The sequence below is a fragment of the Microtus oregoni genome, unplaced genomic scaffold (assembly GCF_018167655.1).
Source record: "Microtus oregoni isolate MIOR12 unplaced genomic scaffold, Mior012 000030F_ref0000283, whole genome shotgun sequence".
Lineage (NCBI taxonomy): Eukaryota > Metazoa > Chordata > Mammalia > Rodentia > Cricetidae > Microtus > Microtus oregoni.
In genome coordinates, this window is record NW_024543089.1 from 28,898,913 (window position 1) to 29,187,270 (window position 288,358).

The 288,358-nt window shown below is 39.6% G+C and overlaps 6 protein-coding genes across 8 annotated transcripts; 4 read left to right on the top strand and 2 right to left on the bottom strand.

Moving 5' to 3' along the window:
* Positions 1–832: 832 nt before the first annotated feature.
* Positions 833–25,053, top strand: Arl6 (ADP ribosylation factor like GTPase 6). Of its 2 annotated transcripts, XM_041678568.1 has the most exons (9): positions 833–1,196; positions 5,347–5,496; positions 9,326–9,387; positions 9,741–9,809; positions 10,450–10,544; positions 12,050–12,179; positions 19,706–19,761; positions 19,881–19,893; positions 24,532–25,053. In XM_041678568.1, exons 2-9 carry the CDS (start codon positions 5,374–5,376, stop codon positions 24,563–24,565), a joined length of 582 nt encoding a protein of 193 aa, XP_041534502.1. In that variant the 5' UTR covers positions 833–1,196; positions 5,347–5,373; the 3' UTR covers positions 24,566–25,053. The 2 variants fall into 2 exon arrangements, with proteins under 2 accessions (XP_041534502.1, XP_041534503.1); XM_041678569.1 differs by lacking the exon at positions 19,881–19,893 and having other exon boundaries at positions 839–1,196.
* A 12,161-nt stretch (positions 25,054–37,214) lies between these two features.
* Positions 37,215–156,050, top strand: Crybg3 (crystallin beta-gamma domain containing 3). Its single transcript, XM_041678460.1, has 22 exons — positions 37,215–37,447; positions 66,480–66,546; positions 83,080–83,510; positions 88,409–94,502; positions 95,903–95,947; positions 96,221–96,336; positions 97,460–97,607; positions 101,665–101,801; positions 102,713–102,827; positions 103,936–103,971; positions 106,059–106,192; positions 109,146–109,272; positions 115,133–115,275; positions 115,370–115,496; positions 116,352–116,384; positions 122,330–122,439; positions 125,525–125,651; positions 143,306–143,445; positions 146,592–146,715; positions 153,001–153,159; positions 153,820–153,979; positions 154,585–156,050. The coding sequence occupies exons 1-22, from the start codon at positions 37,299–37,301 to the stop codon at positions 154,671–154,673; spliced, it is 8,811 nt and encodes a 2,936-aa protein (XP_041534394.1). The 5' UTR covers positions 37,215–37,298; the 3' UTR covers positions 154,674–156,050.
* A 107-nt stretch (positions 156,051–156,157) lies between these two features.
* Riox2 (ribosomal oxygenase 2) lies at positions 156,158–178,494 on the bottom strand. 2 transcript variants are annotated; one of them, XM_041678461.1, is made up of 10 exons: positions 178,436–178,494; positions 172,768–173,230; positions 170,524–170,643; positions 169,467–169,595; positions 166,281–166,384; positions 161,575–161,677; positions 160,382–160,553; positions 158,311–158,399; positions 156,752–156,841; positions 156,158–156,374 (listed from the first exon to the last, which is right to left on the bottom strand). In XM_041678461.1, exons 2-10 carry the CDS (start codon positions 173,200–173,202, stop codon positions 156,216–156,218), a joined length of 1,401 nt encoding a protein of 466 aa, XP_041534395.1. In that variant the 5' UTR covers positions 173,203–173,230; positions 178,436–178,494; the 3' UTR covers positions 156,158–156,215. The 2 variants fall into 2 exon arrangements, with proteins under 2 accessions (XP_041534395.1, XP_041534396.1); XM_041678462.1 differs by lacking the exon at positions 178,436–178,494 and adding an exon at positions 178,097–178,220.
* Positions 178,495–188,340: 9,846 nt separating this feature from the next.
* Gabrr3 (gamma-aminobutyric acid type A receptor subunit rho3) lies at positions 188,341–240,272 on the bottom strand. The gene is made up of 9 exons (XM_041678652.1): positions 240,148–240,272; positions 227,680–227,792; positions 215,914–215,981; positions 208,915–209,138; positions 205,013–205,095; positions 203,870–204,010; positions 200,548–200,700; positions 192,366–192,562; positions 188,341–188,640 (listed from the first exon to the last, which is right to left on the bottom strand). The coding sequence occupies exons 1-9, from the start codon at positions 240,270–240,272 to the stop codon at positions 188,341–188,343; spliced, it is 1,404 nt and encodes a 467-aa protein (XP_041534586.1).
* A 25,104-nt stretch (positions 240,273–265,376) lies between these two features.
* LOC121465376 (olfactory receptor 5AC1-like) lies at positions 265,377–266,297 on the top strand. Its single transcript, XM_041678615.1, has one exon. The coding sequence runs from the start codon at positions 265,380–265,382 to the stop codon at positions 266,295–266,297; it is 918 nt and encodes a 305-aa protein (XP_041534549.1). The 5' UTR covers positions 265,377–265,379.
* Positions 266,298–284,989: 18,692 nt separating this feature from the next.
* Positions 284,990–285,907, top strand: LOC121465379 (olfactory receptor 5AC1-like). The gene has a single exon (XM_041678617.1). It carries the CDS (start codon positions 284,990–284,992, stop codon positions 285,905–285,907), a length of 918 nt encoding a protein of 305 aa, XP_041534551.1.
* Positions 285,908–288,358: the final 2,451 nt, after the last annotated feature.

Below are 288,358 nucleotides of genomic sequence, written 5' to 3' on the forward strand. Positions count from 1 at the left end.
AGACCAGCCTGGTCTACAAGAGCTAGTTCCAGGACAGGCTCCAAAACCACAGAGAAACCCTGTCTCGAAAAACCAAAAAAAAAAAAAAAAAAAAAAAAAAAAAAGAGATGAACTTTAATAAAAAAAATGTAGAGATGAAATTTTTTAAATACAAGTTTGTCATGAAAGTCATACCTTGAGAAATAGGACGGTGGAAACAGACAGCTTGAAAGACTGACAAAAATTCTGTAGAATTTAAAATTGCTGTATTGGTAGCCTGACCATTGGGGAGCAATATAAATATGAGAGAACGTGTCTATACAATATCTTTCAATTAGTACAATTTACTTCTATAGCTATAAATTCCAAGTGAATTTAAAAAGGTCACTTCAAGTATTGATTAGCAAATGCCTCTGGCTCTCTGATCCTGAGGACAGTAATCACAAATTCATGCGGGGGGGGGGGGGTTAATCTCTCCAGAACAACAGAAAGCTAAGAGTCAGGGCCAGGATCACACTTTCTTTGCCAAATAATGCCTCTGGACTTTTTTTTAAAAAGTTGACTATGGTTTTACACGTTTTCCTCCTCTCCCGCCCATGCTAAGTACTATACTTCTGCCGGACTCGCTCTCAGGCCTAGCTGACCCAGGGGAAAGGTCTGGGCGATGGGAAGCAGAACCACATCTGTGCAGATTCTCGCTCCACACCATGCCGCCCTCTGCGGTTGAGTGGCAGTCACCCCAAATCTGTGCCAAACCACGGGGGCCAGGAGGTCGTCCCTCCGTCAGAGATGCGCGCGCAGCTAAGCCCCCAGCGCACTACCCGGCAAGCTGTGCGCCGGCCTACAACTCCCAGCAGGTTCCTGCAGCGAAGGCGCTACCCCTCGGCTCCCAGCGTATTGCCGGTTCCCCGTGTCTTCTGTGCTCACTCTCCCTCTATTAGAACTCCCCTGCGGGAATCGGGCCACTTTTTACCCAGTGTTCTTCACCGCAGAAATCAGAACGCAGCAGCGGAGGCGTTACAACGCCCGAGGGGGCGTGGCTTTGGGAACCGGAAGGAGCTCCTGTTCCCCCAACTTGTAGGAGAGGCTGTGCTCGAGACCAGGTAACCTTCCTACGGGGGCATAGAGAGGAAGGCTGAGGCTTCTGCCCGCGGAAAGAGTGCGTCAATTCCTGCCTTTGCCAGCCCCTTGGCCTTTGGATTGCCTTCAAAGATCAGGTATCTCCGCTCCCACCCGGCTTTTTGCCTGTCTTCAACTCATTCTCTGTGTTATCTCTCAGATCTGTTGGGTATAATTTTCCACACTCTCACTTCCACCCTCGTTAAGTACACACTATCTTGCTGCTGTGGTTGTAGTGCGGTGGAACCGTCGCCAGGATCCATTACTTCAGAAAGTTCCCGCTGCCTGATTGTAGCCGTATCCACCCCGGTAGCCAAAGGCCACCTTCTCCGTGTCCGATTTAGAATAAGTTATTGCCCATGTTTTTCAATCCGAACGAGTTACTGTTTTTAATTTGTGGGATGGAAAAGGAGAAAAGTTTATATGATGAATACCAAGGAGCCTCGAAAATGTATTGAACTTCCTTTGGAGAATGCTGTTTGTTTGTTTACTTGCTTGCTTGGTTGACTTTAAAGCTGCCCGCGACGGACTTTTTATACGATGTGTGAATTATTTAATTGAAATTTCATCATCAAAAATTTTAAACTGAATAAGATTGTTTAATTGCGGTAGTAAGAATGTGCAGCAGCCCATTCTCCCAACGTGCTTAAAAGTTTACAAAGTAGCATTTCTGGAGTTTTCTCTGCCTGATCTCATCTCTCTCTGCAGCTTCCTTCCAAGCCTCTATGTGTGGATAAAATGCTAATTCCTCGGTGCTTTTTCTGGCAACCAGTAATCCTTTGGAAAGTTAATTCTCAGAAAGCAGCTAGGAGAATTTGACTGATGTATATATAAAGGGCAGGAGTGAGATGAGGAACTAAAAACTATCAGCTAGACTGTGAACAACCTTGAAACGTGTGCACAACCCACAACACTGAAGGACAGAAAGGTTTGACACAGGAGTAGTGCAGTGCCAGTGGTCAAACCTACGCGTTCTTGATTCCAATACAAGAGTTGTTTCATTTAAAAAGTTTACTTTAGATATCAATTCTGCCAATGTTATACAGTACATACAGTAAGACTTTTAAAGCAGAAGGTATATTGTTTTCCTAATAAAAGCCAATATGCTGTGCTTCCTATCCGTTAAGGCAGTCTTGTCTCAACTCACTATCAGCTTTCTACCTAGTTCTTAAACAAAGATGAAAATAAATCGTTAGAGATTTTAGTTTTAGCGCTCTCTCTCTCTCTCTCTCTCTCTCTCTCTCTCTCTCTCTCTGTGTGTGTGTGTATTTGTTCATGTAGTGTCATGTCTACTGAAGCCAGAAAAAAGTGTGACTACCCCTGGAACTGGAGTTACTGGTACTTGAGAATTTCATTCTTTGGGTGTTGGGAACAAAACTCTGGTCCTCTGGAAGATCAGCAAGCCCTCTTAATAACGGTGTGGTCTCTCCAGTAAAATTTTTCATTTTTTTCTTTCTCTATTTACAATGCTTAAGATCAAACCTAGGCCTTTTGCACATCGCAGGCAAGCACTTTATCATTTGGCTACATACTTATTTCCGAAGATAATATACTTTTCTTTAGAAAATTTAAATAGACATGAGTTGCAAAAAAGAGTGTAAAACTAATTTTTTACACTAAGAATCTATGCTAAAATGGTTAGCACAGTACAGTACTTAATAGCAAATTAAAATGATAAATATGAGTTGTTTCATATCACAAGATAAAATAGATTCATTAAAATGTCAACTTCTAAGCTAGGACTCAAAGAAATGTGTTGAAATGAGCTTTTAAAATCTAATATGAAAGGTTTTGAGCTAGCATAAAGGAGTTACCTAAGATTGAACCCATCCTTTGGATAATAAATAAGTTTTTTTGTAGGCCCCACCCTTGAGGGAGGCACTGCACCTTGTAGGCACTAATTGGTTGAAGTCTCCCAAAGGCACTAAGCAAAATGTCAACTATACAATCACTTTTCTTATGCCTTTAAGTTAAAAGCTTCCTATTGATTAACTTGCTATAGCTTTACTTCTCAGCATCCCTTGCTTGGAGTGCTATAGAACAAAAACATTTGAAAGGAGCTGTAACATGACAGATTTGTGTGACCTTAAATGAACATGAGAATCAATGAAGTGAATTACTGCCTCAGGAACTTTGGAAATTTATGTTGAGAGAGTAAGGGAAACTCTTCAGTACACAGGTATATTGTGGCAGTACTGGAAGGGTCAGGTGGTTAGCAAGAGGAGTATTTTTTCTTCTCCTGTCATAGTAATATTTAGGGTTCGATGAAACCAAAGGAAAGTTCCTTTAAAAGCTTTGAGATGTGGAGTGTAAATTTAACAGTACTTTCATTGAGGGAAAGGAACAGACAGAAAACTGCTCAAAGCAAGTAATATATTAGCTGAAGTTTTATTTGGCTTCAAGGCACTTCTGTCTTAGATTGCTAATGGAATTTGTTTTCTGAGGGCTCATTTTGGGGAGTTCTTTAAAGTTTGCTTTAGATGGTTATATAATTTGGATTTTTAAAGTATAATATTTTAAATTTATTCTTTAAGAATTTTATACTTGTAGGTGGGTGGTGGTGGTGCACACATTTAATCCCAGCACGTGGGAGGCAGAAGCAGGTGGATCTCTGTGAGACTGAGACCAGCCTGGTCTACAAAGCAAGTTCCAGGGCAACCAAAACGGTTACACAGAGAAAAGCTGTCTTGGGGGTGGGGGGAGAAAGAAAAAGAATTTTATACTTGTGTACAATGCACAATGGATTTTGATTATCTTCAGTACTGTTCCCCAACTCCAGCTCTACCTAGACACTTCCCCCATGTTGCCCTCCCAACTTTATTTCCTCTTCTTTCTGTTCTTTTGAAGTAACCCAGTGAGCACAATTAGTATGCTATTACGCTCATGGGTGTAGAGCCATCTGCATGGGCAACCAGCCAATGGCTGCATCCCTGGAGGAAACTGTCTTTCCCTAACAGCCATCTACTGCCAATAGCTTCTGTGGTAAGCCTTTCCCTAATTCATGCTGGAATGTTGACTGGCTTGGGGAGTTCTTGTGTAGGCAATCACAGCTGCTAACAGTTCATGAGTGCATTGGCCCTATCATACCCAGAAGATTCTGCTTGGCACCCCACTCCCCAACTTCAGGCTTGTATAGCCTTTCTGCCTCCTCTTCCAGAATGTTCCCTAAGCCTAGGGAGGTGGGGTATGATATAGACAGATGTTCCTTTTAGAGCTGAGCATTTATAGTTGCTTATTCTCTGTGCTTGGACTGTTTGTGAATCTCTGAATCAAGAGCTATCCACTGCAGAAAGAATCTTCCCTGATAAGAGTTGAGAACTGCTTTAATCTACGGCTGTAGTGACAAAAGTAGAGGGAGCAGTTTACTACTGCGTCCATGTAGCAAGTAATAGTATTTGGGTCCTCCCTATGACCTCCCCACTCATGGGTTCTTGATTAGGTTTGCCATACCAGGCATAAGTTTCTCCCTGAAAAGTAGGTCTTAAGTTCAGTCAGAAAGCAGTTGGCTAACCCCATAACCTTCAATGTCATTCTTTCTTCCATGGGCATAGCCTGTAAGGTTGGTCGTTGTAATATCTCTCAGCGTTTACAGATGAGGAAGACTTTTAATGACTTTTTGCCCACAAAGTCTGTGTAGCAGTTTCCTGTACTATAAAAGCTAGCTATCAGGGAAGAAGCTTTTGATCAGTGCCAACTGGATTTCTCCATATATCTTGTGACTGAAATGTGTGGTGTCTTCTGCAATAGTGTCTCAACATCAAGTTTCCATGGACAACCAAGAGCAATGGCAATAGCTTGTGTATTGTCTCTGAGATTTCCCTCCTATGCCAACAACTGGAAAGGAGCTATCCCACACCTGACAGTAATAATAAATACCCCTTGGAGACCTATGTCTTAAGAGCTTAGTGTCCAGCATTGAGGACTGTATCATGGACTGTTATTCATAAATAACTTTGAAAACTACAATTGGCAGACTCCACATGCTGCTGACGCTAACAAGAGCTTCTTCTTGAATATTGTGAATGTGATTGTCTCAGGGATGTTGTTCCTTGCTGTCAAGGTTTACAGGCTGCCAGTCTCCATCTCAGTTAAGGCTCCTTTCTGCTAATCGGCTTATACTGTTTACTAGGAGTAAAGCCACACCGATGTGTTTTGGACACTGCCATTATCCTTACATTTTTTATGTATATACTAGCATTATTATATATGTAAGGTACCTTTGAAATAATCATTTCTTTTTCTTTGCAGTTGCTTTGTAAATATTTAAATCACATTATGGGATTACTGGACAGACTTTCAGGTTTACTCGGCCTGAAGAAGAAGGAGGTTCATGTTTTATGCCTTGGGCTGGATAATAGTGGCAAAACTACAATCATTAACAAACTTAAACCTTCAAATGTAAGTATTTCTGTAAAGGTTCACATTTTCTGGTTCTAGCGAGAGTTATGTGCAACATTACTTGGAAGTTATAACTTTCTGTAACCTTGTTAACTGCTAATCTTACGGCTGATTAAGGGGTTACTTGCTGCATATGCCGCGTATTTATACAATATGCAGGTAAATCTTGATTATTAAGCAGAAATATTCTTTTTCTTCCTTCATACTTCTCTAAAATGTTTCACAAACTAAATTTATTTATAGATTGCACTGACTTTGTTTGAATTTCTTCTTCATGGGAAGAACAAAGCAAAGGGAAAGATGCCTCATTTTTCTAGGTTCTGCAGATAATTAGACAGTGCTGTGCATTTTGGTGACAGGTAGTTATTTCGAGCAACATGTGAATGAAATATTATTTTATCCCTGAGAATATATAAAGCCAGAACATACAACATATGATTCATAAGTCACAAGTCAGCTTTGTTGCACATAATTCCTGATATGATTTGTTGAACTTTAAGCTGTAGCTGTCCTGGTTCAGAAGAATTGAAGATCTTAAGAGCAGTTTGTTTTGCTTCCCCCACCCGCCTTTAAACTGTAGAAATAATAGCTGAAAGGTGTTATTGAAATGAAAGGTTTAGACGCTCCATACTTATGTTACTCGGTTGTATATTTCACATTTTTTTCCATCTTATTTTAGATTCATCACTTGTGAGTTTTCATCTACATTTGGGTGCTATTGTCAGTTAACTAACTGTATTAACCATTTGATCTATGGTGTTCTGTTAGGAAAAGTCTTATAAGACTTTTCCATGTTGTCTCCATATATATATTTGATATTTTTATAAGTTGATTTTAGACTCAAACTTATTTTTAAGAATAAATTATCCTAGTGTTGTATTTGAAATGATAAATATCCTCAGTTGAGAGGGTATTTTTCACCCTTTGTAAGAAAGAATGTAGTTTTGACCAAGTCAAGGCGGTATTTATATGCTTTTAATCTTAGCACTCAGGAGGCAGAGGCAGACCAATCTCTACGAGTTCCAGGCCAATCTGGTCTACATAGAGTGCTTCAGGTCAGCTAGGACTGCATGGTGAGATCCCCCTTTTCGTTGGGAGGAGGAAAAAGCATCTAGCTTTTTCTTGAAAAATTCCTAAGCAATTTGAATATTCATTTGATAATGTGTTGCATATTAAGTTGATACCTTGCTTATTTTATTTCTCCTCAACATCAAAAGAGCCCTTGGTGCTGGGTGGTGATAGCACACACCTTTAATCCCAGCACTTGGGAGGCAGAGACAGGTGGATCTCAGTGAGTTTGAGGCCAGCCTGGTCTACCAAGTGAGTTTCAGGACAGCCAATATTGTTACACAGAGAAGCCCTGTCTCAGAAAAACAAAACCAAAAAAAAGAGCCCTTGATTTATCAAGCATTGAATAACAAATACCTAGAACGAGGATTAGCACTGAAATATATTTTAGATGGTAGATGAATAGATTGATGTCCATTATTATCATCATCATCATCATCAAATTTGATCATGGGATTTTGTTGATTACATGGAGATATAGTTTTTAACAGAGTTGATGAAACTAAGACTTCTCTTAGAAATTCTGTTCTGATCCTGTTGATACTGGTCTAATCACTGCTTGCCTCAAATTACACAGGCTACACTCCTTCCTTTCTTGTTGCCATTCCAGTTTAGTGACTGGATGTGTTTATTCCTGGGTAAAACAGAGGGAAATTAATACTAGAGATGACTCTTTGTTGGGGAGATAGCGGCAAGTGTGCCTGTTGTGGGAAAGCCAGAGGTTGACTGCAGTTTTCGGCTTCAGTTTCTCTCCACCTTACTTTTTCAGACATGATCCCTCACGGAATCTGAACTTCACAGATTCTGCTAGAGAAGTTGGCCTATGGACTCCAGGATGTCCATTGTATCCATTTTCTGAATGTGTGCAGTGCCTGGCCTTTACTTTGAATTACTGTAGGGGAAGATGAGTTCCATATGAATCTACTCTATCCTGGCTAACTTCTGGACTTTCTTTTGTGGATTATTTCCATTAGAACTTTGGAGAAGAAATAGTTGAGGGATTTTATCCCTTCAGGCTAAATTTTAAAAGGAGTGTGGAGAACCTAGGTAATTATATAGAGGTAACTTAATTATTCTAGTTATAATTCAGTGAAGACACTTGTTATTATTTGGTGTATTTTTCTGTAATTTCATTAAATTCTTAACCTTTATCATGTGATTGATGAAAAAAACCTTTTAAATAAAAATGGTAGGATCATAGGAAAAACAATAAAATTAAAAAACATTTTATTCCAAAGCTTGTTGTTCAAGGAACCTCCAAGAAATGAGGCAAGACCCCAGATGCCACAAAATAGTTTATTTTTTCTAGCAAATGAAAACAATACTTTGGGGGAACTAGTTATGCAGCTCAAAGGCTGAGTAGACGGAAAAGCTGAGGAACCAGACCTGGGGGAGGTCTGGTCGCAGCGCATTGCTGCTGATGTTCCCATGCTCCAGTTCATTTCCAGCTTTTCTTCCAGTTGGCTTTAAATTTTATAAGAGTAGAGTACCCAAGTGAACATGCTAATGTGAGGCAAATTTTCCCTTCTTCTACTCTTATTTTCACATAAAAGGAACAAGATTTTTTTTTATTTAGCTATTATAAAGGCAGTATGAGGAAACCTAGGAATAAGACTAACCAAAATGAGAATATAATTATAATAATAGCAAACATTTGTGGAATTTTATAGAAACCATGCTGAGTATTTAGTACCTATTAGCTCATTTAATTCTCATAATAACTTTATGAGCACAATAATATAGTTGACATTTAAGCAAACCTAGGTTTAAATAACTCGTGCCAGGTGGCAGAGCACATTAGGAGTGATTAGGAGGCTATTGTAATTCAGAGCACCAAACGGAAAGGTCTAGTCTAAGGTAATGGCACAGGGCCGGTAAAACTTAGAGAGCGAATGGCTTCATACTTAGCATGTAACGAAGGAGAAGTCAAGAATAACTTCTAAGCATCTGTATCATAAAGTGGATACATTTTTGTTTAAATGAATGAACAGTTTTGATGATGGAAATTCTAGGAGGCATTTAATGTGTCAATTATCAGTATATTTTTAAATGTCTGTGAAACCTGTCAAAGTGTGTCCTGCTGTTCTCTTGGCCCTGTTCTACAGGGTTCTATAGGGTTCTTCCTGTAGAACTCCTCACCAGAGCCATCATGACCCCACCTATCTTAATTCAGCCTGTATCACTCTTTTACTTAGCAATGTACATTAGACATACACACCTTCTGTCTTTCCTGAGTAGCAAGTTCCTTCTCTACCTAATCAGTGTACTGACTAACTCCATTTACTGGAATATTCTTGGCCAGGAACTTGTCCTAGGGTTTCCCGTACCTACCATTCTCTCCCAAGTTCTCTTTATCCATGTTGTCATTGTTGATGGTGGCTTACATTCTCTGTCTGATGAGCCTCTTGAGAGCAGGACCAGACATGAAGATAGACAATTACAAATATACGTAAGTTCAATGCACATAAGTTTAATAAAAATAATGTATACAGTGATTAAGAAGTTCAACATAGGAGCCCAGAGTGACTTTTTTTAACCTAATATGAAAACTTACTTACCTTGTTTAATAAAACAAAATGTGAATTTGCACATAAATGTTATACCAATTCATAATTGGCAAGTAAACCTTATATTTTTATGTGTCCCTATTACAGAAATTGTAATATTTAATTTTGCCATCACCTTGGTAGCATATCTTAAAAATGAAAAAAATGGGTATCTTTGTAATTGCAAATATCTAAATTTATGTCTTTTCTTGCAGGCCCAGTGTCAGGATATAGTTCCAACCATAGGATTCAGCATAGAGAAATTCAAGTCCTCCAGGTAACCACATTCTCTTTGTGACTCTGAAGCTGGGTTTTCATACTTACCTGGAAATCAGTTGTCATTTCCTGTCCCTATGGGTTTAGACCTTTTTGTACCACTATCTTTAGTTTATTCTCGGCCCTTAAAGCTTAGACCAACTCTTGAAAACTTCATTAGCAAAGGAGACATTTTTAGGTTATTCACTGCAAAATAATATTTAGATTAATAAATTTATTTTTCATTTTTTTAAATATTGACCACATTTATCATCCTACAGCCATGTTGATTGATCTGATAGAACTTAAGATATTAAAAGATAACCATTTAACTTAGTTGCTTAAAATATAGTAATGTCTTGCTTTTGTTTATAGTTTGTCTTTTACAGTGTTTGACATGTCAGGGCAAGGAAGGTACAGGAATCTTTGGGAACACTATTATAAGTAAGTATTTTCATGAGTATTGCTTACTACATGGCTACATTTTAATGTCAAATACTGATTAAAAATCAAAGCGAAATCTGCTATAATAATATAACTTCATACAATTCATAGCACTGTACCTTTGTTCTCTTCTCTGGTTTTGGTGTCCATTTCTCTATGTGGTTAATTTAGCTACACTTTAAGAACCAGCGATCGGGCTACAGAGCATATGCCTGCAATCCTAGTACTTGTAATACTAAGAAAAAAGGATCACAATTTAAGGCCAGCCTGGGTTAGAAGCCTGGGTTATCAGTGCTTACACAATACTTTGTCCACTCACATCTGTGTAATTATGTACCATAGCTGCTTTCATGAAGAAACTCTTCTATTCAAATTATTCCTTCAAGGGCCAGCTCAGAGATAAGAATTATTACTGGCTATATTTAGTGAAAAAAAAAAAAACAACAAGATTGTTTCGCAGCTGATGACTTGTTTTACAAATGTTTCCAAACAAGATACTTTTCAGAGGATACAGACATAATGTTTAGTAAATATTTCAGATATAACACTGCCAACTTACTAGGACAAGATGTTTTATACACACTTGGTATTGCATGTGGTGGTAAAATATGTCATTATTCTATTTCTTTATATTATACAGAGATGGACAAGCCATTATTTTTGTCATTGATAGTAGTGATAAATTAAGGATGGTTGTGGCCAAAGAAGAACTTGATACTCTTCTAAATCACCCAGGTATCAGTGGAATTTCTGCCATGATGTCTGTGCGTTGGGTTCTATCTATATGTGTTGCTTTGTTTCTTAGTTTAAGAAAAAGTTTTTTTATGAAATAGAATTATTTTCAAATTAAATTATAAATTTTAAAGCTTGTCAACTGTACAGAATTTATAAAAACTGCATATTTTTTTAATTTCAAAGCTTTATACAGTGATTTTTTGTTTTATTTTGGGAGGGAATACTGGCATTTATTTCTTTAACATTAAAAATTCTCTGCTTTGTTACATATATAAATAATCTATAGTAATAAGAGAGTAATATTCAGACAGAAAAGATGAGGGGAAATGGCATTCTGAGCAATAGGATATTGGGTACAGTTGCTTTGGTTACCTTATTTTCATAGTACGTTGAAACAGGAGCAGCTAGCAAGGTGGCCATGTTTCTGCCTTGTTTTGCTCTCAATGTTAGGAAAACTTCAAGTAGGAAGAATAATTAGATTGTGGTTTTATTTATTTTTTATTTAAGTATGTATGTGCCTGAGTGTATTTACATGTACCATGGGCATGCAGGAGCCCACAAAGGCCACAAGAGTGCTTCAGATCCCCTGGAATTGGATATACAGGCAGTTGTGAACCCCTGGGCTTTTTGTTTTTGTGTTGCCTAGGTAACAAGGGTAAGTTAGGGAATTAAGTGAAAAAATAAACATGTAGAATATTGGTAAGTGTGTTGTTACAAGGAATTAGCTAGAATAATTATGGCTGGAAATACACAGTGTTTCTACAAGCTGTGAAGTTGCTGGTGTGCATTGTCCTTACTGTGGAAGGCGATTGCGCACAAAGGTGGGAAAGAGATTCTCCTGGATTCTAAGCTCTTTAATGTGTTTGGACTTGGCTTCACTTAGCAGCTAGGAGCACTTGCTGCCAAACCTGGGATCCATCCTGAGTTTGATTCTGCAGCTCCACATGGTAGACAGGGAGAGAGTTGAATCCTTCCTGTGACCATATGCCTGCCATGGCACACCTATATCCGTGTGTGGTCACACACTCACACACACGTGCACACACAGTTAAATGTAAAAAAATAAACAAAACCTTTGGAAAATGCTTTCAAAATTGTAAATGAGAAAAATAACGTTGTTAAAAAATCTCATTTGTTCATGATGCTGTCTGTGACTTAGAAAATAAAGCAAGTCCATTTCCTCCTCATCTTCCTATTTAGGTCTGTCTCCTTTGTGTTGACAACTGCAAACAAGAGAAATATTTGTCCTTTTGCATAACTGCTTCTCTAACGGCTAGATTCTCCTTCTCTGACTTTATTCTTTGGTTTAAAGTCCCTAGCACACAGTCTTACCAAGCAGTTTTGATTTCTTTGTTTAGATGAATGTCTAACTGTGCATCTGTGTTTGTGTATGGGTCATATTAAAAGAAGCAGTGGGAAACAGTTTATCTTATTTCGGTTTTAAGGTTTTAGGGCAAAGAGATCCAAATCACTAGAAGTGTTATGATGGCGTCTTTCTCTTTCAGATATTAAGCACCGCCGGATTCCAATCTTGTTCTTTGCGAATAAAATGGATCTCAGAGATGCAGTGACATCGGTAAAGGTGTCTCAGTTGCTGTGCTTAGAGAACATCAAAGACAAGCCGTGGCATATTTGGTAAAACATTTTTATTTCTCATTTTGTCTTTCTGAAAGGTCTGTGAAATGTAGGGTTCTGCTTAGGTTTTTCTTACATCATTTATAAATGGCAAACATGGTAGAATGCAAAGTATTTCACAGAATTGTGGCATTTCAGTTATTCATGAATATGTTACTGTTAACTTTTCAAATTCTTTAGCACTATAAAAAGTATGTTTTTTTAAAAAAATCTTATGGTAAAAAGCATAAATAAAATAATCCATTTGCTGTCCTGCCTTCAAGCACAGTGACTTGCTTTTTCACTTGAAATCAGCCAAACCCAATCCTTTCTTGGGAAAGTCGCCCTCTGGTGTGGCCTTGTCTGAGTCATCCTCCGAGACTGCTATTGTGTTTCACCATTACCATGTGGCCCCTTTTTTGCTTTTTATTTTGGCGGTAGTCTGTCTTCCTAACACTAGCCTCAGCTCTCTAGGAGTTGGGATTTCTGCCATGTTTTAATTGCTGCCTTATTTTTCTTTTCCCAATTTTGTGACTAGTACATGGTACATATATTATACATTTATTCAAATGAGGAAGTAGAGGTAATGGTTGTATATGGACATACTAGCAAACAGTGTCTGAAACTGCTGTGCGTGCGTTATATATTTAGGAAAGAGTTTCTTAATTCTTATGTGCTACCTTCCTAAGATCCTCTTTTGCTACTTACCCACTTACTTTCCCATGCCCCAGAATGTCCTTCTGTAGTTTTTTCCACTTTCCATAAGAGTTAAAATAATAACTGGGGGGAAGTTGGACACAAAGTAGAGAAGTTTACTGTCTCTAGAAGTGACCTAGACTGTAAAGCAAAAGAAAGTGGAGCCTAGAAATCCCAATATGGAGTGGGTGATGGGAGTTCCGCTCCTAGCAGCATTTTGAAAGTTAGTATCTCTTTAAGGGTGTGACCCCTGATAGATCAACCACACACCAGGGGATACCCCACACCTAAAACTTTTCAGGGGTAACATAAACTGGACTCCCTGGGTTTTTAAAAGAGAGACCATGAAGTTGAATGGGTGGGGGGGGGGGGTGAATGTGCTCTGAACAGATTGTATGAAATTCCAGAGAATTAATATCATACTTTTAAGAAGCGTCCTTAAGAGCTAGCCTTGGTGCTGAACAGAGCAGTGTAAGTAAACCCCAGAGACCACCTCAAGATTCTGTGGGGCCCGGCATCCCTCTACCAAGAACAGAAACAGTGAAATCTTTCTTGGTCTTGAGTGGGGGTGGCACGGGGTTGATGGTACTCTATGGTTGTTCAATTTGAATCTGAGATCCAGTCATATTTAATAGTTAAAGGAGAGTGTGATTTTTTAGACAGAAAAAAATTTTGAGATAGAAATTTTGCTATCACAAACCACTGAACTCCAAATTGTTGGACTCTAAAGACAACATAAATTCAAATAAATACTAATGTTTACATTGTGCAGAGTTCTGTGTTGCCTTGACAGGAGGCACAAGAAGTGTCCATGAAGTGTCAATTTCATGAGTTAATCGCCCCTTTCTACCTAAGATAACAGGTGAATTTATCCAGATTTATTTATTCAGTTATGACATCTCAAAATGTCTGTGTGAAAAGTGAGGTCATGATGCTTAAAAATATTATATTCCCAGGTCTGTGTTCTCCATACAGCAGAGAAAAATGACAAGAAGTTTTTTAAATTGCCTGTAACTTTACTTCTCCTTAATTCAAACTGGACATCATTTTGCTAAACTCAAATTAGCATTTCATTTTTAAGATTTGTTCTGCATTTTGTGATATCTTTTAAAGCATGCACAAGATTGAAAATATGCTTATCCTTCTTTGCCAACTTCAGCTCTATGGGTGGTTGTCCTCAGGGATAGAGGAGATTAAACATTACCTGCCTCTTACCTTAGATTGGATACAAGTATATTGGTATAGTCTGAGAAACTAAAGAAGAATTCGGGACCTTCCTTTTTACCATTTTTACTAATCATAGAGTCTAGGGTCTCATTTGAGTTAGCATGTTTTTGACTTAGTTCCTTCATGATATATTTGGATTTGTATATTTAATTGTGAAATAGCTAATAGACATCAGATGACTGGATGGAGAAATGTTAACAGCGGAAGAGAAAGCACGGCCTGACTTCTCTTTGTGGCCTGACATCAGTCAGGGAGCATTTACTGTGAAGGCCTGGTTGGAGAAGCAGCTACCCAGCCAGAGGCCAGGAAGAAAAAGCTCTTCATGGCTAAGAGTGTACTTGTTCTGTTCTAGGAATGGCTAGGTCTCTGGCTGCCACTGAGAAATGGAAGGGGAAGCTATGGGAGCTGTGGCCACTGAGAGATAACTCTGATGGAGGAAGGTCATTGGTTAAATAAAAAGAAACTGCTTGGCCCTCATTGGTTAGAAGATAGGTGGGAGGAGTAAACAGAACAGAACGCTAGGGGGAAGAGGAAGTGAGCTCAGACTCCACAGCTCTCCTCTCGGGAGCAGACGCCTCAGAGAGACGCCATGCTCCCAGCTCCGAGGCAGCCGCACGTGATGAAGCTCCGACTCAGGATGGACATAGGCTAGAATCTTCCCGGTAAGCGCACCTAGGGGCGCTACACAGATGATTAGAAATGGGCTAAATTAATATGTGAGAATTAGCCTAGAAGAGGCTAGATAGAAATGGGCCAAGCAGTGATTAAATGAATACAGTTTGTATGTTGTTATTTCGGGCATAAGCTAACCAGGCAGCCAGGGTGCTGGGGACACAGCCCTGCCACCCTTATTTCAACAAATGGCGCCCAACGTGATGGACTAAACCCACTTAAAAAACCTGAGAAGGCTTAAAAATAAGGAAGAGAGAGTTTAACACAGATTTTTGCTGTTTGTTGGTGGCGTGCTGTAGAGAGATTTCCTGATTCGGCAACAGCAGCAGAAAAAACACTGTGTCATTTTAAAGCGCAGCTTCTTGGGGCTGTGCTGCCAGCGTGAACTCTGGCTTTAAAGCATTTGTGGCACTCTGCTTGTTAGAGGCAAGCAAGCGCTCTGATCTAAGAGAAGCTTCCTGACTCAGCTTTAGCTGCAAAACCCTGCAGCTCATTAAGAGGTCCTGCCACGAAACACTTAAATGGTGTTGACGAAAAGCTGAACGCATGCTTTTCGATTTTCAGCCATAGCAAGAAAAAAGCTGCGCCGTTTAAAAATGCCGGCTTTCTGGGATGTCCTGCCAGGGCAAACTCTGACTCTTTTACGCAGGTGGTTCATGTGGTTTGCAAGCACAGGCTGCTGAAGCTCGCTTGCTGGCAGGGACCTTGAAATGCCATAGAGTTGTGGCAGTAAATATGACTACAGCCAGTACCTCAGCCATGAGGCTGGAAAGCTAAGGAGTAGGCTGGATCCAGCTGTCAAAGCCACGGCTTTAGTCCTACTGAGATTGCTTGGTAAATTAATGGCTCTTGTGGTCAGAAAAAGAGAGATATACAGTAAAGAGAGATTCAAAGACAAAGAAAATTTCTAAATGGTTTACTGTGTGTTAAAAATATGTGCAAGCTTTCTAGCCATAAATAAAGGACATTGAGCTTATAATTCATGTTCCTAGAGAAGCTAAATAAGAAGGTGAATCCAAAAGCAAAACACATAGGCATCCTCATGAATGAAGGCGATGAAAGGAGACAGAGACAGAGACCCACATGGGAGCACCGGACAGAAATCTCAAGGTCCAAATCAGGAGCAGAAGGAGACAGAGCACGAGCAAGGAACTCAGGACCACGAGGGGTGCACCCACACACTGAGACAATGGGGATGTTCTATCGGGAACTCACCAAGGCCAGCTGGCCTAGGTCTGAAAAAGCATGGGATAAATCCAGACTAGCTGAACATAGCGGACAATGAGGAATACTGAGAACTCTAAGAACAATCACAGTGGGTTTTTGATCCTACTGCACGTACTGGCTTTGGGGGAGCCTAGGCAGTTTGGATGCTCACCTTACGAGACCTGGATAGAGGTGGGCGGTCCTTGGGCTTCCCACAGGTCAGGGAACCCTGATTGCTCTTCGAGCAGATGAGGGAGGGGGACTTGATCGGGGGAGGGGGAGGGAAATGGGAAGCGGTTGCGGGGAGGAGGCAGAAATCCTTAATGAATAAATAAATTAAAAAAAATATATATGCAAGCTAAAAGTTGAAGTTCTTAAAAAAAAAGGAAGAGAGTTGTGTGTAGTAGTACACACCTTTAATCCCAACACTTGAAAGGCAGAGGGGGATTGACCTCTGTGACTGGGAGGCAGAGACAGGTGGATCTCTGAGAGTTCAAAGACAGCCTGGTCTACAGGGTTACTTCAGGTCAAAGATACAGAGAACCTGTCTCAAAAAGCAAAGAGTTAAAAGTAAAAATAAACAAAATAGAGGTTAAAACAAAGCTGCACAAAGATGGAAAATCCACAGAGAATTTTGATACTGTATGCTATTATGCTCTCTTTAAATTATTTATATGCTGAGGAAGGAGCAACAGATGCCAAAAGATATTTATTTATAAATGCTGCTGAACTAATCCAACATAGATATTTTGATGCCTTGACTTTGAAATTTGGATCTAAGGACATGATGCTTTGGAAAGGAGTTTCTTATTTTGTTTTCACAGAGGATGAGACCCTGTTCATTTCTTCTATTCCGATTTGGTATGATGGACCACGCCCTCCTGAAGGGTTGGTGTGAACTCCTTCAGAAAATTGCTTCGCTCAACTGCCAACTGAGATGAAACTAGCACACAGGTTATACCATGAAAGACCTAATTAACAACGCCCCCATTCAGCAGGAAGCAGTTTGGAGAGAAATAACTGCGCCCATATTCCCAAAAAATGTTTATAAATGTTCTTTTACATTTAAAGGGGGATATGATATAGGTATGAATAATTTGCATTAGTATAGATTTTGCTTTATTGATAGAGATTTACGGTCAATTTTGTTATATGTATATGTATTTCTGATATTGATTAAGATATTGTGATTGTGTAGTTCATTAAAAAATGTAATGTATAATTAAGAAATCGGTTAATGGATAATAATTAGTAATGGTCAAGCTTGTAGTCATGTTAGTTAGATTTTCTAGATATATAGAGATACATTTCAGTTAGATAGACATTCTTCATATCTTTCAAAGACTGCAGAATATGCCATTTAATGTTTTAATAACTTGGGATTTTTCATGACAATGAGACACTCTGCTCCTGGCAGCACCAATCTACTTCAAGAGGAAGATGGGCATCAAAGAGGCTCGTTATGGAGTTTGATAGCCATTTGGGCAAGAAACTGCTCTTGCCTGGACTATTGCATAAACTTTACACAGAGAACCCACAGAGAGAGGACTACTGAACTTGCCTAAGGTGAGATGATCTTTCAGGGTTCCTGATTCATGAAAGAGTCTGCAAGACATTCTGCAGGACACAACAGATAGTAACTGAACTGACTTTGAATTTTCCTGCTTTATGGAAATGTCTGCTGGATACCATGGGCCTGAAGACTGAAGATGGATGCCCCAACAGTACAGAGGAACTTTGGGTGATTGTCCAGGCAACGAGATGTCTCTGTTATTTCTCGAGTTTTAAAAGTTGCTTTTTTCTTGTTTGCTTAGGTAGTATTGTATTTTTCTGGAGTCTTTGATGGAGTTAAGAATAGTTAGTTATAGTTATAGTTTTCCTTAGTTATGATAAAGATTATTGTAACTTTTACTTGATAACTGTTTCGTTATATGTAATTTTGCTATGTTAAAGTTAAAGCCTTTTTTTGTTGTTGTTGTTTTTTGTTTAAACCGAAAAAGGGGAAATGATGGAGGAAGGTCATTGGTTAAATAAAAAGAAACTGCTTGGCCCTCATTGGTTAGAAGATAGGTGGGAGGAGTAAACAGAACAGAATGCTGGGAGGAAGAGGAAGTGAGCTCAGACTCCACAGCTCTCCTCTCGGGAGCAGACGCCTCAGAGAGACGCCATGCTCCCAGCTCCCAGGCAGCCGCACGTGATGGAGCTCCGACCCAGGATGGACATAGGCTAGAATCTTCCCGGTATGCGCACCTAGGGGCGCTACACAGATGATTAGAAATGGGCTAAATTAATATGTGAGAATTAGCCTAGAAGAGGCTAGATAGAAATGGGCCAAGCAGTGATTAAATGAATACAGTTTGTGTGTTGTTATTTCGGGCATAAGCTAGCCAGGCAACCGGGGTGCTGGGGATGCAGCCCCGCTGCCCAGGGCCATAAAGTCCAAAGCACTGGAGCATGTGGTGAAGAGCTTGATTTTTGCTCTAGTTCTGAGTTTTACAGTTCATCTCAAAGGAAAGGTGGAACTTCTTCGGAGAAATATATAGGGTTTTTAGTCACTTGGTTTCACTTGTCTCATGGACAAGGATCTCTTTCCTGTATTCTTGTCTAGAATTATATGTGCCAAAATCAATAGTTTGGATTTTTGATAAAAGTATTTTAGCTACTAATGCCTTGCTATTATGATATGTAATCAAAAATGTGCTTTTAGTAATTTACCTCATACCATTTGCTTCTGACTTCTTACTTGAAGAATTCTTCTCTAACCTGTAGTCTCAATTTAACAAGTAATTCCTTGGCAGTAATTTCATTAGTTAGAACCAGATTAATTTAATTCTCTAGGTTTTCTACTATGCTTTAGATGTTGCTTCCCCACTAAGTGAATGCTATAAAATAACCTCTAATTATTCAGAAATTTTAATTATGTATTAATATCATCATAGGTTTTAAATAAGTTGCTAGATCTGTAACACATATTAGTCTATAGCTCCCAAAACGATTATTTGAACTTTGTTATTTTAGTTTTATATACCTTAAACAATTATAGACGAAATATCACATTAGAGGTTTAAGGATGGAACACAATAGAAGCACTTTTTCTTGTACATGCATGTTTCAAATAGGTAATTCTTCAATAACCATGTTAGGTCATGGTAATATTCTCTCAGTTGCAGATGCCAAAGGTTACTGAAGTAGTAAATATAAAAGTACAATTGAAATTGACCGGAGTTTTGTTTTCTTCTAATAGCTTATAAAGGTTTATAGCAGCCAAGGGGTGGTGCTGTATGCCTTTAGTCTCAGAACTTGGGAAACAGAGGTAGGCAAATAGAAGTTTGAGGCCAACCTGGTCTATTCAGTGAGTTTCAGGGTAGTCCAGGCTACACAGAGGAAGAAGTCAGTTGATTCTGTGAGTATACCGTGACCTAAGTCAAACATTTGTAACAAGTAAATGCTGTTGGATCCCTGGGTAGAGCAGGGTAGGGCAGTGAACTCTAGATTTTTCTACAGTGAGAAAATAACTTGATATTTATGTGTTCTTAACATTACTACAGATTCTCAAAATTTGTCTCATGTGTATTTTCCTAAGTCCTCAGATTCTAAGCTCTTATTTATATTCTATTTTAATACTTAATAGTTTTGCATAATGTATATTAGTATTTATTTCTTTGCAATATGGCAAAATTATTATTATTTTATCCTAGAGTTGTATGATGCCATAAACTGGACATTTCGTTTAACTTTTATTTCAGTGCGAGTGATGCCATCAAAGGAGAAGGACTACAGGAAGGTGTGGACTGGCTTCAAGGTACACCGCACGCTACTGTGCATCTGTAGCCTCTTTCTTTTTCATTCATTTCATTTCATTTTTATATTTTAATTTTATTACATCAATGCCTCATTCTTGTTTTTTATTTCTGCTGTCAGAAAAAACAATACAGTAAGTATCTGATACCTTGCTGCATTTACTTTATTTTATTTTTCTGGCAGATTTAATTAATTGTTTCTCTGTGTATATTCAATATATATATATATATATACATATATATATATATATATATATATATATATCAGATCTAGAAAATGGTTTTAATTTATGGACCCAGATTTTCATTAACTCTAGTAGTTGAAGAACACATTTAAAGTTTGAGACAAATGTTATGGACCAAATGACAACTATTTTTTTTCTACCATACTGTATACTAATCCATATATTTTTTTATTTATACATAGCATATATACACAAGTTTCAACATTCATACGAGTATTATAAATACTATTATTCTTTTGATACCTTGTTTATTTTCAGTTCAGTTTTTTAAATCAAAATAGCTATAATAGATCATTGCTATATTAGGGAATAAATTAAGTTATAGTTTCCCCTAGGGTCATATCATCTGCTGTGTATAAGAACAGCTTAAAACATGCAGAGCAATAGAAAGGTGTGTGTTCTGTATGTCCTTTCTGTAAAATCTTTATGGCCAAATCAAAAGTTTTCAGTGTAAACAGAATTTCTGACTATTTGTTCTTTCTGGGAATCTTTCCACTCTGAATGGGGTAAAAAAAGATACAAATTCTAATTACAATTTGTGGTTGTAAGTACTATTTCCTTGTACTTTAGCCTTTTACATTAGACATGTATAGTATCTTTTTCATTTTCTTCCTTCATCTTTTGGAAACTATGGCAGAATTATAGCCTGTTGTGTTGGGTGGAGGAGTAATCTGCCTACAAATGCTAAAAGCACGTTTTATAGCAAATAGAAATATGTAAGATCTGCTCTTCTAGTGAATTCCACACAGAGGCTTTTCATTTCTTTTCTCTTTTTTTTCTTGTTTTTTGGTTTTTTTTGGGGGGGGAGTGGTGTTTTGTTTTGTTTTGTTTTTTGAGACAATATTTCTCTACATAGCCCTGGCTATCCTAGAACTCATTTTATAGAGCAGGCTGGCCTCAAAACTCAGATATGCCTGCCTCTGCCTCCTGAGTGCTGAGATTAACGGCGTGCGCCAGCACTGCCTGGCACAGACTTTTTTAGCTTGTATTTATTTAATCAAAACATTTACTAATGACCTTTCTAGTCATATTTTATTAGTAAGTAAAACAAACATCTCTAATGGTTCTCAAAATTAGTAAAGGAATATTTTCTTTGAACCCACCAACTTTGTGTTTCAAATTATTATAAGAAGTGTTCAGGGTTATGGCATGGACTTCTGAAAGAAACTGATTGTTACAGATTAAAACCCCAGAGAAAATAGAGAGATGTATTTTCTTTCCTGCCTCTTCCTTTACCAATGCTGATGTTACTCTCAGTGAAGATGCCACGTGCGTGCTTAGTGTAGTGACTGAGCACAGCACTGAACAGAAGATGATATAGCTTCTAGGTTTTGGTTTCTGTCTCTCCTTTCTTCCCCACCTTCATTTATAGTTATATTTTTATTTTTTTAACCCATAGCAATAGCCACTAGGTGTCAGTAATGATCCAATTTTATACGACTAATTTTCAACGCTTCTTGGTACCAATTCTTTTTCTTTCTATTCTGACCTATTACCTTCTGCCCCAAGTCTTTGTGAGAATAGAATATTGTTAGAACCTGTTCTGTGTCCTTTTGTTGCAACAGTCTCTGCAAGGTAAGTAGGAGCATCCTTGTCTGCTCTGTGCAACAGGAAGAGTAGCAAAAGAGCTGGCCTTGAGGCAGACCGTTTATCCCACATCAAGAATGGATGTGGTAAAAATGGTAATCTTGTTTGGAAAGCTGGAGAGCTGATGGATGTAGTTTGGCTTTAAAGGGCCCCAAAAAGCTGAATCCTAAGTGGGCAGCCTGATTCACATGGAAGATCTTCCCAAGGGTTTAGAATATGCTTGTAAGTAAAAGATGGATCTGGAACTGAAAAGAGAAATCATGACTTCCCACACCCAAGAACTACAATAGCAAAATGAGTTTTAAGGATCATTCTTTGCAAATATTCAAACACTATCTGAACTGGAGAACACCAGACTCACGATGTGTGGCAATAGTAAACTTAAAGCAAGGCGGGGCTGCAAGTTCCATAGATAATATTGTAATTCTCCTCTGTTTCCTACACCACCAGGAAACAAACAGTAGAGGTAGGCATAAGATAGAGAAAGTCATCTGAGGAATCAGACTAAGAAGGAGGCAGATGCCAGAAGTGGCGGCGCACACCTTTAATCCCAGCACTCAAGAAAGAGAGAGAGGCAGGCAGATTTCTGAGTTTGAGGCCAGCCTGGTCTACAGAGCAAGCTCCAGGAAAGCCTGGGCTACACAGAGAAACCTTGTCTAAAACAAACAAACAAAGAAACAGAAAAAACAAGCAATCTAGAAAACAAACAACAGCAACAACAACAACAACAACAAAACAAGAACAAAACCCCAAAGAGGTTATATTGAGAAGATCCTGTATCCAAAAATGAGACAGTTTAGAAAGAGAACCAAAAAAACTAGAGAGGAGTAGTGGGTCATCAAAAAGTATTTGTTGGAACTGAATCTTGAGAGCCCAGAACAGGGGAAGAAAATATTTCTACCCAAGACACATCATTAGTAAGGTTCAACCCTGAAGACAGTGGAAACCTGTGTAATCTTCCCGAGGTGGAAATAGGTTTCACATAAGAAAAGGAATTGCTACATCAAACTTCCCAACACCCACTACTTTGGAGCGACATGGTAATGGTGAGTGTCTGGAAAAGATCATAGAGGATATACAGTAATGACATATTGAGGCAATGTCAAATGTGACCGTAAATTAAGACACGTTCTGCTGTATTAGTTCAAGGAGAGAGTAAACCAGGAAAAGAAAAAGACAAGATCAAGGAGTTCATTTCCCCCATGTACTCCTAAAGTGCTCATTGTGCAGGCATGAGGCCTAAGTGAGATTGAATCTCCAATACTTACTGAAAGCCAGTAGCATTCATCTGTTGTCCAGTGGGCCTGTGGCAAAATGCAAGGCAGAGGTGGAGAATCCACACAAGCCATGTTTCCGTTAGCCTGGTATACACAACAGCAAACACAAAGACCTGTTTTAAGATAGAAGACAAGGACCACCACCATGTTTGACTTCTGACCTTCACACATGGACCAACACACATTCACACAGACACATGACTATGAATGTGTTCACGTGCATCACACACTCTCAAAGTAAGGATAGACAGGGAAGAAAGGAAGGATGACTAGATGGATCAGGAGCTAGGAAAACCAGCCCAGGAATGGAGGATAAAAAAAAAATCCCTGAACTGTTAATGGAAATCCCAGACTGATGATGAAAGGGATCTCAAGAATAACTAGCAAGCGGAGAAAAGGGCTGTCGAGGTGGGAGAGTCCTCATGGTGTTTAGAAAAGAGTTCTTCAACAAGATGTAAACAGGGACTAGACAGATTGCTCAGTGGTTAAGGCTGCACCTCCAGAGGACCTGAGTTAACTTCTCAGCACTCACATGAGGGCTTACAACCACCCAGGACTCCAGTTCCAGGGACTCAACATTACTAGCTTCTGTGAGCATCAGGCATGCACATGGTACACAGACATTCATGTAGGGAAAACGCCCATATACATAAATAATTGTTTAAAAAGAAGGTGAAGATGATAGGTTATGTAATGTGCTTCACATGTGAGACTGAATTAGTGTTAAATGTGCTTTTTAAAAAGGAAGAAGAGGCCTGAGGGTGGTGGTGCATGCCTTTAATTCCAGCACTTGAAAGACAGAAGCAGGTGGATCTCTGTGAATTCGAGGGCAGTCTGGTCTACAGAGTGAGTTCTAGAAGAGCCAGGATAGTGATACCTTGTCTCGAAAAAACAAAAACAAGTACTCCTTGCTTTGCTGGGTAGAAGGGGTGGTGCACACCTTTAATCCCAGCAGTTGAGAGGAAGAGGCAGGCAGATCTCAATGAGTTCAAGCTGCCTAGTATACAGAACTAGTTCCAGGAAAGCCAGGGCTGTTACATAGAGAAACCCTGTCTTAAAAAAGAAAAGAGAAGAAGAAGAAGAAGAAGAAGAAGAAGAAGAAGAAGAAGAAGAGAAGGAAGGAAGGAAGGAAGGAAGGAAGGGGAAAGAAACGGGCTTAGTTGAGATTATAACCTTAGAGGAAAGCGCACACACCCACCTTTCTGAATGCTGCATGACATTGTCATAGTCATACAAATAATGATGGCAAGCCGAGTTAGAAGTGTTAGGGCCATAAAGCTTGCAAAGGGAGAATTGAATGGGAGTGTGAGAGCTGAAGTCTAATAAGGCTACTGATATTTCAGGTATTGCTGTGTGTGCTTAGTGAGTTGTAAGTAATTACCTAGAAGGGGATTAATTAAGTAACAGCGACCAAAAAGGACCAAAGACCAAACAAACTGTTAGGGGTCTTTCTAGTAAGCCTGTAGAATTAGCTAATTCCTTACCTACTGACAGCTTATATAAAAATTAACACAGCACTATTAATTGTATCTTAAGAAGAAAACGTATATGCAGGTAGGATCTCCCTGTGTTGTATAGATTGGGCTTGAGTTAACTTAGAGAATAGGGTTGCTGGTCTTTCCCTTGTGAGACTGATAATAGTTTTTTGTCTGTTTGTTATCAGATCAGATCCAAGCTGTGAAGACATGAAAAGATAGTCTCTGGAGACCTCACCAGTTTTCAGTTAAAGGTGTCTATGTAAGGCATAGTGAATAATCTCAAATTTATTTGAAAAGATTTGTGCAACCAAGAATATTTTACAATATTCTGCTTGGTTTTATGGACTCTGAAAGAATTTTTTAAGAATTTAGGACTTATGACATTGTTAATCTGGCCACTAACTATAAAATTAACATTACCTCTGAACTCCTTAGTTACCAGCTTCTTGTAAAGGTCTACATATTGTTGTAATTAGAATGTGTAAATACCAGCTATAAGCCATCTCAATATCCTATCATGATTTATGATATCTTTAATGTATTTTTAGTTTTAATTGTCTTCTAAAAGTTCACTTTATTGTATGACTTTAAAGCTCAAATTGTGTTAGTGAAACAGCTTTAAAGAGTTATAAAAGATCACAGGTAATTGGTATATATGTAATTTTTATTGTGTCACTATCAAAAAAAAATAAAAGATACCAACTAGAGTGCTTTGTTCATGACAAAAAGAATAATGTGTTGGTGTGGTGTTTGGTGTTTTACTGCCAATCATTATATGAGACCAGCTAAACTAAGTTTATTTTCTCACTGCTTACTGAATAGTTCCATACTTTCTGATCAGGCATTGCTCTTTAAACCAGCATGTGTGTTTTTCCCTTCACAGTTGTGGAGGTTTGGGTATGTGCTCAGCCCATTCTTTTAGGTCACTCATATGTGTAAAGTATCCATCGCCTTCACTGAAATCACTTTAATAAGGGAGAATCTGATAACATTTTACATATAATTAATAAACTTTATTTCATTAGCTGAAAGACAATATTGCATTTTCAGATTAACAAATTAAAATTTAATAAGTATTTAACATTAATATTTTTATAACTGCCTTGTTTTTTCTCTCAACATGCCTCTGTGTTTCTGTTAAAAGAGAATATAGGAGATAATTTATAAAAAGAGAGAGAAAGGAAGGAAAAAGGGTTACTCTTGTTCAAACTTTGAAGACTTCGATTTATGTTCAGCTCCTTGTTCTTAGTCCCATGCCAAGGCAGTTTCATGCCTGTAATACCTGACAGAGAAGCTCCTCACTTCCAAGCTAGGAAGCAAAGAAGAGAAAGGGCTGGGGTAACAAAACCCCTTCATGGGTCCATGCTCACTTCACTGTTTAAGGAGCCTACAGAGTATAGTCAGGATCCAGTACCTCAACAAACTATTTATAAACTGCTCTGTGACTGTTCTTTAAAATTCTAGATATATGTCATGTTTACAACATGTAACTTTTCATAGCCTAAAACCCATTTATAATTGTAAACTCTAAATTCAAGTTCCCATTTGAAATTAGACACTGAGACTACTCACATAACAGTGGTGTCAATCCTGAAAAAAATGCATTTGAAAGAAAAGCTATGAATTGTATAACATCTTAAACATGCTTAGCCATGAAAATAATAGAAGGAAAAGGTGAGTAATACAGATTCATTCCCAGTGGTGGTAAATGTCTTTACAGATTTTTAAAAATAGCAGTCAAAGCTATATAATCCAGTCTCTCAAAATCCAGAAATACCAATGAATGGGCATTTGGAAAACTGAAACTTGTCAAATTATAGTGGTTTAGTAACTCATGTATGTTGATAGCCTGTCATAAGTTGCTTTCATTAGGATGCACTCAGAATGTCATCTATCAAGAGTTGTCTCAAATATAGATAGAAAAGATGTTATGTATTTTTTACATGTTTTATTTTGTTTATTTATTTTGTGGAGGAAATGCAATATGGAGGGGGTAAGGGAATAACTTTTAGGAGTTGGTTCTCTCTTTCCGTCATATGGGTTCCTGGGATTGAACTCAGGTAATTAGGTTTGGCATCCAGTACCTTTACGTAATAATGTGTGCCAACCTCACAGCCTATGATACCAGAAACAAACAACAAAAACAGATATATTTTAACAGATTTAGGAGGCCAGAGAAAGAAGTCAAATCTTCAACTATCACGTATAATGGTAAACTCAGAACTTTACATCATACAGTCTTCACAACCCTATGTACTAGGTCCTATTGGCTGTTTTGTGCATTAAGACTTTTGAACCTGTTGTGTAAGACTTTCACTGGGTAAAAATAATGAAGAATCTACTCAGCCCAGATAAGGCACCAACAACACAACAAAGAAGTGAATCGAACAAAGCCCAATTTGGTGAACAAGTGGGTTTATTACAGCTACTTACTCCAGAGGATGAGCAAAGGGTACTTACAGAATCATGGACAGCTCAGAGTCAGCTGCACCACCAGAAGTCCATTCCTCCCAGCATGGGTAATGACTCAGAAAACCTGTATCCATGGAGGTCAGCACATAGGCGGACAGTTCAATGGGTCAGAATTTCTTCTTGAAGTCGTGCTTACTTCTTAGCCTTGTGATTCAGGTAAGTTTCAAAGACTTCCTGAAACTTGGTAGTTGTTTACTTCCTGCTTCTGACTGAACTGCCCTTTAGAAGTTTCTGATCCTAAAAGAACTTTTCACCAGGCTGGTAAGTTTCATTTCAGAGGAAATTGCTTAATGGAGAGGACATTTTTTATAGGTTCTGTGATTTGATGAAGACCTCAGAGCTGGGAAATGCTGGTGTTGGACTTCAAAACCAAGCACTCTGTTCAGAACAGATGGTTCAAAATAGATAAGAGAAATACAGATATTATTTAGTAATATTACTAAAAGCAGAACTGATTGGATAAATCATAAACTAGAATATACTAGAGGTGTTCTTTTGTTGGGTGTTGTTTGTTTTGTTTGTTGGCTTTTCGTTTTATGTCTGTCAGCACTTAAAGTTTTACTCTTTAAGTCTAGATGAGGTGCGTTAGACTTTGATAGGTTAGATGAAAGTAACTCTTAAAACAACCTAAGGCAGCCAGCCAGGTGGTGGTCGTGTACACCTCTAATCCCAGCACTCTGGAAGCAGAGGCAGGCAGATCTCTGTGAGTTTTAGGCTAGCCTGGTCTACAAGAACTAGTTAACCATCATTTATCACTACACTTCATTTTCAAGGAAAGATTCTCTAGAAGAAAATTGGATAATACAGGACATATGTATATTAGCTGAAATTGTTGCATTTGTGTTTAGCATATTATATGATTACACCCTATCTTGAAACTGAAACAACTGTTTTCCCATGTTGATGCATTACCAGCACTGAATAGTTTAAGTTCTGTATTTTAACAGAGCATTTTGTAAAATGTTCAGCTCTTAAGGTGTTGCCCTACAGACTGTTTTTTTTTTAATATTTATTTATTTATTATGTAGACAATATTCTGCATCTATGCCTGCAGGCCAGAAGAGGGCACCAGACCTCATTACAAATGGTTGTGAGCCACCATGTGGTTGCTGGGAATTGAACTCAGGACCTTTGGAAGAGCAGGCAATGCTCCTAACCGCTGAGCCATCTCCCCAGTCCCCCAGACTGTTTTTTAAATCATAAAAGAACTAAATTTTATGTTTTTAATTTATATGTTCTGCTAAAAATTAATTATTATACCATAATCACTTAAATTTTTTTCTTTCAGAATTTTGGCACATCAATATTATGATTTCCATAATTACATGCATTTACTTGTGAAAATACTTGCTTAATTCAGGTTGATATATCAAAATAACCATAGCCTTGACAGTTCATATACAACAGAGGTTGTAGAAGATGGAAATCTGCCATCAGGCTGCCAGTGCTTTAAGATTCTGCTGAGAGCCTTCTTCCCCTCCATAGAGTTCCATCTTCCCATTGTATCCCAACAGAAAAGAAGCGAGAGAACACTCTGGGTATCTTTTATAAGAAAATGGAGACCATTACAGCCTAAGAGAGCTCCACCATGATGAACTAATTCCCGAAGACTGTTGCTCTTGTATCACACTCATGTTTAGGGTTTCAGCCTGTGAAATTTTTGTAAACATAGGGCAAATTCAACTTGTTTATTACTCTAATATATTAAATAAAATATACCAATTTACCTACCTTTATGTGTAGCTTATACTCTCTTATTAGTCTTCTAAGACTGTTCCTCCTATAACCACACTGATGTTTAGGGTTTCAATCTATGCATTTGTTGTAAAAATAACACAAATTCAACTAGCTTATCACTCTAGTAAGTTAAATAAAATAAGCCAATTTACCTAACTTTGTGTATACTGTCTACTCTCTTACTTTCTTTCTGTTTCTTAGTTTAAAAACATATTGGCCACTCACTGTGCTGTAACACAGCACAAAGAAGGATGATTTATTTTGGCGTACCGTTCCTGGAGATACAGTTCATCATGGCAGAGAAAGTATAGTACCAGCAGCAGTAAGCACCTGGACTCTTTGTATCCACAGTCAAGAAGCAGAGAGTGATGAATGCTTGTACTCAGGTTGTATTCTTTTTATTCTATTTAGAACCTCAGCCTGTGGAATGATACCACCCACATTTATGATGAGTCTCCCTGTATAAATTTAGATCCTTCAGACATGCCTAGTGATTTGTTTTCGTGATGATTCCAAATTCCATCAGGTTATCAATGAGTATTTACCATTACAACTCCTATCCTTGACAACATAACCCACACACATCACTTTTAAACTTCCATCCCTTGTTCCAATAAGCTTATGGCCATCTCATAATGTAGAATGCATTTGGTCCAACACCATACATAGTGCCCATAGCCTTTAATAATTACTACACTGTTTATAAGTCCAAAGCCCAAGTCGCATCAGAGACTCAAGGCAATTTTTTAATTGTGAGCGTCTATGAAAAAAAAAAATCAAAAACAAATTACATCCTATATAGAACAATATGGAATAAACATTCGTCTTCCAAAGGGATAAGGACATAGCAAAGAATGATTGAACCAAAGAAAGACTGAAATCTAGAAAAACCAGCGTCAACCCTGAGGCTCAGTGCCTGCCATCTATTACAAGTGGAATCCTATGGAGTCCAAAGGGCCTGTCTGGACAGCTCTGCCCTCCTGTAGCACCATATCCTCTTCCTTGAGCCAGCTTCACTCCATCCTACAACTTTCTCGGTAGACATTTCATGGTCCTTGCATCTCTAAATTTGAGGGAGGGAGCGGTTTCACAATTACAACTCGGGTTTGACCTTCATGTAATAGTGGTACCTCGAGTTCTCTGCAGAGACTTTGACACTGCCACATGTTGCCTGGCCTCACTGGCTGCCTGGAACCAAGGCACAAGAGTCATTAAGCCCCCTCAGTGTGACACCTTTCGTGTGACACAACAGAACTGAAAATACCACCCAGTGTGTTTGCTCTTTCCCCTCCTTAAATGCCTCTGAGAGGATTGCATGCTCTTAACTGACGCCAGCAAGCTGACAGTGCTCAGTTCAGCAGGAGTTCCAGGTAACAGCTGTGAGAAAGGAACTTCACAGAAGAGGCAAACAGCTGTCAAAATAATCCTTTACTCACCTGATTTTACTCCTAAATTAGATACTTGGTCAATAATACAACTTCCAACTTGAATGAGATGTACTGGTCTAACCTGTCCAAGGCAGTAATAGGTAGTTGTAAACTCAAATTATATAGGTCAAAACCTATATAGGGTTGAGGCAGCAGTTTCTCCACCTGCATATTTCTCATACCTATCATTTTCATTTACTTTTCAATTACACAATTTTTAAAAGGTCAAGAGAATGCAATAAAGAGTTCACTTGAAGGTAGTTTCATATTAACACACCAAATCCACGGATACCATGTATTACACATGGTGTCTGATGATTCATGATCTAGAGGCATCCATTTGTTTATTTCCTGACCAAAACAGCTAGAAGCCAAAGCAGATATTAATTATATGTCTGTCATTGGCCTAGTATTATGCATTATGTATTGTGCTGGTTTTTGGCCAGTGTCATATTTTTTAGTGCAGATTGGTGCAAGTGTTTTAATTATGTGCCGGTTGGAGAACACCGTGTGTCACTTTATCCTCTCATGCCCATGTGCCTGCTGCCCACAGGTCACATTTATAATGTGGTTTTCCAGTTTGCCACTCTGAGTTGTGTGTTTCCTTCTCAGACTGGACTGCTGGGGCCTGGACCACCCCTGTGTACTCCAATCACTAAGCATTTGGCCTGAAATCAATGCGCAAATGTTTGCTGAACACTGAGCTATGGCATTTTTACAGACAGAATATTTGGGGATTTGTCAGTTTGTGGTTTTGGTGTGTGTGTGTGTGTGTGTGTGTGTGTGTGGTGTGTGCGCACGCACATGCACTGGCACATGTGTTGTTTTTTTGGGGGGGGTGGGGTGGGGGTGGGGTTGTATGTATTACTCTTACCAACTTTTCTAGTTAAATTTGAAGCTGCCAGCACTGAGAGGAGTGAATTTGAGGTCAGTCATTGAAGTTTTTATTTAAACCTTTATTTTAGTACTTTCTCTTTAGTTTTGTTTTTCTGAAATATAGGATACTTGATGGGTTTCTAAGTAAATATGTAATTGCTAGGATTGTTTTTTACTTGTTTGAGTTAATTCTTCAGTTTTCTGACCACCTTATTGAGTTGCTAAGGAAGTTTGCCTGCTGTAACTTGTCAGATTTTATCCAAAGATACATTGTGTTCTAAAACTGGCTGTGCTTTATTCAACTATCAAAAACCAAATGCACTTACTGGATACCCTTCAGGAGGTGATGGGAAAAGGAAGAATGAAAATTGTGGTTTAAATACATCCATTCTGATCCCTTTCAACATGGAGGTGGCCTATATTTTTCTATAGGGACTGGATGGCTATTTCTTAGATAAAGTACAGTCACCATACCCAGGTTAATTTTTTTAGTTTTTACCTTTTTTGTTTCTTTGTTTGTTTGTTTGTTTGTTTTGCAATGTTGTGGATTGAAACCCAAGGCCTTACGCATATGGGGCAAGTACTCTATCACCAAGCTTCATTCCCAGTTTACATTTTGTAATATTTTTAATTAAATTTAAATTTCTGAAAGTTTATTAATGATAGTAGTTCAGAATGGAGTAAGATTTTCATAGATGAGTCTGTCAGGTTTGTCTCTAGTTCTAAATTCATTACTCCATCACTCCAAACCAAAATAAACCGGTTTCTATTTTATTTGATAAATTTGTGTACAGGAAATGTTAACCTTAATTTTAAATTAGGTAAATCGCCCATAGGAAAACTGTGATTCATTTTATATGACAACATGTAGCAATTCCAGCTGCTTTCTCTGCCTAATCAAAACCTGTGGTCACAACAGCAGCTGCCTCTATAGCTTGTTTTAAAGCCATTTACAGCAAATCAACCTGTTAACCAAGTTCCCTAGTAAGAAAGATCAGGCTTCCAGAATACATATGGTACAACATCCAAAACAAATGAAAATAATTACGTAAGCCAATTTTTAAACTCTAAAACTTTGGTATGATACTGAATAAGCAAGATACAGTCAAAACTTAGGTAGTACAGTTCCAGAAATTTGTAAATAATGGTTCTTTGCAGAATAGATGCATTAAACTTGTGTTTTAGAAAAAAAAATAGTGCATAGCTCATGCACTCCATCAGATGAAGTGTTTCAAAGAAACAGATTATGGGGTCTGAGTTTCTTATCTAATAGTTATTTTCCAAAACATTACTGTGTTACAGTTCTGAAGGGACAGGTATCCTGTCAGTCAGGATCCTAGGAACACCACAAGGTAATGGCTCACAACAAACCTCACACAAGAGGGACTGAAAAAACCCAGGAGGATGGCTGCCTCTGCTTGGGTGGGAAGCAGCAGAGAACTGAGCAAAAGACAAGATTTATATAGCATTGGGGGCGGGGGCGGCAGAGCCTTCCAGGGTGGTGATTCGTTGATTTTCAAGTCCTGAGCTTGGCCCTTTTACTTTGTAGAGTGGACACTGGGTCCAGCCTTTTAGGGAACTTAGAGTGTTCTGTGGGTGGGCAGAGTTGGAGGTTCTCAGGGGAGAGGCCTGGCCACTTGTGCTCTTCAAGGGGCTTACAATTATACCTGCCATTGTATAAAGCTAATTAATATTAAATAGAATATTAAAATTGATATTCTAGTGTTCCTCATTTTTATAGCATTTGAGACTAACAATGGCACAAGTTGACTTGATGTGAACTTTGGAATATGCTTTATAATCTGCTTTTCCAAAGATATTCTCCTACTTAAATACTTGAAAGAAAATAATATTTCAATTATCAGCAAACTTTATACTGTTGAAAAGAACATATTAATTCTTAATGGTCACAAAATATTTAAGGATTTCTTTTCTTCTGTATATAATATCATCTCAGGAATAAAAGAATACGTGCAACTTAGGTCAAACTAACACATCTATTTAATCATTAAATCCTATATTTGAATGGGTTCACTCTTCACATGTTCTGCAAATAAAAACCATGAACAGTACAATAAAACATCATGTATTCCACAGAAGTCCGGATAACCAATTACTTTAAAATTTCACCATCTGCTCTCATTGAAGCGGTAAGACAAGGCATTTCCCCATACCACAAACCATGATAATCAGAATGTAACAGAATGAGAAATGCAAGCTTTGCCTCTCCTTTCTTATTTGCTGTGGTGGTTTTTAATGAAAACTTGAGTATACAGACAAAGGCAAGGGAGGCTATACCTCCGCCTCTCTCCTAATTGAGTGCTTCTATCCAGTAATAGCTTTTTGCTGCCCTGGGCAGCTTGACTTTGCCTCATTTGGCCAAGCACAGCTATTATTCTAAGAGGCAGCCAGTGAAGTGCCCCAATCCATCTGTTTGCTTTTTCATGGGCTGGTGCTTTCCTTGATGTTGACAGCTGTCTTAATATTCCTGGACCACCTGCCACACAGTAAATACTGTGCTTGAAGAGAGATTCAGTAGTTTTCCCCTCTGGTAGAGTTTCTACAACAACAGAAAAGCTCAGCATTTCTAACCTCCCCGTTCATCGTTTAAATGCTTCAGGATCAGCAGCACTTCCTGTCGACCCTCATGCATTTGAGCACTACAGAACTTACGCTTTGGGAATAGCAATTTACCCACAGGAGAAAGCTTGAGTCTTTCTCCAGTATCATGTGGGCTATTGGACCAGCCTCTTTTGGAAGTGATGTAGTCACAGGAGGTAAAGAACAGAGCATTCAGCCAGTTGCTTCTTTCTGTGAGCTCTCTGGGAGACCCCTCCCCCACATACTCCTCTAGACTAATTTCCCTTCTTTAACCTTCTACATGGCTGTTTTCCCATCCCATTTCTTCTTTGAAGGAAAGCATATTGTCTTACTCAATATGTGCATGGGGCTGACACCTTCTGGCCACATAAAATATATTAAATTTTGTGGTATCTGCAGTGTTTAAAGCTTTGTGGGAATCTCTTTTCATATTGATTAAGGATTTCATACACACATACAATGTGCTTTGATCAAGCCTCGTCATCGTTCTTTCTCTTCCAGCTCTTTCCCTATTCCATCATAACTATTGCCTTTTGAGGGTTCTCTTGAAAGCAAAATCATTTAAACTGAAAATGAAATTTATATAAAATGATTTGGGGCATAATAGAATGCAAATTGATAATTTTAAATATTGACTATCCTACCAACTTAGCAAACTCCGTAAAAGCAATGTATTTTTTTCTATTTGCTGCCTGGCATTTATCTCTATATTAAAAATTGATAGTATATTCTTTGAAACCCGTTCATATAAAAGAATTTTAATATCACTGTATGTACAAAACAATGGAATTAAACAGAGCAGTCCTTCCATTGGTTCATTTGGTATTATTTATTATTTATAGAAAGACCATGAAACAAGCACCATACACACTGACAAGCACATATAAGCTCAAAGGACAGGTATAGGCTTAAGGCCTTACAAATAAGAAGTCCGAGAAATTCTTTTTGGCATAGTTTACATCGTGCAGAAACAAATGTTTGGAGTGATTGCAGCTATAAAATTATAGAGCACATTACGGAGCATATTACTATCATGACAGAAATTATGCCATTTAGAAACAATTCTAGCTCTTGCAATGTTCTCTGCTGACATCTGCAATATATTATATATGTCATTTTTAGCTGCACTTTTCCAATCTTTTTCCACCTTCACGATACATAGCAAACCACAGTTGTATTCATGTCTCGACAGAACGTGTGGTCTTGCATCTTGGGTGTAAATCTTGATGAGTTACACAATGAACAAAGTGGAATATAAGTAACAACTGAACTAGCCTTTGGAAAGGAGCAACTTGAAACTATATAAATATTTCCCCACAAGTTCAAAGCCAATGTATTCTTCACTCATCAGACCTCAGTATGTGCCCAAGAATTCTAGGACCTATTAATTCTAGAAATAGGATGGAGGAAAAGTCCTATGGTCTCAATCAACTTAAGTAAAAACAACAACAAAAAATTAAACTTATTTTTTAAAAACCAATCTTTTCTCATTTTACATAGCTATCCCAGTTCCCACTCTCTTCCCTCCTTCTGCTCTTCCAAATTTCCCCCCACTCCAACCCCTCATCTACTCCTCAGAGAAGATAAGTTTTCATAAGCCGAGACAACAAAGTCTAACACATCACTTTAAGGCATGATGGAGGCCCTCCTCCCATATTTGGCTGAGCAAAGTACCCCCCCCCCCCAAAAAAAAAGGGTTCCAAAAAGCCAGTTCAAGAACTAGGAATAAATCTGGTCCAACTGCCAATGACCCAACAGACTGCCCAAGCCACACAGCTGTCACCCACATTCAGTGGGCCTAGTTTGGTCCTATGCAGGTTCCCCTGCTCAGTCCAGAGTCAGTGAGCTCTCACTAGCTCAGGTCAGCTGTTTCTGTGGCTTCCCCATTATGCTCTTAACCCCTTTGCTCATATTACCGTTCCTTCCTCTCTTGGACTGGTCTCTTCTTTTTATTGTATTTTTTTTTTATATTTTTCACAGTCATCTAAGAACATATGACCATCCAATTACATTGCTCACACTGGAGAAGGCTATGAGGTGCCTTCAAACTTAATCAGCATCACAGTAACAATGCTCTTGTCTCAACCACTTACTAAATGTCGAGATGAAAGCAGAATGAGTGAAAATGACTGGGCAAAATTGCAGCTCTAAGATCCTTATAACTCTAAAATTGGAATTTTCCCCACAGATTTCATAATGAAATCCTAGAATTTAGAATTCAAGTGTCTATTATTAAAACTTTAGACTTAAGGCTATAGAACATCTAAAAATCTGGTAAATATTGGGAAAGCAAATAAATGAAAATTCAGTACCAAGGACTTTCCATATTGTGATTCTAATGCATGTTCCCAGGAGACCGGCTATACAGAAATATTAATGTGTAGACTACTGTAGCATTTTTCTGTTGCAGCTATTTCTGAGAGAAATTGCATAATTTAAAACCAGAATTACTTCTTAATCTTATTGGCTCCCTGTCACTTTTATCCAGACAGACAGACTCCTTGTTTGCATCTTCCAGGCCGGCACTGAGGTGGAAGGACCACTTTCCTCACCGGACAAATGGGAGAGGCAGCTGATATTCAGTTAACATTGTTTTGGGGAGACATATTATGTTCCAGGTCTGGAAGCCAGAATTTTGCTCCAGGTATTTGCTTTTGGATCCCCTCTGGGCTTTCTGAGGAGTGGATTTTTTATACACATTCTCTTCCAAGATAATGTTAGCTTGGGAACTTTTCTTATGCTCTCTTATTTTATCTGATTCTAATCTTTTCTCGTTCTCACACTAATTTCCAATCCAGTTGAGTTGATGGACTAAAAAGCTTCAAAGGAGCAGCTGTGGGGCAGCTGGGAGGTTCCTTAACTAATGCTACAATTCCCTGGAGCTTACCATTAGCTGTGTAACCTGCTCACTTCTCCCACCAGCCACAGAGGGTTTTGTCTGTATAACATTTTTAGTTAGTAAATGCCCCTCCACTTTCTTGGATTTCTGGAATTTGGCTTTAGACAAAACACCTGGGGAAAATGTGGCCCTGTGCTTTCTGCATTAGCAGCTACACTATATAAAGTCATGTTATTATAACCAGATAATTCATTTTAAACTTTGCTTAACCTTGCAACCTTTGGGGTTGCAGACTACAGTAACGCCTGCGCAACAGCAAACTATTTGTTTCAACATTTTTTTAGTTGAGTCATACTTGAATCCTGTTTGCCTGTGATCAGTGTCATTTTGAGAAAGGATTCTGGGAGTAGTCCATAGGTGAACTAAAGCACACCTGGATAGGGAGTTACTTCACATCTAAGCCAGCTGAAGCAGAAACAAATTGCCGTCAGCTGGACAGATGGGACCCTGGTGTCTTCTGCCCAGCTGGCTAAAGCTGTTTTTAGAATGATTGTATATTGGTCCCAGGGCAGCAGGGCACGCGGGTGCTGCCTCTTGCCAGGTGTTCCACAGACCTTCATTGATGACCCTCTTTTAAAACTGCACTAGCATGGGCGAGGAGACAACGCATTTACAATAACTTCTCAAAACTAAGTGGACTACGGGCTGGGGTGGCTTGGGCGGGAAGCAGGAGCCCAGCATCCACAGGCTGCTCCTCCCGGACCTGCTGGCTGCGGGCAGTGGGGCGGTGGCGGTCGCTGGCTCCTCCCGGGGGGCGGGCTGCTCCGGTCGCGGGCGGGAGGAGGAGCCGCACGGGGAGCGCTCGTGCCGGCCGGGCTGGAGAAGCCGCGCTGGCCGCCCGTGCCGACTCCGGCTGCACACCGCAGGCCAGGGCTGCGGCCACCCGCGCTCCGGCCACCGCCACGTCGGGGCCCGCGGACGGCGCGGCCGCTCGGGGGACATGTCCGGCGGCCGCAGGAGGGGCAGCGCCCCCTGGCACAGCTTCTCCCGGTTCTTCGCTCCGCGGAACCCTTCCCGGGACAAGGAAGAGGAAGAGGAGGAAAAGCCGGGGACCAGCCAGCCGACCAGCGCGAGTCGGGGTGCCGCCAGGTGGGAGCCGCGGGGGCGCTGTTCGCTCCTTCTTGCTTTGCTCGGTTTCCTCCGGTCCCGCCCTGGGTGGCTTAGATCTGGCGAAGTTCTTGTCCCCGGCCGGTTCTCTGCGCGCGCTTCCTTTCCCGCCGCCATCCGGGCTCACCAATCTGTCCCCTCCACTCGGCCGAGGGAGCCTCTCCCCCTCCACGGGTGCTTTGCCGTCTTTAGTTTTCCTCGAAGTTATTCGTAAAAGAGTTGCGAAGATAGCTTCCCAAGACTTCATCCAGAATCCGAAGTCATCCCAGATTTGTTTACAGTTTAAATGATGCCGCCCTTCCTCGTTCCTATCTCACTTGGGGCATCTGTCTGTGGCGCTCAGATTCTGGGAACCAGGACTGGAGCTGGCTTAAACATTAGTGCGTGCCCTCTTTCCCTAATCTTTTTTCCTCTACCCCATGCTACTTTAAAGCTTGATATTTTAAAAGATTCGTCTCATTAAAATGCCCGTTTTTTAATCGCATCCTCCCTGAAGGAGGTAACTCGCTCCTTTAAACTTTTTTTTTTTTTTTGGTTGAGCAGTGAGGCCAACTTCGGTTGCACCAGAAGAACCTGTAACCCATGTCCTTGGAAGGTTGCCCTCTAGAGAGCTATATTTACCTCACACTAAAGACTTGGTGATAGGCTTCAAAGGAAATGGATTGGAAACAACTGACGGTCTAGTTCCATTACTATTTAGGGGTTGTGATTTGCTGTTAGTCCTTTGTGCTCCCTGGTTTTCCTAATTGTGAAACATTTCCATTATGATCACGTGTTAGCAAAATACATCTTTCCAAGAAATGGCCATTTATAATTGACTGGTTATTCTCCTTGGAAGTTCAGACGCTATTGTCCTGGTTGTGAAGATTGGAAGTTTCACAGCCCTTGGTGATGGTTTTGAAGTCTGACAAGTCTCACCTGGGCTGTGGTTCCTGCCGCGGCTGTAACAGCACTAACAATCTTCGGTGCTGTAGAAGCTGTAGGCTCAGCGCCAGGTGGACACAGGAGAGTGGTGGAGAGCAGTCGACAGGCCAGTTCCTATCCATCTCCTGAAACCCTGCCTGCTCCCCTGGCCTATTTGCCCTTTTAAGGCAGGCACTCCTCCATTCTGAACTCTTTCTGCTTGGGGCTGACTAATCTAGCTCCTGGATCCATCCTTTTCACCTATGGCTTCTCCGACTGTCCTCACCACCCCATAGGCAGGGACTGTGGCTTTTCAGGAGGCAGTTTTGATTGCGCATGTGCTAGTACTCATCTGTTTTAGAACAGGCCAGATGTTAAGGGATTGCAGATAATCCCTGATGTGGGTGTTTAGCTCTTTTATATGGGCTTAAATCTTTCTTTTCACTGATATAAACAAACACAAAGCCGTTATTGAAAGAGTAATTAGACAAATGGAACCACTCAGTAGTATCATTTTTCCCAGTAATAGAACAACCCTGGTGTTAACAAGATTGGAAACGGAGTCGTGATTTGTCACTGTGATCTGTTTCAGAAGGAAAGGGACATTTTGGTTGTTTCTCTTTATGGCAGTAAAACCTTTTAGTGTTAGAGCAGGGTTCACCTTTGTAGTAGTTGCTTTAGGGTAGTAGAGTTAGTCCAGTAGATGTGATGTGATTAGTATAGTAGGTAGCCATGTAATGTTATCCAAGAAAAGAGCTCCCACATAAAAAACAGTAAAGACTACCTGTAACATGTCTAACAGTTTAAGATTTGGGAAGTGATATTTGGCACAACTTTTGACAAACTTGAATGATCACAATCTATTTTCTATAAGAAAAAACAAGTTTTAAAGAGAGCTGTCTCAGCACTGCGCTGAGCTCCCAAAGTCCAGTTGAAGAGTGGGAGGAGTGAGAATATTAGCAAAGAGGTCAAAACCATAATGGAGATACCCACTAAAACAGCTTACCTGAGCTAATGGGAACTCCCCAACTCTGGCTGGACAGGGAAGGAGTCAGCATAGGACCAAACTAGTCCCTCTGAATGTGGGTGACAGTTGCATGGCTGGGGCAAAATGAGGGGCTATTGGCAGTGGCACCAAGATTTATCCCTACCGCTCGTACTGGCGTTTTGGGAACCCATTCTCTTTGGAAGGATACCTTGCTCGGCCTAGATATAGTAGGGAGAGCCTTGGTCCTTTCTCAAAGCAATGCGCCTTACCCTGTCTGAGGAGTGGATGGAGGGTGGGGTGAGGGGGATGAGGGGAAGGGAGAGGTGGAAGGGTTGGGAGGAGGGGAAGAGAGTAGGAACTGGGATTGGTATGTAAAATAAAAAAGTTTGTTTTCTTTTTTAAAAAATAAAAAAATGAAACATAAAAAAGAGCTGCTTAAACTTAAATAGCTATTTTTCACCTGTGCCCACAACACTGAGGCCCCTTTATGTACATGGCCTATTAACATCTACTTTTTTGTGCGTATCTTGGGATGAAATGGTTTTCCCTGGCTTTCCTTGCTTAGTTAGGCTCCTCTCCTGCCTGAACTCATTGTGTTGGCCATTGTGTGTTTTATTACTCAGCTTACTCATGCCCAAATACAAAACAGGATACACACGTCTTAAGAACAGAACCCCGTCGCAGCTTCTTAAGAGCAGAATTAAAAATGAAACATTAATATTAATGAGTCTAATGAAAGGCAAGTTTATGACATCATCTCCATCCCCAGATGTTTGTTCACTACCAATGAAAACAAAGGCCAGTGGGATATGTTGGGATAAACACAGGGTCTTTGGAGGCTGCCAGGTCTCTAGGATAATAACCCACATGTTTTCGTAGTTCTTTATCTTTCCCTGTTTGGAGTGTAAGACAACCTTTATTTTCACTGTATGCTTTGTGCTGCTTGGGCTTCACCGGGTGTGAACACATCTTTAATTGAGTTTGCTGCTACTGTGTTCTCATTAAACCTTCAGCAATCAAAGAAGATTAAGGATCACCTTTTGTTGTATTTAAACTGATGGGTTAGTTAACCAGATCCTGAAGTGCTTGTGCCAGCTCAGATTATATGGAAGTGAAATATCAATTAAAAGTTTTCACAGGGAACTTTCAAGAACTTGCGGAATTGTCCAAGCAGTGGTGGCACACACCTTTAATCCTAACACTTGTGAAGCAGAGGCAGGCAAGTCTTTTGAGTTCAAGGCCAGCCTGGTCTAGGGAACAAGTTTCAGGACAGCTAGAGCTATGCAGAGAAACCTGTTTTGAAAAACCAAACAAAAACCTCCCAGATTTGAATGTTTCTTTTTGACAGTTGTCATTGTATTGCTCAGCTCAGTTGACTGGCACATAAGACTGGACCCCTTAGAAGATACAGAAGAGCCCAGTGAGGGCCTTATTACTTAGGTGACTTTAAATGACCTATGAACTGTGAATGTTTCTGTTGGTAGAGAACTTGGGAGGAGGGGAGAAATAGGAACAGGTATGGCAGATGGTTCAAGGGACCGGCAGGAATTTAAGGTGTGTTAGGAGAGATATGTTGATAGGATACCGAGAGAGAGACATCCAGAAAATTAGGTCTCTAGAGAGAATGGTTGGCTCTTCAATGGAAATTTTTTGTTTTGTTTTTGTTTTGTTTGTTATGGCTCCGTTAAATGGATATGGTGGAATGTGAAGCTTTGCAGGTGAATGCCTGCCTTCTTATTTTATCTACGTTGTGAAAATGATTGCACAAGCTTCTTGCTGTACCACACGGTGAACCTGTTTACAGGTTCCGTGCAATACCTGTAAGTCAAAAGGGAGCGCACACGTGATAAGACATTTCTCAAGGACTGATTGTGTGCTTACCCTGGGCAGAAAACTTTTGCTTGAATTTCTTATTTACAGGACAGGCTAAAAGAGTGCTACACTTTGAAGCCTCTTACAGTTTTGAAGACACCGAGGATAGGGCAGTTCTTTTTTTTTTTTTTAATTTATTTATTTATTAAGGATTTCTGCCTCCCCGCCACCGCCTCCCATCTCCCTCCCCCTCCCCCGATCAAGTCCCTCTCCCTCATCAGCTCGAAGAGCAATCAGGGTTCCCTGACCTTTGGGAAGTCCAAGGACCACCCACCTCCATCCAGGTTTAGTAAGGTGAGCATCCAAACTGCCTAGGCTCCCCCAATGGATGGAAATAGAAAACACTATCCTGAGTGAGGTAAGCCAGACCCAAAAAGAGGAAGATAGGGCAGTTCTTAATGGCAGATTCTATTTGTATTTGGGGTGTAACGGTTCTTTAAACTGACTCTCCAGGCCATTGCAGGACATCTGATGCCCATGATTTCCACCTACCAATTGCCAGTAGCATCTCTGGTCATTTGGCTAACTCAGAACACCTTTGGGCAGGTGGATGGAGGGGGAGTGGCAACACTCCCAGTGGAGAGTGATTTACCTGTGATCACAGGGAAGTAAGATTTTACCCCAAGGGTAAGCACTGAGTTTAGATTTCTGACTTCATTACTTTGGTTCATTAGATGCCATTTTCTCTTCCACCCTTCAAAATGATAGTTTTTCAACATTATGCTAAAAGCTGGGTATGGCCCGGTCATTGTTGCACATACCTTTAATCCCAGCATTCATGGAGGCGGAAGCAGGAGGATGATCTGAGTTTGAGACCAGCCTGGTCTACAGAGTGAGTTCCAGGACAGCTCGAGCTACATAGAAAAACCTGTCTTGAATAAAAAAAAAAAAAGAAAGAAAGAAAGAAAGAAAGAAAGAAAACAGCCAGAAAAGCTGGGTATATTGGATCATTCTTGTAGTCCTGGAATTCCAGAGGCTGAGGCAGGAGGATTGCTTCAAATTCAAGTATAAGTTATGTAATGAATTCTAGATTATTCTAAACTATAGTGAGACAGATACTGTCTCAAAAACAAACAAAACACACATTTGAATGAAGAAGTGCTTCCTTATAGTGGGCTCTATGACTTTGACTTTCAGTGAACTGTTAAGAGTATCAGTGACAGAAAGAGGGTAAGACAGGCTCCCTAAACTGAAGGTCAGGAGTTGTGTCTTACCTTGGTATCTATCGTCTTCCCCAAACACAGGTAAGAGTGAATCTGTGCTTGTTGTTTAGAGTATTAAAGAGGTCATCATCTAGTGACTTTTCAGCCAAGGGTAGCACTTTACTAACCAAGTGGGTTTATGAAATGTATTTGGAAGGTGTTTGTGCCTGCCTTCACAGCTGAAGGTGTTGAATGACAGAGGTCAGGCAACTAATGGGTTGTAGAGCAGGAGATAGGACTGCAAAAAGAAAACTCTTCTAATGACCAGGCTGAGAGCTATTGACCTTCATTTAAGCTGAGGTGAATAAGGACCTGCCAGCAATTCATACTTGAAGTAGTACAAAATGCCTAGTAAATTCTAGAAGCCCTCGGAGGTGTGTATCTCATTATTCTGCCAGGCTAACTTGGAGCATGGAACTTACTCTTGGCAGGAGAGAAGAAGTGGTAAACTGTTTGAGTTTCAAGACTCTACCTTTTGTGAGATTCTTCCACCTCCCCCCAGTTTTCATAGGATGCCTGTGGGATCGCTCATATGTGAATTCTTGCTGTAGGGGTCTTTGGGAAAGGGTTTAGTTATGCAATCTAACTCTACTGGCATTGTAATCAGAGTTCCTGTCTTTATGGAGCCAGAGATGGTTTTTAGCATTTTTATTCATCAGTGGAAAATATATAGAAAGAATAATGACAGTTTGTAAAACAGAAAATAATCCCTCAACAAAGTATTGCATTTCTCACTCAAGGTTCTAATGAAATAGTGGAAGCTTAGCTGTGTAAGAAATGCTAAATAAAACAGAGGTGGCAGGAATGTGTAGAGAGATATAAACTCAACCCGGGCTCCAGTAAAAAGAGAGCTGCCATGAGATAAAAGGTGAAGAGACTGTAGCTAATTCAAGTCTCTGAACTCTGCAAGCTGATGTGGTTTCTTTGTGCAGATGTCCCCAGTATGATGCTGCATAGTGAACATATAAAGATGACTGAGTAAAACCGATCTCAGTATAAACTTAATATGTTTTTAGCATGGGTGACTTGTTTGGTTCAGATCATTTTTTCTTTTTAGAAAAATATGTTGCATTTATTTTGCATATTTGTATTTGTAAGTGTGCATATATACACGGATGCATGTGTGTGGATGTTCAAGGTCAACTTGCATGGTTCTGTTTTTGTCTTCCACCCTGAAGTCCCTAGGATTGAACTCAGTTGTCAGGCTTGAAAGCAATTGCCTTTACCAGCTGAGCCGTATTTCTTCATTAATGTCATATATTGGATAAAAATTTTATTTGGGCCTCAAATCTCACAGCAGCTTTTCCCCGAGTATATTTTGTTTAGTATTGGTTAGCTCAGAATAGTGTGGGAGCTAATAAGTGATCATAGCTCCAGCCAGAGGCAGACAGTGGTGTTTTCTCTCTCTCCTCCTTGACTCTGCAGCCTCAACAAGAATTTATTCATAGGTGGAGCCAGAAAGTGCATTCCTTGAGGACTCAGCGTTCCAAGGGGGTAGTGATCTGTGCACTGAATAGTTTGCCGCTGCTGGAGGACCTGTTGGAGGTTTGCAGCTAGAAATAATTCACCTCCAGTGTTCAGCGGGTAGGTGTTGCTAGCTAAGTGGTGGAACACCTCCATCAGGACTCTCCTTCAGTGTTTAACTTCTGGAATCATTTCAGGGAAGTGTCCCCAAACACAGAAATAGCAGTCAGCTTAGCCACCTAGGTATATTTTTTTTTCTTTTTTGTTCCTGGCAGATTAGCGATGACAAAATGAAACTAACACTTTATGAAATTCCTGTGCTTGGGGATTTGAACAGATATAATATTTTTTTATTGTACAGTGTTGGGAGAAGTTTCTCCATCTCTCACACACATAGGATTGAAGGATTGGGTACCAAATGTCTCACGGTACCAGCAGTAGAATCAGAAGGCCAGGTGGTTCTTTCCAAATCCAAAGCCTATGTGATGTGACAGTAGGCTTTAGTTGGAAAAAGCTGTAAGAGAAGACTGGCCTTGGGAAATGTGTCCGAATGGAAACAGATAATTGCATGCAGCTAGACGTCTGGCCAGGTGGAATAGGTCAGTGTCTGTACAGTAAAGAATTTATACTCCTGTGAGCTAGGAGAGGAAAACAAATGTATATATTGTTTGAATTATGAATCTGTATTTAAATGTACAAGTCAGTCTCTTTCAAATAGATAAAAGTTAAAATTATAGGAAGATAGCGTTTTCTGTTTATTCAATAAGCAAAACTCCATTTTGAAATGGATAAACAGGATCCTGCTCCTAAAGGAGGGTTGTGGTCTGAATGAGAATAGCATCCATATGCTCATATATTTGAATATTTGGTCCCCAGTTGGTTAGAACTGTTTAGGAGGATTAGGAGATGTGGCCTTGTAGGAATTACGTTACTGTGGGTTTTAAAAGCCCACCCTGTTAGCTTTCCCTGCCTCCTGCTTGCCTGTTCAATTGTAAGCTCTCAGTTCTTCCAGCCATCCTATCCTGCCTTTGCTCTGCTCTTATGGACTTTAACCCTCTGAAACTGTCGGCCCAGTTAAATGGATTCTTTTGTAAGTTGCCTTGGTCATGGTGTTTTGCCACTGAAATGTAAAAGCAGCTGGCAAGAGTAAATTGATAGCACCACTTTGGAGGGAAACGGGCGTTTCTAGTGATGTCAGAGACCCATTGCACAGATAAAGTTGGTGACAGGTTAAACTGTTTGAGAGTTTAGTGACTGCAGCACTATTTTAATAGCAAAAATGAAAATGAAAATTAGGTTCCTGTGAATAAATTGTACCTCTATCTAATATTTATATATTAATGCCATGTTCCTGTTGGGAAAGAATGGCAAAACTTGCTTTATGCCTTAAGGAGATGTCTCCAAGGCACATTCAGAGGGTACCAGCAGAAGAAAGGAGGGGCTGAAGAGTCTGTGCTAGCGGTGTGCCACCTGTTCTCATTGGCTGGAGGCCGAGTTAAGGGCCAGGAAGCAGGGAGACTTCTTTTTTACAGTTCTTGACACTTAAAACTTGTGTGAATTACCTTTTATAGAAAGAAAAGAGACTGGTCTGAGACCTGCTGAACATTTGTCTCTAAAAGAAGAAAATCTAAAAATTACTGATCCAAGAACAGACTACAATAACTTTTTTCAAGTAAGAAAAATTCTGGTTAAGGATGTATGTACTTGTATTGTATACACTGTAGGACTATTTGTTTTTCTGTTTGTTTGTTTGTTTTGGGTTTTGTGACACTCTCTGAAGGTATAATTGAGATGTATGCATTATCAATCTATAATGTAAAACTGGGTGGAATGGGGCTGGAGACGTGCCTCAATGGTTAAGAGCACTGGCTACTCTTCCAAAGGACCCGGGTTTGAATTCCTAGCACCCACACTGCAGATCACAACTGTCTGTAACTACAGTTGCAGGGGATCCAGCACCATCACACAGACATGAATGCAGATAAAACACTAATGCACATAAAAGAAAATTAAAATCTTTAAAAAAAATGCTGGGTTGAATGAACAGATGAAATCACAGAATCTTAACTCAGTTAGAGGGCATCTGCCATCCACTGTGACCAGGTTCAGTACAGCATAATTGCCTCATAACTCCTAGGCCTAGCTTTTGCATGCCACCCAAGTCTCTTCAGGCTGATAGATATGTAAAGTGAATGTGCTTTGTATATTAGGAAAACTAATATTTCATTGGAAAAGTCATATGCAAAAATGTATCAGTTCCTCCACGTGTGTCTCCCCATTTGGGTCCCATGACTTAAAAGCATCCATCTATAAGTCCACAAGATTGTGTCAGGCAGTCTCCTAGGTTCTGGGAATCCACCAGTGAGCAAGGTGTAACCTAGGTTTCTCTCTCCCTTTACCTACCACGCGGCTCCCTTTTTCTTCCTTTCCTGAGACTGGGTGTCACTCTTTTAGATAACCTCATACTCACCGGGTAGCTCAAGCTGGCCTTGAATTTATGACTTTCCCGCCTTAGCATCCTTGGTCCCAGGATTACAGGCATACACCACCACAATGGCACACTTCTATACTCCTTTCTAAAAAAATAATTACCATGGTGGAAGGCAGCGGGATGTAGAAACAATCAAGAAGTGAAAACCCATTCTTGAGATTTTTTTTTAAACATGAAATTGCTTTAATTACACATAATCTGTTTCTTCCAGTATTTGTGTCAGTCTAAATAATGCTTTATTATTTACTCATTTTAGGTTGTATCTGTTAATTTCCGATTATGATAGATGAATCTTTACTTATTTAAACAATTACTATCATTTGAGGGATTAAATAAAAATCGAGTCTTCAGATTTTTATTTCTGTGCAAATTTATTTTGTTTAGCTGAGCCCTGTATTATGATTCCTTTTCCTTATGTGACCTTTGTTTTTTCCTGGAGCAAACTGCTCCGTTTTTTGTTTTCTTCACTGTTACTACTACTAGGATGCCCAAACACGTTTACAAAACGTTTTCTGTTTTCGGTCCATATTTCGAAATGGCACTGCCCGGTTCACCTCTATGCCCCCAAGATCTTCTTCCTCTCATCTCATTCCTCCCCCTATCCAAATCTATACCAGCTCCCTCCATTTTTTGATTTCATGTTTGCCTTAGTTAAGTCCCTGGTTATGCAAGATTATGTCCAACAAGAAATAGTGGATGTTAGATACATTTTTTAGTTTTTACATTTCTGAACTTTTTTCTGTATGGATTCTGAAGCTATTTCTCCATTTCCTTTAATTCTCTTGCTTTTGAGACTTTTTCTAGTAATCTCATGTGGAGGCTTTTATATGTGACTATTTTTTCCCTTTGTAAATTTTGAGAAAATCTAATCTCCTTTCAATCCAGTACAAAGGTGAATAATAGATTTCCTGTAGGCTCCTTTTCATGTTGGCTGTCAATCACTGTTCTTTTCCTTTTTCTCTTAACCGTCTAGGTTGAAGGGTTTTTCCAAAACTTCCCTTTCTTTGGTTCCTTGTACAGGGCTTGGATTCCAGACCTTGAAGACATTAATTTTTTTTCCCTAATTTCATACCAAATGACCGTAGTTTCTGGATGTTATTTGGGATGCCTGTTAACAGTTTCAGCCTTGTGTTTCTTCCCTTACTTTTGTTCTAAGTCGCTGGAATTTTTCTGGAATTCTTAGGCTACGCCAAAATGCCAACTGCTTTTGCAGCCATTTACACCGCGCTAACCAGTTTCTGTCTGACTGCTCTTCCAAACTCTCGGATGTGGTACTCCTGGCTCATTTTATCTAGTAAAATTTTATCTGATTTCCTGTTGTTTACTTATTCGCTGTTATTTTAGTGTTTTACAAAAGGACAAAAATGAAATGTTTTCTCAAACCTTTACAGAAAACTCTGAGTATTACTGTTTTTGAGCTTTTTATTGAGTATGCACTGATCTCCATAACCTTCCCTTGCTCCTTGGGCCACAGTTGCTGAAAGATTGCACAGTCAATGTCAAAGATTGCACACTTATTGCCTTTAATCCCAGTACCGGAAACAGAGGCAAGTGGATCTCTGTGAGTTCAAGGCCAGCTTGGTGTACAGAGCTATAGTGATATTTTATTTATGTTTTAATAAATAAGACTTGCCTAAATATCGGAAGGGCAAAGCTAAGCCACTAGTGGTGGTACACACCTTTAATCCCAGGATTTGGGAAGACAGAGGCAGGTGGATCTCTCTGAGTTCAAGGCCACCCTGGGCTACAAAGGATCAATGCAGAAACACATCCAGGTGGTAGTGCCTCTCACACTTTTGATTGCAGTACTAGGGAGTCATATGCCTTTAATTCCAGTACTAGAGGGAATATAAAATGAGAGGAGAGAGAGGCTTAGTCTACTTAGTCTGCAGTCACCAGTCTTGGTAGATGTAAGACTTCTTTAGTGACTTGCCTGCTTTGCTTGTCTGGTTTTCAGGCTGAACCCCAATTTCTGACTCTGGGTTTTTATTATTAGTGCTACACAGAGCTAGTTCTGGGACAGCCAGGACCCTGTCTCAAAAATCAAAACACAATAAATAAAAAAAAAATTAGGTGTTCAGTCTAATTTCTCTGAAACTGTCAGAACAAAGAGAAGACCCATAGTGATGGCTAGAACTCCAAGGTGGCTCCCAAAATATTGGTGATTTCATTGGTTGCAGTGGTTTCAAAAGAAAAAAAAAAGGGGGGAGTGATACTATTAGGAAGTGTGGCCTTTTTAGAGCAGGAGGAATTATGTCACCGAGGAGCTGGGCTCAAACCATGTCCAGAGAGACAGGCCACTCCTTGTTGTCCATAAGTCAAGATATTGGAACTCTCAGATCCTTCTTTAGCTCCATGTCTGCCTGCATGGTTCCTTGCTTCTCACCATGCCGATCACAGACAAAACCTCTGAACTGTTAAGTGAGCCACCGCAATTAAATGTTTTCCTTTATAAGAGTTGCCGTGCTCATGGTGTCTCTTCACAGCAATAGAAACCCCAAGACAGTGGCACAGCGTTGACATAGTGACCAATCAGAATGTTCTCTCTTGTAGTTGCCAGCCTTCCTCCCACTGCTGGATATTTTGCATTTTACATCTCAATACTGGCAACTGGTTAGGTGAGGTGTGAGCTTTGCCTTTTGCTTTCTGGTGACGCACCGGGGGTCATGCTCTAGCTGGAGGTGGCCTCTGGCTGGTTAGTCAAAGTGAAGCTGTGAACTATAGTGACTTGGGTTGTTGCACTGTTCTAAGTAGTTCAGTAAGGATATGCTTTGATAGTATGGCATATATTAAGAAACAAGGAATTCGCCATTGTGCAATGTTTATAGTTTGTGTCTAGTTATTTCTTCTTAGTTGTATTTTTTATCGATTTCTTTTTTATGACTCTGCTACAGGACTATATCATTTAAAATCTCTTCTAATAGTAGTTTATGATTTTGTAAAACAGACATTCAATCCCATGAAAATGTAAAATAAAGGCACATTCAGAACATTGTCCTCTCAAAGACATGTCCCATCCATATATATATATAATATATATATGCAGATATTTTTACAAATAATATGTTCTCTTTGGGATTGAAATTTATGTCTATTTCCTCAACAATAGTGCTTTAATACTTTCTACAATAGTACACATGTTTACGTAATAAAACCTTAAAATTTAATCCTTATAAAAATGTTAGTTGTACCTGCTATTGTTTATCAAGATCTTGTCTAAGTATCTAAGCATCTTTACTTGCATAGATTTTGTATTCTGCTGGATGAGAGAAGAATATAAATGGTATAACTTGATACATAGCATGCTTTAAAGTTTAGCAAAAGCAGGATGAAGGAACAAGGCAGGATGGAAGTGGTGGGTCTAGAGTAAGGGTTAGAAAGTGTGATCATCAAAGCCTTCTACAGGGTACCACTTGAGCAGAGATCTGGACTGTACCTGGGAGTGATGCATCGACACATCCAAACAGGAGCTTTCCAGAATAAGAGGATACATACTATTCTAAAGGTCCTGAGGATTCACAGTATTGTGTGACGGACGGTACAGGCAGACCCAACAGAATGGAGGGAAGAGTGTCCATGCTATGGCAAGGGGGCAGAAACCAGATGAATTAGCAGTGGGGAGACCCTAGCAAGAAGCTGAAATATCATTTAGCTTTTGAATATTTTTCGTGGTCATGTGCTTATATATTTATCTTGGAATTTACAGAAAAGGAAGGATGTGAGATGGAGGGGGAGGTCAGCCATGGCCAGGCTCTGTAGAAATCTGGGAAGATACCATTTGGCTTATCTTTTGGTCTCCAGTCCTCCTTCAGGACTGTCTTTTGAATGGTATGTGGATGACTAACCTGTGCTAGTATTTTTTTTTTTTAACTTTTTGTAATACTGGTGAAGTAACTTCTAGCCGGCCTTGCACTTAGACAAGCCCTCTCTCACTGATTTGTGCTCCACCCCCAAATGCCCTATTTTTAAAAACAACTATAGTACCAGTTTGAGAATTCCTCTCAAAGGCGACGGTTCCTGATGTTGCTTCACTTCTCATGAGGTGGGTCACAGATGTTCAGAGTCTGAAGGGCGTGGGAAGGAAAGAGCAGTTGTACAAGATCAGTGAGTGGGAGCCAGTACAGCTCAGGCTGCTGGGGGTTTCACTCTGCAGACTGGGACTGAACTGTAATTATGGGCTTGTGTTGTGAGACGGAGAGGGAGGACCAAAAATAAAGCATCACAGAGATGAGCATCCCAGAAGGCCAGCATATGGAGTAGAGCAGCGCCAGGTACGCTAAGGTTGCAGAGCAACCAGATCTCTTCGTACCCATTATGTTTCCTTCTTCCCTGTTTTTTTTTTTTCCTCCAGAGATTTCTGAAATCATTCGAATGGCAGATGTTTGAGCTGAAATGCATGCTGTTTGACTGCCTTTAAAATTGCAGCCTCTAGTTACCTTTGCATTTGGAGCCCAGAAATAGTGTCATAACCACCTGTTTTACGTCCTGTTAATGGTCATTAAAAAAATGCAAGTACTGCTCTACTGCTGGCAGTCGTCATTTACAAAAGGACAGTTTTCCAGGTGGTTGTCTCTGAACCACTGATGTGGCAATCTCTTTTCATAGAGGCAGAATAGGGCTTACTAGATGGGATTGCAGGATAGTACATACACATCAGTTTAATTCATAAAGACATCAGTAGAACACTGAGCAGAGAGGACTTTAGGGTTTGAAGTAGGAAGCTGTATTTCTATGAAAAAGATTTCAGGCTGATGTACATGGCCTCTGTGACATAGACAGCCTCTGAGGAGGGTGTGGGGGTAATATTTATGTAAGGACCACATTGAGGGCTAAGCTGGTGACTAAGGGAATAGAGAACAGGCCTGGAGGTAGCCCCAAGTAACTTTGAGATAAGGGGCAGTGGACATGTCTCTTTGTTATAATGCACTGATATTAGTTTTGATTTGTGGCTGGCTTCCTGGACATAGTCTTTTTCTTCCTTTCCCTCCAGACTAGATTGGTTTGTTTTCTTTTATCACTGACCCTGTAGTTTTAGACTCATAGCATCCTGAGGTCAAGGTGCGGAAACCATCTTATATTAGCTGGTCCTGAAATTTACATATTTGTGAAATCATATCCAGGAAGATGATGTTGCTGGAAAGCCTTTTATCCCTGAGGTGCTGACGCTGAACTAGGTATATATCTGTTTTGAGTTTTAAAGATTTTTATTTCGGGGCTGGAGAGATGGCTCAGTGGTTAAGAGTATTGCCTGCTCTTCCAAAGGTCCTGAGTTCAATTCCCGGCAACCACATGGTGGCTCACAACCACCTGTAATGAGGTCTGGTGCCCTCTTCTGGCCTGCAGACACACACACAGACAGAATATTGTATACATAACAAATAAATAAATAATTATTTTAAAAAAAGATTTTTATTTAATTTAAACATTTTTGTAATTTCATTCATCTTGGTCATTCATTCTTTTTCTACCCCCTTCCACTGCAACCACGCCGCTTATCCCAACAGTCCCCTTCCTGCTATCTTGTCATCTTTTTTTTTTTGTTTGTTTTTGGTGGGGGGGGGGTTGGTTTTTCAAGACAGAGTTTCTCTGTGGCTTTGGAGCCTGTCCTGGAACTAGCTCTTGTAGACCAGGCTGGCCTCAGACTCACAGAGGTCCACCTGCCTCTGCCTCCCGAGTGCTGGGATTAAAGGCGTGCGCCACCACCGCCCAGCTTCTTCTGTTTTATGAACCACTGATCTTAACAAGAGCCACCAGGATAGGCAGCGATGTGATGCTGTCCAATAAAGCATGAACAAGTCACTATCACCTAATACCACTGAAGACAATGACTCTGCCTCCCCAAGGAGACTATCCGCTGTTGAAAGGTCCCAAGGGATACCTCACTACTGATGACCACAGCTAGACAGTGGGTCTGGGAAAGAGCGTTCATTACATATCTTTTCTTTAGTCCAGGGAGGACTGGAGCATGATTTGGTCACAGTATAATGAATGCCAGAATCTGGCTGCTACTAGTTTCATCACAGGGGTTAGGTCAGGTAATCTGTATGGTGAGAAGCAACATGTCAGGAAGGACAGGCCTAATGAGGCTTCAATGGGAGACATGGCTTAGTGGTCAGGGTCTAAATCCAACTGATATTAGCAAGGAGGGAGCAAACCATATAGACCTGCCCTGGTTCCTTTCCCTTTCCTTATTCTGTTGCCCATCCTGTAGACCCCTGAGACAGTTTCCCTTGTGCCATGGAAATGAACATGCAGAGAGGGGACACAATTTCAGGCATCACCAGCTGAGAGGAATAAAAGACACAGAGAATATCAGTTGTAAACAGAAAAGGTTAGGTGTGGCCAAATTCCCCAAGGACAGCCATTTGGCAGGTGATGCTTAAGTGTGAGGACTTTCCCAAGTGAGGTTAAGTGCCCTTGTTGTTAAGAATGACTGCCATGTTCAGAATGACTGCCGATGATGTCCTGCCATCAGAGGTTGCCTCAGCTCTAGAAATGTCAAGGCATCATCTATTCCAGCATCTCACTAAACCTCCATCCTCCAGGCCAGCATCTGTAGAGAAGAGGCTGAGCCTTCATCCTCCAGGCCAGCATCTGTAGAGAAGAGGCTAAACATCCCTAAGACATTTATGGAAACTGTACTCCGATCTTTACTAGTTCTGGATTTTTCTGACAAAGCCAGAATCATGATGTGTGATTTAAAAAAAAAAAAAAAAAACCACAGAAGGACAAGAGTTATAGGAGTCAGGTAGTGGAGTTCTTTCCTTTCCAAGAGTGTCTTCCCCTCCCTACTGACCACGCCCCACTGGCAGGCTTATTTTACAAAGAAGCCAAGCTGTTTGGAAGGCTTAAGCCTAAATATTTGCTCCCCCCACCCCCAAGAAACTTTGCTCAATAAAAGGCCGCTTTGTCAAGCCTGTCCTCCCTCTGTCCAGGAAGTAGCTCTTTGACCACATGAGTGTTTTTCTGGCAATGATGTGGACTGCAGTGAGGTGGTTTCTTACTGTGGATCCTACTCTGGATGCTCATTAGAGTCACAGCTAATGCCGAGTTTGAGCAGCAACACTGTTTGGAATTAATGTTCTCTGTGAGTTTTCTATTAGTATTTAATTTTTGTGCGTCAACACTGACCTTATGGGATTAGTATTAAATAGCGGTCTTCCTGACCAGGTTTCTCTCTTCCCTATGTAACCACCAGGCATGGATTTCAGCTGAACCCAGAGAGGCGCTCAATTCATTGTTCAAGAATGCAGTGTCAGAGAGTGACCTCAGCTGAACACCTGGGAATGGGGGTGATTGTTACAAAGTAGATTTCTCAGCCCACTTTAGTCTTGACAATAAGATGTTTGTTTTATAAACGCTGCACCCTGGGCTATTCTGCTATATGTTCAGAAGGCTTGAAGAAGACAAAGTTTTTTGTTTTATTTTGGTTTTCTTTTCCTTACTGCCACACCCCTAGTGCCAGGGAGAATGCCTACAACGTGTTCTGTATCTGTTGGCTTGGTTAATTATTGGAAACAGCTTCATGTTTCTTAGCCGTCAAGGATTCCATGATCTTGTTAGAACTTAGTTAAAAACAAGAAAAAAAAGTAATTTTAGATGATGGACCAGAACCTCATGGAAATTATCTTAAGTTTAGGATGCTAATATACCTTCTGTTTTCATTATCCAGAACTTTTTTTTTTTTTTTTTTTTTTTTTTTTTTTTTTTTGGTTTTTCGAGACAGGGTTTCTCTGTGGCTTTGGAGCCTGTCCTGGAACTAGCTCTTGTAGACCAGGCTGGTCTCGAACTCACAGAGATCCGCCTGCCTCTGCCTCCCGAGTGCTGGGATTAAAGGCGTGCGCCACCACCGCCCGGCTCAGAACTTTGTTTTATGTCTAGCACAAAGCAAGTAAATGCTTAAAGGCCACAAGTTGGAGTCCTGGCTTTCAGATACCATCTTTATAAGGTTGCTTAGAAATGAGGAGCTTGTATGTTACGTTGACCTTTATATTTGTGCTCTTTTGGTTAAGTAAGAGAAGGCTACTTAGAGATGCCAAGTAACTTGTGTCTGTTTGTAATAGTGATTCTTGCCTTTTTCTCCCTACGATGAGCTAACTGAATGCCTTCTAAAAATATTACTATTGAAGTATTTTACATTATGAGCAAACCATCGGAATGGACTGTTGTCTTTTTTTTTCTTTTTCTGAATCTTTATTACTTTTTTAATATAATAATGTCCAGTTACATCAATTTTTATGCAAATACCACAATTCCACCTTTTCTTTTTTTTCCATTTTTTTATTGAGAAAAGGAGAAAAAAAAAACAAGTTTCCACCTCCTCCCAGCCTCCCATTTCCCTCCCCCTCCTCCCACCCTTCTCCCCCTCCTCCCACCCTTCTCCCCCTCCCCCCACTCCTCTCCCCATCCCTCCCAGTCCAAAGAGCAGTCAGGGTTCCCTGCCCTGTGGTAAGTCCTAGGTCCTCCCCTCTCCATCCATTTCTAGGAAGGTGAACATCCAAACTGGCTAGGCTTTTGGCACTATATGGCTTATGTTTTTGGATCTGAAAGTACCAGTTTTTTGAGTCTCATCAGCTCATTTTCTTTTTACTACACAGCATCCCAGTATCAACTATTTTGAGTGTCTTTGCTATTGTGTTTTCCCTCCCTCCCACCTTCCCTCCCTGCCTCCCTCACTGTCTCCCTCCCTCTCATTTTCATAGTCTAAGGTGTAAAGATGACAAAGTATCCTTTTACTGGACATAGTTTCTGGGGTAGGGGGACAACTAGCAAATATCGAGGATAAAAGCTTTATTAAAACCTTTAAACATTTGGACTTATTTTTAAAAGGATGCTGAGTGTAGATAGCTTTAATCTTGCCTTTGTAGTGAGAAAGGTATTCAAGAGGAGTGAAGTCTTAACAGAAAAAAAGTTGGTCATCCTTCTAGGGGAGGAGGAATATTGTCAAAGTTGTTTCTGAAATTAAAGCAATAAGATTCTGTTTGTTTCTGTTTTGTTTTTTTTTTTTTTTTTTTGCAATGTGCCCTGTAGATACATGGGTTCTCTCTCTCTCTCTCTCTCTCTCTTCCGCACCTCTCTCCCCCTCCTTCTTTTTGGTATTTTTGAGTCAGGAACTCGCTATGTGGCCCAGGCTATCCTGGAACTCAGAGTGTAGACCAGGCTGGCCTTGAATTCTCTGAGATGAACTCTGCCTCCTAGTGCTTAAAGGCATGTGCCAGCATGCTGGGTTTGGGTCTCCTTTCAAAGAGGAAGTGTTCTCATGCTTGAAATCCAACCATTCAGATTTTGACTATTTTAGGCTTTGGTACTTAATCTTTGGGTTTCTGGCACTAGTTATCCTTGTGTGATGCATGTACCCCTGATAAATAAGGACCGTCATATGCGTGTTGATGCAGCCTCTTAGGATAAACAACACAGCTCTAATTTAAAATGAAAATTAAAGGCTAACTTCCAATGACTTTTTGAAAATTAATATTTTTGGTTCAAATTCTCTACAATTTATTAAGAGATTATGTGAAGTATGAACAGTTTTTTGGGCTGCCCTTAGTCTATAACAATTTAGTATGCAATTTGTGTAATATGTTTTAAATGATGCCCAAAACACAGTAAGAAAAAAATTAAAATAATTTTTTTATTTCATTAAATACTTTTACTTCCTGAGATTTAATTTCACGGGATTGCATAACAACATTCATGATTAATCATGAACAAAAACAAAAACAAAAAAACTAAAAATAAATTCTGAGAACCATTTTGTTCCTAACCTGATTCCCCTTTATTGTCCTTACTGCAAGATAACACAGATCAAGCATGGCTGCTGTGCCATTTTGTGCACTAACTCATTAAGAAAAGTCTTGTTTGTTACTATGGTGTTCTCAGTGGAACCTGGTGTCTGAGGTGTGGCACGATTAATAAAAACCCAGAGACAGAAATTGGGGTTCAACTTGAAGATCAGAAGAGCAAAACAGCCAGCCAATGGCTCTTACCTCTACCTCAGTTCGAAATGGAGATCCTGCCTCCAGGATCTGAGAATGAGATGGTGAGGGAGACCTGTCTCCTCCAGCCTTATAATCCTCTCTAGGACTGGGATTAAAGGCATGCTCCACCCAGTTTCTATGGCAAACTAGTGTGGCTACTGGGATTAAAGGTGTGTGTCACCACTGCCTGGTTTGTAAGACTGACCAATGGGGCTGTTTTACTCTCTGAACTTCAGGCAAGCTTTATTTATTAAAATACAAATGAAATATCACTACACTGATGGGATATGCACACAGAAATTGATAACACGTTACAAGTTCCAACACTGGACACATGTTTGAGTTTGTACTTTTATTGTACTACACAGCATACTGGTTGTGTGATAGACAGAAATGACACTTTACTGAATTTAAAAGTTCATATTTGAATAGAGCAAATGGGCAGGCAGCTGTTACAATAAAAAGCCGGTATTTCTGGGTGCGGCGAGAGGAAAGACAAAGCTGAACTATGAAAGATTAAATGTTGGTTCAGGCGGAAGTATTGCAAACAGAAGAAAGTAGTTTGTTGGCCTGAGAACTTGGCATGTTCTAGCAGTGATAAATGATTCTATGTGGCAGGTGTATCTCAGCCAGGTAGAGAAGACGTGATTGTGTGTGTGTGTGTGTGTGTGTGTGAGAGAGAGAGAGAGAGAGAGAGAGAGAGAGAGACAGACAGAGAGAGAGAGAGAGAGAGAGACCCTTCATCTTCTTTCACAGAAGAATGTTGTGATGACGTTAATCACTTTGACCTTCTTGTGAATTTGAAACAGAGGAATTCTATAGATACAAGAGATCAGTTAAAACGGGACTATAATTATTTGGAGAAGAAGTGTTAAAACCTTTACTCACTCTATGATGATTATCAGCAAATTCCAGTGTTAACTTGTTTTTAAAAACAGAGGCTGGCTAGGTAGCCCAGATGGGCAGGCTCTCACACTTAGTCCTCTTGCTCTGCAGTGAAGAGGGCAGTGTTTCCCAGCTAACATCATCCTCTCCAGCCTAAACACAATTTTAAAATGTGTTTCTTGTGGTGCTCGGCTAAAGCTCAACACATAGGAATAAGTTTTAGAGCCCTGAAGAAGTTTCCAATGATGATTTAGTTGAGTTTTATTTAGTAGTTAGTACCATACTTTCTGCTGAAAACTGTTTTTCGTGTGTGTGTGTGTGTGTGTAGTTTTGTGCATGTGTGTGATGTGTGCATATGGTGTGGATGTGTGCATGTGTGTGTGTATGTGTGTGTGCACCTGTGTGTGTGTACTCACAGGTAATGACAGCTCCTTGCATACTTTCTACTTTAGGCTTGTCTTAGGGTTACTATTGCTGTGAGGAGACACTATGACTACAGCACCTCTTATAAAGGAAACATTTAATTGTGATGGCTCTCTTACAGTTCAGAAACTCACTCCATTATCATCATGGTGGGGAACATGGCAGAAGGCTGGCAGGCAGCATGGTGGTGGAGAAAGCCAAGTGTCTTGCAGGCAACAGAAAGTCAATTGACTGTCAAACTGAGTGAAGCTTGAGAAAAAGACCTCGAAGTCCACCCCCACAGTAATTCACTTCCTCCAATAAGGCCACACTTCCTAATAGTGCCGTTCCCTTTGGAGGACATTTCCATTCAAACCACCACATTCCACTCCCTGGCCTGCAAATGCTTATAGCCATATCATAATGCAAAAATGCATTCAGTTGAACTACAAAAGTCCCCATAGTCTATAACAGTCTCAAATTTATTTCAAGAGAGGCATTACAATCTCCTAACTATAATTACCTGTAAAAATCAAAAAGATCACATACTTCCAACATATAATGGCATAGGATACACATTACCATTCTGAAAACACAGGGAAGGAAGCATAGCAAGGAAATACTGGGCCAAAGCAAGACCAAAAACCATCTGAACAAACTCCAAACTCTGCATCTCCATCTCTGATGTCAAAATGCTCTCCACATCTTTTTGGCAGGCATTCCACAACCCTGGCATCTTCAATATCTTGGATTCGCCAAGGCAATGCAGTCTTCAACTTCATAACTTGATGCACTACTAGGCCTCCGTTCAGAGACACCTCTGATTCATGCCTGGCCTCAGCAGCTTTCTTAAGGGTTGGAGGCAAATTGAATAATTGGTTTCTTCTTTTTTTTTTTTTGAGAGAGGGTTTCTCTTTGTAGATTTTGTGCCTCTCCTGGAACTAGCTCTTGTAGACCAGGCTGCCCTCAGACTCAGAGATACACGTGCCTCCGCCTCCTGAGTGCTGAGATTAAAGGCATGTGTCACTGCTTGTCTGTCTCGTTTCTTCTATCAAATCACATGACCAAAGCTGCCAAGTTCTGCTGCTTACTGGGCCTGGAACATGGCCCCCTTTTTAATTACATCTTCATAAGCTTACTGTTCTCCTTCACTGCCTAAACTTGGATGTTCTTGAACTTGCTCTTTAGACCAAGCTGGCCTCAAACTCAGAGATCCACCAGCCTCTGCTTTCCCAGTGCTAGGATTAAAGGTGTGTCCCATCACATCTGACTTTAAACTTTTCTTTAATTCCTTTCCAAAAGTTTGAAAATTAGCTGGGTAAGATCTTGCCCCATGGTCACCACTCCCTATATTTCATTTCTTAATCTGTTTATCTTCTTGAGCACAGAATTTACCTTTATTCCTTATTCTGGTGCTCTTTTTCTCCTCACATATTTTTCTTCTCTGAGCTTACTCCTTTTCATTATATATCTTCATTAGCGTTGACACTAGTAACCACAGCACAGAATCTATACGAAGTTGTTTTTAGATTTCTCTGCCAGGGGAGTCAATCCAAAACTCTTCACTCTAGCTGCAGGCAGACTTTTCAAATAAGGACAAGAAACAGGTACATTCTTTACCAAAATATCACAGGAACGATCTCTAGGCAACATACAAAAATTCTCCTCTGAAACCTCTTGAGTAAGCTGAGCCGCTCATAGTTCAACTAAGTCTTAGCACCACTGTCTTCCATGTTCCTGCTGGTATCGCCCATTAAGCAATGCTTAAAGCATTCTTCTGCTTTCTAAATCCAAAGTATCAAAGTCTAAATTCCTCCAACCAAAAACATGTCCAGGCCTTTCCCAGTCACTGTAACCTACTTCTGTCTTGGTTAGGGTTACTATTACTATAAAGAGATGCCATGACCATGGCAACTTTTGTCAAGGAACAACTTAATTATGATGGCTGGCTTACAGTTCAGAATCCCAGGCCATTATCATCATGGCGGGGAGCACTGTGGCAGCCGACAGGCATGGTGCTGGAGAAGTAGCCAAGTGTCCTACATCTTGCAGGCAACAGGAAATTGACTGTCAAACTGAGTGAAATTTGAGAAAAAGACTTTAAAACCTACCCTCACAGTGACCTACTTCCTCCAGCAAGGCCACACCCACTCCAGCAAGGCCGCACCCACTCCAGCAAGGCCGCACCCACTCCAGCAAGGCCGCACCCACTCCAGCAAGGCCACACCCACTCCAGCAAGGCCACACCCACTCCAGCAAGGCCACCCGATCTAATAGTGCCACTCCCTTTGAGGGCCATTTTGTTCCAAACCACAAGACTGAAGCTGTGTATTCAGCAGAGCTTTCATACTAGAATAATTTTTACTAGTTTTCTTTACAGTCTTCACCAGGACGGTATATTTTATAGGAAGGACTCTCAAAACTCAGGTGTGCCTGACCTTTTGATTTTGTAGCATGACTTTGTCATTGCAGAGTTCTTGCATAAGAGCTGAATGTGTTAAAATTGCATAAGAATGACAAAAGTTAAAATGTGTTAAAAGAAAACCCTATCCTACTGCACGTACTGGCTTTGTGGGAGCCTAGGCAGTTTGGATGCTCACCTTACTAGACCTGGATGGAGGTGGGCGGTTCTTGGACTTCCCACAGGTCAGGGAACCCTGATTGCTCTTTGAGCTGCTGAGGGAGAGGGACTTGATGGGGGAGGGGGAGGGAGATGGGAGGCGGTGGCGGGGAGGAGGCAGAAATCCTTAATAAATAAATAAATTTAAAAAAATAAAAAAAATTAAAAAAAAGAAAACCCTGATAACATTTTAAGTAAGTTTTCAATTTTGTGTCATAATACATATGAAGCTTATCTTGGCCACAGGCAGCCCATGCAGGTTAAAGCTGCATATTGGAAATGAAGTTTAGGAAAATTTTTGGAAGTGAGTTGTGTGATGTTTTACTCTTCTGGCATTTTGAGGGGCCCACCATCCAGCTCCCAAATAAATCACACACAGAGGCTTATTCTTAGATATGAATGCCTGGTCTTAGCTTGGCTTGTTTCTTGTCAAGCTTTTCTTAAGTTATCCTGACTACCTTTTGCCTCTCAGCTTTTATCTTTCTCTATTTCTGTATACCTTTATTTGCATCTTTCTCTGGCTTGCTGTGTAGCTGGCTGGCCCCTGAGTCCTCCCCTCTTTGTTCTCTTGCTCCTTTTCTTTTTCGTTTCTCCTTCTGTTTATACTCTCTACCTGCCAGCCCGCATACCCTTGCTCTTGCCTTGCTATTGGCCACTCAGCTCTTTATTAAACCATTAGTTGTTTTAGACAGGCATAGAATCAGAGCTTCACTTCATTTTATTTTTTTAAAAAACGCGGCATAAGCAAAAGTCACATATCTTAAAATAATATTCCCCAACTTTCCCCCTTTTCTCTTTGTAAACAAAAGTGAAAAGCTTTAACTTTAACATAGTAAGCCTGCGTAGAATAAGAATAATTATCAAGTAAAGATTACATTCACAGTGTGCTCAATTCCAATTCTTTGGTGTCTAGTAAATTTATGAAAATATAATCTATCCTATCTTAGTAAATCCCAAATTTTATACCTAACTTACTTTCTATCTTATCTAAGAAAAACCACAACTATAACTATATCATCTTCAACTTTACCAAAGGCACCAGAAGAATATAATATTATTTAAATAAGCAAAAAATACATTGCAAACAACTTCTAAAAACCCTAGAAATGACAGAGACGTCTGACTGCCTGGCCAGTCACCCAAAGTTCCTTTGTAACATTGGGACATTCATCTTCAGCCTACAGGCCCGTATTATTTGGCAGACTTTTCAATGAAGTAGGAAATTTGAAAGACTGTTTCCCCTATATTGGCAGTTTATCAGTCACTCTCCTCTGTGTCCTGCAGAATGTCTGGCAGTTTCTTCTGTGAAGCAGGAACAGTGAATGAGCATCCTGTCTTGTTTTGGCAAAGTGTGCAGCAGTCACTTTCCTGTGGGTCCTGCATGTCCTGTCTGCACAGCACATAGTCAGCAATCAAAGACAAGCACAGTTTCTTTGCTCATGGCTAGCCTTGCCACAATGATAGCAAACTCCGTAAGGAGTTTCTTCAATGCCCGTATCTTCTCTGAAGAAAATTGGTGCTGCCAGCAGCAGATGTATGCCATTGTCATGAAAAACTTTAAATTAACAAAACATTTTAAATGCCATAGTCTATAGGTCTTTGATGTATTTGAAGATCATTTATTTATCTAAAATATATCTCTATATGATCTGGAAAACATACCCAGCAAATATGCAAATTTGATTGTTATAGATGACTAACTACTGACCTGTGTGTTTCTTGATTATCCTAAATAGTTCATAAAGTTTTCAAAAACTAGAGCTTTACCTTACGTTATTAAATGAACAACCTAGGTACAATACCTTAAATAAGAGCAGAAACATATGTGTGTGTGTGTGTGTGTGTGCGCATGCATGTGCGTGTGTATGTGTTGTAACAAAAATAACCTAAATAACCTAAACTTTTATCAATATACAAAAAAACCTAATTTTATTTTGGCTCTTGAGACAGGTTTCTCAGTAACTATGGCACCAGTCCTGGAACTTGCTCTGTAGACCAGGCTGGCCTTCAACTCACAAAGCTCTACTTGCCTCTGCCTCCTGAGTACTGGGATTAAAGGCATGCACCACTATTGTACAGCCAAAATTCTTTAAACAAGAGTAGAAACATATACAGTGTGTTGAAACAAAAATAAACTTAAGTTTTTATCAACATACGAAAGTTCTTTAAACAAGAGTAAAATCATACGTAAAGTGTTATAAAATTGACTTTGAATTTGCACCCATATACCAAAATCCATGCCAATGCAAAAATATCTGAGACTAATAGTTGTCTTTTTATGTTATGCTCCTATATGCCCCTAAATATAACAAACATCCATGACCCACAAAATAGCCGAAAACCACCTACACCCCTTTTCTCTTGTGAATGTGGATGTTATGTTCTCTAGACTGCTTCCTGCTGAATGTGGGTGAAGTATTTTTAGGGTCTTAGAGAGAAAATCTGAGATAATGGCCAAGTCCTGAGAAGACCAGTTATAATGTTTGTTGATAAATATCACCTGTCAAGTTTAAGGAGGTCTCTCCTGACCAAACCACATCCAAATTAACCTGGAACAAATCCACAGCCTCTTGTTTCTTGTGCAAAGAAAAGGAAAACCTCTCCTCAAAAGCAGTTTTGCTTTCCATCTGACAATTTTTTTTCACGTTTTAAAGTTAAACCAGCCTAGATAATTTAAGAATGCTTTATTTCCGCAGTCCCTCTTTCAATTCCAGGTCTCTTTGCAGCTGCCCTGTGCTTTTCAGCAATCAAAAAATTCAAAACCAACACACTAGAATACAGAAACCAGACTCCCTGTGTTTTTTCCATCATTATGTGGCTTTTTTCTTTTACATTACTTTTACCATCTCTTTAAGTACTTTATTATTTCTAATCCATTTATTTTTTTCAATGACTGTCCATTTTCTTAAGCCTATGCACATTCTAAAACATACTTAAACCTGTTTAGAGATTTTTGTTTTGTTTTGTTTTTGTTTTTTGAGACAGGGTCTCTCTGTGTCATAGCCCTAGCTGCCCTAAAACTAGCTCTTGTAGACCAGCCTGGCCTCAAACCCACAGAGATCCACCTGTCTCTGCCTCCCAAGTGCTAGGATTAAAGACCTGTGCCCCCACTGCCGCCTGGCTTCTGTTAGAGGTTTTTACTCTGGACCTCTTTTACTGTGTACCATTAGCCAGTTTGGGCCGCAGGAGCAAACTGTTAAAGCTGTTCCTGAATCATCTTGTGCTCTAGCGACCGGCTCCACGCACTCTCAGGTGGATGATGATGAGAGCCAAGCCTAAATTTTGCGGGCTGGTCGGAGGTGTGTTACTGAGAACTGCATTGAACTTTTCTAGGTATGGAAGCTGGTACCTGCGTTACCACAAGCACATTTTACTTACTTAGCTCGTTTCTATTTAGCTCTGCCGGCTAAACAGCACTACCCCTTAAAAGAGTTGTGTACTTCCCTGCCCCCCAGCTTTTTGAGAATCTACATGGAAATATGGGCCCACATTAGAATGCCAAAATGTTGTATGATACTTTACTGTTTTGGCTTTTGGAGGGGCCTCCCACCCAGCTCCCAGATAAATCACACACAGAGGCTTATTCTTAATTATGACTGTCTAGTCTTAGCTTGGCTTGCTTCCTGCCAGCTTTTCTTTTTTTTTTCTTTTATTTCACATGCATTGATATTTCGCCTCCATGTATGTCTATATGGGAGTGTCAGATCTCCTGGAACTGGAGTTACAGAAAGTTGTGAACTGTCATGTGGGTTCTGGGAACTGAACCTGGGTCTGATGGAAGAGCAGACAGTACTCTTACCTACTGAGCCATCTCCCCAGCTTTTCTTAAATTATCCTGACTACCTTTTGCCTCTGGGCTTTTATCTTTCTCTATTCCTGTATACCTTTCTTTACTTCTTTCTCCATGGCTGACTGGCACCTGATGTCCTTTTCTCCTTGTTCTCTTTCTCCTCTTCTTCCTCGTTTCTCCTTCTATTTATACTCTCTTCCAGCCCCGCCTATCCTTGCTCCTGACTTGCTATTGGCCATCAGCTCTTTATCAGGCCATCAGGTGTTTTAGACAGGCAAAGAATCAGAACTTCACAGAGTTAAACAAATACAGCATGAACAAACGCCATACACCTTTAAATAATATTCCCCAACAGTGGGGTATTAAATTAAACAATTTAGTTAATTATTCTGTAAGCTATTGAAGATAGAGTTCCGTGGTTCATTTACAGGGTCAGCACAGTCAGTATTATCCTGAGCTGATTTTTACAGTGTGCCAGTTTCTAAATGGATTTTGACAGTTTATAATCTTTGGCTTGAGCTTAAGTAGACTAGTATCACTTTATGTGTAATTAAAATAAAAAGAAAGAAAACTGTGAAATATAAATATCCTTGTGACAACAGGTAAGGTTAGTAAAAACTTTTTAAAAAGAACCCATTCTCCTTTAAAACTGCAATCCCTGATATATTCTTATTTTGTGTAATATATGTTACAGTTCTGTATTCGATATTCATTCTCATTTTTGACAACTTCATGCATGTAGCTAATGTGTTTTGATTACATTTCCCCCCACATTATTCTCTTCACTTCTGCTGCCCACCTTCCGCTTTCTAACTACTTCTCCTTTCATGTCTCTTTGGGGAATGTTGAAATTATTTAGGCTTGCTTATGTGAGCATGGTTGGGAGGTGTCAATAATACTTTCTGTTTTTCTGCCCATAGACTTTTCCTTGTGTTGAACCCACAGCTGACATAGTTATCATTTTTTACATATTTACTTTTTACTTATATTTAACATTTGAAATATTTAAGGGCATAGCTGTATATCTGTGTCCTTATATTCCTGCATAGACTCTTGAATTTAGGAAATTATAATCCAGATTTTCTTCCAGGTATTGATGCCCTTTGTCTTTGACTACCACTGTTAATTCCTTGGATATTCTCCAGAACAGCACTGGGGTTTATGGGTAGAAAAGTCTGTTGAGCACAGGTTGCTTCTTCCCATCTCATCTGCTCTGGGATTGGTCTCCATCTGATCTGAGTTTCTGGTGCAGTTCCGTTGCTGCATCGATAGTGAGCATGGGTCCATGGTCACAGTGGATATGCTTGTCCCGTCTCAGGGTTCTAAAGTCTTCACACCAAAGTCAGGACAAAGAAAGGTCACATTCTGAAACGGGTTGAACCAGTTCTTCATGGAGTGGCATCCTTTAACCTCTGTTCCCATTCTCATCTGCTACAGGATTCCCTCTGCTCATCCCAAGTTGTGTGCTCTGGTGTTAAACTAAAACAAAACACGGTTCCCCAAAAGGACTGTATTCTTGGACTCCCTGCCTTCAAACCTCCCTGGGCGGTACTGTGTGGAGCATGCAAAAGCTATTGTTTGTTCTCCGCTCCATAGTAATTGTTCATTCAACAGCTGAAACATTTAACAGATGGCATTGTTAACGACTGTGCACCGGTCTCCCCAGATAGTTTTGTGAAGACCCAGACTTGCCTATCTTGACATGCTAAAAACCAAGCACTCTCACTGATACATGGTAGACAGTTATAATGGTCTTCATTGGAGGTATTCAGATTGTCAGGGATTAGAAAAATAAAAAAACGTAGTATAGGCATGGATGCATTTAGATTTAAGATGTATATCTGCTGGTAGCTATGGGCAATGCCGTTTAATTTTTGGTGTCATTTCTTGGAGCATGTGTGAGTGTTCCACACAAGACAATTGAAAGTGACTGCCCTAAAATTTGAGTTACATAGGTGCTATCTCAGACAATTTGGGGCCAGATAACTCCTCATCTAATTTTTAACAGCCACAGAATTCACCCTGTGAGACTACATATGTTTATATAATGTTTTGCTGAATAGAAATATTACTCAGCACAGACATTAAAATAATATCAGGCTTTGGAGAACCTTAATATAAACATTCAGAGTGGTTGCACTTTTTAGCGTTAGACGAGTGGTGTACCAGCTCTTTGTCTGGCCCTGCCGTTGTGTGATGTGATCATCGGTATAAGACAACAGGTAACATAATACGTTCACAGACGTTTCGGAAGCCTGGGTGAGCAAGATTGAATGTGCTTTTCCAAGCATAGATTCCAATCAGCCTATTCCCAGGGCTCTCCGATCATTGCAGATTAACGACCTTTTAATTCTTGTTTTAAATAAACTGTGTGTTGAATAATTTTAATTTCAGAAGACACTGTGGTTTTTGTTTTTCAGTGTTGAAAATGAACCCTTGAGCTCACCCCAGAAAAAGGGAAATACGCTTTCATCAGAAGCAGTAAAGGTATGGTTTAAATGATTGTTTATAAATTATACGGTATAACACCAAGGACAGTTTACATTTCTGCATATTTTTCCTTTTAGGTTTTCGTTTTATATGTATAGAAGAGCATGCTTATTTTACATTGTTAGGGTATCTAACCTAGCCCTGTACTGGCTCCGTGAGATGGGAACTCACGAATTTTGAGAAGGTTGCACTGGCTGCAGTGTGAGCGTCAGTTGAGGCATTTAGATGTTGGTGCCTGTGTCTTTAAATATCTAAATCAGAGCATATGAATTTCATCGTCTCTTTTCCAATGGAGATTTTAAAGATTAAGTTGCCTTTTCTGGAATGATAAAGACACCTCAGAGTGCTTTGCGGAAGTACAAATTAATATGTCAGGGCTATGGTGTGAGGGATGTTTGGCTAGCTCATGTTTAAGCCTGCTGGGCACTACAGAACGAGCCCAGCAATGTACAAGCTATTTACCCATCTGCACAGTTGCCAGTGAGTGATGGAAAACTATTGACCTTTTCAATTTTCCTAAGTGGCTTTCTAGGAAATTGGATTTTTTTGGGGGTTATTTGAACAGTTTTGTCACCACAGTTGTGGCTTTGGGTACCAGTTGCTTTATTTATATTTGATTTGTGACAGTCAGTCAGTTGGTTCCATCTGGGTATTTTAGATTAAATTAACCTTACTAGCAGGAGAATAGAAAGTTACCTAAATTTTCTGTTACGTTTTTTAACATGTTGAAAATGTTATAGAGTGTTCGTGTCCTACACTAAGAAAGTTAAGGCGTGCGTACTTCCTGTTTTCTCAGTGAAAGTGGAAATGGTCTTTGCTTTATTGAAAGAAATAGGTGAGGCTCCCTATTGCATGCTTGAGTTTGGCTACTAAGTCTTGCTCATTTTTTTTTCTTTTTGCTGATTTATATCTTTTTCTAGTCAGGGTCTCACTATGTAACACAGGCGGTGTCTGTGGTCCCCACCCAGGCTTCTGACTGTTGGGATTGCAATATGCATTGCGATGTCTAACTCCACTCTCGGGCTTTCTAACTTCTTCCACCTACTTCTCTTCTATGGACAATGCTTGGCCACCCTGCTGATGCACTGTGACATGGGCTCTGTGACTTTTTCTCTCTTATTTAGTCACTGAGAGTTTGCCTGCACAAGATTCTCACTTCTGATGCTATGCTTGAAATTTTACCCTTTTGTTTCATAGCTTCTTCTGAGATTTCAAACTTTGAGGATTCTTTTTTTTTTTTTTTTTTTTTTTTTGGTTTTTTGAGACAGGGTTTCTCTGTGGCTTTGGAGCCTGTCCTGGCACTAGTTCTTGTAGACCAGGCTGGTCTCGAACTCACAGAGATCCGCCTGCCTCTGCCTCCCGAGTGCTGGGATTAAAGGCGTGCGCCACCACCGCCGGGCTTCTTTGAGGATTCTTTGACTACCAATTCCTGTCTAACCCGTCTCTCAACGGCTAGTTGCTTCTACACTGTGGATCTTCATCAGCCCTTTCTACTTTCTTGGTTTCCTGTTCTCTTGGTCTCTGCGTTATTTCCCTACTCTGCCTACATCCACCCACCACCTATACTTTCAGTCAGCAGACTTGGATAAAGTCAACCTTTAATTTCCAGGAGTCCAATCTTCTATCTCCAGAGACTGGCTGTAACAGTCTTCTTTGCATTCCTAGTGTTTGATTTTGAGCACCCAGGGGTCAGTTGCATAAATGCTACTCATAGTCATGAGATTATTCAGGGTTGCTTGTTTATGGGGCATCCACTTCATCCATGATAGGAACAACACAGGGCACTCTTTGCAGCAACATTATGCTCCATAAAACTTGTTTCTCTTTCTTTCTGTCTTTGTCTTTCTTCCTTCCTTCCTTTCTTTCTTACTTTCTGTCTGTCTGTCTGATTTTCTTTCTCTTTTTTGGTCTTTCGAGACAGGGTTTCTCTGTAGCTTTGGGTCCTGTTCTGGAACTAGCTCCTGCCTACCAGACCAGCCTCAAACTCACAGAGATCCTCCTGCCTCAGCCTCCTGAGTGCTGGGATTAAAGGTGTGCACCACCACTGTAGTAATAAGGGCAGCGGGGCTGCGTTCCCAGCACCCCAGCCACCTGCTCGGCTAGCTTATGCCCCAAAATAATTACACAGACACTGTATTCTTTTAAGCACTGCTTGGCCCTTTAGCTCTAGCACTTACAGGCTAATTCTCACATCCCTATCAACCCATCTCTAGTAATCTGTGAGAACCGGTCTTACCGGGAAGATTCTAGCCTAGTCCATCCTGGTTCGGAGCTTCATCCTGGGAGCGGGGCATGGCGTCTCTCTCAGGCGTCTGCTCCCGAGAGAGCTGTGGAGTCTCTGAGCTCACTTCCTCTTCCTCCCAGCGTTCTGTTCTGTTTACTCCTCCCACCTATCCTCTAACCAATAAAATGGGCCAGGGCAGTTCCTTTATTAGCCAATGACCTTCCTCCATCATTTCCCCTTTTTCGGTTTAAACAAAAAAAAAGCTTTAACTTTAACATAGCAAAATTACATATAACAAAACAGTTATCAAGTAAAAGTTACAATAATCTTTATCATAACTAAGGAAAACTATAACTAACTATTCTTAACTCCATCAAAGACTCCGGAAAGATATAATATTACCTAAGTAAACAAGAACTAAGAAACTTCAAACTCTAGAAATGACAAAGACATCTCGCTGCCTGGACAGTCACCCAAAGTTCTTTTGTACCGTTGAGGCATCCATCTTCGGCCTTCAGGCCCATGGTATCCAGCAGACATTTCCATAAAGCAGGAAAATTCAAAGTCAGTTCAGTCACTATCTGTTGTGTCCTGCAGAATGTCTCGCAGACTCTTTCAAAATGAATCAGGAACCCCGAAAGATCATCTCACCTTAGGCAAGTTCAGTAGTCCTCTCTCTGCGGGTTCTCTGTGTCCAGTTTATGCAATAGTCCAGGCAAGAGCAGTTTCTTGCCCAAATGGCTATCAAACTCCATAACGAGCCTCTTCGATGCCCATCTTCCTCTTGAAGTAGATTGGTGCTGCCAGGAGCAGAGTGTCTCATTGTCATGAAAAGTCCTCAGTTATTAAAACATTAAATGTCCTATTCTGTAATCTTTGAAAGACATGAAGAATGTCTATCTAAAATATATCTCTATATATCTAGAAAATCTAACTAACATGACTACAAACTTGACTATTATGATTATCTATTAACTACCTATATACATTACATTTTTAAATGAACTACACAATCACAATACCTTAATCAATATCAGAAATACATATACATTTAACAAAATTGACCTTAAATCGCTATCAATAAAGCAAAATCTATACTAATGCAAATTATTCATATCTATATCATATCCCCCTTTAAATGTAAAAGAACATTTATAAACATTTTTTGGGAATTTGGGCGCAGTTATTTCTCTCCAAACTGCTTCCTGCTGAATGGGGGCGTCGTTAATTTGGTCTTTCATGGTATAACCTGTGTGCTAGTTTCATCTCAGTTGGCAGTTGAGCAAAGCAATTTTTTGAAGGCGTTCACACCAACCCTTCAGGAGGGCGTGGTCCATCATACCAAATCGGAATAGAAGAAATGAACAGGGTCTCATCCTCTGTGAAAACAAAATAAGAAACTCCTTTCCAAAGTATCATATCCTTAGATCCAAATTCATAATATCTATGTTGGATTAGTTCAGCAGTATTTATAAATAAATATCTTTTAGCATCTGTTTCTCCTTCCTCAGCATTTAAACAATTCAAAGAGAGCATAATAGCATACAGTATCAAAAGTCTCTGTGTATTTTCCATCTTTGTATGCTTTGTTTTAACCTCTATTTTGTTTATTTTTTTTTTTTTTTTTTAATTTATTTATTTATTAAGAATTTCTGCCTCGTCCCCACAACCGCTTCCCATTTCCCTCCCCCTCCCCCGATCAAGTCCCCCCCCCTCTCATCTGCTCGAAGAGCAATCAGGGTTCCCTGACCTGTGGGCAGCCCAAGGACTGCCCACCTCTATCCAGGTCTCCTAAGGTGAGCATTCAAACTGCCTAGGCTCCCACAAAGCCAGTACGTGCAGTAGGATCAAAAACCCACTGCAATTGTTCTTGAGTTCTCAGTATTCCTCATTGTCCGCTATGTTCAGCTAGTCTGGATTTATCCCATGCTTTTTCAGACCTAGGCCAGCTGGCCTTGGTGAGATCCCAATAGAACATCCCCATTGTCTTAGTGTGTGGGTGCACCCCTCGTGGTCCTGAGTTCCTTGCTCGTGCTCCGTCTCCTTCTGCTCCTGATTTGGACCTTGAGATTTCTGTCCGGTGCTCCCGTGTGGGTCTCTGTCTCTGTCTCCTTTCATCGCCTGATGAAGGTTAATATTCCTGAGGATGCCTATGTGTTTGTCTTTGGATTCACCTTATTTAGCTTCTCTAGGAACATGAATTATAGGCTCAATGTCCTTTATTTATGGCTAGAAACCAAATATGAGTTTATTTTTACTTTTAACTTTTTCCTTTTTGTGACAGGTTCTCTGTATCTTTGACCTGAAGTAACTCTGTAGACCAGGCTGTCTTTGAACTCTCAGAGATCCGCCTGTCTCTGCCTCCCAGGCATTTGGGATTAAAGGTGTACACTACTACACCTTGAACTCACAGAGATCTGTTTGTCTCTGCCTTCTAGGCACTGGGATTAAAGGCGTGTGCTACCACACACAACAACTCTCTTTTTTTATGTTTTTTACTTTAAGAACTTCAACTTTTAGTCTGCATATATTTTTAACACACTTTAAACCATTCAGAAATTTTCTCTGTCTTTGAATCTCTCTTTACTGTATATCTCTCTTTTTCTGACCACATGAATCTTTAATTTACCAAGCAATCTCAGTAGGACTAAAGGCGTGGCTTTGCCAGCTAGATCCAGTCCATTTCTTAGCTTTCCACCTCATGGCGGATATACAGGCTGTAGCTATGTTTACTGCAACAACTGTATGGCATTTCAAGGTCCCTGCCAGCAAGTGAGTTACAACAGACAACACTCAAGTCCTCTCTCGGTAGCCGGCCCTCCTGCCTCAAACAGTCAGAGTTTGCCCTGGCAGGACAGCCCAGAAAGCCGGCATTTTTAAACGGCGCAGCTTTTTTCCTGCTATGGCTGAAAACCGAAAAGCATGTGTTCAGCTTTTCCTCAACACCGTTTAAGTGTTTCGTGGCAGGACCTCTTAATGAGCTGCAGGGTTTGCAGCTAAAGCTGAGTCAGGAAGCCTCTCTTAGATGAGGCGCTTGCTTGCCTCTAGCAAGCAGAGTAGAACCGAGAAATTGCTGCTACCAAGAAACCAGGCGCAATGCTTTCATTTTGTTCTAGAATTACTTCCCAAGCTGTCTCGGGCTTTATGTGGAAGCAGTTGTCCACGTGGGCGCCATATGAAGTAATAAGGGCGGCAGGGCTGCGTTCTCAGCACCCCCAGCCGCCTGCCCAGCTAGCTTATGCCCAAAATAATTACACAGACACTGTATTCTTTTAATCACTGCTTGGCCCTTTAGCTCTAGCACTTACAGGCTAATTCTCACATCCCGATCAACCCATCTCTAATAATCTGTGAGCACCGGTCTTACCGGGAAGATTCTAGCCTAGTCCATCCTGGGTCGGAGCCCCACGTTGGGCGCCACACCACTGCCCAGCGCTCCACAAAATTTTATTTTTCACTTATGGTTTTTCTCTATCTGTGTCTGTCTGTCTCTCTGTGTCTCTGTGTCTCTCTGTCTCTGTCTCTCTCTCTCTCTCTTGCTCGCGGGCACACATGCTCTCACTCTGTCCTCAACCCTCTGGAAACCATTGGTTTGGTTTCTTCAGTCTGTTCACATGGACCTATATTTTAGGGATGACTGCTACCAAGGATTAAAACAAGTATGTATATTTGAGTGGCTCCGAGAATGGACCTGACTTGGGACAGCAAGGGAATGAAGAAAAGATGTACAGAAGGACACACAGAGAAGCTGGAAATAATGGACTGACTCTTAGATGGAGAAGCTGCAGCACCTCAGAGATCAGTGTGTTCATTTTATACAGTTGAATAGAAAGGGAGCTTATTATATACAGATGATCAAGGGGATGGGGTTATTGCACACAGGTGAACAAGGAGCCGGGGTGTATAGTCAAAAGCTGGATCAAAGAGGCAGTTTTAGCTAATCTCAGAACAAGTGACCTCTGCAGGGGAGCAGTCATCAGACTGAGTATCTGAGAGAGAAAACTATGGTGGACATTTTCAACACACACCATCAACATTCCTACTTAGGCCCCAGAGAGAGGCTTCACTGTCCCTCTGTGCTTCTCCCAAGGGGGAAAGCTTTGCCATTCCCTGGGGTCTGAGGCTGTAGGGTCCCTGATAAAGCCATGTCCATGTCAATAACGTGAGTAACGTGAGTTCACTCAGGCCTTCACACACTCGGGTCACTTCCTCTCCCCGTGTGTATTACTAATCCATCAGGCGCACGACTTGAGTATAAAAACAGGTGAAAACGTCTAGCAATAGTATTTATTTTATTGTTATTTTTGAGCAGTTTCAATTGGAGAGTTTTCATTCAGCAAGTGGCCTGAAGCATGCTGTTTGTTTCATTTCTCATCACCAGTGTTCTGAAGTGTCCACTGCACTGCAGTGTGACAGTTCTCATCACCAGTGTTCTGAAGTGTCCACTGCACTGCAGTGTGACATTTCTCATCGGATTTCCATCCTGCTCATCTGAAGTGTATGCTTTTTGTAATAAGGGGGATGTACAGCAGTTTCCCTCTGCAGTCTGGAACATAACATTTATGATTCGTTGACATAGTCTTAATATATCTCACTTTGTATTGGACATTGAGATATCAAGATTTCAGTGATGTTGCCTGAGATGTTTGAGGTACAAAATTTTATTTTACTTTTGAATAATTACATCTATAGTTTTATAGTATATTTGGGCATCATTAAATTATTAATCCTTAAAATGTTGTTTATATGTAGTACAAACCCTCCAGTTTTTCTAATATTGTGAGCTATTTCTAATGCTTGCGTGTATTTGTCTCCTGGAATACGTATTTCTGTTATGTCATTTGGATTTTTTATTTTAGCTGGAAAAGCCTATCAGATATTTAGTCCTCATCATGCCATTGTCTTGTACCCTTAGCATGTCACTGTACTCTACAGTTTTATTTAAAAGATAGAATACATGGTATGCCCCGTATCGATCAGAGCATATCTTTCCCTGACTCCCTTCAAACATGAATTCATGAAGGTCTGTACCCCATGCCCTGTGGTGGTGATATTGGTGGCCTCCCTTCCTGCATTCTCTTTATCCTTTCTTGTCTGCATCTAGCCCTTTTCTCATTTGGCTCCTTCCCATGTGTCTTAGCTCTCGTTGTTTATATGTAAGTGATAGCAGTAGTCTCTGAGAATCGGCTCCTACATTTTACTCAGAAATTTCATATGGAAGGAAGTCTGATGTGGGATTACCCTCTGTATGCTGTAAATAGCACTGATTAATAAAGAAGGTGCTTTGGGCCTATTGCAGCACAGAATAGGGCAAGGCGGGAATTCCAAGCAGATAGAGGAAGAGAGAGTAGGTGGGATCAAGGAGACACCATCAAAGGAGAAAGGCGCCAGCCGCTAGGTAGAACCTTACCAGTAGGGCACAAGCCTCATAGTAAAATATGAAATAAGAGAAATGGGTTAATTTAAAGATGTAAGAGCTATCTAGAAATACACTTAAGCTCTTGGCCAAGCAGTATTGCAATTAATATGTTTTTTGTGTGATTATTTCCGGTCTGGGCGGCCAGGAAACAAACAAGTAGTCTTTGCCAACAGAAGTCTGCCTTAAAACACTTCCAGTTCCCAATGTTTCCTAGTCTGACTCCTGTGTTTCCTTTAGTGCCACTAGACCAGATTCGGGAAGCTCAGTGCTATGTTTGTCGCATGTCAGGGATGCTTCTATGGCTCCTTAGTGAATGAGGGCCATTCTGTAAAAGCAGTCCATTTAAGGTCACTTAATGACCTGTTCCTACCCACACTCATAGCCTCTTGTTCTCTGTTCTGTTTCCTTAGCCAGCTCAAACACTTCATCTTCCAAACCTTCTTTTCTCTTTCAGAAAGGTTTTTGGCTTATTTTCACTTTATTACACTGGGCTTTACCTTCGACCTCTGGCTATTTCTGTCTCCTTTATGTCACTGATTCTCTCTGGACCAAATAACATCTCACGTTTCACATGGATGCTGAAGGTGCCTCCGCTTCCTCCGAGTCAGTCATCCAAGATGATACCTTGCCATCCCTGACTTTACCTTTAACTCTCAGGTCTTTGCCTTGTTTCTCGCTCCCTGGGAGGCTCAGACGTGATTACTAGCATTCCTGACCTTTTTCATACGGGTATCTTTGAAATCTCAGATTCCACCTGCCTGAAAAATCTCAATATCTTCAGACATGTTGTATACTTTTTTGTGGTTTTATTTGGAGTGTGGGCTGTGAAGGGAGAAGAATGATCTTACTGGGATTTGGATGCAAGCATTAAAGGTAGCTAACAATGTTAGAAATTTAGGAGGATCTTCCACACATATAAGTAATGTGTGTGTGTGTGTGTGTGTGTGTGTGTGTGTGTGTCAGCATTCATGTGCCGTGGCACAAGTGTGGTAATTAGAGGTTAGCTTGCAGGATTTCATTCTCTTTACACCATGTGGGCTCTAGACATGGAACCCAGGTCATCAGATTTGGTGGCAAGTTTCTTTACATGCTGAGTTGTCTTGGTGGCCTATACAATGAATACATCAGTTTATGCATATGTTAATATTTTTTTGTATATGGCCCTTCTTTCCTTCATGGGTGAAACAACAGTCAATTTAAGAATTTGACACGTTTTCTTAGTAGGAGAGACTTAGTTACTGAACTAATTTTGTAAAATAGTGCTGTCATAATAAAAGTTTGCTATTTTTTATTTTCCCATCCATTCAAATGATAACAATATACTAATTTAATATAAAAATTGTGAAACATCTCTTTTTCGAGCGTGGGAACACTTTTTTTTTTTTTTCGTCCGCTGTAATCTTCCCAGGAACTCCCTGTGTAAACAGATGAAAGCAGAACTCCCCGTTGGTGGCGGAGTCCCCTGGAGCCTCGCAGCCACTTTTGTTCTCTGCCAACTGTAACACGTCCTCGGAGCAGTTTTAAAATGACATGTGTGAGGATGGAAAGAACAGAGTCTTTGGAACCAAACATCTGGGCTTGAGTCCCACCTCTCTCATAATGTGGTTTGAAACTTGGAAAATGTTCTCAGCCACTCTGAACCTTGGCTTACTGTTCTGCTGTAGGGTGTCCTTTCCTTATTTCACAGAGGTGTTGTAGAGCCGACTGAGATGGTGTCTGAAGCTGTGCCATGCTGGTCACAGGAGATACTTGGAAAAATTTTGCTTTCTTGCCATAAAACGTGTGGCTCAAATGTAAAAATGTATCTCTAAAAGGCTGGTAATGTATTTTGGTTAAATAGTATAGAAACTGGCTGTTAAAAGCATTGGTTTTGCTTGACTCAGAATGAACGTATACCAGAGGTGTGCATTAATGAATTCAACTCCAAGTCAGAGCCCTTACCTCCTCACTACTGTTGTGAAGAGAGAATGCTGGGGTGCCCGGGCAGAGAATGCACTTTTGTCACTGTTGAAGCAAGAGATCACAGGAGCCTAACACTATTGGCTGCCTGTGCTGGTCTGCGACCTCGGGATCCCCGGGTAATGGGAGTGTTGTAAGGCATCTGGTTTGACTTGCAACAGGCCCAACCTGTTAGAGATGTAGGAGGTTGCTACTTGTTGGGAAGAATTTTGTTAAAATGAAAACTGAGTCTGAAGTATGTATACACTATAGATGTATGTGAATAACTTTGCCCCAAGGGCATCAGTCATTAATTCTAGAACATTAGACTCTTCAGACTGGAGAAATCTCTGTAGTGTAATAAGAAGGAGTGACTTTTCTCATATTCCATTTTTCTTCCTTTCTCATTTCATTGTCTATGGTAAAATGTACCAACGTGCCTATTATAGCCTAATGTGTATTCCTGATCTAGCGGTTATACACACAAAACTCTGATGTTCTTTTCTTGCCAAAGGGTACTAGGTATAAGCAATAATATGTTCAGGAACTAGGGAGATATCTCAGTGGATAAGAGTACTTGTGCACGCATGGGGACCTAAGTTTGAATCCCCAGTACTCACATAAAAAAACAGTCATGGCCAACATATACCTGTGACCCCAGCAGTACAGGAAACAGAGACAGGCACATCACTCAAACTTGCTAGCTGCCAGCCTACCTTCAGATACAGTGAGAATCCTGCCTGAAATGGGAATAAGGTGGAGGGAAATGGAGCAGGACACCTGATGGCCGCCTCTGGCTGTAGCACACACACGTAGCATATGCACACATGCACATAAACAGCATTCACATATTATACATACACACTCCAAGAAACGATGTTTTCAAAGTTGTTTCCTTTTATTCTAGCTTCCTTTTAAAGTTTTTAGTATTGTTATTATTTATTTATTTATTGGAGATAATGTCTCACTCTGTAACCTTGTCCTAGTCTTGAACTCATAGACATTCAACTGCTTCTGCCTTCTGAGTGATGGGATTAAAGCTTATGTTACTATACATATACTGTTTCCTTCTATTTTTATATTTAGGGTCTTTTTAACTTAAAGAATGTTGAGATTTAACCTCTACAAGATTTCTATGACTTTTGTCTGAACTGGGGAACAACGGAGACAAGAAGGAAGAAAATGAACTAGGTTACAGCCGGCACTATTTTAGGGGAGGAGACTTGCAGATCTTTTCTAACTTTAACACCACGGGAAGGTTTGTAGTTCAGAGAAAATGGAACAGTGAAGGTATAAAATGGTCAGGTTCACTTCCAGAAGTGTTGCCTTACATGGAGAGAAGTGCCTGATAGACAGTCGGGTGTCCAGAGTCTGAGCTGAGAATTCAAATGTGAGAATCAGCTGAGAGAATTCAAATGTGAGGTTGAGTTCTCCCGGGGAGAGCATCAAAGTACTGGGCTTCCAGGCTGGCCCAGAGGAAAATGCTATATGAGAGATGGCTACAGACATGATCTGGAAGGGTATGAAGAGAATCATCAAACAGGAAGGCAAGCTGCAGAATGATGTTACAGAAACTAAAGTCGGTCTCTGTCTTGTTCTTGAGATGCATATCATCTCATCGCAGAGGGAAACGAGTCCAGTGAGTTGGCCCATGAGACAGTATCTTTGAGGAAGCATGGTCAGAGCAGGGGTGCAGGCAGTGATTGTGGTAGAGAAAGGAAGAGAGGATGTTAGGGTTAGTAATGCCTTCTTAGAAGAGAATATGGATGTGTCTGAGCACAGACTTCTGCTTGGTAGAGGTGTACTGAATGGTAAATGAGTAACTGGGCTCGCCAAGGAGATACTGGGGATGATGAACCAGTGCTCAATGGAGGAATCCGTGTGTGGAGGGGCAGTCTTTCCTTCCTCCTTGCACACGAAGCTAGAGACAGTAGGTCAGAGGCCACCATGCAGGTGGAAGAGAGGTGAAGTCCAGATTATGAGGGAATGACCTTCATATAGATTGCAGGTCTTATCTAAGTGTGAATGGATAACAGATGCTTAGTCTAAGGACTGTGAAAAAGATTTGAAAGGCATCCCGGTGAAGCCCTGCCTCATTTTAAGCTGACATTCATTTGCTGATGCATGAAAAATAAACTGCATTTCCCGTGGTCAGGAATGGCTAGAGATCAGTGGAAAGTAACCAAGAACCAAGAAAGGATTTGAGGGTCCCGGCTGTACCTAACAACTGGGCGGAGAGGATGAAAATGTTTGTGAGAACTGAAAAAGAATTGAAGGACAGAGGTTGCTCTGAGGCCGGAGAATTGGTATGATGGGCCTGTCTATATCTGTAGGGTAAGAGTCGCAAAGATGGCAACGGGATGAGTGGACACTTGTGTTTGTGGAGTTTAGGAGTCAGAATCAGGATGGCTATGGTAAAAGGAGGGCCAGAAGATAGAAGAGAAGTGAGTGTAGATCCCTGGAGTTGATTGTGTAGAGGAACTGTCAGCGTTCTGAAGGGCTGTCCTTGTTGTGGGCAAAAAAAGGCAGTTGCTGTGTAGAAAGGAGGACCAAGCAAGATCTTGAAGGAAGGGTCGTCACCTTCTTTTCCACACAGTATCTTCATTTGGCAACAGTCCCAGCATCCTCACAATGCTAGCCTACTGTTGGTGTAGCCCTCTACCTGCTACCGTCTATTAAATAAAATGGCAATGCTGATTAATAATTAAAAATTTATTAAAAATTCGTGTATCACTAAAATGTGGATTTCACAATGACAGAAATTTGAGTATATTTTCTTGGCCAGATCCAAACATAGTGTCCTGTTCATTATTTTTTAATAAATAAATACTTTAAAGTTTACCATGAACTAACTGCTGTTTTTCTCATCTGTTGCTGATTTCTGGTTACATTCTCCAGAAACATTTTTCCAAGTGTTCTTTGTTTGAGGGGCTTAAGTCCTGCTTCACCCAAGCCTCTCTTTTTGTTCCTTTTCTCCTCTGTCTTGTTCCTGACATCATAACGACTTGTGCTTACAAAATTCTCCACACAGAGAATTGTCCAGGGTTTAGCTCTGTTTTTACTTCAAAGACAAACATTCTTACTTCTCTCTAAGGCTAATATTTCCCCTTTATTGCACCTACTAGGAGTTGCTCGCTTTGTCCCATCACTTTTAACTTCTATAACCTTCTAGCCCCGCCCCCCCCCCAAGTGCAGAGCTCCCCATGCATCAGGAATAAAAGGCTAATTTTGTCTTGGAATTTAAAAGACAATTGGTTACTCTTCCTGGTTTAAAGTCTCTTTCTGTATTGTGACTTTTCCTGTTTCGTTGCAACTTACTCACTCACTGCCTAACACCTTGAGTTTAGAAATGGACTCACAAACTTCTGAGCAATTATAGCTGACTAGTTACATACTGAAATATTTTCATAGTCTGCTTACTCTCTATATTCCAACAAAAATTCAAGCATCTCTTAGACATATAAATGGAAACTGCATGTTAGTTTCCCGGCTGCCCCGACCCGAATAATCATAGGGAAACTATATTAATTATAATACCGTTTGGCTGATGGCTCAGTCATATTTCTAGCTAGCTCTTACATCTTAACCCATTTTTATTAATCTATGTATCACCACAAGGCCATGGCCTACCAGTAAGTTTCCAGCACCTTTCTCCTTCAGCAGCTACATGGCATCCCCCCTGACACAGCCTTCTTTTCCCCTGCATTCTGTTTAGTTTTTCTGCCTAGCTCTATTCTGCCCTGCCATAGGCCAAAGCAGCTTCTTTATTAACCATAGTAATAAAACACATTCACAGAATACAGGGGGGAATCTCACATCATAGACATGGTTCAGTGGACCTAGAAATGTTCCCATGAATGAAATAGAGCTATCTACATGTGTGGGTCTAATTTTCTAAAGGAAGAAACTGTGTGCGTGTGCGCGTGTGTGCGTGCATGTGCATGCCACATGTGTGTTTACTAGTAAACGGAGGCTAAAGATGGAGAAAAGAATTAGGTAGGTTCAGAATAGAAGACTTAGCTAATTATTTCAGATGGTGACAGCAAGGCCTATAGAAGAGCTTTGAAGGAGTTGAGGGGGTGAGTTATACATAGCCTAGGGAAGATGGGTTAGGCAGAAAGAAAAGGAAATCAAAAATTCCCAGATCTGCCAGAGGATAGTCATCTTGTTGTCTGGCTGTAGTCTTGGCATTTCCTACTCCTTTCTGCTTTCAGAGTTACTTTGTCCTTTGTCTGAAGACCAATACCCTGGAGGGAACAACTTGGTCTGGCTTTGGTGTTCTCCACAGACCTCCCTGATTTCTTCATGTCATGACTTTCAGTCTTTTATGCCAATCTCAGTGCTCTGTCATTGGTTCCTTTTTTTTTTTCTGTCCTTCCGTCTTCTACCACACTCATATTATAATACACATCATTGGTATTTCACATGTCATACATTGGCTATGAAAAGCTGAAATGTCACTTTCTTTATATAGTGAGTCTCTACCCCTCCTCAAGTTAGCAAGGTCCTCCATGGTGCCCCTCCCTTTGCTTGACAACTCCCTCATCCCCAGTGATCAGCATCTTGCTCAGTTGTCAACTTTCTGAAGACCATAGCTAATCATAACCAGTACAGCTAATGCTTTCTTCTGTTTCCTTGTACTGCATGCAACAGAGTATATGTAGATCCATGAAATTAAACAAAGGACACACAACATCACAACCTACTATGTTAAAAAAAAGTAAAAATTCTAAAAACACATGTCTTCTTCATTGCAGTTATATATTAAATATAGAACTGTATCTGTGTGCATAACTAGAATTAATGTTTGTTATTGTTTGCTTGAATCTGAGTGCTTTTATTCTATTGACTCCTTAGAACAATGGTAAACAGGCCTATTGGCAGAAGGAAGTGGGCCCCACCTAATGAGAGTCTGTGGTTGGCCTAGCTTCATTGTTTTCCAGGCCCATGGCAAAGAACAGCTGCTTTAGATCAGATTTGAAATTTTAACTATAGAAATGCAGATTTTATTGTAGGTGTTTCAGCTAAATGTTCTTGCTTGTTCACATTTGTCTCTAAATTTAGAAACTCCCTTGTTGGGAGTCTTCTAATTACTGAGAAAAAAATTCTCAGAAGATTATGAGAGGAAAACTAAGCAACTGAGACATTTAAAGACATTGCTGAAATCCTAGAAGCTGAAAATTGAAAATGGAGAGAAGCAAGCATTGATTCTTTTGTGAATCTCAAGCATTTTAGTAATACTCAGCGGCCCATAGCTCACGTTCTTCAAGTGGCCATGAGTGAGTGAAAGGCAGTCCTTTACGCTAGTTCCAGCAAAGATTACAGGGCTGGCTCGTTTTGACCGAGGAAGAAATAGCCTGCTCAAAAATTAGAATGAATTAAATGAAGTAGTCAAAGGACAAAAAAGTGTCTTTCATACATGTGAGTGAACTAGCATGTCTTGCTAAATCACGCGGCAGCTGAGGTGAGGGCTCCACTGACCTAGCGGCGCAGGCTGTATGGATCCACAGGGTGAGTATGGTATGTGGGCTCAAATTGCAGAGGAAAGCACTAGAAGATGAGCCTTGTAAAGACTCTGGAAGGCTGGTGTACTCCAACAGTAGAGGCGTACAAGTTATATGTAGCTCTAACGTGATATAACAGAAAAATACTCTGATGAAAAAAAAAATGTAACCTTACTTCCAAGGTGACCATTGACTTAAAATACTGACTTGAAATCATTTTGCTCATAATCATGTTTTTAACATGATTTTCAAGGCCTCCTAGTATATTTGCTAAGTGATTAGTGAAATTCCCTTTTAAGCTGTTTTGGACCTGGATTAGAACATGGACTGAGGTGAACAGATGACATAAATCATCATGGTAGCTTTGCTGTCTTGAAGACCAGCTTCTTACAAAACTTTGTTGTGTGAGCCTGCAGTCCCCTAGGGTGGTTTTACCTTGATGCTTGATCTTTTCCTGACTCACACTTGAGTTTCCTTTTTATGAGGACTCTTGAGCACAGTGAGGTGAGTGACAGATACTTTTGGGCGTGCATTCCATTTCCAGGTATGCAGCTATGTGAACAAGCATGTTTGGAAGACAGGGTGAGCTGGCACATTTGCCTACAGCTTTTTGGAAGCCTGGAAGAGTGTGAGGTGAAATGCCAACACATTCTGGACGCTCCTGGTTTAATCTTAGCTTGAAGAGGTCACATGAATGTTTGTGTGCTCTACTGACAGTTGAATTTTGAGCAGGTAAAATGCCTCTGAAGATGCTCAGTATCTTCAAAGAATGCCTAAAGTACTCCTTTTGCACGTAATTCCCTATCAGGACTTACTTTTTTACCATGAAGGGTCTCAGTCAGCCTTTACCATCTAGGGGAACAGTTTTGCATAATACAACAGCATCATGAATTAATAACATGCTGAAATGATACCGTCAGGGTAGGTTTATTTGTCTAATTACTCAGTGTTTGAAGCACTACCTGGTAGCTCTATAGTGGCAAAGGGCATATTTAAAAGCACCTGTAAGCTTTGCCATGATCTGCCCCTTCTCTGCATGCTCACTCTTCTCAGGGTTGAATCCTGATTCACTTCCAGTTATCGTAAACTCCTTCAAAGCTAATGCCTCACTAGACACACAGAGAGAGGTAGAGACAGAGACAGACATTAGTCAACTTTTAAGTTCTTTTCACGTGTTCCCTTTCCTTCGAAAGGCTTCTGTCACCTCTTCCAAACCTAGACTGGTTACTCCTGTTTGGGGTGTTGGAGTGCTATGTGTCTCCCTTTGTGATGTTAATGTACAGCTTTGTTTAATCTGCTCTGACTCTGATCTAAGAAGGTTGTAAACAGCATGAAGAAACAAGCCTAGGGTTAGGGTCACACATGTGTCCCTGGCCTCTGTCATACACTAGCTTCAATTTGTCTGTTATTTTGTAAATGATGATGGCAATTTATTTTGTTTTCAGATTCCCCAAGGTGAGGACAGAAGAAACCATGCGGAGCAGCCTGCCAGTCTTCCAACGCTGGACGATCACTCAAAGCCAAATGACCTTTCTAATTCCACGTCGGAGATCAAAATGGGAGAAAGTGAGCGACAGCCGAAAGAAAGCTTTTTTCAGTTTCTTGGGAACTTATTCAATATCTCAGGAAAGTCCTCTCTTGGAGAAGTTAAACAGTCTTCTTTCAAAGATGACCAGGATAAATCTGAGAAAGGCCCACAGACTCCCAGTGGCCCTCCTGATGAGGGGATCCAGAGGGAGAAGGAGATTGCCAGCAGCCCTGTGATGATTCAGGTACTTCCTGTGGATGAACAAGAGTCTAACTCCTCAGAACTGTCTGATGCCTTTTCTTTGGATACCACACAGGACAGTGAACAGGAAACCACTGATACGCTGAAGTAAGTCTTTGGACCTAACTTTATGAGCCTGGGTGGAGGTCCTCATTAACTGGAGGACTTGGAAAAGGTGTTCTCAACTCTTTCTTCTGTCAGATCCCAGATAACATCATTGTGTATATTCTCTAAATGTCCCTGGGCTTTTGTGCCGCTATAGTGGGCTGCTAACATCTTATTGGTGCTAAATTTATATTAGTAGAAGAATTGTCTTAAATTCAAGATTTTCTTGCCATGAGTGTTTCCAACTGGGAAGTGATACTGTGTCAGGACAGGCAGTGTGCTCCGCACATGCCTCTGAGGAGTTTGGGTTGAGATTTGTATTCCCATTACTTCAATGACATTTCCTCTCTCTCTCTCTCTCTCTCTCTCTCTCTCTCTCTCTCTCTCCCCCCTCCCTCTTTCCTCCCCCTCTCTCTCTCTCTTTCCCTCTCTTTCCCTCTCTTTCCCTCCCTTCCTGTCCTTCCTTCCTCCCTCCCCTCCTTCCTTTCTATTTCTTTCTTTTGTTCCTCCTCCTCTTTCTTTTTGGTGGAATCCAATTAAAGGGGTTAAAAATAAAGAAAGTAGCTCTCTTTGTGAAACTGGATTTATGAAATTTCTTCCACAGCTCTAACAAAGTAGAGGTTTTTTTGAATTCAAGGAGCATTTCAACACCCTTGTTCTTTTGATTAAAGAACAGGTTTAAACTTGCTTTTTTATATTCAAATATTATACTAGACAGAGAATTTTCTTTTTTTTTTTTTTTTTTTTTTTTTTGGTTTTTCGAGACAGGGTTTCTCTGTGGTTTTGGAGCCTGTCCTGGAACTAGCTCTTGTAGACCAGGCTGGTCTCGAACTCACAGAGATCCGCCTGCCTCTGCCTCCCGAGTGCTGGGATTAAAGGCGTGCGCCACCACCGCCCGGCCGACAGAGAATTTTCTATCTCCCATATTGTCATGACTGTGTCTAATACGTTAGATCTTTTCTTTCCTCCTTGATAGAGACTCTCTTCTGTTGGCTAGAGAGATGCTTTAAGCAGCTATCCTGATAAGTGAAAGGCCATACTGAGGAGTAGAGGCAGTTCCTGTGGCTTCACGTTGGTTAATTTCTGTTATCGTTTTTATGGTTTTTACAGGTTCACAGGCATCACGAAAAGCTATTTTGTCAAGTAGCTTATTTCAAAAAACCAACTTTGTTAGTTGTATTGCTTTCCTTTACACAGAACAGCCTTATATAGATAACTTGTAACCAGTTAAGTAACCTATCATGGAAGAGAATATGCTTAACTATGTGCTTTGAAAGGAAGTAAATATTGTTTAAAAGAGTAGTCATGTTTTCCCGAAGTGAGTTATTAAACACGTTTTCTAAAAGCCTAATTGTTATTTGCAGGATGCTAGACTTTTTGTGATAAACGATACCTCTGTGGCTGAAATAGCAGGTGTATCAAGTTTATCCGTACTCTAGCAGAGCACTGTCCCAGCCTTTAGAGGCTGAGTAAACATTCCCATGACGTGCTAATGTCTTGGGCATCTCTGCCTGTTTTTGTAAATGCGTGTAATCTCTTAATACTTTACTTTATTCCTATAATTTGGGGGATCATATATCTTTATGGATAAAAATCAGCTGCATAATTACACATATAAAATTCTCTTTTCTCTGTTCAGCTTGTGAAAGACAGACCCTTTAGCTTTTGTTTGTTTTTGTTCTTCTGAGACAGGGTCTATTTATCATTTAGCCCTGGCTGTGTAGATCCAGGCTGGCCCCAAACTGAGAGTTAGGCCTGTCTCTGACTTCCAAATGCGAGGAATGTGTGCCATCATGTCCACATAAAGTCACATTTTTTAGCAGCTCTATTTTATATAAAAATAATGAAAATATAGGACATTTTTATGTTTTTATCATTATTCAGTTATATTGATTCTGCTGTGACCTATGAAAGAACAGTGTAGAGACTAGACAGTGTTGGCTGACTGATCCTTTAAATCATGGCAGCATAGCTGCTCAGAACTGAAGCAATTAATTATAATGCATCAAGCCAGGCTTGCGACTTTGATGCTCAATGCTTTAAATATGGCAGTTGCTTTATATAGTGAGTGCACACTTGGGTTACAAATATGTAGTATTTCCATCCAGGGTGCTGCAGAAGATTATCTGGTTAGAACTTTAAGCCAAAGCATTAAATTCATCATAGTTGAAATTATGCAGAAAGTCCTAAAAATATAAAAGTATAACACCGATTCCTCTCTCAATACTCCAGAACTATACAAGGCATTGCTATAGTAAGATTATAATTATTGTACAGGACAAAATGCTTTGAGATCTAGTTCAGCCAAAGATGGTTACAAGTTATCTATATTTATTCGGCATGACAAATAATGCTCTGCTTCCTATTTTCTCTTTCACCGGGGATCATGTATATTCCTTTATCCATTTCTGGATCTGGGTCATATTTTGGAAGAAAAGTTGTCTTCTACTGAGCATAGGTTTTAAGAGTATATAGCTTTATAGTTATATAAGTACAGTCTAGTTTTAAGAAACATAATTTTGAAAGAAAAAAGCATCACAGGAACTGTTAGTTATTCCAGCATCTGGAATCCAGCATGTTTTTTTGAAAGGTTCTTGTATTTTTTGAATTTATACATGCTGAATATGGGTTTTGCCAGTAACACTACTTTTGTCTGAGTTTATGAATATTTTGAATAATCTGTATGAATATTCAAATGTGAAATTTTGAGTTTGTATGACTATTTTGTCTGCATGTATGTCTGTGTACTGTGTGCCTGCCTGGGCCCGCAGAGTTCAAAGAGGGTGTTGGACACTTTGGAGCTGGAGTAAGGGTGGTTGTGAGCTGCCACGCATGTGCAGCGAATGGAACCAAGGTCCTCTGCAAGAGCAACAAGGGCTCTTGATCACTATGCCACACCTACAGCCCCTGTGTGTGTCTTCTTAACTTTTCTTAGAAAGTCTGCCTTATCCAAAGTGAGGCTTTGTTTTCCAATTCTTTGATCTAGTCTGAGTCTCATACTGTAGCTAAAAGCCACTATTGCAAGGACCTAGTTTGGTTAATTGATAATGAACCATAAAACCAATGAATGGAACAGACTCTTTTTCTTGTCTGTACATACAGCATGGTGAGATTTTTAGGAACCAGCATTTATATGAGGTGAAATAAACGAGTTCAGCTAAAATTTTATATATATATATATAAATATATATATATTTATATATATGAGATGTAAAATTTAAGATGTATGCTGAAGTTTTTATATGCTGAAGGAGAGGTACTTTATTATTGTGATAAATCTCGCTTTCTTAACATTGCTTTAAAAGTCGAGATGAACTGTGTTTTTAAAGGTATTGGAAAACTAACTCGATTTTCCACGTTTCGTATGGATTCTATAGTTATGTTTTAGGTCATTCTAGGCGTTCCCTGAAAAAGTCACATAGCGAATATTTCCACCATTGATCCTTATATTCAGGACCCTACATTATAACATGAGTTCAGAACTTAAACACTTTAATATCACTCTTAAGAATCAAGATATGGAGGCTGGAGAAATGGCTCAGTAGTTGAGAGCACTTGCCGCTCTTGAAGAGGACCCAGGTTCAGTTCTAGCACCCAGGTCAGGTGGTTCACCAACACCTGTACCTCTAGTTCTGGAGGATTCGATGCCATTCTCTGCTGTTCACAGGCACCTGCATTCACATGGCACATGTGTGTGTATGTTCAGACGCACATACATACATGCATACACACGTGTGGGCGGACACACACGCACATATATACACATAAAATAAAATCGTAAAGAAGACAGCCTGAAGTAGATTGCTTTATGTTTAGAATAATTATCAGCCATATATTAATTCACACAAGGCATTGCATAGATGCTATTTTCTAGATCTTTCGTGAAGTATTTAATTATGCCGAGCTGATGATGGCAAATTATGTTCCCTCAGATCATTAATAGAATAGCTGGGAAAAACTCCTTAGCTCTCTGTAAGTTAATGTGGTAAATGTTGTGGTCTGTGAACTGGGAGGGAATTGAGAGGTCAGAGACTAAATATTTGTCCTTCTTAGTAGAAGGGTTCAGTTTGGGTGGAGGTAATTTTTGAGCTTCATCCTTAGAGCTTAGGATTGAGGTGACTTTCCCTTTCATGATAAAATTAAGGGAGTAGGAATGGTGTTTATACAGGGCTACAAAGCCATCTGGCCTGTCTGGGAACTTCAGAGGTAGATTCTCCCCAGCAAGCTTGATGGTGAATACATCAGGAACTTTCTGCTGCGGTCTGTTCTCCGGTCTTTGTAGAACTCCATGTCTGCATTCACCCAAGCACTTTAGCACTTACCACAAGTGGGATATTCGAAAAACTCATTATGAGAGGAAATTGTTAGGAATTCTATTATTGAGTTAATGCTTATTCCATGTTAACTATGAGTGACGCATCTTGTTCCTAGCTAAAACTTCTCCAGCTTGTGCACTAAAATGTTGCCATTCAAATTCACATGAAAAATTAAAGGCATAGACACTTGCCCTGCTATTCTGATTTGCTAGAGAAATTAGTAATATGTAAATTTAATGGTACCAACGCAAAGCACGGTCAGTGTTCTGCCTTAGGGTAGGGTGTTTGGGGATAAGAAGAAGAACCCAAGCCTTGGTTTGTCATTCTGTGTTCTTTCTATTCCCCACAATTAGAAATATATATGCAGTGAGATAAGAAGGAACAGTTCTGAGAAGTTCATATGGTATGATAATTACAGGCTGTTTGTCAGATTTTTACTATTTTTAACAAAACAGGTAAACTTTAAAATTCCTAGAATATTCTCTAAAACTTGTTACAGGAGACATAGTATTTGAAGGATACACTTCACAGTGGTACACTGTTATTAATTATATCGCTTGATACCCATGCTGTTTCTTTTCACAGAAGAGACACTGTTGGTAAACCCGAGAGGCCTTCGGTAACATATGCAACGTATCGAGGCCCCACACAAATCAGGAAGTACTTGAAGCAGCAGACTGTGTTGGAAACTGTGAATCACTTAGAGAGAGAAGACAAAAGCTCTGACTCCAGTACACACACACATACAGGCTCTAGAGATATAATGGACCCTGTGATGGCCCCATTGTCGTCAGCCAGCAAACAGGTAGCCACAAAAGACTATTTGCTTGGGGGTCCATTAGAAGTCTCTGGCTACAGCCAAATAAATCTCAACATAGAAAGCCGTCTGGAAAATAACCCAGCGTTGCAGAATAGTGCTTCATCTGAGACTATTTTAGATAAAAATAGCCGTGGAGGCTCTGGGAGAAGTCGGGCCTCCTCTTCTTCAGTGTCTAACCCCAGCTATGTTGTTGGGGAAGGTGACTCAGAGCCTGAGAGGAGTTTGGTATGTTCATCATTGTTTATAGGAAGCAGAAGCAGCCAACTCCCTTGTCCAGAATTTCAGAGAAAAACTGCAACAGAAAATACGTGGAGAGAAAACAGCTCTGTGATGAGCGATGGGGTGTCAGTGCCAAGAGAGGAACATGTTGAGCCTCAGAGACCTGCTGTTTCTCATTTCTCTTGTAGTAAATCTGATGGGAGTGTCACTACTAAAGTGGAAAGTACAAATTTGTCAAGTCCAAATAAATCAATTAGGCATGAAGATGTACAGTTGCCAGAGAGTAAGTGTTGTGACAAGCCAGCCGCAGATAACCCATCAAGAAAGAATGTCAATCACACCAGCATTGCTGCTCTCCAGGGACATGCTGTGACAGACTCCGAGCTTGTTAATGAAGGAAAGAGGTTACCTGCACAAGAATCACAGAAAAATGTGGTTTCAGAAATTATGCAAGAAACAGAAGGTGCCTCTGGGGGTGAGCCCACAACTTTAAGTCATCAAGGAGCTCCAGAAGATGGAATTGAGTCCTTACCCAAAGTTACTGAGCCACTGTGTAAAACAGAAGCCCAAAGGCTTGGCTTGGAAGTACATGGCAAAACTCACAGTGTGGGAAGAAATCAAGAGGAGCTTGGTTCTGTAAAATACATCAACGACTCAGCAGTTGTGGAAAGTGAGACAGCACCTAAAGTGAATGTTGAACTAAATAGAAATCCTGTTTCAAAATCTCCTTTACATGCAGAGAATCCAGAAAGCGCTCAAGTTTTCCCTGGTGCTGAGACACTCCTTAACCTTGACTGTAAAACATCTGATTGCAGTGGCTCACCATCCACCTTTGCTTCTGGACTCAACATGCTGTGCAAGTTGGATTTCCCTGGCTTAAAGAGTGAGCAATCTCTGTCCAATGAAGCTGGACAGGGCCACATTTTCTCTCATCCTAGTGAGTTTCAAGATGTAGGAAATCATTCTGAGGCTGCAGACAGGGAGACTCCTTCCCTTCACCTTGGACATCTGTCTATCATCCTTGAGTCCAAGGAAACTCTTCCTGATAGTGAAATATGCCAGTTTCCTTTAGGTCCTGAAACCATTGGCACTCATTTAGCTGGGGAAGATCTGTTGGACTGTGAGCATGGAGGTGTCTCTGAGGGTTACAATTCTGTTTCATCTCATGGTCGTAAGAAAGCAGGGTCAATGTCCCCAAACACTAAAGCAAGTAGCCCCACAGAGAAGACTGATTCTCTTTCCTTGGAAACCCAAGCTGTTAAAATAGGAGAGGTTGATGCTCAGAGCAGCTTCCCTGTTGCATCACATTCTGGAAAAGGGAAAGCCTTGTCCAAGCTGTCTGTCTCTCAAGCAGAACCCAGAGACATTTCTCAGGATGAACTTTCTTTTCCTCAGTTAACAGTTGCAGATGAGCTAGCTGAGACTGTCTTATTAAATTCTCTGGAAATTAAAAAGGACAAAAATGGTCAATCAGCGGATCACGAAGAGATGACAGAAATGTGTTTAGGTGGTGGCTTTAAAGAGAATCACCAGGTTGGAATTTCTCCTGCTTCTCAACATCACAGTGCACAAGAAACAGAGATAGACACCCTACATAATCCTGCTTCTCTTCTCAAAAGCAGTCAGCCTGGGATTGTACCTCTTGGTCCAGAGGAGGAATCCACGAGGCACATGGCACAGAACTGTAAAGCTAGCATGTGCACAATCAGTCCATCTTTGACCTCTTGTACGACTAAAAAGAGTTCTAGTGTCTCTGAAATGGAAGAACTGAGTTCAGATAATATTTCTCCAAAGTTCCAAGAAACTGACAACATACAAGTATATTCATCTTTTCTGGGTTCTGATGCCTGTTTAGAGAAAAACGGGTTTACATCCGAAGACCCTAGCTCAGTCAATGTTCCCTCTCTGCTGGGGTCAGAAGGGGAAGAAGCCTCCTCTCCCAGAGAAAACTCTTACGTCCAGACTGCTGGTGCTCGTAGTCCATCTTCCTCTTGTCACTCTCAAGGAGATAGCACAGCTATAGATTCTCATATCCTCCCAAGTCATTTTGATTCTTTAAAAGTTACTGTAAATTTCACATATGAAGGTGCTTCTGTTACTGACCCTCTGGGCCCTAATAGTGCTGATTTGGAATTAGAGATGTCTAGCCCAAAAGGGGCAAAAGCAATGCCATGTCAGGGCTATTTGGGGACTCAGACTAGGAAGGTATCTCTTGATTTCCCAGCCACTGACTGCTTTGACAATCCCATGAAGACAGAGACGGGAACAGTTGCTGGGGCGCCAGTGTCAGTTAACAGCTCATGCCAGCAGTGTTCTGAAGCATCTGCTGACCAGACAGAAGCAAGGAGAAGAGCACATGGCCAACTTTTACTCAGAAGTGGTTTACTCTCAAAAGCTGATACATTGGTTGAGGAGATTTTGAGTTCTGTCAGGGAAGAACTGAAATCCAAATACACGGTTGGTACCTGCCAGGAGCATCCAGCCAAAGATGATGGAATGAACCCAGGTACTGTGAAAGAAGATAACCCATCAGAAGTGACGTTAGCGGGCATCCAGCTGAAAGAGTGCTTGGAAGAGAGAAGTGTGGAAAATATGTCAGAGGTCAAAGAAGAGGAGGAGGACAGTGTTTCACCTGCAGCTGGTGAGACAAGTCTCCTTTTTGATTTCGATAGTGTGAATATCTCTTGTTTGTTAGAAGAACAGACCAGGGAATTAGTCGATGAGGTTATTTGTGCAGTCCAAGAAAATCTGACTGATGCTTTCAGTGATACTGAAAATATCCGGGCATCTGAACCTCAGTCTGACACTTCAAAGATTCTGAACAGTGGTGGCGTTGAACCACCTGGTATCTTTAGGGAGTTCTTGATATCAGAACAGGCAGCAAATCAAAGCACGTGTGAAATTAGTGCAAATAAACTATTAGGTAAATTCTCTTCCATAAGTAACTTAGTAAGTGGTACTGAGTCAATCAAAGGAAGAGAGACTGTTTCCTGTCAGCAGTCCCCGGGTTTTGGAAGTGGAGCTGAACAGTCTGATAATATACATTTGCAGCAATCAGAGACTGTTTTACAAGCTGAAGACATGCCCCATACAAGGTTAGATGATGAAGTGAAGCCACATTTACTTGTCAGTGAGGACCATAAAAAGGCAGCAGAAACAGAGTGTGTGGATAATCACAAAATGGCAACAGAAGATACTAGAACTCTTGTATTAAATTCCAACTTGCCTCCATTTGCAAATGATGATGTCCACACGCCTGGCACCTCCAAAAACAGTTTGTCTGACAGCCTGGTATGCATATCTGAAAAAGGTTTGCTGGGACATACCAAAAGCACACCCCTTGCAATGTCAGATATGGGGAAAGCACACAAAAAGGATAATGAAGTAAATGTAGGGAAAATTACGCATATACCTTCCATGTTAGAGATAGGAAAGCCAAGTAAAAGGGATGCTGAATTGAGTATTATGAAACACGAAGCAGCCCCTCTTATGTCACAGAAAGAAAAAGCATGTAAAAAGGATGCTGGATTGAACATTGCAAAAACTGAGCCAGAGGTTGACATTCTTGCAGGGGGAGGCATATACCAAATGGATGCTCAGGTACATGTTGAAAAACCTGAGGAACCACCTGCCCCTTTGGGAATGGAAAAAGCTTGTAAGATGGATAGCGAAGGGGACATTGGCAAACCTGAGGTGACGCCTGCTATGTCAGAAATGAAAAATATACATCAAAAAGATGCTGAGGGAGATATTGTAAAGACTGAGGTAACTCCTGTTTCAATTGGGATGGAAAATATTTGCCAAAAACATTCTGAAGGGGATGTTGGAAAGGCAGGGGTTGCATCTGTTCTGTCAGAAGTGGAAAATACCTACCAAAAAGATGGTGAGGGGATTGCTTCAAAAGCTGAAGGGACGGATCCCTTAGGAATGGAATATACTTACCAAAAGGATGACGAAAGTGGTGTTGCAAAGACTGATGTGATAGCTGTTGAATTGGAAATGGAAGATGGTGGCCCAAAGGGCTCTGAAGGAGATCCTGACAACATTGAAGAGATGTCTTTTAGGTTCACAGCGGGAAACACTTATCAGAAAGACACTGACAGGGTTAGTGGAAAGCTAGAGAGACCTGTGTCGGAAATGGAAAGTACTTACCAAAAGGATGCTGAAGATGTCTATAGAAATGCTGTAATGGTCCCATTTGTGTTAGACGTGAAAGAAACATGCCACGAGGCAGTACCTTCTTCCTTGGATATTTTGGAGAAAAGAGCTCAAAGAGATACTGAACAGTCAAATGGAACAACTGAATCCATGCCTTCTAAGATAGAAATGGAAGTAACAGCCCTGAAAGATTCTAGTGGCAGCATTGAGAACCTCGAAGTGTTGCCTATGCAGGTAACCATCGAGAAAACCAATGGAACACCACCAGAGGTAACCATTACACAAGTGGAGGTCATGCATCCTGTTGCTGAAAGTGAAAAGGGTCCTCAAGAATACATGGAGAAGAGTGTTGGAGAAAGAGAAGCGTGGTCTGGTGACGTAAAGGAGGGATTGATCCCACACGATGACAGACTTGCATTGCATTTCAGAGGCGATGAGTCACCGACATTAAGTAAGGATGATGAGGGTTACCCAGCCTTAGCAATGCCAGATTTTCAAGAGGAGGACTCAGTAGTAAGGTTCAACAAAATAAAGTCTGTTACTTCAGTATATGACAAGAGGAGAGATCTGGATTATAGCGATGAAAAGGAAGAGTCGCATTTAGCCTTTATTCCTCAGGACGAACAAGAGAATTCCTCCTTCACTATCCTGTACGAGGAGCCCCTTCAGGAGGAGGACAAGTATGCTTCCACCGAATTAAGAGGGACACAGTCTGTCTTGTTTCCTGACACTTCCTCCAACAGCATGTCTGGCCTCGCGTGTGAAAGGTCTGAGAGCAGAACTGACCTGGTCCATCACTTTGAAAAAGAAGGTAAACTGGGCGAGGCATTTGATGGAGATAATTCAGAAATGTTCCTATCAGTAGAAGCCAAAAGGTACAAAATTTACCCCTTAGCCCTGAGTCCCATTTATGAGGATGACAGCTCCCAGGAGGACGTCCTGTCCAGCGAGGTCTCGCCAGGTCACCATGGCTCCACAAAATCAAGAGAGAGTGCAAACCAGCCGTCATCTGTCCTGTCCCTCCTCCAGTCGGTGTCGGAGCGCTTACAGAGAAATTTCGATGAAGATGACAGGCAGGTGGCTGAGGACGATGAGGAGGAAGCAGCAGCAGCTTCTGGGAAAGGTTGGGGAGCCGAAAGGAGGGAGCATGTCACCTTCGACTTGGCAGATCCCTCTGTCACCTTTTACCCTGACGATGACCAGGAAAGCCCTGGACTCTCCGAGCCCTATGTGGAGGCCAGTGAACCGACCACCTCCAACCTGCAGCTTGGCCTGTGGCCAGAAAAACCATCACTTCTGCAGAAATCAGATCTGACTTCCAAGCTGCACTCTTCCCTGAAGAGTGCCTATCATCAGTATCTGCAGACTTCCAGGACGCATTCCTCAGAAGCAGGAACCCAATTTGGTGGTGTCTTTCAGGAGCCCGTATCCAAGTACTTCCGCGTCCAAGACCATGCAGGCAGATTGAGTCCTTATATAGAGGTAAGTTCCTGAGCTCTTTAACTAGTGAAGCAGAAGTCTTGGTTGTGAGACTCTCTGAAAGTTTATAAAGAAAACCCGTGTGTTGGGAGGAGCACAATAGCAGAGGCCTGGAAGTTTGGGAGGCTATGACAACAGAACTGCAAGTTCTAGGCTAACCTGGCATCTTAGTGGGACCCTGCGTCAAAAGAAAAGAAACAAAAAGAGCTGTGTATATGTAGATCAAGAGTGGTCACCTAGCACTCAAGGACAGGGTTCACTTTACACACACAGATAGTACTTTGAGAAGTAAACTTTGTTGTTTTATAACTTGAGGAATATTCTTTGAAGCATGTCATAGCATATCTTTTTAGTTATCTGTTAACAACAGGAAAACAAAATTGCTTAGAATGTAAAGGCCCTATTAGAGAAACCAGGGATTTCACAGTTTTTGGCTAATATTTCAGTGTAAATGAAGTGATAGTTATTGAGTTTCTCAGATTACTGTATATTGCTACTTCCCATTTAACTTATTTATGTCATGAAAATCTCAGTTCAGTAACATTTTTACTTCTTTCCTTTGCCACGTCCTTCACCCAAAGCAGGGTGTCGAGCAGCCTGATAAGAAAAACAAAAAGCCACATTATAGCTGAAAAACACAGTCAACTTCAGATAACATTTTTCCTTGGCTTAGAAACACTCATATGTTTAACGTGGAATATTATTTGATCATGGAGTTTTCTTTGTTGGCATTGCCAATACCATGGAACTTTCTCAAGAATCCTCAAGACCTCTATCTTGACTTTGAACTAACTTAGTAACTTAGTAATAGTTGAATACTGAGCAGTTACCCTAAAAACCAAGATGATTTAAAAATAAACGACGGTATTAGATGAAATTTTGGTTTTTCTGGTACCTGCTGCTTACCAAATACAGCAGACCCTCTTCACAAGTACAAAATCTGGTTTCTGTGTTTTCCACTTTGTCTCCCTACTCCTGACTGTTCTCCATGCTTCCACACCAAGGAACAATCAAGGTGGCTCTCTTCCTGGAATATTTCTCACTGTTTTTTTACTCCAGTTTTTCACTGTTTAAAATCCTGTTCTTTTAAGAGAGCCTCGCCGGCCCACAGCCTCCCTCCCTCCCCTCCCTGCTGCTGCCATTGACTGTGTTTTCAGTAGTTATTGGAGTGTGATCATCTATTAGTTCCTTCTGAGCTGTGCATTTCTTGAAAGCAGGGACATTGTTACTTTCTTCTGTATTTACAGTTTGTTTTCCTGGGCTATAGAAGCATATATACATGGCATGGCTATCTAGTCAGTGTGTGACCAGTTGGGTTTGACTGTGGAAAATGTGGACTCTGTATGTAGACATATATATTTTGTCCCTGCTATATCTTAGTTGTTCCACTTTTACTATTTCAGAATGTTGACACACAAACTCTGAGGTGTAACCCAAGGCCTGGGAAGGTAAGCATGTTGTTCTCTTGTGGGCTGATATAAACACTGAAACTCTGGTTGCTTTCAGGCTTGTGGCATTGAAGACAAATCCTTTTGACTGACTTTAGTGAGAGTTTTTAATCATTTTTTAAACTTAAGGATTTAAAAAGTCTGCAATAGTTACTAAAAACATTCGCTTTGCTCATGCAGGGAAGTTTATTGTTTATGTTCTATGACATTTTTAACTTCTTTATGCATTCTGAAAATTAGTCACTATGCCCACCTATTTACTGTATGTTACAGATGATTATCTATGATCTCCATGGAAGTAAATATAAACAAGAAGTCTACTGTAATGTTCCTGATGCTACAACGTGGTCTTTCCCGAATGGGGCACTGATAAAAGTTGTAAGGGGCTGGTAAGAACCCTTTTGAAATGTTACAGCCTATTTTTTAGAATTAACCATGGCTTCTTATAATTATCCTTTGTAGCATTTATAAAAGTCATATTCTTTTCCCCCAATTTACTAGAATATTTGAAAGATTAATAGTGTTTTATACTTTACTCCTTTTATTTACTATGACATGCTATATAGGCTATTTTTAGTACTTAATGCCCACAGTGGATTGCAAGATCCAATGTATAGCATCAGTGCTAGTTTACAATTGCAGTATTATCTAAATAGATTTGCAAGACAAGTGAATGAAACATGGCCTTGAAAAAATGAGTTCAGAGTTGTGGGAAGCTGTGGAATGTGAAGGCTACACGGAGCCATTTGTATAGTTGAATTCCTAGGGTGGTGGATAAATGATAGACAACCTCCTTTGTTATTATGGACACTGCCCCGTGGACATACTGGAGCCAGAGTTTCCGTGTCCAGTGTTTAGGTTAGCCCGGGCCAGTATGTGGGCTGTAAACAATGTGGTGTAGTGTTGTCTTCATGAAAGAAAATGGATTCACGTCTGTAGTACCCAGTGATAGAACAATTAAGACAGAAACGTAACTTGGCTTCCTTAAATTATTTTTATATAAATGTAAGGTTTTATGTATGTGACATATTACAGTATATTTGTATTACTACATAGTCATGTTTCTATTGTAATACAGTGTTTAATGTTTTAAATTTTATTTAATATTTTTCATTCCATATGTATGAGTGCTTTGGCTACATGTGTATAGGTGCACCACATGCATGCCTGGTGCCTGTGGCGGTCAGATGAGGGTGTTACTGGAATTATGTATGATTGTGACCCATCATATGGGTTCTGGAAACTGAAGTCAGGTCCTCTGCAAGAGTAACAAGTGCTTTTGACTGCTCAGCCATGTCTCCAGTTCCCTCCCATTTTCAGTATTTTCATTTCTAGTTTGTACAGATATTTTTAAACTTAAGTTAGTCTGTATTATTATTTCTAAAGTACCATTATATGCTAATAGCAGGAGCTAAACTAGCTTTAAAAAATACATACAATGGTCTGTGACCTACTCAGTACCCGTTCTTAGCGATGTCAACTCACCAGCCTCTTGTGCTTCTGTTTACTCAGCTGGATTTTATATGAGAAGCCCCATTTCCAAGGTCAGAAATGTGTTTTGGAAGAAGGGGAAAAGGTCTTAAATCGGGATTGGCTTCTTCAGAACAAGAAGCACCCAGAAAGAAACTTTGTACTGGGCTCTATCAAGCGTGTCTTAAAGGTAATGCAGCCATTCATTTGCCACTGAATTTATTTTGGTTTTAATCACGTACTAAAGTTGTCCTGTGGCCTCACACTGCTAAGAAATAGTTTGTGTTAATGTATTAACCTTCATATTTAAATTTATACATATCAATGTTTAAGCAAATGATAACTTAAAATTTAAAAAGTAAATTTATAAAATTTAATAATTTTGAATGATAACTTTATATATATGTATATATAACATAGATAAAAAGATAAACTGCTAGGTATAATTACTGTAGGAATATTTTAAAAAGGTAGTAGTTCCAAATCTTTTTCTAACTTAAATACTGCTACTTAGTATGACTGTGTTGCATGTGTGTTTGCCTGTGGGTGGGTGGGTATGTATATCTGTAAATGTGCTGGGGCATGTTAGAAAAAAAAAATTGGGAAAGAAAATGAAAGTGTTGCTGTTCATTTTCTGTTCGAGACTTATTGAAGATGAGGGAGGTCTTCCATCTCAGAGCCTCTGTGGCAGGCTTTCGTTTGGACTGCTACCAGCTCCCATATAAAGCTACGGAGGCTTATTACTTGTCAGTGTTCAACCTTATCTTATGCTTGCCCCACTGGCTCTTATAACTTAATTTAATTTGTTTCTCTTCATCTACATTTTGCTTTGGGTATTTTAACCTTTTCTTTCATTCTGTATATCCTACTCCCTGGCTGGCTGGCTGACCTTTGGCAACTCTTTATTTTTCCCTCATTTTCTCTCCTCTTAAGCCTAGATTCCTCTTACTTATTCTATCTGCCCCTCAGTCCTGCCTTTCCCTCCTCTGCCTAGCTATTATTCACATTTTTTCTCTCTTCCATTGTTTGTTCATTGAGTCATTTTTTTCAGTTGTAGTGTGATTGATCACATGTCTTCAACAAACCAACTTTTAGTATGGGAGGAAAATAAAACTATTAAACCTCAAGCAGAAAATGTAGAAATATTTTAGAAAGTGAGACTCGGGCATGGAACTCCTTTCTTCTTCAGCTCTGTCAGAATTCTGCCTAGGGATACCTTCTTTCTCATGGCAGCTCTTGTCCTGCCTAGACTTGTCTCAGCCAACGTGACCTTGTTTCATCATCTTGATTTTAGTTGCTCTCCTCTGAACTTAAGGTCCTGATTTAATGATGTCTTCACTTGACTGTGAACAAATGCAGCAGGGACCTTCAGTGTTCAGCATGTGTTGATTCTATTTAAGGGTCATTATTTGCAGCCAATGAAAATTATTAGGGTTGGGATAACAGCACAATGACTCCAGTGCAGTCTTTTCTGAAATCAGAGCCAGCGTTGTAAATCTCCTTGTTTACTATTTATTCCTTGTACATCCATTTCAAAGGCATGATCCTTTCATTCTGACCAGAAATCGCTAGGGTTAATGCTGCCATTCGTGAACCCTGAAGAGAGATTGTTGTTAGACTAAAGGCGTCTTGGGTAAGATGGAGAAAAACTGATCATTCTTTTTACCCTTTTTGTTAACTACAATTCATTCTTACTGTTTCTCCTCTATAACCTTAACTTACATATATAAATCATATGAGACTTTACCAAGATACATTTGCAAAATATAGCATGGTTGGAAAAGTGTTGAATAAAGCCTACACACTTTTGAGTCATCTTGTTTATGGTTGCTAATTTACCGTAAAGGACCCTCTAGTTGTAAGAGTTTGACTGCCTTTGCCCATCAGTAATTATACGAGTCTTGAAAAGATGGCTGTTTTTGGGAATACTCGCCCCAAAGACAGCTTAGTCGAATCTCTTTCTTTCAGTCACCTCGAGTGAATCTCGCATTTGTCTTGTGTGAGGGTGAAAGGCTTCTTCTCCCTTTGTTCTCATCGTTTTCTTGAGCTCTCCTTATGCTTTGGCGGCCTTGCCATTTCCTTCTGTGTTACTGTAGACACGAATGCCTCTTAGCCTTTTCCCTAAAGTCCACCACCCAGACATTGTTTGTGCAACACAATGCAGAGGAAACTTGTTTGTGTGAGGCATTTAGTTCTGTGTTCCACGACTGTACCTCCACTCCCCAGGGGACCATTAAGACCACAGCATTCGAGGCAGCATTAGCAGCACTCTCTTATCAACAGCACACCACAGACGGTTGAAGATTGACAGGTGACTGTTCTTTATATTTCTGGCTAATTGTAAAGTGAAGCTTCAGAAGGCCGTAAACTTTCCTGTTTTAAAGGCCATTTAGGTTGTGCTGCTTTAGTTTACTTCGGTTTAGGAGCTTATTTCTGAAAAAGAGATGTATAAATTTGCTTGGTTTCAGAAGTATATCTGAAGGAAAACATCACAGTCCACATGTCATAACTGTACATAATATACATGCCCTGCTAGTACTTTCATAGTTTGTTCGGAGTAAGACTCCTTTTCTTAGTTAAATTGAATCATTTTTAGACAGACAATGGTGATAACATGTTTTGACTAATAAAGTCTGTTTGGTACTTAATTCCCTAGGACAGCATATTCCAGTTGGTATCTTAAATTACTTCATTTGTAATTGAGAACAATTGAAAACTCAGCATGTGGAAAGTTTAAAAAATTTAAAATAGTAAAACCTCTAATTAAAAGGAAGTCACCCAGTCTCTAGTTAGTGGTATCTTTGATGTTTGTTGCATGTACTCGTTTTATTAAAATGCCTTTATTTGTATTTCAAGCATTAGAGGTGAGAATCAGGTTACTGAAACTTTATTTGTATAATTAAGCACTCTTGAGTTTTTGAGGTTGTATGTTTGAACAGGATGTTATCTGTAATTTTGGAAAACGGAAAAATGATTGTGATTCTAATTCCTTAAGAAAAGACAGTATTTTTTAATTAATTAATTTATTTCTTAAAAATTTCCACCTTCTCCCCTCCTCCAGTTTCCCTCCCACCCCCTCCAACTCCCTCTCCCCCTCTCTCCAGTCCTAAGACCAGTCAGGGATCCCTGCCCAAGGTCCTCCTCTCTCCATCCAGGTCTAGGAAGGTGAGCATCCAAACAGACTAGGCTCCCACAAAGCCAGTCCATGCAGTAGAATCAAAACCCAGTGCCATTGTCCTTGGCTTCTCAGTCAGCCCTCATTGTCAGCCATATTCAGAGAAAGACAGTATTTTTAAACATCATTCAAGAGATTATTAGATATTATAAGAAATTTCCCTTAATAAAGAAGGCTTTAGATGCATCATGAACGGCATGTATAAAACTTCCAGAGGCCAGTGTTGGGGTGTGACTGCAGAGCTCTGGAAAGTGAGTGTGGGTCCTGATGCTGTAGAAAACCAAATCCAAAGAGCAATCTGATGTGTATTGATCCAGGGAGTGGTGCTCTTGAAGTTCAGGGTTTAAAGGTGCTCTCACCTGACTCATAGTTGTGGGTTGCGGTTATTACTGCAGTTTGTACCAGAAGTGGAAGTGGATTAAAAAGAGCCGGGCAAGTGTAGTTTTAAAGGAAGGTCTGACAGTGGATGTCCCATCTTTAAAGGCTGGGACAGAGTCAAATTTCATACCTTTTATCATCGAGCCAACTTGCACTGAACAAATAAGTCCTACAAGTAGGAAAACACATTTCCTTTCCCCTCACCTCTAGTTCCTTCTCCTTTGTTGATGAAAATTAGATAAACACACCAGAGGGGCAGTGCCTCTCCATTATTTATTTTTTATGTCCCCCAGGAGATCAGCTTTTATTTAAGTCCTTTCCTCCCTTTAGGCTTTGTTAGGCTCCTGAGAAGGAAGCATGCAGGCCTTTGGCCCTCAAATCGTTTAGTAACTGAGTCATTCTTAGCGGGAGAAGTATTTTAAAAATGAAGCAGAAAAAAAGAAAAGAAAAGAAAGCAAGACGGTAGTTTTTCCAGCAACGTTCATGTGATTGTTGCAGTCTTCATTTGATTCCCAAGGAAAGCTTTTTTTTTTTTAAAAAAAAAAAATGCTTAAGGATCACCAGTTTCTCCCTTGTGTTGCTTCATGGAGACTTCCCAGTGCACAATGAAAGCATTGTAACCGGGTGTCCAGGGTGTTTACAACACTGGCCTGTGTGTCTCTAGATGATTTCAAAGGCAGTTTTTCTTTTCCAGGATTGCAGCATTCCGGAGATAGAGCTGTGCCCCGAGTCTGACCCTGGGTGCTGCCCTATCTACATCCATCGAGCTGTGCCCAACCTGGAAGAACTGAACATCCCCAAGTCCGCGTCCTTCATGGTGAAGTCGGGAGTGTATGTCGGCTTTTCTCAGTTGTAGCGATTAAAGGCCGCCAGTTAACCTTTTCGCTTCACGTTTCAGTAGATGACTTATGAATTCTGAAGTTTTAGTTAGTCTTGTTTATGCTTCCGGATACCCGAGAAAGACTACTTCCTGGTTTAAAATGTATGCTGTCCATCTCTGGATCCAATTAAGGCTTTGATGTATGGCTCCTAGGAGCAGGTACAGAATCCCCAGCCTTCTTGATAGATGGATCACGTTGTCTTTTTTTTTTTTTTTTTTTGGTTTTTCGAGACAGGGTTTCTCTGTGGTTTTGGAGCCTGTCCTGGAACTAGCTCTTGTAGACCAGGCTGGTCTCGAACTCACAGAGATCCGCCTGCCTCTGCCTCCCAAGTGCTGGCTTTTTTTATCTAACACATTTGGGAACTGGGAAGAAAGAACATGTCCCTGACTTAAAAACTTGGACCCTAAAGGATGTCTGGCTTGTGTTAGCTGTTGGTTCTTTCAGTTGACCATTTCCCAAGCCAGCATAGCCACTGCTTTGTGTTTTACTTCCCTGTTCCTGAAAGGCCAAGGTGAGTCATTCTTGCCTTGATGAGTGATCCACCCTGTGGGGCTAGCTGCAAGCAAAGATTGGCTGTTGAGTGTTGCTTTCTAAGTTGTCACCTGCTGTCATTAAAGGTACCACACGTTTTAGGTCTTAGAAATTCTAGGGCAGAAATTAATACACAGTACTCTACCATAAGGTAGAGAGTACATGAATATAAGTGCTTAAGAACATGTGACCATTCCTCATCATATGCTAATTACTTTGCTACATTTTATTAGTGTAATCCTGGAATTTCTTGATGGCCCCCTTTCCTCTTATAGAGCCAAACTGAAGTATTATTACCATACTGTAACCAACCATTTGTACCTTGTCTAGTTGGCTGGCCTACCCAGATATTAATTTTAAGGGGCAAGCTACAATCTTGGAGGAGGACCAGGGGCTCTTTGAGATTTCTGCAGCGGAAATGAAATCACTGCATCCTCTTCAAATGGTAAGCAGGTTCCACCCGAGGTTCTCCTCTTCCCCGGCACCCACCCCCGCAGAGGGAACACTGCTGAGAGCCGGCAGTCTCAAGACATGAATGCATGCACCACTGAATTGGCACATTGTATACTGTGTGTTCATGTTATACAGAACGTTTGCATTTACTTTGAACTCTGGCAGGCAATATGTAGAATTTTTTTAAACAAATAAGTATTGCATGAAATTTTAAATGTTTATTAAAATCTGGAGATTTTCTTGTTGATACTAATTAGAAAATTAGTTGTAGAAGATTGTGTCTTCCAGTTTAATAATGGATAGTAAACTCAGCATTAATAATAAATGGGTTGCTCTTTCAGTGTTTACTATGTTAAAGATTAAATAAGCGCCTGCAGCATCTCTGTGGCAAGCTTACTTTTTTTTTTTTTTTTTTTTTTTTTTTTTCGAGGAGCAAGCTGTTCGATTAAGTGCAGAGTACAGGCTATGTGATAAAATATGCTTGGTCCTGTGCCTGGGAAAATGGAAACAAGGACAAATGCAGGAACTTTAAGCAACATCAGAATGTGGAGTAGGATTTTTAACACTTTAACGTTATGTAGGTAGGGCTTCTGTGAGACTGGTGTTACTATTTATACTGTACAGTCTCGATGTGACAAGGCCATTAGGTTTAATCAGCTGTGTTGCGGAACTCAGGGGAGGAGGTGTGGAGACGGTGGGTGCCGGTGCCGTGCCCTAATTTAGATAGCCTGAGTGATGCTAGGGGATGCGTTTGAATACCGGCCTTAGAGATCTGCTCTGCCAAGGGTATCGTCTGAAGTTTTTAGCAGTCCCATTCTTCTGTTTGGGATACTCTACAGCTGCAATTTAATCTTTAATTGGTTGTGTTTGTTTAAAGGTCCTTTGTGTTCTGATCTGAGAATTTCATGCCCTGTCCATACTGATATAGGTCAGTCAGTCTGACTTGGTTTTGACTGCTGTAGGGTTCTGAATTTACTATAGTTAAATTTGACTGCTGCATTGTCTTAGCTAATGAGATTTTTGTAACTTACACATAACTTGGTTACTTCTCCCCTTCTTATGTATTTACATTGTTCTTTTAAATATCTTGTCACTTTTAGGGCGCACTGAAAGTGGAAATGCCTATGAACTTGAAGGTAAGTCTTGAACTGTCAGGCAACTCAGAAGACTGACCACGAATCTTTAAGTACTTTGATATGAGACCGTCCCAATGAGTGGAGGCTGCAGGAGTTGGAAGTGACTGTGTGGAAGGTTTTCTGAGGGCCCAGTCTGTGACTGCGAATGGCTTGCAGGCCTGGAGGTCTGTGCTGCCATCTCCCGCAGACCCACCGTCAGAAGGTGGCAGGTTTGATTTTCATTCCGTGCTGAGACTGAAGCTGGGAACTCAAGTGAATTCAAGTGAACTCAGCAGGATTCGAGAACAATGCTTGGAAAGAGGTCAATGCAGAGGAGTTAGATACTGGCTAGCTCCCGTAGGATGGATGTCAGTTTGCAAGTTTGAGTGCCTAAAAGGGAGGGTAGAGGCAATGCAAACTGGGCGGCAGAAGTGACAGGGTCAAGCATGTTACAGGAGGAAGAAATAGAATTACAAATATGTGTGTGAGGGAAGATGGAAAGAAAATCTGTTCTGTGGTCAAAGATGCAAACAGCCTTCAAAGATAGGAAGTAGCCCCTCCAGCCAGATGCCGGTATGGACTGCGACACCCATCCTCGCTTTTCACAAAGTAAGACGCCATGCCTCCGGTCCCCTTCTTTCCTCTACATCACAAGTTACTGAAATTGACTGTGATTTTCTCAGTCACATGGATGGATTCGTTTAAAACTTGCGTGGCTCAGTGCATGTCTTAACACCCCGACGCCATGCTGGGGTCATCCGAGTCTTAAGAACTTCAGCCTCATCTCCCTTCTCAAGTATGCTGTTGTGATTGTGAATGAGGCCAGACGGTTTTCAAAGTTTCCCAGCAAAGATTGCAGGCGGCTGATCTAACTAATAAAGGTAGAATTACCTGTGACACTCTCTCATGTGACTCCTGCTGCCGCCTCCAAGTGTTGTGAGTCACAGCTTGAGTGTGAAAGGCTGAGCTATCCTGGGGCGTTTGCACTTTGACACATTGTAGGCCTCTATGAGTGGACTGATTTTTATAAGTAATCACAACTTGCCAATTAGAAATTAATTAACATTGATGATGTCATAAGAGCTTGTTCATGAGTACTGCTTTTTACTTTACTATCATCCCAGCAGCAAATAAACCTGAATAAAACTTGATTGTGTGTATAATATTTATATAATTTAACTTCATAACATATCTATGATTATTATAGCTTCCTGTGAAAAGCTAGTGTGTAATTTTTTTCAGTCTATCAGTTATAATTATTATTTTTTTTAGAAATAGGGTATAAGTTTTAACAATTTTATATACTTAAGCCTAGGGATTTATCACCAAGATCTTTGGTTTTAGCCATATACAGATAATTCCTGTTAGCCATAGGAAGGACAAAGGGTAAGGTGTGGAGAGATCCACACTGTTCCCACAGCCATGGATTTAGGGGAGGGGGTCCTTGAGAGGTAAAGACATCAAAACAGTAGAGAGCCCTGTGGTAATATTTCTCCACTGCTTTCCACGTGCTTCCTGCTCTGCTCAGCATTCCACCCCGAGATTTGAACTAATATTCAGTTAGCAAAACGCCTGGCTTCCCAGTCCTTTCTTTGTTTTAGGAACTATTGCATTTATATTTAAAACTTTCATACTTCCACCCTTTCAACAATTATCAACAACTATACAAAGCACATGGTGTTATAAGAAGGTGTATTTGGGTTTTGAACTCAGTAGGTAATTTAGTTTTATGTGCTGGAAGCTCCAGATGTTTTCCATATCCCATACCTTATGGGGTATGAGCTGAATTCACAGCACAAGAGGATATAAAGAAAATTCAAGAGCCGTCTCTAAGTCAGTTTAGCCTACACAGTGGTCCTAGCGTTTGGGTAAGCAGAACAATGTAATAATCGCCAGGCACACTGATGTGAAAGAAGCAGGAGAAGAAATACTTGGCCCAAAGAATGATAATGGCGCATGCGTACTTATGAATGTCAAATGCTGTTTTCTGTAGTAAAATTAACTTTGAAAGCATATGTTGCACCCTATTCATGTTTTGTCTTTAATGCCACTAAAGTCTATCCATGGTACAGGATGAATACGCTAAATAACAGTTTCGTGTCTTTCAGGTTATCCTTTATGAAAAACCTCACTTCCACGGACATACCAAAGAATTTAGTGAACATATAGATTCTGTCCCTAAGTTTTTAAAAAGTGATAAGGACTTCCATCGCATTGGATCAATTCGTGTCATTGGTGGAGTGTGAGTGTCACATTTTTAATGCATGATTTATTAGCTTGCTTTTAGCAATTAGCTTAAACAATATACTAAAAAAGACAAAGTCAGCCAACCTTAACCTTAATCTATCTCCCTTCTGTAATATAGTAAGTAGAATACATAACTTAATAATTATTGGGCCTACTTATTGGTTTTAAAGACTTACTGGTTGTCAAGATTTTGAAATAGAAACCATACTATGTATTTAATGTAAATTTTCAATACCTAGCATTTCTAAAATACCATAGAAGAATTATAAGGTAAATTTCTATTTTTTACAGACTGTGAGCTTGGCGGAAGGCCTAGCTTCTTAATCTGCTATTCTGTTGATCTATTCATATTGACTAACTTATGCTCTAAGGTAGTGAGTTATCTCATTAAAGTAATAGAGTAAGCCCTGTGATCCAAAACCACTAAATATACACAACACAGGGGTATTATTGTGACCCCAGCCTCAATCGGCTTTACTCTAGCAAAAGTCCTAAGAAATCTGTAACCAGGCTGGTCTTTGCCTGTTTTGTGTTCTTGTGAGGGTAAAAACACCAAGCAGAAACTTGGCTCACAGCAGATTTGCTGTGGAGAGGCCCGTGCCGGGATCTGTCCAGAAACATTGTCATATGTCCCTTCACACGGTAGTTGTTTTGAATGTGATTCATTTTAATACAAAGCATTGACAAAATGTCATAGAACTTGTTAATGCCCCTCTAGCAAACGATGCTTTTAAAATATCCATAGGTGTGAACCTGTCTACAGTCACCCGCAGTTCTCTATTCGCAGTTTGTGGTACGAACTAATTACTGATTGCCATACCAGCCTAATGAGAATAGGAGAAAACTAATAAGATAAGTAGGTCATATTGATACTTGGTCTGGTATGCCAATAATCATTTAGCCCTGAATTAAAAGCATTACTTGGTGTTGAAAGGACAGATAAAGTTGGGTAGATACGTTCTTAGTCTATTGTGTTTATTTGTAATACTGTGTTTATTATAATATTCCCTGATTTGTGAACACACATGTATATTGCTAAAACTCTGCTGTAGGTTTTTGTCTATTTTCCTCCTGAGACCTAAATGTTTTCCCCTGTTACCTAGATGGATTTAAAACTGGTTGTCTGCCTCAAAAGTTACCTGCTAAAATTTAGTGTGATGAATGTTATTTTTTACAATTGCTTTATAAAAAAAAAAAAGACAAAGAATGGCCTGTGATAGAGAATACACACTTTCAGTTTTATGTGACAGTCAAGGAGTAAAACATGATGCTCCCACTTAGAAATCACAAGCTAGCTTGATTGTTTTTCAACACTTGTCTCATTTCTTGGCTTTTTAGCTGTTTAGCTCTATATATGGAGAGTACGGGTCCTTTTTCATCCCTGTCCCACCTTAAGGAATTTGAGGTCTGTAAGACTGATGATCTTGCCTTTAATCCCAGCAGTCAGGAGAATCTCTGTGAGTTCAAGGCCAGCCTGGTCTACAGAGTGAGTTCCAGAACAACCAGGCTATACAGAGAAATCCTGTCTCCAAAAGCCAAAACAAAACAAAACAAAAACAAAACAAAAAAGCAAAACCAACAGAAACAAAACCCTTAACTCATCATTTAACATTAAAGTCTTGGTACTCTTCATTATTTTTCTCAGTCAAATATAGTTCAAAATGGGCTTCAAATAACTTCCTTGATACAAAAGAAAGCTTAGACTGTATTAAGTTTTCTGTGAGATGTATTTTCACATTATAGTTTAAGTATATAATCATCATGTTAATACTGTCTGTATTTCAAACTCACTGAAACTTACTAGTATGTTTATGGGCTCTTTCGGCGTCCTGTGGAATTCCACTCCCTAGCATTGCATATACCTAGAAACAGAAGGTAAAGAGAGATGAAGGATGGCCACATGTGTAGTACTTTGTGCTGTGTGAAAAGAGTTTGGTTTTATATATACACACGGCTTCAGAGGGGTGAAAAAAGAATAATTAATAATAATAATAATAATAGGCAGCCTTCTTGGACTTCTTTTTATTTCCTTCATGTTTCTTAATCTGAAATTTCCTAATCTGGAGGCTGAGAATAGTCAGCCTTGCAGGCTATCCCTTTGGAAGGTCCCACCTTTACTTTATCATCCAGGTAAAGGCTACTTTTTTTTTTTTAGGCAGCACATTTTGTGAGTCATCTATACTCACATTGCATTAGGTACCGTGGTGTAATCTTTATAAAAAGGTAAGGTTCCCAGCCGAGTCTAAAGCCTGTAGTGCTTATCAGTGTCTCCTGATGCTATGAGAGTAGAACTCAGGAAGCTTGAGTCCCTGGAAAGTACTCTGCAGAAATGCTTCCTGTTTCCACGATGATACTGATAAGACACTAGGATGAAGCTTTCCCACCCATAAGTATTTACAGACAGACATTTCGTACATACAGGATTCCAGCTCAGTAGCCTTTTCCAGTTTCTCTTTGGGAAACCTCCCTGTATTGTTTTTTATCTGCAGCTGGGTGAAGAGTTCCTTTGGCTTAAACCCTGAGTAAATGATTAATAAAATAGTCCTTTCTTGGTTCTAGAAGGGCTTAATCGACGTAATGAAAATGATTTCCTTGGATTTCAGTGCAGGTTTGAAACTTTTCTCATCGGCTGTGTGTACTTTGCATTATTTCTACTTGGCAAATTATTCTCTGACCATGGTGAGACACGGTACTAGTCATTTCACAAACACTTAATGAGCTTGCTCTGTTGCAATGCTACAATTAACCTTTTGTTGGGAAACGTTTCCACACTATAAAAATTATTGATCCGCGAGATACGTACCATTTGCCCATCTTTGTGCCTGAAAACAAACAAGGTCATTTTGAATATTGGACAAATAACTTTGTTTCTTGTCACCATACTTTTCTCTCTTGCTTTCTTAAAACTAGGTTTATCAGTGGCTCACTTGAGTCTCCTGTATTTCTAGGTGGGTTGCCTATGAAAAGGAACATTTCAAAGGCCAGCAATTCCTACTTGAAGAAGGAGACTTTGAAGATAGCAGTGTTTGTGGGGCATTGAGTGGTCCCATCATGTCTTTCCGGTACCTACAAGCCGTGAGTTTGCTTTCTTAACATTAATTCGTACATGTTTTATATTTTCATAAAAATGAGACATGATTTCTGATAGAGCCTGATGTCATAGCACCTGAGAGTATTCAACTGAACAGGACTTGCCTGCGGTGATTATTATCGAATATCTATATTTTACAGTTTTATTTTCCTTTAGTTTTTGAGACAGCCTTTCTCTGTGTAGCCTTGACTTGTCTGGAACTCACTCTGTAAACCAGGCTAGCCTAGAACTCCCAGAGATCATCCTGCCTCTGCCTTCTGGGTTCTGGGATTGAATGTGTATACCTCTACACCTGGATTACTTTTTACTTTTTCATCCATTGAGTCCATCATCATTTTTGAGTACCTCCTTTGTTAGGTATATTGGTTTTTTTTTTTTTTTTTTGGTTTTTCGAGACAGGGTTTCTCTTGTTAGGTGTATTGTGATAAACACAGCATAGAGTAGCCAGAGGCCCCCATACCAACACCCAGAGCTGGCAGCATAGAAGGTAGCATACAGATAACTAGCGTTGTTAGTCTGTGACCAGATTGAGTACTCAGACATCAATAGAAGAGTCATTTGGTCAGTTCTCCCTCCTTGGAGATGACGGCTTAGCTGAGGCTCCTGCTCACAGTCACTGGAGTGAAAAGTTTCCAGGCTGGACAGATTGCATGAAAGGAAAACAGAGGTGTTATTTTATAGCAAGAGATTGGCCCACACTAATGGGTGAAGTTGAGAGTTTAAGCCATAGGTTCTCAGCTGAAGGTGATCTTTATCCATGTGACACTATCTGGAGATGTTTTGGATTGTTGATATTTCAGGGGACGTGGATCTACTGACATCTAGTGGGTAGAAGCCAGGAGATCCTGTTGGAACCCTGTGTTGTTACAGGTCTTCCCCAACAATGAAGAATAACAGGATGGGCTACTAGGATGGCTTGTTGGTAAAAGTCCTTGCTGCCAAGCCTGATGACCTGAGTTCAATCCCCAGGATGCACATGGTGGAAGGAGGAAATTGATTCCCTTAGGTTGTCTTCTGACGTGTGTGCACACACGCACACACACACACACACACACACATAAACACACACACACCCCACTACCACCACCACCAACAACAACAACAGTAGTAGTAGTAAAGAATGTCAGGGCCCACAGATTCTCACAGTGTCAAAGTTGAGAAACTTTCATGCGAATAAGGTGGTATGTGCTTAGAGATGTATGTTAGATGTGTTAATTCAGGATGTAAGAGAACTTTGGAAGGATGAGTACAGTGAATGAAGGCCTAGGGCCAGGGAAGAGTTCAGATTCATTCCTGAACTGATTGTGAGTCACTGGTGAACTTTTAGGCCCAGTGGACATTAGACAGTTAGTGGCTTAGGAAGAGTGTTTAGTAGGAGTTAAGAGAGAGGTGATGCTGGAGCTGAGAGGTCTGGAGTATCACAAAATTCCAGGCAGCCAGGGAGATGATGGATGGATGCTACAGTGTTCCTGGGATATTGGGGCTTATCAAACATGGCGTGTCACCCTGAGCAGCCCTCTGGACTTTGCTTTTTTTCAAGTATCTCCAGTAATGGTTCTCAACCTGAGGGTCGAAGGACCCTTTCACAGAGTTGGCATATCAGATAGCCTACATATCAGATATTTACATTAAGATTCATAACAAATACATGGCCTTAAAGAGAACCTTCACAGCAGAAAAGAGGATTTCATTCCATCAAAGGCTTATTAGGCTTGTTAAGTCACTGGTAAGTATTCATATAGGGTCACCTGTCAGGACAGTACACATATATAACATGTTTACATGACTTTCAGATACTTTTTAGAAGTCTTATCACTAATGTACATTCAAATTAATTATACTTAAAAAACTATTCAATTCTAGATTTAAATTTTAGATTTATATTAAAAGAACTATGCATTAAAATGTACGTATACATTGTCAAACATCTTTAAAGACAATGGTGTTCAAGTTACATTTTGAAATATTGTGTATCCTTCAGCCAGGCCCATAAATGGGAAGGCGTGATTGTGACTCTGGTCTGACATATCCTTTCCCCATAGGCTGGGGATATCTGTAACCTGGGAGAGGGGGAAGCATGGTGGTCCCCGTCTGAGTTAAAGTCATGTGAAACCTCCTTGTGAACAGGCAGGAAAGCTGTGTCGTGTGGTGTCAGTTCAGAGATCCTGGCTGCACTACACGGAACACTCTGGATTTGCTAAGGTCAAATAGCGGATATGTTCCTCTGGGATAATCGGAACTGTGCCAGCTAGCGATTTGAAGAGGACAAGGAGAAATGCGTTCCCAGCTCCAAATGAGTCACTCAGATGTTCATGTGTAGCTGATTGCTCTTTAAGAAAGCAGAACGCTGAAAGGCATGCAGTGCAGTTCAGGCTGTGGGTCAAGGAATTTTTCTTCATTCTCGTTCTCAATAAAATGTGCTCGGCGTGCATGTTTTCAGTTTTGTGCTAGCTGCCTGTCTAGATTTACTTTTGCTGTTTGACTTTGCTCTTTGCCAGATCCAGGGTATGTCTTCAGACCTCTGAACCCAGGTGGAGTTAGACCACTATAAGTTAACAGACTCAGCAGGACTCGGTTGGCTCCAAGATCACAGTGTCCACCCAGGGTCATAATCTCAGAGCTCACTGGCTGGATCAGCCCAGAGCATTTATGGAATTTAAAAGTCATCATATTGCGGAGCTCTGGGCTGCATCTCCAGGCTTAGGGCGGCTCTCAGTCTTGAGACTGTACTGAATGAGTCAAGCGCTTAACAAATAGAAACTAGAACATAGCCTTTGAAGTCCGTCCCCTATTGTCCATCCTCCTTGAGCTGCTAACCTACCCGCACCTGAATTCAGTGCCTTAAAGTGCAGAGATTATCAGGGACGTGGTAACCTAGAAATTGTAGGTGGACCCTAGACATGGCTGCAAGCGTCTGCAACTCGTCTCTAGAACAAGGCACTTCTGTGATTTGTTTCATTGTTTTGGGGGTTTTCTGGGTGCTGGGAGGTCCAACCCAAGGTCTGATTCATGCTGTGCAATCACTCCACCATGAACTACACCCCCAGCCTGATTTTTGCACACGTAAATCCTCATTTTGTCTGTGTGACATCTAGATGTTCATACTCGGGAGGCTGGACCCAGCACTGGCACCTGACTGAGCACACAGGTTAGCTCTGAGCCCCAGCTCTGACTATCAGGGTTACAACCTCAATACTGCCAGTCAGCTGGGTCTGATACCACGTGTCTGACAAATCTGAAAGAAAAATGCAGAATGGGAGGGAGAGAAGAAGAAACTGGGAAAAGATGGAAAACAGAAGCTGTAAAGCAAGAAAAGCCATAAATAAAAGCAGAAAACAGAAAGGGGCATTCCACCACTTGGGCCTTCTCTGCAGACCACTGCTAAGGCTTTAAGGATGGGAGACAATGTAGAAGTCTCAAGGTGTGTGAGCTTGTTTTCATTATCCTGTAAGCTCAGTCCGCGCTTTCTGTAGTGATTCCTGTGTAAGAAAGAGGCTGCTCCTCTCCTTAGCTTCAGGCCTCACTGTCGCGCATGGCCCTCCAGACCATTTCTCAGATGATTCTCCTGGCTGCAGCTGCTCCCCTCCTGCTCACACAATGTGATGTGTTCTTGGGCTTGCTCAAGTCAAGCACAGCCCTGCTAGTGCAAACCAGATAGACAACACCCATGTAAATGTCAATGTTCTTCTGTGTCCTTCTCCAGTGAAACAGTGATCCACAGCACCTCTTAATTTACTGTGCTTTCCAGTCCTAAGATCCCAAGACATAGTAAATGACAGGCACTCACAGAACCAGAGGAACAAGAGAGAGAGAGAGAGGCAGGGACTTTGAGTCATGAGAAATGGGGAGGAGAGGTCACAATCAGTCACAGTGACTGAGCACTGCCCTGAACCTTTCCTTTAGTTAGGTTCAGATCTTCTTTTGTTGGTCGCTGGTGATGCTGGTTCCTGACAAGCTCCAGCCTGAGCCCAGTGCAGCCATCACTGGACCCCACAGTTGCTGTCATCAGGCCAGGGCACTTTCAGCATGGAGGAACAGGGGTGTGTCTGTGTCTGGGAGGGAGCCTCTTGTGGGGAGGTTCCTGTAAAGTGACCACAGGTTATTGAAGTCTCATTCCTCTTATAGCCTATTTATTGTGTTCGTGCCTGTGAGTGTGAGTATGTGTATGTGTGTGTGTGTGAGTGTGTGTGTAAAAGCAGAGATTAGAAAAACTAAGAAATGTGTTTTAGAAATGAAGTTTTAGTAAGAGCTGGGACATTGGCTGATCCAGCATGAACCCTTTATTTTTTTTAATGGAACATGTGAAATAAATGAAGAGAGTAGCTCTCAGTTACAAAGGTTCCTCTGGAGATAGAATTGGAAACTCACTTGTGGGTTAGAAATTATTTTGTGATAAAAATTTTAGGCAAAAGCTGTTGTCTTTTACTCTGACGTTTGATAGAATATTTGACCTCTCTTGGTCAGCAATTTTTAAATCCTTGAAAGTTGGCCAGGTTGCGTTAGCACACGCCTTTAATCCTCACTCGGGATGCAAAGGCAGGCAGATCTCTGAGTTTGAGGCCAGCCTGGTCTAGAGAGTGGGTTCCAGGACAGCCAGGTCTACACAGAGAAATCACATCTCCAAAAACCAAAAGAAATAATGATTAATAATAATAATAATGATAATGATAATGATAATGAAAGAAAGGAAAAAAAGAAATGAACAAGTTTATGATCTTAACTGCTTACCATGTCCTCCTTCCAACTCCTCTTACGTCTCCAGTATGCACCTGCCACTTTCATGTTCATACCTTTTTAGAATAAAAACAATTGAGAGCTCATTCAGTCCAGTTAGCACTACCTGTGTGCATGGGTGCAGGGCTGGCCTTTGAGTTCTGCTCTCCTCACTAGTCACGTGCCCTCCATTCTGTCTCCCCAGGTGATGTAACTATGTCATCATCAATATTGTTGACATTACAGATATGCAAAAAGAAATGTTGATAAAGAAATTATATATACACATATATATGCAACATGTTTTAAAGTCAAGAGTGTTTATCATTGGATAGAAATAGAAATTTTTGTTCAATATAGTTTTCAATTTTGATAACATATATGTTCTTTTTTTCTTGGTTTTTAGAGACAGGGCTTCTCTATATAACAGCCCTAGTTGTCCTAGAACTAGCTCTTGTAGACCAGATTGGCCTTGAACTCATAGATCTGTCCAACCTCTGCTTCCCGAGTGCTGGAATTAAAGGCATGTGCCACCACTGCACAGCTGATAACATGTATGTTTTATCATATATTTAAGTCTCTTCCTGGAGGGCTGTAATACACTATTACATCTAGTCCTTTTAAAGTTTCTTAATTTACTAGTGAAATTAGGAATGTACGTATTTGATGTTAATGTTGCTCCTGTGAGTGGCCTCTGTCTTTAGCTGATTATGTGTTTGTGTTTAAAGTTTTCATAAGATCATAATGTATTAACTTTACAAACAATTTTCCTGACTTCACTTTGATTTTTGAGCAAGTGACCTCTTTAAAGCTCAGTTGTATTTAAGGCACATAAAATTGCGCCTCCTGTTGCTCACAGTCCATTATATTTTCACTTAGCCTTGTGAGATTTTGCTCAAGTGAGAGTTTATTTCCTGTAATGAGTATTAATGTGATGCATCTAATTCTAGAGGTTTAGATTAGAGCAAATAAAGGCTTAATGTTTTTCTCTAAATGATATTGGGATAGAGATTACAGCATTGTATTTCATGCCATTAAGGTTCTTCCTGAAATCATTTGTGTGAACATTATCCCGACTGTGTGAATTGTGTCACATACGTTCTCTTAAACAGCCCTCCCGCCTCCTTTCAGAACTTTATAGAGTCTGCCATCACACTGTTTGAGTCTGACCTGGAAAGGGGGAAGTTCATCGACATTACGAATCAGGAAATTTCGGACCTCGAAGAAATCGGCTTTGGCAGTGAAACCAGATCCATTCACGTCAAGAGTGGTGTGTAAGTAGCCTTGCCTCAAGAGCCTGGGGGAGTCGGCAGGGCGTAAGGCTGTGGGCTTCTCGATTCTACCCCTCTCCTGTTCTCTCCCTACTAGATGGGTTGCCTACCGCCAGAAGTTCTTCTGTGGAGATCAGTACATTTTAGAGAAAGGAAAATACAAATGCTTTTTTGATTGGGGAGGAACAAGTAATACAATCTTGTCAATCCGACCAATCCAGCTGGTAAGTGAAGTGGGGGGCAGACTGACACCAGAAGCATTTGACGGGATACAGTGACTGTGTGGAGCATTGCTTGAAAGTGGTCAAGTTTAGATTCTCTTTTGTGTTTCTGTACACAGTAAATAAAATACCCCATGTATTTCTACTGATTGCAGAGGGGGCTAGTAGACACGAACACATTCTGGAGGCATCCCTGTACTAGGACCAGTTTATTCATTCAGCAGCTTAGCTTCATACTTGTCTCGTTAGATACTGTTATGCCGATTCACTGGAGATACAAGATGAGGACGGCTGCACTGATGGCTCGTGATCTCTTAAAGGGAGAGAGGTTGATGGGCAGTTCATTATAGTGTGGTTAATAGGAAGATGAAGTGTGTAGATCATGCCGGACCAGTTGGGGGAAGGACGCTCTGTCTCTGAGGGTTAAGACCTTGCGGAAAGAAAGGACACTGGTTATTCTTAAGGGGGTTCTTCAGGCAGAAAGAAGCCCATTGAGAGGAAGATGTGTGCAAAACCACAAAGTGTCAGACACTGTGGCTGAATAAATGAGAAGAACCACAGAGTGACCGGGGTATCCGCTCCTTAGTGTCAGAAATTGAGGCCCTTTCTAAAATGCGCCTGGATGCTCTCCTCTTGAGTAGCTACAGGAGTACTCAAACTAGTCATGAATACTAAAATTATTCCAAGGTAAATTCCATAGGTTATTTGAGACAGAAAGGGTCATAAGTAGATGAAGGAATTTAGTAAATTGGCAAGACCATGAAAATCTTTTTCTAGGAAAATTTTCAAAACATTCTGAAGCCAGCTAAGCTAAGATAATATGACACAATTTTTAAAATATTTTAATATGTCTTTCAGGAACCACTTGGGATAAATGAGCCTCCACATTTGGTATGTTTCAAAATATTCTTATCATTGGTGCAGTATTTACCAAAAGCATTACACTTTCTCAAATCTTTCCCTGAGATAATTTTTATGTGCCTATGTGACAAAGCAAGTTCCTGTTGAACTCTGTGTCTCTGAGCACAGGAGTGTCCTTTATGTTGGTGGGATTGTCTGATTGTCTGATGTTTGTCACAGCATTCACAATGGGTCGTTGGAACCCGTGACTCTTGGTCTTTCCTATAGCCCCCTCTGCCTGCTGTCAGCTCTCTCAGTACCACATATCTCCGTGTTCCTGGAGGAGCAGAGAACTTGCAGCAGCACCCCCCCCCCCAACACCTCACACTGTGCTTACTATGAATACACGCTTAGAAAACATTTTTACTGCGCAAACTTATTTTCTTGGGAGAGGTGTGCTCTCCTGCCACAGTGCATGTGTGTGTCGGTCTGAGGACAACTTGTGGGAGAAGGTTCACTCCTACCGTGTAGATCTCTGGTGTTCACACTCAAACCATCAAACTTGGTGCCAAGAATCTTTCCTCCCTGAGCACAAGCACCCTTACACTGAGCCTTCTCATTTTCCTGTACGTGGATTTCTGATCCTTGTGTGATTTTTTTTTAATACTCTAGTAACCTTAAACCTCCATCTCTTCCTCTCTCTATCTCCATTTCTCTGTCTGTCTCTCTGTCTCTGTCCCTCTCTCTGTATATGTGTGTGTGTGTGTGTCAATGGTTCAAAAGGGTTTGGATAAGACACAAAGCCTAGTATTGGTTTATTGTATTCTAAGGTCTAATAATTGCATTTGGTTTGTGTTTGTAATAATTCTGTATAGTGTTTGTAATAATTCTGCACGTATTTACTCCATGAATGTACATAAAACTTGAGATTCTGAATTTAAGTCAGTGTCATTATCATACAGCTAGAGGAAGGAAAGGAGACATCCTGTAGTTTCTGTTTTCAGAAGGACCTGGATAGGGACAGAAACACAATGATAGAGAAAGACAGGAGAGGAAAAACACTGCTTTCCCTGTTTCTCTTAAAAAATAGCCTGGTTAGAAAACCCCCTGTCCAAAGCCACATGTAGTGATTGGTGAGCAGTGACATCCACGACCGTGTATGGTGGAAGTCTGCTGAGTGTGTACAGCTCCCATGTTCCTGTCAACGCCTGTCTGTTTCAGCTCAGCCAACTTTAATCATGTTCTACTCACTGGATGTGCTCCGAGGTTTTTGTTATTTTCTAGTTAGCTGAGACCTTTTGAAACAGTTTCTCCTTGAACATAATTGAGAAGTTGTATTTAGAGATACTTCCTGCCAGAAACTTTATTTTGGATTTTGGGGAACCTCCAGCTGTGGATTTTTAAAGCTCATGTTTTTATATGAATCAAAATAGCATGTATAGGTAAAGAGGGCTAATTCAAACTTTTTTTTTTCTTTTCTGAGTTTCTAGTGCAGATTAAACATCCCATTCTTCTGAGCTCTTTTCTCCTCTTCCAACTCTTTGCTCTTTGTTAAAATGAACTTTATTGTTCGGGGGCGGGTTGCCAGCCTTTCTTTGTAGTGCTTCCAGATCAGCTGGAAGAGGGAAACAGCAGAAGACACCCAGTGAAATCTGTTTGCTTCATTTTTCTAGCTGTGGCTCAGTTTTTGTGAAATGAGCGTTTCTGACAAGTGTACGCTAGCTGATGCGTGGTCCTGTGTGTACAAAGCCTCTTTGTTTATGCAGTATTAGAACCCCTGGGTTAGGCCTTTTATTGTTTATATTTACCTAGACAAAAACAAGCAAATCTTGGCAGTGTTCACATAGGGTATTTTCCTGTCCAAGTAAGGAGGCAGTTATATTTCAGGGTTCAAGTCAAAGAAGGATTTTTTTTGTTTTGTTTTACATTAATTATCTCAAGGGAAACTGTTAAGTCACCCAAGGGGGGGGGAGGATAAATCTAGAAAATGTGCAGAGAGTAATATATATTATTATAGAGTTATAAACATAGGATTGCTGGGAGTTTTGTAAGCATGAAAATATATATTTAATTGTTATACTAAAAGAAACCAGCATTTATGGTGGAGAGTGTTTTTCTCTTGAGACACAGACCCATCACTAAGTCTGATTACCAGCTAGAGAGTCACATGGCATAGTAGAACTCTCCATCATGGAGGTGGCATTTAATTTTGTTTTTATTTCTCCCCCCCCCCAAACAAAAGAAACACTAAACAGAGTGTAGATTTTTGTCATTATCTCTCCAACTTAGCACATGTGGAATGTCATATTACTAGATTGAATATTATAAAAGTTAATTTCTTTTTAGGGGAGGTTATAGTGAGCCAATATTCTAATCCGTCCTGCCCTTTGACCTAATCAGTTACCTTGGATCCTTAGGACCATTCTGAAGTCTGTTTACAAATATAATTGTTTGTGATTCCTGAAATACAGAACTGTTATTCTACCCCATACTTAATGGTAGCAGAGAGAAATAAACCAAGTAAATTCTTCTGTTACATAAGTTAGCTTCGGTGACCTTTGAAGTGACAGAGGGGTTTATAATGGCTTTGCTTGCTATTTCATAGGGCAATGGTTCTCAACCTATGGGTCGTGACCCCTTTGGGGGTTGCATATCAGAAGTTTACAATAAGATTCATAACAGTAGCAAAATTACAGCTATGAAGTCGCAACAAAATAATTTTCTGGTTGGGGGTCACCACCATATGAACTGTTTGAAAGGGCTGTAGCATTAGGAAGATTGAGAACCACTGATATACGGGGACTTTTTAACTCTCAAAAGGAAGATCTATTTAAACAAAATCTTGCCTGGGTGGTAAGAAAGACTATAAAATTGTTATAGTATTAATTGATTGAGAAATTGACTTAGGTTGGCTATAACTGAAGGTGGAAACAAAGTGGTTTTTGTTTAACAGTCTTCATGTATCTGTGAAGATGGTCAAAATGGTTAGAGGAAATATTTGAGAGGAGAACTTCTTAAAAATTATTTTAGTGTTAATTTAAATAAAATTACCTTGAAAGTCCCTGCTGATTCTGTGGAATAAATTGAGCAGGTCTTCTGTGTTTGGTCAATAATTTAGTTACTGGATTTTTACTTTGTCAAGCTAGACCGACCCTATTACATTTTCTTCATGTGAATCGTAAATGAAAATTACAGTTAAATATAGTTCTATAAAATCTTAGTCATAAAGTGTTGGTGATAATTTCTGCCTCAAGGAAAAAATATGGCAGTGTATGAGAAAAATACCTTGTCATCAAGTGGCAGAATTTTCTTTCCTTTTCTCCCTCCCTTCTTTCCTCTTTCCATTGTCTTGCTTCTGTATACTTCCATGAAGGAGACTGGTCGGAATAGACACAGTTCCACATGGTCCATGGTAATGCATGTTTGAAGTTTGAAGATACCTAGTATCTTGTTCTTCTATTTATTTGCTTAGTTTCTAAGCAGCCCGTTGGGCTCTTTTATAGATCCATTGCCCATTAAGGTCTAAAGGGAAATACTTTAGTGATTTGTGTAGCTAAGTTTTTTCCAACCTTAAATTTTCAACACCTCCATCACTTAATTTCATTAGGAATGGAAACTACAACTTAAATTGTTTGCAGCTTCTGAGCTTAGAGTTGCCTTCTGATATCCCAAGAGTGCTTTTGTGGATGATCCAGACCCATTTTTAGAGTGTTACTGTAAAAGGAGCGGCAGACCACGTCCCGTCACCCAGCTAGCTTTACACCCGAAATAATTACATGGAAACTGTATTCTTTTAAACACTGACTGGCCCATTATATCTAGCCTCTTATTGGCTAACTCTTACATATTCATTTAACCCATATCTAGTAATCTCTGTATCACCATGAGGTGGTGGCTTACCGGGAAAGATCCTAACCTACATCTGTCTCGGGTCAGAGAATCATGGCGTCTGTCTGACTCTGCTTTCTTTCTCCCAGAATTCTGTTCTGTCTACTCCCCCACCTATCAAAAGGCCAAGGCAGTTTCTTTATTAACCAATGAAAGTAACACATAGACAGAAGACCCACCTACATCATGTTACGTGGTGAACTTCTCGACCAGCAAGGAAGAATGACCACCACACGAGGATTCTTCTCAGATCACGCTTTATTGGAGTGCCTCTTGGTTGAGGGAGAGCAGGAAGCGAGGGGCTCTGAGAGCACAAAAGCAGCTGCTTATATGGGGAGTAGGCACATGGGTTGCCCTGTGATTGGTTGCCACCATCAGCTGACACCAGACTGCATCGGGATAGGCCCAAGGGCCCTTATCCACCGCATGCAGGAAGCAGGGGACATGCAGTTCCCAAAGGCATAGCCATATATGGAGTTGTTTATTTCCAACAAGACAGGATGTCAGCGCCATCTTGTAATGGCGATTCTGTCCGACTCCCTGCAATGTTACTGTGAGTTGTTCTATTCTGATGCACTGATTGGGTGGACATAATGAGGCGATTATTTTGTAGGTCTGATCTAGTGTTTTCTTAACCATATACTTCTCATTTTAGAGGTAAAAGGAAAGTAAACTCAAATGTACATTGAACCCAGTTTTTAAATGTGTGCCCAAAACTAATATATCAAAATACTCTATATAAACTTAAATTCCTCTGTGTTGAAAACTAATGACTGGAAGGGGGTTATACCTGCATTATCCCACACCTGCATTATTGGTGTGTAGAATTTGACATTTCCTCACTTCACAGTGAAATGTCGATGTGTGGTTTTTTTTTGTTGTTGTTATTTGGAGGGGGGGGGGCTGCGATTGGACTCATGCATGCTGAACAAGTTTTGTACCGATAGTAACATCTCTAGCCTGAATGAAAATGAACATTAAACCCATCAATATATGAAAAATGGACTCTACACATCAGAAACACATGCAGTGAATATCTGTGAGATCCATTTTCATGTAGTTTTTCCAGTTTGTTCTGTGAAGTTTGATAGTGTTTGCAAGCTGCAAAGAAGTTTTCTACATTTTCAGAAGTTTGTGACTCATGTCTTATGGATCTTTATGTATGTTGTGAAATATATGTCTTCTTTGGAACTTCCTCTTTTCTTGCTGTCCTACCTGGGAAGGAGCCTGAAACATCGTGGATCTTCTTCTTGAGAAGTCCTTGGTACTTGACGGTCCAAGTACAGTGTGGTTTCTCAACAGGAAGTCCCATTGTGAAAGAAGCCACAGTTGGTCAGGGGAACACTGGTGTGAGCAATGGCATTCTCTCTCACTTCCTGTCTTTTGGCTGATCTTCAGTATCAAACCAAGCAGAGTCAGGGCAGAAGGGGACTGCCAAGAAACATATCCGGTTAAAGGTCCCCTGGGAAGATGAATACGGCTCAAGGAGGCTTGTTTCTGATAGCTGCCTGGGCAGGAGGACTATGTGCAGGTCATTTATTACGACGTATTCCTTGCTACCGTGCAAGCATGACAGTGCAGGATGCCCCTTGGGCCAGGTCAGTTAGAGTCTTAGAGGATTAGGAAATATTTATTTATAGGACTCATTAATTTATTCAAGGCCTCTAGAGCTGCAACTTATTGATTTCAAGCTCATGAGAGTTTTAGTTAGGATTTCATTGTCTTACCTTGACAAAAAGTCAAGGAAAAACATAGTATGAGTATGATATTCAGCTATAAAGTGTACATTTAAGTTATTCTTACCAGAAAACTAAAACCATAACCTGGAATGTAGGACACAGATGCCTCTTTTTCTTCACCGTAAATCAGGGACTAATCCAACACCATTTGATACAAATGATAAATATTGAAATGTCACTCTTATAAACACGTAAGAAGAAATAAAGGCACATTAAGAAGAATGTCGCCATTCTTCACATAGCTTGACTGATAATAAATAAAGCACAAATGTAATATCCTGCTGAACGTTTATGAGCGTGTTAAAGTTTATTTGCTTGTGATGATGTTAAACAACCATTTCATGGTCAATTACTGCTATGTTCCCACAGCTCAAAGCATTCAGTAAAGCAGGCTTCCAAGGCGAGTGCATAGATTTTATAAAAGAATGTTCTGACCTGACCTCATTCTCGCCGTCCTCCTTCAAGGTTCTCCGTGGCTGGTGAGTGTGCTTGATTCTTCTGCTCTTACCTAAGACCAAATTTCTTTTAAGTTTACAAAGGGCAGAGGTTTTTTTTTTTCTTTCACAGTAATTTTTTTCTTTTTTCTTTCTTTCTTTTTTATTAAAGCACTGACCAGTTGCTAACTAGTCTATATTAATCTTGGTGAATTTGTAATTTTAGTTATACAAGTTATACACAATATAAAAAAGTTGACTATTCAACTTTGGGAGCCTTTTAATGGTTTTATGTCTCAATATTTTCTTAGATGATTTTTCTAAGATTAATGTTTATGCTGTATGTTTATTGTATGTGTACTGTGCAGCACGATAATAAAATGCTACAGAATAGCCACTACTTTTGTCCAGGAAAGATATCTTATTCCTATTTGCTTAAAATAGTTTATCTCTCTGTTTTCCAAATAAGGGAGCTAGATTTGGAGTTAGGGTTCTGGAACTACCACCACATCATACAGCAGAAATATTTTTGTCATTTGTTCATTAAAAAAAAAAAACCTTAAATCCTTTATTCTTCCAGTTCTAACAATATGATCAATCTTTTTTACGTGTGAAACTGTATGTGATTACTTGGGCTAAAGTATAGTCTATTGTTTCTGTAATAAAATATACATGACATAATATTTACTATTTTGCCCATTTTTATGTCTTTTGTTTGGTTACATTTCCCATATTTCCAGTATCTACCTAATAGCACTTTAGAATCCCCGGTGTTTGTCAGTTTCCCTTTCTTCTTCTTTGAGCCTGTGTAGACCAGTGCAACACATTTCAGTTTACTATTTTTTCTGTCCACCTTTATTCCTAGTCGTCGCTAACGCAGATCAAGTTCACCTCGTCCTTTTCTGGGCTTATTCCATTAGCTAGTCTCAGTTTCCTTACTTGTTCTTTGTCCTTCCCCCTCTGCCAACATGTACTCAGCCAGTTGTCTTATCCATTGCCCTCTGAGCCAAGATGGTAAAGTCCCCTCAACTCCATGGGCTTGGCAAGCTCTGTTCCTGGTGCCTTAGCCTGTCATGGTATCACAGAAGTGAGTGGCCACTGGTTTACATGCTTGAATAGGAACAGCTGAATTGTGGTGAAATTTCATTGATGCACATGGAGATTTGCACTGAATACGTATGACATACATAAAAAGTAGAAAGTAGTGGGTTTTTTTTTAATTTAAAAAGCATCTGAAATTTTAAAAATCATTTCAGATGTGGACTATATTGAAAAATAAATGATGGGACTGTTTGGCACATAGTCTGTGGTCTGCTGACCCTTGCAAAGGTTGTAGGACTTTGATAAACAGAGCCAACAGATGATACTTATTTGTTCTATAGGATATGTTAAAACTAACATACTTATAGGTCTAGTATATATTATTTCAGCATCACCTACCTCCCACTGTTCCCTTAAACAACTTTGTGAAAGCCTTCACCATTGGAAAAGATTGCTGGCATTGAGTAGATGGCATGTTTGCTCCCCACTATCCCTTAGCCATTAGGTGGTGGCCTTTCCCAATTGCTTTTCCCTTTTCAATTGCCAGTGCCCTTCTCATGTCCTTTCATTACCTACTTGTCCTCCATTAAAGCTGCAGAATTTTAAGATTTGTTTACTACTCCTCCCAATTCGTTCAAGCCATGTTTTCCTTCCAGATTTCCTTGTCACTCTTCTAATTGGATCTCTTCTACAGTTGTTGCTGTTTTTAGATTTACTTCTGAAGGGTTGAGGGTTTTATAACACTAAAACGTAAAGTCCTGTAAATTCAGAAAGATTATCTTCCACTCTGTTGTCAGAGAGAAATATGTAGCGAGGACCTGAAATAGTTTTCTTACCATTAATTGGTTTTGAGTTTCTTCTCCAAAAAGGTGAAATTCTGCAGGATGAATTTTCATTTATCAGGTAAAAAGAAGTGCTAAATTTTTCCTACAGGAAAGTCATTGTTTTTTCTTTTGATGCTGAAATAGAGGAAAAATTAGTCACATATGCCCTTATATGCTTGAAGTATAAGTACTAAACTATAGTTAAATGAAAAGAATTTTAGAACCATGGAGATTATGTGAGCACCTAGTTTTTATGAGACCTGGATATGAATCCAGTTCAACTCCTTCTCAGCTATGAAAGTAACTCTAGGAAATGGTCTTCTCTGATCCTGATTCCTCGTGAACAAAGGCGACAGTCCTCCAAGGACTGTCTTGTCCTCCTGGTGGTAGGAGGTCTCACTTGTGCTAGGCAAGTGCTCTATCGCTGAGCCATAATGCACTAAATAAAATACTGCAAATGAAGGGCTTAGCTTCTTGCCTACTACATTTAAAGCCCTTGATAAATGTTGGCAGTTAAGTATTCATCACACAGGAGAAAATGACAGTAAATGGCAGTACCACCTGGCATTCCGATGGTAATATAGAATTAACTTGGTCTAGGTAAAATACTGATAGTACTAACATTTTTAAATTATGGGCTAAAACTTCAATACACCCAAGCTAAATTACTAATAGCTAATTAATTTTTCCCTTCAGCTCCTCCTTTGAAAAGGGAGTCCTTAACCAGGATCTTGGTGTGTGGTGTATTGAATGTAACTCAACATGAAGGATTCACTTTAAATTGTTTTTTCTCTTAGCTATCTGATATAAAAGTGACAGATACACTTTAGAACGTTTCCCCAAAATAACTTAATCCCTTTGATTAATCATCACCATAATTTGATCCCAGAGTTTTTTATTTGAAGGCACTAAATTTACAGATGTCTTCAGTATAAAGCAGATGTCTTTTTATTTTAGGTTTCAGATCTGCCATTTAATTGGTGAACCTTGGGAAAGATCGGCCTACCTTTTATAACCTTTAGTATAGTATGTTGATTGTGAAGATGAACTTGTATCTTCAGCTTAAATAGTTATTGAAGACACTATGAAATGAGGTCTGTGCCTCATGCCTTGGGCATAGTAAGCAGGAAGTAAACAAGAGTACTCACTGTTTACTGACCAGTACAGCCCTGCACCATGACTGCGGTACCCTAGTTTCTACAGCTGGATGACAGGACAGCCTAAGGATGGAATGTAATTTGAGTGTCCTACTGCTTCTTTTATAGCTGGCTCCTGTATTACCAAGAAGATGTCTTCTATCATCAGTGTGTACTGGAAGAAGGCCTCTACGTTGACCTTACTTCCTGTGGCTGCCCGTCAGCTAGAGTCAGAGCTCTCAAGCCCATTGACTACGTGAGTAACCTACTGAGCTCATAGTTGTGAGACACAGCTGAAGTACCTGGGGTGCAGGAATTAGAGGCAAGGATTTGAGCCCAATTGCACCGCTTCCCAGGTCTGTAACTCCAGGCAAACTGGGTCATCTCTCTGAAATTGAGCTTGCTTGTCGGCGAAGGAGCCAGGAGTGATCGTATCTGCCTCACAGGATTCTTAACAATAATGTACATGAAAGGCATATCTCTTTGAAGAATAGTTTATAATGTGAAATTAGAAGAGATATTACAATGGGAAATGCCAAATTATCAAAACAGGAGTAGTTTAATTACTTGTTATTAGGAGATTGAGGTTCACACATGAAATCCAGCCAAGGTGATTTGTAGGAATGTGATCTCCAAGCATTAGAGTAATGTAGACTTGTGCTTATATCTAGGTTTGGTACTTTTCCTCAGCTTGATTGAAATTGGCAATTTTGCATATGTTAACTACAATAAGAACAGCAAAATTGACTCTATAAAGCCACTGAAGTTTTAAATGAGATACTCAAAAGTTTTTATAGCTGCTTAATTATAAAAAGGATAGCATGGTTACCTTTACATTGTAATTGGTACCTTTACATCGTATTAGAGTCATAGAATAGTTTGCGACTCAGGTTTCCAAGGTCCGACAAGGTCTGGAGCACCAGTGGCATTGACTTTAATCTCGGATGCGGGAAGCTAGGACTTTACTGCCTGGTCTATGCAGAGTTATTTGAGTCCCCATGGAGGCCCTTGTTTGTAGAATAAATAATTTCTTCTTTACCACACGTCTTCAGAGGTGTAAGAAAGCCAGGACCAGTACTCTGGGCTGCTCTTCTCCAGGGTCTGTGCAGCAGAAGTGATGAGAATCTGTGATACTCCAGGGTCCTTATTAAGATGGTTCTCCAAGGATATGTCTGTCAAAGCTTGAGACGTCCACAGAACTGATGCAGAGCCCTAGATGATAGTGGGAGTGACTGACCTTCCGGCAGAGCTGATGGGCAGATGCCCATGCTCAGCTCCTTTGATCTCAACCTTAGTAGAGTGATCGTGTTTCCAAGGCATTCCTGGAGAGAGTATTCTTGGTATCAGACTAAGAATAGCATGTGGGCTGAGGAATAGGAGTAGAAATAGACTTCTTGGTGGCTCTCACTTGCCCCACAGACACTAACTCAAAAGTATGAATGACTCTTAATGCTTCCTGTCTGTAACTAAACCAGTAAGAGGCATAGAAACAGAAAGTGTGATTTTTGTTATACAGGTCTTGATGGCATTGAAAAAGCATTGGAAAGCCATCCACATTTTCAGAGGAGGGGATTTTATATTTTAAGGAAATTCCACTGGATACATCAACAGAGACAATGCTTGGTGTTCATTAACTCTTAAAACAAAAGATGAAGGCACTCTGTTAAAAAAGGTTTTTGCAAGATCTTTAATTTGGAGAACTGAATCAACTAAAGTTTAGGCAATCTGTATAAAAGTAGATCCCAATGACTGGGTTGCTTAAATAGTGTGTGCAGGACATTTCTGCCCATCAGGAAGAACACGTGAAACTGATTTAGTCCCCAGAAGGCTAGTTTTTGAGGATACTGTTTGGTGTAAGGTATGTTGAAATAAATAATTCTCTAAGAAGGAGCTGTCTCTTCAGGTCCAGTCACATATAGTGTCCATGCTCCCTTTCTCTGGACAGTCCTAGACCCTGATCTTCTGTTACCCCATCTTGTCTGCTTTCTTTGTCCCTCCATTTTGGTCTTAGGATGAGAGACCTTTTGGGGTTTTTTTTGTTTGTTTGTTTGTTTGTTTTAAAGAAGAAGAGAGTTTTAATGCTGTCTGAGTGTAGTGCTCAGTTGCTCCTGAACCAAGATGATTTTTCTTTTTTTTTAAATTTATTTATTTATTAAGGATTTCTGCCTCCTCCCCGCCACCACCTCCCATTTCCCTCCCCCTTCCCCGATCAAGTCCCTCTCCCTCATCAGCTTGAAGAGCAATCAGGGCCTGTGCCACAGCCCAGTGATTCGTGATTCATTGTAGGAAATGTTTCTGTCCAGCGGTGTTAAGTTTATGTATAAGGTAATCTATTGGCTTGGCTTTGCTGCAGCTTGCAAGGCTATTGCTTGAAGTTTTTTTTGTTTGTTTGTTTGTTTGTTTGTTTTGTTTTTGATTTTCGAGACAGGGTTTCTCCGTAGCTTTTTGGTTCCTGTCCCGGAACTAGCTCTTATAGACCAGGCAGGCCTCGAACTCACAGAGATCCGCCTGCCTCTGCCTCCCGAGTGCTGGGATTAAAGGTGCGCCCCCACCGCCCAGCCTATTGCTTGAAGTTTTGCAAACATGTTAAGACCTGGTGCCTGGTTCCATAATGGTATCATATTGAAGAGCCTTAAGACTTAATCTTCATACAGGATCAGTGTGTTCTTCAAACTACAGTTTTATCCAGGCTAACCTCTGCCTGTAAAGATGGATGTTAGAGTCTTGAGGTCTTGGGGTGTGTAATCTGTAGTGTTGCAATAACTTCATAGTGGAAGGAGCTTTCCTGCCTTCCTTCCACATTGTTTTTAATTTGGTTTCCACTGATGTGACCAGAGACAGTCTCTTAATGTATCTGAGTCTCAACACTTCAGAAAGAAACCAGTTATATCAGGTATTTTCACACCTTTAACAGCTTTCAGTTCTAGTGCAACTAAATAGACTAATAACAAATATAGCGGGCATGTAAAAGAGCTCTGTCCATCCCAAGTTTTCACATGGTTAGAGGGAATAACGTGTTTTAACTTTCACAGATGTCCCAGAATCTTAGTACTTTTTGACAGTGTTTATAGTTTTTGTTTTCATGTCTGTCTCAGCAATCACAGATCGGTTGAGTGGCTTTCATCTCAGACTGAGCATTGATTGTAGATTCACGTTTGTCATGTGTCTCGGTGGGCAAGGGTGACTGGATCATCTTTGATCAGGGACAGGACTATTCATGATAGTGGAAGAGTGGAAAAACTAAAATCCAACCAGAGTCACACAAGATGCTTGTGTTCAGAAAGTCATCATGTGTCTGTTTCTCTTCCGTGGCTGAAATCATTTTAAGACTAAGATTCGCCAATGGATTGGGAGAATTGGCTTTTCTCCTTCCTTCCCAGCATTGGTACAATTGACAAGATAATATTCAAACAGTCTTACTCCCCGTTGGAACGCAGGTTGTCTGTGTTATCAGAGTTTAGGCAATGAGACAGGGAAATTTAAAACACCTCTGTGAATTCTTTGTTCTGCCCTTGTTGTTGGCATTTTTTTCTTAAGAGAGCCCAGAGGAGGTTTGGTGATCTATCAGATGAAGAGCATGGTGCACGATGGAATATAGTATTAATTCCCTCTTAGGTTTATTATAGAATTTACTGTGGGAGATTCCTTGGTTTTGTGTCAGTATGAGAAGAAAGAAAAGTCGAGCAGGTGGTATTGGGAAAGTGCACCGAGGCCCAGAGGTCCCATCAGCTCCGCGCGAGGTGTGATTGTGTGCCTTGGTGTAAGTTTCAAATCACCTCAGAGCCACTTTCCTCGGGTGGTTTCTCTGGAAGAGTTCTACCAACCGTGTTTGACGCGCTTGGTGATGACTACCAGATGTTTTTTCTAAGATGAAAGAGATCAACGGTTAAGTTTAAAGAAGCTTAAGTGTCTTGCTGAAACTATAGCCTTCTATATTTAGAAATGATTGTATGAGTAACCTGATGACAGGAAGGCCAAGCACAGTGCTTGTGACATGCGTGCAGGCTCCGGGAATAGAGGGCATCACTGTAATTTGTAATTATTAATTTGGGAGAAGGAAGTTTAAAGGTTATTTGTTATGCTTTGATTGGAGGGAAATGTTTAAAGTGATTGAATTCTCTGTAGAAATATTATTACTGCAAAATACTAATATTATTGAACATTCATTTTACATTTATTTATTCATATTACTGTGCATCTATTAATTATTGTGTACCAGATTTTTTAGTAAGCACTAAATAAAAGACAACAGAGAATTAGATAACTTAGTGATCTTGTGTGGTGAAATGCAGATGTCCTCTTCTTCCTGTACCCCCAGAGTGTGTTTCCCAGATAACCTGTCCTTGCCACTTTCTGTCTTACCTGGAGGTTTCTGTTGTCGTAACTCCACTTCTCACCTCAGCCAGTGTAGCCAGTGACAAGCCTGTAGCAAAAGCAACAGTTGGTTGTCCCTAATACCTACATGAGGTTCCAAGTCCATCATAGGCAGAAGCACTGTGGCACCCCATTTCCCCTTAGATTTGTTCTTCTTTCATCCTCCGGTTCTGTTGAAATCCGTCGTCATTACCATCCCTCTCTGCCTGTACTACAACCTGTCATTGATCACTTTACCTTGTGATTTCAAACATCTAGTCAACAGCTGAGTACTGGATATTATACTATATTTTATTCTCTTCCCTCTCCTCATTTTCCCTTCTAAACCACTGTGAATCCTTGTTAACTTTCTCCCTCTGAGCTGTTTTCATTTCTTACATGCATCCTTTGTGTTCCCTTCTGGTGCAGGCTAGTCCCTGCCCTGTTGTCGGGTCTCCTTCACGAGGTTACCCTCTTGTTCCGCCAGTGTACTTTATCACTTTCCATTTTGCGCTGTTCAGCGGGAACAAATGCACATTTTGTTTTCTTGCCCATGTCCTTTAAGATCCAAATTAAATAATTACAAGTGACCCTATGTCTGAAGCATGTCTTGGTTTGTTTTTTATTACTGTCACATAACACCACGGGTAGGAAAGAGTTTTGTGGTGATATCTTTTTTTTTTAATTTTTTTTAATTGAGAAAAGGAGAAAAAAACATAAACAAAAAACAAGTTTCCACCTCCTCCCAGCCTCCCATTTCCCTCCCCCTCCTCCCACCCTTCTCTCCCTCCCCCCACTCCTCTCCCCCTCCCTCTCCATTCCACAGAGCAGTCCGGGTTCCCTGCCCTGTGGTAAGTCCTAGGTCCTCCCCCCTCCGTCCATATCTAGGAAGGTGAACATCCAAACTGGCTAGGCTCCCACAAAGCCAGCACATTAAGTAGGATCAAAACCCCGTGCCATTGTCCTTGGCGTCTCATCAGCCCTCATTGTTTGCCATGTTCAGAGAGTCCAGTTTTATCCCATGCTTTTTCGGTCACAGTCCAGCTGGCCTTGGTGAGCTCCCAGTAGATCAGCTCCACTGTCTCAATGGGTGGGTGCACCCCTTGTGGTGTCTTATTGGTAGAAATAAAGCTTGCCTGAAGATCAGAGGGCGGAGCTAGCCACTAGCTAATCATAGGGGTGTGGAGGTCTGTCCAGACCTGGGTGGAGAGAGGAACTCAGTCTCTTTTCGACTGGGAGGTTGAGAGGTCAGGTGGCTGTGGTTTTGTGCCTTTGTCTCTCTGATCTCTCAGCATTCCCCCCAATATCTGACTCCATGCTTTTATTATTAGAACTCGTGCTACAGAGATTATTTCAACTTATAACTCTCAGGTCACACATTATCATTGAGGGGAAACAGGAGAGGAACCCAAGACAAGAACTTGGAGGCAGGAACTGAAGCACAGGCCACGAAGCAATGATGCTTACTTTAAGGCTCGCTCCTCATGGCCTTGATCAGCCTTCCTTCTTATGTTCTGGCCCACATGTTCAAGGGATGGCACCACACACACTGGCATAGGCCCCTCCCATATCAATGTTTAATCAAGAAAATGTCCTACAGGTTTGCCTACAGGCAAGTCCTTTGAAGGAATCTTCTCAATTGAGGGTCCCTCTTCCCAGATGATTCTGCGTCTGTTGACACAAACAAACTAATCATAGGCACACACACACATTCACAGCAGCAAAAGAACCACAAGGCAATTTGTCTGCCCTAAATGGTTATTCTCTATACTTCTAGTTTTTGTTTTTTCTTTTTCTTTTGTGTTCTTGTTGTTGTTTGTAAATATCCTTGCCATTAATCATAGCTACTGAACTATAGGAAACATGGACAAGGTACAGACGATTAAGTTGGTTTTGAATTGAGTAACTCTGATAGTTTGAATGTAATTGACCCCAATAATCTCATAGGGAGTAGTACTATTAGGAGATGTGGCTTTCCTGGAGTGAGTATGACCTTGTTGGAGGAAGTGTGTCGCCATCTGGGTGGACTTTGAGGTTTCCTATGCATACGATGCCACCCAGTGTCTCAGTCAACTTGCTATTGCCCACAAGGTGTAGGACTCTCAGCTACCTCTCCAGCACCACATCTGCCTGCACGCTGCCATGCTCCCCACCATGATAATAATGGACTGAACCTCTGGAACTGTAAAGTTGCCCCCTCAGTTAAATGTTTCCTTTATAAGAGTTTCTGTGGTCATGGTATCTTTTCACAGAAATACAAACCCTAACTAAGACAGTGACCTATAGTCCCCTCTGCTTTGCCCATGGCTATAAAAATCAGGGCTCCATTATTTAATAAGTAGGCAAATGATCTAGTCCTACCAAATATAAACACATATTACCTATATATAGTTCATTCTTGTTCCCCAAGTCATGGCGTAACAGGAGCTGTACTTTGGATTTGTTGTGGGCTTGGATCTCATCCTCTTAAAATGCTCTGAAAGTTGAACGATGATGGGGAACGTCATTTATCACTGCCCTCTATTGATGTTCAAAGCTAAACAGACTATTTTAAGACTAACAGGCAACCATATGAGAATAGGGTACCGGAGCAGTTATTGGCTGTTAGAGGGGTGAGTTCCAGCCTGCCAAGCTGAGACAAGTAAATGTTGGCCCAGTGTCTTGTTGGGCAGCCTGTTACATCACCATGGGAGCAGAAGTCTGCTGCTTGCTTCCACAGTGTCTCCATGGTGGCCTGGCATAGAAGTTTGGCTTTCTGAAATAATAATTCTTATCCCATGAACTATAAGCAGAAAAGCCAAGGAGACATGGTAACAAGAACCTGTAGGAGAAGTTGGAGTGAAATTATGATTCTGATGACACATACAGTCAAGAAATAGAATCAGAATTAAGATGAATTGTTCTATTTAATATACAGTGTATGTAATATCACTAAATGTTATGGAGACAGTTGCCTCTCACATGAAAAAGAAACAGTACCTAAGGTTTTTTACTCTAAACACAGCCTATACGTGAAAAACAAAATTTATGAGTTAGAAGAAAATACAGGAAACTCTCCCAATGACACTAGAATAGGATAGTCATCTTTAGACACAGAAAGCAGAAATTAATAAGAAAAAGAGAAGGGACAAACATGAGTCTATGCCACTTGTAATCTGTGTCTTGTTCACTTGAGTGAATATCACAGGCTTGGTAATTTACAAAGAAAAAATACCTGTTTATCTTATGACTGTGGAATATGGGAAGTGGGAAATACAGCTGCCTCTGGTGCTAGCCCTCTGGCTCCTGGGGCTGCAGAGTCCTCAGGCAGCAGGGGTGGGGGAGCTGTGTACATGGCATGAGGAACTGAGCTCCTTAGCTGTAATGTGTCCCCTCTTCCTAGAAAGAACATTCTTCCTGGATTCAGTCCCCACTCTTAAGGCCTCATTTAGCCTCAGTTATCTCCTGAAGGTCCTTCTTCCAAACACCCGTGCTGGGATGAGTTTATTTTCTTTAAACTTCATTTTGGTAGAGACACTGAAACAGCACTGCCATAATGAATTACTGAAAATGTGGTTACTTAGCAGGAATTTTTGTCTTGCAATCCTAGAGGCTACAAGTCTGAAATGGTTTCACAGGCATAAAATTAAGGTGCAGATAGATTTTCTTCTGTAAATTTCTAGGTGCTAAAACATTTCTTTACCTCTTCTCGAGTCTACAGCTTTTCTTTTGGGGCCTACTGGTCTCTGAAGTATATCCCCTCTCCTTGGCTCACCTCTGATCTGCCTCGCTTTAACGACCTTATGGTTACACTCTGATTACCTCAGTAATCAGAGGTTAAGATCCTTAACTGCTGGTCATGTTTGTAAAGTCCCCTTTCTGTATTCACTGATTCACAGAATTAGGACGATATTTTTATGTTGTGGATGGTCAGGCATCAATTACTCAGCCTGCCACAGCAAGCTACAAATTGAAAGAATATGCTTACAATATTAACTCGTAAAGGTTTTGTGTATAGAATACAAGGAGAGCTCTTCAAGTGAAGTGAAGAAGTCAGCAGGCTATAAACCCACGACTTGTAAATGAGAAAAATATGGTTTAGGGCATGCAAAAGATATTAAACCTCAAGGATGATCACAGAATCATCAAATTGAAACAGTAATGAGACTCTGTTATTTTACTTTAGATAGAAGTACTTAAAAATGTGACAGTACTAAAATTTGGTTTAACTGCAGAATTGCTGAAACTGTAGTTGGTTGACAGGGATTCACTGCCTTACGATCCTGGAGGTCTGCAGATTAATGTGATTATTGTCATGCAGCTAGTGAAAGAAGTACAGTTAAGTGGGGGCAATACGAGGGTGTTTGCTGTAATACTGAGAGAGAAGGCAGCACATTCAAATACTAGAAAGTACACAGCATAGAGTTAGCAGCAGGGAACTGTATGTATGAAGAGCAGAGTGCAAACACCATAGGCAGGAGAAGCAGGACACCACTAGGAACCCTTGAGGTTAAATTTAGATGTACTCAGTACATTTCATTTACTTAAATTTTTGATATAAAGTTTTGTATATTGAACTCTCTAATGTTGGTCAAGCATTAAATACCAGAAATCTAAGTACACAGAGGAAAGGGAAGAAATGCTACAAGTAATCTCTAATTTTTGTTAGCCTTTTATTAATTTGAAACAATGCAAATTACAATATAACGGTTTAAATATGATTATATTGAGTGGCTAAGCACTAATGAACTCTTTTAGAATTTTACTGACATTTCCTGTTATTCATATCATCCAACTTGACATAACATTTAATGATAAATACTTGGCTATTATCAGAAATTATTTGTATTTTTAGATATTCAATTACATGTTGCATTAAAAACCTAGAATAGTTTGATAGTTTCATATTCAAGGAAGTACAACTCTAGTTGTTATGCCTGATTTGATCATCTTACAATGTACAGTGAACCTAAGCAATACATACACATTATTTGCCAGTGAAAGTTAGAAAAAATACAAATGGAAAATCAAAATTGTGGGTCTTGGATGGATGGCCATATGCTGTTTGCTCTTTTAGAAATGAATTGTACATGCCAACATGAGACAGTGAAACTTACTTTTCTAAGATAAATGCAAAGGGCTCTGTGGGAAGGGTAGCTGCTGAAGTTTGTCTCAGCTCTTGACTCGGCTCTAACTCCACCAGTTGATGCTTACCTGAATATTCCAAGCATGTGTGTGTGTGTGTGTGTGTGTGTCTGTGTGTGTGTGTCTGTGTGTGTGTGTGTGTCTGTGTGTGTGTGTGTTTTCTTTAGGTCTTCATTTCCGATCTACTCAAATGTGAGGATGAAATGAACTTGCGCTTAAGCCCATTAGTGCAGTGCTAAGTGATAGGGTAGCAGCCCAGACAATGGTTGGCCCATATTCATCCAAAATTAGGACTTGATAGACTGAAGGTGTTAATAGGATTTTGTAGCCCGGAGGTTATCATATTACAGTCTTTTTTAAAGGTTTATGAGCCTTCTGTTAGATTACTGTCATTTCATTTAGCTTTTCCCAGTAGTTTGGCATTTCTTTAGAAGTGAATTATATTTAGGTCACACATTATGGTTCAAGTCACTAAGTTAGTTTGGCTTCACTTCCTTTGAAACTGGCTCAGTCTCTACATTTTTTCTCTGCTCCCCTCCCTGCCTCTCTCCTCCTCCCTTCAACCCTACCCCAAGGTCCCCATGCTCCCAATATATTCGGAAGATCTTGTCTTTTTCTACTTCCCATGTAGATTAGATCTATGTAAATCTCTCTTAGTGTCCGCATTGTTGTCTGAGTTCTCTGGGATTGTTGTTTGTAGGCTGGTTTTCTTTGCTTTATGTTTAAAAACCACTTATGAGTGAGTACATGTGATAATTGTCTTTTTGTGTCTAGGTTACCTCACTCAAAATAATGTTTTCTAGCTCCATCCATTTTCCTGTAAAATTCAAGTTGTCATTTTTTTTCTGCTCATTCCACTCATTCTTTTTTTTTTTTTTTGCTTTTAGTTTAGTTGTTTATTATTGGTATGATTCATTAGTAAACTCATTAATTCTGAGTTTTCCTATGATACACTTTTTGCTTGATTCCAACCTTTTATTAATTACTGGTTTACTCATTTTCTATTTTTTATCATTCAATCTTCATAGGCTTTATGTATGTTAATATTTACTTAGTTCTGCCAAAAAAAAAAAAAAACCCACAGGTAATGGCCAATCCAGTTTCTTACAATCCACTCATTCTTGATCAACTCTTCAATAGGTCCAGAAGGCTTATTTCCCTGCAGATCTTTATCTGTAGAGTAGTTAAGACCTCAGGTCTTTTGTCTTCTTTGCCCATGTTTGCTGCCACTGTTCATTTTATACCTATAAGCAGGCATGCACAATTAAAACTCATGTCAGGCAATCCCATGAGTACCTACTATTAGACTTTCATAGAAACAAACTTGTGGTTCAGTTTGTTTATATGGTAGATTACATTGACAGATTTTCGTATGTTGAACCATTACTGCATTTCTGAAATGAAATCGAGTTGATCATGGTGAATGATGGTTCTGATATGTTCTTGGATTCGATTTGCCAGTATTTTAGCAACAATGTTCATAAGTGAGATTGGTTTGTAATTCTCTTTCTTAATAATATCTTTATGTGGTTTGGGTATCATGGTAATTACAGTCTCATAAGAAGTGTTTGGCAATGACCCTTCTGCTTCTATTATGTGGAACAATTTGAGAAGTATTGGAATTAGTTCTTTGAAAGTCTTGTAGCATTCTGAGCTGAAACCATCTGGTCCTGGGCTTTTTTTGGCTGGGAGGCTTTTGATGATTGTTTCTATTTCTTCAGCAGTTATAGGTCTATTTAATTTGCTTATCTGGTCTTGATTTAATTTTGATAAGTGATATTTATCCAGAAAGTTGTTCATTTTTCCTTTAAGTTTTCCAATTTTGTGGAGTACAGGTTTTCAAAATATGACCTGATGATTCTTTGAATTTCCTCCATATCTGTTTTTATGTTGCCCTTCTCATTTCTGATTTTGTTGATTTGGATATTCTTTCTCTGCCTTTTGGTTAGTGTAGATAAAGGTTTGTCTATTTTGTTGATTTTCTTGAAGAACAAACTCTTTGTCTCATTGATTCTTTATATTGTTTTCTTTGTTTCAATTTTGTTGGTTTCAGCTCTCAATTTGATTTTCTGTCATCTAGTTCTCTTGGGTGAGTTTGCTTCTTTTTGTTTGAAAGTATTCAAATGTTATGTAAATTCTCTAGTGTGGGATTTTTCCAGCTTCTTTATGTATGCATTTAGTGCAATAAACTTTCCTTTTAACACTGAAAAAAAGAAAGAAAGAAAAGAAACTGGCTCAGGGGGCAGAAACTCGCGGAGCTTGTTGTTGTGCTTTACAGATAGAACTGTTCTCAGTGTTTATACTTTCTAAGTAAAAACTTCATGTTTACTGCCTATCCAGCTATTAAGTCTTGGATTACAATCAGCACATTTTCCTTGTACATAGTGGTTTGAAACCTAAAGAACTGCTGAAGTATACAGTGTCGAAGTATGCCATCTATTCGTTCTTAAGAAGTTAAATTGACACTTAGATTTAAGCGTTTTATACAGTTACATTGAAGGTGCATGTGACTGTAGTTTTTCTAACAGAGTACATACTCCGAGGTCTCAGACCTGGTATAGCTGGCAGGTGTATTTGATGCAGAAAGTGGAATCTTCGATATTACCAGCTGAGCATGGAGAAGCTCAGGGTCTCAGGTAACCTCATACATGCTGACAGCTGCTATTCTGTATCATAAAATGATTGGTCCTAGAACATTTTAGAGTAACAACAGAGGGATTAGGAATATAGCTTCTGAGGCCATTGAGCATAAACTCAAAGCCAGCGATTCCCTTGCTTTGTGACCTGTTTCTTGACCCCTTAGCTGCAGAATGTGGATAAGACTAGTACCTACATCAAAGGTAATTTAAGGATTAAATGTGAAAATTAAGTTCCATATCCTTAATGTGAATGTAGTTTCAGATTTGGAATTTTTCACAGTTTAAAAAGAATCCATTTTGATATATGGTGTTAAAGTAAACACTCTGAGGGGTTAAGAAAGCATTCTGTAATTAAACACATTTCTGTCTCTAGAATGAAATTTATATATTGATACAGACTGGATAAATATTATAAATACACATATGTTTACTCAGGTTAAATTTGTTGCCAAATAAATTAGGAAGAAAATTGGTCTTAGACCTTTATTATCATAGAAATATGAATATATGCTTACTCATTTATATATGATATATATACCCAGTTAGACACGTAGAGCAGTGATGACAAGCAAGCGCTTACTAAGCAAAGGTAATTATTACTGTTATTATCTCAGCATATATTAATTGATGGGATAAGGAGGAACTGGTTTTTTTCTAATTTAAATTTTTACTTAAATGAATTTTTCAAACATTCTTTTTTTTTTTTTCATAACCTGCCCACACACTCCTCTTTGAAACTGTATCCACTTTGCATGGCTTAGACTTGACTTGGCAGGAATGTCTTGTTATTATTGCTGACTCCCAGGAGGAACCTTTAGCCCTGAGTGGTTGGCTCTCTTCTAATTTAACATGGACCAGGGCCATGACATTTACAGAGCTCAATTTGTAATTAAAATTTTGTGGTTTCTATTGTTCTTATAAAGTAGCAATTATTCTGTCATCTTCAGTTTTGAATACTTACTATTAATTTCTGTGCCTTGCTATCTTTAAATTTGGGAAATGCATGAGCACACAGATGGTTTTTAAAAAATGTTTCTTGAGCACTCTTTCTGAATAATAGCTGTCTTCATAATCATGTCCACATCAGCCCCGTGTTGCCCTTTCGAATCCTCCAGTGCCTTGACTACATATGCAAACCAGTTGTATGTATGCATTTATATTTATAAAGGAAACATTTCAATTGAAACAGTTCAAAATTTAATAACTTACACACAGACATACCTGATATATCACACCTCTAGAAGAGAAATCTTTAAGTTTAGAAACAATGGATGCTCTCAAGTGAAAAGTCTGCCGGATGGAACTATATGTTGTCCTTTCATTATCAGAAGGGAAGGGAAATGGGTCATTTCCCCACTTTGCTTTGGCAGTCATATCTCTTATTTGGTTAATGTCGCTAGGCTGTACTGTTTGCTGGTTTTAACCCACTTGCTCTCTTAAAGTATCCAGCTATTTGATACATTTTCCATGCATTATTTTAAAAAGAGAAATAAATCTCTTTTTTTTTTACCCTCAAACTTTCCATCTTCTTTAAGATAAATTTCCAAGATGATGACTCACTCGAGGTAACAAATTTGATGGAGTTTGAGCTTAAAGGCAGTCTTTTCAAAAATGTTTAACAGTATCTGTAAAAGTAGAAGGGCTGGGTGGTGGTGATGAATGCCTTTAATCCCATCACTTGGGAGGCAGATATAGGTGGATCTCAGTGAGTTCGAGGCCAGCCTGATCTACAAAGTGAGTTCCAGGACAGCCATGAATGTAACACAGAGAAACCCTGTCTCAAAAAAACTATGGATGGATGGATGGATGGATGGATGGATGATAGATCTAAAAAAGGACAAGGACATAGTTACTACCTCTGCTTTACTTAGAATAATGCATAGAATTTAAATTATGTTCTCATAATTTAAATATTTTCTCATAGGCTTTTAATTATTTTCCTTCTGGGCTACAAGTTTCACTATGTAACTATCAAACTTTTACTGTATTTTACTTTTTTCAGAAGGGATTCTTTGCTGGAGAGAGTTGCTGATGGTTGACTTTGAACCCTTTTCAGGCACCTTTGCCTGTCTGCACTTCTCCCTAAACCATAGCTCAACAAATAGATGTGCGGACGACAGAGGTCAGCTAAAATGCTTCTTAAAACCCTTGAAGATAAGGATATTGGAAAAGTTTCAACAATAAATACAGAAGTTTCTTATGTACTTTTATCTCATTTTTAATTACTTTTATTGTGTCAAATATTGGAATATCAGGGGAAGCAACCAGAGAATTGAGAACTTGGTGTGACTAGTGATGGATTTCTCCGCCTAGCCCAGTAAGTGGTGTTCATGGAGGAAAGGCCAATGCTTCTGGGTAGTATTTCTCTTTTAGTGTATGGTCTTTGCATAGTAGTTAATGGCTCGCTTCTTTTCTGCTGTCTTCTGATAGCCAGCTCTGCACAGTCTAACCCCGTATACTAGCCATATGGTTATTTAAGTTTAAATGTAATTAAATGGCCTTAGTTCATTGGTCAGATGAACTACATTCTAAGTGTCCCTTAGCAGCATACCTCTAGTACAGCCATATTGGACATGGCAGATAAACACTATTTCTGTTACTACAAAACGTCTTATAAAGAGTGCAAGACTTGATTTCTAGGCCGTTGGGAACATGATGTAAAAAGTATGCATTGTCTTTTCTAACACTGAGGCCTTGTGAGATTCCCCCTTTTGTGTTAGCATGTCTGTTGGTGTAGTTTGGGCTTGTTCAAGCAGCCATGGTGATGAGACGACAAGAACCAAAGACTGCTGAGAACAGGATAAAGAGTTTTCCCTAGGGTAGTGCTCCCAAATTGGGTATCTGATACTAAGATATCAGCCTTGAAGTCATATTCATACAGGGAACATTAAACAGACTGAGCAGGTTATATTTCAGAAGTAAAGTAATTGCCTTTCAAGAGGTTGTGACGTAATATGAACCATGAAAATAAATTTCTTTTTTATTGATTTTATTGAGCTATACATTTTTCTCTGTTCCTCCCTTTCTCTCTCCTCCCCTTCAACCCCCTCCCATGGTCCCCATGGTCCCAATTTACTTAGGAGATCTTGTCTTTTTCTACTTCCCATGTAGATTAGATTCATGTATGTCTCTCTTAGGGTCCTCATTGTGTTGTTGGTGGGAGTGCAGGCTGGTACAGTCCCTTTGTATATTAGATTAAAATTCTTACTCTTTGTCTCAGCCATCCCTCTTGTCCACCATCGTTCGGTCTTTCTGTTCATTGTGACTTCCTGTGGTGCCCATAAACAAGTTCACAGACTCCTATACTCATTCTTCACATTATTATTTCTAAAGACGAGAGTGTCTGTGTGTCTACCCACCTTGTCTGCACTTTGTTGACATTTACTCCTCAGCCCTTACAGCCTGGATTCTCTCTTCATCTGTGACACACAAGTAAAACAGTTCTCATCAGGTCAGCATCAGTAACCTCACTGCTGACTCTGACTCAGCAGGCATTGCCCTTGTAGAGTGAAAGGCTCTCTTCCCTGGTCAATCTGTCATTACTCCCCGCCTGGCCCCACCTGTGTGTCAGTGAGTACAATGATCTCCTCCTCCTAGTGTCTTCTTTCAACATGGGCTTTGGTTGTTATACAGCTCCTGGGCATTTCAGGTCCTCTCTCTGAAGTCTGTATCTATCAGAGCCCAGCATGTGTCCTGCAGCTCCCTCTAGCTTGTCCTTCTCCTACTCTAGGATAAAGATTTCCAGTTTTAATGATACTGTCCTAGCTCTTGTGCAGGGTTCTTCTACAGGTTTATTTGTGGATCACAGTATGTCCCCGTACTTCTAGTTGTAACTTTTATTTTTTTTTAAAAAACGTGTGTATGCATACACATAATGGGTAATAGAGACCAGCAGTTGAGTGGGGTGCCTTCCTTTATTACTTTCCAACCTTATCTTCTGAGACGGGGTCTCACTGAACTCAGAATTTGGCTAGACTGGTTGAGCACAACAAGCTCCAGTGACCTCTGTGTTTCCAGTCTCCCAGCACCCGGGTCACAAATGTATGCCACCAGACTCAGCTCTTATGTGGGTGCTAGGGATCCAAATTAAGGTTCTTATGACTGCGCAGCAGACACTGTACCAGTTTAGCCACCGCTCCCCCAGGCACCTTTGCACTTCCCCTCTCCGTGAATCCTTAGCATACCTACTTTATCACTGTTCCAGTTTTCCTGGCTTTGCCTTGTTTCTAAATTATCCCCTCTCCCATCCCGTGTCTGGTTCTCTTTCTACTGGACCTCAATTATTCTACCAGTATATTGGCACTGTTACTTCTCATCTCTCTAGTCTTTATTGGTGGTGTTGCTGGATGAATTTTCTAGTGGCCATATTAAGAAAACCACACAAAACAAACAAACACACACATGCATAAACAATAATTATCCCATATTCATTTCTGAATAAATTATAAATTACTAGGATTCAAAGTCAAAAATCAGCAAAAGGCATCTAATAAAAGCTTTTGTTCCTCTTGTGCCCTTTGCTTTCTTAGACAAAGTCTCAGAAAAGGCAGTAATTTTTAGACAAAGTTTAGCGCATATAAAAATACATATTTGTATGTATGAGTTTTCCTTTTTCTGTAAAGCAGTCTCCTGTGAAGTATGCTATTTCATATCATCTCTTTTCCTGACTCTGCCTTCATGATCTCTTTATAAAGAACTCCTTGTTCTGTCCACGGCTCCCTAGGATTCCTCTGAGGAGTTGCCTTGTTTACTGAGCCAGTCCCCTCTTAAGATGGACATTTAAATGGTTCTGGACTTTTGCAGTCCCAAACACCTCTGGAAGGGCTCAGCAGTCATTTGCAAGTATGTATGCAGGTCACTTGTGAGGGAGCCAGGTTGGGTTTTGATATTTTATTTTCTCTCTTAAAAAATATTTCAGCTGGCTTACAAAGTAGGAGTTCCTGTGACACGCTTCCTGCTACTTAGTTTTACTTGACTTTTCTCCTGATTCCCTCCTGTACCCTCTCCCAAGCTGTGCCACCTGCAGTACTTCCCCCTTTCACTCGACAGCACCTCTGTTCTGTTACCATTCCTACAGTCCTCTGAAGGCTGGCTTCAACACACATGCATCTTCACATAGATAAACATGAAAATGAGACGCTAAGCACCTTTATTTGCGCATGTTTGACCAGCCACTGTCCTGGCTGCTTGGATACTGCTTCCTTTAGATCACCTTGCTTCACTGCAGTCCTTCTCTGTTCATGCCCTGTCAGAGCAGCAGGGAACGTGGCAACTCGGCCCATGAAGACAGTCAGTGAGCACATCCAACATCTTTCCTCTGGGACTTGTTTTCTTGATGGCTCCTCCTCTAAGCCCTTGCATGTCTGTGTCCCTCAGGTACACCCTTCTCAGTCTGCTTTGCACAAAACCCCTTCCCTCAATCTTCACCCCTCTAAGTCTGTTGCATCGTTTTGGTCATGTACCATCATATCCATGCATTGTCATTGATTCTTCTTCCTGCTAAAATGTAACCGTGTTTTTCCTGAGTACTCTCATCAGCTGTGTTTATTATTTTTATACTACATGTTGCATTATACTATTACTATAATTCTTCTAACTTATCTGCTAGTTAATAATGCCTCAAACACTAGGGTGTGGCCTTGTTTTGGGATCTCATTTCTCATGTCTCTTGCTATCATGCATGTAATAATGAGTGAAAAAGAACAACATTGCTTCTGTTGTCTGACATGAACTAGTTTCAGTGAGAAAACTGCATCTGTGTGCATAATGCTTTTTCTCTTTTTGTATGTGTTAGGTTTTTGAAGAACCTTCCATCAGCCTTTTTGCCCTGGAACACTGTGAGGGGAGAGAGTTACATCTTGAAGATGCTGTGAATTCGGTTTTGAACAAGGACCTACACTTCTATACCCAGTCTGTGTGGATAAAGAGTGGATTGTGAGTATGGGAGAGGGGCTCAGCCCTGACTTCGGTAGGGCTGCTCAGTTGCTGTTTTCCCTCCACTGCTGCATTGGCCTGCTGGTGCTCTTGTTACTGTTCCTCTTGCTACAGTAGTAGCTTCTGTTTATGTAAGAGGAGATGGAGCCATGCCCAATACATGCTGCTATGCAGTGATCTGGATCTGGAACAAAAACCTTGTGGGGAGGAGGACTGGTACCCCGGAGAGCATTGATCATAAGGCAGTTCCACCAGGTAGCTTTTCTTACTTGGACCTACTTCCCTTTCAGGAGAAATTCCATGAATTCATCAATTTTGGCTATGAGTAGCATTGCCTGTGTAAGGCAAGTGCCTATTTACAAGACTAAGATGGTTTGATTTTACTTTGACCTGACAGCTCATTTGTCCAAAAGTAGTCCCTACTGAAAATGCTCATTTTCACTGTTGGATGCATCCTGCCTACCAACATTTCCATTTGTTTCTGTTACTAGTCAGAGTGGAGCCGGGCTGCATAGGTCCTGTGTGTTTACATTTTGGGAAACTGTCTTTTAAAAGCATTGTTATTAATGTACAAACTGGGTAGTACTTGAGCATCTTTGTTCAGCAGAGGCTGTTGAGCCTGTAGTTGGAGCTTCCTTGACCGGGAAATCTGTGTCTGTCCGTTCCTGAGAGTGTGTCACAGGAGCCTGTTCCTGCTCTTGCATTGCTGGTATTTTCAACCAAAACTCAACTATGAAAACATGCATAGCTGGTGATCATTAATATAAAAATTACTTTTTATTGCTTATAGCTTTTAACTTGTGTGGTAATTAACTCTGTTTAAAAATATGGGGTAATCAGAGAACCTAGACAACAAAGAGGACCCTAAGAGAGACATACATGAATCAAATCTACATGGGAAGTAGAAATAGACAAGATCTCCTGAGTAAATTAGGAACATGGGAAACATGGGGGAGGGGGAAGGAAAGGAGGGGAGTAGAGAAAAATATATCTCAATAAAAAATATGGGGTAATCAATAAAAGTCAAGAAGATAAATTAAAAATTAAGTCAACTATTAAAAATGGCTCTTATGTAATTCACACATATAACAATTTAAGTTTTCCTCTGAAAAGCATTTCACATGGTTTGGCCTTTATTAAAAGTAATTGGTTTAATTGTCTTTGTATAGGGTTCCAGAATATTACTTTCCAGTGAACTAGGACCATTTGAGTTGCATTTCGAAACCCTGTATAGGAGTTTCACACTTTTTTTTACATATCTGTGTTAAACCAGTATTTGACACACTGCTGGAGTTCTCACTGTCCTATTTTTACTCCTTTCTAGAAAATGTGTACAGTTTCACCTTGACACTATTTATTCTTGATAGCTTTTTTTTAAATCTATCACTCTTCTTTTTCCATAATAGAATTACTGGATAAAATTGAAGGGTAGTGTATCTGTTTAAAGCTCTTCCTGGGCTACAGTGGGTATCCAGGAGACCATTTCATGCCAAACCATCTACTCTATGACAAGTCGTGTGGATCCATAATAGTAATGAGATCCCACATACCTTTTCCATGTGTGACATTCAAGTGTTGAAAGCTGGAGAGGTGGCTAAGCATCTCTGGTCATCATGACCTGCCTTTGCACATGGTCGACTGGATTTGTGCAGGGAAGGTTCCCTACCCTGCTGCCTCAATATGCCCGTCATTTGGCCAATCCTAATCTCAGTTGTGAGGAAAAGGAACTTTCCATCACAACAGTCAGTTTGAGGCAGGACTCTACCCAAGCTTTTTGGAGTTAATAATTCAGGCTTTCTTTGGTTCCTCCCTCCTGCCCACAACCTTCTGTAGGAATTGGTGTCTTTTCCTGCACTGACCAGTGTCCCTCTATAAAACTAAATGGCAAAAGCCACTGCTATAGCAGCAATGACTTTTGTCACTATAACAAAATGCCTGAGGCACTTTGAAAAGATTTGTCTTAATGTTCTAGTCTGAGATTAACAGCCAGAGTGCTTCAGACCTCAGTCTAGCATACCAGGATAGGAATGTGAGTTGGAGAAAAACCAACATCATGAACCACGAAGCAAAAAGAAGGGACCATGGTACCAATGTTCCTTTAAGGACCTCCCACCAGGTGCCATATCCTGAATGTCCAACTACATCCCAGGTATTTTCAGACTATCTACTGCAAACCAATTGCTTCACATAGGACCTTAAGGGACACTGGTCCACACCACAAGTCTTGAGAGAACCTGTTTCTGGGAATGCTCCCCTAGTACACAGCACACTTTGCTGCTGCTGGTTCTCTGTACCTCATCTCCTGGGTTAGACTGATCAAATGTTAGAAAAAACATCCTGTACTTCCAGAATACTGTGTCTGAAGCAAGCCTCATCCTCCACACTTTCTCCAAAGTGTCTCAGAGACCTTGAGTCTCTCTTAAAATTTGGGGTTCTTCTGGCAATCCTAGTGTTTAGTTACCCAGTTTGGTAACTAGTGAGCACAGGGCTCAGCAAACTGTTCTTTTGCGGGCCAGAGTGTTTTCAGTTTGTAGACCTCCTGCTTCAACACTTAGGAAACTGTTGTAGTGAAGCAAAAGCAGCCTTAGCCAGGCTGGAAAGAAATGGGCATGACTGCACCAGCAAATTCCTGGTTCTTGCCCAAGGCCCTAAGTACTTTTACACAACTAAGATTGAATACAACAGTGTCAGGGAAGGTTTGCAAAGGAGCCATCTTTGAATCTCTGGAGGTAGTCCTTGGTGGCCTTGGAAAGTTGTGAGCAGAGTTTTAAAAGAAATCTCTAGAGAAGTTTCAGCTTTTTGGAGAAGCTCTGAAGTACAGGTGACCACCTAAGGAAGGAAGGAGGGTGGGAGGACTTTTCAGTATTAAAGTGCTTTGAGATTTGCTGTATCAAAGGCATAGAGAATTCCACAGGTGGAGGGAACCCTATTCACTTTGTAATTACAGGAGCCTGGCATTTCATTCTGACTCCACATGCCATCACCATCTTCTAGACCTCTACCAAGGAAAAATGTGTGATTATATACGTTTAGAGTCTGCAGACCTCGAAGCTGTAAAGCAAAATGGCGTAACAGTTCTTTTTAGTAAGAGGTTACTTTTGTTGTTTGCAGTCTTCCACCTTTTTCTTTTTTTGCTTTCTTTGCAGATGGATAGCTTATGAAGGATCCAATTTCTTGGGAAGGCAAATCCTCCTTTTCCCTAACGAGATCCCAAACTGGACAGCATTTAGTGGGTGGAAAACGATCGGTTCTATCCGCCCTATGAAGCAGGTAAGTAGAGAACCAACACATTAGATAGCTTGATTTTTCTGGCAGAAATGTCATAAACCATAGTATCTGAAATATTGACCATTTAGTTACTTATGTAACGAAGGGGAGGTTATATTCTTATAGGAATCTTATACATTTTAGCCAGTTCATAAAATTTTATATATTTGGTTTTAGTGTTGAATACAAAGTTCCATCAGTCATATTCTTTTCACAAAAGTTAAAATACTGTAAATTCTGTAATAAAAAATGGGAAAAAAGATCCTTAATATTGAGTTTTACTTTGCATTTGGTTTTTTTCTTATGTAACCTTCAGGTTAAATCCTAGCAATTTAAAGTAGTATTTATCACACACCTACTGCTTGTCAGTCTTATGTTCCAAAGCTTCCCACTGCACTAGGATACAATCTGACTTCTCCTTGCTCCCCCAACCTTGTCTCCTTACGTCTGTATCATATGCACCCATGCACAGAGGGCCTTTCCAACCAACTGGTAACAAGGTTGTGTCGTCTGTGTAGAATGTTTCCTCATTCTTTGCCAAACTAGTTCTTAACTATCCTTCTAATTCAATCCAATATGCCAGGTCCTCCTAGGTGCATTCCTAATCTCTCCATTAAAGTAAAAAGGGGAGGCCACTTGTTTCTTGGCCGCCCAGACTCCCAAAATATTCACACATAAACTATATTATTTAAATTACTGCTTGGCCCATTAGCTCTAGCTTCTTATTTGTTAACTCTTGCATCTTAATTTAACCCATCTCCATTAATCTGTGCATCACCACAAGATTGTGGCCTATCAGCAAAGTTTCAGCACATCTGTCTCCAGCAGCAGCTCCATGGCTTCTCCTGACTCTGCCTCCTTCTTCCCAACATTCAGTTTAGTTTTCCCACCTAGCTCTGTTCTACCCTACCAGGCCAAGCCAGTTTTCTTTATTCATTAATACTAATCACAGCATACAGAGGGGAATCCCACATCACTCCAGTCTAAATTAAAACCCTCTTAAGATTTTGGTTCTTTTCTATAAGACTGTATGTAGCTTATAACCACATCAGTCCAGATGAATTGGACCCATCCCTACTCCATTAGAAACCACTTTTGAGAAGCTGTAGTACTTATTTTACTTACTACTCTATCTCTAGTACCTGTCACAGTGGTAAGTAACCAAAGGCTCAGAACTTTGTTCTAAAGGAACAATATATATGTAAATAGAGCTTTAGTGTCCTCTAAGAGATATTAGACAGACTCCACTTGTCCCTTAGCAGCAGTTTTGGATTAAACATTACACACTTATTTGATCACCAGAACCCATATTAAAAGCAGGCATGATGGTGCACATAGGCAATTCCATCAAGAGGGAAGTGGGGGCAGGAGGATCTCCTGGCCAGCTTCCCTAGAAGAGTTGTGAAGTTCCAGGCAAGTGAAAACCCCATCTCAAAAGTAGATGACACCTAAGGGACCACACCTAATGTTGCCCTCTGACTTCTACATGTACACATGCATACTTGTGAGCCCCCAATACCACACAGACCTGTAGCATCAGTCAAAACAATGCATGATCATCCAAAGCCACAGGTAGTGTGTAGTACCAGAAGGGGAAGTAGTACATGCGGACCTGGAAAGTCTCCATGTCAGGCCAGGAGTGTCATGGGTAGCAGATGAGCTGTCTCATTTCTCTTTAGAATATTGCTTAACTTGATTCTCAAAGTCTTTAAGGTAGGAATTATCATTAGAAAATGAAGACTAAGGTAAAGTGGTTTAACAAAAGCAAACCAGGTGGTTAGAACCAAGATGTGAACATGGACCTTTTATGTCTAAGTTTTTAGGCACTCAGGATCTCTCAAAATAAGATCAGCATTTGCGGGGCTCTACCACGCACTCCAAGCAGTGCGCAGTGTCTAGTAGTTACAGAAGTTGAGGCTTTCCCTGGGGAGGGGTCACCATTTGGTGGGCTTTCTCAGAGGTGGAGTTTGTACTAAGGCAACTCCCAGGGGAGGGACCTGCTTGATAACTAACCAAATTACCTTTTCTTGCCATCTCCTTCAAAACACTCAGATTCTGTCACTTCAAATCATAGCTCTGCAAGCAATGTGATTTTGATCACTTCATTTCTTAGTACCGTAGGTTCCACGGTTCCTCACTGGTGAAGCTATTGCCATCACTATGAATATTCAGTAGCATAGGGACACATATTGGGCTTGTATTAACTGTGGTAACACACTTTGAAAGTAAACTGTTACCCACCGTGTTCCTTGAGAGAACCAGAGATGTACACTTTGAAGGTAAACTGTTACCCACCGTGTTCCTTGAGAGAACCAGAAATGTTCTGTTGAAGGACACAAAAACATTAGTGTTAAGTGTTTTCTCTTAAGATGAGCCTCTCCACCAACACAAATAATCCAAATCAAACCAAATTTTAAACCCAACTAAAAGATACCTATGTTTAATAGATGACCTTACTCCCGGGTGGACCCTGGAAACATGGACAGGGGAAGACCCTGTGTTCATTCTCTGGGGGCAGTTTAAATAGCCTGTGGGAGTGGTCTGGACTTTCCCTGGGGAGGGGTCACCATTTGGTGGGCTTTCTCAGAGGTGGAGTTTGTACTAAGGCAACTCCCAGGGGAGGGACCTTATGCCAGGAGCTGGGGTGAAGTCCCCAGCCAAACAATTAGTGGTTTCTCGGTACACTAATGGTACAGAATTCTTCTTACCCACATCTACAGGATAATGGGTAATCCAACTTAACAAAAAAAAGCAAGTGGCTTTTAAAGACTACCTAGTAATAAGAATCCTATGTTCCATGTGATGTTATGCTATTTTGGCTTCCCATGCTGGGTTTCAACCAAAAGCCTCATGTATGGTCAGCCTCTACCATTGAATTACATCCCCAGTCATCTGTTTTGAGTGATTTCTCTCCTGGACAAGGAGAACCATTTCTATTGTTCAGGGTCCTGTGATAAAAAATGCTTAGAATAGGGCTGGAGAGATGGCTCAGAGGTTAAGAGCATTGCCTGCTCTTCCAAAGGTCCTGAGTTCAATTCCCAGCAACCACATGGTGGCTCACAACCATCTGTAATGAGGTCTGGTGCCCTCTTCTGGCCTGCAGGCACACACAGACAGAATATTGTATACATAATAAATAAATATTTTAAGAAATGCTTAGAATAACCTCTTAATTTGACAAGCTTTTCTGCATAACTTTAAATATAATTACACCACTTCCCCTCCTTGCAGTCATTTCCCACATCCTTATTCCCTCTTGATGGTCGTTTTTACACACACACACACACACGTCTTTTGGTATTGTCACTGCTGTATTTTTCTGTCATAGGCTCCACCTCCTGTAAGGCGAAGCTTCTTTGAGGGGTGAGAGCTACACTGCTCTTTAACATGCAGTTGGAATTGTGTAGGCTTAGTAAAGGACTGGTACCTCTTTGAAAGGTTCTCTTTTAAGATCTATAACCTCCCTAGGTCTGACTAGGTTTCCAGTATGAGGCACGGTTTCCCTCTTGCTGAGTGTGCTTTACATCCAATTAGAAAGCTGTCAGTTATTGCCAAGTTATGATTGCCACTATGGTACCGTTAGGGTTATCTGGCCATGGTGGCTAATGTGAGCCACATGCACCATAGCTGGGCGGGACTGTTGATTGCCTCCCTCCCCTGGCAGTTTGTATAACATCTTCTGTACTCTGAAAGTAGTCCTTGGGGAGGAAGCTGTCAGGTCAAATCCAGTTCAGATCTTCGGAGTTTTGTGTCTAAAGTACATGGTGTCTTCAGCAACAGGACTTACTGTTAATCTTTCGAATTCTTGATATTAATTTCAAAATAATGCTTTAGATTATTTCCTCATTGTTTAGCTAAGTTAGGTCACCAATTTGAAACTCAACCAAAGAATCCAGTTTTGAAAACATCAGTTTTTTTTTTTTTTTTTTTTTTACTAAATGAAACTTGGTATCAGTATTGGTACTGTTGTTTATATCCTTGTTGAGAAACCAGGGAATAATTAAAATGTGATCTTCCTTGAAGCTGGGAATCCAGAAGTCACAAAGATACTTACAATGCATCTCAGTGACTTTAACTGTAATTACAGAAAAGTTAGATGACAAACGGTAATAAGGGTAATCAGCACCTTGCTTGGTCTAAATGATTAGAACTGTGATGTTTAGTCCTAAAGTAATTGGAGTTCTGTAGTCCGTGAAGGTCATACCTGTTTTATATGTGCAAGGTAATGAAACTGTGACAGTTCACTGAAGCTTCAAGAATAATTGTTAGTGTGGAAGACAACACTGAGTTGTGGGTACTAGGTACATTATTACAGTTATAATTATTGATGCCAGAGTTGTTAGAGTAAAAGCCTGGGAAACAGTAAAAGGAGGGGCAGAGATTTATTCAGTGTACAATATTCATAGTAGGTAAGGCATCCCACCCACGAAGACTGCTTTGGAGACAAGGACAAGGTTTAAATAGAGGGCTAGAGGGATGTATAATTAAGCAGTCCTTCTCAAGGTTTGGATCCCAGCCCTGATGGTGGGCTAGTTGAGGATCAAGGCTGTTCTGTAAGATGTTCCGGTAAGTTGTCAGAACTGTGCAATGTCTTGAGAAGCAGCTCGTCAGGGCTTCAGCTTTCCTGTTCTCTCAGCATGGGATTCCTGCGGAAAGTTCAAGTCTTTCCAGGAGGCCAGTAGCTCAAGGGAGGGCCACACAGGTCTCTAAGATACCTTGTCCTACCAGGATGGTTACAAGCATGAATGTGGAAGTAGTTTGCTTCTTGTCAGGTGGACTTTTTATTCACAGCCAAATATTTGCCTACTTAGTAACTTAAATACTTAGGCTCCTTAGAAATGCTAAACACAGTAACAATTTACCAAAATGTAACCAGTTTCACGTTGATGTGTCTTAAGTTTCAAAAATACACTATTCATTGGTGGTCTTGCCTTAGACTCACACTTCACTTATTCCCAGTGAAGGCACTCAAGTCGCAGATCGTGTATTTTACCTAGCCAGAGTTCTATTTGGGATGCCAACTCTCACCCAGAAGGGATAGTGGTGTTTTGTACTTTCCGGGTGCTTCCTGTTGAGCCGTTTTCAGTGCCCTTCCACTCTTTTATACTTACAGGGGGGACAGTACGGGTCTCTCAGGCATCCTGCCAGTGACCCGCGACCCTATCTGTGCTAGCTTTATTTATAAAACTGAAGCCATGGATGTTTTCTCTAAAAGGTTCTGGTCATTCTGATAAAATTAAAACAGCACATGGCTTAATGTCTCAGCAAATAACTAGATTTATTTTTAATGGCCTCAGGTTTTTTTTAAATAAAAATAAAAGCACTCCAGAATAAATCTACTCCCATTTTACATAGCAATCCCAGTTCTCGCTCCCTCCACCCCACCCCACCCACTCCTCAGAAAGGGTATAAGTCACTAAAGTCTAGTACACTGCTTTGAGGCAGGACCAAGGCCCTCCTCCACTATATCTAGACTAAGCAAGGTATCCTTCCAAAGAGAATAGGTTCCAAAAGCCAGTATAAGTAGTACGGATAAATCCTGGCCTCACTGCCAGTGGCCCCAGTCTGCCCAGCCATACAACTGTCACATTCAGAGGGCCTAGTTTGGTTCTATGCTGGGGGGAGGGGGGGGGGGGCACACAAGCTCCCATTAGTTCAGGTAAGCTGTTTGAGTTGGTATCTTCATCATGGTCCTGACCCCTTTGCTCATTTGTTCCTCCCTCTCTTGGACTGAACTTTGGGATTTCAGCCCAATGCTCTGCAATGATCTCTGCGTCTGTGTCCAATCTGACTTTTGAATGCAGTAGTTCTTTGTTAAATAAAGATAAAAGGCCTTGCTCCAGGGGTTTTCAAGACCTTCCTTACCAGCTGCTGACCACTTAATGACTGCTCCAAACTGTGTTGATTATACTTGCTGTTCCTGGATTGTCACCAAGAGCCACCTTGGGCAGTACCTGGCCTTTCCTCTCCCTCCCTGCGTATCTGAGATGTGATGAAACACACAATCCCTACTTCTTCACTGTTGCAGCCTTTCCACATTGAGTTCTGGTGAATGCAACTATTTCCTTTCACCCTTTCCAATGGTCACCTCTCAGAGTGTTTAATAGACATTACACAATTTAACCTTTGTGCTCAAGGGTTTGTCATTAGAAAAATACTTACCAAAGAAAATGAGTGAAACCATATTTATTAAAAAGTACCTTCTTACTTTCCTGCTTTGGGGAGATGTTTTTCCGGTGTGGAAGGCTCCTCCCACCCCGACTTAAATGGCTTCCCTCTTTTTCGTAGCCTGCAGTATACATCAGAATAAGGAACCGAGCCCAGGATGAGTATCTGACAGTCACTGGGAACCTAGCTGATGCACGGACAATGTCTGTGTGCATCTCTCCCTACAGTGGGAAGGACACTCAGATCTGGCACTACTGCCGGGGACTCTTTAAATCTAAGGTAAAAGATCATTTTTTATGATGTTGGCATTTGTATGTTTACTACAATACTGTCAGGTGGCATGCTTTTTGAAAACACTGTTGAAAAAGACCACTGTATAATCATGAAAATGCTGACACATGTAAAATGGACTTAACACATACCTAAATGATTCCTTCCACTGAAGCCAAATCGGACACTATGCTTTTGAGAAGGGTTCCTTATTTGACGACCCAAATGAAACCTATTGTTCCCATGATTCCAAAAGTGTTAAACACTTTTTCAGAATATACAGAAGAATTGTAATAGAAGAAACTGTTATGAAAGATGCTTAAAAATGAAATGCAAGCTTTCCCTTCTCACCATGCTTGATGTTCTGGGAATAGAACACTAATTCAGAAAAATACTATGGTGTCTTGATTTTATCACCAGCAACATGGAAAGCATTTAAAAGTAATTTTGTACCTGCTTGCTGTATCTGAATTATCTTTGGTGTACAGTGTTTTGGTATTTTAACATAGAAAACCAACCATCACATAGTATATTTAAGGTAGCAGGAATTTAACATTTTAACAGGCCTTTTCTGAAGACCTGTAGAAACAGAGCCTTTTAAAAATCAGCCAGAAAGACATTTATTAAGGAAAGGGTGCCCCTGTTTATATTTTACTTCTTAAATCGTAGGCCAGTGACACATGTCTTGATGTGATTGGTGGCCGGGACACACCTGGAGCCAAGGTAGCCTTGTGGACTGAACATGGGCAATTCAGGCAGAAGTGGAGACTGAACAGAAATGGAACTATCAGCTCTTACCTGAGTGATGAACTTGTTCTGGATGTTAAAGGTAGGCCTTTGATAATAAAGAAATTTTGCTAAGAAGGAACTAATGTACTCTAGAGTCATGTAGCTAGAGAACAATGAAGTCTAAATAGATTTCCCTTCATTAGAATAGTAAAATTTTCACTTACAACCTTAATTTTCAAGAGCTGTTGGAATTCTAAATTTGAAGCACCAAAACCTACAAAATAAGGGATACCATCTGTTTCTTTCCCAGAACATTTTTTGCACTGAATAGCTGTGATCCTTAAAAACCCTCTGTTAAAATTTATGGCAGGAGCAATTAACCTTGTTGTTTAATTCTGCAAGATCAGGACCAATATCATTTATGGTTGCTCTAGTTGGGGTAGGCAGAGCCACTGCTGCTGTAAAAACAAAAGCAGTACCTAACACTTGGCTAGAGTTTACTAGGGGGCTTTGTTTTGTATGGCATAGGACTAATCATTCACAATTGTATTTTCTAGCTTTTTAGTTTGACAATAAAGTCCAATTTGAAGTGAATAATGGCTATGTTGTTTAAACTGTTTTCCCTCTCAAACTGCTTTGAAAATAAGAAAAGGTTGTGCAGTTGCATCTGTGTAACAAACTTTTCTTTTGTGATTTCTATTTTAGGTGGAAACTATTATGACAAAACTCATGTTATTGTCAATCAGCCCCTGGAAGGAGAAGAAACACAGAAATGGGACATTGAAATCTTGTGAGAATCACAAAGACACCTGCACCCTCATTGCCCTGTGTGCATGGGAAGGAAGCTGTGTCCGCATTATTGCATTGCTCACACAAAAGACCTTTCTCCTAAGCAGTGAAACTACTGCTCCATGGAAAAGCTAATATTCTCACCAGTTATGCAGTGTCCTTGTGAAGCAAATGTAATGATTTTTCCTGATGGATTCAGTTGTGGTGACCAATTTCCTGAAATCTGTACTTCGGTGTACTTCGGTCTCCTAACCACCAAATATGAATCCCATTCTTGATGGCCAGACAATGCTATTACTTGCATTAGTATTAGCATCCTGTTCCATGCTTGTGTGAGTGAGGGTCAGGGGAAACAAATGCCTACAGGTTGTCATATCCTGCAGGAAGATGAGTACTTTTTAGCACCACTGAAGAAACATTTAATAAGCTTTCGTATTAAGCTGCTGCTGTATTAAATAAACCATAGGGTTTCTATATAGAAGCTTTTTATAACAAACACCTGTAAGTATTTATACTCTTCAATGAACTGATCTCAGGAAGGGGCTTTGGCTTCTTGAGGCAGAAGGCACTAGTACTCTATATTTTCTGCTCTATGGCCAATCTTTACTGCTTTTCTAACTACAAATGTATAAATAACATTGGAGCACCCACCAGGTATCCTGGTGTTAACCAAGATGTCCTAAAGTGGCAATACTCTTAATACAAAATACTCTGATTTTATCCTTAAGTATAAGTCACTATCTTCCTGGAGTAAAGGGAAACAGGGCTTCTATTTTGTCTCTGCCACCTAACTTTCTCTACTCAGTGACAGACAATTCAGGGTCACCATCATTCCCTGTATAGTCAACAGCCTGCCCTTTCCTGAGGTGGACAAAACTAATTGAGACAGCCACTGCTTTCAGCCTCAATTTTTATCAAAAAGAAAACAATACTCTATTTTTACATAAGTACTTTAAAAAATACCAACCTCTATGCACTTTAGACTCAAAGACCTCTAACTTTGAGTATTTTTTTATACACTTGGTCTTTTCATGTATATATACTGGTCTTTGGGTTTTTTTAGTCTCTGGCTTTTCTGTCATCTTCTAAGCAGTGTCTGGAAGCCCCTCACAGGTGTGGCAGTATTTCATGAAACATTTACTTTAATGGGGAAAGAGGTCATGTAAACTCAAATATATGTATATATTCATTGTAAAAACAATAACTTTCTAAATTTTAATTGTTAAAGTATTTTTTGAGCCACTGCGGCTCTTTAAAGGAGTTATTTTTCTTCCAAAGAACCAAGACAAAGCCAGGTTAATGACATAATTCTCTACGACACATGTCCTGGAGTTGTGCCTTTTCTACAACACTGGATTAAATAAACTTGTCACAAGTCCTGACCTGCTCTCCCTCTTGTGTCCGTGAGTTCGTGTGGAAATGTGCCAGCTTCTCCCTGCTTTGCGGTGTAACCATGCCTCCACCCAGGGTGTTAACACCAGGACTCACCTAGAATTAAACTCTGCCTTTACTGTGCATAGGAAATAACAGTTCTCTGTATACAGGCACTAGAATACTTGTATTAAACACTCTGTCCAGAGAGATATTGCCAGGTTGCTCTTTTCTTCATCTGTGTGAAGTTTCAGGTCCTTGATAGGCACTGCTGAACCACTCCAGATTTGCTTCAGAGCATCCATATGTGATAAAGGAAAGCGAAGTCCATAAAGCTTTAGAGGGATAGATTGTTTAGTACCAAAGGAAAAGAAAATTCTAGATTTTTGCATAAGCTTATATAATTCTCTCATATGAAATTTGTTTTAAAAAATTATTTACTTCAACGGTAATTAGATAATTCACAGAAGTAACAATGTACTTCAACAGTAAAGTTGTTGCAGAATGCTTGGCATTCATCACACTTTTTCTTTAAGGCCACACTGTGTTTTAAAGCTGCTGCCTTAATCATCCATCCCTGTGCAAGTGTCCTATCAATCAAGTAAAATGGTGGTCCACACTGCACCTATAAATGCACATGACCTTCAATCACAAGAAATTATCCCAGCCATAACCCAAACAATAGGAAAGACATGTTTTTAGGTGAACACACCTGTGTTTCCTCATCTTTTCCCATCATGTGTGCCTGTCTCAGATTCTTCAGAGAATGATAGATGTAAGCCACCATTTGTGGAGCTTCATCCTGTAAAGAAAATGTCAGTTATCAACAAGAAAAAGATTGAGGGGTTCAGTATTAGGAGGGTTTAAAAATAATTCACCACCAAGAAAAATCTTTTGAGGGGAGCTAGGGGAATCCTCCCTGTGTAGCTCTGTCTGGCTTAGAAGTAGCTATGTAGCCTTAAATTCAGAGACCTGCCTGACATGAAGGCATACAGCATCATGCCTACTCCCAGGAAAATCTTAAAGCCTTGGGCCTTGGTCCTCCACCAAAATTTACTCAATTCTGTTCAGAATCGTGTGGGCACAAAGTTACAGATACAGCTGTTGATGCTTGAAGTCACTGTTTTAGAGAAACCAGCATGTTGAAGAACTGATGTATGTGTCAATTTATCACTGAGTTTCTTCCTTGAATCGCCTGCACTTTGTTCTATCAAAATTTGATGTTTCTAGGACAAACTAGTAAGTTATAAGCTATGTTATTTTAGTAAATAGTTTTAGTAAACTTACATTTAAATTTCAATAGTGTCAAAATGATCTCTACTCCCTTCTGTCCCCATCCTAAATGGGGCAACCTATTTTCTTCCACAACCTTCATCCTTGTCATTGCTTAGTTAATAAAGGCCTGGGCCAACATACAATGTCTCACACTTATTAGTTATCAGAATCATTAGGCTTTTTTGAAAACAAGATATGAGTGTATATACTTCAGTGGTTTTATTTATGTCATCCTTCTCCAGGCTTTTTCCCGATGGCTGCAACCTGACTTTTTGCAACCCCCTCAATGTTAGGAATTAACAGGTAAATCCCTAAGTATAGAATAGTTCTCACAGACTTAGTATTCTTTGGGGCTTAATAAATGGAAAGAATACATTTCAAACCAGGTGAAACTTGAGAAATTTTTTTTCTTAAAAAAAATTTTTTATGTCTATAGGAGTTGTGCTTGTATGTATGTATACCACCTACATGCCTAGAAATTATGGAGGATAAGACATTGACTGCCCTGGAACTGGAGTTGGACAGTTGTAAGCTGCCATGTGGATACTGAGAATAGAAGAAGCTGGGTTATCTTTAAGAGTAGCAACTGCTCTAACTACTGATCCATCACTCTAGCCATAGAAATTTACAATTTTAGAAAGCATTCCTATTAGCCAGTTTGGAGACCCACTCACTAAAAAGGCCAAATTATAGGCTATAGATTTTGTTCTCTATGATCTACACTATAGAATTTAAGCCAGATCTCTACAGTATAGAGAATGAGAGGAACTGACACAAGGAAATTCAAATCAAGTTCTTCATGCAAGAGCAGTGTACCCTGCAGCAGATTAGAAAGCAGAGAAAGAAGAGGATCTGGGGAGTAGGTTAAGCCCTAAACTCCCTATAGAAAGGACAGTTTAGAAGAGGAACTATGAGACAGTCATTATCTGACTGGAGTAACTTGAGATTCATGGCAGTAGTATAAACAGAGGACATCACTTCCTTCTGCATACTTACAGATTGATTCTCATCTGGCCCTACTGTGAGGACAACGTGGTCTCTAAACTGCAGCCTTATTGTGCTGTCCAGCGTTGGGAACTTTTCAGCTAGAACAGAAAACCATCCATCAAAAAGTAACCAAGAGATTCAAACTTGCTTGCAACACATCTTTTAGCTCACATTCTCCCAAGTACTCACTCCGACGTGTATGGTGATAATTAAAAGTGCAGCTTGCACCCCCATGGATCTCATTCTTACAGTGATACAGACATATCATTATGTAAATAATAGCACAAGTTAATAGTGAATTAGAGGGCCAGGTGTGGCTCTATGAGAGGGTGCTTCTCTAGCATGAACCTCTGTATTTGTGCCCTGTATTCAATTCCCAATCCCACACACAAAAAGTACATTAAATAGGTATAAATAAGCCCACCAAAGCACAACGGATGGAAAGAACTGTGTTATTTTCTGTGCACTGTGGAAGGCATGAGCTGTATGACAATGGCACATGATCTGGTCCAGTAAGTCAAGCATTGTGTCCAGTCTTTCTAAAGTAAATTACAGTAAGTCAAGCATTGTGTCCAGTCTTTCTAAAGTAAATTACAGTAAGTCAAGCATTGTGTCCAGTCTTTCTAAAGTAAATTACAGTAAGTCAAGCATTGTGTCCAGTCTTTCTAAAGTAAATTACAGTAAGTCAAGCATTGTGTCCAGTCTTTCTAAAGTAAATTACAGTAAGTCAAGCATTGTGTCCAGTCTTTCTAAAGTAAATTACAGTAAGTCAAGCATTGTGTCCAGTCTTTCTAAAGTAAATTAAAATTAAAAGAACCATAAAAAAACAAGCTGGCCTTACAGGGTCATTTGGTCTGGAAAGCATTAAAGAATCATAACTTTATTGAATATAGCAGCTAAACTTGGGAAACCGTTAAATAAGCATTCTGAACCATATATAGAGATTTACTTAGCAAGTTACGTTCTCCTAAGGATAAATAACTGGTAAAATATGCCATTGTTAATAGATGCAATCAAAACTAAATGCTAAGCTTCCTTCAAATACTGTATAATAAAGATGTATATAGAATCATTGTAAATAGGGCCTTATGTTCTTTAGTGGTTGTCACCTCCTGATAGGTAAGATAGGAAAAAGATTCTTGCTGGCCTGAGACAAAGGGTTGGCCCCAGTCAGCACTAGGTCTCAGCATTCTCTTGAACACTGCTTAACAGAACATCATTATCAGCCAAAATTACGGTGACTGACAGGTCAAAATGTAAAAGTACCACCATGCATAACTGCATCTGAACTCAAGCAAAAATGAAAACACTGCTCAAATTATTAGTGACCCAACCCTCCTCTACCCTGCTTCCTGAGTGAAGGTGCGGCTTATCTGGGGTAACTTAAGCCTCAACCATTGTTTCCACACACTGGATAATATCTAGAAGAGACTCACCTACTTCCAGAGAGCATCAATTCATACCAATGCTTTGCTTCCATGAGTCCTCTCGAAACTGAAATGCCCTAGGTTAAGCCCACACATTGTAAATTCTTTCTAATGCCTTTTCGGAGATACTCCATAGTTCTCAATGTGTGCAGCTTTCTCAACATATCAAATTATACAACTTTGACCTTGGGAACGTATTCTTGATAGCTTTTGCTAAAGGACACTGACATCACCTATCTGGCAGTGCATTATATCAGCTGAAGACTAGACCTATCACATATTAGCCACCTACAACTTGGGAGATCCATGCTATCTTTGACCATTTTTTTTATTTACCTGGTGGTGACAGCATTTTAACAGGCTTGCCTTAATTCTAATAAAATGTCAATATTCAAGTTCTCCAACAGTTCTCAATATGAATAAATGACTACTCAGAAATACATTCTTCAATCAAAATTGGTTATTTCCTAAAACACTGCTGGCAAGTTGTTATGAGAGCAGCATTGCCTGTCAAATCATATACACTAAGGAGAGATTGCTGTCCACATGAAGCCTAAAATGTTTCCTATGTTCCATCAAGATAGAGACCACCCAGTAAGGCATCAAGCACGCCCCAATACCCCCAGCACCCAAAAAGAAACATCAAGCTCTACCTGGTTCCAACAAATGTGTTCCATTTTCCAAGAAGTAAGGAGGAAGTCTGCACATGACAAAATCCTTCTTCATGTCTGAGGGCAGCAGTCCTTGTCTGTCCTCTAGCTGGTCTGCAAGAGTCCTGAGAAAGCCACTCACCCTTCTCTTTGCAGCGGTTGGGGTTCCCACTTGCTGAAAGTAAAGATGTGAAGGCTGACTGGATGCTGGGGGAGGTAGCTGTGTGGGTCAGTTTTCACTGTAGTAGGCTGAGCCTCAATCTCAACACTATAGCCTAACACTCACTGATATAAAAAAAGCATGTCATCCCATGGTGGGGAGGGACAGCCTGGACCTTAAGAAAGGGAAGCCTATTACTTCCTTGCTCATTTACATTGTCTATCACTTGTTAAAATGTAAATAAAAGCAATAATTAGAGGGGGCTGGAGAGATGGCTCAGTGGTTAAGAGCATTGCCTGCTCTTCCAAAGGTCCTGAGTTCAATTCCCAGCAACCACATGGTGGCTCACAACCATCTGTAAAGAGGTCTGGCGCCCTCTTCTGGCCTTCAGGCATACAGACAGAATATTGCATACATAATAAATAAATAAATAAATAAATATTTAGTAAAAAAAAATACAACTCTCCCCTTTAAAAAAAAAAAAAACAATAATTAGAACAATTTTCAGAATTTTGCTTAGAAAGGGGGCTAATACAGTACGGTCCAGGCTCTGTCTTTGGAAAGCAGGTCACTGATGACCTTAGGTAATGGAAGCAACCTCTGTTCTACGCAGCCTCGATCAACTTATTGTCTACAAGCTAGCCAAAGTGTACTCCTATTCCAAATGCAGAAACATACACCAAGGCCCAGGTCTGCATGTGCCTCTTCTCAAACTAGAAACCTGATGTGTGCTCTGTACAGATCTGGGGCCATGTTTACCTCTTCAACTATTTATTCAGCCAATATTCTCAGTCTTACTACTGCTTTGAAAAATAAAAATAAAAACAAACAAAACTACCAAAACAACAATCACAGATAGTCACAGAATGGCCCCACATGAAGCCACACTCCATTTGCTGAATAAATCCTGCAGCTCAGCACAGAAGGCTAGCTCATTTCATCTTGGAAGAATGCTCTTGGGTCCTTAGGAGGCAGGGGCTTTGGCTTATCTGGTCCCCCTGGCTTGCCACCTCCATTTCTATCTGCTTGTTCTTACCATGAGCATCCTCCGGGGTATTCCAGTCCTTAATGCCACATCTTCCTTTGCAATGTCAAATACAAGCGCAGAAATAGAATCCAAAAGGAAATCTCCCCATGAACTAGAACATGAAACAAGAAAATGAAAATAACCAAAGTAGGTAATGAGCAAACAATATATGTAAATACCCATTACTAGCAATGCTGCCAACTGGTGTCCTGCTTACTCATTTCCAAGGACTCAGAAAATTAAAGAGATACTACTACTAAAACAGAACTTCAAAGGATCAAACTAAACACAAGCCTCTATGGGGACAGCTTTATAGAAAATTCTGACAGTCAATAAAGTCCTAGGTAACAGACAAATCTCTACTTGTGTTGCAAGGAGGGCCCACTTGTTCATCCCGGCCGCCCAGCTAGCTTAGTCCCGAAATAACCACACAGAAACTATATTAATTAAAACACTGCTTGGCCCATTAACTCTAGCTTCTTATTGGTTAACTCCTACATCTTATTTAACACATTTCTTTCAATCTGTATATCACCACGAGGTCTACCAGAAAAGTTTCAGCACATCTACGTCCGATTGCAGATCCATGGCGTCCCTCTGACTCCGCCCGAATATTGTGTATAATTGTTTGTTTACACTTAAAAGGGGATATGATATAGACATGAATAATTTGCAGTGGTATGAATCTTGGTTTACTGATACAAATTTAGGGTCAATTTTGTTATATGTATTCTGCTCTTGATTAAGGTATTGTGATTGTGTAGTTCATTTAAAAAATGTAATGTATAATTTAAAAATATAGGTTAATAGATAATCATCTTTAATAGTCAAGATTGTAATCATGTTAGTTAGATTTTCTAGATGTATAGATATATGTCAGTTAGTTAGGTATTCAAATCTTTCAGAGACTTTGAGAATATGGCATTTAAATGTTTTAAAATTTTAGGACTTTTCATAACAATGAGACACATCTGCTCCTGGCAGCACCAATCTACTTCAAGAGAAAGACAGGCATTAAAGAGGCTCCTTATGGATTCGGTTAGCCACTTGAGCAAAAAAAAAAAAACTGCTCTTGCCTAGACTGCTTCACTGGGCATACAGGACCTGCCCCCTCCAAAAAAAAAAAAAAATGACTGCTAAACTTGCCTAAAGGTGAGATGATCCTTTGGGGTTCCTGTTTCATAAAAGAGTCTGCAAGACATTCTGCAGGATACAGAAAAAAATGACTAAACTGTCTTTAAAATTTCCTACTTCATAAAAAAGTCTGCTGGATAATATGGGCCTGCAGGCTGAAGATGGATGCCCCAACAGTACAGAAGAATTTTCGGTAACAGTCCAGGCAGCGAAAGGTCTCTGCCAAATGTAGAGTTTTGGAAGTTGCTTATAATGTACTTCCAGTTTACATAGGTAATATTATATCCTTCTAAAGTCTTCGATGGAATTGAAAAATTTATATAGTTTTCCTTAGTTATGATAAAAGATAAAGTAGATATAAATACTGTAACTACAATTCTTGCTTGATAACTGTTTTGTTATATGTAATTTTACTATGTTGAAGCCTTCCTTTTTGTTTAAACAGAAAAGAGGAAATGGTGTGGAGGTCCTTCTGTCTTTGTGTTGCTTTCATTGGTTAACAAAGAAACTGTTTTGGTCCTGTTGATAGGGTAGAATTTAGGTAGGCAGGGAAGACAGAACTGAATGCCAGGAGAAAGACAGGCAGAGTCGGAATTATACCATGGATCCATCAGAGACAAACACTGGGAATTTTACCCGGTAAGCCACTGCCACGTGGCTATACACAGATTAATAAAAATAGGTTAAATTAAGATGTAAGAATTAGCCAATAAAAAACTAGAACTAATGGGCCAAGGAGTGATTTAATTAATACAGTTTCTGTCTGGTTATTTCAGGTCTAAGCTAGCCGGGTGGCCAGGATGAACAAGCAGCCCCTACTTGAAACATACTTGAACAGTGATACGCCACATTTTACTTAGTAAGAGGGAAGCTGATCTTAGTAAAATATCCACCAACATCAACAGTTTACAACAAAATTGATTTCTAATAATGGTTTTACTGGAGGAGAGAGCAAGCCAGTGGCCAAAAATAATACCTAGAGATAAATATCAGTGTTGAATTAACTTTGCCTCCTCTGAGGTAGTTAGAATTGTCTCTTTTCTGCCTCTGTGGCAGTTAGAATTGGCTCTTTCCCAACCATGTACCAGTTTAAGTAAAAAAAAAAAAAAAACACTCTGTGGGGTTGCTTTCTTTAACACTTCTTAGCTTGTTTAAATTTCTCCAGTGTCACCAGCAGATTTCAAATTGAGGGCTATAGACAAGATGAAATTACATACAGCTTCTTCTGCTTCTGAGGAAAACTGGCACTCTCCTGCTTCCCATCTTAGAAGAGTGGCAAAGGAGGGCACAGAAGCCTCGAGACATACTTTCCCCAAAAGCTCCACTATGTGATGGTCACACTAATGTACGACTTAATGCCTCAGTCTCCATAACCCTTGCTGAATGTGGAGGACAGAGCAGATCTGTGAACGAGGAAAACACATGCTCCCTTTGCAGGGTTTTGGGTGGAAAGCACATGCCAACAGCTCATACAGGAATTTGATGGCAGACAAACAGTGTTCTTCTCAGAGTAAGAATATTGATCTTGGGAGTTTCTAAAAATTAGGAATAATAACACCTCCTGAGGGATTTGCTTTGTATTACCTAATTCAGTCTGCAGAAGTCCACACAGCGGCCCGTTACTTCAATGATGCCTCTTTGAAAGGGTTAAGAGGAAGCTGTACATTTCCTTACCACAGTAGGAGCCCAGGTTCAGAGCACAGAACACCTCTCAGATTACATTTTTGCATTCTAACTCCCTTTTTTCCTATCCAAATCAGGTCTAGACTAGGTACATCAGTTACAGTGCCCACTCACAGCCCAGACCAGCAACCTATAACTTGGAAAACTCTTCCCTAGCCCAGATGATTGGTTTAAGGTAACAAAAGATGGGCGGAATTGATATTATTATATATACAAGGTGCAAAGGAAAAGGAAGAGAGTGAAAAAACAACAGGGCTGGCAAGATGGATCAGTGAGTAATGGCACTTGCCAGGAATGTCAGATTGTGACCCCTGGAACCCACAGTGGGAGGAGAACACAGCTAGCTAGCTCTAGCATGCTCCCCCTCCCCCAAGTTCTTGCTCTCACACACTAAAGAAGGCTTGGAGTGGTTAAAAGAACTTAGCTTTGCTTCCCAGCACAAACATATGGTGGCTCACGGCTATCTGTAACTCTAATTCCAAGGCACCAAACACCCTTCTGTGGCCTAAAAGGGCACTAGACATATATGCAGTACATATGTACAAACACTCATTCAGCCAATATACAGAAAACAAAATAATCTTTAAAAACAAGGAAAAGAAAATTAAAAAAAAAAAACAAAAACAAACATATGATAATGACAAGAGCAATGAAAGGAAAGCAGTAGTAAGAAGGCCAGAATTCTACCACAAAGCCACCAATGCTCTGACCAAGCAAAATTAGGAAGTGAGGGATTAACTGTGTAATTGTAATGATGGGGAACCAGAAGATAGACATTTATAGGGCCAGCTATGTGATTGCCAAGCTCACACTCTTCTCCCTCCCTCCATTGTCCCTACTCTTCTTTTTCCATGTGTGTGAAAATGTGAGTATATTTGTCAGTGTGTGTGCATGCATGCTGAGGCCGGAGAAGGATATCAGGTGTCCTGTTCTGCCCCTCTCTGCCACATTCCTTTGAGAGGGGGTCTCTTAGCAGAACCTGGAGCCATGCTGGTAGCCAAGTCCCAGTGATCCCCTCATGCTGTCCATAGCACTAGGGTTATAGGTATATGCACACCATTCCAAACTCCTTTACTTTTACATGGATGCTGACATCCAAACTGAGGTCCTCATGCTTGCATAGTAAGCACTCTTATCCACTGGGCCATCTTTCTATCCCCCTCCTCATCTTGACTGGCCTCTGAGATTTTCTCTTCTTTACCTAGTCAGGTATTTTCAAAAATGGAAACCTGATACCAAAATTTAGGCCTTCCAATTGTGTGCAAGTGGCACTAAGCTCAGGCAAGCCAGGATGCAGCTACTTCCCCTAGTAAATCTCCTGAACATGGGTGAGTTTCAGGGAGCAGTCATGAGGAAGCAGAGTTATACTTACTAACTTGTTTTACAAGTTACTGCTCTTCAGTAGGAGCAACCTGATGGTCTTTGATCCTGGAATGCCGTCTCCTACCTCCTCCCATGACCTTCTGACCCATGCCTACTTAGTCATCTATTGAGACTCACTCAGATGAACGTCAAGTCTTCCCATGAGTGAGAGCCAAGTTAAGCTAAACATATTCTTCTAAGCTCCAGGGGTCCCTTATAACCTTCTGTGACTATACCCATGGTTACAGGTTTTCTGTTTTTCTTTCCCTTGCCCCCCTACGGTGCCCTCTGTCCTCTATTTTGACACTTTCCAGTATCTCTTACATAGAGTGAGATATATGAAATTGACAGTAGGATATCTAGCAGGCCAATCACACAAGAAAACATGTCAAAGATATATGGATGTCAGCAGGAGAGGCAGCACAGAACAAAAGGGAAGTAGACAACTGCCTCAGGTCTATCCCGAATGTGGCTGTGGTGAGCAATAACGCAGAACTGTGCTAAGATACTAGGTTAGTAGTAAGCAAAGGCCTTACTTGTTCTGGTAGGTGCTAATGGTCACATGAGTGGAGTGGGTCAGGCCTGATGGAGTTTCTGCCTGATGAATGGTCCCTCTGGGAAAGTACAACAAATCACCAGGCTTTAGGGGGAAAAAAAAAAATCAGAGTTAAGTACACATCAGTCTTTTTTGCTTTAAGATGATAAACAAACATGTTTTAAGTTCTATATTCTAGAAATAGTTGTTCCAGGAACAGTCTCTGTGCTGGGTTCATAAGGTATCTATGAGCCCATCACTGAGTTTATTTTCAAGGAAACACCAGCTGTATAGGATTGAGATGCAAAAGAAGTTAGCACCCTGTTTCTGGGGCGGCTACTGCTCTTTCAGTCATAGAACCAGTGCAACTCGCTTAGTTTCTCTATCACGAAAATGGGACAACAGTCCCACAGCCTACTGCATTAGTCAGAGGATTAAGGAAATGCTATTTCCAAGCACTGGGGTAGCACTGGGGTAGCAGTGGGGTAGCAGTGGGGTAGCAGTGGGGTAGCAGTGGGGTAGCACTGGGGTAGCACTGGGGTAGCACTGGGGTAGCACTGGGCTTTTATTACAGTCATTGCCAATGTTCATCTCTTGAGAATTTCCCTTAGATCTTCCTGACAATATCTTTATATCGTACCTACCCCAGAAAAGAATGAAGTATAGAACATAGATCAATATATGGACAGATAGATGACCTAGATTTAAGAATCTATCCTATCTCTATCTAACCCTAAAATCTGGATGAAATTAAAAATCAAGAGTTTTCACGGAGAGGGGAGAGATAAGCTATTTCTAATCTATCCTTTTCTCTCTTCTAAACCAATGACAGAAATACTCTGTTCTTCTGCCCTGAGATACTTTTGCCTTAATCTCATCCAGAATACATTTGTCTAGTAACTAAGAAGAAAAGGAATCATGAGCTGCTCAACTCCTCTTTCAAAGTAAAGAAAGCAGTCATGATCTGTTGAAAACTCAGGAGCCTAGGAAACAGTGCTCAAACATATCAGCTTAAAGGGAATTTAAAAGATGTTCTTCAAAACAAGAGAAGATACACATGTCTGTGTATGTGTGTATAAAGTACGCATATGTGTATGCATGAAGTATAACGTGTGCATGTATGAAATGTACATACGTGTGTGTCCTTGTGTGTGCTATGTACATATTATGAAGTGTGCACATATGTGTGTGTATGTATCTCTGTGTGTGTAAGAGCTTCCTTGGCTGCTGGTTTACTCTAAATGATGTCAAAATGGTAGTACTTCAAGTAAATAAACATTTTTTTTTTACTTACACACACTGTTTATCAATTCTGTACTACCCTGAGGCCTTCACATATATATTTCATTCATTCCACGAGAATTTGAATGCTGCCCTCAGTCCTTTTGGGAAAGAGAAGGATGCAAATTCTTCCCAGAAGGAATGAAGTTCTGCTAGCACCAGTGAGGCCATCTTAAGACTTCTGACCTTAGGGACTATAATAAATTAAATCTATGTTGATACAACAATCACTATAATAAAGAGACTTAAAGACATACCAACATCTCACCCAAGGAATTTTATTGTAAAGGAAGTACCAAAATGATACATTTCAATCCCCACAGCCCGCAAGGTAAATATTATGATCTCCTGATTTAGATAAATAATTTTTTGCTAAAAGGAACTGCAGTGACATCAGCTTAATTCATATCTATCTATGCCACATCCCCAAGCTTAGAGTAGAAGGGCTTCTGCATCCTGAGACCCACACGTAGACCCACACAGGCTAACTACAATAGTGGGAAGGTGGATAAGGGCTTTGGAATTTTCATTACAGCTCCCCGACTTCTATATCACAGTGAGGTGGTTTGAAAAAGAATGGTCCTCACAGGTTCATGTTTAAATACTTGGTTCCCAGTTGGTGGTTGCTTGGGAAAGATTAAAAGGCATGGTCCTGCTGGAGGTGTGCCACTGGAGGCAGGCTTGAAGCTTTAAAAGTCTCCCTGCCTGTTTGCAGTATGAGATGTGAGCCCTCAGCCATTCCTGCCATCATTACTTCACTCCTCCATTATGGACTCTAACCCTCTGAAATCATAAGTCCAATTAAGTGATTTGTTTTACAAGTTACCTTGATCATTATGTTTTATCCCGCATTACAAAGGAAACTAATACAGAGTCCATCTGAAGAGGCTTATTGTGCAATCCTTGGTTACCAGGCCCCACAACAGAGTAAGAGTGTGAGCAGGACAATGCATTTTGAATGAGTATGATTGTGCTCTAGTAAGCTATCTAGGAAGCCAGCATTTTGGTCAAAGTGCACATAAAAACATCATTATTTATTCATATTTCCTATAATATAAGCACCCAATCAAAACGAGGATACTGTTTCCTCCTAGCTTTTGGCAGGCAAATCTTAAAATCAGTAAAGAGACATAGGTACAGATAAGAATTAGGCACTAGTTATACCCTGAAGATGCAAGAAATATGGGAACACTATCTACACACAAAGTAAGAATCTCTGCAGTGGTCTAAGTCAATCATTCTATATTGCTACTAATGAAAATATTTCCTAATAAAGAGCATGAAATGAAGTGTATTTATGAAGTATTTCTGTATCTCTACATCCTTTTCTCAGGATCCTCTCCCGCCTGAGCCTGGCCACGTTCTCATCCAAACTAACTGAGCAAGATACATGCTAACTGAGGAAGCAATACATGGTCAAGCTACTTGGCTCCCTGGAGAAGGAAGTCATGAGCACTTTCCTAGCTACTATTCACCTAGCAACCCTATGCTGGGGAGGGGAAGGGTTACACTATCAGGAAGAAAACAGGTGGTACTGGAATTTCTGCCAAGAAAAGGAAGGGCACCTTGGCTGTGTTCTGCTTCCATGCTAACACTGAGTTAAATGTGGAAAAAGAAGCCAAGGTCAAATCTTCACATTTACTTTAGAGAAGTTGGTGATTCAATGAATTCAATTTATTTCTGCTGAGCTCAATCATACATGGAGACAGGACAGTTCTGGAAGATGAATAGAAGACTACCTTAGTTCACTTTTCTTAGACCTCACAGAAGACCCTGTTCTGGTGGGCGACAGTGAAAGCTACCCATCCCTGGAATCCTCAGGATACATTCCCACAGGGATCTTTTCACTACGTGGAAACTGCCTGAACTTGCCATAGTAAGAGATGCGCATATGCCCCAACCATACCTTCAATATGAAGTCGTGTGTTGGTGTGCCAATCCGGGCCTCAGGCTCCACACTGTACTCACGTGCCAGGGGCACAGTTGGGGAATAGAGACGCCAGTGTTTCTCTCCCTCCAGCTGCAGGATAAAAACCTACAGAAAGCCATACAACCGAGAGCATGAGAAAGCTTCCTGACAATCTGTAGGCAAGGAGCTTCTAGAACCTTCAAACATCCACAATGCCCACCCCTTACACAAACCTATGCTGTCACCTCTAGTAATCAGGAACCGTGTGGCTGCACAGAGCAAAGTCATAACCTCTGATAGAAAAATCTGATAGAAGAACCCAAAGCTTAAAAATTACAAAGAGCCTCGGCAGATATAAAGACACTAATTTTTTATTCTTCATTTGGCTAAAACTATCTTAATATTCTCCTAAGAATATTTAAAAAAACACTTTGGACAATATGTTTATAGCAAATAGCTCTCAGAGGAATAAAGGGATTTTTTTTTTGTTAATATCTGTGTTCACACCTTGTATAAGTACAGAAATAAAACTACAAAATAACCAAGTCAATGAGTTAACTTTTTTGGAAGCCACATAAGAATGAAATCAACACTTGTCAACGTGCCAAGGCTTAAGTAGAACCAGGACCTTCATTCAAACTGCACCAAGACTTTTACAAGTGGAAAAAAATACACATATTGTTGGCAGTCACTGAAAACGGACAAAGTAAAAGCAAATGTAAGGACTGTGATCTTACCTTACTTTGTAATTTTTCGTAAAAGTCATTTTTTTGTTTGTTTCTATAGAGAATTTCCAAAAAATCCTGTTTCTAAAGACTGTGGTTTTTAGTCTTTTTATCAGCAAAGCTGCAGCCAGGCCCCTGCCTTGAGGATGAGCAGGAAACCAGTCTAGGGAATACACTTTAGCTCAACATACCAACTTGGAGATGAGGTCAGGATCTCCAAAGAGGTCAGAGAACCAGCCCTCCAGAGTAATAACGTCAACCCTGACAATCGACCAGGCCTGGCTCTCAGCATCTGCTTTCCAGCCTGGGCACTATGATTCCTCTCTTACCTCAACATCATCATAATGGGGAGGGAGGCCTTGAGATCCTGCTGGAGTCATGTATACATTTGAGCCGACCAAGGAGCCAAAGTAACTTTCCAGCTTTTCCTGGATCCTCCAAAACTCATTCTTTGACAAAGAAAAAAGAAAAGGAGTGTGAACAGAAAACAAAAAAGCAAATGTTCAGGTTATGATTTCCTATGGTGATGCATTAAGCCAGTCTAAGGCTCTAACAGAAAATAAGTACAAGAATTTACATTTGGGAGCTCCTGAAAAATAGTTAAAGCAAGGGGAGCAGTCTGGGAGGGGGTACAGACAGGAATGAGAACAAGCTGAGCTGAACTTCCTCTCCAGTCACTCATCAGCTGTAAAGCAGACTGAGGAGCTATAAGCCAGAATTGAGAGATCTGAGTTACCTAATACAGGTAAGAAGTCCGCAAGTGGGCCTTGTAGATAACAGCATATCCTACTTCTAAGTTCTTAACCCCTGCTAATTTAATACCCTTTTAAACAATTCTGTCTCACAGAGTAGGAAATCATTAACACCAGTTTACAAATAAGGAAAGCAAAGCAGAAAAGCACACAACTATTAACCTCAGCTAAGATACCAATATGGGCAGCCCAGCTCCAGAATCTACACCTTCGAGACAATTTGGAAAAGGCAAGTCACTTACTCTAAACACATACTAAAGAGACTAAGCTTCATACATATGAACGAACAGTGACTGACACATAGATGCTATATTATAAACATTTGGCTTGTTGCGTATACCAGTGAATATGGCTGGAGTTTTATCACTTAACTGAAACGAATCTAGTGTTAACAGCAGGTGGGGAAGAACTAAGTCAGCATGAAAAAAGCTTTTAGAGATGAAGACCACCAGATTTCCTTATTTACAAATCTGAGAGGTTCTCCTTAGCACACAAAAAAATAATTTAATGGCCTCCAAATAGCTCTGAAGAGTTAACAGAGCTCCCAGAGAGCCTAATTTATTTTGGATAGAGGCAACAGGACCTGGTTCTCTAATTACTTCTTAGTGGTATCTGGCACCACTAAGAAGCCAGGCCTCGGCTCTTGCTCTCTAGTGTCCCAAAGGATCTTTTAGAAATGTATAGTAAATTTGTGGCTCCATAAACATCAGTTACCACTAAGTGGCGGAAAAAAAGCACTGGTACGTAATTGATGAATGTATCTCTTTTATTAAGAGCTACCCAAAATGCTACCAGTTCTGCTGCTTTCCCATTTATCTTGGCTGTCTGATTTTTGTATCTTCAAACTGTGCCTATTATTAAAAGATGTAGAATCAAACCATATCTGTCAAGGTTGCAGTTACAAGCTCAGGGACTATACTTTATTTACTAAAGGATGCTATCCTCACTTACAATGACCACCCAGAAGCTCAATGTCACAACTTCTGTTGATAATGTATTAAATGCCTTTCTTGGCTACCCATCTGGTAAATCACCCTGTCACAGCCCTCAACTCTGAAGCCTCCACTTGGAAAGATGTAAATAATAAAAGGAAATAACCTCAGTTTTCACCTCAATGCTCCCATGTTACTTAAAATACAGCAATGGGGCAGAACACAGAGATCCCTCCCACAATATGCAAAAATTAATCAGTGCATTGAACACATCCTAGAGGTGCAATGTTACTTTAATAAAGCTATAAACTTTAGAGTCTGGTTTTTGCAGCTCTATGATACTTAAACTATCTACCTATCATTGCTGGAGATTCAAAATATCTAGCCAGAGACTGGTTAGATGGCTCAGTGAGTGAGAACATCTGTTTTACAAGCAGAAGAACCAGAGTTCAGCTACTTAGTATCCACGTAAAAGCTGATGTAGCAAAGAACTTTTGTAATATTAATACTGGAGATAGGGAGCAGAGACAGTTGAGTCCCCAAACTCACTGACTATCCAACCTAAACAAATGGTTAGCTCCAGAATCAGTGGTAAACCCTGATCTCAAATATATAAGGTGGAAGCAATCTAGGAAGATACCCAACATTTTTCTGTCCTCCCTCCACACATCACACATTCATGTATAAGTGAGCACATTACACACACAATTTCATCAAAAAGGTAGATGTCCTCCTAAGTTTAAATGTATTTAAAGACCAAATAGATGTTAGGTGTTCTCAAAATGATTTTCATCTTCAAATCATACATTTAGTTTTAAGCTGATGTGTGGCCAAATGCTACCTACCATTTTCATATGTATGACAACTTTGCTATGGGGAGATCCATTACCTTAAATCTCTGTGGTTGATGAAACTGAATTGTTGCCCTCTTCTGATCAAAATCTTTTCTCAGCTGAAGGAAGTGTACTTTGCCATTCTTATTTAAAACCTTCTTCTTCCCATTGATGCACCGGCAGACATTCACATCTTTTCCATAATACAACCCTTGAAGGCAGAGCCTTTTCAGATCTGAGAATCTGAACAGAGACTGGTAATAGGTGGCCAGTGAAGGGTTATCCCTCTGGATGAGAAGGGGCTTTTGTTCCCAGAATTCCTTGAAAAAAGTCTCTACCTTGATGGGTGAGATTAAACTTTCAAAAAGAGCAGTGGGGCTGTCGAAATTTAATGTGAACAGCTTGTCAGACTCATCTACCTTGGCCTGCTTACAGGGAACAGGCCCATCTTCTTCTGGCCCATTCACTGTAGGCTGTGCTTTCTCTGACATTGTTCACAAAGAGGGAGGAAATGCAAACCTGCCAAAAGAACAAAAGACATGGTTAGGAATACAGGAGTGTACACACACACACACACACACACACACACAATGTGACTGCAACCACTTTGCGTCTTTGAGAAGTCATTAGTCAGTACTACTTCCTTCAAGATGAGACTGCCTTAAGCCAATGTCACTTCTTCCAAGATGATTCAGCCTTAAACACCACTCAATTTATACACTCATTTAAGGAAAACACAATTTTCTAAGTATATAAGCACTAAGTCCTGGAAATCATTATTAATTAAGAGACTTAATTATCCCAAATTAAACCATTCAACTCTCTCTGCAGTTCTTACTCAAAGGTTTAGCCTATGGCCACGGAAACAGTGAAACCAAAAATCTTGAATTTGGCTGTAATCAGCACCATGTCCTGAATTTAATTAGATGCCCTCTCTATTACAAACATTTGAAAGAGAATCAGGAACAGCTGTCTGCTGCCAGGTGCTGCTCAACGTAATACCATATTAAACCTTCCCAAGTAGAAGCCAATGTGCCCTTGGCAGTGATGTCACCTGGTGCCTGGAATGAGACTCTAAACACTGCAAACTCCACTTTCAAGTGAGATTATTCTTGTGAAATATCACTATCAGGGCACTTTGCCCATTAGAAAATTTAAGTTTTAAAAATGAAGGTTAAAAACAGGTACATGACAGGTCTTCAAAGATTAAATTTTTTAACTGAAACATCAATCACCACCACCGTTAATCTCTAACAGCACTTCTCCAATTCAACATCAACAGAGACATGAGGCATCAAATGGACCAGACACCCATGGTGACAACACTGCTGGTCTGTGGCACTCATCTGGGTAGCAAGAGGATAAACACTCCCAAGCACCCCCAACAACTCTTATTACTTATATAGGTCCCTTTCATGTAAGTATAAGAACCATTAATTCAAACTATACAAATACTCACAGAATATAATATTTGCAAATATCATTTGCAAAAGCATATTTGATTTTGGGGTGCAACTATATAACGAGACATGTAGTCTAAGCCTGAAATTGTGTATTTGAGATAACCAACTAAAGAAGGAAGGACTGATTTTGGTTAAGTTTCAGGGGCTTTCATCCACTGGATGGCTTTGTTATCTGGGGCTTGTGGAAAGCCTCAACATCACAGCCAAGAGGATGTGCTACCTCATGGTAGTGGGGTAAAGCAAATGGAAAGAGGCTAGGGTACCAATATCAAGGGCACCCTTCATGAACTAACTTCTTTCTACCAAGCCCTGAAGAGTCTACTCAGAAGTGCCAAGACAGAGACTAGCAACCTAGCTTTGAGCACAAAGGTTGGGGGAAGGAGGCCAATTTAAAATCAAAACCATAGCCAAATGCATTTATCCTTCATATATAGTTTATATGCACAGCCTGGGGGTAATTCTATGCCTACTTCATGTACCTCCAACTTGAGGTCAGGAAATTGTTTTGACTTACAGCATCATGTTGGTGCTCAGAAGTTTGGAGCATATCAGATCTGGATTAGAAATGTTCACTTTGTACAGCTTTTCTTTTTTGTCTTTCTCATCCTCAGAAGAGGTTCCGTTTCTCTGATTCCTAACAAACTGCCTATTCCCAAAGAAGGCTGAAAATCATAGTGCTTATAAAATACCAAGTGTTCCTCAAGGCTTGTAACCTAGAATGCTATCACTTCCTATTGTGTTGAGTTACCAGGATGCAAGAAGCTGTCTTTCCCATTTAGCATCTCTGCGGAGTGAATGAGTATTCTGGTCTTGGAAGCTCTAGAATGATCTGCAGCAACTAATTTTTAGAAGAGCTTTAAAAACGCAATCCACATATAAAGCAGACAAATTAAAAAGTGGAAAGTGAACAAGTCTGAAACTCTAACAGTCTGATTTTTATTTTAGCTTCTAAATTTTGTAACACCAAGAAGCTCAGTTCTTTCAAGAAGCAGAAGAGCATGGTGGCAAACTGTGACAAACTTATCCTACCAAAGCAGAGTAGGAGCTAAGGACAATTTGTAAACGTAATGTTAGGATATGAACTCAATGAGATAAACTTTCAGAAAATACTTCCGATATTCATTTTAATTCAAACCAAACTGCTTCAATCTTAACCCAAGAAATTGAAGCTTTGGTGATTTTTTTTTTTTGTGTGTGTGAAGAAAAAAAAAAATCCTGCCATAGCTGGAATTCTGAAGAGATAGAAATATAAATATGAAGAAGGACCCAGTAAAGAACTCTTGTGTAGAGAGTGAAGGAAGAAGGCTATCACTCCTGTTTGAAAAGCCAGCTTGTGGCTGATACTGGGAACTGGATATTTCTGGGGAGTTTTTTACTACCATGAGATAAAATGCCTAAATATGCAACCAACACAGCTGACACCCTTTCTTCTCTGAAGGTTTGAGCTTTTGGTACATGCTAAGCAACCTGGTGGGCAACTGTTTCTACCTGCTGATACAACCAGGTTCTGGAACACTTGAGAGTGGCTTCATTAGAAGACCCTGGAACCTCGCACCTGGTCACTTCAGGAATTTATCCCATGCACATTTCGCATAGCAAATTACTGAACCTCTCACATTAAACTTTTAAAACTGTTAAGACTATTCTCTTAGAGCACTAAAGGCGCTATCTTAGGGTACTGCTGTGATGAAACACAGTAACCCAAGTTATCTGGGGGAGGAAAAGGTTTATTTGGCTCTCATCATTGAAAGTGAGGGCAGGAACCTGACAGCAGGGGCTAATGAAGAAATCATGGCTTTGGAGGGGTGCTGCTAACTAGCTTGCTCCCCATGTCTTGTTCAGCCTTTCTTAGTGGAACCCAGGACCACTAGCCCAGGGAGGGCCATACCCACAATGGGCAGAGCTCTCCCCCATCAATCACTAATTAAGAAAATGCCTTACCACTGGATCTTAGGGAGGCATTTTCTCAGTTGAGGTTCCCCACTTTCAGGTAACTCTAGCTTGTGTCAAGTTGACATAAGACTAGCCAGGATTGGTAACTTGCAAAGTAAACGTATATTTAAGGCACAAATCTCTTACCCTCACAATTGCTCAGTTTGATATTTGAAGATGAGAGGAGGATGCAGGGGAAAGGACTGTTGCCTTAAGAATAACTTCTGAATGAACTAGCACAGTCACCAGAAGGTAAGGTTAAAATGCACAAAATACTTAATAAAACCACTTAAGGATTTTTCCCACCTACAATAACCAACAAAAGTCAACCCCAAGATATAGAACTTACCTTGCCTACTATTACACCATCTATTTCCCCCTTTTATTCACACTGAAATGATCTGAACCACAGTCAATTAGAAACTAACTTGTATGTTACTGGGTAAATATATACTTTACCATACACAACCTTTTTTTTTTTACAAGTTTTGACGGGCAGCGCATAGTAGGTACATAGCTACCCCATTAAGCCTTCTCCAAATAATCCAACCATTTTACAACCGTTCCCCAACCATTTCAAATGCAGTAAAAGGCATAAGGTGGAACAAAATTCCAAGAAATACAGTAATTAAGAAGCGACTGCTTAGTCTAGAAAGGTGCGGTGCCTGCCTGTAAGCCCTGAAGACCACACAGATAAGAATATTTCTTTCTATAAAGCTAAGCGGGAAGGGGGAAACAAGCTCTACAGAGGAATTATTTTCAGTGAGTTGATTTCAGGCAGGTAAAGGTAAAAAAACTTCAAAAAGAGTCCCAGTTTACAAACTGGTAACAGCCATACCACTAATAAACTCTACAAAATATAAATGTCGGCACCCAACTACAGTTGACAAATTCCGTCTTTACATTTTAGGGTGCCCTAATTTTTCTCATGGTAAAATATAATGACAAGAAGTCACAAGAGCTTCTTAAGGGACAACTAACAGCACTGCCAGTCACAAAAGTATACCAATATTTCAAAAGCCTTAACAAACAAAACAAAACCAAGCCACAAAACAACAGTTGGGAGAGACGGGGGCTTGCACGGAAAGACTATTCTGGAGGAGTCACCACAGACATCAGTACTTACTAACAGCTGGGGGGAAGGAGGGGGGTTCGGGGTTCTCTCTCCACCTGAGCAGTATTATTATTATTTTTTTTTTTTTTTGGTTTTTCGAGACAGAGTTTCTCTGTGGTTTTGGAGCCTGTCCTGGAATTAGCTCTTGTAAACCAGGCTGGTCTCGAACTCACAGAGATCCGCCTGCCTCTGCCTCCCAAGTGCTGGGATTAAAGGCGTGCGCCACCACCGCCCGGCCACCTGAGCAGAAAGCTTCTAACTCGCAAATTTCTAGATGGACATCAAACCTCTTGGATTACCACTTCTAATGCTGGAGGCAGAAACCTATATTCACAGATATTCTTAATTAATGCGAGGCCCAGCAATCTAAAGAACACTGGGTTGACCTCGGCTCCATTAAACACACCTGACAACTGCATCCTGCGGGCCTGACAGATGGCTGACCACCTGACCCCCACAAAGTGCAAGGAAAGACTCCCTCAAAGTGTCCTCCGGCCTTCACTGGCACACCATAACATGTGTGCATCCACACATACAGAAAATAAAGAAAATGCTGAACTTTAAATTATATGTCGCTGTAACAAGATCAGCTGGAAACCTGAAGTAACTTTTCCGCACGCAGAAAGTTTCATCAATTCAGAGATGTCTCACTGACTGCTTTGGGGCATTGTGCAAACAGAATACGAATCATGTCGTACTGATGATGTACTAGGGGGTAGGGGGAGCAAAGAGGTCACAAAAAAATGATCTGAACCCCAAAGTTACAGGCATCCTGGTTATAAAGTGAGCCGGTAAAGCAGGTCTCCCGGGACCGGAAGCGCAGGTACTGAGCGGTGGGACGAGCACCCAGACTTCCTGAAACCTGTTTCTAGTCACCTGTTGGACAACCAGGGGTCCGGCAATCAAGTCTTCCCCACGAAAAGAGAGAAGCCGCACTCCAGGTCAGGACCAAGCGACCAGCCCCGCGCCCCGCCTCCGCCTGCAGCAGCTCCGCTCGGGGCCGCCGGGCGAGCACGTGGCGCACGCCCCTCCCCGCCGCCCGGTCTGCGCGCGCAGCCTGGCTCCAGCACGCCCGGGACCGCGGACCCCGCCACTACACCCGCGGTCCACGCCGTCCTGTCCCCAGCCCGCCAGCCGGGCAGGGCTCTCCGGAGCCGCACCTCTCACCCCGACCCCAGACACCCGGCACGGGCCCACCGGGGCCACCTCACTCACCCCGCACGGCCTGTTGCGCGTCGCTGCGCGCTGTCAGGACCACGGCATGGAAGGGCGGGGCGGCGTGGGCACGTCCAAGGCGTGCTCCCGCTCTGGGCCCCGCCCCCGAGTAGTGGCCCCGCCCCCTGGCCCTGGGGCTCCGAACCGTATCACAGCCCCGCCCCTGCCGACGCCTACAGGGCTTCCTCTGCCTGGTGCACCACCTTAGGCCTGAGAGGTGGCATCTATGAACTTAAAAATCAGTGGATGTGAACTTCCCTTTTATGGTTGATACTTCCGAATCTGAACTTAGGGGGAAATCTAAATATTTGGAGAGTTTTCTTTACATGTACAGAAACATGCTGTCCTTGCTTGGTCCAAAAAAGATCCAAACTGTTTTTCATTACTGATGGCTTTAATATTTATACAATTATTACTACCCTAACAATTTTGGTACCAACCATATTATTTAAACGTCTTACATTTCATTTTTTTTTTTTTTTTTTTTTTTTTGGTTTTTCGAGACAGGGTTTCTCTGTAGCTTTGGAGCCTGTCCTGGAACTCCCTTTGTAGACCAGGCTTCATTCTAATTTTTAAAAAGAATTTTATTAACTTTTTTCATGCAATGTTTTTTGAGCATATTCATTCCCTTCTCCCAACTCCTGCCAGATTCTCCCCACCTCCCTACTTACCCAATTCATGTTCTTTCTCTTTTTGATATAAATAGGTGGATAGATAGATAGATAGATAGATTAAAAAGCACCCACAAAAAGCATGGTTTTTTTTTCTATCCAGCTATTCCTGAGTATGAGGCCTTCCCTAGAGCGTGGCATCTGAAAGATGCTGTTTCCTTGTAATCATCCACCTCTGGCTCTTAAAGCTTCTGCCTCCTCCTTTTCATGGATCATTGAACCTTGAGGGGAAGGTTTCATAAGAGGTGGTTTGTTTTTTTTTTTTTTGATAAAAAACTGACTGCCCAGTTTTTTAATATAAGGAAACTGAGAAAGAGTGAGTTCAAGTAACTAGCTTTAAAGAATACAACTGTTGTCTAACAGAACTGGAACATGAATCAAAGGCCCACTGGTTGTCTTTCGTTGAAGCGGGGAAGGTTTACCAAATTGTAAATGATTGACTATCTTATAAGCAACAGAAACCTACTTGTTTCAAAGCCAGGGACTTCAGATATCAACACATTCTGCATTTCAGTGTGTCTGGAATGGGTTCACCTACCCAAATTTGATAAATGAGCCCTTTGATGAGCATCCTCACAGGCTGGAAAGGCAAGACAGCTCTTTGGGATACACACACACATATACATACACAAACATATATAAATATATACACATTCAAATATATATGTGTATATGCATATATGTGCATGAATACATATATACTTATATGTAAGTTGAGTGTGTATATATTTATATGTGTATGTATATACATATATACATATATATATATGTGTGTGTGTGTGTGTGTGTGTGTGCATGAGTCAACTATTTGTGGGAGCTCCACCCACAAGATCTGACCCCATCCCAAAGGCAGTGCTACTGGCATTGGTGACTTGATTTCACCGGCTACATCTGGGGTAGACATAGATATTCAGACACAGAACTGCCTCTCCTTACTTTCTTTAGGCTTCAGTTTCTGCAGCTATGGTGGTGCTTCATTTTCTCCTACCTAAGAAAGCTGCTGTGAGACCCCAGTAACACAGAGTAAGCCCAAGAGTCTCAAAACTCCAAGGGGCTAGGCACCTGAGAAGAATTTGACAAATCCCAAATACCATCTCAAAAATATCTCCAGGGGATGAATTAAATACAATTGGCTCTATGAGGAAACTCATCAAGCAAGACAAATTTAGGTAGCCACAGCACCTTGTGATAATCCTTGGGTTTAGTAACTTCAGAAAAGCCAAATTTGCTTAAGAATGGCCGAGTCCAAGGTCTTCAAACTTTCTGCATGTGATAGATCTCCCGAAATTCAAAATATTTAATTTGATAAATATATACTATCACTGACTAGAAAAATTTACATATTCATGTAATTGTGTAAAACTACAGGGAATAGGAAATGTGCTTAGTTCATTTTGAGAATACCAATATTAAGTATTTATTACTTGTGCTTCTAGGACTGAGTTAGCCTTCCTATTTTCCTTATTGCTTATAGTACAGCTTCTTTTGCAGTCCGATTTAGACTACATAATACTTTTCTTATTAAATGCTGCAGGCTTCCCTTCCCCATAAGCTATAAACAGTAGATGAAAATATGACTGTTCTCTTTACATGAGATGTTTTGTTACTTATCATTTTATCCATAAGCCTTGAGATAGACTTATTTCTAGCTCTTATGTAAAATGGGATGCACTCCCTCATAGATACTTTAGGGTCATCTTTGGGGACATTTGTAAAGAAGTAAACACAGTTGTATAGAAGATGCTTTCTAGCATTGTACAGATGGACAGAGCCCAGCATCAGGATGGTAGATTGATTTTTCTGCTTTTCGCTTTAAAATGATTGTGAATAGGGCCTGGAGAGATGGCTCACTGGGTGAGAACACTTACTGCTCTTGCAGTTTCCAGCACCCATGATGGTTCATACCACTTCTGTCTCCAGTTCCTGGGTATCTAATGTGTTCTTCTGGCTTCCAAGGGCTCCTGCATTCAGATGGTGTGCATACCTATACTAAGGCACACACATATTCATAAAATAAAGAATAAGTCTTTTAAAAATCAAGAACTAAATGTGACCAACTGCTCAAAGTGATCGTACTCAGGAACTGACAGTTTATTAAGTCATCGCTCAAACTTCCAACAAGATGAAGAACAAACTTCTGAATATAAACTGCTTCTGAATTTAGAAAAAGGACTCTAAGAGAGAAAATTATACAATGCTATTTATTCTTTAAAAGTTACATAAATTCTAGAGAATAACTGAAGAGTATACCAAAAGAGGCTCTTTACTTGAAAGTTTAGTTAAAGCTGCACACTGGAGACACTTAGCATTTTCCAGGCCCCATTTTTAAAGGCTTGTCATGAAGATTACTAATAAACACAAAATCCTATGGGGAAGAACCGCATGTGAGGGAAAAGACAGCAAGAGACTAAGTTATTGGCAAAACCCACCACTGACTCACAGGGAGAATGACGGATTTAACCTTAGGAATCCCATTTTTTAAATATCATTCAGTCAGCTTCCCTAGAGTTGATAAGCAAACAGCGCCCATCGCCCGTGGCATGCCAGGAATAAAGTACTCTACCCCTGAGATGTACCCCACAGCAGGGTTTCCTGATCTTGGTCCTCTTGGCACTCAGGTTAGTTTAGTAAGTTTTTGTGCGGGATGCTGTGCTACCCTTTGTGCAGACTGATCAGAATCCTTGGCATCTAGCACTAGATGCAAAGTTCTGAAACCCCAATTGTGAAAACCCAATAATTCCTATGCATTAGAGAATTTCTTCTGGCAGTAGCCTACCCCAACTTTTAGATTGATACTATAAAAAAGTTACCTTCTCCAGAAGTCCCCAATGGTGCCCTGGAAGGTTAAATACAAGAATCCAAAGAGGTCTTATGATGATTATACACATTCAAGCTACACAAAGGGAAGACTGGAAATTTAAGGGAATTTTGAGATGTAGATAATTTGGGGGAGTCGCAGGTTATGATCCAGAAAGGAAATTAAAATAGCATGTCTTCTCCATCCATAACCCAAGTAACAATCACTCAAAAGCCTACACAGAGACTAACACTCTAACACAGACTACCAGGGACAGGTATATAATCTGTGGGACCCCCAAACCAACTGAAAATGCAAGTAGTTTTTTAAAAGCTGCCACTAAAAGTATTAAGATATAAAAGTAGTCTTTTCTTTTGCAGTATCTCTCTTTGCTACCATGAATGCTTGTTTGCTTTTACTGTTAAATGTTGTACTGGCTTGGAGGGTAAATGCATAAGTTTACTTGTCCTCTAGGCCATTCATTGCCTTTCTAGTGTTTAGACATGTGTGAATCTCTGTGACCACCTAGGCTAGCTGAGTGTCAATCCCTATGAGGCAAGAAGGAAGTCTAATTGAACTCTACAGTGTTGGTACAAGCTGCTAGAATCTAACACCAGGCAGTTTATTTTAGGCATATTTAATGTACAGCACAATTTGGAAAAAGATTCCCAGTGATGATTAACTTAATCCCATGTACACAATAGAGCTTGACTACATAAGGCATAAAACTACATCGAAACTCTTTAATGTGTGACCTCAACTGGACAGTGGTGGCACACACTCTTAATCCCAGCACTCAGGAGGCAGAGACAGGCAGATCTAAATCACATTCAACCATTAGAACTCATTCTCAAGGAAAGGCCCAGCTCTTCACAGATTTAGCGAGTCAGAGCCCAGCATCCCACCCCCCACCCCCGCAGCCTGGCTCTGGGTTCAGAACACGGAAAGAAACACAACCTGAAAACGGGACCAGAGCCAAGGGGAGAAACATTATGTCCCCAAACCTAGAGCCAGAGAAAAACTCCTGGACCCTGAAATTAGAACCAAAACAACACACTAAGTCCCTTGATTTAGGACATACCAAAGATAGTTTCTTGGCACCAAAGTTAGGGTTAAAATGGTAGAAAGAATCAGAGAAAGAAACACAGTTTGGCTCCAGAAACGGAGCCCTTTCTGCCCCTGACAGGAAACCCACCAATCCCTGAGCAGACAACGAACCAATCAAAGCATCAGACTGTTACTGGCAGCTGGTGTTTCACCTCAGGCCTGGAAATTGAAAGCCTGGAATTCCTCCTCAGGCTACTAGGGGGAAGTCCTGAGACTTGGAATGCCTCCAGCCTGGGACTGTCCTCCACTGTTCCTGCTGTTTATGTCGGTGTTACTGCGGCTGCTGCTGCAGTTGTTGCTGCCAATGCCACTTTAGGCAGAGAGAGGGACCTGAGTTAACTTGTGAATAAAGACTCTTGGACTCGTGGTGGTGATTCAGGTTCCAGAATGTGGGCGTAATACTCACCAAACATTCTCCTTTTTATTTTCCTGATCTCTGAGTTCCAAATATATTTAAAAAATATGCTCATTTCTCATTGATCCAGTATTTAATATAAATATGACCTCAGACAGAGGCACACAATTCAATTAACAAAATATAGTTTAAATTATTTTGGGATAGTGTGATTCTCCTAAAATTTTATTTGATGTGTGGTTTTGTGGTTGTGGCATCCCTTTGAAGTGTGACATGCTGAGAAATGCCTGAATTAATGTTCTCTGACGGAGTAAGAAAAGCAGTGAGTGGGGATGGACACTTTTCCTTTTCTTTGGATGCCTTGTCTTGTTGACGTAGCTAGTCTGGAAAATGATGGAGCTATATGTTTCTTTTAAAGGACACAGTCTTGTATATCAAACTTGGATCACAGTGGAAATGAGGCATTAATGCCATTTTAGATTCACCTACTTTTATTGCTCAAGGTAAGGAGTGTTCAGCTGGGCCAGATACTGCTTGGATGGCTAGACACTGGAAACTGGATAATCCATGGGATGGGGGGCCTTGCCTAGTCATCATCTGAGAGGCTTTTTCCGGCCATAACTGGGAGTGGATGAAGAGACCCATAACCAGACACTATGTGGATAGAGAGTCTAAATCAGATGTTTCCAATTAGTACCTACTCAGCGTTCAGGGAATCCCTTGGAAGCAGGAGATAGGAAGACTGTAGGTGTCAGAGGGGATGGAGGACACCAAGAAAATAGGCCACTGAATCAACTAAGCAGGGCACATATGGGCACACAAAAAACAGAGGGGCAAGCAAGGGGCCTGAATGAGTCTGCACCAGATCCTTACTTGTGGCTGTTAACCTGGTGTTTTTGTGGGACTCCTAACAGTGGGATAGGATTTGTCTCTGACTCTTTTTTTCAATACATTTTTATAATTATTTGAGAATTTCATGTAATGCACCCTGATCATATTCACTTCCCTGTCTTCCCAGGTCCACCCTCCCCTACCCCTTGTGACTCCCTCCAGAGAAAAAAAGAAGAAAAAAATACCAAGTCCAGTTTGTATTGGCCATATTCTCACTGGAACATGGTCACACTCCCAGTGGCCAGCTCCTTAAAGAAAACTGAGTGTTTCCCCACTCCCACCCCTGCCAAAGCTGTCAATTGTGCAGAGCTTTACTTCAGGATCTCAATCACAATTTTAAAGAGCTCTCTTCAATGGCTTCCTGCCTGTATTGTTTTTTAGCTGGTGGGGGGTGTAGGGTTGGGGGTGCCAAGAAAGGTTGTCACAAAAGCCCTCTATATCTCTCATTGGCAAATGTGTGTCTGCAGTCATCAATACTACTGCAAAAGAAGCTTCCTTGCCCTTTACAGTCATTGGCAGCACAGATCATGAACTTTGACCTGACTTCCGGCAGTACAGACCACAGACACGATCTTGGCCAACGACATCAACATGGCCTCTGGTGGCAACACAGCCCGTGGACAGCAACACGACTTCAGGTTGCTTGTCTTTCACTCTTTTGCCTGCTCTTGGGACTCTTTTCCTCCTGCTATGTTGCCTTATCCAGCTTAGATCTGAGGGCTCTTGCATTGCCTTATTATATCTTGTTTGGTCATATTTAGTTGTTGTCCATTAGAGGCCAGCTCTTTTCTGATGGGATACTAATGGGGAGTATATCTGGGGAAAAGGGGAGTAAGAGGAGCTGGGAGGGGTGGGGGAAGGGAAAATTGTGGTTGGGATGTGAGAGAAGAATCTATTTTTAATTAAAAAATAAAAAATAAAAGAAAAACACTGAAACTGAAACTTAACTTTTATGGTAATAAAACATGGAGAACTCCATATAATTAGACTAAAAAAGAAAAAGATGCCGTTAAAAGAAAAGTTCTAATATAATTAAAGCATTAAATGTCTAGCTCTTGGTAGATGTATTTTTTATCAATTGTTACCCATTTTTTTAAATAGTGAAGCTATATTTTTCTAATTATAACAAGAACCATAATTCTATGTTCAAATATACCTTTTCATAGATTTCCTTGTGTAGTCTTTACAAACCTGCCCATTTCTATATTTAGGCAGGGTTTACAAGCTGACTGGCTTTAAAAAAAAAATCTTACAAAGCAGCTTATGTTCTGAAATCCTCCCGTTTTATCCAGGCTTATCCCTCAGTGAACACTCCTGCGCAGTCTGTTCAGGTTGTGATCAGTAAATGAAGTCAAAATTGAAATGAGGTAACTATTATACGCTCTCTGTTGCATATATCTTTTCCAGATAACCATGCTTTCATTCTTTCTGATACAAGATCCTACCAAGAAACTTTGCCTCTCCCTTGAAGAAATGAAGCCACCGGGAACAGTTCTGTTTCACAAATGGTGGATTTGATGAGAAGCATACCGACTAACCTCCTTGCCACTCATTCTGAATGGTCTGATAATTCCCTGGTGCAGTAACCTGATTTTATTTCTAAGTGTTGGACATTTATTACTGGAAGATATACTGCCTGTATTTCTAGGTATTAGCAAAAGTTACATTTCACTGGCCAACAGTTGTGCATTAATGGCCCTCGAGAGAATATAGAGAATATGTGGCATATAATAGAGGCCCATTCTTCTAGCCTCGATTGCAAGTGTGTCCAGTGATGCATCTGACTTAAAACAGTGGAATGAATATGCTCAGCGGAAGTGAGTGCTGCAATTCAAAGAATGTAAAAAACAGACGTCTCTGAAGAGTCAGATAACTGGATGAAGGGAAGAGTGGGGCTGTTTCTATCTCTAAATTATTGTTTTTTAAATCACACATAGAATTTGCCAAATCATAAATATAACCCAACTATTACTATAGTAGTTAATAGTTATAGATCTTCAACCACCTAGGATACTAATTTCCAAAATATAACCCTATAAAATTATCCCTATTAAATCAAGTTTAACAGCCATTAAAACATAATTAAAAGGATAAATTATCATCTATTTACAATAAATGAATAAAGTCTAAAATAAATATTAGCTCACTTTTGGATAGTATTCTAAAAATTACATTCTTTGAGATGTTTTGAAAGACTTGGAAAATTGTATTTTTCTATTTCCAAATAATTAAGACTATAAAATTAAGTTCCTCAGAATAAGTTTGTATAACAGAAAAGCCATAATATAGAAAGAATTCTTTTAGTCCTTCATACCCAGGAGGAAGGGGTAATTTTCTGAAGCCTATGTGACTCCTAAGAGGCAAAAGCAATGTTACTGTCAGTTATGCAAAAAATTATTTGTTTCTTCAACTGGCAATGAATAATTCAAACCATTTTGTTTGATAGTGTGCGAAAATAAAAGGCAATACATTAAACTGTTTTATTTAATTTATTCTCTTAATTCATTTCAATGATCAAAATAAGAAATTTTCTGATATCCTGCCAAGGGATTTGCTCTAAATTATGCCTTTCAAATAAAATAACCAACTCTGAGCCGTGTATACTGCCTATCAGAAAAATGAATGCAGATCATGGGAAGGTTTTCTGAGGAACAAAATTTATGTAATGCCCTCTTGACCTGGTTTACTTGTAGCCACGCAAATCACTGTAGGATGCATTCATTTCCCTCCATTTCTTTACTTGGTGTGATGTCTACACAATCTTCAGTTGTTTAAAGCTGAGAGACTCTTCACGCATGCCCCTTTCCCTCTGCAGAGATCCCCCTTTCAGGACAGTTTTCCTTACTCCATGCTCACAAGCACTAAATTAGTTTTTCAACTAGTTTGTCATTCTTTCATGGCTGTGAGTTCAGGGGAGGAAGAAGAGGTCATTTCTTCTTCTCTTTATGGTTCATAACAGTTAATAACGTGCCTGCTACGTGTAGGCTGCCAATGAACATTTTATGACTAGAACTCAGACAAACACTGTGGTGTCTGGGTGAGAATGTCTCTCAAAGGCTCACATATTTGAACATTTGGTGCCAAGTTGGTGGCACTATTTGGGGGAAATTTAGCAAGTGTGGCATTGTTGTAGGAATTACATCACCAGCACGCACCAGGGACAGGCTTTGAGAGTTTAAAGATCTGAGCCATTTCCCATTCATTCTGCTTGTGGTTTGAAGATGTAAGCTCTCATCTGGCTCCTGCTACCATGCCTGCTGCTAGCTGTCATGTTTCTCTGCCATCATGGGCTCTGGAACTGGAAGACCAAATAAACTCTTTCTTCTAAAAGTTGCTTTGGTCATTATGTTATATCACAGCTACAGAAAACTTACTAATAAAAACACAAATGAAATTATGATACCCATAACTTATTTACAAACACTAAATATTGTTACTGATGACTGAAGGTGAATATAATATTATGAATAAAGACTTAATGAAACACATATTTTTTTCATTTTGGACTCAATAATATATAAAACATAATACATAGAAAATGTGACTACAGATGAAAGAAGGGAGCTGTTCACAGGACTCTGAGTTGTGTGTGGTAGAAACCACTTGAAGATGGAAGTTCTCCCTTAGGACAATGTCATCTGACACTTGGCAGACACTAAGATATCAGTTATCCTTGAATAAATGCCACAGTCCGGCTTTATTCCCTAATTGAAAAATCATATTCATGAAAAGAGAAGATAAGAATAAAATAGTTACCAAGTATTTACTCCTGATGGAAAGTTGCCTCCATAATACACATGCTTGTGGTGCTTTATTTATAGAGCCAAAATTTCCCAAGACTTTGAGCATTGCACTAACCATGATTAACCAAAATTTACATCTTCTTTAGGCCAAGAGACATGACTGGCTCTGTCCCAGTTTAACTGTCTAGGTCATATCCAGGAGGTAAATAACACCATCTGACTCTAATAGAAGTTTACAGTAAAAATTCCTCTTCAGACTGCAGATGGTAGAACACTTATTTGGCATGTGCAAGGTCTAATTATTGCAAAGAGAAAAAAGTCAATAAACAAAAATGTCCTCCTCATAAATATATACCCCAGTAAAACAAATTAAATATAATATAAACAATGGGAAACACAATTCTAGAATAGGTATCAATGGCATGGTTGTTTTCTATGATGATTCTACCAACATTTCCTCCCACAGGTTTTCTCTTTAACTGAGATGAATCTGTGCAGGCGCTTCCTGTGAACTTTGTTCTCATGGAGTCCTCTTCTGAGTGCTGAGAGAATGAAGTCTGGTCCACATCAGCCTCACTGTCATGGTAGCAGCCATTGAAAGCCATGGCTTGAACTGCATCAATACTGTACATTCCAGAAATCTGTAAGAAAGACTTTTCTTCTGTTAGTCGCAAAAGTGATGCTATGGAGAGGAACTACAGGAAATGTAAGTCAGACACCAAATAGTTTTCATAAACATTAAGCTTGTCCTGTTTATTATTTTTAAAAAAAAGAATTCTAGGTTTGCTTCTGTCATTTGACTTTAAAAAATCATTTAATAATAAGTGGAAAACATTGCCTTGCAAATCCTGATGTAGCAAGGAGGTTCATATTTAATTCCATGGGATATTTAGGCACCACATGATTAAGTGCTATACAAGTCTAATGCCAATAATTCCTAATACACTCCTGAATTGATACTCAGTTGTCCCAGATGCTTGCACTCCCTCCTCTTTGTTCTGATCAGCATGAACAGTCTGCCATGGCTTTGTGAGTTGAGGGTGACTGTGATTTATTACATCACCAATATAGGCTCCTTGGATTTGCTTTTCAATTCCATTTTCCTCTTTATAGAGTACATAATAATACACAGATCCATGTCTTTTGTTTTAATTTTTGGTCTCAAACCAGAAGAACACTAACTGCCTACTTACACTTGAGTTGGGGTTAAAACAGTGAAAGGGTTTTACTTGTTTTTAAAAATGAAACGAGCCAGGCCTTCTCATTTTTGCCTAAAACCACTTCTAACACCGCTAACAAAGCACAGTAATGAACAAATAAGGAGAGGCTATTCTAGATGAAATTACTTAGAATTTAAATTGGAGGCTGCAGAGTCAACTCTATCAAAATGCATATTTGGTTCATTGCAATTTAAAACTATAATAGTTTACAGAATCAAAAAGACACAGAGACTTCTGTGCATTCCGTTAACTAACTAGTGGGAATCTACACTGTTGAATTACATTACCCGTTTTTGCTTTAATAATTGTAAAAGCATACATTAAAAATCTATATTCTATGGCCAAGATCAACAACACTGATGACAATTGATGCTGGAGAGGTTGTGGGGTAAGGGAACACTCCTGCATTGCTGGCAGGAGTGCAAACTGGTACAGCCCCTTTGGATGTCAGTGTGGCAATTTCTCAGAAAATTAGGAAAGAACCTTCCTTAAGATCCAGCAATACTACTTTTGGGGATATATCCAGATCTCCAAAGCTAAACCTCTACACTTCCAAATACAGACACACACACACACACACACACACACACACACACACACGAGGAAAGAAGGAAGAAAGCTGGGAATAACAGAAATAGGAAAGGCACACTAATCCCTGTAAAAAGAGTTCAAATATTGACACTTGGGTCAACATTCCTGAAATGAATTACATGACCTCCCTTCTGGTGCTTATAATTCCTCAGAATTGGGTCTCTTACAGGAACTCAGACATGCAACAGGCCCAAAAAGGAAAATCCATTTCTGTGCACATCTTAATGTGGCATGGGGGAGTGGGCTGATGTGGGATGTCCTTCTGTACATGTGGTGCTTTTATTGATTGATGAATAAAGCTGTTTTGGCCAATGTTTTAGCAGAGTAAAGCCAGGCGGGAAATTCAAACACAGATATATAGAGAGAGTTGGCAGAGTCAAGGAGACGTCATGTAGCTGCCAAAAAAGAGATGGTCACCAGAATTTTACCGGATAAACCACAGCCTCATGGCAATATACAGAACAATAGAAAAGGGTTATTTTAAGATATAAGAGCTAGTCAATAAGAAGACTAAGCTATTGGCTAAGCAGTGTTGTAATCAAAAAAGGAAAAAATCTATATTCTACTAAATTTTTAAAAATCTAGAAGAAGAAAGGAATTGGATATACTCATGGAATATGGATATCATGGTAATGGCTTTCTACTAAAGACAATCTACAGATTCAACATAATTCAGTGCAAGTTTCAGGTCCATTTTTCATAGATTTAGGGAAAAGAACAATCAAACAGGTAAAAACACCCCCAAACAAAATGAGTATTGTAGGAAATAACACATCTGATTTCACGTTATACTACAGAGTCATAATAATAAAAATACCACAGTAGTGGAAGCAAAGTAGACTCAAAGCTAAGTGAGATAGAATGGAGAACCCAAATGTAACTCCCTAATTACAGCTGCCTTGTCATTGATGAAGTCATCAAGGAAAAATATATTGAAGAAAAGACAGCATCTTTAACAAATAGTACTGGTAAACTTGGGTATTAGCATTCAAAAGAATGAAACTCTAACTCTCAACCTACACAAAACTTAATTCCAATGGATCAAGAACCTAAACACAAGGACTAATATACTGAAAATGCTGAAGGAAAAAAGGTAATGAGTTTCTAAATAGTACTCTGATGGTACAGGGTGCATCTGCAAAGAGGATCTCGTGAAATTTAGGTCTTCCTTACAGCAAAGGAAACTGTCTGTGGATAAAAAGGTAGCCTACAAAATGAGAGGAAATCTTTGCCATCTATACATCCAACAGAGGGTTCCTGTTAAGAATATACAATGAAATAAAAACAAAGCAAGACTCCTCCCCCGAAAACACTAAATGTTATTTATTTAAATAATCTAATTAAAAATGGTTGCAGAAGTAAAGAGACTTATCAACAGAAGAAACAGATATGGCGAGGAATCACTTTAAAAAGTGTCCAGAATCCTTAACCATGAGAAAAATATTATTAGGCAATGTCAAAATACGATGAGTCATAGACTCAAAAGCTAATCCTGATTGCCCTTTAGTTCTGTGAGCTTGGATGCACTTACTTTACACCTGCAAAACGAAGGTGAGAAAACATTGACCTCTCAGAGATACTATGGAAATCAAATTCCATAAAATATTTTAAATGTTGGCATAATTCTAATATAGAGTGAACACTTAATACATTCTAGCTATCACCACCAACAACCCTTTCTTCTAGTGGGGCAGAGTCAGTGGACCAATGTACACTGAGAACAACTCTTCATGCACAAAAGCCCCTGGTGAAAATAAGTGAGAATGCTGAGGAAAAAGCCATCCTGGAGCAGTGATTAATGTTCTACCTTATACTTTCCCAATATTGCTCAATCCTGCCAAGGCATTTGGATTTAATGCAAGAGTTTTAAGAACTGTAAGCGGAAGTTTATTAAGGAAGTTTGTCTTTGTGCTTGGGATGTTTATTATAATTGTCATTTTGATAGAATCTAGAATTTCTTGCTTTGCCAGATGGGCCTCAGGGCCAGTAGGTGATTAACTTAAGTGTATTGTTTGAGGTGGGAAGCCCCTCCTACTGCGGGTGGTACTTTTCCCTGGCTAGGACCCTAAACTATTTAAGTCCAGTGGGTTTCAACCTTTCTAATGCTGTGACCTTTTAATACAGTTCCTCAGGTTGTGGTAACTCCAACCATAAAATTTATTTTTCTTGCTACTTTGTAACTGTAACTTTGCTACTCTTATGAATCATAATGTAAACATCTGTGTTTTTCAATGGTCTTAGATGATCCCCAAGAAAAGGTTGTTTAACCCCATGGGTCGTGCTCCACAGGTTGAGAACCGTTGAAATGAGTGAAGAAAGGGGTGAGAGTTTGCATGAATAGTTCCCTGTTTCTGGATGGTGGATGCAACATGCAATAGGACCTGCTGCTCTTGCTGCCTTGACTTCCTCACCATGATGGTCAAGGCCCTTGAACTGTGAGTCAGAATAAGTCTTCTTTTTGGACATTGTTTGCATTAAGGTATTTTATCACAGCACAAAAAGAAACCAAGCCAGCCCCATTTTGAAAGGAGTTGACCCTCAAGGCAAAGCCTTACCTTTCTTCTCCTGTTGAGTTGCTTCCACTCATCCACTGTGGTGAGGTAATTCACTGCTGCATACTCAATGACCGAAAGAAACACAAAGAGGGAGCTGACCCACATGTACACGTCCACTGCCTTGACGTAGGACACCTGGGGCATGGAGGCATTCACACCAGTGACGATTGTGGACATGGTGAGCACTGTGGTGATTCCTGCAGTTCAAGAAGAATGAGTGAGAAACTCAGTGAAACCGCCATTCATTTACTGGATCATCAATGCAAGTCCCTTGGAAACAAAATCAATCTGGTGTCCCAGAGCTGGAGACAACCTCTGCATGCTAGTTTTGGACACCTAAAGGGTCTCACTGGATTTTTTTCTTTCTGCCTGTGTGTCTTGCTGTTTCCTTCAGAGGCTCTGCCTTTCATCTAAACACACAAAACCCAACCTGTTTGGAGCCTGTCCCTTAATGAGAAACTTCTGATCATCCCAGAAAGATAAAAATGTGCCAGCTTAAAGCATTGTTCTTGGAAAGACACGACAAGGTCATTTTCAGGAACTTTCTCTAAATATTTAATAACTGTCACCCTTAAGAAGTTGTTGTCTTTATGTCTAGGATTACTCTGTCATGGAGCAAAGGGAGCTCAGTCTTTTTTTTTTGGTTGATTTTCTGTACTACTACTGCTTCTCCACATTTTTTCTCTCACCAAAAACGCAAAAAAACCAACAACAACAACAACAAAAAAAAACCCCAAAAACCAAAGCCATCATTATTTTCTTTGGACTCCCATAGATGAAATGACATTTCAACTGAAACTCAGAGAGCCTGTGTGCTACTGTTGGAGGCTGTGTCTGAGCAGCTGGTCATTACCCTTCTTCCTCGCCTCCCCTCTGCTATCTCTGTTTTCTTCTCTTCCTTCCCCTTTTCTACAATCTAGAAGCCTCCTGCTTCCTTCCATTTCTTTTTTCCCTTCTCTGTTTTCTTTCTTTTGTCTCTTAAATGAGCACTCTTGGTGAATAGATTTGAGTTCTGAAAGACAAATGAAGGAAGAAGTGACTCAGCTTTTAGGAAAACACTAGTTCACAGGAGCTGTTAAATTTCCACCCTAATCTCTCAGAAGAATAGTGCTAGTTTTGTCTGGAGAGAAGGTGCAATGTTGTACATCTCTGAAGTGCACACTGGCTGCAGTGGTTTTTATTTGTTAGCTTTGCACGAGGGGGTACAAATGAAATCCTTGTGAGTTTAGGAATTGTGGAGCCCCCAACAGCAGGAAGAGCACTGTTATTTACTCTTGCCTGAGAGACACTTTCACCAAGAGACTTCTATTCTCTCTCCAGGATTGCTTGAGGTGCTCCAAGGGAGCCCTATGCCAAACACAATGGCAACTCTGTAGAGCCACTCAATTTCAAATGAAGTTTAATTTGTATAACAAAGCACATTACAGCTTTGTAGTTTAACAGTTATGATGGGAAAAATCCAGAATTTCAAATGAAGTTCTAGTTTGCATAACAAAGCATATTACAGCTTTGTAGTCTGACAGTTATGATGGGAAACATCCAGAATCTCATCTTGACACTTGAACTTCTAAACTCTCTTTTCTAGCTCTTAACATTAAGCAAAGGGACTGTCTCATTCAATTTCAGGTTTCCATGCAACAACAGTACAATAAACAAACAAACACAACACCAAACAAAGACAACAAGGAACAGTCTGCATGCAGCTATATGTTGTCTCCATGCTTTGGATTCAAAACACACTTGTTACGTAAACATGGAGTCATGAATTTTTTATTAGTGCATCACATCAAACTGAAACCAAAAGTATAGCTTAAAAGTTGTTTGCCTCAATCAGATAGTTACCTGTCATGCACTTTGGTAAATGTTGACCATAGATTACAAAAATGAAATAATTGCTGAGAATAGCTGAGTGATTGGCCCAAAGTTTGTCAGGAGCAGGATTCTGATCTCTCTCTGTCAGTGTTAAGCCTGTAGTATTTTTTTTTTATTGTACACCTACTGCCTCTTGTTTTAGACCTGAAAGGGAATATCTTTTGTTTATGAGACAATAAATCAGTTTCCATATGTGGCAGATCTCTAAGAGAAGATCCTACAAAGTATGGGGGAATATGTCAAAGGGCACGAAGAGGGTACTCTGTACTTTCAATGGGCTAGATAGAAGTCTTAATCCCTTTAAAATGTTCTTCTAGGAATGGAGGAAATCTTGAGCTCACACTCTTCTACAGTAACTTCCATCAGTAGTTCAAAAAATGTAAACGTCTTCTCTTCATTTTATAAGATATGGAGCATAGAACGTCATTGTTTTTCAATAGACAGTAATTTGGATTTAGTGGATAAAATAAAGGTTTAGAAAAGTTACAAGTGTACATGAGTTATGAGCATACACTGGGATCGTTGACTATTTGGATTAATAAAAATGAACCACAGTGTCTACATTTTCCAGGGAGGAATTAACTATCAATCATTTTCTTTAAAAGGATGCCTAGCCCAACTAATTTACCACTTCTTTATTTAAATAGCCAGCAGTCCTGATTTTCATTGCATAAAATCAGCAATAATAATAATGATAAAATTAATGAGAGTGTGGGGAGGAAGAATTGTTGGATGGGGGAGTAAATGATAAGATAACTGCATAAACTCTTCAAGCAATACAAGTGGAACTTGGGACTATTAGGGCTACATTAAACATACTTATTATGCCTTGAACCGTCCCTTGGAAATACATTAATCTTGATAAGTAGTTTTCCTTGCAGATCCATTAAAGTTAACATCCCAGTAAAGGAGTTTTGAATCACATGAACTGGCCATTTATTCAAGGAAAGGTCATATCTTACATTAGAAAATTATATTCCCACCTACTGATATCAGTATGCATAGTTAGAAAAGTGTTATGAGAAAACATTTCGTCAGGCCATTTGACTCAGCCCTCCTGAACCCTTGCAGTTTCACCATATTAACTTTTAAGCACATGTGTGTGTAAATTAAGGACCGTCTGGGGAGAATTCTTCCTGCCTGTGTTTCATTGACTGGCACGGTGGAGCAGCAGCTCATTACCCATGATGACGCCAGTAGGCACACAGACATCACTTGTTGAACTTCTGACCTTGTTCACCCCCTCAGTGGATGTACTATAAATAGTTTTCCTGAGGGAGGGGTGGTCTTCATTTGCCTTCATGTGAGTAAGAACAGTTTTCCTATGCTCATAGAATGAAAATAGGAGGCATATAAGAGAAAAATATGGACTGGATATTGCAGCACCACTCAGTGGCCAGAAGGGACAGTTTCTGCTCATAGGGGCTACCAGAGTCCAGTGCTTGTCATTAGAGGTTTTGGTCATCCCTGTGATGGTTACATGAATTTCTCTTGCATGTGTGCACTTAGTTGAGCCATTTTTTATGATGGAATGTGAAGTTGATACAGTGCTTTTACAAATAAAGTACAAAGGCTATTTTGAGGAAAACCCTCAGTGACAGGAGTCAAGGGCAGAACTAGACAATTACTTGATCACCAATTCACATATTATTTGTGGTACTGCTGATCAAACACAGGACTTCACACATGTTATAGGAAGCTCTCTACCACTTCCTATCCTCCTCTTCAGTGAAATACTATTTTTATGCAAAAGGACAAGGCAAATCAATCACTGTAATTTGAGTATTTGGCACTAATTTTCTTAAACCTGGGCTAATTGCTCTATCAAATCAAGTGAAAGAACAATGTCATTCATTGTTAACCATGTGACCCACACTTTCAGTCCTACCCTAGATAGCCACTAAACTTGTATGTGTCATTGTGAACCTCCTACTTTTCAATTTCTATGAGAAATTAATGGTAATATCAATAGTTTTTCTGATGTTATACAATAAGTTTCAGAAATATTTGGGATATCTGGAGGTTACTCAGTAAGCTAGTGCTTTTCAAGTAACTAAGACTGTGGGTAAAAGACCCTTCCACAGTACAGAATTGACCGGTGGTTTCATCAATCAGGCTGTTTCAGATTCCACACTGCAACTAACATTTTAGAAACTAACGCTTACTGAACTATTTAATAAGATCATACTTCTCATTATTTTCCGTGAAAATTTATAACAGTCTGAAGAAATCGATCAGATTACTTGTCTGAATATAACACCCCAAATGCTGAACTACTAGAAAAAAATAGAGGGAAATACTTCAACACATTGGTACAGGTGATAAATTTTTGGATGACACTCTTGAGGCACAGGAAATAAGAGAAAATTAGACTAAATAAATTTAAGAAGTTCTTTACAGCAAAAGAAACAAACACAGTTACCAGACAACCTACATAATGGGAAAATATTTTTGCTAACTAGCCCATTAGTTTGGCAAAGAAATTATATCTAAATTATACAATATACATTAAAAACCTAACAACAAAATAAGTAATCCAATTGTTAATGAGCAAGAAATATGAGTATATACTTCTCAAAAGAAAAAATTCATTGCCGGCTGTTAGTGGTGCACGCCTTTGATCCCAGCACTTGGGAGGCAGAGGCAGATGGATCTCTGAGTTTTGAAGCCAGTCTAGTCCACAGCATGAGTTCCAGGACAGCCAGGGTTACACAGGGAAACTGTCTCAAACAACTCCAACACAATCCAAAAGAAGAAAATTTAATTTTCCAGCATGTTGAAAACATTTTCAAATTCTTTGTACACACTAGAAATGCAAGTGCAACTATAATTAGTGATCATCTTACCCCAATTAAAATGGGCAACAAAGACATACACACACACATACACACACACACACACACACACACACACACACACACACACAAGTTTATGAAGCATGGTATGGAAGGTCCTCAAAATAGTAAAACAGATTTACCATATGATCTAGCTACCCCCTTCTTGATATATGTCAGAAAAAAGTGTCAGCATATCAGTGAGATAACTGCACAGCTGTGTTAATTGCTGCATTGTTCAAAACAGCTAAGACCTACAATGCTTAGCCTGTGTGCTTGTCAACAGATACATGGATGAGAGCTCCATTTATCTGTAAGTATAAGGATAAGTATTAGAATTTAGGTAGGGATTATACTGGTTGAAGATTCTTTTTGCAGGCAATGGAAGTCATTACAGTAACCACAACTGGTCAACTGACCAACCTCAACTGATGCATCTAAAATATAACCCTTACCCCTACGGCACAGGAAACATCTTAGAAATGAGGACAGAAAAATTCTAAGAGTCAGAGAGGTAGGATATCTGTTGGTAGATATGTTTTCTGTATAAGACAGGAAATCTATGCCCACAAAATCTGAACAATATGGCTACTGAAACAGGAACAATGCCGCCAGTTCACTTGACAGCATGGATGGGGAAATCTCATAAGATCCTACCCTAAGGTGAAAAACTGCAGGCAGTCAATGGTCCTCCGTTGAGATGAGTTCCCTAAGTGACTATCCAGTATCAAGTGTCAGTCCTAAAAACATATGAGCAACACTTGATGTCCTGAATAGGTTTCTATGTGTATGTATCTATGTATGTGTACATATGTATCTATGTGTGTATACATGGAGCAATACCAATTAAAAGAAAAATGACTGCAATAGAGATAATCAATAAAAGTAGAAGGAGACTTTGGTGTCAGAGGAAGGGAAACAGTGGGAGCATGAGTAGCATATGGTAATAGGGGATTAAAGATGATCAAAATATATTATATACACAATAAAAATGTCACAATGGAGCCCATTAGCTGTTACAATTAACAAATGCTAATAAAAATAATAAATATAAAAGCATATATGGATAAAAATTATATACAAAATGAAATACTATTAAGTTATAAAAGTGGTAGTCCATGGTTTGTAGCAGGTGAGCAGAACTGGAGGATACTATGTTAAACGAAGTAAGTCAGAACAGAGAGACAAGTATATTTCCTCAATTCAGAAGCTATTTCAAAAGTTACCAGAATGCATATGCTTTATTATTATTAGAGGGTATAAAAGGTGAGGGGACGAGGAGATAGAGAGATACAAGTAGTGAGTGTTCAGACACAAGTAGAGTGGGGTCTACTGTTCTCTAGCACGTGTAGGGATTACAGTTTATAAGAGCTTACGATATAGTTTGTGACTAACTAGGCGTTCAAAGGCACCAAACAAAAACTAATGAGGAGGAGGTGGAAATGTTAATTACCTAATGTGATCAATACACATTATAGCCATGTTTTGAAATACCACACTGTGCCTTCCAGGAACTGAGCATCACTGCACTGAGAAAGGGAAGAAAACAAAGGCAGTACTTGAAGGTAGTAGGAAGCAAAAGCCTGGGAACACAGCCCTGTTATGGGACAGTGATTATTGTTGTAGTAAAAGTGGGAGAGGGGTTACTCTGATTTGGTTGCTAATTTACATAAATCACAAAATTTTCCTGCCTCTCAGGAATAAATCCAGAGACAAGATGGAAGTTCAGAGAGGCTTGACTTAGAATTTTTGCATTCATACTTCCCTTCAGCCTCCTAGCTCTTAGAGCTGCCATTATCACCATATAAGTACAGAGCAGTCAGCTTGAGAGATATGATTACAAGGCATGGGAATATACATTTAGACTGATGAATGTCTTTCCCCGTCGCTCTTGCAGGCTGGAATATGCTCTCAGACTCTCGTTTGGTCTATGCTTGCCCCTGCTGTACTGGGGTCAGGACACAGATGTCCTGATATGAAGGCACAGTCCAAATAATTTAATTACTCATTTAGATTATATTTTCCTTGATATTAATATTAATAATTTGTGTCTTCAAATGATCTTTTGAAGTATGAATAAAATTTCTGAACATTAACTTCTAAAAGGATTTTCTAGGATGAATTCTATTATAGTTCCGATGATTGTGAAACACTTAAAATCTCTCAAGATAGAAGTTTACAGGTTATCTCAAAGTTGTTTTGATTTGCATTTCCCTGATTGCTAAGGAAGTTGAGCACGACCTTAAGTGTCTTTTGGCCATTTGAACTTCTTCTGCTGAGAATTCTCTGTTCAGTTCAGTGCCCCATTTTTTAATTGGGTTAATTAGCATTTTAAAGTCTAGTTTCTTGAGTTCTCTATATATTTTGGAGATCAGACCTTTGTCTGTTGCGGGGTTGGTGAAGATCTTCTCCCAGTCAGTAGGTTGCCTTGTGGACGGAGCGGGGAGGACCTAGGACTTACCACAGGGCAGGGAACCCTGACTGCTCTTTGGACTGGAGAGGGAAGGGGAGAGGAGTGGGGGGAGGGGGAGAAGGGTGGGAGGAGGGGGAGGGAAATGGGAGGCTGGGAGGCGGTGGAAACTTGTTTTTTTTCTTTCTCCTTTTCTCAATAAAAAAAAAAAAAGAAGAAGTTTACAGGTTAAAAAATGCACAAAATTAGGGGAAACCAGAAATTGTCCTAAACCAGTCAAGAAGGCAAGTGGCATTAACTCCTGGATTTTTATTAACGTGTTTTCCAAGTGCTTAGCTTAGCACATCCCACTTAGGACTCAATGACCACAAAGTGGTTCTGAAATGGTTTCGATAAATCAAGGTGTGTAGCAGTGGCATCGGACATGCTAGATGGATTAGCTAATCATCCTGTGTGGTCACTCAATGAGGCAGGTGCCGTGTTTCCTCTGAAAGTCTACTGTCGTTGAATCTCATTCTGACCTTTGAGTTAAGTTCTAATTTCTCATGGGCACCCATGTTCCCAAATTAAGCACGCCCTGTCCTGAGATTTATGAAGACAGCAACAGCGCAGTGTGAATTGCTTTAAGGCTTCTTCCTTCTATGCTGCAAAAGGATTGTCTTGCAAAGCCAAATAAACTTGGGTAAGGTACGGTGGCGGGGGGTGGGGGGGTGGGGGGGGTGGGGGGGTGGGGGGGGGTTGGGGGGGTTCTTTAGCGGCACAAGAATTTATTTTAAGTGAGCTCGCGTTTTGCTTCATAACCCCACCCTGTTTTATTACTATCCATCGCTCAGCTGCTGATCAGTCAGCAAGCAGCACGTTTGTCCTCAAACACTCAGTTGCCAAAGAGCCCAATTACAATTTGTCCTTGGAGCCAGCTAAAGGTAAACACTTTCACCTGAACACACACAAGCCCATCCTGACTAATCTACCACTATTTTTACTTCTCCCTGCAGCATCTTCTTTATGTACCTCCTTGCCCTTCCTTCTACATTATAATTTTAAAACAAATGGAAAGCTTTATTACCCAGGGACACTCTTGCAGGAACAGCTCGCCGGTCAATCCAGAATGAAACCCATGACAGCATCACCATCAGCATGGCTGGGAAATAGGTCTGCAGTACAAAGAAGAAAATATGCCTCCGCAGCACAAAGTTGATGAAAAGCCTATAGTACCAACCTAGGAGAAAGAAACAGTTACCCCTAGACAGGCTCCAGGAGACTCCATGTTTTTCAGAGGGCAAGCTCTCAGCCGTCATTGAATGTGACATACCCATCTCTGTTTCCTCAGCACCGGCTGGCACCTGGGCTTCCATTCTAACACTGTAAGATAGCCTGAACGACAGCCAGATTAATTATTCCCTCCAAAAATAAGTTTACCTTCTATATTCAAGCTTGGGAGAGGGCTGAACGGTAATTACATTTGTGTGTGGTCTTTGAAGACCCTTTTACACACTTGTGTTGTGCAGACGCAATGGGAGTAACAAAAGCATCATAAGAGAAAAGACTCTGTGGACCAGCTACAAGTGGAAAGTACGTTTCTATCTACAACTCTCTCCAACTCCAGTTTTGACAACGGGAGCCTATTTTCTTATATAGCTATTTTAGGATGGTGGTTATAGTTGGTAGTTGTGATGATAGGAATAAGGAAAATATTTACAATCATTTTCATGAAGCTAAAATATTTAAACAGGAGGGCACGACATTTAAAATGGTGGATACCATGGGGCAGAGCAGTTACTTACTCACGAACTGAAATCAATTTCTAAGGCCATTTTTTCTGAAGCTTAGGAACTAGACAGATCTGGATGCAACTATTAATTTGATGTAAGAGCACAGCTTTCAAAATTCTGTGCTCCGCCGGGCGGTGGTGGCACACGCCTTTAATCCCAGCACTCGGGAGGCAGAGGCAGGCGGATCTCTGTGAGTTCGAGGGTCTAAAAGAGCTAGTTCAGGGATAGGCACCAAAGCTACAGAGAAACCCTGTCTCGAAAAACCAAAATGTGTGCTCTTGCATTTTTCTACTCTTAGAACCTACTTTATTTCTTGTCATTAAAATGTGCATGTTTTAACAGAATCAGAACCACAAAGTATAGAAATCAAATTGAAACTTTTCCCAATCTCTACCCACTACTCTGAATTTTAAAACAGACTGGCACATACAAACATACCGACATGTGTATAAATCATTTCTTCCATAACAGATATGGGTTTTTGTTAAAGACTCTTCTATTAGTCACTTTTAAAATAAGAGCAAGCTCACATCATGCTATACAAAGCATTTGAAACGAATGCTATCTTAGTCCATCTTTTTCACAGAAACTAACGTTCTATTTCTTGAAAGTGTAATTAAACCGAAATGTTAAGGCTTCATAGTTCATTTAAAAAATATGTAAAAGCATCTTTGTGAACAGATTTTCAGCGATGTTTTGTCTGAATTTTGACAGACTCTAAAACCTGAAGAGAGGAGGATAAAAATTCCCTAGAGTTGATCCTGCCTTGGTGACAGCACAGATAGCAGTGAATGGAAAGTCTTAGAGGGAGAGTAGGGACTGGAAGACTTATCCTCTACTGTAAGAGGAATAGTTAAATTTCTACCAAATATTTACATGGATACTATGCTTCAAAATTGTAGGAAATGCAATTACTGTCATTATAGGTACATTGTATTGATTGGTACAAAGATACCACCCTTAGATTTTGGTATTTCCCATATATCACATTATGATAACATTAAAAAGGAAGATTATGGATGCAATTTATCATGTGTCAAGTTATTTTATTACAGAAGTAATACAGAAAAATTAAAACTCAGTTATATCATTTTCACCATATATATTAGTTTATTTAAATGCTGACTTAATTGAACTGAGGACTAAAAACATTAACTTCCTGACACCACATTTGAAAAAGGAGCAAGAGAAGCAGAAAACTGAATCACAGCAGCTTGTATGCATGAGGTGTTCCTAGTATTCCAAGGACTCTTAAACTTTTGAAATTCTTTTTGAATTATCCACCATGTATTCATTTATTCAACAATTTGATTGCAAGAATCTTCTATGTGCCAGGGATATATCAGTGATCAAGGAACACAAATGTGTGTTATTTGCATATCAGAAAATGCAACCAACAAGATTAAAATTAATAGCAATGCTCATTGAATGTCAGAGAATGCAAGCCAGCAGGGTAAAACAGACATTTCTTCCCCATCTAAATAGCTAAAGACACATTGGTCCCAGGGATGCAATTAGCTTCTTTGAGATTTAAATTTTGGCTGTTCTCTTAAGACACAGACTTTTAGATAGATAATTGTAGGGGTGTGACAGATGACTCAGAATCTGCTCCTCAAACTCCAAGACTGTGCAGGTGAGAAGGATTCTAGCCAGGGCAGCTGCAAGAACACCTTGTAGCCTGAACACTGCTCCTTTGAACCACAAATGATACTTTCTCTGGTTAAAATGATAGAGTACTTGTCACTAGCAAGATGGTGGAAAATGGTTGTGGGGGTGGGATATTGTGGAGGAGGTCAGAAAGAGGCTGCTCCTAACTTTAATTAACAGCCAGGTCAGTTTAAAAAACTCCTGGGATAAATGCTACCAAATCAGAAAACTGCCAAACATAGTAAAGAGTATATACTGTACTGATTCTAAACAGATTTTTTTTTTCTCTTTAGGACAACAGCTCATCTTGTTAACTCAGTTGTGTTAGGTGATTTTATTTTTTGAGCATCTACCATATGCTAGGCATATTCTAGGACCTGGGAAGAAATGGTTAGCAAGGCAGATAGTTTCTGACCTCTTTCCAAAGATGGACCTAGGAAATAGACAATGAAGCATCTACTTCAGTTGGAAGTATGTGCTGTGAAGACAGGAAATAGTGAGGAAAGAGGTCTAGCTTTGAAGGGCTAAATAGGATATCACCATTTGAGAAGATAATTTGCAAAGTTATGACTAAGGCAGGTAATTGGTCATGAGATAAAAAGGCAGGGCCAGAGCAAAACCACACAGAAGAAATGAGATGAAAGTGTCTGGGAGCAAGTGAGGGGGAGGTAGAGGACACTATGATATAGGGACATGGGTTGGTGTGAGTCAGAGCAGCATGCAGGATGGAGATCATGTTGAGAAGCTTGCCCTTGGTTCTAAGTGCAATGGAAAATCCCCAAAGGGTTTTGATCTGGAAAGGGTTTTAAGCTGTGATTTCCATGTTGCAAAGACCATTCTGTAAGTTCTACTAAGCATAGAGTGGAGGGACCAAGAGCAGAATAAAGGCTTCTTGTTGGAAAGGTTTGCGTGGGGGTTGGAGGAATCAGTAGGTATGCCACAGAATTGTCTGCACACAGAAGGCTGTACCTGTGCTGCTATAGAAAGCCAATCCACTGGATGCGCTGAACTCCTCAATGAAGAACTGAGAAAGGGAAATGTGTTCTTCAGTGTTTACGGACTTGTTGCCATGTTTCCAATACAACATTAGGTCCTCTTCATTGTAGGCATCTAAAACAACACAGACGGTTCATGTCTTAGCAGTTAGGTGAGGTCTGTTTTCAACAGTTCTGAATCCCCAGTTCCTGGTTCAGAGTTGTTCATGTGCTATGTATTGAAAGACACTTTCCAAGGGACTGAACAAACCCACAGTTAAGAAAGGAAACAAAGACAAACAAACACCAACCCCACAACCATCTCTAAAATCCAGAGCCTGAAGACTGTTAAGTCAGAGGCATTTCTCCCTCTGTGATGTTTACAGTTCTCCAGTGTGCCTGTCTGCATGCATTCTCATATAAAATTAAGCTCAACCTCAGTGTAAGGCCAGGGCATTGCCACGCAGGGGCTGAGTCTATGCCTTTATGTTTCTTTAATGGACTTCTCTTAGATGAAATTTTCAAATAAGCCTTATGAATTTATTTTTGTGACATAAAATGTTTGTAATAGACATGTACAAAGGAGCAGATGTGTAGAAGTATCCATCGACAGTCATAGTTTCAGTCATAAGATTGAAAAACTGTGATCAACTTTTAAGCTGCCTTACCAAAAGTAAATGTTGGGTAACAGCTATTGGCATGAAGCTAAATCAGACGCCTCTTAATGGAGTCTGTGCCCTAAGCTGGGTTGCTCTGGGAAGCTCATACGCATTTAGTAGAGGATCTGTACTTGTCTAGTTATAGGATTCCCACATGTAGAAGGTCAGTGCTGAAGGTGGAAAGCTGCATGCTCTAAAGGAGCTGCCTTTTTATTGCTATTGTGAAAATCACAGACTATTTAATGACCAAAGCATTTACCCCTGAATCTCCTCATTTGAAAGATGATCTGTCATCATCATTAGAAAAAGAGAGGTGGCGTAACACTGAAAAGTAACACAATCTAACTAGAAATTATGATAAGATGGAAAAAGGTGATATGATGCTTAAATGATTGCGAAGCATATGCTTATTTCTGGTGATGGTGTGCGGTGTGCTCTGATGATGATGCAGGCATGTTTCAGCAGGCAGAAAGACTTACAGCTTTCTAGTTCAAGAGAGCAGTTCTGAGTGTCCAGAGGAAACCTGCTGAAGTCCATAAGGCACATGGCCGAAACCGTTATCCTGTAAACGGAGTAAGGAAGAGAACTGTGATTATTTACCCAAATGGCCCAACTAGCATGCAGCAATGACACTTCTTAGTGTTTGCTTGCTTTGGGTGCCTTTCAGGGATAATGAGAAACAGGCCTGACTATCGTCTGTCCAAATAACAAGGAAGCAAGCGCATAGGGGTAGGGATTGCTCAAGACAGAGATTGATGAGTGAATTCTTACATTTGTCCTGATCTCACCGTTTTTCCTGCTTAGCTCCTTCTGCATTTTCTGGCTCTGATGACTATTTTTTTTTTCAGAAAAACACTTCAAAGTCAGATGCTTTCAGTGGATTTAAACACATTCTGCTCTCTAGAAGATGCAAAATTGAGTAGTCTCTAATAAAAAAGAGTTGAGGTGGTGAAACCACAAATTTATAGATAAAGGTTTCCTTTACAAAGCACTAGGAAATTTTCCTTGTGGTTCTGAGGCACAGCCAGGAGCATGTTTAGTGATAGATCCATATGCATAATACATAATTCACAGTCTATTAAGGCAAAGACTTGCATATTGATGAGGCTTATTTTTTTCCATAAAATTTTATATTCTCCTGGATTTTCCTGGCTCCAGGCAGAGGCTGCCATCCTGTGATCTTGCCTCAGAGTGAGAACTGCGGTAGCCACAATAGCAGATTAGAGGTTCATAAAAGGCCCCCGAGCTAGTCTGCAAAAACAAAGACAACAGATGCTCCTGCCAGTGGTGCCCCTGAATTAATCAGAAGAGCAGAACCATTTTATCTTCTGTGATCTGAATTTTATTGTCAATAGTCAGAACAGAAAATTAATAACAGAAATGTGTGGATTTCTTTCTGTGCAAAATGCATACTTAGTCTGCTATGTTCCTAGTACGTTCAAAGAATTATTTTCTGAGGTCTTTGTACCACTTGCTCCATAGTACACATGAAGAAATGAATGACTGAAGAGGGTTTTGGCTAGATGGCTCAGAACACAACCTGGTACCAGGTACCAGGAGATCTGGATCTGTGCTTGGACTGCTTCTTTTGTTGGACCAAAGAGCTATGCTTTCAACAATTTTGAGTCCTCTTGAGTATGGGCACCTCTAAGACCACCTCCAGAGCTAAGCTTCTGCAGAAAGACTCTAAGAATCAGTAAAGCTATTATGCTCATGGGTCACCTGAATGACATATACTGCACTTTACTACAATGAGGATTAAAACAGTAACCAGAAAAGGCAAGAAGGCCAAGCCTAGGAGAAATCACAAGTTTCCAGTTGTCCTTCCTGGAAAGTGTGACATCTGCCAGTAGTGATACACAAGGCATCATGCACAGAACACTGGGGACCAGGAAAGCTCACACAGGCCTTGGTGAGGAAAACCTTAAATGAAAGTTGACCAGCTAGATGAGTGATCTTAGTTCCATCCTTTCCAGATGTGAGAATGATACCGTGGCACATGGAACCCACCACAACCACCATGAGCATATACTCCCAGGTATGGCTTATGGACTCCAGATGAACAGAAACGTTCTTCATAGGCAAGATAGTCCAAGAGATTAAAGTTGATTTCGCCATGTAGGCAAGAGCCAAATAGACATTAGAATATGCAAAGTAAACAGGATCCCCAGAGTTAATCTATTACTGTTCATCTTCTCACCAAAGCAACTCTAAAACAGCTGATTCTTTGGTCAGGTTCTGTTTTTTTCAATTCTTTTCAATTTTTTTTCAATACTTTTGACAGTAGTATTTATGAGTCCTATAGAAAAAAACAGTACTGGGAATGCTGGAGAGATAGCTCAGTAGTTAAGAGCACTGACTGCTTTCCCAGAGGACCAGGGTTCAAATCCCAGCACCCATATGGCAGCTAACAAATCTAAAGCTTTCACGTAGACATAAAGTTAGACAAAACACCAATGAACATTTCTTTAAAATAAAGAAAACCATACTGTTCATTAATTGCATTAATAGCTCTTTAAAAATGGCTGATGATAGTCACTTTGTGAATGATACTTTTGGTGAGCAAACATAATTCCTTATTGCTGCTATAACAGGTTATCACAGCATAAATGTATTATTTCAGAGTTCTGCAGCCAAGAGGTCTGATTAGACTCTCTGGTGCAGAATTATTCTTGTAACACTCTTCAGGGGAAAATCCACTCGCACTGGTTGACACCAGCTGTCTTTGAATTGGAAACTCATTGTCAACTCGTCTTTTGTGTGTATCTGATTTCCTCTCCTTTTTCTTTTATAAAGATTCTTATGCTGCATGTAAAGCCACAACAGAAAATATAGGACCATTTTCCCACATAGAGATCATTAATGTAGGGCTGGATGTTGTGGCACACACCTTTAATTCCAGGACTCGGTAGACAGAGTTAGGCAGATCTCTGAGTTGAGGACAGTCCTCGGCACTCAGAAATCCAGAACAGCTAAGGCTATACAGAGAAACCATACATCTAAAAACAAACAAACAAGCAAGCTAGCACATCATTAGCCTAGCACATTTGCAAGGATCCTTTTCCCCCCATAAAGAACAACTCACACAGTTTGCAAGAATAAAGACCCCAGTTTTAAAAGCATACTATAGACCTTGTTTCAGATTTTCAGAGTGTTAAAAAAGCTGAGTTGCTTGGACGTACATATTTTTTCTAGAATTTCTATTATAAACTGTTCCACATACACAGAACTTATTTAGCTAAAATAAAATATGGATGATTAAAGATGAAATGCCTATAATAGCACAGTGCTGGAATACATGTTTTAACTAAAACTAACAAGGAAAAACAAGCGAGAAAATTTATGTGAACTTGTATTGTGATTATGCATTCATATTACAAATGAAGGAGCTAACTGAATAAAGAATTTTGCCAATTTAAGATTCTAAATTAGTTGGTGGAGTACAGGGATAGGAAGGAATTGGTTAATAGAAATAGGCTCATACAATACTGACGAGTATCTTGCATATCATCATAGAACCTTCATCTGGTGATGGATGGAGATAGAGACAGAGACCCACACTGGAGCACTGGACTGAGCTCCCAAAGTCCCAATGAGGAGCAGAAGGAGGGAGAACATGAGCAAAGAAGTCGGGACCACGAGGGGTGCACCCACCCACTGAGACAGTGGAGCTGATCTATTGAGAGCTCACCAAGACCAGCTGGACTGTGAATGAAAAAGCATGGGATAAAACTGGACTCTCTGAACATGGCGAACAATGAGGGCTGATGAGACGCAAAGGACAATGGCACGGGGGTTTGATCCTAAGTAATGTGATGGCTTTGTGGGAGCCCAGCCAGTTTGGATGTTCACCTTCCTAGATATGGACGGAGGTGGGAGGTCCTAGGTCTTACCACAGGGCAGAAAACCCTGACTGCTCTTTGGACTGGAGAGGGAGGGGGAAAGGAGTGGGGGGAGGGGGAGAAGGGTGGCAGGAGGGGGCGTAGGGTGGGAGGAGGGGGAGGGAAATGGGAGGCTGGGAGGAGGTGGAAACTTGTTTTTTGTTTTTTTTTCTCCTTTTCTCAATAAAAAAAGAAAAAAAAAAGAAATAGGCTCATATACCTAAACAATTGTGTGTCAGATTTTTAAGGATTTCCAGAATTCAGCTCCACTCTATCTGTCTAAACAATATGTGGCCAGAGTGGAAATATACAGAATCGAAAGAAATTCTGTAAAGTTTTGCATAACAGAAGCATGGAAAATTACATAATCTGGGTGTGTTCCAATTTTCAGCGTCATGAACCTGACAGCAGTTCTGGTAGTTTAGTGTGGTGTGAGACTCAGCAGGTCTGGTTAGAAGGCCCTGGTCAAAGGGTGCCAAAGGTCATCGGAGCCCTCATACCTGAGACTGAAGAGGACATTTCCATCCGGGTGTACACGCAGCATGATGTTCTCCACAGTTGTGTCATGGATGAAGGATTTTTTAGAGTGGACAAAGAAGATATCAGGCACCCAAATCTTTTGAATCAGTCTGTGATCGAAGGTCATGCTTTTGTTTGTAGTGCTAGCGAAGGCGAGTCTCTCATCCTTCCAGTAGTGCCTGAGATAAAATGTCATCGTAAAGTCCTGGGCACAGAGAAAGGGGCCAGTGTGAACCAGTGCTTTCATCACCACTTCAGCCTTATGAACTCCCCGAGAGCCATGGTGTTCGTGGTTGTAAGTTATCATTTGCCCTCAAATCTCAGAGAGATGTAGGAAGAAGCTAGTCCCTTTCTTTTTCCTCACAACCCTCTTCCACTCCCGTCTCTGACTTCTTCCCATCCCATTCCTCCTTCCCTCTCTTCTTCCTTCCTTTTTCTTCCACTTCCTACTTCTTTTTTAACAGAAAATTTACAGTCTAGATTTAAACCCAGGATCCTGTTGCTTTGGCCTCCTGGGTGCTGAGACTATAGCATATTTAAGAAAAATCTATGGAAGTATTCCCTTTTAAATTTGTTTTTTTTATGTTCATTACTTTGTGCTATTTTTTAAAAGCAGATCTCCCAAATTGAATACACTATAGTCCCACAAGAACGCGAACACAGACAGTGTTTATTAGTGGAAAGCCAGTAGTTGGAAATTCAAGGCTATAGATGGTAATACATTTGATGATAGAAAGGTTACTGTGAAACGGTGGCTTGTACAAGAATCTCCTCTGAAGCTTGTTGAGATGCACACTCCCAAGAAGCAAGGTATCAGCACTCCCAGTTCAGTGTGGCGCAGGGGTCTGAACTGGCATCGTGTACACCAGCTGTAAGAATATGGCAACGAGCCGTAGAAATCTAAGTTAGCATCCAGTTCTGCACAGCTCAAGGGGATGAACTGGTATCACGCATGCCAGCTGTAAGAATATAAGGATGAGGAATAAAATCCTATTGATGTGGGAGTGTCATATATCAATCTGTTGATTTCATTGGGTAAGCAATAAAGAAACTGCTTGGCCCTCATAGGTTAAAATATAGGTGGGAGGAGTAAACAGAACAGAATGCTGGGAGGAAGAGGAAGTGAGCTCAGACTCGACAGCTCTCCTCTCGGGGGCAGACGTCTCAGAGAGATGCCATGCTCCTCTCTCCTGGGCAGACGCATAGCTCTGCTCTCTGAGACACACGCAATGAAGCTCCGACCCAGGATGGACGTAGGCTAGAATCTTCCCGGTAAGTCTGATGCTTCACAGATTATTAGAGATGGGTTGATCGGGATATCAGAATTAGCCAGTAAGGGCTAAAGCTAATGGGCCAAGCAGTATTTAAATGAATACAGTTGTGTGCTGTTATTTCAGGGCATAAGCTAGCCAGGTGGCTGGGGTGCTGGGGATGAAGCCCCGCCGCTCCTATTACTACATCCTATACTAACATTACAGAAAAAAAAAACAGACAAAGATTTAAGAATTCATTTAGTTAAATCTGAATTTAGCATTCAGATGTCACAGTTAATATTTTGGTTGGTTGAAAAGAAATTCCTATCATCTGTGCCATTGGGTCTGGATATTAATAATGTGTTTTACTTTTCTTGATTACATTTTACTTTTCACAATTATTTACTTATCTTTCACAACCCAAATGCACATTTTCTTGCACTGATGTGTGTAACATGACTTTGGCATTCATTATACAAACAGAAGATAAGTCTCAGTTGATTGCAAATAATTTACCAATTGTTTATCCAGCTACATTGTTTTTCTTAGGTTCCAAAAATGTCCACTGAGTGACTACTGAGAATTAACGGTGACTCTTAGGTATGCGTGATTGTGGCTTAGAGTGAAGGATAGTAAACAGAACCATTTCTTCAACAACATGACACTATTTCCAGGGAATTGTGTGGGTTCCTGGGGGGATTGGCTTAAGAGGCATATACTTGGAATGATATGCTCAGTGTGATCTGGGGGTTATTGGTCAAACACTGAACTTATGAAGTCAGATAGCTTACACTGGTGCCTGCCTTGGAGGCATTAGTATTACTTAGCCAACACTATCTTGAGCACCAAACTGAAGTTTGCTGAGTGGAGAGAAAGACAGAGTTTAAAAGGAGCTCATAATGAGGCTAAAAGGATGGGATGATAATGTATATAATACTAAAAAGGCTAACCTTTCACACAAAGTGAGGTACAATAGGTGGAGGTCACTCATAAAGTATTTTCTAGTTGGCCATGATGAAACCAGCTTATGTTTATCTGATACTGAGCAGCAAAGTAAACCTAATTTAGGGGAGAAAGACTATACCGAGTTTAGGAGTTTGTAGAGAAGACGCAGATGTTAAGTATAGGCTAGATCACTATGAATGACTTAAATATAATTTAAATTCCATTTTAGAATTTCAATAGACAACAAGATGTATTAATAAGAGCTGCCTTCGGGTCAGGAAGTGTGGATATTCAAGCCATTGTTTTAGGAGGTCCTTGCCACTATCATTTGGGAATATGATATGAAGTGCTGGGAAAATGAACGATGTAGTAAATAGGGGCGCCAATCTGTAGTAATATGAGCGGCGGGGCTGCATCCTCAGCACCCTGGCAGCCTGGCTAGCTTATGCTCCGAAATAACAACACACAAACTGTATTCATTTAAACACTGCTTGGCCCTTTAGCTCTAGCCCTTACAGGCTAATTCTCACATCCTGATCAACCCATCTCTAATAATCTGTGAGCACCGGTCTTACTGGGAAAGGTTCAGCATGTCTAACCTGGCGGCTTGCTTCATCGCGTGTGTCTGCCCAGGAGCCGGGAGCATGGCGTCTCTCTCTCTCTCTCTTAGGCGTCTGCTCCCGAGAGGAGAGCTGTGGAGTCTGAGCTCACTTCCTCTTCCTCCCAGCATTCTGTTCTGTTTACTCCTCCCACCTATCTTCTAACCAATAAAATGGGCCAAGGCAGTTCCTTTATTAGCCAATGACCTTCCTCCATCAGAACGATGTTTAGCTTAAGGCCTTTGTGAACTAAATAGATATTGGTAAGAAAATTTTAAGATCAGATTGGGACACAGAAGATTTTGTTTAGATGCACCTGGAATTTTTGTTAGATGCATCTGGAATTTTCATACCTCCTGAAGTTTTTATTCAGTTAGGAGGAAGAATAACTATAAAAGATATATGATTAAATAAGCAGTTGAAAGAGTTATATGACTCAGGAACTTATATTCTTTAGTTCCCTTAAGAGAGTCTTGCAGTCAGGCAGTGGTGGGGCACACCTTTAATCTCAGCACTCAGAAGGCAGAGGCAGGCAGATCTCTGTGAGTTTGACGCCAGCCTGGTCAACAGGCTCCAAAGCTACACAGAGAAACCCTGTCTCCAAAAAGAGAGTCTAGCTTTGCTTTCTTCCTTACTTTCTCTCTCATACTTTATTCTTAATTGTGGTATTTGCATATTTAGTCATATGTAAAATCTAAATTCAAAGTTATTTCTACAAAAATAAGGATACATAATACAGATTATATATCAAAAAGTTTTATTTTAAATATCTATAAGCAACTTCTGAAAATTTCATTAGCTCATACATGTGAAAGCTTCAAATAAAGAGAAAGAATTATAAGGATTCATGAATGTAGAATCCCTTGTAGATATTAACAGTTTTCTTCAGCTGGAAACAAAATTAAAATGCAAATACTTCAATTTTCCCCTGTTAATGGAGGAAGCAGCCCTTGACTTTATTGAAGGACAATATCACTCATGTGGAAGAACCATATGTGGACATTCAAATAGTTGATCTCATCCTGGCTGTGAGTAGAATGTTGGTTACTAGAGCCTGAGAGGAATAGGGAGGTGGGAAAAGGTAGATAAACAGGAGCTAAGTTACAGCATGTCAGGAAGACCTCATGTAATATTATACAGGAAGACCCTGTGTGATATTATACAGGAAGTTTCAGTGTGATATTATTCAGGAAGACCCTGTGTGATATTATACAGGAAGTTTCAGTGTGATATTATACAGGAAGTTCCAGTGTGGTATTATAGACTGTGGTATATAAGACTGACTGCAGGTGTGTGTTTTTCATCCTCAATATGCTGTGTATTTCAAAAAACAAGAAGAAAGTTGAGTACTTTTGCAGGAAAGTGTGAGAAGATAAGCCATGTTTTGATGGGAGTACTGTGCCTTTTATACGTGTCTACCTCATAAATCACACAACTTTGACATTTCAATTTAAAACACTTTTAACACCCCAGCACAAAAGTCCAGGCTATGATGTTTAATGTGGAAAAGGAAAGATGATTACTACCAGGCTAACAGTTACAATCTCAAATAATGCTAAGGACCAGCTGGGTAACTTTAATGAAAAGAGAGACTAAAGCTAGAGAGAAGCAGTGTAGTAGGAGGCCACCCAGAACCAAAATAACCACACAGAAATTGTATTAATTAAATCACTGCTTGGCCAATTAGCTCTAGCTTCTTATTGGCTAACTCTTACATATTAATTTAACCCATTTCTAGTAATCTGTGTGTCACCACATGGCTGTGGCTTACCAGGTAAAGTTCTGGCATCTGTCTCCAGCTGAGCTACATGGCTTCTCCCTGACTCTGCCCTTCTTTCTTCCAACATTCAGTTGAGTTTTCCCTGCCAAGCTCTGTTCTACCCTATCAGGCCAAGCCAGTTTGTTTATTAACCAATAGCATTGGCAGCATACAGAGGGAAACCCCACATCAAAGCAGCACCTGGAGTCTAGGACCAACACACGGGCACAGGATCCATCTGAAGGCTTCATAGTCAAATCAATCAGGGGGCACTAAGATGCAAAGCACACCCAAAAAGACCCATAATCTTAACATTACTTGGTGCTGGGTACCTGCTAAGAGTATTTATTATTTACATGCACACATAATCAAAACAAAGGAAACCCATGTAAAGAGGGCAGAAGAGACAACAAAAAAGGGGGTGGGGGTTGCTACTCATCTAGCAGGGTTCCAGGGACAAACCTGACTGGTGCTTTCTGGGATTGAAGAAAAGACAAACACCGACATGGTCAAGCAGAAATCTGGGATTCTGTGGTCTGGGCTTTCTGCTGGAGAAACCTGTGCATAAAGGACCCTCAATTTGTTTATCATATAGACTTGAACAGACAGCAGGGTTGTTGCACACAGCTGAGCAAGGAAGCTGGTTATTACATACAGATGGACAAGCAGGCAGGGCTTATAATATACAGCTGGACCAAAGGGGCAGCTTTAGCTAATTTCTGTAGGAACTGTCTCTGTAGGGGAGCAATCTTCAGGCTGTAAATGATGGGGGAGGGATAAGGCTATGCTGGACTTTTCTACACATACTGTCAACATTTCAGAAGTGGACCTTTGCCATCACTCCTTGGGTCTGAGGCTCTGCGTTTCTGTCAACAGAATAGTTACTTGGGATTTCCCTCATTCAGGGCTTCTTCTGGTTCCTACAGATGCTGACAGCCATTAGGGAAAACCAGGAAAGGACCACTGAAAATGTACCTTAGAATGGCCTGGATTTGGTATGCAAACATAAAGGAAAGGGTTCATCAAAACTCGGACTAGATAAAATTAACATAAAATAAAGAGGTAAAACAAATCCATCTGAAATGAAAACCAGGTATGCAAGTACAGAAGCTGAGCCTTAACTCTTGTTATAGTAAAATACCCTCCATGCTGAAAACCACTTAAATGAAAAACTACTTGGAAAGTTACCCAGAGAGAGTCTTTATACATTAAAAATAGGGAAAGTGAAATGGAAAAAGTATAGTCGAGGCCATTAAAGCATAAAAGTGGCTAAAAATGATGAAATTAAGTTAAAGTAGAGAAAAAGGTAGAAAAAGCAAGTAAAGTCGGGGAGAGGACTGGGAAAAGCTAAAAGGAGTACTGAGAATAAAAGGTAACTACCATGTATTATTTTTTAAATTTCACATCTATGTGAAAATATCTACTTTATTATTTAATAGACATTCCAGTAATAGACATTCCATTAATCCCGATACTTCATTTTCTCTTGTTTTGAAGTTTTTATATGTGTATTTTCATGAAATTTTTAAAAAGTAGCTTTTAGATATTTTCTATTTATTTTTCATAATCTGTAGGTTCTTGATATAAGAGTTCACACATATAATTTCAGGTGAATGAATAGTAACATTTTACTGGAAGCATGAAATTTGAGAGTAGACATTTAAAAAAAATCTTTTTGGTATATGAGCTGTAACATATATAGTTATTTCTGTAGACATAAATTTTGAATATATTTGTATCCAACAAGTTAGTTTTTCTTTTCTTTTTTCTTTCTAATATATATATGTATATAAAATAATTATATTATCTATTTTTTTCATATATGATTACCAATAAAATAGTGATTTTTAAAATAAAAATGTTTTGTGAAAATATAAGTATTACACTGGAAAATAAAACATCAAACTCTTCTGTATTTCTATAATATACCATGGGATAAACAAAATTTTCTAAATTAAATATACTGATCCTGAATCTTAAAATGCCCTGTTTCTGTTACTTAGAGACAAGCAGAATTAATATCAATAGAAACATCTGGAAATAATAAAACTTGGCATAGAAGTTTATCATTTTATGAACAAGGCCTTGGGGCTAAGATTTCATAGTTTGCAAACTGTATGGCTGTTTTCTAACACACTTGTTTCAACCTGTGACAGACAGCAAATTTACTACAATATGCTGCAGGAAGCCGTAAATGAGAAATCATGAGACAGAAATGGGAGGAGAGAATGAGAGTGTAGTCAGAGAGAGAAAGAAGGGAATGGAGGGAGAGGAGAGCAACACAACTCCACTATGAGGCCAAGTAGGAAAGACTACTAACATAAGTGCCAGAAGTGGCATATTCAAAAACCAAAACCCAATGACCTTAAAATTATCATTTTTCTTCTTTTCCGAAAAAGCTCAATATCCTATGGGAAAACTCACCATGTTGACCTCCGAAATGCTGTCGATGCTTTCAACCTGGACATCTATACCTACTGGCACTGGGGAACCTTCAGAAAGAAAAATGAATAATTTACTGAGAAATGCATTATAATCATTTTGGACATTTTCCAAAACCAAGAAACACCATTGTTCAACAATTGAAGGTGATTTATTTTATCCAATATTTTTATTCATCATTTCCCCTATTTTCTATTGAATCATTTATCATACCCTCAAATCTAATAACTAAGGCACATGCACGAATAAATGCTACTTCAATCATGATTGCTCACTTGCTTGGAAAATCCTAAGGATTTCTTTGTATAATATATTCTAGAACTGGTGTTGTCTGTTTTGTTATTCTGTGTTTCGGCTAGTAGGTTTTTAGAGAGGAACAATGTTTTGGAAACATATGTAAGAGCATGCCAGATTGTGCATTTTGTATAATAATGGCAGTTCAGTAAGTTTTATAGAGTCCTTGGCTCTGGAAATGTCAAACCCACTTCTCTCTTTCCCCCAGTGTCAGCCTTTCTCATTCGTGAAGCAGTTGGTGGCCTAGAGATGGACAGATGCTCGAAAGCTACATCAAGGATGTAGACTCAGACATGTCTTCTTGTAGATCAGTAGCCACAGAGGGCACAGAGAAGAAGCAAACAGTCTAGGCACTTGTTGGATGAAATACACTCTGATAGAAACTGAAGCAATCTCAGTCAGTGGACTTTAAACTCACTGGCAGCTGGGACTCCTGGAACAGGGTTCTTTTTTTGAGTCCAGAAATTGTAGAAAACAACCAAGAGAGTCCAAGCCAGACAGCCATTGTGGCTTTTTCCAGTTCCGCTAAGAATGAATTTCAACATTCCCCTCCCACGCGCCCCAGGCGCTTGCGCACTCTCTCTCTCTCTCTCTCTCTCTCTCTCTCTCTCCTCTCTCTCTCCCCTCTCTGTATCTGTAGGAGAATTGCTGTTAATAACTTTATCATTAAATTTTGGGTATGAAATTTGATCTGCATTTATCTATGTTGACACAATTCACATGTTTACACATAATCTCTGCATGTATTTCTTACCATAATAAAGTCATTCTTATTTAAATCGTATTGCCTCATCGAGTTAAAAGAACTTTCAACTATTAACAAATAAAGATTAATCCTGCACAGCTGAGTCCCAGCTATTTAATTCAGATGTTGGGATTTAGATGAATCCATCCTGAGACGCTTCCATACTTGACTCAAGAATGACTGAGCATGTTCTATGTGACACACATATGTACACAATTCAACAGCCTTCCAGATGCATAATACAGTATAAAACAAGTTAATTCCTTTCCTACTTTTCTGGGACCTCATTAATTCTTGATGCTGTCTTTAGTAACATCAAAATTTCTTTGTTTTTAATTATCATTTGTTACTTAGAAGAATCTCAGCTAGCCAGGTACTTGGCCTGTCATTCAAATATCTTTCTGTCTCACCATTTTTTAATGCCTTGCTTGTGTCATAACCATCGTCTTCACATATTGGATCACTTAGCTTGGATGACACTGATTCCATAAATAGTGTTGTTTACCACAGATTCTGACTCTGCAAGGACTTGGGAACAGCTTGACATGATTCCTTCGTAGGTTTCAGTGCTGGTGATTTGAATTTGCCCTTTTTCTTGACTTTATAATCAAAATAAAAATTTATGAAAACATCTCAGTCATTGCTCTACTTGGCACTTCATGGTGAATAAATCTTCCCATTAATTCTAATACTTTCAGGGGATGAGATTTTTGATAGGTCTTGAAGGGGTGGCAGAATGTCCAGGATGCAGTGCAAACACAAGTTCATCACTATTATATATTATGCACTAAGATATATTTCCAAAGGTTGGTTTCTTCCACTATAAAAATCTGCCCAGAGATACTCAAAGAGTACCAACCGCTACAGGTCATAAACAGTACAGTTTATAGGCTTAATTGGATCTTAATAAATTAACATTACTTGCTTAGTTATGCAAAAATGCAGCTAGAAGGGCACTATTCTTAATCAAACACTCAGGCATACTGGTTATCAAGACATTGTTTTAACACATACACATGTGCACAAGCGCGCGTGCGCACACACACACACACACACACACACACACACACACACCCCTACAATGATTTTCCACCACTCATTTTCTGAAGAAACTAGAGAACAGCTTGGATTTAGGATCTTTTAAGGACAATTAGGTATTTGAGTCAATGGGTTCCATATCTGTGGTTCTATCAACTTCAGTTAAGATCCAATCTGTCTGTGAACTGAACATGTACTGCTTTTTCCTCATCATTATTTTCTGGACAAGCCTTATTAACAACAATTTACACAGCCTCTACATTGTACGAGACATTAGAAGTACGCTAGAAACAATTGATAGATGATGGAAGAATTAAGATAGGGTATATTCAAGTGTTGTGCCTTTTCATACAAAGGACTTAAACATCTTCACATGTTGGTGTCTTTTTAGGAACAGTGGTAGACTGGAAAATAATCCCTTAGGATATGGAAAGATGGATTTCTCAGAAAATTAGAAAACAACCTTTCTCAAGACCTAGTGATACCACTTTTGGGTATAGACCCAAAGGACATGTGCTCAACTATGTTCATAGCAGGATTATTTGTCATAGCCAGAATCTGGAAACAACCTAAATGCCTTTTGACCAAAGAATGGGTAAGGAAAATGTGGTACATTCACACAATGGAGTACTACACAGGAGAAAAAATAATGACATCTTGAAATTTGTGGGCAAATGGATTGATCTAGAAAACATCATAGTGAGTGAGGTAAGACAAATATAATATGTAATCACTCATAAGTGGCTTTTAGACATAAAGCAAAGTAAAATCAGCCTACAATTCACAATCCCAGAGAATCTAGACAACAAAGAGGACCCTAAGAGAGACATACATGGATCATATCTATATAGGAAGTAAAAAGCCAAGATCTCCTAAGTAAATTGGGAGCATGGGGACCATGGGAGAGAGTAAAGGGGAGGGAGGAGCGAAGGGAGGGGAGCGGAGAAAAATATATAGCTCAATAAAAACAATTTTAAAAAAGAAAAAAGATATGGAGAGATGAGTGCATATCCTAGTTGTTAGTGGCTATTTCTGAAATCTTGGGAACATTGCTACAATACTAGCTATCAATGATATATTCACCCTACTGCTGGGCATGCAATGGAATCTCGAGGCTTCTTTTACACTAAAGGTAATACATTTGAACTGAGTTCCCATTATCTTCTATTTCCTCTCTTTTCCATTTCCATCTATACCGTTATATGGAGATGACCTCCGCAGATTTCACAATGTGTGCCTGTGGGATGCTCTCTGGCCTCATGCCTGTCTCCTTTGAACTATTTGTCAAGGGCACCCAACTCCTGTGTAGAAGAAGTTCTGACACTTGAGGGCTGAATACGAGGGGCAAGGAATGTAAGGGCAAGATTGAGAGTTACAGAATATTGGTTACTCTTCATACCGCCAAACGTCATTCTTGTGCTATCAGGTAAAGAGAAGTGTCAGACAAAGTGACAATTAAGTACAGGTGTTAAAATGCCAACATCTGCAGTCACATAAAACCAAAGTAGGGCTAAAGTTCTGTGTGCTTCTTTAACCTTTATACTTCTGTTTGTTCATCAGTAAAGAAAACAGATACGGAGCCCATCTTGCAGGGCTGTTGCGAGAATACATAAAGGAGCGCATACCACATCCAGCCCTTGAGCCCATTCAAATATTCTGCTACCTAACATCTACTCTCTGTTGGGTCAGCAATAGACTTAACATCTTAAATGATAGTACCGTTATAAGAACTTTGACCAAGTTCATAGATAAAATCAAGTAAAAGTTATCTAAATATTAACCCCTTTGACAATTAAATTCCAAGAATCACTAGGTAATAACACATCTGTAAACTTTTTAATGTATATATTTGGATTTTTTCTTTGGGTAGACTAATTAGGGCTAAGTAGAAATTATGTATCCATCTCTGTAGTGTCATGTGATTACAATACACTCGACAATGTATCATTTCATATCCTTACCGACTCCACTAGGTAGGTACACGAGGCTTTCTAGCTCTAGGTGACCTCTGTATGAACTTATGCGGATAAATACAAACTCTTGTTTGAAATCTGAAGCAAGGTAGTGGTAGGAATGGGAACAAATCCTTCTGGGCTGGAGAGATGGTTCAGTGGTTAAGAGCATTGCCTGCTCTTCCAAAGGTCCTGAGTACAATTCCTGGCAACCACATGGTGGCTCACAACCATCTGTAAAGAGGTCTGGTGCCCTCTTCTGGCCTGCAAACATGCACACAGACAGAATATTGTATACATAATAAATAAATAAATATAAAAAATATTGAAAACAAACAAACAAACAAACAAACAAGTCCTTCTTACTCTCAGGCCTGTTATGTGACATGTGGGGGACCACAAGAAGCTTTGATAATGTTAGCTTTTGTCTCAACTCAGCTGCCAGAATCGAGGTGCTGAACTGACTTTAGCGAAACAAAAAAATCATCATCTGGAAGACTGAAACAAAAAGTCCTTAGTTATAGGAGACATAGTGGGCGGGAAAACATAAATAAAGAAAATGAGCTGCAATTTATAACCCGAGTTAAACAAAAAGCTCCCTAAATTTACATCCTCCTGTTTCCACATAATGAGTCAATTAATCTTCCAATGCTTTATAAAAGTGAAAAAAAAAAAACCACCCTGGTAGCAGCTGGTTTTAATGTTAAACCTAATTAGAAAAACACATTAAGGCAAGGGAAGTGCTGAAGTTACATTTAGCTGAGAAAAGAGAAGTATGTTCATGAGCTGTGGACAAGGAGAAGCGAGGATATCAGATAAATTAAAGCTTGCCTTTTGTATTCCACAGCCTGATTTCCCAAAAGAAAGCAGCCATTTGAGGACAGAGAAATGAGTCACCATATAAGGTACGGTTCTGGTCAAGCTAAGCAGATGATCGTTAAAGACTATTTCACAGAGCTAGTAGACAGACACTTCTGCCTGGACTCAGGGATTTTTCCGTCTTGAATGACTCAATAAGCCATCTGAACACCATTTAGCCCAGCCTATAATTGTCAGAAAAATTCTTAATTGTGAGATGATCTGCCACCTGTCACTAAGTACGAGTCACATGTTTCAATTTCATATTTAATAATCTCATAAAATAGCCCCGAGAAAAACAATTTAAGGAGAGATGAACACTTGGCACTAATATGGATTTTGGTTTATTGATACAAATTTAAGGTCAATTTTGTTAGATGTATATTTCTACTCTTGTTTAAGATATTATGTTTATACAACTCATTTAAAATGTAATGTATAATTAAGAAATACAGATTAATAAGTAGTCATTTATAAAAATAGTCAAACTTGTAGTTATGTTAGTTAGGTTTTCTTTTTTTGTATTTATTTATTTATTTATTTATTTATTTATTTATTAATTAAAGATTTCTGCCTCCTCCCTGCCACCGCCTCCCATTTCCCTCCCCCTCCCCCGATCAAGTCCCCCCTCCTTCATCAGCCCGAAGGGCAATCAGGGTTCCCTGACCTGTGGGAAGTCCAAGGACCACCCACCTCCATCCAGGTCTAGTAAGGTGAGCATCCAAACTGCCTAGGCTCCCCCAAAGCCAGTATGTGCAGTAGGATCAAAAACCCACTGCCATTGTCCTTGAGTTCTCAGTAGTCCTCATTGTCCGCTATGTTCAGCGAGTCCGGTTTTATCCCATGATTTTTCAGACCCAGGCCAGCTGGCCTTGGTGAGTTCCCGATAGAACATCCCCATTGTCTCAGTGTGTGGGTGCACCCCTTGCGGTCCTGAGTTCCTTGCTCGTGCTCTCTCTCCTTCTGCTCCTGATTTGGACCTTGAGATTTCAGTCTGGTGCTCCAATGTGGGTCTCTGTCTCTGTCTCCTTTCCTCGCCTGATGAAGGTTAATATTCAGGAGGATGCCTATAGTTAGTTAGGTTTTCTAGATATATTTCAGTTAGATAGATAATTTTCAACACTTCCAAGACTATGGAATATGGCATGTAAAATGTTTTAAGAATTTAGACTTTTCTAAGCGTCTGTAAAGCAAAGGACACAGTCAACAAGACAAATCGGCAGCCTACAAAATGGGAAATGATCTTCAGTAACCACACATCAGACTGATCTCCAAAATATTCAAAGATCTCAAGAAATTGGTCATCAAAAGAACGAATAATCCAATAAAAAAATGGAGTACAGACCTAAACAGAGAACTCTCAACAGATGAATCTAAAATTGCTGGAAGACACTTAAGGAAATGTTCAACATCCTTAGCCATCAGAGAAATGCAAATCAAAACAACTCTGAGATTCCATCTTACACCTATAAGAAAGGCCAAGATCAAAAACACTGATGACAACTTATGCTGGAGAGGTTTTGGGAGAAAAGGGAACACTTCTGCATTGCTGGTGGGAATGCAAGCTGGTACAGCCCCTTTGGATATCAGTGTGGTGATTTCTCAGAAAATTAGGAAACAACCTTCCTTAAGACCCAGCAATACCACTTTTGGGTATATATCCAAAGGATGCTCAATCATACCCCAAGGACATGTGTTCAACTATGTTGATAGCAGCATTGTTTGCCATAGCCAGAGTCTGAAAACAACCTTAATGCCCCTCGACCAAGGAATGGATAAGGAAAATGTGGTACATTTACACAATGGAATACTACACAGTAGAAAAAAATAATGACATCTTAAATTTTGCAGGCAAATGGATGGATCTAGAAAACATCATATTGAATGAAGTAACTCAGACCCAGAAAGACAAATATCATATTACTCACTCATAAGTGGTTTTTATACACAAAGCAAAGAAAACTAGCCTACAATTCATAATCCCAGAGAATCTAGACAGCGAGACATGCATGGATCTAATATACATGAGAAATAGAAAAGGACAAGATCTCTTGAGTAAATTGGGAGCATGGGGAACATGGGACAGGGTTGAAACAGAGGAGAGAGAAAGGCAGGGGAGCAGAGAAAAATGTATAGCTCAATAAAATCAATAAAAAATAAAAAAAAGAATTTAGACTTTTCTAAACAATGAAACATGTCTGCTTCTGGCATCACCAATCACTTCAAGAGGATGATGATCATCAAGAGTCTCCTTATGGAGTTTGCTAGTAATTTGGGAAAGAAACTGCTCTTTCCTGGATTGCTTGATGGTATGCTGTATAAACTGGACATGCAGGACCTATAGAAATTTACTGCTGAAGTTGCCTAAAGAAGGTGAGATGGTCCTTCAGGTTTCCTGCTTCATGAGAGAATCTGACAGACATTCTGCAAGAGACAGAAGAAAGAACTGCCAATATAGGAGAAACAGTCTTTCAAATTCCTGCTTCATGGAAAAGTCTGCTGGATACTATGGACCTGTAGGCTGAAGATGGATGCCCCAACATTACAGAAGAACTTTGGGTGACTGTCCAGGCAGCAAGATGTCCCTGTCAATTCTAGAACTTTGGAAGCTGCTTACAATGCACTTCCTATTTATTTAGGTAATATTATATTCTTCTGGGGTCTTTGGGGGAGTTAAAGACAGGTAATTATAAATTTCCTTAGGTATGATAAAAATAAATTTGATATGAAAGTTTAGACTCATAAAGAAATATCATAACTGTAATTCTTATTTGATACCTGCTTTGTATATGTCATTTTACTATGTTAAAGTTAAAACCTTCCTTTTTATTTAGACAGAAAAGGGAAGATGATGTGGAATTCTTCTCTGTATGCTGTGAATATCTTTTATTACCATTGGTTAATAAAGAAGGTGCTTCGGCATATAGCAGGGCAGAATATTGCCTAGCTGAAAGAGATATATAGAGAAAGTAGGAAGAGTCAGACAGATGCTATGTAGCTGTAGAAGGAGACAGACGCCATACCCTTACCAATAAGGCACAGCCTCGTGCCCATGCACAGATTGATTGAAATGGGTTAATAAAAGATATAAGAATTAGTTAATAAGAAGCCTGAGTTAATAGGCCAAGCAGTGTTATAATTAATATAGTTTCCGTGTGAGTATTCAAATCTGGGAACAAAAGAGCAGTCTTTGCTTACATTTTAGAAAGCATATCCCTTAGAATGCTTATCATGTATTTCCTAACAATCAGGCAAAGAGGGACTGCTAGGTTGGTGTTATGCTTTTCTGGAGGTGAGAAGGATGCACAAGGTGGAGGATGAAAGTGTAAACATTTTACCTTGAAAGGAGGGTGCAGGCTTTGCATTCTGCAGACTCCACAGGCACTCACCTGGGCATCCTGTTACCATGCAGAGTTACAATGCAGGCTTTGGGCCTGAGCTTCAGAATTCAGATGGACTCATTGGTGTTTCTGCTAATTCTTGAAACACATTGAACATTAAGGTGTCTGTGGATTGTTTGCTGTGAGGTCCACTAATAAGTATAGCCATCTCTCTCTCTTTATTGCTAATGTCCCTATGAAGGACCCTATTAAACAACAACAACAACAACAACAACAACAACAACAACAACAACACCTCTTCCGCTATCCCAGAGAACAACTTAATTGAGGAACCAACTTCAGGAATTATGGCTTGAAGTCATTGCTAGAGCAGGAAGACAACTGAAGCGGGTGAAGGGGATACAAATAGGAAAGGGAGACATCAGTGCGCCCTTCCCTAAAGATTCCACCTGAAAAGCACCTACAGTTGATGCACTTTCAGCGAAGCTATCAAAATTAACACACAAAACCCAGTAGTAGCCCTCTGTATACAGATGACAAACATATTGTGAAAGAAATCAGTAAAAACAGTACCATTCACAATAGCCTCAAAACAAATAGACAAACAAACAAATAAAATAAGTAAATAACAGATAAATCAGGTAACCAATATTGAAAAGATTCATGAAAAGATTCATGATTCATTCTTTTTCCATGGATGAGGCCAGTTTCTAACAATTCATGTGCGACTGGCGCCTCCTAGTGGCTTCAAAGAATACAACGCCGAGCTTCTTTTCCTGATTTTTTTGAAATCACAGAATGGAGGAAAACTCCTACAGCTCACCGGTGCCATAGTTGTAAACTACATTATCCAAACTTTGGGAAATTCTTTTCTGGATGAGCACAAGTTTATTTAAAAATTCTAGTTAAGAGTTGTGGAATCTTTTGAAAGATTTTCAGAGAAATAGTGATGTAGAGAAAGAAGGGGGAGCTTCAGAAGGACAGTGAAATAAATACCTTTTGCTTTTAAATTAGCATTTTTACTTATTCTTTGATAATTTTACACACACACACACACACACACACACACACACACACACACACACACCCCGTATTGTGATTTTATCCACACCAATGCCATATTCCCTCATTGGATCCCAATGTTAATCCTGACCACTCCCCAAGTCCTCTTTCTTATTTTTCTCTTTGAAATATCAAATCCAATTAGTGGTGCTAGCGTGAGCATGGGCAGATTTTCAGTAGTCACGTCCTCCAGGAAGAATGATGCTGTCTCCTGAGGGAGACATCAATTGTCAATAGCTCTTCAGCTCAACACAAAGCCACAAGAGCCCCTCTCCCACTCATTCTGGAATAATTGACTGGTTTGATCCTGTGCTGCACTTGTACAGGTATGTTCTCTGATCAGATAATGGGGCTTAATCCATGGGAGGAAACCTGATAATAGTCACTGGGGATGTCATTAGACGGTTGGAGGGAAGGCGTTGTCAAACTGTCTTCTAGTCATGCACTTTTATACCTACAGACCAGTGTGTGTACTGCTCCCAGCCTCTGTCACAGAAGCTTCTTTCGGCAGTGGGTAGCAGTCAGTTCAATGCTTCATAACTTCTCAGAGTGCTGAGAATGTGCAACTGTTGAGTGCTCAGCACTAAATAAGAATATCTTTAAACCTGATCAATTTCCAGGCTTCTATGACTGTAAATTGCAATCCAATAACTGTGGTAAATACTCTGGAAATCAAAAGTAACAAACTCACCAAGACTTAAGTCTGATGATGTTATGTTAACCCAGTGGCTCTCAGTTTGTGATTCTCAGAGTCACAGCATCAGCATCATTGACAATGCAGTGTCAGCAGCATCTGCAAGCTATGCATCTCTCAATCTTCCTCACTTAGATCTAGTGGGTCAGGAATCCTGGAGATAGGGTCCAGGGCCCTGACTGATAAGAGCCTTCCCCACTCTTCTCATGATCAGGATAGTCTGTGTCACAAACGAAATAGAGTTTAAATCAGGTCTTTAGAATAGCAACCCAGTGGTTTCTGGGAAATTACCAAAGAAAACCAGTGGTTGGGAGATTGCCTATCAGATAAAGTGTAAGGGTAATAACCAAAGTTTGGATCTCCAGCACTCATATAAATGCTGATGAGCATGGCAGACTGTCTACAGTTTCAGCACAGGATCCCCCAAGGGAGCTGCCTAGCCAAACTAGCTATACCAAGGAGCTCTGCATTCAACTGAGAGGTGTTGCCTCAATGAATAATGAGTATTGTTCAAGGAAGAGTCCTCAAATAGCTCTGGACTTCTGAATGCATATGTAATCATGTGAATCCACATTGGCACATGTGATCTCACATCTGTGTGGACACACACATACACAGAACATACTGACACATTAAAAAAAGAGAAAAATCACACCAAGCCATAACAAACCAAAAACAGCCCTTCAGATAACAGTGGCTTGACAATTTATTTTTTTCCATTAACACTTCAACTTTCCATGGCATCTACAGGCCTGCCTGCTTCTCTTGGCTGTGAGCATATGCAACAATTATCACATTTCTTCCAATTCTCACTGGTTGTTCATCCAAGCTTTGGGGCTGCTTTATTGTCAGAGGGTCTTGTTTTTTCTTCATCTAGCCTTCCCTTGTTTGCATATTCCAGCATTTTGAAAAGTTGTCAGTTTGAGAATTGTAGAGGTGAGATTTTGTTTCCATAAAACATACAAACAAACAAAAACCAACCAGGCAAACTCAAAGAAATTTAGTTTATCTGAAAGATGTCAAGCTCCCTGTACATCTCTGGAAAACATGGTCTCTCAGTGATGAAACTTTGTAGAAGAGCGGCAAGGGAAGAACACTAGGCTCTACAAAGCTCCTTTCTGGGGTCCTGCTCCACCATCTCCAGCTTGCTTCAGTCACTTACTACAGGGATGCGTTCTAACCTCTCTACCTTGGGTTTTTACACTGGGATATGAAGGTTCATGATGGTGCCACGACTGTGAAGGTAAATGGTACAGAACATAAAAGGCCACAGTGCCAGAGATTAAAAAAGTTTTAATTGCTAAAAACATTAAAAAGGAGGAAAATAAACTCAGCAGAGCAAGCGGTGGCATTGGATATTGCTATTGTTCTACCATTAAAGCCAGACATTATAGCTTGTAGGAATAATCGGTGAGATTCTACAAATTAGTGTCCTGCCATCCCATTCAGCTTAGAGTAGGAAGAGCAAGTTGCCATGTTGCAAATCTATGTGTCTTCTGAATATTGAGCACATTCTATTGGCAAGGATGTCAAAAATAGAAAAAAAAGGAGTTTGAATGTCAGTATAAAATGTATATGTTGCCACTTTTTCCCAGTCAAGGGAAGATAATCATACAGGTATTTGAAAGTATTTACTTATTTATTTACTTACTTACTTTAGCAGATGGCATTGATTAATGCTTCAGTACCAATCATGTCATTGTTTTAAATCCCATCTTGAGAGTGTGGTAGACTTTGGCCTGGGTTTTTGATGTAAACACTCACCTCCAAATCCAGGCCTTGTAGAGAAATCATGGTCCTCAATGTGTAACAACTGCTCATGTTTTAAGGGCCAGACTTTCGTACTGTCCTCTTTCCTCATTCTGGTTTCCCTTATGCTGTTCCTCCGAGAAAAAGATACATACATATCTTAGTTAGGGTTACTTTCACTGTGATGACACGCCATGGCCACAGCAACTTGTGGAGGAAAAGGTCCAGTTGGTGTATGCTTCTGTAAAACTCTAGGATAACTGTAAAGCCATTTCTGAATATTCTGAAGCCATTCTGAACCCTCTCAGCCTCCATGCCTTAGTGCTACCCCTCCCCTGGGAACCAAGGGCCTAACAGCTACGCATGCACATACTGAAATGTTGGGAACTTTACATCTCCCTGAGTCCTTGTGAGTGTTCTCCAAATAGAGCTCCATTCCTGAAATTGAGACAAGATAACCCACAGATGTCCACAGATGTTTTGACTCAGTCCCTGGGAAAGGGGCAAAGTAACCCTAAAATGTTCCCTCTTACCTCATCTGATCTGGCAACCACTCTCCATCCAATAATTGGTAATAGCCCTTTGAATAAGGCAATCATAATAGTTAAAGAACAACCCCCAGAATCCTCCCTTGTTTTTGTGGATTTTACTTTAAAAGTAGCCTGTACCAGCCATTCAGGGTCTTTCTGGCTTCTCGAATGCTGAAAGACCCTGTTATGACAGAATTAATAAAATCCTCATGTTTTTACATCAACTGTGGTGTGAGAGATGGTCTCTTGGGGTGCATCCTTCTGGTAGTTGGACTTCAGGGTCCAACACTTCCACATCCATAGTCCATCATTGAAGAAAGTCAGGACAGAAACTCAAACAGGACAGGAACCTGGAGGCAGGAACTGATGTAGAGGCCATGGAGGGGAGCTGCTTACTGACTTGCTCCCCATGGCTTGCTCAGCCTGCTTGCTTTCTTTCTTTGTTTCTCTCTTTCTTTATTATTTACAAACATTTTATAAGTTCCACATCATGAATTCTGATCCCATTCATCTTTCTTTCCTTTTATATCTGTCCTCTTCCCTTACAACCTCCTCTCCAAGATAAAATAAAATTTAAAAGAAAAGCAAAACCAAACCAAACCAAACCAAAATCAATCTACCAACCAACCAACCAACCAACCAGCCAACCAAACAAACAAAGTCTTGATGTGGAAACTGTAGCATGACACAGGGAGTCACAAAGTCTGCAAATCTTTACTTGTTATGTGTTCATGGCAATGAGTCATTGATCTGGTTAGAGGCATCTGGCTTACATCTGCTACACCACTGATACTGGGCCCTCCCTGGGACTCTTCTTGAATATTCTGCTGCTTCCTTGTGTCATGAAGATCCTGCATCTTTGGATCTGCAAGTCTAGTCCATTCACATGCTACAGGGTTTCATAGATGAGGTCAATGTTGGGTAGAGTGAGCCCTGCTACTTGAGAGAGGGGACTTTGTACTTCACCTGGGAAAAGCAGTAGATCTGACCCCAGTGGTGTGGGTGTGAGCGAGCTGGCTCCAAGGGGTGAGAGCAGTTGGTCTGCCGGGGGCACTGGGTGAGCTAGTCAGGGAAGTGCTGAAGAGCTTTCCCTGGTAGTGATGAAGCAAAGTTGGCAGACTGAACAACCCAGCTACCATCCAGGCCCAGAACTAGGGCTATGAGTTGGCCTAGCCTGCTTTCTTATTGAACGCAGGATATGGAACCACCCACAATGGGCTGGACTCCCCTCATCAATCACTAATTAACAAATGCCCTACAGCTGGACCCTGTAGAGACATTTTTCTCAATTGAGGTTTCCTCCTTTCAGATAGCTTTAGTTTATGTTAAATTGACACAAAACTAGTTAGTACAAAATATTTTTAAGATACATTTATTTATTCATTCTTATTATTCATCTTGCTTAACGTAGAATGCCCTGAAATAAACACATAGAATTTCATCTTGTTAGTTCAGATTAAGCCAAATATCTGCCAACATTTGTATTTTTGCCATATAAGGGTAGAGGGAGCAGGTAGGTAAAACAAGCTTTAGAGTACTTGAAATAGAAAACCAAAAGGATTTAATACCTAGACAGACACCATTTCTCACAGTACTTATGCGAGATGAGAAACAGTAGGTGAGTAAAGGTGATCAAAGGTCAGATTCACAGACACCCAGCTAAGGCAAGCTTTGAGGAAACGGCGCCTGGGGGCGAGCATTTCAACAAGAACCCTTGAAGAAACTACCTGGGAATGAGCATTTCAACAAGCACCCAAGAGACTGACATTGATTGGACAATCTCTGCCTTAAAGCAGTAGGAGGTGAAAACATTACAAAACTGTAAACTGATGAAAACAGAGTTTTCAATGCCAGAACAAACAGAGACTGTGGGACAGACAGAGATTGCAGGTAGAAGGCCTACTGGAGTTTGTAGCTAGAAGGCCTACTGGAGTTTGTAGGGCTCAAAGGTTGTTGGACCTGGGAAAACCCGACAATGGAATAGGCAACTATTTCTACCTCTTCTTCTCTAGGTCGAAGTGCACATGGCAAGCTCCTTTCTGTGATGTGCTATGTGGAAACAAAGTCCTGTCTCTCTGGGCATCTGTGAGTGTGAGCAAGGGAATGGGACAAAGGGAATACTTTACTGCCGAACCACCATTTCCTAGGAACATGAATGCAAATTTTAACAAAACAGTTTTTAGAAGCAATTTATTTAATGTTTTTTCTTGCCACACTTTTCATTGATTGATTTATTGATTGATTGTGTGTGTACACATAAGCATATGCTTCCTTGTGGTTCCCATAACACTGTTGTGTAGGACAGAAGACAACTTGTGGAATTCTCTTGTCTTCTTCCATCCTGTAGGTCTTAGAGATAAAACCAAGGTGCTCACTCTGGGGAGTATTCACTGAATAATCTCTCTTGTATTGGAAGCATTTTCTTGGCTCAAGAAAATGACTCTGACTAGGAGAATTTCACATCCTGAAGCAGCTGATGGAAGAGGGTTTGTGAGATGGTCCAGTGTGATCTCTCATTAGGGTGGATCCTGTACGAATCCTCAGGGATTTAGAGATGTATTCTTTTTTCTAATAATATGAATAGATAAGTTTGGGAAAGGAATCTCTTTTGGATAGAAGGCAATGGATTTGAATTTAAATATATTAAATCTTTATATCCTGTGAATAATTGAACACAGAACTATTTCTCCCAAGAATCTAGAATAAACTAGGGAAAACCTTCTAAGGAGCTAGAATAAATTATTTATTAAAAATAATGATAAAGGACTGGGGAGATAATCAGTCATAAGGTAATTCCTGAGTAGGCATGGGAACCTGAATTTGATTTCTCTAACTACCACCACCAAGTGATTACATGTGTTTGTAATCCCAAAGACATAGACAGGAGGATCCCCAGAGTTTGCTCATCAACCAGTAGCCTAAATGGTGAGCCCAAGTCAATTAGATACCCTGTCTCAAGGCAGAAGGTAGACAACTCCCAAGGAAGTGCATCTAAGTTTGACTTCTGACCTCCACACACATGCATATACACAAGCACTCACATAAACACCACCCCACACATGTATGCACTAATAGCAAGAGGTAGCTTCCAAGTAACGCCCACTACGTTCAAGACATCAGCCCAGATGTTTGGTACGCATCCAGCTCTTCTGGTTTCCTGGGTCTCTTCCCAGAGTTTCGGATTCAGTAGGTTTGGGGTATAAAATTGCATTTGTAATGTTTTTTCAGGATAACTTGTTCCTGTAGAAAATAGCACGTAGTTAATAAAAGCTCGCTAGTTGTTTTTGTAAATCAAAAGTGTAGATATAACATGTAATGGGAAATTTGTAAAAATACTCCTCTGGTAATGATATTTTGGATACAACAAATAAATGACATGTGACTAATGTGTCTTTTCAGAATCATTCCTCTGCAGGAGACTGAAATACAGATGCATTTTAATTAAGAACCCTGAGTGTGCTGAGCTCAGGCCTGCTGTGAAATGCTCTCTTGACAGCAGAGGGGTCCAGGCACCAGCGCTTATCTGACCTGCACTGAGTGTTCCATGTTTATTTCATCTGGATTTCTTTTTACCAGATGTATATGTGGTAATATACATACCAGGAGAATATGTGGGCTGTACCCTCAACACAATTTTACAAATTCTTGCACTGTACCATACATGTTTAAATAAATACTTAAAGGAGTTGGAGAGATGGCTCAGTGGGCAAGAGTGTTTTCTGCCATGCAAAGGGCAGGAGTTTGGGTCCCAGTCCCCATATTGGGTGACTCAGAGCAGCCTGTGAACTCAGCTTCAAGGGGCTCTGACACCTCTAGCTCCATTGGTACCTACATTTACAAACTTCCCTCCAAGAGACAGACACAGAACCCCTCACCACATAAACATACTCAGACACCCCCATACAGACACACACAGACATTGCCACAGACATACACAAACATCCCCCACACAGACACACATAGACACTTTTTCAAGACACACACAGACACCCCCCACAGACACACAAGACACCCCCATACAGACACACAGAGACACACACAGACACCCCCACATACACACACAGTCACCCCCACACAGACACACATAGACACCACCACACAGACGCACAGACACCCCATACACAGACACACATAGACACCACCACACAGACACACAGACACCCCATACACAGACACACATAGACACTTCCCCACAGACACACACAGATACCCCATACACAGACACACACAGTCAAACCCCAACAGACATACACAGATACACCCCCTTGCAGACACACACAGAACCCCCCACACAATTAAAAATTATAAAATAATTCCCCAAACAAATATAAATTGCTTCTATAATTCTTTCATTATACATTTAAAAATACCTAGATATTCGATTATTTAGAAGGATATTCTTTCTTTAAAAGTACCCAGTAACTTGAATACCTACATTAAGTATTTAAAAATAAATGAATAAATTCTTCTTTAAATTATCAGAAAATTTATATTATTTTCTAAGAACTTGTATTTCCATTTCTTGCTTCATAGATTTTTCTTACCCATCATACAAATATTTTTGGGAAGAAAATCTGTATATACATTGATAATAACTTTTAAATTTAATATTTCCTTTACAAAGAGAAAAAAATAATTTATATAAATGTTGACTCCTACTAAATTTAAGAATAAAACTTTAGAGAAAATAAATTTGTTAATGAAATGGTGACATATTTTCTTCAGTTATTTTATGTGTTAGATAGATTTAGTCATTGTGAGAATGAAACTAGCTTTTGCATATATTCCCTTTTTATTAGTTTTATAGAAACGAGCTCTGAATTTTGTTCAAATGTGTGTGAGTACATTGAATATCAAAAAAACTTTTCACATTGTTTGAAAAATGCACCTGAATTATCTGAATGTGACTTTTAAATCATTTTCGGTGATTTATCACCTAACAAATTAACTAGGTTCTTCCTTTAATTTTGTTAAAAGAAGATGAGAAACAAGCCAGTGTGAAAATGATATGTTACTTGATATAGAATCATTCACTATCTCAACCTCAATATTTATAATTGTCTCTTTGTTCTCAGGAAGCTTTATACGAGAGGGACTCACACAACACGGTTAGGAAAGAGAGAGATGCCTGGATTTTGTCACATGAGGCAGAGCAATCGTTAAAGGGAGGTGATGAAGGAGATGGGGTGAGTGTTCAGGTTAGTCTACTTTAATAAAGCGGTCATAAAGAATGGAATCCAGAAATTGTTTAGAAATTGCACTTGACGACATGCCTTTCAGATAGCTTGCACGTACCCTTGTAGATACATGATGCCTCATGAATACAGGTGTTTGCTTTGAAAACCTCTGACTTGGTGTTATATATGTTTATAATTATACACAGTTGTATATTGTTTATAATGTATGGGATAGTCATTATAAACTGTGTTTTATATTATAAGAGAATACCAGCATTGTTATCTTTTATTGCTTTTGACCACAAAGTACTACAGACACTAAAAAATTATTGCTATAATTTTTTTTCTCGGTAATATCCAGAACCTTTCCTTTTGATTGAGGACACTTCTTTTCTGGATCAACAAGGAGCCATGTTTCTGTGGGGCTTCTAAGATCTCAATCTGTGACTAGGCAAGGAGTAGCCCGAGGGAGGGGAGTTTAAAATTTGGGTGATTTCAGGTCTTCTAAAATCTTTGAGGCCATATTAGAACTAAGAATTAAAACATTTTAGCATTGCCTGGGGAGGATCAAACATCTTTCTGGCACACTTGAAATTTTATAAGTGGATGTAAACAAAACTCTCTTATGATGTCTATGAAATGTGGAAATTACTCAAAGAAAGTATAAAATTATTTCTATGCTCTAGCCTTTGACATGGCAACATAAAGAAGGTATTCCCTTATAAAGATTAAAAGTGCTTTTTATTTTTATTCATCAGCTAATTGTGTAAATATTATGGCTTCTGGTTTTATATTTTGTAGGATTCCTGAGTATATGAGCAAGTGAGTCTCTGAGTCTTGGCTGTTTACTGTGCCGTTTCTTGGGCTCTTTTCCTTCTGTTTGTTTTATCTTACTCTGACTTGTTTATCTTTTCTATTTCAGTATTATTAATTTTAGATGCTTCTTTGTTTGCTAACAAGACAGAAAAAGGGTGTATCTGGATGATAAGGGAGGTGGGGAGGAACTGGGAAAAGTGGAAGGAGAGAAAACTGTAATCAGGGTATATTATATAAAAAACTATCAAAATATGGTATTTAGGGTAGCCTGAATCCATGTTTCCAGGTCATGGTCACATATTTAGCTACTAAAAAGTGTCTCTCATTCTCTCTCTCTCTCTCTTTTTTTAGAAGTGAAGTTGGAACCTCCTACATTCCATCCATTTTCTAGAGTTACTATAAACATCAACTTTTCTCATTCTAGAAGCATGTCCTGTTGTGCAGATGATTTTGTTTACTATTATTATTTTTTACTATTATACTACATATAGTATTATTATATATCAATATATTAGTAATATATAATTAGCATACAATGCTCTTATGTAGTAATTATATATTATATTATCAATAGCTTTTGCCTACAAATTGAATAGGTCTGCAGATGAACATCTCTTTGCATGAGACAGCCAGGGAGTGTGCTCAATCAGAGACGTGGCAGCTACTGTATGTCACCTGGGTCTGTAACAGGTCATGAACTCAGTGCTGAGGGTTCAGACACCCTCACGTAATCAGGAAAACAGACCAATTTTAGAGTTATTCTGTAGTCATTATCTGGAGCTCAGATGGTACAGTAAGTTACAAAATTTTATATGAAACTTGGAGTTCTTATCTTGTTTGAAGAAAGATCAGAAATCTGCTGACTGTGCTACTGTTTTCATGACCTTTCACCTCAGTGTGAGGCTTGGATTGGAATGCTGAAGGAATTCACAAAAACTGAAAAGCTTCTGTAAAGCAAAGGACACAGTCAACAAGACAAATCGGCAGCCTACAGAATGGGAAATGATCTTCAGTAACCACACATCATACTGATCCCCAAAATATTCAAAGATCTCAAGAAATTGGTCATCAAAAGAACAAATAATCCAATAAAAAAATGGAGTACAGACCTAAACAGAGAACTCTCAACAGAGGAATCTAAAATGGCTGGAAGACACTTAAGGAAATGTTCAACATCCTTCGTCATCAGGAAATGCAAATCAGAACAACTCTGAGATTCTGTCTTACACCTATAAGAATGGCCAAGATCAAAAACTCTGATGACAAATTATGCTGGAGAGGTTGTGGGGAAAAGGGAACACTTCTGCATTGCTGGTGGGAATGCAAGCTGGTACAGCCCCTTTGGATATCAGTGTGGTGATTTCTCAGAAAATTAGGAAACAACCTTTCTCAAGACCCAGCAATACCACTTTTGGGTATATATCCAAAGGATGCGCAGTAGCGCCACAAGGACATGTGCTCAACTATGTTCATAGCAGCATTGTTTGTCATAGCCAGAACCTGGAAACAACCTAAATGCCCCTTGACTGAAGAATGGATAAGGAAAATGTGGTACACTTACACAATTGAGTACTACACATCAGAAAAAAAAATGACATCTTAAATTTTGCAGGAAAATGGTTGGAGCTAGAAAACATTATTTTGAGTGAGGTAACCCAGATACAGAAAGACAGTTATCACATGTACTCACTCATAAGTGGTTTTTAAACACAATGCAAAGAAAACCAGCCTACAAATCACAATCCCAGAGAAATTAGACAACAATGAGGACCCTAAGAGAGACTTACATAGCTCCAATCTACATGGGAAGTAGAAAAAGACAAAATCTCCTGAGTAAATTAGGAGCATGGGTACCTTGAGGGTAAGGCAGAGAAGGGAGCAGAGAAAAATGTAGAGCTCAGTAAAAATCAATAAAAAACCCACCCCCCCCAAAAACCAACAAAAATAAACAAACAAAAAAGAATAATCTGTAGATTATTATAGAGTTCTCTACTAGTGTCTGTTCTGAACAGTTAATAAGAGCCAGTGTTCAGTTACCTGGAAATTTATAAGCTTGCTATAAAATAAAATAGTATTAAGATTAGCTTATAAGATGTACAATTAAATATATTAGCATCAAGGTATGCCTAAACAAACAAACAAACAAACAAACAATGATAAAGACAGGTCTATTGTAGGATAGTGTAATAATTACTAAGTTCTGCCTTAGAGCTATAATTGGCCTAAACAGCTCAAGGACAGCATGACCACAGTAGAACCATATGTCTTTCCTAGGCAAAGAAATTCATTTTCACTTGCCAAAAGTTTCTGTATCCATAGTTTCTCCCCACTGTCTTTCTTAGAAACCTGGGGAATCTGTAGTAATAAGGAGAGGCGGGGCTGCGTCCCCAGCACCCCGGCTGCCTGCTCTGCTAGATTATGCCCCGAAATAACAACACACAAACTGTATTCATTTAATCACTGCTTGGCCCATTCTCTTCTAGGCTAATTCTCATATATTAATATAGCCCATTTCTAATCATCTGTGTGTAGCACCCCAAGGTGCGCTTACCGGGGAGATTCTAGCCTAGTCCATCCTGGGTCGGAGCTTCATCCCGGGAGCGGGGCATGGCGTCTCTCTCAGGCGTCTGCTCCAGAGAGGAGCGCTGTGGAGACTGACCTCACTTCCTCTTCCTCCCAGCATTTTGTTCTGTTTACTCCACCCACAGGGCCAAGCAGTTTCTTTATTGGCCAATGACCTTCCTCCATCAGGGGAATATTAGAATAAAAGACTTTTAAAAATGTTTAGCCTAAAAAAAAAAAATGTTTAGCCTAAGGAAATGTTACTTTTGATGGAAAGCAATATTTTTATGATCTGAATGAAAATAAATAGCCTGATTTATATAACAGATCTGACTGAATGAAAGCAGGGCTCAGAATAATTGATACCAACACAAAACAAGGTGCAAAGTGTGCAATTTTCTAACAAAGACTATATCTTCCTTTCACCTCCATTCTGTGAGTGTTCTTGTGTTATAAGGGGCAGATTGTTAATCAGTTGTACCATTACTTGTTGTGGGTAATCAGGTTGGATATCGAGCAAAGAACAGCACAATATTTATTTACAAGAAAAGTGTGGAGAAGCCTAGCCTAAACAGGCTCAACTGTATTTTTGCCAAATGCTTTAACATTTACATGAGTGAATGCTGATAGTAGTGTAGAAACTGGTTCTTGGATTACTGTGTTCACTCAGGGAAAGTGTCTCTGTTTCATCCTAAGTGCCTGTTTTGAACAAGGGTGGTGGTTTACACGATCCTCAGTGCCCTAGAGGATTGCTCACTGCAGAACACATGCAGCAGATATAAATTTTAATGAATCATATTTTGGCTTGTGGCCTGAAGGGCTCTTCAGTTAGTACACAGAGAAGTGGAAAACAAGCATTTGGAACTCAGAGAACAGAAACCCGAGTGTTTCCCCTGGAGGAAACCTGACCTATAGAACCCGTAAGTTGTTTTTCTTTTAAAAGGAAATAAAAAGAGGCATTTAACCTCAGGAAAAAGGTCCCTCCTTACCAGAAAGACTTTGTGTTCCCTGTTGACTTAAACAGTGTAGGAAGCAGTAAATCTAGCTTTTTAAATTTATTGCTCTTGTTTACAGTTTCATACATGCACACCTTGCACACTGACCACTTTTACTTCCCACCTCCCCACCATACAAGCAAATTTCCCTCCCATGCACATGTCTAATTTTTTATAACCCATGAAGGTTAACCAGGCTATCTGGAGCTATCAGTTGGAGGCTGGTGGGTTGAACAAAGACACAGAACTAAAGACAGCGATTCCTTCTCTCCTGGAATCTGCTGATGGCCAATAGCTCAGAGGTAAAGGCAAAGCCTGCTGGGTCACCCCCGCCTTTCTTGATTGATTGTTGACAGGGCTTGCCTTGTGTGTGCCCAGTGCAGCTAACTTCCTCCTATTGATGTGTGAATGATGGCACTAGTTGTGTGATGTTCCCCCCTATAGCTACTCTGACATGGATGCAGACTAGTATGATGAAATAGCTCTTATTATAATTTATCCTTTCCTTCTGTTAGCATCTATGGGCAGCCAAAAAAATATATCACCTTAAATGATGATAATTAATATACTCTCCATTATTACAAAATAAACTACATGAATATTGGAAGCAACCTGAAACAAACAAAACCAAAAATCACAATAGTCTGACATAATATTTTATTCATGCTTAATTTCTTTAGAGAGGATCCAGAAAGAAGCTAAACTTAACTAGACCCTGTGTCATCTCAGGTCTGTGGTCTGAGAACAGACTGGAAGAAAAGTGTAGGAGGTACACTTTAAAAAGCAGGACCAAAGTGACAGTAGTAGATTTTGTTCTCAGGCCCATGACCCCATGAGTTCTGGGAAGTTGGCTGGGTCCAGTACCAGGCATGCTTTCTCTCCTGTTGAGTGGGCCTTTCAGTTCAATAAGACAGCTGTTGATTGGCACCAACATGTGAGTGACACTTAATGCACCTTTACCTATATCTTGCCATGTTGGTCATTGTCATGGTTCATGGTGGAAAGATCATAAGAGATAAATAAGAGGAAGTCCGCTGTGAGGTCTCCTAGAAATGACTACATCGACAAGACTGGAACAATGGCAGTGTCAGTGGACATGCGAATGTGGAAGGTGGAAGATTTCATGAAGTCCCACTCCTATCAAAGAACTAAAAGTGACTAATGACGGCTGAGAGAAGGAGCCCCTTATTGGTTGTCCAACAAAGACTTGTCAATCCTGAAACCATATAAATGCAGATAACAAAAATTGGACTCAGAATGGTTATATTCGTATATTTGTGTATAAACATATGTACATACACACATACATATGTATACACACATCATATACTCATATGTACATTACACATGTATATACACACATATACATGCATTCACATATACATACACATATGTACATACATACACATACACATGTGTATGTGTGTTTGTGTAACAATAATAATAGAAAAAGAGTCTATCAACTTGAGAGTTTGTTGGGGCATTGGAGGGATTGAAGGGAGGAAAAGGAAGGGGAAAATGATATAATTCTATTTCAACTAAGAACATATTTAAAAAGCACAAAGAAGACCAGGAATTGGGACTGCAGTTTCTGTCTTCTTTAAACCTGAGGATTCTGAAGGTATTGGTTAAATGTTTTGTTCTTTTTCCTGGTCTGGTGGGTGAGTGTTTCATGAATATGCAACGTTATAAGGACAAGCTGCTGAACATCTGTCACTTCACAGATTAGGTGTTTTGAGAAATCTTAAAAGAAAGGAGGACTTTTGCATGGACTTTCTATGGATAAGAGAGTGAATGATTTGTCCAGTTTGTAAGGCTGGGGGATTCCGGGTGCTCTTAGTGAAACCAGGGAAGACCCAGGCAACTTGTGACACCTTGGTTATTGTAATACACAGATTTCTCCTGGTTCTATCCAGGTAGCTCATGTTATTGGTGGGAAAATAGCACTGACAATGAGCCATTCTTCAGGAAGATATTTTAAATAAATGAATACTTTTTCAACAGATAATAAATGGTATTTATGATTCTTTACACTGTCTCTTCAATGTATAAAAAACTATATTTACCTCCAAAAATTAATGTTGAAAAAAGTTATTTCTGTATCATTGTTAATGCATGCCACACTGAAGATATCGGCTCTCTGAAGGATGACCCATATATGAAACATCTAACTATTTTCTCCCCAAGTAAATACAATTAAGCCAACAATGCCAAAGATGGAAGAGCCCATGCTTTTGGATGTTAACCAGAGGTGATTTATTCTGATGGGTCAGTACTATTAAAGACACAGATAATGCAAGAAAAATGGGCTTTCCTTAAAGATACATTTCTAGATCAGCAGAAAGTCTGAGGCAGCTGTTAGGAGAAAGAGGGAAATTCTCGATGACTATTTCTGTATCTTACCATGTTTGTCTCGCTGAAGCTAGGCATTGATGATGGTGCCTCTTGATTGCAGAAGTAGCAGAAGCATCTGGAATCCGTGTGATCCAGGGGTAGATGAAGAAGACCAACCAAACAGCCAGCACCATGTCTTCCAGAAGAAAGAAATGCAGATGGATGGCACCAACACAGCTACTATTTCCTGTCCATGTGTCTTTCAAAAAATAATTATCATATCATGAAAATGAACGGAGAAAAAAAGCAGATATTGTCTTCAATGCCGCCCATTGTTTCTGTAGATTAAGTAGATTAGCATCACACACAGTTATGTGTCTGTCTACCTCATCAGCAATGTAAGGAAAATAAGGCAATACCTTTTGTTTGCCCTCTTTCTAGGAGAGCTGCTTAGCACGATGCTTGATTCCCCACTCAGTACTCTCTTAGCTGCTGTCCTAGGCAGACAAAGAAGCTAGGTTAGGCCCTAATCCTCTTAATCCAATGCAATATGATTTGAATATATGTAATGACTCTGTAAAATAATATGCTTAATGAGAGAAAAATGATTAATTTAATCTTAATTACACATTGTAAACAAGGCCTTTTCTTTTATCCTGATGTTTCATTTAATCTGGAATGAAATTCTTTCCTCTCTTTAATACACAGGCCTTCCTGCACAGCAGAAAATAGTATTACTGTACTTTCAAGTAAGCTATCACATTTTAAGATGGTTTATTCCCTTCATAACAAAAGTAGTTCACTTTAAGGGTAAATATAGTAACAAGCCTCTAAATGAAGTAGTACTGTCTTGGATAAAGCACAAAACATTAACCTCTCACTGTTAAATTAGAGACCTGTGCTTAACAGCAGTCTGCCTACATACAGAAAGTGGACATTCTGGTTTGTAGGTACTATTCCATGCAAGTCTTAGGTAGGGTTTCCTGTGCTGTAATAAAACATTGTGACAAAAAGAAACTCGGGGAAGAAAGGATTCATTTCATCTTACATCTCAGGTCTGCGTCCGTCATTAAGGCAAGCTAGGCCAGGAACTCAAGCAAGAACCTGGAGGTAGAAACTGGAGGGACAATGGAGGGATACTGTTGACTAGCTTGCTCCTCATGGTTTGCCTGCTCAGTTTGTTTTATTATGTTTGCCAATACCACTTGCCCAGGGCAGAACCATCCACAATGGGTCAGATACTCCTTCATCAATTATTAATCAAGAAAATGCCTCAGAGGCTTTCCTACAGGCCAATCTTACGGAGGTATTGTATTTTCTCAGTTGTGGTTGCCTCCTCCAGATGAGTCTAGTTTGTATCAAGATGACAGAAGACTAACCAGTGTACTGTCTGGATGTAAAATGCCATGGAATGGATATTCAGTGAAATTAACTTTCTATAACTAGAATATTATAAGATAGGTAGCACAGTGACAAAAACAGTGTGGGGGAGATGTACACATTGCTTCAGATAGACTCGTGAACATAACATCTTGTACATATTGTTAGGAACCTAGTGCGTTAATATATGTTAACTCAGACTCTGTGTTCTTTTAGCCCATGGATCAAAGCCTCTTGTGTTTTAGGTATGTTGTTATTGATCTTCTTCTTTTCCTTTACCTTCTTCTTTTTCTCCCCCTATTCACCTTTATTTATTCTCCTCCCTTGCAGTATCTGATAATTTTATTCTTCATTTTCTTTCTTTTTTTAAGATTTGTTTATTATGTATAAAGTGTTCTGACTGCATGTATGCCTTCATGTCAGAAGAGGTCACCAGATCTCATTATAGATGGTTGTGAGTCACCGTGTGGTTGCTGGGAATTGAACTCAGGACCTCTGGAAGAGCAGTCAGTGCTCTTAACCTCTGAGCCACCTCGCCAGCTGAATTCTCCATTTTCTATCTATTCTGTATGAATAGTGAACAAATAGAAAGTTCAGTATTTCTTTAATTTTCTTGCTCCCTTAAAACAAAATAAAAAAACCTTAATCTCCCTCTTCTTCCCAATCCTCTATGGCTATTAAATATGGCTATTTTGAAGCATTTTGTTCACACAGACACACACAGGGTAAATATATGAGAATACAGTATAGGTAGGGTGTGCTAACAAATGAACTACAGGGCCCCAAATCTTTCTTAAAACAAACAAATTGACAGATAGACAAAAACCCTCAAACAAAAGGGTTTGGGAATATCCAGTTTGGGGAATTATTGCTTACAGGTAGAACCGTGCTTTATCAAAATGCTATTGCTATGATTCTAAAGATGTTTATGATGACTATTAAACTTTTAAGTTCATAGTAAGATGTGTGACCTGTTACGACTCAGCAATGGAGAAGGAGCTCCTAGAGTACATGCTCCTGAGTAAACTGGGAGCACGGGGACCCTGGGAGAGGGCTGAAGGGGAGGGGAGAGGCAGGGAGGGAAGCAGAGAAAAATGTAGAGCTCAACAAAAATCAATAAAAAAAAAGAGAAAAAAAAGAGGGAAAAAAGTACATTTCACCCAAAGGAATGATTTTTTTCCATTTGTTTGTTTTTGAGACAGGGTTTCTCTATATGACAGTACTAACTGTCCTGGGGCTCACTTTGTAGACCAGGCTGGCCTCAAGGGAATGACTCTTTAAATTAGAAGCATCTACACTAGAGAGCTCAGGGGACCTTCTCAGGACACCTGCTTTTCAGAAATGCCTGTCAGTTCAGATATCTCCTCATCACTTACATGTAACGGCGTAAACGAGTGCAGACAGATTGTAAAAATATATATACAGCTTTAATGGCGAAATAGACTTACAGAACCGCCAAATTTATAGGCAAACATTAGCCCGAGGCGAACACGCCCCCCAAGGGGCGGGACTTATCCCTACACTTACATCACACTCAGATGCCTGGGGCGTCCCCTTCATCATAAGGACAAAGCAATGGTGAGAACTCATCTGAACTCTTTGTTGAGCCTTTTGTTTTCATATCCAATACTTAATTATAACACTTCATAATTTTCTGTGATTAATTTTTAAGTCTGAAGTGATCTCCATAAAGATAAGAACAAACCAGTGACTTAACGTGGAAACAGCTGGTTCGTAAGCGGCCTTAGAGTTTTCATTCAATTACAGGGAAGCATCTGTCTCTTGACGCTGAGAGGGCTTGTGGATCTTATCACTTTAGTGTTTTCCTTTGCAAACCCAGTAAGCATCTTAAGGGAAAAAAAGCAGAAAATCACAACTGTCAAAATGAGAAACTGGTGATTACCAGAAAACAAAGTAAGGCACTGCCCCTGGAGAAGCTGGTAGTAGCTTCAGCTGGCCCTCGAGTTGTTCCCTGTATAAGTTGCCCTCATTCACTCTTCCTCCATTCGGGCGATGTTTGCCTGTTTCTCTGGCAAGGAACCAAGAGTGAACTCAGATAGAATGGCTGGGCCCTCAAATTCTTCTTGGGTATGTAACTGTCATTAGCCCACAATAGAAAAGAATAGTAAAGCCAAGCCCTGTTTAAAGTTGGATCAAATGTAATCATCAACAGCAACAATGACAATAATTCCAATGTCTCAGAAATTTTTGAATATCACATAGACAAAAATCTTGATCTGGAATTTGTAGTCATAGAATGTTGATCAAGGATTTTTGAAGGTCATTTGGTTCACATCAGCTCCTTACTTCTTTTTTTTCTTTTTCTTTTTTTAAAATGCAGTCACCCCATGGCATTACTGAAGAACTTATTCCAGAAGCCTAAGGAGGCTGAAATACAAGGATTCTCAAGTCTTACATGTGAGGTGTATGTTCCTGCATGTAATCTGTTCACGCCCCCAAATATGCATGGATTCTAATTGTTCTTAATAATAAAAATCTGAAGTCAACTATCAAGGGGTGAAAGCTGAAGGATCAGAGAAGCAGAGCGGCCAGCTGCTAAAGTTCAGTGCAAAAGGGTGATCTTATCCTCAGACTGCATCCTCAGGCTGACTGCTACAGACTGCTGCTCAGACTGCATTGCCTCCTGCCTCCTCCCACCTTATATTTCTCTCTCAACCTAGCCATATCACTCCTGTCTCCACCACCCTAGTTCTGCTCTGTTTCTCTTTTAAAATGGATCAATTTCATGTAGTGCAGGGTGGCCTTGAACTCATAAGGCGAGATCTGTCTGCCTCTGTCTCCTGTGTCTTGGGATTAAAGGTATGTGCCACCACTGTCTGGCCTCTAGTGGCTTAACTCTGCCCTCTGATCTTGAGGCAAGCTTTATTTGTTAGATTACAACCAAGATATCACTACACCCCCAAACACATAAAGACTATTTAAAACATTTATTAGATTTATTAATTTTTATCACATGTTCACATGTGATCTCTCTCTCTCTCTCTCTCTCTCTCTCTCTCTCTGTATAGATTCAGAGATCAGAAGACAGCTTTTAAGAATCAGTTTTTTCTGTCTGCCATGTGGGTCCTGGGAATCAATCTTAGCTCATCAAACTTGTCAATGGGTGCCCTCACCTACTGTGTCGTCTCACCGATTCCTCCTGTATTCATTAAACCCTCCCCAGATTACGAATAGTTCTAGTATAATGTAGATTCTGTGTAAATAATTCTCTCACTGTATGGAATGGAAGAGAATGGAAACCGGCTCTGTATCACACAGGACAATGTTGGCTGATAAATTTAGATCTGTAGCTGTTTGAAACTATGTATACTGACCTGGGATTAGGGAGAGGCCACTGTACAGAGAAACTAGGACAACAGTGAGCAGTCAGTTCATCTGTCTGAGCTTTCAATTTATGTGACATATCAGAAATAAAATTGTCTGTGACATGGCATTTTCCCTTTCCTGTAAAATTTTTCTCTCAATTAAGAGTTCTGTCTCTTAGTATATTGCTGTTTTCATGGAATATGGTTCTTTTACTCCCCTCTCACACCCTTGCTAGAATCAGCTGTGGCAAGAGTGGGAAATATAATCCTGTTTGTGGTACCAGAGGAAGCCACTAGAGTGAGACGTGCTGGTTAAGGTGTAATTGCTCAATATTGCCACGAGATGGAAGCAAAGCACACACATTCCTACCTGCACCCCGGCCTTTTTCTTAAGCCGTCTTTTTTAAAAAAGAAAAACCACAAACTGAACGAAAATTAATTTGGATTCACCTATTGTAGACAGAGACCCACACTGGAGCACTGGACTGAGCTCCCAAAGTCCCAATGAGGAGCAGAAGGAGGGAGAACATGAGCAAAGAAGTCGGGACCACGAGGGATGCACCCACCCACTGAGACAGTGGAGCTGATCTATTGAGAGCTCACCAAGACCAGCTGGACTGTGAATGAAAAAGCATGGGATAAAACTGGACTCTCTGAACATGGCGAACTATGAGGGCTGATGAGACGCAAAGGACAATGGCACGGGGGTTTGATCCTACGTAATGTGATGGCTTTGTGGGAGCCCAGCCAGTTTGGATGTTCACCTTCCTAGATATGGACGGAGGTGGGAGGTCCTAGGTCTTACCACAGGGCAGAAAACCCTGACTGCTCTGTGGACTGGAGAGGGAGGGGGAAAGGAGTGGGGGGAGGGGGAGAAGGGTGGGAGGAGGGGGCGTAGGGGGGGAGGAGGGGGAGGGAAATGGGAGGCTGGGAGGAGGTGGAAACTTGTTTTTTTTTTTCTTTCTCCTTTTCTCAATAAAAAAAAATTTCAAACAAAAAAAAAAAGAAAATTAATTTGTGCTTGTCAACACAGGAGAGAAGGAAAGAGATGGTTAGTGACAAATAGTCAAATGGTTTAAACAATAACCAAAAAAGAGAAAATTATTGAAAAATAGTCAAATGGTTTAATCAACAATAGAAAATTAAACCCTGTTATTAAGATAGACACATTTTTCTCTTTTTGAATGGTGGTTAATGTTTATTTCTTTCTTTTATTTTTAAAGATTTATTTATTTATTATGTATACAACATTCTGCCTCGATGTATGCCCGCACGCCAGAGGAGGGCGCCAGATCTCAGTACAGATGGCTGTGAGCCACCATGTGGTTGCTGGGAATTGAACTCAGGACCTCTGGAAGAACAGCCATCTGAGCCATCTCTCCAGCCCCTAATGTTTATTTCTTATATTGAATAGCGAGCATAGTTTTAAGGCTCTACTTTATTCTATAGAAAGAAAATTATTTTTATTTGTAAATACCAAGAACTAGAGATGAATGCAGTGGAAACACGAGCTTTCTATCAAAAAGACTTGTTGACATGACTACTGTTTGACATGAAAATCACAGGGCCTGGAAGGTGGGGCTCTGGGGCTGGATGAAGAAGGTTCTGGATGATTCTTTTTTTTGGAGGGTGGGCATTATTTGGCTTACACTTCCACACTGTAATCTATCATTGAAGGGCAGGAACTCAAACAGGATAGGAACCTGGAGACTTCATACCAATAATAATAGCAACAACCTCAAGTCGGTATAGGTCACTTTGGAATATCACGATGAGGCAATAAAACATAGTAATCTTGAATGAAATCTTTTCTTGTCAAATGTTCTGAAAATGAAATATAGTTCCACTTACTGGTTGTGTGAATATTAACATAAACTTAATGTTTTTCTATATGTTAGATACTTCATATTTCGTTGAATTCATGGTTCAGACATGTCACCACATCAACTCTGCTTTTCCAAGAATATAAAAAGTCTTTCCATTTTCTTGTGTCTTAATTTCTTCAGTGTTTTAAAGCTTTCAATGTAGATATCATTCACATCTTCTGCTGGGAATATTCTAGGAGTGAGTTTTTTGTCTTCCATTCAACTTCTGTGCTTTTCAATTGGAGAGTTAAGACTGTTTACCAGTTGGGGTTATTATTGAAAGATTTGTGAAATGAAATGAAAAAAAAAGAAATTTATGCCCTAGTAATGCGGAAGAATGCATGGGTAGTCCGTATATGGCGGTTCTGTTGGGCATGTCCATATTTGGTTTTATGGTCTAAATTGATGAGGATAATTGAAGTTGACCTGATCTCTTCCTCAAGAGGGCATGAAATTTCATTACAGAAGGTTGTGAGCCACTGTGTGGTTGCTGGGAATTGAACTCAGGACCCTTGGAAGAGCCAGCAGTGCTCTTAACTGCTGAGCCACCTCTCCAGCCCTGACTGCTATCTAGTTGGGGTTATTATTGAAAGATGTTCCACTTTGCATTTTGATTTTTATAATAAACTCTGACTGTGTAGTCCTAGCTGTCCTGGAACTCACTATGAAGACCACACTGGCCTTGAACTCAGAGAGATCAGCATGCCTCTGGCTTCTAAGTTCTGGGATTAAGGGTGTGTGCCACCATGCCAGGCATAAATTTGTATTATTAACTTCACTTTTGATTTGCTGAGGTTCACTGGTTTATTGACTTAATGTTCAATTCTTTTCTATTTTTTGTTTGATAACTCTTCTATTGAGAATTTATTAGTTGCTCAAATCCTGCCATTGGGAACCCATCTCTTTCCTTTTTTTATGCCATTTTCCTTAGGTATCTTCTGTTATGCTGGCTTAGTGGTCATGAACGTATTCGGTTTACACTTATCATGAAGTCTTTATTTCACTTTTGCTTTTAAAGGACAGTGTTGCTAAGATAATAATCTTGGCTGTTAGTTGTTTGTTTCAGGGTTTGAACAACATTAGTCAGGATTTTTCTGGCCTTTAGGATTTCTGCTTAGAGGACTGCCAGTCTACCTTTATACTCATAGATTAAATTGTATAACTAACATTATATGTTGTAGAGGGTAAAATGTCTTTTGCACACAGACAAGCACTGGAGAAGCCAGGAAAGTTAAACATACAGCTCACTTCTTTAGTGGAATAAGGTACTTACCTGGCCTACTTAGACTGCTAGGAATGATGTAGTTTTGTAATCTGGCAATTCTTTGTTGTCTGATGCAACAGGTTTTCCCCAAGTCTTCTAGAATTTACTTTGGTTAGATCCTTTCCTTGTAAATCTTGAGCATTGCTTTTAGGAAATGGAAAACACTCTTGTGAGTAATGTCACTTGTGTTTTATATCCTAAGTGACTTCCGTGTTATCCTAGAGCCAGGTCAATTCTGACTCGCACAGGCAGTATATTTACCTCAGCCATTCTCCCTAGACCTTTATCCTGAGCATTATTTCTAAGCCAACAGGAAACCATCTTACAGATGCAACCATATGTACTTTGCAAAAAGCTTCAGTGTAAAAGTGTCTAAATTGTTGTGCACTTGGGACTGAGTTAGTTGTCATCTGAATACAATTTTTTTGAAAATTGTGCTATGCTTAAATATGGCTAATGTAAAATGATCTGGTACAGAATCTAGAAGTCCTGGTCCAACATGGGCTACAATAAAATCAGGCTAAGCCAAGTTTTATTCTTGATTGATTTTCTTTCCCTTGTCTCCTGTAAAGTCTGTGGGGTAATCACCACAACACTCTTCTTTTGCAGTACTCTGCTCTGTGGGAAGTCCAAGGCCCTTCACACTACATTCAGGCTAAGCAAGGTATGCATCCAAAAAAAAATAGGATTTCAAAAAGCCAGGACATACAGTACAGACAAATCCCAGTGCCATTGTCATTGGTTCTCCCCCTCCCATCCCAACTGTAAGCCACATTCAGAGAGACCAGTTTGATCCCATGCTCGTTGAGTCCCAGTCCAGCTGCCTTTGGTGAGCTACCATTAGATCAGACACACTGTCTCAGTGGGTGGACCAACCCCTCATGGCCCTGACTTTCTTGCTCATATTCTCCTTTCTTTTGCTCTTCAACTGGACTTTGGGTGCTCAGTACAGTGCTCCCATGTGGGTCTGTTTCAGTCTCCATCTGTCGCTGGACGAAGGTTCTATGGTGATATTCAAGATAGTCATCAGTCTGACTATAGGACAAGGCCAGTTCAGGCACCCTCTTCTCTACTGCCCAGGGTCCTAGCTGGGGTCATCCCTATAAAGTCCTGGGAGTCCCTCCAGAGCCAAGCCTCTTGCCAACCCCAATATGGCTCCTTCAATTAAGATATCTCCTTCCCTACTCCCATATCCATCCTTCCTCCATCTCAACCATCCCACTCCCCCAAGCTCTCCCAACCCTACCCTTCTCTCCTCTCCCTCCTCCTCTCCCTTTCCCTATACCCTTTGCCACCATGCTCCCAATTTTTGACAGGCGATTTGGTCTGCTTCCAATTTCCAGTTGAATCTATACTGGGTTCACCTTATTACTTAGGTTTTCGAGGATAATGTACTATATGCTCAATGTCCTTTGTTTACGGCTAGAATCCACTAATGAGTGAGTACATACCATATTCATATTTTTGGGTCTCAGTTATCTCACTCAGGATAGTGTTTTCTAATTCTGTCCATTTGCATAAAAATTCAAGATGTCATTTTTTTTTAACTGCTCAGTATTACTGTAATCTGTAGATGTGCCACACTTTCTTTCGCCTTTCTTCCATTGAGGGGCATCTAGGTTGTTTTCAATAATGCTGTTGTGAATAATGCTGCTATGAACATACATGAACAAATGTCCTTGTTGCATGGTTTGAACATCCTTGGATATATGTTCGAATGTGTATATGTGCCATACTTTCTTTACCCATTATTCTGTTGAGGGGCATTGAGGTTGTTTCCAGGTTCTGGCTATTACAAATAATGCTGCTATGAACATAGTTGAACAAATACATTTGTAGTATGATTGGGCATCTTTTGGGTATATTTCCAAGAGCGGTATTGCTGGATCCTGAGGTAGGTTGACTCCCAATTTTCTGAGAAACCGCTATACTGATTTCCAAAGTGGTTGCACAAGTTTGCATTTCTACCAACAATGGATGAGTGTTCACCTTACTTCACATCCTTTCTAGCATAAATTATCATGGGTGTTTTTGATTTTAGCCCTTCTGACAGGTATAAGATGATATCTCAACGTTGTTTTGATTTGCATTTCCCCGATAAGGAAGAAGTTAAGGAAGTTGAACATGTCCTTAAGTATCTTTTGTCCATTTGAAATTCTTCTGTTGAGAATTCTCTGTTTAGTTCAGTACCACATTTTTAAATTGGGTTATTTAGAATTTTAATGTCTAGTTTCTTGAGTTCTTTATATATTTTGGAGATCAGTCCTTTGTCTGATGTGGGGTTGGTGAAGATCTTCTCCCATTCAGTAGGTTTTTTTTTGTCTTATTGACTGTGTCCTTTGCTTTACAGAAGCTTCTCAGTTTTAAGAGGTTCCATTTATTAATTGTTGCTCTTATTGTCTGTGCTACTGGGATTATATGTAGGAAGTGGTCTCCTGTGCCCATGCATTACAGTCTACTTCCCACTTATTCTTCTATCAGGTTCAGTGTGGTCAGATTGATATTGAGGTCTTTAATCCATTTGGACTTGAGTTTTGTGCATGGTGATAGATATGGATCTATCTTCAATTTCCTACATGTTGACATCCAGTTATGCCAGCACCATTTGTTGAAGATACTTTCTTTCTTCCATTGTATAATTTTAGCTTCTTTGTCAAAAATCAGGTGTTCAAAGGTGTGTGGATTAATATCTGGGTCTTCAATTCGATTCAATTGGTCAACATCTCTGTTTTTATGCCAATACCAAGCTGTTTTCATTACTGTGGCTCTGTAATAGAGTTTGATGTCAGGAATGGTAACACCTTCGGAAGTTCCTTTATTGTATAGGATTGTTTTGGCTATCCTGTTTTTTTTTCATATAAAGTTGATTATTGTTCTCTCAAGGTCTATGAAGAATTTTGTTGTGATTTTGATGGGGATTGCATTGAATCTATAGATTGCCATTTTTTACTATATTGATCATACCTATCCAAGAACATGGGAGATCTTTTCATTTTCTGGTATCCTCTTCAATTTCTTTCTTCAAAGCCTTAAAGTTCTTGTCAAATAGGTCTTTTACTTCCTTGGTTAGAGTTACCCCAAGATACTTTATGCTATTTGTGGCTATCATGAAAGGTGATGTTTCTCTGATTTCCCTCTCGGCTTCTTTATCCTTTGTGTATAGGAGGGCTACTGATTTGTTTGAGTTGATCTTATAATGTGCCACATCACTGAAAGTATTTATCAGCTGTAGGAGTTCTTTGGTAGAGTTTTTGGAGTCACTATGTAGCTGCTGGAAAAGAAAGATGTCTGTGCACTGTTACTAGTAAACCACAAGCCTTATGCTAAAATATAAAATAATGGAAATGGGTTAATTTAAGATTCAAGAGCTAGCTAGAAATACACTTACGCTATTGACCAAACAGTACAATGCATTTTCTGTGTGATTATTTTGGGTCTGGGCAGCTAAGAATGAATGAGGAGTCTCCGTCTACAGAGATGACTGCCTTTTTCCATTATATCACTTTGGTTTCTTCAATTTGCTTCCATTGGTCCACATGTCTGTTTTTATGTCAGCACTATACGCTTTTTATTATTATAGCTCTGTAGTAGAGTTTCAAGTCAGGGGTGGTGATGACTCTGGAAGTTCCTTTATTCTACAGGGTTGTAATAGATATTTCATATGTTTTGTTTTTTTCATATAAAGTTTAGGATTGTTCTCTCAAGGTCTGAGAAGAATTGTGTTGGTATTTTGATGGCAATTTCATTGAATCTATATGTGTAATCTTCATCTAAGCTTCATTAAACCCATTTTGAAATTATTTTCATATATGGTGTAAGATATTGAGTTGTAAATTTGATTCCTTTTTTTTATTTATTAAAGATTTCTGTCTCTTCCCTGCCACCGCCTCCCATTTCCCTTCCCCTCCCCCAATCAAGTCCCCTTCCCTCGTCAGCTCAAAGATCAATCAGGGTCCATGCCCTGTGGAAAGTCCAAGGACCACCTACCTCCAACCAGATCTAGTAAGGTGAGCATCCAAACTGCCTAGGCTCCCCCAAAGCCAGTGTGTGCAGTAGGATAAAAAAACCCATTGCCATTGTTCTTGAGTTCTCAGTAGTCCTCATTGTCCGCTATGTTCAGCGAGTCCGGTTTTATCCCAGGCTTTTTCAGACCCAGGCCAGCTGGCCTTGGTGAGTTACCGATAGAACATCCCCATTTTCTCAGTGTGTGGGTGCACCCCTCGCTGTCCTGTGTTCCTTGCTTGTGCTTTCTCTCCTTCTGCTCCACATTTGGACCTTGAGATATCTGTCTGGTGCTCCAATGTGGGTCTCTATCTCTGTCTCTGTCTCCTTTCATTGCCAGATGAAGGTTAATATTCAGGAGGATGCCTATATGTTTTTCTTTGGGTTCACCTTCTTATTTAGCTTCTCTAGAATCACGAATTATAGGCTCAATGTCCATTATTTATGGCTAGCAACCAAATATGAGTGAGTACATCCCATGTTCCTCTTTTTGGGTCTGGCTTACCTCACTCAGGATAGTGTTTTCTATTTCCATCCATTTGCATGCAAAATTCAAGAAGTCCTTGTTTTTTACTGCTGAGTAGTACTCTAATATGTATATATTCCACACTTTCTTCATCCATTCTTCCATTGAGGGGCATCTAGGTTGTTTCCAGGTTCTGGCTATTACAAACAATGCTGCTTTGAACATAGTAGAGCATATACTTTTGTTGTATGATAAGGCCTCTCTTGGGTATATTTCCAAGAGTGATATTGCTGGGTCCAGGGGTAAGTTGATCCCGAATTTCCTGAGAAACCGCCACACTGCTTTCCAAAGTGGTTGCACAAGTTTGCATTCCCACCAGCAATGGATGAGTGTACCCCTTTCTCCACAACCTCTCCAGCAAAGGCTATCATAGGTGTTTTTTATTTTAGCCATTCTGACAGGTGTAAGATGATATCTTAAAGTTGTCTTGGTTTGCATTTCCCTGATCGCTAAGGAAGTTGAGCATGACCTTAAGTGTCTTTTGGCCATTTGAAGTTCTTCTGTTGAGAATTCTCTGTTCAGCTCAGTGCCCCATTTTATAATTGGGTTGATTAGCCTTTTAGGGTCTAGTTTCTTGAGATCTTTATATATTTTGGAGATCAGACCTTTGTCAGTTGCGGGGTTGGTAAAGATCTTCTCCCAGTCAGTAGGTTGCCTTTTTGTCCTGGTGACAGTGTCCTTTGCTTTACAGAAGCTTCTCAGTCTCGGTAGGTCCTATTTATTCAATGAGGCCCTTAATGTCTGTGCTGCTGGGGTTATACATAGGAAGTGGTCTCCTGTGCCCACGTGTTGTAGAGTACTTCCCACTTTCTCTTCTATCAGGTTCAGTGTGTTCGAACTGATATTGAGGTCTTTAATCCACTTGGACTTGAGTTTTGTGAATGGTGATAGATATGGATCTATTTTCATTCTTCTACAGATTGACATCCAGTTTTGCCAGCACAATTTGTTGAAGATGCTCTCTTTTTTCCATTGTATACTTTTAGCTCCTTTATTGAAAATCAGGTGTTCTTTGGTTTGTGGGTTAAAGTCAGGGTCTTCTATTCGATTCCATTGGTTGACTTCTCTGTTTTTATGTCAATACCATGCTGTTTTCGATACTGTAGCTCTGTAATAGAGTTTGAAGTCAGGGATGGTAATGCCTCCAGAAGATCCTTTATTGTATAAGATTGTTTTGGCTATCCTGAGTTTTTTGTTTTTCCATATAAAGTTGATTATTGTCTTCTCCAGATCTGTGAAGAATTTTGATGGGGATTGCATTGAATCTATAGATTGCTTTAGGTAGAATTGCCATTTTTACTATGTTGATCCTTCCAATCCAAGAGCAAGAGAGATCCTTCTATTTTCTGGTGTCCTCTTCAATTTCTTTCTTCAAAGACTTAAAGTTCTTGTCAAATAGATCTTTCACTCCCTTGGTAAGAGTTACCCCAAGATATTTTATGCTATTTGTGGCTATCATGAAAGATGATGCTTCTCTGATTTCTCTATCTGTTTCCTTGTCCTTAGTGTATAGGAAGGCAACTGATTTTTTGGAGTTGATCTTGTATCCTGCCACATTACTAAAGCTGTTTATCAGCAATAGGAGTTCTTTGGTAGAGTTTTTGGGGTTGCTTATGTATACTATCATATCATCTGCAAATAACAAAAGCTTAACTTCTTCCTATCCAATATGAATCCCTTTGATCCCCTTATGTTGTCTTATTGCTATTGCTAGAACTTCAAGCACTGTATTGAAGAGGTTGGAGAGAGTGGACATCCTTGTCGTATTCCTGATTTTAGTGGGACGGATTTTAGTTTTTCTCCGTTTAATTTAATGTTAGCTGTTGGCTTGTTGTAAATAGCTTTTATTATATTTAGGTATGACCCTTGTATCCCTAATCTCTCCAAGACTTTTATCATAAAGGGGTGTTGAATTTTGTCGAATGCTTTTTCAGCATCTAATGAAATGATCATATGGTTTTTTTCTTTCAGTTTATTTATATGATGGATTACATTGATAGATTTTCATAGATTGAACCAGCCCTGCATCTCTGGGATGAAGCCTACTTGATCATAATGGATAATTTTTCTAATATGTTCTTGGATTCGGTTTACCAGTATTTTGTTGAGGATTTTTGCGTCGATGTTCTATAGATGTCTGTTAAGTCCATTTGCTTCATTACTTCCAATAATTCTCTTAATTCTCTATTAGGTTTCTGTCTGATTGACCTGTCCATTGGAGAAAGAGGTGTGTTGAAGTCTCCTACTACTAGTGTGTGTGTGGTTTGATTTCTGCCTTGAGTTCTAGTAATATTTCTTTTACATAAGTGGGTGCTATTATATTAGGGGCGTAGATATTCAGGATTGAGGCTTCATCCTGATGAATTGTTCCTGTTATGAGTATAAAGTGTCCATCTTGATCTCTTCTGATTGACTTTAGTTTGAAGTCAGTTTTGTTAGAAATTAGTATGGCCACACCTGCTTTTTTCTTAGGACCATTTGCTTGTAAGACCTTTTCCCAACCCTTTACTCTGAGTAGATGCCTGTCTTTGTGGTTGAGATGTGTTTCTTTCAAACAAAAGAATGTTGGATCCTGTTTTCGTATCCAATCCCTTAGCCTGCGCCTTTTTATAGGTGAATTGAGACCATTAATATTAAGTGATATTAATGACCAGTGGTTGTTTACTCCGGTTATTCCTATTGTTTTTGGTAGTAGAGTTTGTGTGTCTCCCTTCTTTGAGTTGTGCTGGTGAAGGTTCGCTAGACACCTGAGTTATTGTAGGTAGTGTTGGCAATGTTGGATTCCTCGGGTTGTGATTTTCCTTTTATTACTTTCTGTAGGGCTGGATTTGTGGCTACGCATTGTTTAAATTTGTTCTTATCTTGGAATGTCTTGTTTTCTCCATTGATAGTGAACAATAGCTTGGCTGGGTATAGTAGTTTGTATTTGCATCCATGGTCTCTTAGTGTCTGCAGTACCTCTATCCAGGACCTTCTCGCTTTCATGTTTCCATAGAGAAGTCAGGTGTAAGTCTGATAGGTTTACCTTTATAAGTTACTTGCCCTTTTTCCTTTGCAGCTCTTAATATTCTTTTTTTTTAACCTGTATATTTTGTGTTTTGATTATTATATGGCGAGGGGATGTTTTTCTTTGATCCAGTCTGTTTGGTGTTCTGTATGCTTCTTGAATATTCAAAGGAATATCTTTCTTTATGTTGGGAAAGTTTTCTTCCATAATTTTGTTCAAAATATTTTCTGGGCCTTTGAGCTGTGACTCTTCTTCTTCTTGTATTCCTATTATTCTTAGGTTTGGTCTTTTTATTGTGTCCCATATTTCCTGAATGTTTTGTAATGAGTATTTGTTGGCTTTGCTGTTTTCTTTGATTAGTGCATTTATCTTCTCTATGATGTCCTCAGAATCTGAGATTCTTTCTTCTATCTCTTGTATTCTATTGATTATGCTTGTTTCTGTAGACTCTGCTCGTTGACCTAGATTTTCCATATTCAGCCGGTCCTCAGTTTGTGTTTTCTTTCTTGCTTCCATTTCAGTTTTCAATTCTTGAACTGTTACCATTACCTGTTTGATCATTTTTTCTTGGTTTCCCAGGGTATCATGTACGTATTTAGTCATTTCTTTAAACTTTTTGTTATACTTCTCATCTATTTCTATAAGGGTGTTTTTTTTACATGTTTTTTAAGGGACTCTATTGCTTTCATAAAGTCATTTTTTCCCACTTCTTCTGTGTTAGGGTGTTCGAGTCCTTCTGTTGTAAGATCATTGGGTTCTGGTGTTTTCATGTTGTTTTGCACATTGTTGGGTGAATTCTTACCTTGGCGCCTGCCCATCTCCTCCTATGGATGCTAACTACTGGGACTTTGAAAACCGGAACAGGTTTCCCTGCTGGCCAGGGGCTCCGCTTACAAAATGCTCTTGCTCCGCTTCCTAGCTCCTGCTGCTGGCTAAGATCCCTCTCACCACTCAGAGGGGTCTTCAGGAACAGGACCAGGCTCCCTGTTTGCCAGGGACCTCGACAATAGAAGGCCTACCTCTTTGATTTAATTGTAGTGGGTGATCTGCTCTCGGTGTTGTGCTGGTCCCTGCCGCTTGTGTCTCTGGGCTGAGCTGGTCTCCGCCACTTGCGTGTCCACTGCATGTCTGCGCAGGTCTCTGCGCCGCGCATCTGCTAAATTTGATTCTTTTGTCTGTAGAACAATATGTTTCTCAATACCTGTTACCGGAGAGACTTTCATTTCACTTTGCCATCTTGGTGCCATTGTTAAAAAACATTGACCACAAATACTTCAGTTTCCATTCTTATCTATTAGTGTGTAAGGTGTAGCCCGGCTTCCCTTGGACTGTCAGCTTCTGAATAATGACACAAAGATTTTTATTTTGTATAAAACTTGACCTTTGATTGAGCTTGTTCCCAACTAACTCTTTGATTTTTGTTGTTGTTGTTGTTGTTTTGTATGAGACATGGTTTCTCTGTGTAAATGTCCTGGGTGTCCTGGAACTTACTTTGCAGACCAGGCTGACTTCAAACTCACAGAGATCTGCCTTCCTCTGTCTTTCAGATGATGAGATTAAAGGCATGTACCACCACTTCCTGGCTCAACCAGCTCTTAACACTTGAGCTGTTTATATATATCTGCTTTCTTCTACATGGCTTGTCACCTCTCCTTGGTCCTGTACATCTGACTTCCTAAGCACCCCACTGGCAAAATCTCCTGCTTCACAGATTCTTCCCTTTAAGTAGTCTCTCTCCCCAGAAATCCTACATATCCTCTCCTTCCTAGTTATCGGCCATTCAGCTCTTTATTAAACCAGTCAGAAGATGTCTTGGCAGAGACATACCTTCACAATATACAAAAAGATTATCCCACAACATATAGGGATAATTACCTGTTAGTGTGTAAGGTGTTTTCTAAACTTTTTTTATGCTATTAACATGCTTTGGTATATACTTCAAGATTAGGGAATATGATTATTTCAACACTTTTTTTTTCTTTTCTTCATGACTGATTTACTGTGTGAGGTATTTTGTGGTTCTTCACAAATTTTTGATTGATTTTGTTATTTATAAAAAGAAAGAGAGAGGGGCTGGGGAAATGGCTCAGAGGTTAAAGCAATGACTGCTCTTCCAGAGGAACAAGATTCAATTCCTAGCTCCCACATGACAGCTATCAACTGTCTACAACTCCAAGATCTGACACCCTCACACACAGACATACATGCAGTCAAAGTACCAATTTAGGTAAAATAAAAAAATACACTACTGAAAATTGAAATGGAATGAGGTGGTATATATGAAGGTTTGGAAGGAAGGAAGGGAGGGAGAAAGTAAGACAATAATTTATTTTATTTAAGTGTTTATTTAAGGTATTTTAATATCTTAAAAGTGTAATATGCATTAATTTTGTGTAAAAGATATCCATTATATTTTTATATACTTCATAGTGATTCAGATTAATATACACATGGCTAAGTGACTTGGTGTCTATGGCCGTGTCAATAACCTTTCAGAAAATTACATGTAACAAAAAACATACCCATCAAAATTATTAAGAGGAAACCTCCTGTTTCTCTCATGTTTTAAAAGAGGAAGAAAAATATCACCCTATCTGTTGATTAAGGAGCATCTGGGTTCTAGGAAAGTGAACTCTCTCTAATGTCATTCTCACATGTCTGGATTACATTTTCCTTATTTCTTCTCTCTGCAGTGTGAGCAGCCTGAGGGGAAGTGATGGAAGTGAACAGGATTCAGAGCTGCAATTACCCTTGTACTTGGTGTTCTTCTTTATTAATATTAATTCTGCCAGATCTCAAAATGACAAGGAAACTAGAAAGGATAAGGCTTATAGTAGATGCAGGCTGAAACATTTATTTTAAAATGTTAATGTGCTCCCCTATCCAACCTTCCTTTATCCCAATCCTCCTTTTTCCCCAAGTTCCCCCCATTCTCCCCTTCTCCCTTTTCTCTCCCCATCTCCCCTTACCCCCATCACACCCCACCCCCAAGATCTCAATTTTCTCCCCGGCAATTTTGTCTACTTCCCATAGCCAAGAGGACAACTATATGCTTTTCCTTTGGTTCACCTTCTTACTTAGCTTCTTTGGGATCACCAATTGTAGACTCCGTGACCCTTGTTTATGGCTAGAAACCAATTATGAGTGAGTACATCCCATATTCATCTTTTTGGGTCTGGGTTACCTCACTCAGGATAGTGTTTTCTATTTCCATCCATTTGCATGCAAAATTTGAGAAGTCATTGTTTTTTACCGCAGCATAGTCCTCTAATGTGTAGATATTCCACACTTTCTTCATCCATTCTTCCATTGAAGGGCATCTAGGTTGTGGATAAAGGAAGGTTGGATAGGGGAGCACGGAAGCACAATTCTTAGTTAAGGGAGCCACCTTAGGGTTGGCAAGAGACTTGAACCTAGAGTGGCTCCCAGATGCCCAAGCCAAGGTCCCCAGTTAGTTCCTTGGGCAGCTGAGGATAGGGAACCTGAAATGACCCTATCCTATAGCAGTACTGACGAATATCTTGCATATCATCATAGAACCTTCATCTGGTGATGGATGGAGACAGAGACAGAGACCCACACTGGAGCACTGGACTGAGCTCCCAAGGTCCCAATGAGGAGCAGAAGGAGGGAGAACATGAGAAAAGAAGTCGGGACCACGAGGGGAGCACCCACCCACTGAGACAGTGGAGCTGATCTATTGGGAGCTCACCAAGGCCAGCTGGACTATGACTGAAAAAGCATGGGATAAAACTGGACTCTCTGAGCATGGCGAACAATAAGGGCTGATGAGAACCCAAGGACAATGGCACGGGGTTTTGAATCTACGTAATGTGCTGGCTTTGTGGGAGCCTAGCCAGTTTGGATGTCCACCTTCCTAGAAATGGACGGAGGGGGGAGGACCTAGGACTTACCACAGGGCAGGGAACCCTGACTGCTCTTTGGACTGGAGAGGGAGGGGGAGAGGATTGGGGGGAGGGGGAGAAGGGTGGGAGGAGGGGGAGAAGGGTGGGAGGAGGGGGAGGGAAATGGGAGGCTGGGAGGAGGAGGAAATTTGTTTTTTTTTCTCCTTTTCTCAATAAAAAAAAGTTAAAAAAAATAAAATGTTAATGTGTTAGTCATTTTTCACCCTTGAATATGTCTCATTTTTCTATTTAAATCACTACATAGCTTACAGACAGCATGAGCTAGATGTAAAAACTTTTAAGTATAGAGTTAAATTTTTATTACCATAAATTGCCAACAGGAAATCATATGCCTCAGTTTTATTCTTCTGAGCCTTATCTCTTGCAAAAAAAGATGAGTGAATTTCTCTCTACAAAAATCAAATGATAAAAATGAGTTAAGTCACTATTTTATACCCTTTACTCTCTGTCAAGTACAAGAAGGACTTGATATTCATTCTTTCATTTTGCCCCTGTTATACCTTGTTAAGCTCCTACTATTAATTTTAAAAGTGAGGCTATCAAGACTTAGAGAATTTACTCGATTAGTGTTTTCGAGGCAAAGACCTTAAACTGGTGTGCTTTAAAGTCTATGGTATTAACTTTGTAACTCTGCCTCTCCTATGGCTGAATGCAGAAACCTAGTATTTATGGTGTCTTTAACATTTTAAAGTGATATGAAGCATAATTTCAATTTTCATTGCTAACTTTAAGATATGTTGCATGTTTCTCTTTTGTTGTTTTTGAAATTTATGCAAGTTTTTATAAGATTACCTTTCAGATTAATATAGTTTTCTAGTCAAAATATTTCCTAATTATTCTATCTTAAGTAGGATTAAAATTATATATTATTTTAATCGATTAAAACCCCCTAACTGGTTGACTATTCATAATCAAGTAGTTACCAATATCAAGATAGTGGTCTTAAGTTAGACATATTGAGCAAAGTACAGAAATAAACAAATAGCAAAACCTTGAAAACTGATAGTCTTCAATTCATAGTGTTCAAAATTGCATATTCATATTCAGAAAATTAAAGTTAACTGATATTCTAATTATATGCAAACATCAATTCAAAATAAGCTATTTGCTTAAATAAAGGTATATCAAAACTCTATTACTCCCAAGGAACAAAAAAACCTCTTACATTTGCCTGGACAATATTTGTTGAATATTAAGCCCAAAATTATAAGCATGAAAAGTTAAATTAGACTATAAAAGTTTTGCATAAAATAACCAAATATAACTGATGAGATTATAACCTATACGATGGGACAAAACATATGCAAGTCATGTATTTGATAAGCATAAGATATGAAAAAATAAAGAACAGAAGCAAGAATGTCATGAAAAGTGATTAAAATGAGAAAGTATAGATATTTTGTGATGAGGAAGTAAAAATATCCAGCAAATCAGACACATATACATACACACAAACATACAAATTACTTTCGGCTAGTCTAAATTTTATAATGTTGTATTTCCAAATATATATTATAAATCTGCTCATTGTAGATTTTGGGACAAAATTCTGAGCAATATTAACTTAGTTTGACAATATTTTTCAATTCTAGAAGTTTAAAAATAATAAATTCTTAATAAAAATAATGTGGCCAGGAAAACAGTTCATAATTTTGGGAATTTGGGCATTGTTTTTTTCCAAACTGCTTTCTGCTGCTTGTTGGGTGAAGTATTTTTAGGGTTTACAGAGACATTTTGGGGAAGGATCTTGTTCCATCAAAACACATTAGAAGGAATCCACAGGTTCTCGTCTTCTGTGGAAACAAAAGCAGAACCTTTTTTTTTCCCCCAAAGTAACATATTCTTAGACTTGACTTTTGGAATCAATATAATATATATATATATATATATATATATATATATATATGTTTAACTTAGCAGTCAAGAGAATAAAATGTCTCTCTGCAGTAAAGAAATTCAAAGACATCACACTAATATTCATAATCTATGTGTATCTCCATCTTTAGGAAGCTTATTTTTAACTCTATTACTTTTCAATATTTATTTTATTATGTTGCCTCCTTTAATCTAGGACTGTCTGTAATCTTTTATATTACTTTTACTGTCTCTTTAAAGACTTTTATTTTTTGAAACTATCTTTTATGTAATTGTCCACACTCTTTTTCCTCTCTCTCAAGCCTGTTTATATTTTTTTAAACACATTATGACTCATCTAAAGGTTCATTTTTGTCTAAATCTGTCTTTAATGTGTATCTCTAATTCTTTTGTGATCACTGCTTTAAACTGTTAAGTAAACGTGGGTAGGACCAGAGTGCTTTGGCTGTTGGTTCCTCCCTTCGTGATCCATTTGCCATCAGCTGTGGGAGCCAAGATTACCACCCCAAATCTGGGAAGTAATTGGCCCATGCTGACACCAAGTTACTTGTAGCACATTGCTCACAAAAACCCATTCAAGCTGGACCTCCCAAAAGAGCCAGAGCTATTCTTGCCACCAGCACAAATTAGGAAGCCGTTTCTTTTCTTTACTTTTTTTTCTTTTTTCTTTTTCTTTTTTGGTTTTTCAAGACAGGATTTCTCAAAGAAGCTACTTCTTAAAGAAATCAAGCAGGTTTTGCTGCTAAGGCTGAGTCAGGAAGCCTTCTCTTAAAGGAGCCACACCGTTGCTTGCTGTCAGCAAAGACTCTATCCGAAAACTTGTGGCTACCAAGAAGCTCCAATTGACTTGTATTTTTGTGGGTCTAGAAGTCCACTTATTTTTTAAGCTTTATTTTTAGGTCTTATGCGAATCCATGCTCTGGATGGCGGGCCTCATTCTGTAGACAGAGACAGCATTTTGTTTTCTGGCCACCCAGACCTGAATAAACACACAGAAACTACATTAATTACACACAGTTTGGCCCATGTCTTCGGCATATTTCTAGCTAGTTCTTACATCTTAAATTACCACATTTCTATTAATATTAACCCATGTAACAACACAAGGCTGTGGCATACCAGTAAGATTTTGGCATCTGTCTCCTTTGGAAGCTATATAGATTCTCTGTGACTCCACGTACTCTCTCAATATCTCTTTTCAGATTTCCTGCTTGGCTTTACTCTGTTAAACCATTGGCTGAAAGAGCTTTATTCATCATCCAACAAAAGGAATTCATATATAGAAGGGAATCCCACATCAAAATGAAAAGAAAAAAGGAAATATTTTTCCAATGTAGACAGCATGGTTGTTGCTTAGAAGTAAAGTTAGATAACATTTTTAAAAATATCATTTAAACAATGTGGATGTATTAAATATTTCATTTGACTTAAAATTGACCTTTGGCTTTAGTTTTTGAAAAAAGTAGAGCATATAAGGACAGTTACAATAGCATTATTAGTTTTGATCTGCTGATTAGTGAACAATGCCCAGCAGATTGGATTTATCCTACTGGGAGTTTTTGTCAGCATTTAGGGAGTTTCAGTGTTCATCTCACAAACAGGATTGAAGATTGGAAGAGATAAATATTCCTCCAAACTGTGCTTTTTAAGAAAAATTGACACAGAAAGAACAATTTTTGATATCTTTGTTCCTTCACTTAAAATATTTTTCATGAAGATTTTTTCTTACATCCATAGGTAAGAGAAAATATTTTATTTATACTTTCTTTTAAAAAATTTAAATGGTGCCTGTATCAAATATGAATTTTTTCCCAACCTATTTAACATTATATGTGGAAATATCTTTTTAGGGGAATTTATCTAATAAATAGAACACAAAGCAGTTCCAGCCGAACTATGGACTCACAGGTACCTGTTTGTGGACCAAATATTTGTTCCCTATCAAGAGGTTTTGTGAAGTCCTTGTAGGTAACCTCTATGCTATGCTTCTTCTTAATAATATGGGGGAGTTGAGATTTTTTGACTACTGAGCGCTATTGCATCATAGAAAACATCATACACTGTGGTGAAACTTGAACCAACAACTTTATAAACATGTATACAAATAATAGTAAGTCAAAGGTGGAAATGAGACTCATTGGTTCTGAAAATTTGAGTTCTGTATGCTTAATTAAGACAATGGAATAAATTGAAATTTATTTTAAAAATATTGTGGAATCCAAGTTAAGCCACCCAGAGATGTGTCACATCGAGGCAGTTGTCTGCCTGTGTCCTCACCTGGTTCTTGTTGGTTCACATGGTATTCCTGGAAGCATAAAGAAAGGAAGGGTCCATCACCCTGGTACATCAGTTACATTAGTAAATTTTTGGCTTTTAACAATTATAAGATTATAATCTTACAATTTTTGAAGTTCAGATGCTTGATTCTTTAATGTCTTCACAAGCCTAATAAGACTATAAACAATTTCTTTTCTCTTTTCCCAGTAAGGAGCAAGAAGGCAACACTTCCCAGGACAGTGTCTGTTTCTGAGTGAAACAAAGGCCCTAATAACATTCTATGTAATGATCAAGTCCTCCATGTTTTTAATTCTTTAAAATTATTCTTAATTGATGTGATTGTTCTTTAATTCTGCATTCCAATAATTCTCCATAATTCTTTTGGTTTTTAAAAATGGATCTTGGAAAAATTGCCTTCAGAAGACCACAGATATGAACATGAGTACTTTAGTTACATTCATAAGAAAATGATGAGATTAAAAAAATGAAAAAGGTATTGGCACAAATCTATTTGTCTAGTCTGGTAACAACCCATGTCTGTCTATTGTTTAGGCACTCATGCCTATTGTTTACAGTTGACCTGTTCCTGTTTACCAATGCACTGTTGTGTATGCACAAACACATTATGTGCAGGATTCTGTGTATTTTATCATTACAGAAATGTGATGCGATGGTGGTGTCTTCATTTCCCTTCTGCTTGACTTCTACTGGACATAGCTTAATTGTCTGGCTTATTGAACACATGAATACATGTTGATCTTGTTTTTCTTCTCTCTCCATATATTAATAATAATAATAATAATTTGTTTTTGAATTTTGATCTTATGATTTTCTTTTTTAAAAAATAAATTTAACTTATTGTTTTTGTGTCTTCTTGGATGTTTTCTCTACTGGATGTATGTGTGCCCTCTGCCCTCAGAGGTCTGAGGAGATTTTTAGCTCCTAAGGAACTGGACTTACATATGGTTGTAAGTCATCGTGAAGGTGCTCAGAACTGAGCTAAGATCCTTTGGAACAACAGATAGTGATCTTAACCACTCAGGCCTTTCCCCATGCCTCTATTTCTTTCAATCTTACTGTTTTTCTTTGTCAGCATCTCAAACTTCAGCACTTAAAATGAATACAACTGTTGAAATATTAGCTTTTCTTTCTTCTGTTGTTTCTTTTGTAATATTTTCTATTCTGCCTTCACTTTGAAAAATCTCACTCAGGAAACTGAAAAGAACTTACTACTTTTTTTTTTTACCATAATTTTGTTGAGAGAAAAGAAAAAGGATGAGTTTGTGTCTCCTAAAGACATTTTATTTATTATAAGTCTTGCTTGGTTGCATGCGCCTTTAATCCCAGCATTCTGGAGACAGGCAAGTTGATCTGAGTCTGAGGCTAGCCTAGTCTGCATATTAGCACCAGGACAGCCTGGGCTACACAGATAAACCCTGCCTCAATAAACAAAAACAAACAAACAATCAAACAAAAATGACATTTTAATATAAAATATATTATGTATTTTTTCATTCTAAATTCTGCATACAATCTCTTTCTCTCTCTCTCACACATATATGCAATTTATAATTTATTTGGGTATGCTTGAGAAGAGATAAATTACTGTTTATTGATTTATTATTTATTTTTCAGATAATTGGATATGGAAAATTTATACGTTAAAACTGTTCAGAAAGTATTTTCTGTTTCCGGCATGATTAAAAAGCAGAAACATGACACCTTCCTATCTATTGACTGTGGAGTACCTGAAGCACGAGTGTGGTCTCAATTGATCCTATTGTTACTTAGTCTTAGTCACATTTTAAAAACTCTCCTCTCTCTACTTTCAGTGAAAAGTCTGAGTGGGTGTGATGGAAGGAAACAGGACCCTGTTGACTGAGTTTGTCCTCAGAGGAATAACAGATCGTCCAGAGCTGCAAGTGCCCCTGTTCCTGGTGTTCTTCTTCATCTATGTCATCACCATGGTGGGCAACCTTGGCTTAATATTTCTCATCTGTAAAGATCCCCATCTTCATACTCCCATGTACCTTTTCCTTGGAAATTTAGCCCTTGCTGATGCCTGTTCTTCATCCTCTGTGACTCCTAAGATGCTTATGAAATTTATAAATAAGAATGACATGATATCCCTGGGTGAGTGTTTCTCCCAATTTTATTTTTTTTGTTCAAGTGCGACCGCGGAATGTTACCTCCTGGTAGCAATGGCCTATGACCGCTATGTAGCCATATGCAACCCTCTGCACTATGTAGTTGTAATGTCCAATAGACTTTGTGTTAAGTTCATATGTGTGTCATATCTAATTGGACTTCTACATGCCTTACTTCATGTAGGATTGTTATTTAGGTTAACTTTTTGTAGTTCTAATATAATAGATCATTTTTACTGTGAGATCTTACCCCTCTATTCAATTTCTTGCACTGACCCATCAATTAATGCATTGGTCATTTTCATTTTTGTTATCTTTATACAAGCAAGTACTTTTATGAGCATTATAGTTTCTTATATCCGTGTGCTTTTTGCCATCCTGAAAACAAAGTCTGAGAAGGGCAGAAACAAAGCCTTCTCCACCTGCAGTGCCCATCTGGTGTCTGTTTCCTTGTTCTATGGCACCCTCTTTGTCATATACGTGCTCTCTGGATCTGACACACACAGTTATCAGGGTAAAATGTATTCATTATTCTACACCATCATCATTCCTCTTCTGAACCCCTTTATTTACAGCCTTAGAAACAAAGAAGTTTTGGGTGCCTTGAGAAAACTCACAAAATGATGACTTTTTCTGAAAACTTCAAGGTGTTTCCTTTCTCCAGATTCTTTCTTTTAAAGTTTATTATAATATTTGGCCCTGTAATTTGCACATAATAATTTTTTCACATATTGTTAGGTAATCAATAAAATGTAGAATAAAATCCCTGCATTACTGTTATTATTATTATTGTTATTATAAAAGCAGTGGTCTTTAAAGAAAGATAAAGTGTAAATTGTTTTTGAACTCACAAAGAACATGAATTATTCTCAAATTATTATCACAAGAACAATAAATTTTTTCCTAATACATGTGTTAGTATATTATTGAAACAAATCTTTATATGTATGGATTTGACTTCTATTTTTCACTTATTGATTATTTTTTGTTTTATACGGGAATGTGTTGCATATGATTGCATCACCCACTGTCCCCTCTCATCCTCCCTCCATACACCTGCTGATTGTCTTCTTATTGCCAAGTAGGGCCCCTCCCTACTCTTATGTCTTAGTTTATGAAGGCATTCCCCACAGCTGTCTGTTCTTGATGCCATGGCCATGATGAATACAGTGGTAATATTTCACAGAACTCCTCTTCTGCCTCTGGCTTTTACTTTCCTTCTGCCCTCCCTTCCATTTTGTTCTGTAGGCCTTACAGCAGGTGTTGTAGTTCTCTGATTCAGGACTGAGGACTCCAGAATTGCTTATTTTCAGCATTTTGACCAGGTTTTTTTTAAAGTGTGGTTTTTTGAAATTTCATTTATGAATACAATATTTATACCATTTCCATTCCTCTGTCTTTTGCCTCCATTTTTCCTGTCACCTACATCTTCTCACAGTCAAAAGCTCTGTTTTGAATCTCTGCATTAATCATTAGTCTTATTCCTCCAGAATAAGAAGCTTCTCTAATCAAGTTTGAAAGCTGTACTACTCTATGGCCAATAATATGCCTATTTAGAATGCGATTGACCACATGTTCATTTAGCAAAATAAAAAGTAGTAACTCTTAACCCAGAGGACTTGTGACTCTCCCTAGCCAGGCATTTTGTTCATGTTCGTAGTACCAGGTATACATTTCCTTCCTTGGAATCTGTATAAGATCCAATCAGAAAGTCATTGATTAGCCCCTAATTAGCTATCATGATATCTGTGGGCTCAAGTTGCCTGGCAGGCATCAGGGCTGTTAATGAGTGTTCTCCCTGTGTAGGCTCAGTATCACCTTCTGGTACTCTGAGGGCTAGGGCTACTCAGCAAGCAGAGAGCTTCTAGCTTGATTCCAGTCTGTTGGCTCGCTCTTCTGGATCAAGTGTGTAGTGCTTTCCTTAATAGAGTATTACCATGTAGTTTGGTAGACACCTAAGAAAAAAATGCAACAACTTCTATTGCTTTGGGATTATCTGGGATCTCCATGGTTAACTCACGGAGAGTTATCCTAAACCTGACAATAATATTTTCCTTAAACATCCATGGATTCTGGTATCAGAACTGATCAACACATCAGAGTGCCACAATTTAAAAAGAAACAAATTTCTTTTATTTTAATTATCTATATTGTTAATATTGTTAGCTGTCTGTCAAAGTAGTAGTTTTCCTTATTTACTCAACTAAAATTTATTATTTCAAATCATTTTAATTGCTTCTCTCTGATTTCCTGCAACGTGATTACATAATCTGTATACAATAGGAATATTTTATTTTTATAATAACTGAGTATTAATTACACACATCACACTGTATTTGATGGAGTCTTAATAAGAACAATATTGACAGCAACTCTGAATATCTACTCTAAATACTCAACATCAGACATCTGAATGTTTTACATTTTTCTTCACTTTACAGTAAAACCTACTTGCCTTACATTGCTATTTTCTATAACTCTTTTTAACCTTAGAACACACACACACACAAACACACACACACACGATATATTTCATTCATCCCATCATCCGTTTTCCCCCCATTCCTTTCTCTCTGGATATCATATTCTAACTAGTTTCCTCATAGCAGCAGGTTTCTATGTAGCTTTTTCATGCACCCATAGTTTTGGTTTACTCTCCTACAACCTTCACTTTCCTGCATCCCCGCTTCCCCATCCATTTGTCCCTTCCCACTCCTGGTATCTCCTATTTTCATACTGTTTGTGTTTTACTGTCCTCACCAAGATCACACCCAATATCCCCACATCCTGTGGCTCCTCTCTTGTTTTCTGTCTTGTAAAGATTCTGTCTCAACCTTAACCACACAAATAAAACAAATTCTCAAAAATAAGGTCATCAGTGAGGAGTAACACGCAGAGTTTGTGTACCTGAGTTACAGCACTTTCTATAATATTTTTAGTTCTACCCATTTTCTTATAATTTCCATATTTCATTTTCTTACAGATGAACTAAACGGAATAGAATTATGTATATATATATGTATATCACATGTCAGTTTTACATGCATAACTTTTTGACTGTCTTGATTGATATCATTTCCCAGCTAGTGTACAGAGAGCAGCAATGATCATGGGTTTTCTGGTATCTGTATCAGAAAGTATAGAGTTACATTCACAGAGATAGTAGAGCTGGGTCTCATGATTTTTCTTTTAGCTATTTGAGAAACCTGTGTATGGCTGCCCTGGTTGGTGAACAAGTTAGAGCCTCTCGATGTGATCATGATGATTCCTTTTCCTCTATGTTACATCAGCATTTCTTTTCTTTTTTATGTTATAATTCCACAAATTTAAGGCATAATGTTCTTTGTTCAAAATCCCTTTCATCATCCTCTCCTTTCTTTTCATTTCTTCTCAAGTTCATGCCCTACCTTTCTGGCATTTTGTGAGGGATAGAGTACTGAATTTAATTAGGAGAATAAATCAGAGGTTATTTAAATGACGACAGTAATTGAGTGGCTATGCTACTGGACAATATGACTGTATTCCACTTGCAACATTTAAATGCCTGTACTTCCTCTTAGAGTGAGGTCATGTGATCCATTTCTCCATTTATGACGGAGTTAATGATGTATGCAGTGCCATGTAGGTTTTGTGTGAGTAGTCACTATTTGTTTATTCATGCATGCAGTAGCCATGTCATGCTCAGAAGATGACAATTTACGTCACTTCTTCTAGTCTTTGGCTCTTATATTCTTTTTTTTCCTACAATTTAAAAATTTTATTTCAAAAACTATCTTTTCTCATTTTACATGCCACATCCATTTCCCATTCCCTCCTTTCCTCATCTCCCTCTCATTTACTCCCTCTTATACCCCCATCTTATCCCTTATCCACTCCCTAGGGAGGGTAAGGCTTCCCATTAGGAGTCAACAAAGTCTAGCAAATTGCTTTGAGGCAGGACCAAATCCTGGCTCTTATATTCTTTTGGCTCCTCTTTAATGCTTCCTGACCTGAGGAGGGATGATTTAGGTATTGCATTTAAGGATGAGAGAACTTAACAGTCATGTTTTCTCTGAGCATTGACTATTAAAACTTAAGTGTTGCTAACTGCAAACTGAAGTTTTTCTGACCAAGGTTGAGAGTAGCACTTAGGTATATGAATATAACGGACAATTTTCACCACACCTGTTTCCAAACTACAATTATTAGTAGGTTCTGCCAGATTATCAATGACCTCCCCAGTCATATGCTCTTGTCATATTTAAAGTGCCAGATATGAGTTCCTTTATGGAGTAGGTCTAAAATCAAATGAGAAAGGAGCTGTTTCCCCTACATAGCCATGCCACTATTGCACCAGAGGGCAGATTTTGCCTAGAAAGTAGGTATTAAAGTTTAAATGGTTCACAGCCTGTTAAGATTATTAATGGATTTCTTTCCTGGTAGCCTTTGTAGCATATTTCTGCATGAAGAAAGCTAGCCAGCAGGGAGTAAACTTTCCTGTAAGTTCAAGAATGATTTATCCATTTTCTGTGATCAAAGTATGTGCTCTCTTCAGCAATAAGAGCTTACTTTCTAACTCACAACAACAATGAAAATCAGAGTTTGTCCAGCCTATGAACACAGAAACATTTAATAACTCATGTCTACTGAAAGTAACATTGTATCTCCTGAAGGATATCAACATTCAAACTCCTTTCATAAGTTATATTTTTAACATTAGCCTATCAACTAGCATATAAGGTTTTTTACTCATTCTTGTGTTAAATATTATTGTATGTGTTTGTCAGTTTGCCTGTACATATGCATATGTACATGCCTTACATACATGAGGAGTACTTTGACATCAGAAGAGAGTTTAACAATCCCTAGAACTGGAGTTACAAGCGCTTGTGAGCCACTTTGTGAGTGCTGGGAACCAAACCTCTCCAATGTTCCCTACTTTTCTTTTTCAAGTTCTTAATTTTGATTTGCATTTCATCTTGTTTCTAATGGTATATAATAATAATCATAATAAAATATGGAAACATACAAATGTGTAGAAGGTAGGAGTCGCATGCATGAAAATATTACCTGGACAGGGAGATCAAAGTGATTTGTTTCTTTTGTGATTTTTTTACACATTTTAATTTTTTTAAATGTTTTCAGATATCATATTTGAGTGAACCACAGTAAATTTCTTGGTTTCATATGTAAGAAATAATTAGACATATATATCATATGGTCGAATAAAAATTATTCTCAATGGCAGCAGGTGTGAAATAACCCACTAAACTTTTGCTAGCTGCTCAAATCTCACAACATTGGTTGAAAGTAGCAAATAATTTTGCCATGAAAATACTTGAACAAATGCCTTTGTAGTATGATTGAGCATCTTTTGGGTATATGCCCAAGAGTGGTGTTGCTAGATCCTGAGTTAGGTTGATTCCCAATTTTCTGAGAAACCACTATATTGATTTCCAAAGAGGTTGTGCAAGTTTGCATCCCCACTAGCAATGAATGAGTGTCCCCCTTACTCTACATCCTCTCCAGTATAAGCTATCATTGGTGTTTTTGGATTCAGCCATTCTGACTGGTGTAAGATGGTATCTCAGATTTGTTTTGATTTGCATTTTATTTATTGTTGTTCTCAGAGACTGTGCTACTGGGTTTATATTTAGGAAGTGGTCTCCTATGCCCATGCATTGAAGTCTACTTCCTACTTTCTCTTCTATCAGGTTCAGTGTGGTTGGATTTATATTTAGGTATTTAATCCATTTGGACTTGAGTTTTGTTTATGGGGATAGATATGGACCTCTTTTCATTCTTCTACATGTTGACATCCAGTTATGCCAGCACCGTTTGTTGAAGATGCTTTCTTTTTTCCATTGTATAATTTTAGCTTCTTTGTCAAAAATCAGGTGTTTGAAGCTGTGTGGATTAATACCTGGGTCTTCAATTGAATTCCATTGGCCAAAGTCTTTGTTTTTATGGCAATACCAAGCTCTTTTCATTACTGTAGCTCTGTAATAGAACTTGATGACAGGGATAGTGATGCCTTCAGAAATTCCTTTATTGTACAGATGGTTTTGGCTATCCTGTTTCTTTTTCCCATATGAAGTTGATTGTTTTACTTTTGAGGTCTGTGAAGAATTGTGTTGGGATTTTGATGGGGATTCCACTGAATCTATAGATTGCTTTGGGTAGGACTGACATTTTTATTATATTGATCCTACTGGTGATGCCTTTCTGTAAAAGCAAAGCTTGTCTGAAGATAAGAGGGCAGAACTATGTACTAACTAACCAGAGAGATCTGGAGGTATGCTCAGACAGGTGGGAAATGACATGGCTGGGCAGAGAAAGAGGAAATGATAAGGTGGGAGGAGACAGGAACTCAGTCTTCTTTCATCTGGGAAGTTGAGTAGATAAGGTGACTGTGGTTTGGCTCCTTTGCCTCTCTGATCTCTCAGCATTTCCCCCTCTGACTCCAGGTTTTTAGGAAGACCCATTGGACCTCTTGCTACATAACTTGGAAATGTGAAAGAACAAAAGCTTATGTAAGACCACTTACATTCATCTGTTAGTTTTTACTTGCTGATTAGCGAGCAATGCCTAACAAATTGGCTTCATCTTTTAGGGTGTTCTTGATAGTATTGAGAGAGTTTTTTTTTTATTGATACAGAGTTGAAGATCGTAAGAAATAAAATGGTATTCTCTTTAAATTGTTATTCTTATAGAAAATTGATGTGAGATAGACAGTTATCACTGATACCCTTGTTCCTGCAGTGTAAGTATCTTCATGAAGATATCACTCCTGTGGCATCTGTGCCTATACACATATCCATAGGTATTGGATGAAAAGGTAGCATTTTTATTTTACTGATAATTTAAACATTTGATCATTTCTATTCCAACAATTTCTCATAGTTTATATTAGAATATATTGAAATATGTTAATTTATATGAGAATATCTTTTCAGAGGACTATTTAACAAATGGAACATAAAACATTCCTGAAAATCTAAGTGAAATATTTTGTGTACTTTCTCTAAATTTCTATGTGCTCACAGCTTTGTGTTTATGGTCTAAAGATTTGAGATCTGTCGTGTAGGTTTGTAGGCGTCCATGTGGTGAACGTCTATGCAATGATAGATAATTTATGGATATTTTTCTGATATTATTAGGAGACACACAATCTTAAAGCCAACTCCCTGATCTTTGTGTGCTTACAAATCATATGCCCCTTCTCCTGCAATGTTTCTTGAGCCCTCGTTATGGGAACATTTTCACAAAACCTTTATAACCGAAAAAATAAGGCTATGAAATTTTAAAATTAATTTTCATTTATTAATTAATTCTTTCATCCTGATCACAGTTTCCACTCCCTCTGTCCGCTCCTCACAGTCCATTCCCTCAACTTCTCCTGTTCTGCCAATCCCCCATTGACTCCTGTTGTGGGAATATGGTGTTGTACCCTGGATAGATTTGTTACTTGTATTTTAATAAAATACTGATTGGCCAGTAGCCAGGCAGGAAGTATAGGCAGAGTGACCCGAACAGGAGAATTGTGGGAAGAGGAAAGGCACAGTCTGGTAGTCTGCAGATGTCACCTAGACATAGAGGAAGCAAGATGAGAATGCCTTGCTGATAAAAGGTACCAAGCCACATGGCTGACACAGACAAGAATTATGAGCTAATATAGAATGTAAGAGTTAATAAGAAGTCTGAGGTACTAGGCCAACCAGTTTATGATTAATGTAGACCTCTGTGTGTTTCTTTGGGACTGAACAGCTGTGGGACCAGGTTAGATGGACACCTCTGTCAACACACTCCTCCTACTTTCTCTTCTGAAAAGTGCAGACCTCCCATTGTATCAGTCAGCCAAGCTATAGCAATTTACAATAACTAGGTACAACACCCCCTCTCACACTGAGGATGGACAAGGCAACCCAGTATGAGGTAAGAGTGAGAAGCAGGTGTCAGTGTCAGAGACAGCCCCTGTTCTCACTGTTAGGAGTCCCATATGAGGAGCAAGTTGCACAACTGTTACATATATGCAGAGGGCATAGATCAGTCCCATTCACATTCCCTGGTAGGTGAACCCCTATGTGCTCAAATCAGTTGATTCTTTGGTTTTCTTGTGGCCCTCTAGTGCTCACAATTAAGCCCATGAATTTTTAAGTTAAGACATTAGAAAATATGTCACTTATTTTTAAAGGAAGTATATATATATATATATATTCATAGCACTTTGTTTTTAACATATATATGAATACTATATACATAGTATATATAAATGGAAAGACATGGATAGGTAGAAGGAAGGAGATGACTGCATGAAAATGCTGTCAGTATTCACCAGTAATCAGTTTGATTGATGCAATTTGTTATTTTTATATCTTATGTATTTTCATTGCTTTAAACATTTTATGATATTTGATTATAGGAAGCAATGCTAAATTTGTTGCTTTTATATTTGAGAAATCTATTCATATAGGAAATATCATATTTCAATAAATTATTTATTTATTTATTTATTTATTTTTTTATTGAGAAAAGGAGAAAAAAAAACAAGTTTCCACCTCCTCCCAGCCTCCCATTTCCCTCCCCCTCCTCTCACCCTTCTCTCCCTCCTCCCACTCATCTCCCCCTCCCTCTCCAGTCCAAAGAGCAGTCCGGGTTCCCTGCCCTGTGGTAAGTCCTAGGTCCTCCCCCCTCCGTCCATATCTGGGAAGGTGAACATCCAAACTGGCTAGGCTCCCACAAAGCCAGCACATTAATAGGATCAAACCCCCATGCCATTGTCCTTGGCGTCTCATCAGCCCTCATTGTTCGCCATGTTCAGAGACTCCAGTTTTATCCCATGATTTTTCAGTCACAGTCCAGCTGGCCTTGGTGAGCTCCCAGTAGATCAGCTCCACTGTCTCAGTGGGTGGGTGTACCCCTCGTGGTCCCGACTTCTTTGCTCATGTTCTCCCTCCTTCTGCTCCTCATTGGGACCTTGGGAGCTCAGTCCAGTGCTCCAGTGTGGGTCTCTGTCTCTATCTCTATCCATCACCAGATGAAGGTTCTATGATGATATGCAAGATATTCATCAGTATTGCTCTAGGATAGGGTCATTTCAGGTTCCCTATCCTCAGCTGCCCAAGGAACTAACTGGGGACCTCAGCTTGGGCACCTGGGAGCCCCTCTAGGGTCAAGTCTCTTGCCCACCCTAAAGTGGCTCCCTTAATTAAGAATTGTGGTTCCGACTCCCCTATCCAACCTTCCTTTATCCCAATTCTCCTGTTTCCCCAGTCCCCCCCTTCCTTCGCTTCTACATTTTCTCTCCCCATCTCCCCTTACCCCCATCCCACCCCATCCCCAAGATCCCAATTTTCTCCCCGGCAATTTTGTCTACTTCCCTTAGCCAAGAGGATAACTATATGTTTTTCCTTGGGTTCACCTTCTTACTTAGCTTCTTTAGGTTCACCTATTGTAGACTCCGTGACCCTTATTTATGGCTAGAAACCAATTATGAGTGAGTACATCCCATGTTCATCTTTTTGGGTCTGGGATACCTCACTCAGGATAGTGTTTTCTATTTCCATCCATTTGCATGCAAAATTCGAGAAGTCATTGTTTTTTACCGCAGCGTAGTACTCTAGTGTGTATATAGTCCATACTTTCTTCATCCATTCTTCCATTGAAGGGCATCTAGGTTGTTTCCAGGTTCTGGCTATTACAAATAATACTGCTATGAACATAGTTGAACAAATGCTTTTGTCATATGATAGAGCATCTCTTGGGTATATTCCCAGGAGTGGTATTGCTGGGTCCAGGGGTAGGTTGATCCCTAATTTCCTGAGAAACCGAAACACTGACTTCCACAGTGGTTGCACAAGATTGCATTCCCACCAGCAATGGATGAGGGTACCCCTTCCTCCACAGCCTCTCCAGCAAAGGCTATTCTTGGTGCTTTTGACTTTAGCCATTCTCACAGGTGTAAGATGATATCTCAAAGTTGTTTTGATTTGCATTTCCCTGATTGCTAAGAAAGTTGAGCACGACCTTAAGTGTCTTTTGGCCATTTGAACTTCTTCTGTTGAGAATTCTCTGTCCAGTTTGTGCCCCATTTTTTAATTGGGTTAATTAGCATTTTAAAGTCTAGTTTCTTGAGTTCTCTATATATTTTGGAGATCAGACCTTTGTCTGTTGCGGGGTTGGTGAAGATCTTCTCCCAGTCAGTAGGTTGCCTTTGTGTCTTAGTGACAGTGTCCTTTGCTTTACAGAAGCTTCTCAGTTTCAGGAGGTCCCATTTATTCAATGTTGCCCTTAATGTCTGTGCTTTTGGGGTTATACATAGGAAGCGATCTCCTGTGCCCATCTGTTGTAGGGTATTTCCCACTTTCTCTTCTATCCTTTTCAGTGTGTTCGGGCTGATATTGAGGTCTTTAATCCATTTGGACTTGAGTTTTGTGCATGGTGATTGATATGGGTCTATTTTCATTCTTCTACAGGCTGACATACAGTTGTGCCAGCACCATTTGTTGAAGATGCTTTCTTTCTTCCATTGTATACTTTTAGCTCCTTTATCGAAAATAAGGTATTCATAGGTTTGTGGGATAAAATCCGGGTCTTCTATACAATTCCATTGGTCGACTTCTCTGTTTTTATGCCAGTACCACACTGTTTTCATTACTGTAGCTCTGTAATAGAGTTTGAAGTCAGGGATGGTAATGCCTCCAGACAATCCTTTATTGTATAGGATTGTTTTGGCTATCGTGGGTTTTTTGTTTTTCCATATAAAGTTGATTATTGTCCTCTCCAGATCTCTGAAGAATTTTGATAGGATCTTGATGGGGATTGCATTGAATCTATAAATTGCCTTTGGTAGAATTGCCATTTTTACTATGTTGATCCTCCCAATCCAAGAGCAAGGGAGATCCTTCTATTTTCTGGTATCCTCCTCAATTTCTTTCTTCAATGCCTTAAAGTTCTTGTCAAATAGATCTTTCACTTCCTTGGTTAGATTTACCACAAGATATTTTATGCTGTTTGTGGCTATCGTGAATGGTGAAGCTTCTCTGATTTCCCTCTCTGCTTCCATATCCTTTGTGTATAAGAGGGTGACTGATTTTTTGGAGTTGATCTTGTATCCTCCCACATTACTAAAGCTGTTTATCAGCTGTAAAAAGTTCTATGGTGGAGTTTTGGGGGTCGCTTATGTACACTATCATATCATCTGCAAATAACGAAAGTTTAACTTCTTCCTTTCCAATTCAAATCCCCTTGATCCCATTATGTTGTCTTATTGCTATTGCTAGAACTTCAAGCACTATATTGAAGAGGTATGGCTAGAGTGGACAGCCTTGTCGTGTTCCTGAATTAAGCGGGATGGCTTTGAGTTTCTCTCCATTTAATTTGATTTTAGCTGTCGGCTTGCTGTATATAGCTTTTATTATATTTAGGTATGACCCTTGTATCCCTAATCTCTCCAAGACATTTAACATAAATGGATGTTGAATTTTGTCAAATGGTTTTTCAGCATCTAATGAAATGATCATATGGTTTTTTTCTTTCAGTTTATTTATATGGTGGATTACATTGATAGATTTTCGTATGTTGAACCAGCCATGCATCTCAGGAATGAAGCCTACTTAATTATAATGGATAATTTTTCGGATGTGTTCTTGTATTCGGTTTGCCAGTATTTTGTTGAGGATTTTTGCGTCGCTATTCATGAGTGAGATAGGCCTGTAATTCTCTTTCTTGGTTGGGTCTTTGTGTGGTTTTGGCATCAGAGTAACTGTCGCTTCATAAAAGGAATTTGGTAATGACCCTTCTGTTTCTATATTGTGGAATACATTAAGGAGTATAGGTATTAGGTCGTCTTGGAAGTTCTGGTAGAATTCCTCATTGAAACTATCTGGTCCTGGGCTCTTTTTGGTAGGGAGGTTTTTGATAACAGCTTCTAATTCTTCGCGACTGACAGGTCTGTTTAAATTGTTCACCTGGTCCTGGTTTAATTTTGGTAAATGGTATTTATCTAAAAAAGTGTCCATTTCTTTTACATTTTCCAGTTTTGTGGCATACAGGCTTTTGTAGTAAGATCTAATGAGTCTCTGAATTTCCTCTGTGTCTGTGGTTATGTCCCCCTTTTCATTTCTGATCTTATTAATTTGTGTATTCTCTCTCTGTCGTTTGATTAGTTTGGATAGGGGTTTATCAATCTTGTTGATTTTCTCCAGGAACCAGCTTTTTGTTTCATTGATTCTTTGGATTGTTTTCTGTGTTTCTATTTTGTTGATTTCCGCCCTCAGTTTGATTATTTCCAGTCTTCTACTCCTCCTAGGTGAGTCTGCTTCTTTTTTTTCTAGAGCTTTCAGGTGGGCTGTTAAGTCTCCAATATGTGCTTTCTCTGTTTTCTTTAAGTGGGCACTTAGTGCGATGAACTTTCCTCTTAGCACTGCTTTCATAGTGTCCCATAAGTTCGAGTATGTTGTTTCTTTATTTTCATTGAATTCCAGGAAGACTTTAATTTCTTTCTTTTTTTCTTCCTTAATCCAGGTATGGTTCAGTAGTTGACTGTTCAGTTTCCATGAGTTTGTAGGCTTTCTGGGGGTAGCATTGTTGTTGAATTCTAACTTATTCCATGGTGATCTGATAAGACACAGGTGGTAACTAATATTTTTTTGTAACTGTGTAAGTTAGCTTTGTTACCGAGTATGTGGTCAATTTTCGAGAAGGTTCCATGAGCTGCAGAGAAGAAGGTATATTCTTTCCTCTTTGGGTGGAATAATCTATAGATGTCTGTTAAGTCCATTTGCTTCATTACCTCCATTAATTCTCTCATTTCTCTGTTAGGTTTCTGTCTGATTGACCTGTCCATTGGTGAGAGAGGAGTGTTGAAGTCTCCTACTATTAGTGTGTGTGGTTTGATGGCTGCCTTGAGTTTTAGTAATGTTTCTTTTACGTACGTGCGTGCTTTTATATTAGGTGCATAGATATTCAGGATTGAGACTTTTTCCTGATGAATTGTTCCTGTTATGAGTATAAAATGTCCCTCTCCATCTCTTCTGATTGATTTAAGTTTGAAGTCAACTTTGTTAGAAATTAGTATGGCCACACCTGCCTGTTTCTTAGGTCCATTTGCTTGAAAGGCCTTTTCCGAGCCCTTTACTCTGAGTAGGTGCCTGTCTTTGTGGTTGAGGTGTGTTTCTTGTAGACAGCAGAATGTTGGATCCTGTTTTCTTATCCAATCTCTTAGCCTGTGCCTTTTAATAGGTGAGCTGAGTCCATTGATATTAAGTGATATTATGACCAGTGGTTGTTAACTCCTGTCACGTTTTTAGTAGTAGGGTTTGTGTGTTTCCCTTCTTTGAGTTGTGCTGGTGAAGGGTCTCTAGATGTCTTAGTTATTGTGGTCATTGTTGGACTCCTTGGTTAGTGATTTTCCTTCTATTATTTTCTGTAAGGCTGAATTTGTGGCTACGTATTGTTTAAATTTGTTTTTATCCTGGAAAATTTTGTTTTCTCCATTTACAGTGAACGAAAGCTTGGCTGGATATAGTAGTCTGGGCTTGCATCCATGGTCTCTTAGTTTTTGCAGTACATCTATCCAGGACCTTCTGGCTTTCATGGTTTCCATAGAGAAGTCAGCTGTAAGTCTGATAGGTTTACCTTTATAAGTAACTTGGCCTTTTTCCTTTGTGGCTCTTAATATTCTTTCTTTATTCTGTATATTTTGTGTTTTGATTATTATATGGCGAGCCTATTTGGTGTTCTGTATGCTTCTTGAACCTTCATAGGTACATCTTTCTTCAGGTTCGGAAAGTTTTCTTCTATAATTTTATTAAGTATATTTTCTGGACCGTTGAGCTGCACTTCTTCTCCTTCTTCTACTCCAATTATTCTTAGGTTTGGTCTTTTTATTGTGTCCCATATTTCCTGAATATTTTGTGATGAGAGTTTGTTGGACTTGCTGTTTTCTTTAATCAGTGCGTTTATTTCTCTATGTTATCCTCAGAATCTGAGATTCTTTCTTCTATCTCTTGTATTCTGCTGGTTATCCTTGTTTCTGTAGTGTCTATTCATTTACCTAGATAGTCCATGTCCAGCCGGCCCTCTGTTTGTGTTTTCTTCTTTGCCTCCATTTCAGTTTTCAAGTCATGAACTGTTTCCATTATCTGCTTTATTTTTTTTCCTTGGTTTCCTAGGGTATCATTCACTGATTTACTCAATTCCTTGAACTTTCTGTTATACTTCTCATCCATTTCTATAAGGGCATTTTTTTATATGCTGTTTAAGGGTGTCAATCACTTTCATGAAGTCAGTTTTTACTACTTCTTCTTGATTAAGGTGTTCATGTCCTCCGGTTGTGAGGTCGCTGGCTTCTGGTGGTTTCGTGTTGTTTTTCAGATTATTGGGTGAATTTTTGCATTGGCATCTGCCCATCTCTTCCTCCCAATACTCCCCTATGGATCTTCTTTTTCAGGATCACGTCTTCTTGCCCTCTGATGTACCTTCCCAGTGATGTCACTCCCCAGTGATGTTTCTCCTGGTGTCCAGATTGGATCTCTGTGCTGCTTGGTTAGCTCGCAAACAAAGGGCCCACCCTGCTTGCTGCAGGTGGGCTATGGAGACAAAGGAGCTACTGCCCTCCCCTTTGCCCTCCTGATTTGGGTTCGGTCCCAGTGCCCAAGCAGGCTGAGCAGGGAGGTGCTATGCTGCCAAAGAAGGGAGGGAGGGAGGGAGACAGGGGGTGGGGGGATCTGGATGTAAGCTGGATGGGATAGGAAGAGAGAGGAGGTATCGGGCAGTATAGCCCCTGCAGGATCTCAATAAATTTTTTCTCAGTGGGAGAAAGGTGCAAACCAATCTATTCCACCATTGACTGAATCTGAATTAGTAACTGCTGGCTTTAATAGGAACATGCTATGAGAACACTTGACAATTGTCATAATGGTAAGTAATATTCATACTAGTATATTATATATGTATTAATAAAATATTTTCTAATCATTATAATATTGCTATTGATTAAAGATTAATATTGATGGTAAATCAATTCCACCTAAAATATCTAAAGAATGTCAATGGAGTAAATACATTTATGTATAACTAAACTTTAATATTAGGGTTTTAGAAAGCAAGCAATCTTTGTCAGACTAATTACAATAGGTTAATTAGTAAGAATTTGATGGGGGAGTGTCATATATCATTCTGTTGATTTCATTGGTTAAGTAATAAAGAAACTGCTTGGCTTGCCCTCATAGGTTAAACATAGGTGGGAGGAGTAAACAGAACAGAACGCTGGGAGGAAGAGGAAGTGAGCTCAGAGATGCCAGGCTCCTCTCTCCTGGTCGGACATGATTCATCTCTGACCCAGGATGGACGTAGGCTAGAATCTTCCTGGTAAGCCACCTCGTGGGCTACAGCAGATTATTAGAAATGGGCTAGTCCAGGTGTGAGAGTTAGCCAAGAAGAGGCTAGATAGAAATGGGCCAAGCAGTGATTAAAAGAATACAGTGTCCGTGTAATTATTTTGGGGCATAGAGCTAGCCATGTGGTCGGCCGGGTGCTGGGGACGCAGCCCCGCTGCTCCAATTACTACAAGAATTAGCTGAATAATAAACAATGCTCAGCAGATTAGCACTATCCTATAGGGAGTTTTTGGTAGCATTGAGGGAGTTTTAGTATTGGACTTAAAAATAGGATTGAAAATGATAAGAAATAAATATCCTCTACAATTTTCTTTTGTTGTTTGAGAAAGCCAGTTATCACTGACACCCTTGTTCCTAAAGAAAGCTTCATGGAATCCATGCCTACAGCTGTTTTAATAAGAATTTGGTGAGAAAAAATATTTTATTGTCATATTTTTTATTCAACCATTATTAGTCATAATGTGCCAATATATTTACAGAAATTGTAATGTGGAAATATATTTTAGGGGAATTATCTCACAAATATAAAACATAGCATTCCTGCAAAGCTAAATGAACTATTTTGCTTACTTTTTAAAATCCCTGCTGACTCACAGCTATGGTTTTATACACAGAAGGTCTGAACTCAATCATATGAGTTTCTTAGAGTCCATAGGTCAACTTCAGCTGGGATTCTTATGGAGTAAAATTACCCTTTCTGACTTTAGCTTTGAAAATTTCCATAGTCAAGATGAATTCTGGTTCCAGGAGGCATAGAACTCTGTGGCTTCTTACAGCATCTATGCCTGCTTCTTCACCTGGCCATGGATTCCTTGGGGATGCTGAGAATATAAAGAAAGGAAGAGTCCCCCACAATATCAGCATCTGTTTCATTTTAAATGCTTGGAAAATGAAAAAAAACAAAGATCATCTTAATTGTTTTTGAGGAATAACTGTGAATTGTGTGATAATTTTGACAAATATTAGCTGATTCTGTGCCATTGTGTTTCAGCATCCAGTAATACTCTAAACAAACTCAATCTTTTCTATTCTCAGTTAAGATGAAGGTGAACTATTTCTACATAGTAGTTGTTCTATGAAGAGAGAAGCAAAAAGTGCCATGCGCAATTTTCTGTACATTATTTCAGTTCAATGTCATATTTTCATTGCCTCAAGATTATTTTTTGCATATTACCTTAAAAAGATCTCATTTTCCACTTCTTTAAATAAATAAAGCAAATGATTTGAGAAAAGTAGTTTTTTCAAGTATTTTCTTCAAGAATTGCTTCAAAATAATTCTTCACAGACTTGAGAATAGAGCTGTTAGCTAATTCTATTTGACTACTAAGATTCAAAAAAATAAAGTTCATATTGGTAAGAAACCCTTTAGGCTGGACTTGTCTTAATACTGCATTCTATTCATTGGATACTTAGACCCTAAAATCAGATATTTCAAGTTATCACTCCAATTTTAGATCAGTAATGCAAATACATAAACCACCTTATGCCCAAAAGTGTGCATATTATCATTACAGAAACATAGCAACGCAGTTCCAATTTGAATGCTCTCTCTGCTGTATTCTAGGATCTGGCACCACTGTCCTGATTGATTAAACTCATGGGTGTATGTGCCTTGGTGAAGTTTTCTTCCTTGCATGTTATTTCTGTGATCATTGTAAATCAGGTAGTTTTATGTTTTACCTATTTGATTTGTTATATAAATGTAATGTTTATCATTTATGCCAGGGCAGATATTGGAGACACTGGTCATTCATTCTATGGTAATGTGTTCTGTGATTTTAAACAGCGCCTTTAATTACACAATCTCCTTCAAGGAAATTTAATACTTAGGAAATATTTAATACTTAGGAAACATTGCAACATTGTTAGAATCTTTTCAAAATTATGGACAATTCAAATATTAAAGACATTCTTAATTGATGGGGTATTTTCCACAAAGACATATTTAAATTTCTTTTATTAAAACAATCATCACAACGCAGAGTAATATAAAACCTCTTCTATTATCAGTCTAGTTGTTTATAAATAGCTAAGTGGTTTCTATTTTCTAGGTATTGTGAATCCAGCAATGCATGATCATGTATGGGCATGCATCTATATAGCAGAATATGGGGTCCTTTGAGTATATGGTTTTAGCTCTATTTCTTGGTCTTGATGAAACTCCAAACTAATTTCCATAGTGGTTAAATCACTTTGTGTTCCATCTAGCAGTGAATAGGGCTTTTCTTTTCCCTATATCCATGCCAGTTTTTGACATCTTTTTTTTTTGTGCATCATACCTACTATAATCAAGTTAAGATAAAATAGCAAAGGAGTCTTAATTTTTAGTTCTCAGATAGGAAAGGTAGATAATTATAAATGTTTCTCAAAAATTGTATTTTATTTTTTAATAAATCTCTGTCTGGCTCTAAGGCAAATTTTTAGTTGCTTTCATTGTTCATTATTAGTCTTTTATTTCTTTTTTATTGGGATGCACATTTTTGATCCATTATAATTCTAAAAATATATAAATTTTATAATTGTGATTAGTAGATTTTAGTAGATTAGTAGATTTTAATTAATATTTTCCCGCCACCTGCCTCCTGGCTAGCTTTACATGAAATAATTACATGGAAACTGTATTCATTTAAACACTGCCTGGCCCATTATATCTAGCCTCTTCTTGGCTAACTCTCACATCTTGATTAACCCATTTCTAATAACCTGAATATCACCACATGATTGTGGCTTACCAGGATGAGTCTAACCTATGTCCGTCTCAGAGAAGAGAGCCATGGTGTCTGCCTCACTGCCTTCTTCCCCCTAGCATTCTGTTCTGTCTACTCTGTCCACCTAATTTTCTGCCCTATTATAAGGCCAAGGTATTCTCTTTATTTAACCAATGAGAGCAACAGAAATACATAAGGACCTCCTACAATAACCCAAATAAAGTCTTTGTTCCACAAAAAAAAAACAATCATCAACATGTAAACAAGTTTTGTACACATGTATGTATATGGGTTTTAACTTAAAACGAAAGTGCTTTTAGCATCATGGATTAACATGTGTAGCAGGTTCATTTCTTACACTATAAAAATTATAATATTTTAATTCTATTGTCTTTACCTATAAAGAAATGAATTAATGATTCTTTACATGTATTTTGTTGAAAAAAATACATGAAAAATTATCTTCAAAATTTGTGGTTGTTCTTACAAATGTAAGAACAGGTAGCAAATATGAAAAGGATAGACATTGAAGAAATATTGCAAATTACTATCTTATTATCTGACATGTTCATATATTAGAATAATAGATATAATAATAGGTAATATCAAACACCAAAACACAGTCCATTCTCCCAGATAAGAATACTTGAAAGGTATACATGGAAAGACAGTAGGATGATGCCATTTGAGAAGGTGAAAAGAACCATCAGAAGAGGGACAGAAAATTGAGTGTCAGCATTTCCAAAATCCATTCAAAACAAGAATGAAAATGTTATTATATTCGGTAGTATTTCATGCCATGAGACTTTTCATTGTGAGCTTGTTTTGAATTATTAGGATAAAGTATATTTTGAACTTTTATTATTCTAATTTTTGTATAAAAGTTATATAACATATGTATTAAAATAAAACACAATCAAAATGTAAAGTAAATTACAAATATTTATAATTATTAAGGGTAAGATGTATAATGTCAGGTAAATCAATGTCTATGGGCTTCTCAGGTATTTTTCAGATAATTGCATGTTTAAAATGCAGTATCAAGATTGTTCAGAAATTGTTCTGATTTCAGCAAGGCTTCAAAAGCAGAAACAGTACACTTCATTCTTGTTTATTAATGAGATTTTGGCATGTACAATGTGAACTATAATACGATCCTCTTCTCAATGAGTCTTGGCCTTATTTTTTTTGTCTCATCTCTTTTCAGTGAGCAGCCTGAGGGGGTTTGATGGAAGGAAACAGGACCCTGCTGACTGAGTTTGTTCTCAGAGGAATAACAGATCGTCCAGAGCTGCAAGTGCCCCTGTTCCTGGTGTTCTTCTTCATCTATGTCATCACCATGGTGGGCAACCTTGGCTTAATATTTCTCATCTGTAAAGATCCCCATCTTCATACTCCCATGTACCTTTTCCTTGGAAATTTAGCCTTTACTGATGCCTGTACTTCATCCTCTGTGACTCCTAAGATGCTTATCAAATTTATAGAAAAGAATGACATGATATCCCTGGGTGAGTGTTTCTCCCAATTTTATTTTTTTTGTTCAAGTGCGACCGCGGAATGTTACCTCCTGGTAGCAATGGCCTATGACCGCTATGCAGCCATATGCAACCCTCTGCACTATGTAGTTGTAATGTCCAATAGACTTTGTGTTAAGTTCATATGTGTGTCATATCTAATTGGACTTCTACATGCCTTACTTCATGTAGCATTGTTATTTAGATTAACTTTTTGTAGTTCTAATATAATAGATCATTTTTACTGTGAGATCTTGCCACTCTATTCAATTTCATGCACTGACCCATCAATTAATGCCTTGGTCGCTTTCATTTTTGCTGTTTTTATACAAGTGAGTACTTTTATGAGCATTATAGTTTCTTATATCCGTGTGCTTTGTGCCATCCTGAAAACAAAGTCCGAGAAGGGCAGAAACAAAGCCTTCTCCACCTGCAGTGCCCATCTGGTGTCTGTCTCTTTGTTCTATGGCACCCTCTTTGTCATATACGTGCTCTCTGGATCTGACACAGACAGTTATCAGGGTAAATTGTATTCATTATTCTATACCATCATCATTCCTCTGTTGAACCCCTTTATTTACAGCCTAAGAAACAAAGAAGTTTTGGGTGCCTTGAGAAGGCTCTCAAAATGATGATTAATTCCTGTAAACTTCAAGGTGTGTTTTATCTCCAGATTCTCTCTTTTTAACTTCATCATAATATCTTGTGTTTGGCACATAATATGTATTGGATTTTCTTACATATTGTTATGTAAAGCAATAAAATGTAGACTAAAATGCCTGTATTATTATCAATATTTTTACTATTATTATAAAAATAGTGGAATCCCTAAGGAAAATAGAGCATAAAGGCGAACATAAATTGTCCACAAATTAATGTTAATAAATTCTTTTCCTAATAATTGTTTCTGTATATTATTGAAACAACATGTAAGGATTCGATTTTTTATTTATTGATTATTTCTTGTTCTATATTAGTGTGTTGCACATGATCATAGCTCCGACTGTCCCCTTTTACGTTCCCCCAGTCATACCTGCTGATTCTCTCATTCCCAAGTAGTGCCCCTCCCTACTCTCCTGTCTTAGTTTACACAGAAATTCTCCAGTTGTTCATAATTGAAATGACCAGGTTGAATATGGAACTTCCCCTCTTCCTCTGGCTTTTACATTTCTTCTACCCATTTTATTTTTCCATCATGTTCCTTAGGCTTTGGAGTAGGTGTTATTGTTGTTCCATTTAGGACAGGGGACTCTAGAGTTGCTTATTATCATCACTTAGGCATTTAAAAAAATTATGTCTTTTGGAAATTTCATATATGAATAAAGTGTTTATACCATTTCCACTCTTATGTCATCCCCCTTCAACTTTTTCTGTCACCTATATCCTCTCTCACTCAAAACCTCCGTTTTGAGCCTCGGCATTAATCACTGTCCTCCACAATAAGAAGCTTCCCTGATCAAGGCTGAAATCTGCACTATTGTATGGCTAATAATGCACCTGTTTAGAAAACAGTTTGGCCACATGTCCATTTAGCACAATAATAAGTAGTAATAAGTACCCACAGGACTTGTGACCTCCCTAGCCAGGTGCTTTTGATCATGTTTACTGTACTGGGTATACATTTCCTTCCTTGAAATGGGTATAAAATTCAATCAGTACATCATTGATTAGCCCTGAGGAGTCGCCTGGCACTGAATCAGTGGCCTAAACTTGCTTGGTAGGTGTGAGGGCCTTTAATGAGTGTTCTCCTCCTGTAGCTTCAATATCACCTTCTAGTGCTATGAGGGCTAGGGCTACTCTGCAGGAGGAGAACTTCTAATTTGGTTCCAGTCTTTGTCTCCCTGTTTTGGGTCAAGTGTAAACTGCTTTCTGTAATAAATTAATACCACATGTTTCTGTTAGGCACCCAAGAGAAAAAGCAACAACTTCGATTGCTTTGAGATCCTCTGGGGCCTCCACAGTTAACTCATGGAGAGTTATTCAGAACCCGACAATGATATTTTCCTTAAAACTCATATGGATTCTGGTATCAGAATCAATCAGCAAATCAGAGTACCTAAGGTCAGATTTCTTTTATTATTACTCTCAATATTGTTATTATTGTTAGCTAGCTATCAAAGTAGTAGTTTTCTTATTCATTCAACTAAAATCTTGTACTTCAAAACTTAATTCTTTCACAATTTCTGAATTGTGATTACCAAATCTGTATACAATAGGGATATTTTATTTTTATAATTGTTTATTATGCAATAATCTTGTATTTGATGGAGCCTTAAAAAATAATACCAGCAGTAACCCTGAATACTCCACTCTAAATAAAAAACATGAGACATTAGAAACTTTTGCATTTTTCTTAATTAGAAAATGGTCACCTTGCCTTTTGGTAAGTAATATTTGCTTTATATTGCAATTTTCCTTGTCTTTTTAACTTTAGGTTTTTTTCCACACATATACACATACACACACATTCGTCCCATCACCGCTCTCCCCATTGTCCCCCCCTTTTTTTCTCTCTGGATACCTTCTTTCTACATATTATATTAAAGCTGCAGGTTTCACTATAGCTTTTTTATGCACCATAGTTTTGATTTACTCTCCCACAACTTTCACCTTCCCCCTATCCATACCTTCCCCATCCCCATTTGTACCTTCCCACTCTTGGTATCTCCTATTTTCATACTGTTTGTGTTTTACTGTCCTCACCAAGACTTCACCCCAAATCCCCACATCCTGTGGCTCTTCTCTTGCTTTCTGGCCTGTAAGGATACTCTGTCAACCTTAATCACACAAATAAAAACTTTCAAAACTAAGCTCATCAATGATATATGACATGTAGAGTTTTCTGTATGTCTTGAGTTACATCATTTAATATACTATTTTTTGCTCTACGTATTTTTCTAGAATTTTCAATAATTCATTCTGTGTACAGATGAACTGAATTGAAATACATAATACATACATGCATACATATAAATATATACACACATGTATATATATTGCATGTTAATTTTCCATCCATGTTTTGTCTTGGTTGATTATATTTCCTAGCTATTGTGTATAGAGTAGGAATGATCATGGGTAGA

What these genes read in the sequence shown, in the direction of transcription:
- Arl6 (XM_041678568.1), top strand. Translation starts at nt 5,374, where the DNA reads ATGGGATTACTGGACAGACTTTCAGGTTTACTCGGCCTGAAGAAGAAG. An exon ending in ACAAACTTAAACCTTCAAAT is followed by an intron (nt 5,497 to 9,325) that starts GTAAGTATTTCT and finishes CTTTTCTTGCAG; the next exon opens with GCCCAGTGTCAGGATATAGT. An exon ending in CTTTGGGAACACTATTATAA is followed by an intron (nt 9,810 to 10,449) that starts GTAAGTATTTTC and finishes TATATTATACAG; the next exon opens with AGATGGACAAGCCATTATTT.
- Crybg3 (XM_041678460.1), top strand. Translation starts at nt 37,299, where the DNA reads ATGTCCGGCGGCCGCAGGAGGGGCAGCGCCCCCTGGCACAGCTTCTCC. An exon ending in TTTCATCAGAAGCAGTAAAG is followed by an intron (nt 66,547 to 83,079) that starts GTATGGTTTAAA and finishes TTTTGTTTTCAG; the next exon opens with ATTCCCCAAGGTGAGGACAG. An exon ending in ATTCGTGTCATTGGTGGAGT is followed by an intron (nt 106,193 to 109,145) that starts GTGAGTGTCACA and finishes CTGTATTTCTAG; the next exon opens with GTGGGTTGCCTATGAAAAGG.
- Riox2 (XM_041678461.1), bottom strand. Translation starts at nt 173,202, where the DNA reads ATGTCAGAGAAAGCACAGCCTACAGTGAATGGGCCAGAAGAAGATGGG. An exon ending in ATCAACCACAGAGATTTAAG is followed by an intron (nt 170,644 to 172,767) that starts GTAATGGATCTC and finishes TCTTTGTCAAAG; the next exon opens with AATGAGTTTTGGAGGATCCA. An exon ending in AACACATTTGTTGGAACCAG is followed by an intron (nt 158,400 to 160,381) that starts GTAGAGCTTGAT and finishes TTTCTGTTCTAG; the next exon opens with CTGAAAAGTTCCCAACGCTG.
- Gabrr3 (XM_041678652.1), bottom strand. Translation starts at nt 240,272, where the DNA reads ATGGTGCTGGCTGTTTGGTTGGTCTTCTTCATCTACCCCTGGATCACA. An exon ending in GCATTTCGGAGGTCAACATG is followed by an intron (nt 209,139 to 215,913) that starts GTGAGTTTTCCC and finishes CTCTGTGCCCAG; the next exon opens with GACTTTACGATGACATTTTA. An exon ending in TCCTGCAAGAGTGTCCCTGG is followed by an intron (nt 192,563 to 200,547) that starts GTAATAAAGCTT and finishes CTTGAACTGCAG; the next exon opens with GAATCACCACAGTGCTCACC.
- LOC121465376 (XM_041678615.1), top strand. Translation starts at nt 265,380, where the DNA reads ATGGAAGGAAACAGGACCCTGTTGACTGAGTTTGTCCTCAGAGGAATA.
- LOC121465379 (XM_041678617.1), top strand. Translation starts at nt 284,990, where the DNA reads ATGGAAGGAAACAGGACCCTGCTGACTGAGTTTGTTCTCAGAGGAATA.